This window comes from Tachypleus tridentatus, chromosome 7, assembly GCF_004210375.1.
Source record: "Tachypleus tridentatus isolate NWPU-2018 chromosome 7, ASM421037v1, whole genome shotgun sequence".
Lineage (NCBI taxonomy): Eukaryota > Metazoa > Arthropoda > Merostomata > Xiphosura > Limulidae > Tachypleus > Tachypleus tridentatus.
In genome coordinates this window covers 23,873,613-24,161,970 of record NC_134831.1, presented here as the reverse complement: position 1 = coordinate 24,161,970, position 288,358 = coordinate 23,873,613, and the positions used below count along the sequence as shown (strand labels likewise).

Here is a 288,358-nt window from a genome sequence, read left to right as displayed (position 1 = left end):
TGAACACACCTTAAAAATTATAATCTAAGTGTATGGGAGTATCTAAGTTATAATAACTTTTCAGTGGCATCATATTACCTTTAAAACATGAAACAGTGTTAAAAATGTAGTTTTGATACTTGCTATTCCATTTGTGCCAAGTGTTTTGTGAGATACTTATTTGGTAGCAGAAAAATTAAAACTTTAGGTAACAGAAAAATTCATAGGGTACAAAAATTAACTTATTTTTACACTCTTGTGATTTTGAATTCACAGTGAATAAATGAAAGAGGGATGTGGAAAGAAAAAGAAACATTTTCAGTTGATATGATTTTTATTAAAATCTCTTAGGTATGTTAGTTTCTAATGCTTCTCCAGGTTTTGGCATTTACCCAAAAACTTTTGTTAAATTATTGTACCATATATATAAATAACTTTTTCATAAAACCTTTTGTTTCTCATTCTCCAATCCAACTAAAGAATTTTTATATTACCATAAATACCTGCATATAGTGCACCTCCATTTTCAATGTGCAGTATAATGTTTGGCATCACATACTAATTAAAATCAGTATAACCATCTGTAGTGCACAGAGAATCTAACAGCTGATTAGTCTTTGTATAATTATGATCACCTGTAATTTATGTACATTTTTTTAAAATAATGCCCTAAATATAAAGTACAGGAAATTAATTATGACTGAATATTACTGTGAATGTATGGTAGAAATGGATAGAAAAATCATGTATGGCAGAGTTAAAAAAAAAAATTGTCCATTTATATTTTGACATATTATTAGCAGATACTAGTATATAAACCATACAGTTCTTATGTTTGACAATATTGACCAATTACGTATGCATGACTTGAAGCCGAAAAGATTAGATATCAGGATTTCAGACATTTATTTATTCCTTTTCATTTTGTTCTTGACTTTGATTATTCAACAGAAGCAATGATCTCATTAAAATATATGTTGAGGCAACATTCTGACTGAGAATTTACTGGAATACTACTATTCCATCTTTTAGTGTAATTTTCATATTTAAGCCCAAATATTTTAGTAAAATGTGTATGCATTATGTGCAAGTATTTATGGTAAATTATGGGCTTATTGGGAAGTGACTTATTGGAGAAAAGTGATTTAAAATTCTGTATTGATGTGCCTATGATTTTGAATCCTCAATGGGCATGTGTTAATGAATGTGGAGAAAAGAAATGTGTGAAGTGATATGAATTTTCATCTTTCTAGCTTGGAACATCCCCATTACACATAGCTGCTCAGAATGGGCATGTTTCTACAGCTGAACTACTTCTTCGAGCTGGGATTAGCCGTGATGCACGCACTAAAGTAGATAGAACTCCACTACACATTGCAGCTCAAGAGGGTCATTTAGATATTGTTGAATTACTTCTAAAACATGGTGCAGATGTGGATGCAAAAGATATGGTATGGCAAATAGCTCATGAAGTTTTAGTTGGATATTAATACCATTATGTATGATCAAAATTTTTTATCTCAATACCAATTCTGTTTACTTTAGTTCTTTCTCATTTTGCTAAAATAGGCATTAATCAATGGAATTTTATTCCAATCTACATCTGTTTTGAAAAACTTTAAGGTTCTTGCATTTAAATATTCTTAAGTAATATGGCTTCATTGAAGTTTTGATTCATATTAATTTCTCTTTATTTTTGTTTGCATAAGGTTTAATTATTTAATATAAAATATGATGTTTTCAAATATTAATGTTACTGAAGTAAAAAATAAAAACATTTGCTTAAAACTAACTTCAAGACATTTAGTAGAATAATGATTTCCTAAAAAAATCTTCAAAAGTAATAATTACTAGTACTGTATTAAAGCTGTGTTGGATTCAGATAGAATAAAAGCAGTTTTTGTTGTATTTTTTTATACAGAATATTGTATCATTATTTAAATATAAATAAATTAAATTTCAGAAATGAAACCTACATCTCTGCACCATTAAAAGCTATTACCTCACACACAACTTTTATGGAATTACTAGTTAATGTTGCAGCCTTTGACCAACCCTCCCATCTTTACATGTGTCTGTGTATTGCACCATCATGATGCTATATTCCTCTACCAGTAAAAGAGTATCACAACTTGTATGCATGGTAATTCCTGTAAACGTTAACACATGATCATATGCTGATCTTTTTCCTTGTTCTTTTATTAAACTTCTAGTTGATTTAACTGCTTTCTTTTTTAGTGCCATATTGCATTTGTTCTATCCAACTGATTGCAATTTTGTTTTATCTTACTATCACATTTATACTTTAGGATTTTTTTCAGTAAGATATGCTAAGTAAATACTAAAAAAATAATCCTAACACTCAGGCATTCACTTTTAGGCATTTTCTCCTACTGAGTCAACAGCAATTAGAAGCAATTTTATCTTTTCATGCACTTGACAGTCAGTTTTTCTCCCATTAGTTAAATTAGTAGAGTACACTCCTGCATGTGACAGGTTACAGACTTCACTGCAAGGCCATGTACTTTCAAGGTTGTAGGTAATATAACTTCCACAACCTTACTGAGCCATGATAAACCATGATGTACCAACAAGTAAACTGATGATGTTCCCACTCATTAGGTGGTTAGTTCCTTTCAGCCTATTTTTCTTCTGTTCAATATCCTATTCGTTTCTTTTTTTCTTTCCCTACTATGGAACTTGCCTCTCCAATGGATGATTTTAGCCAGCTCTTCCATTTCTGGTTCTTCATTTCCCTTATGAGGTATAGTACTTTTCCTTTTTCCATTTCCTAAGCTTTTGAATCAGGCATGTGATATTCTCTCTTTTTTTCACCTATGTATCATAATGTCTTTATTTTTGTGCCTCCTTATGTCCCAACTCCATATTCACCCACATATTTCATGTTTTTCTTGTCTGCCTTTCTTTTGATGGGGCATCAAGTTATGATGTTTGGATATTTCTTCAACCCCAATTTCATGTGTCCTTTCTCTGTTATGGTGCTCATTTTTTTCCTATTTTGAGCTATATGCGTGTTTTTGTCTGTCTTTACTGTGGGTCTGTTGTTCATCTTCTCACTAAGGCTTATCCTTACAACTCCAGTAATTTTGATGAGAACATCCATTGTTTTCCATTTGCCACTTTATTTCCATTTTTCTTCTACTACTATCCCTGTTTTGGGGTTTTTTTTCTCTGTGAACTCCTAAGTCAGATGTTTACATCCCTTATATATTGTAACTTTAGAGCCCTGGCTTTTGAGGGCATTTCCTCTTCATTGGAATGCAAGGCTCAAGTTGCTTGCCTGCAAACTTGTATTATTTCCTTGATTCTCTGATTCGCTGGTCCATCCTCAGGAGTCATGTTGGGCTATCCATCTTCTGTTTTTTTTTCTTTCAGTTCTGCTCATGATCTCCCTTTCCTTACAGCTAGCCATTGTTGCTTTTGGTGGTAACTCTTTGGAACCAATCCTGGGCTCTAATCTCTTTCATTCCTGCTTCTTCCACTTTATCTGTATGTGTGTTTTCTTCTTCAGTGACCCTGAGGTCTGCACTTTCTTTCTCATCATTTCTCTCATATATTTCTTTCTCTACCTCTTTTCTATCCTCTTTCCACAGAACCTATGCATCTTCATCTTCAGAAAGCTGTGTGTTGTATTTATGGTAAAAGCTCTAGAATGTGTCCCCACCCAGAAAGCATATGCATCCTTGAAATTGAGAATGGTTTTTCAAAGGCTTGAAAGTGCTTGAAAAGGGGTCTTTTTTTGCAAAAGTACTTGATTTGTACTTGAAAATATTATAACAGAATATTTTGATATATTGAGATAAGGTTTTTGGCAAGATTGCTTTGGCAGTATATCTGTACTATTAACATAGCTGTTTTCACAACCTTACTTAAAGGCAAGGTCATAGTGACTCATTGCACTGTCCTTCATTGGCAACCCAGTTCCGTGCAGTTGTGTCTGATGACACTGGTTCACACGTGTACACTGGTGTATTCCCCAATATAGTATTCTCCTCCATGCTTTAGAGCACATAAAATCCCTTACTTCCTCAGTACTAAATTGATTGGGATTTTGATATGGGGGTTTTTCTCTGAAGTGTCTTCTCTGGTAAGTGACCAAATGTCCCCACTCCTAATTTGAAATGTAAGATAAGTATGATTCCTGAAAGTGTAGTTCAGGACACACCATTACAATACCTCCCAAGAAGTTCCTTGTGGTTATTTCCAGCCAGATGGAACTTAGATTTACTTTTGATATGGTACATTAACTTCACTGACATAGTAGTTATTCTTGTTCAGTTGCCAAGAGGTCACTCATTCTTCTTTCTTTATATAGCAGACAATGGTAGGGTCGTGTTCCAGATACTTTTGTCCTGTTTGCTGATTGACTTTCCAGATCCATCACACTTTTTCCCAAGGAGTAATATCTCAGTTCTCCAAGTTTTTGGTGGCTCTGCCTCCTGCAGGGTACTCCTCTGTGTGAAGTTTTTCAATCTTTTATCAATACCCCTTTTGTTTTTGGTCTTTGATCCACATGAACCACCTGTCAATATGTTTAGATAGGATTAGATCTAGTATATAACTTTTCTCGTTCCATCAGGTTGTTCATTGGGTAAAGAATATTACCTGCATAAGAAGGATGTGGTTACCAACTAGGTACTGCTCAACTTGGTGATACCCAGTCTTATGGAAGTTACATATGTTTGGTTTGTTTTTTCTTTCTATCTCTGTTTCAGAATAGAACTTGATCTTGGATTGACAGAGTCTGCACCAGCCCCTCCACCATTTTCAGTGTTAGATTCTAGTTCTTAGTGGCGCAGTGACGGAGGAAGTGTTTCTAAAGTTAATATTTTTTTTACTTGCAATGTATTCAGTAGAGATATCTAACTGTTTGCAATACATTAGTACCAGCTATCTTCACTTCTGGTGCATTCTTCTTGCCTTGTCAAGAATGAACCTGTAATTATATACCAATGCAAAAGAGGGTTACTGCATGTAAAAGTCATGTCACCCTCCTATTAATGGAGGGCTATAGCATTATAATGATTTTATCATAGGATGTAGGCATGTGTAGGTGTGAGTTTAAGGCTTACTCTATGAACTGGTAATTCCGTAACAGTTGTGAGTTAATAGCTTGTATTAGTACAGAAAGGTAGGTATTTACCTGAAATACATTTTCAAGTAAGGAAAATCTTTATGTTATTAAACTTGTCACATATAACCTTTTTCTACATTTTAGTTTTATTTTCTTTCTTAAATAGTAGACATTTTTCCTTTGATAAACTTTCGTTGTATTTTTTTGCAGTTTAAAGAATGGTGCAATTTGAACTTGTAGTTTTGCAATAGAAATGTCAGCTTTGAGATAGTATTTATTAAGAATTTAATGAATTGGCAATTAACCAAATCAATTACATATGAGCATCAGTTAGGTTAATTGGTGATGTGTTAAACAATCAGTTAATTAATATTATTACTATTTTCAATTTTACTAACTATTTGAGTAATTATAATATTATTATTGTGATTTCTCTATTTTCTTTTAATAATTCAGTTTTGTTTAACTTGATCAATTAATGTCATGATACAAAAAATATTTGACTAATTGAAATTAGGGTTTTTGAGTTGTGACAACTTTTTATTATTGAAACTATTCAAGTAATCAAAGTATTGTGATTTTTAATTATTGGTATACTTGATTTGTGTTTCAATTATCACTGTTTTGAGTATTCCAACTTTCAAAATAAGCAAAGTATTAGCATTATTATTTCTCAAGTTTTCATTGCTATTTTTCAATTAATTCAAGTTTTGTGTTTCTTCAGCTTTGACCCAGCATGGTCTGGTGATTAGGAAATTTGCATCATGATTTGAGATTCTTGGGTTTAATCCCATTGCCATTAAACATGCTAACCCTTTCAGTCATTGGAACATTACACTTGATTCTTTGTTTTTGAATCACAATAAGGTTACTAAGGCTACCTCCCTCTGTTCATAATATTGAACTGACAACCAGGAGGAAGGCAAACAGCCATCAGCTCTTGGGCTACTATAGTATTAAATGAAGTGTAAATTATCTTTTTGCTTTTTTATACTGTTTAATGTTCCTAACTGATAATTATGTAATTTTGCCATTTAATGTTTTATGAGTTCTAAGTTTACTGTTTTCACTTAGCGTCATATTGTAATTTATAATTTGTGTAAGTGCATTCTATATTACAGAATTCAAGAGAAACATTCTATGTTGTTCAATAAATTATAAACATTTTATGTGCTGTGCATATATTGTGTTTGAAACACTGCACTTTGTACTTGTCTGAATTTGTTCCAGTAGAAGTGCTGATTGGCATTGGTATTTCAAACCTGCAACACTGTTCACAGGGCAGATATTCACTAAGCTTTATTCTTGTGCCACTGTATTCTGCTAGCATTTTAGACATTTGATAAATTGAAAATTTCAATTCACCAATTAATTTCAACACAATAAAAGAAATTGGTAAAGTAATATAACATTAAGATTTGCAAGTACCAGTTATTTACTATAACAAAAAAGACAATATTTAAACTTCCTTCTACTTTGTAATTATATGCTTGTGTTTGTATGGAACTTTTCTTGCAAATTTCTTGATCAAATGCTACAAATTTCATTTTGTTAGAAAGGCCTTTTTCCAATGAGTCAGGGTTGCATATTGGTATTTACATTCAAAGCCACTTTGTTTTTTAGTCAAACTTTTTTTAATGCAACGAGTGTGTAGGATACACAATGGCACAATATTATTGTTATGATTAAATGAATAACTTCAATTTCAACAGTAGTTTTTTTTATTTGCAAAATATTTCACACAGACAACACTTAACATTCATGTATTTTCCTAAAAATAATAAACATTATGCTAAATATAATTTCTGTGGGCTTTCTTGACTCATTTAAGTCCAAAATATGCATGTGCACTTTGTTACCACATAAAGTTATGACAGAAAGTGTTTGTACCCCTGTGTAGTGAGTAGTTTTTTCCTCATAACTTAAAAAAGTATCACAATTAGGATGATGAAAGTATGGTATATTATAAATATTACACTAACACACATCTACATAAATTTTTATGTAAATTGAACAACAAATAAACTGTTTATAAACAAATAATCAAACATAGGAGGGGTAGAAAGTGTTCGTGCATCTACTTTAATGGTCAGTTTTGTAGCCTTTCAGGTGAATTACTTGGTGCAATCCCTCCTCATAGCCCTCCATGATCGTTTGACAGTACTCGACTGGTATTTTCTTCCATTCTTCTTTATAGAAGGCCTCCAACTCTTGCAAGTTTTCGGATGACACTGATGAATCCTGTATTCAACTCATGCCAAACGTTTTCAATTGGGTTGAGGTCGGGTGACTGCAATGGCCATCCAGAATGTTTATATGGTTTCTCTGCAACCAGGATTGCACATATTTCGTTGTGTGCTTAGGGTCATTGTCGTGCTGGAAAATCCAGCGACGCCCAAGCCATAAGTTCTGAGCATCATTCTTGATATAAGTGCCTAATATATCAACATACTCTTCTTTTTTCATGATTCCGTTGACACTGTGAAGGCTACCTGCACCAGAAGAGCTGAGGGAACCCCATAGCATGATTGAGCCATCTCCGTGTTTAACTGTAGGGACCTTGTCTTTGGAAGATTTCGTTTCTCCTCCTTACAGAAAATATAGCGAACATCATTGTGGCCGAGAAGCTCGATTTTAGTCTTGTCTGACCAAAGAATACTCTTCCAGTAGGTAAAGGGTTTATCTACATGCTTTCTTGCATACATCAGTCGTGCTTCTAAATGAACAGGCTTTAAATAAGGAGTTCTACGAGGACGGCATGCTTTGAACCCAGAAGAGTGTAACATGTTCTTAACACTCCTACAAAAAGTGGGGCCTAATAGGGCCCAGAGCAACTTGAAAGGTTATTAATATTAGGCTAATAATTTTGTATTTAAATGAAATTGCCATTTAAATCCATTAATGAATGGATTAACGAGATTCCCACTGTCCCTATCTACTATCTAGCGAAACAACAGCCAGGGGAACGGGCTTGGAGAAATCAGGACTTGAAACGTCTTTTCGTAGGAATGTTAACTGTAGAGGTGCTTACTTCAACCCCAGTTTCCCTTACCAGTTTCTGTATCTCATTATGTGTTAAACGAGGGTTCCTGAGAACCTTCCTCTTGGTTCTCTCTGGAATTTTGGTGGGGTGCACAGAACAAGGTAAGTTAGCAGTTGATCCTGTAAGCTTAAACTTTGCAATTATGCTTTGAACAGTAGATTTTGGCACATTAAGTTGTGTAGCAATACCAGAAAGAGACACACGAGACTTGTATTTTACAATAATTTGGTTTTCTAAATCACTGGACAGTTGTTTCCTGTTCTCCATGATGACCAAGCAGATAATGACGGAGACGGGCGCTAAATTGTTGGAAGTAAATTTGTTGCCAGCTAAATACCAATAATTATGAACCCAGTGTCCTGTTCTGGAATGGTATAATGTAGTTTATTTGCCAAACTAAACAAAGTTTTATGGAAATATCAGTTTTTCACACATTCTGAAATGTACAAACACTTTCTGCTCCTCCTATTTTTGGTTATTTGTTTATCAACAGTTTATTTGTTGTTTAATTTACATAAAAATTTATGTAGATGTGTGTTAGTATAATAATTATAATATATTATATGTCTATTAGCCTAATTGTGATACTTTTTAAGTTATGAGTAAGGGTACGAACACTTCCTGTCGTAACTGTACTTATATCTTCTTCAACATGCATTGAAATGTTTCTGAGTATTCACTAAAGTTTGCCTTCATTACATTTTTACATTTATTTTACCTTGCAATTATTTAGCTTTGGTCAATTTCATAAACTGTTATAAAACTTTTCAGACAATGTTTACAGTGGATTTTATTTCTTTTTTGTAAGTTTTTTGTTTCAACTTATAAAACCACGTCGTACATTCAGTGCTCATAAATGTTTCGTACTCTGTTCACTATTTTAAACACCATTAAATTATTGTTTATCTTGCATGTAGATTTTATTAAATAAATTTGTGTATGTAGTTTCATTTAATACAACTACATTTATGTGAATATGTTTACCTGACTATCTTTGTTAACTGGAAAATGACCTAAGAAGGTTGAAATATTATTTTGTATTTTATTTTAATTTTAGTTTTAATACCCATATCACCTATCTTTAGAATACATTTTCACTTCAAGCAGGTTTTTTATCATTGTGAGAAGAGGTTTATTTTATGCACAGTATTGATTTAATAAACTATTTTCCTAAAGAAAGTTTTTAAGAAACATTGGTGTTAATTTTATTTTGTGGATGATTCCAATATATTAAAAGCATATAATTGTATATATTTTTTTACAATTCAGAATTTTGGTAGTATATTTTAATTAAATCTATTTGGGTTACTATGTATTAGAAATAGACTTCAACCTATAGCTTTTAGGTGTTATGGTGTCAGGTGTTATATATATATATATATATATATATGGATGGGCAAGATTTATTGTAGTAGGTGTTGTTGGCAATAAATTTCAACAATAAACAGCACACAATCCATTGGTTTTAAAATGATATGTTCAGATAAATTGAAAATACGTACAAAAATTTATTGCACTTTTGGTTATCACAGTTTTGTCCAAAGCTTTAAATAATTGTTTCTCTTTTTTTTTTTTTTATTAAGTTCCACTATGTGACCTCTTTGTACTCGCATACAGTTATTTTAGTTTTGAGACTTATCTTTTAATAGTGTGTATACCTACCTAGTATTTGCAAACTTTCAATAAACTTTATAACTCTTTCATGCACAAAAATTCAGGAACTTTAGAGAAGTGTTTTTAATAAACTAAAAATTACTTGTTCATAAATATATTGAGTTTTTTCTTACTAATCTCCATGCAAAGATTTTCATGTTCAGATTAAAAACCCTTTTATTCATCTTAATCTCAAGTTTCATTTGCATAATATCTAAAATGTCCTAGATATGTTTCAAACATTTGTTTTTAGCAAAACTTCATATTTTATGTTATTTTCTCTATCCTCATTTTGTACAAGGTTGGTCAATTTGAACTGTGTCTAGCTACTCTTTGCTCTATTATAAATTGTAAATCACTTCAAGAAGGTAGAGCTCACTTTATACTATCATGTAAGCTACTTTGAGTTGTCTGCTTGTATGCATCATGAATTATTATTTTCCTTAATTCAACAACTAAGCCAAAGAGACCCCTGCACCTACATTCCAGTTACTTTTATCATAATAAAAGATAAACGTGAAAAACAAGAAATAAAGTACTTATTCAAGTCTCTTTTTTTTGCTTTTTTGATACTAATGGCAGTAAAGCACTAAATTTTATTTAATTAAAAAAATACACCAAAACATTTAGAATAATAACATGCATAAAGGAGACAATTTCCCATAACTTTAATACAGTTTTTCTGCCTGTTTAACTATGTGACAAGTACCATTGCAGGTTCATTCAGGCCAGTTGTTATCTTTCCTGTGGGACTGAAACTTGTACTGTCTTGAGAAATTGGTAATTCTCTGTTCAGAAAACAATATAAGACATTACTGTACGATTTGAGAATCTTTGCTTTCTGTTACATGTAACTAGTGTTGTCGTAAACATAAGAAAGGGAATGACAGATGTGTTTGGCAACAGGGTCTGATTTTCTATTTGAGGGCTCAGTAACAAAACAGGATTTAAAGTATAAGAATTATAGTTTGTCTGAGCAGTGACAATTTTATAATGAGTAATTTATATTAAATTTTATACTTATTGGAGGAGTGGTGAATAAAATAGGGAGAGAATGCCTAAAGATGTCACATTTCTTACACTAGAAGAAACCCAACATTTTATTAAATTTTGCTTTATAAAATTATAACTTCTGTACCAATAAAATATGGGTTTTTAACTACAATTTTATGCTATACTAATTGGTATAACATTAACAAAAAGTAGTTTAATTAAAATGTTAAATGTAAGTCACTACAATCTTGTGACTTACAGTAAAGTATAAACAGAACGAGAGAGTTAAAAGTTATACTTTGAAAAGTATAACAAAGACATACTAGTTGAAGTTGACCCCTGGCACTAAGAGTATTAAACTGGTAACATTTCTCCATTATCACAAAGGCTATATTCTATTCAGGCCTCATCTACATCAATTTCTTCCAGTAACCTTTATTGAGGTTGATCTTGGAAAAGAACTTGACCATGTATAATTTTGCCACAGAATGTTTGGGTTGTCCAAATGTTTAGACTAACATACTGTTACAATGTAAAGAGCTGCATTATACTGATGAGTGCAGACCTCTTGCATTGTTTCTGAAGTAAACTGGGGCTCTCTGCCAGTGGACTTCCTTTTAGAAAATCTATTTTGCAGAACACTTCTAGGAGGGCTTCTGTTTCTTTCCTCAGTAATGTTATGTCTTCTTGGTAACATGCTGCATAGTTGACTACTGTCACTTGTACTAGTTACTTTTATCATATACATTTGCTCGTGGTCTGATCAAGCTCACAGCTACTACTTTGAACAGCTCTTATATGAGAGGCATCTCACCCAGTGGCACCTCGGCAACCTTCCCTCTCAGTGTTATCTATTGGTGATGTTGCATGACTTGCAGAATCTGGTCATATTTCATATATTTCCTGGCCAGTGGAATTTGCTGATGATTCTCTCTGCCATCTTTTTTGCCTCTAGGAGTCCTCTCACAATTGACTCATGAGCCAACTGCACCACTTGATTCCAATAATCTGTTGGTACTATGGTCTAAGTTCTCTGTTAGAACTACCTTTTTACATGTGTTAAAGCACTCCATTTTGATTTTCTAGTCTTTAGTCTTTAGCTCCTCCACCGTTTGGTCTTGTGCTTTACTTTCTGTCTGGTATTGTCCCATAGTTTCTGCAGTGAAGGAACATTCTTCTGTGCTTCCTTTAGTCACTTTTTAAAACATGAAGGGGCTTAATGTCTTTCTGACATTTCTTTTCATTAGCACTGGTAGTCACTGCAACTGTTTCATCAGTCTTCTTTTTGTTTGGTTCTTCCAAATTTATACTTCTTTGTGTATTCCTAATTACCAAGTTGTGGATGGATATTTTCATACATATACCTTCAAGATCTTCCATGTTGTGTGGAGTATCTACCTTTATTATTGCTATAGAAAAGCTTTCCCATTGTTCCCTCAATCAGAACACACAAATATTCCTTCTCTATCATGTGGTTATCAGATACAAGACTTGTTCTATCTGCCTAGGGTTTTTACTTTCTTATTCATAAGATAGCATTCACCTAATGGCATATTGTGCTTCATTGACATCTTGATGTTTCTCACATGCTCCAATCACCTCAGATATTGTTGACCTGTTTGCTATCTTGAACTTACCATTTATCATGCACTGTTTAATCATAGTGATAGCACATTATTCTTGTGGTGAATCTGATAAATTTTCTCTCCTGTTTCTTTTGGCAATAACATAACATAGTACCAGTTGCTCTTTTCTTGTTTCTTGTCAGGACTGTCTGTGTAGGTAGCTTCAGCAGCTTTATATTGAGATTTCTGCTGCAACTTATTAGTGATAGGCTTGCACTCATTTGCAGTGTGTCACATTTTATAACAAGCATAGCACCTCTTCGCTTTATCTTGAGAGTTATGCTGTTTCTTGTTCATGAGAGACTTGCAGTGTGCTCCAATTTGGAACTGCATAGTATCCCATTTCCCTTTTATCTTTTGACTTCTTTTCACCTTAGGTGGCACTCTACTTTTGGTTAGCCATTCCTCATTTTGACTTTAACTTGTTATTTTTGGATGTTTTAGTGATATTCCCTCCATGGATTTCCATATGCTATTCTGCAACCTTGGTCATCTTATACATATCCTTTGATGATTTCTCCTTTAGGAACAACAGTAACATGTCAATAAAGGATGTGGTTATGCACTATTCATGTATTAGCAAATTTACAATTCATTAAAATTACCTTCACACTTGGCCATGTCAGTTCACTTTGTGAAGTACTGCAGTAGATGTGGTACAAACTGAAACAGTTTCTTCAATGTTGGATTTGACTTCCCTGAACATAGGTAAAAACCTTTCTCCATAATTTATAATGTCAGGTCTGGATGTCATGCCTGTAAATACTTGTGGGCCTTTCCTACTGGGAAATGGACTGAGACAGACTTCCTGGACACCTTTAAAAAAGTATTTATGTTGTCTTGCTTTTCATCATATGTGGGAAGTTTGGGTTGGCTGGTCCTGATTCCATTTTTATTTATGGGTCCTTCATTTTTTTTTTGTGTAAGCCTTGTGATTTCAATTTGTGTTCTTATTTGTAGTCTCTCCTATTTTTTCCTTTTTTTCTTGCTAAATTTGTATTTTGAATATCTCTATTTCCAGTCTTTTCTTTCTCACATTTCTTTTTTCTGTTTGTGTGCTCTTATTCTCTTTCTTTCTATTTTGTCCTTTGGTTTCTCTTTTCTCATCCACATTTCTTCTCTCCTCTGTTGATGCTATTCTCTCTAGTTCTCATTGTTTAATAAAGTTCATAGATCACCATGTTTGAGTCCAGTTGGCTCTCATATTTTTTTCACTATCAAAGTCAGTCAATATTATTCTTTAAGTTGATTGTAATCTCTACAATATTTTTGCCATTACTACAGCTATACATATTTAAGCCGATTTTTGCTGTAGTTTACATCTGATGTTTTCAATCATGTGAAAAAGTTAGGACACCCTATGAAAGCCTGTGTATTTGTGTAACATTTTTGGACATATAGATATTTAATCTCAATTTCAACAATACTGAGAGATTATAGGAATATAACTAAACAATTAAAACTGAAGAAAAGACTTTTCAAGATCTTCTGTAAATGTAATTCAACAAAAATGCATATTCTAACTGAGGAAAAAGTTAGGACACCCTACCCCCTAATAGCTAGTGTTACCCCCTTTAGCTGAAATAACTGCAGTGAGACGCTTCTTGTAGCCATCTACCAGTCTTACATCGGTCTGAAGAAAGTTTGCCCCACTCCTTAATGCAGAATTCTTTCAGTTGTGAGATGTTTGAGGGGTTTCTTGCATGTACAGCCCGTTTCAAGTCACCCTACAGCATCTCAAAGGGTTTAAGATCTGGGCTTTGACTCGGTCATTCCAGGACTCTCCACTTCTTAGTTTTCAGCCAGTTCTTGGTGGATTTACTGGTATGTTTTAGGTCATTGTCGTGTTGCAGGGTCCAGGTCCACTTCAGCTTCACATTTCTTACAGATGGTCTCACATGATCCTCAAGCACCCTCTGATACACAGTAGAATTCATGGTGGATTCTATGATTGTGAGCTGTCCAGGTCTTGCTGCATCAAAGCAGCCCAAAACCATGACATTTCCACCTCCATGCTTCACAGCTGGTATGAAGTTCTTTTCCTGGAATGCTGTATTTGGTTTATGCCAAACATGTCCTCTGTTGTGGTGTCTAAATAATCCAAAGAACATTATTCCAGAAGTCCTGGTCTTTGTCTACATTCTCTCTGGTAAACTTCAGTGTGGCCTTGATGTTTCTCTTAGAGAGCAAAGGTTTGTTTCCTCCTTGCACACTTCCCATGCAAGTTAAACTTATGCAGTCTCTTTCTGATTGTAGAGGCTTGCACTTTCACATCAATAGTAGCCAGAGCCTGCTGTAGGTCCCGTGATGACATGTTAGGGTGTTTAGAGACCTCTTTTAGCATCTTTCAGTCTGCTCTCAGGGTGAACTTGCTTGGATGACCAGACCTGGGCATGTTGGCAGTTGTTTTGAAAGCCCTCCATTTGTTGACTATTTTTCAGACAGTGGAATGGCTGATTTCAAAATCTTTTGGGATATTTTTAAATCCCTTACCAGACTCATAAGCTGCTACAATTTTCTTTCTGAAAGCCTCAGACAGCTCTTTTGCTCTCACCATGGTGCTCACTCTCACTTCAACAGTCAGGAGCACACCAGACTAAATGTCGGAGGTTTAAATAGGGCAAGCCTCATTCAAAATGCTGAGTAGCGATCTTCTAATCATGTGCACTTGGTGTTATACAACTGTGTGTGAGTTGAGCCATTTTAAGTGGGAATAAATGTGGGGGTGTCCTAACTTTTTCTTCAGTTAGAATATGCATTTTTGTAGAATTACATTTACAGAAATCTTGAAAAGTATTTTCTTAAGTTTTAATTGTTTAGTTATATTCCTATAATCTCTCAGTATTATTAAAATTGAGATTAAATATCTATATATCCAAATATGTTACAAAAATACATAGGTTTTCATAGGGTGTCTTAACTTTTTCATATGACTATATATGGATGAGATAGGATTCTTTACAGTAGGTGCTTTGACTTCTAAATAAATTTCAACAATAAACACATAGTACACAATCCACTTGTTTTAAAACAATGTGACATAAGGTATATGTATAAAAAAATGTTAATTTTGGTAATCACAGTTATATCTAGAGCTTTAAACAGTCTTTTTTTTCAAGGTTCACAAGTGAATTCAAGTATATCAGGACATCTTTCTCTACATGTGGGTTTTCTCCACATTACTGATAAATAATACTCATTTTAATTTCCCCCCTTCAGTGGCACAACAGTATATCTGCAGACTTACAATGTCAGAATGTGGGTTTTGATATCCTTTGTGGGCAAATCACATGGTACACATGCTTTACTAAGAGTAAAATCAATAAATTTATTAAAAACCAGATATAAATCCAAAAAGAATGAAAGTAACTTAATTCTCAATTTGCTGGAATGTATAAAGTACATTTTTCTATTTTTATAACAGTATGTTACTGTGCATTATAATAATGTGTTGTCATAAAAACCTTAACTACCTTACTGTGAATATTACCACAAAAATCAGGTAAGTAAATTGTAATTAATTAATAAACTCCACAGTTAATTGATTAGCAACTTCCACTGATTGTACAGTTCTGATCAGGATATATTTTGTAACTTTTACTTAAACATCTCTCTATCTGAAAAGTAATGGGATTTGGTTACTTTGAAGCCTTATCTGAAATTTCTTTACACTTTGTACATTATTGTATCTTTCTCATTCAAGCAATGTTTTATGAAGAACTTCTGTTTACAGTTTTGAATAATATGTATATATAAGAGCACAGCCAAACCTAACATAGAAACCATTCTTACTCTGTTACTGTCTATTGACAGTACTCGTGTGCTTTCTTTCATCCTTTATGCATTTGACTCTAGTAGTTTTTTTGTTTTTTTTTAATGGTTACTAATGTAACTGGACAACAGTGTAGTAAAAATCTGATGGTCTTGATGTTGCAACAAAACTAGCTGAACATTGAACCAATGATAGTTTTTGTATGAAACATTTGATTAATTTTGTAATAGATTTAGTTTAGTACCTTATACAGGTTTCTCATAAGAGATTTAAAGTCCTGGAATTTTATAAACAAATTTTTCTATGCTCCTGATCCTAAAAAAAAAGTTCTTAAGTGTAACCCTGTCATTCCAACATCTTCCATTTCTTCTGTCAACAAGGTATAACCTTGTTTTTATTGCAGTTTCAAGAAACATGTACTCTGTAAAATGTGACTTATAAAATGCAAAATAGGATGACTGGGCAACAGTCTAATAGGCTGCACATACTTCCATCTGCAAGCAAACTAGTGTTAAATGAATTCGTGTGATATTGTTAGAATAATACTATTAATGTAAAACAAGCTCAAAATTTATTTTGCAAATATCTAATATCTGGTAGGATATAGAACCTGGAGGCTTATGGATTTTTAAACTGTGTCTTTAGTGTGAAGACTTCACAAATGATTAATGATTTTAACTTACCTTTGGTTATTCAGTAATTGCTTGAAAATTCTTTATTTAAAAAACAGAAATGTAAATCCAAATGGACTTGCATAATGAATGTCATACACCTAACTGCCATACACAAAATAGTTAAATATTTACCAATGAAAATAGAGCATCAGGTTACCTTATTAGGTTGTCAGTTATTTTAAAATGATTGGTGAAGGCTGTAGTAGTGCAAATGTTATTATGGGTTTAATTGCTAAATAGCTTGGGACAATCATTTGTTTTAAGGGAACGGTTAGGACTGTAAATATAGTATTGTGAAATATATTATTTTGTCTCTGTGTGATCTTATTAGTTTTTTCTTTTAGATCTGAAACTAAGAATTTTTTTTTTAAACTCTGGTTTATAATATAACCAGAAAGTTATCCAAAACAATTATTGTTTTAAAAAGTATATCATTTAAACTTGATATATATTGTCAAATAAGAAAACTTACAGGTTGAACACTGGGTCGAAATATAAAATTTCCAATTCTTTGAAAAGTTTGTTAGATGGAATTATTCATGTGTTAAATTGGCAAAGCATTTACAGAATTATGGGGTATGATTGTGTGAGAAAACCCTGAAATATACAACATTGTTAATGCATGCAAAAATCTTAGTGTTCTTTGTAACGGTATGTATACAAATTTTTGTTTTTTAACAATGATCCATCATGATAGATGTTCAACAGCCAGTTAGATACCAAATTGACCTTTTGGAAAGTTGGAATAATATGTTTATAGATGTTATTTGTTTTTTATTAAATATTCAAAGTACATTTATCTCTAGCAAAAGAGCTGCATTTGAGAAAAAGGTAAAATGTTTTATCTATCATTAAACTGAAGTTGGGAAAAGTTAAAATACAAGCTTAGTAAAATATTGCTTTCCTCTGAGCTGTGGAATGACCCGTATGATGCGATTGTAAACTGACAAGCATTTGTAGAACACACCGTATGGTATACTTTCATTTCCTTTAAACAACAACCTGCAAATGCATCCAATCGATTACTGCATTGTCTTTTTCAACAAAAAAACTCTGTAGCTAAGGGATTAAAAAGGGGGAATAGGGATTGTCAAAAAAGTATGAAAAAAAGGTTTACTCAGATTTAAAGCTTGTATTTTCAAGCCTAAAATTAGGGACTTTAAAAAAATGTGCAAACAAGGCTGAAAATAGTGTCTGCACTATTTTGTCAAGTTACAGATCCACATTTTGACTTCATGTCAACTGTACTTACCAGTTGTAGTGATACTTTCATTCATATGTGCTTGGTTAAATGTTACATATTTGTCAATGGTTACTGCTACATTGGCCAGTTGTAGTGATACTTTCATTCATATGTGCTTGGTTAAATGTTACACATTTGTCAATGGTTACTGCTACATTGGCCTTTTTCTATCCAACCACCACATTAAACTTATTTAAAATAAATATCTACAACAAAGAATAAAAACATGTCTTGGTATTCAACTACAACAAATAAGATATAAAATTATTCTTAAAAGACCATCTTGAAAACCAAGATTGTATCATCACAGATTTAATGACTAGCTTCCATCAATGTCTGTGTTATCTAACAAAAGATGAGCAATAAAAAAGCATATTCATCAAAATTAATGTTTCTTCTAAGATAATGCAACACAGATAAATACAAAGTAAGCACTTAGTGACTTGTTTTGTTAGGTTTACAGGACACACGTACATTTGTCAGCTACTTGCTGTACACAAGTATTTGCTAGAATAAGACAACACATGTAATGCATGCAAAATAGGCAACAGTAACACACCTAGCTTAAGTTGCCAATTACCATCAACATTTCAAATGCTACCTTAACACCAATTATTGAAAAATAGCAGTAGTTATGAGAAATAATTCTATATCTATACAGTAGTGATAAATACTGAATATGCATTCACTATTTCAACTAAATATAAACAATAGTAAGAAACACCATCATCATTTGAGTAGCAAAATCTGTTGTGTTAATTGTCTACTGTTAAACACTTTCTAACAAATAGTCATGTAAATCCACATAGAGAAAGCATACTGAAGTGACAATGAACAATAGTTGCTAGAATAATGGTATGCAAGAGCAAAATCAAGAATCTTTTTTGTGGCAGTTTCCAATTAATGTGGTAGAAAATGCATGAGTTATAATTTCCAGCTAATGTGCATGATTGGAAAATACCAGATTTTTGTGTTTTTATGGAAAGTGAAGGACTTAGTTTTTTGCAAAATTTATTGGTAATAGATATTGCTTGCAATTATTTTTATTGTGAAGTCATCACAAAGATTTGTAGCTTGAACAAACTGTCAGCAGTAGATCTCCAGTCTTTTTCATGCTTACTTTTTTATGATCACTGTTTGCAGATTTTAAATTCTTAATTATCTTGTAATACCTAGAGTAAAACCTATATGCAAAAACGGCTTGTTTGGGTTGAGAAAATATTTTACATAGAAGAGCAAACAACGTTTCGACCTTCTTCGGTCATCGTCAGGTTCATCGTTGTTTGCTCTTCTATGTAAAATATTTTCTCAACCCAAACGAGCCATTTTTGCATATAAATTTCTCAACAAGTGGGTTTCTCGACATCACTGATTAGAGTAAAACCTAATCTTCACTGAATGTGTATAAAAGTTTACCAGTAGAAAAGTAGCCTTTTTATATAAAACAAATGACTAAAATATCACTTTCAGTTGAGCTTTGTCTGTAAGAGTGGTTATTTACCATATTTGTACACAAATGACCTGCAGACTGTATTAGTTTTTAGAAATGCCAACTGCAGGATATACTTATCTTTGGGTAATATGTTTTTCTTTTTGTTTATTTTTGAATCAAAAATTGCTTAATTTCTTTTCTGTTTTAGTAAACACATGGAGTAATTCATCAGTTGGCCAATATGTATATTTGTTAGCAATCCCAGTTACTCTGGTTAAAGGACAGAGTATAAATATGAATGTTTTTGAATGCATTTATCTGTATTTGAATGCATTATAATTGCAATTTAATTGTTCACATATTCCTAGATAAGTAGGTTTCACTTCCAGTGTGTCCTGTTGTGTCATTGTGACCTTTAACCTGTGATTGGCTTCATGAATAATTTTTATGACAATTTATGGTAATCTGTATGAATTCTTAAAATTATATAAAATTCAACAGCGAACACCATAATCTTAGTTGAATTGAGGGCAATCACCTGTTGCAGAAACACAAGTGCAGAAGATGAAGTTTCAAAGGTCTACCTTTGATCTTGTAAGTCAGAGTGTGTTGTCAGTTTTTGTTGTATTCTGGTGGATGGTACAGGCCATGTTATGATTGGTTCATTTTTCCCTGTTTCTAGTTGGTGAAGAGACTACTTGTATATTTAACCAATGGTAGCCACATGTTACTCCCCTCTAATCCAGAATTTCTATTTAGTGAAGATTTTATTGTGTTAATGTGAAACAATTCTGTAATTTTTCTTGTTTTCCAAAATTTTTCAGTCTCACTGGCTTGCAGAGTATGCATGAGTGTGAGTAATATGTGCCTAAAAGTTTCTTAGAGCACTTTTTCCTCAGGTAGGAGGAATATATTATGGGGTGGGTTATTTGCATGAAAATACACTATTAAGCCCAGTGGCTTCATGCCTGAGGTTTTGTGTATGTACAGAAGAAACCACTCATAAAAACCTGACATATATTATATATTTATAACCATGTAAATAAACTTTGAGTGAAGAATGATCAACTTTTAAATAAATCATGGATATTCACAGCTTTTCATATAGTATATCAGTCTAAGATTAGAGGCAAAAATATTAAAATAATTTTGCTGTAGACTTGTGAAAAAAAAAAGGAACAAATGGAAAAAAAATTGATATTGTCTAAAATCATCAGATCACATAGTTTACCTATTATCATGTTTGGATGATCTTAATTACTAAATAGGAAGGTTTTGAGTATTGTTTCAAGAATAAGTCTGCTTTTTTTTAAACTGTTTTTTACCCAAATGTTCTATTGAAGTTTTGAGCAAATTCTTGTGTGATCCCTGTTATTATCTATGTCATAGTTCGTAATACTTAAAGAGGACTGTGAATAATTAAATTCATTAGTGCTTTGTTCAGCAAAGTGCAGCCATTTGCAATTTTTCTTAAGGCTTGTTTGACATTTCTTTGTATAAGTCTTAGTTTTGTATCCCAGATGTTACTGTCAGAATGTTTTGTAGATGTATTTTCAATTTCTGTGAAGTATAATGAAACAATGTTTTGCATTATGTTAAAACCAATAACTTAGCTCCTTGAAAATGACAGTGGTCCATAATTTTTTTCCTTTATATATTGCAGACCATGCCTTGATGTGAAATCAGTGGTACATAGTTTTTAATAAATCTCTTACTTATTTTGCTCTCTAAAAGTTTGATTTTTACAGTTTATGAAAATAGTAAGTGACAGTTGAACATTTCACTTTCTGCTGCATTATAAAGCATTAAAAAAATCCTAGGGGATATTTCAGTTAGTATTGTTTGTAGCTGTTATATATGTGGTCTTAGTATTAATTCCTTAAATTTAAGTTGTAATAACAGCAGTTGTCATTTTGAAAATATACAAATGGAAGTGGAGAAGCATTCAAATTAAATTTCGTTATTTGAATTTTATAATTTTTTTGTTTTTATGACACTTGTTTTCTGTATCAAAAAAAAAACAACAGATTTGTTGTTTGTTGTTTCTGTCATTAGAAATCACGGTGATGAAAAGTGCTGCACCAAACCATTTCCAGAACTTCAAATATGACTACCAGTACAAATTTTATAAAAATGAGATGAAGTATTGAACAGAGCAACACTTGTGCCTAAAGTTAATATTTTACCTTCACTGAACAAACCTCAAAATAGTTTTCTAAATTGTGTGCTAAGAAATAACTCATCAGAATCTCTACAAACCTACCCTTAAGTCTAATTATCATTCTCAATGTGTGTGTATATATATATATATATATATATATATATATATATTAGTTTGGTATATCTTAAAAATAAGCCAAAACAAAAATAAATTAAGAAATAATAAAAAATGCTGCACTAATTATAAAGATCCCAGGGTTCAAACTATAATGTGGGATATAAAATTTACCCTAGGTTTTAGAGGTGAGTGAAGACATAGGACCCACATTGCAGTGGGGATACACCATCTATCAGTCTTAACATCCATTTGCCAGTCTCACATAAAGAAATAAAATAAAGGAGTAGCAATAGATATAGAAATAGGAATTAGGAGAGAAATGGGTGCTTGAGCCCACAGCATCCCACATTTATATCACCATTCACTATCTGCAGACTTTACCAGTATTAATTTTCTCTAATAAATGCGTGTGTACTAACACACACCAAAATGTGCTACTTTGGACATATAATTAGATTTGAGGGTAGGTTTATGTTTTTGGTAGAAGAAATGATCAGTTGGAACCCAGACTCGAGAGTTCTGTAAAAGAATGAGTGTGTAAAGTTTCATGATTTTTCTGTATATTTGTATCGAAAAGTCACTTACTTAGATGATTTTTAATTTCTTGATTGAACCACTTTCATCCCATGTGTGTTTACTCTGGATATTGTTACAGTAATTATATAAGGTAAGAAGATAAACTAGTAGTGTATTTCTATATTCATTTATAGAGCTTTGTTGCTCAAGAAGTTTATATTTCCTTTATTGAATGTGCAGTTTAGTTTCCATAGGCAACTGAATTTCAGTTTAAAGTTATTAAAAAGTTTTACTTGCACTTCAGGCTACCAGTTACTTTCCAGAATGCTCAAAATATACTCTGAATTATTTCCTGTTTAAAGAACCGAAGTAAATATCTTGAAATCTTAACAGAATTATGTAGCATATGTATCTATGTGTGTCAAAAATTGTGTAGATCAATGTAAAGCATGGGAAGGTATATCTTGGAAAAATCAAAATTTGTGAATTTAACTCTAAAATAGTTCTGATTGACAAATTATCATATGGGCTAGCATTTGTGTATCTAGGTGCTCATTTGATCACAAAAGAAACAACTATGGCATCAGAATGCACTAAATACATTTTTAGAAAATATGCTACCACTGAATGTCAGATTTTTCTTAATGGTTGATGTGCTTAGACTGTGATTCCAAGATTTTGTACTTTTCAACACGTTACTTCATAAACTTGTTCTAATCTTTGACTATACTATAAAAGTAGCCCAGGATGCTGTTGACTAGCTGCCTTTCCTCTGGTGCATTAGACAGCACTTTGTGTGAAAATTCTAGTAAAAACCAACAGTATATATGTATAATACTGTGTATCAGATGTCACTGTATTTTATTTTTGGTACCAAAAGTATTGTTTTTTAGCACTTGTATGTACATTTGAAAATTACAATGAAATTTGAATGTTTACATCTGACAAAATACTTTACCAGATATGTATGCATCAGAGGTGATTATTTTCATGTCATTGTTTGCTTAAGTTCATACCTTAAATCAGTAGCTATTTTGGTGAATTGTGTAAGTCATCAAGTTATTTATAGTTAATTTATTAATATAATTGGGTTATTAGTGGAATTTGATAATAGACTGATCTTCAGGTTCTTTAGCTTATTATATTCAACTGATCAAACTTGGATATTTAGAAAAATCAAAAATAGTAACAATGAGAAAAACTAATTTTCATTATTTGTGTAATTTTGTCATGACCTAATCAATAAAGCCTGAACAATCTTCAATTAATTGAAACTAATGAGACATCATAATGTAAATAATTTGATTACTTTAATAGTTGGAATAATGAAAAAATGTTAATAATTATAAATACTAATTTCAGTTAATTATCTTTGTAATTGATTTAATCATAATTTAGATTAATTGCCATTAATGAGTGTAATTTATGCTCATAGGTAAACAGGTAATCATCTAGCTCTGTTCATTAGCATTACTTGTGATTGTATAGTATTTCTAATACTTTGCATCATAACATTTAATTATGATGTTATTCTTGTGAAATACAGACAATGTTATTAGAATTTTAGTTATACTTTGTTACATTGTCAGTGATCTGATATGTAGAAGCCCAAACATTAAAACTGAAGCTGAGTTGATGATATCTCCACAGTATGGAGAAACATAACCTATATATTATTATATTTATATTATTTTCCAGGAACAGTCAATGAGAAATCTTTCTTTGCTGATAAAAAAAGCTAAAGACATCAAAATACATTGTTGAAAAGTAACTTCACTAACATGTAGTATGTGTAGTGTTGTTTTTTTATTATAAGTAAATTTACAAAAGGCAAAAGAATTGTGAATACTAAATGCATCATATTTAAATTAATTTGTATGACAAGGTCAAAGTATGTGTGTCACAACTTTTTTACAGAGTTATATTCAAAATTTTATTGAACATCTTTATTGTCAATGTATGTAAACAAGCTTGAGATCAAAATGTATATATAAAATTTGATGTTATAAAGCAAGTTTTAATTTCAAAAGGAAATATTTAAATAAATTCCCAATTTTCTCTTCTCTGTATCATGAACTGTGTTTCATTTACCCTATTTTAAGTTTTCTTTTTACTCTTTTATGATTTTTTGAATGTACCACAAATTATGCACTTATACAATAGATATTGGGAAACCAGAATATAAATTTCAGGCCTTGTAGCTTTTTGCTTTACTGGGATTAAAAAAGTAAAGTCAAACCCATATACCAAACCCATCATATTTGTTTCCTTTTTATTCTTCTCTCTCTGATACTTGCTAATAAATTATTTGTAACAAGAGAAAAAATTAATTTGAATTGTTGTAGTGTGTACTATTATATTCTGTGGCATATATTTTGTTTTAAAATATTTATTTGAAAGCTTTATGAAATTTTATTTAAAGAACTAAATAGAAAAATATTGAAAGCTAGCTCAAAGATTACAAAAATCTTGTACTTCGATTTTAGTGTCTACAATTCATGAATAATTACATCCTACTGTGTGTACTATTTTGGCAGGATAATTGATGTTCAATTAGAAATTAAGTACAACAATGAAACCATAAATTTACAGAAAATAAATATGAACAGGTTAGTACCTGAAACTTTGAAGACAAGAATTACATGCAACAAGGGAAGTTATGCATGAAAGATTTCATATTTTATAACTTTATTTTACTGTACACTGATCATGGTTAATAATTTTAGTGCAGTTGGTAAGAGGTAGACAAAATAGCAAATATAGAGTTTTACTTAAAAGAAACTTGAGATTTATTGAGAAGATTCTAAAGATTATATGAGTGAGATATGAAAACTTTGAAATGAACAAATATTTTTTATTCATAACATGAAAATCTACTTGCGCTCAGGCTTATTTTTGGTGTTTTTAATCTTTAAACAGTGGGAATGTTGCAGGTAGCAGCATCAGTTGATGATGACCACCATTTAAGGGTTAAAGACTTGTCAGATTTCATAAAAATATGTATTCAGAATTATAGTCAACATTAATTCTCAAATACAAAATCATTTCAGTGAACCTGTGTCATGCACATAGAATTAAACCACATTAATCTTCTTGTTCCAGTTAAAAGATGTACTATATTTGACCCTCTTTTAACATGAATATACTTTTAGTCAGATATCGTGGGTAGTTTTAAAAAGGCTTCAACTGCATCCTTTACACATAACTATATAAACTCTTGACATTTTGGTAAGTAGAATGTTAAAAGTCTTAAATTTACACTGTTCCTTTTCTTGGCCAGTGATCTTTCAGTGGTCATTCTTCTTGCTTAACTGTGTTTTCTTGTGATTACTTTTGTGGAATACAAGTTTCACAGATTATGGAGTGAAAGAGACCCAGACAAGTTGGTATGAGATGAAGAATGTATCTTCTTTGGAATATCTCTCTAAGAAATTTTGTTCTTACTTGTGTGGTATACTATTACTCATCTTCCTGTCTCTGTCTTGTGCAAAAGTGTCTGAAACTCCTTTCTAACAAATAATAAAAATTTGTTAAAACCAAGCATAGTAACCAGTCAGCTTTAGTGAAGATCTCAGATGTTACTCTGAGTAAAGATCATATTTTCCTGTTCAGTTTTTTTCTTGATTTCATTGTTCATGTTCAATTTAATCTTTGCATAACTTATTCTTGAGTTTGTGGACACACAATACTTATCCTCATGTAAGTAATACTGCCCTGTTTTTGATAAAATAATTTATACTGATATTTTACATTTGATAGTCAGTTTTACCTACATTAAAAAAATATAGAAAATGAGTAAACCTATAGAAAGTACATGCAAGTGTTATTGAAGGTGACTTGAGGTCACAGCTGTAGCTACTCAACAAGTAAGGAATAATACGATAAATATATCTGTAGAAGAATAAAGAAGCTGTCAAAAAGTAAATTTGGATAGCTGCATTTCAGTACTTAACATGAATGAGTAGTTTTATAAAGGTTTGAAAAAAGTCTTTAAAACTACTTGTTTTGCAAAGATATGTGACGTGCAGTGTTGAAGCTAATTATGGAAGGAGTGAAGAAAATGAGTATAAAAGGCAAAGAACTTGGAACTATTTTCTCTATACTGAATGAAAATTAGACTTACGATGAATAGCTTACACTGTGATTGTAGTCACACAACCAGTCAGTCCTTTCCAAACATCAGGTGGTCCATAAGGTAACTGTGAGAGCTGCCCATTGCATTGTTTACTGGCCATACCTTAACTTTTATTCTTTGTGGATCTTCATTTCTGATTTTCATCTGTTGTTTTGTTCCAAGTGTTTTTTAGTTTTCCTCTTTGCCTTCTTCCAGATGGCCTCCAGCTCATTGCTTGTTTTGACAGTTCTGCATCTTTCTCAGAACATGCCCATAGTATCTCTTTCTGTACAATTTGAAGTTTTATTTTATTTTGAGTTGTTCTCTTAGGTTATAAATATAATTTGTATAGGAATTATATTAAGAGTGTCATGAAAGAAAACAATCTTAGGCAATCTCTTAAGCCATCCAAGCAGTGTGCTGTTGCTAGTGGTAAGGCAAATAGAATTTTAGGTTATATTTATATAAACATTAAATACAAGTTTAAAGAGGCTGTAATTTTGTTATACAAGTTGCTAGTTAGGCTAACTACATTCTTGGGCTCCTCATCTGAGGAAAGGCATTGAATTGTTGGAAAAGGGTTACTAGAATGGTGCCTGGGATGGGGGAGTTGTCATACGAGGAGAGTGAAATCTCATATTATTTTCTCTTGAAAAAAAGAAAAGTTAGAGCAGATCCAATTGAGATGTTTAAGATTGTAAAGGAAATTGATAGTGCTGATGCATCATTTTTTCTTTTCTACATTTAACAGTGGGAATAGTAATAATGGAACACACATTTTGATAGGGTAGGAGTCATCTTTAGCTGAGACAGTTTCATTTTTTCTAACAACATGATTAGCCTTTGGAATGGTTTGCCTTTGGATGTTATAGAAAACTAAATTTAAGTGAATTTTTTAAAAAAAGCTTGAAAACATATGAAATATATGGAATTGGCTTAAGTGTTCTTTTTTAATTATTTTAATTTTGCTTAGAGCATGAAACAACCAAGATGGACCAATAGGTCCCATGTTGTCCCAAAATGTTATTTTATTGAGATGGAAGCCTTTATGTAATGGCTAGTCAGTATAGTGTGATTAGATTTTCACTTGTAACAGAAGTGGCTTTATTATCTTGAAGTTTTTGGATGTTCAAAAGGAGCTTCTTTATGTTGAATCTGAAAATGATATCCAATATTCTTCATCATGTAGGTAAAGTTTTTCATGAAACATTGTATGTACTTTTACATAAATTAATCATTTTCATTTAAATTGGGTCACATTTTGTTATGATTAAAATTTTGACAACTACTGACTATAGATTTTTCTAGACCAGGGATTTCCAACAGGTGGCACATGGGCCATGTGCAGCTTGTGAAAGTCTGTTGAGAAATTACCATTTTTTTTTTATAGTAAAGAAATGAAAAATTCTGACTTATGAGGTAAAAATGCATGAAAGCTACACCTGATGTTTGCTAATGAAATTTTAAAATTTATTTTGTGTGCACCTATATGTTTATCATTTATGCCTCTATAATTTTACAGCAATAACTTGACAGTTATAGCTTTTAAATTATATCACATTCACTTCGGCGTATTATATCATCATCCCCTCCTGAGACAACCATCGACAGAACTCCATGTCAACATACCTGATTTGGTCAGTGCTGCTGAGCAACCTTAAAGTTCACATTGAAAATTTTATGTCCTTACTACATTAAATATCATAATATGTTTGCTATTCTAGTTTATTTTATATGCAGCATTTTTCATTAAATTTATTTATCACATAATTAAACATTTTTAAATTACATTTTTCTTTTATTTTCACAATGAAATACATTGTTTTCACAAATATGCCTGTCCAAATATCACGTAAAGTAAGTCACATTCAGATTAACTCCTTCCCCAATTGTAACTCGTTTTACCATGTTGAAAGGACATAAATTAACCCTACCATGGGTCTATTTACTCTTTATTTTGCATTACATAATACACCAACAAGCCCTAATTTGACAAAAATATAATGCTGCCCACCACTAGATTTGTGAATGTAGTTGTAGGCCTCAGGCACTCTTTAAGTTGGAAAACCCTGCTCTAGACTAATTGCAACATGAGAGTTGTATCAACTGTTATAAAACCTAAACATGAAAAACATAATAAAAAATGTTCATTATAGTAAATGAAATAATATTTTGATCTAAATAACAGTTTTTATATCTTCCTGATTTGTAAAAAAATCCTTACATGATAGAAAAAAATTATTTTTGAAATCTGCATAAATGAATTATGGAAGATCTGTCATTAAAAACAAAGTTTTTTTTATGAAGTTTAAATTTGCACATCTGTGTAACTGCTGTATATAACAGTAGAAATATTTTATTCAGTAGTGTATATAGGAAATGTTAAGTGATTGTTATTAATAAATAAATGTTTTGTGTATAAATAAATAGAATGCTACAATCAAAGTAGCACTTTCTTGGAAAAAAGGCATTTCTTAGTGAAAAAATTTGAAACATACATAGTCTTAAGTGTTTATTGTAAAAGTGTTGGAAAGAAATGACATTTAGTTTTGTATGTTTTCTTTAATTTACACAAAAGCAATATAATACTATATGGTTCACTTGAAAATATAATATTTGGATCAGTGGATGATTTCATAGTTGAAATACACTTGCACATCAATCATGTTTATGGTATGCTTGCAAAATGGTAATTTCCAAAGAGAATACTTCTAGCAGCAGATATTACATTGTGGCAGTACTTTTTGTCTGAAATACATTTTTAAATTTATAACAATGACTGAAATTTAATTTACAGGAAATACCCAGAATGTGGAACTGAAAAGAATATTTGTATTTATTGCTGTTGATCTCAGTTGATCATCTAAAAAACAAGTTTGTTTTTCAAATAATATAAGGCCATCTTACATTGGGTCAGAAACCTAAATAAGTTGTGTTTAATATTTTTGCATTTCTTCATAGTTGAGAATGACTCCCCTCCATTGGGCAGTTGAGCGAGGTCACATGGATGTCATTAGATGTCTTATCACAAGCGGTGCAAATGTGCATGCTGTGAGTAAGTTTGAAAAGAAACCAGCAGATATTGCTGCAGATTGTAACAGGCATGACATTTTGAATTTACTAATGGTAAGTTTTTGGAGGTTAATGTAGTTATTTATCTCTGTGTTTAATCATACAGTTAGTGTCATCATAAGTTTTAATAAATAGACCCAGTCAATTTTAGATGAAAGCATAAAAATTTTACTTGCTATATTGAAACTTATCTTTGGTTAATAAATGGATTGGTGCATTTTTTTGTTTTTCTCTTCTGTCATTCTCTATAAACTGTGTAATAAGATGACTATATCTTTAACAGCATTTATTGTTACTAAAGGCTTCTGTAATCTATCATGCTTTCAACAACAGTAACAGGGTTAGTACTTATGACATTTCTGTAAATGGGCTCTCTCAAGCCCACAAAATTTTTGTGTGCATTAGTTTTCCCAATTTTTTATCATGCTTGATTTTCTTAATTTGTACAAGTATAGCCTTTTATATAATATATAATTTGTCTTTTGTAATATTACACTTTCATACAGTTGACTCTATTCTAATTTGGCTGCTTATATACATGTAAAATGGTTTAATCAGATAGCATATTAGCAGTATCACATAGATCTCTTGTCTTTGTTGCAATCTAGAGAGAGAGGTTATTATAAACTTTCTAAGAGTGCAGTACAATGCAAAAGTATTAGAACAAGAGAGTATTTTGTCATTCTTTCCATTTTATGTGGCTAATCTTTGCATGCCATTACAAATTGTAAATTTCAGCACTTATGGTAGTGCTTCTTTGATCTCTGTTGACAAGTGAATGAGCCAGGTGAGAGTATTTATCATCTTTTAGAATTCCCATATACTTGTACCAAGGGCATATCATATAAATCATAAGGGTTCTGCTTCAGTGAACATCCTGATAAAATTTAGGGTCTGAAATAACTGTTATGGTACATCATGCAAGAAGCTAATAAGGAGCTAGCATATGGTACTAGTATATGCTAGACGAAATCAATTTATTGGTATTCCATATATGAATCTTGATAAAAACAGTGTTTAAAACTACATATTAATTTTTGTTGTTGGGCTACAGCTCAAAAACTGTAGAGAATTGTTTGTAGAGCAGAGAGTTTGCCTAAAAGCTTTGTGTGATGCTGGTTTGGCTCTCTGACAAATTGCTGCAGACTTGAAATGATCCCTAAACATTATCAAATAAAGTCTGCTTTGTAAGCCCAAAATGGGTGTTCCTTGGGACTGTGCATTTGTCATTATATGAATGACCATCTCCTTCTGGTACCATATCATCAGTTAGAAGAATAACACACCTAGATACTCCTTTCAGAAGCTGCAGAGTGGAGAAATCCATTTTATCACCAACTTTAATATCTTGTCCATCTTGGATGATAAGCATAACTTCAAGAATTCCAGTAGACAGATCTTCTTCCCACAACATTATTCTAGAACTTTGTGCTGTCCAAAGGACTATGTTTCAAGGACTGGATCTGTTGAAGGATAAATTGTCATGATTCATTTAGACAGTTACACAGTGGTCTCTTTACATTTCCCATCAAGGGGGCACATGTTCTCAGGAGCTTTAGTGTCAAACTTTGGATGGTCTTTACTGGGCTCACTCCCTTCATATCAGCCTCCTTAGTGGTTGGTTTACTTGGTTTCAATAATTGAGTTAGGCTTGGATTGATACTGTTTTCTGAAATACTTGTAATTTTTTTTTTTCCTGTCTGTGTGATTTTATTTTGTCTGTTGGTTTTTTCTTGTTTATATTACCTATCTTGCCACCAAATGGATGCTCCATCATAAGATTTTTTGGTGGATTTGCTCTCAGTTTGGATCTCCCGTAACTGACCCATTTGCTGCTCATTGGAACTCTGAATTACAGGTGTTTTGATCCACAGTACCTCATTCTCAGACTTTAGCAATTAATGCATACAGTCACATTTGGACAGGATTGTACCTCTATGCCTTTACCCCAGTAGTCTGTTACCCAGAATTTTGGCTATGATTCAGTCCACTGCTTGTTGGGTACTCTTGGTAGTTCAAGCTTGGCCAGCTCAACTGTTGTTTCCTGTTCTACTGTGTTTTAAAGAGTGTTTATCTCTGCCACTTCATCTTTGGCCATCTCTGAGACAATCTTCATATGACATTCTACACTAAGACATTCCCAAATTGAAACTCGGATATGGAAGTTATACAGTCCTTTATGTGACATTGTGGTGTAATGTCTATAGTTGCCTTGTATTTATCTAAATCTATTCATAGACTCACAGTGGTTATTTATCTGTGGAAATGCACACTTATCACTAGTGGTGTATCTCGAGGAAATTGAATCCTTTTTACCCCAAAGTCCTCACCATTTCCCATTTTCGTTTTCCAGCCATTTCTCACTTTTACGACTAATCTGACTTATTTCATTTATTATGTCTTATCAGAGCCTTTAGGTGTTATGTGCCCCAAACAAATTCCTTTAAAGGGGCTAGATAAGTACTTTTTTCTTTTTTCTGTTTGTTTTTTTTTCTCCAGAGTCCTTTACCTTTTTTTGTTACTGGATCTCAGAGTGTTGCTTAGTCAGATGTGCTTTTATTTTAAACTAATGGGAGGATTGCTTGGACCTTCTTTTTCATCGATGGCTGTTTAGTGTGTTGTTTATGGAAGATGGAAGGATGCCCACTATCTCATCATAATTCTAAATGCAAAGTGGTCTCATCTTTGGTTCTTGGCTAAGCACAGGAAGAGTAGAATGCTCCTTGTCCACTCATTTGGGGAATTAGTATGATGTACATAATTCTGTACCTTTGGTTGAGTAAGACATACATAATCTGGTTATTCTGAACCTGTCATGTTGCCCATTGAATTTCTTAAAGTGGAGGAGAACATTTGTCCACTTTGGTGTTGCCTACTTTCTCGTCATGATTCTGGTGAATTGAAACACATCATCCTACAGCTAAAAGTGGGGATCCAATTAAAAGTATATGTATATATCTACATGTATAATTGCAGTGCAATAGTCTTAGCCACCAATGTGGGATATAGGGACCAACACCCCTTAATTCCAACCCTGGGTTGTGGAACCTTTGCTATCAGGTTGGGACCAATAACCTAAGTTAAGAGAATAGCTGTGGGTAGTAAAATTACACTGTTTTGCTGTAATATTTTTTTGCACACTGTAAAACAAAAGTAGTAAGCAACAATAACCCTACTGTCAAATACAGATATATGATGTAGATGTACTGATATTTTTGGTATCTAGAACTGTGAACTGAAACTTCAGACCTTTTATCTTTCCATCCCAACATTAAGTTCTCTTTAGAACATTTGGAGAAAAAACACAACTTAGCCTTCTTAGACTAAAATTTATTAGTAAAAATACAACACATGCACATCTCCTATTACAACAAACCCTATAAAAATCATTAACCTGTTGACTGCCAAGTATTTCAGCTGCTACGGAAACTCCGAACCAAGTTCAAAATACAACTCTAATGCTTCTTCATTTTGTAACCTCTTTCGTGATGCCATTTTTGATCGAAACAATATGTAAGTAGGTCAAATGCATGTATGGTGCTGACGTGTAACGTTGATGTTAGGTATTATTGAGAATGAATAAACTCATCCATGGCACTGTGTTACCAATTAGCTTGGATGAGTTATCTCGTCTACGGCACTGAACAGGTTAAAAGTCTCATCATCCTAAATACACAAAAAGAGGAGCTCCATTCAACAACAGGCCACAATAGAAGCACAAAACCTGAAGACTGTGCTTTTACAAAATAAGTAATTTAATCTATTTTCAAAAATAGAAAGACAACACAATCTACAAAAGTAAGAAGGCTAATGAATACAATGTTTTTAATGAGCTTAATAAAAACTGACAGGAAAATTACATATTCAGTATACCATTCACTAGAATTAAAAACAGTTGAAAATATCTGTGTGTTTCTGTACTGCACTGCCTTGATAAAGGCAAGCAACTCAAGTGAGAAATATTGGCTTATTTCATCCCATGTCAGAAGTCTTCCAGTTACTTTATCATTTCAAAAATACTTCAATTTATGCTACAGCAACTACAAACTGCCAGCTTGTATAATTTGTCTATTGTGACAACATACTCCTATTTATCACATACCAGTTACCACTTAGAGCTTTCAGCAGTTGATCATCAGTTTGGCTATGTGTTTTGTGTGAATTATCATGTTTGTGGTTTCAAAGGAGATTGCTGCTTTGTGTTCTTGGGTTACTTCGTCTATCAATCTGTGTAACTTTTGTCATTACACCCTTTGTGTAACTGAAATCACACCCTCCTTTGCTTAATTAATTACATTAACAGTTTAATACTAGTTATATGTTTTTTAGTAATACTTAATTTTTATACCTTTCATAGATCTACAATTGTAGAATAGGAAGATGTTTTGACAATAATCCTGTAACTCTTCCAGTGGAGATCACTTTTAAATTCCTCGCACACTTTAACTAGAGTTCAATAGAGTGGGCTTAGGGTCTTAAACCTAAGTAATTGCAACGTATGAGGGTGGCTAATAGCCAGGTAACTGGATATGCCATATTGATACCATACACCATGAAAAGATTACAAATCAATTGTTTGTTTTATTTAATATGGATAATTTATTTTCATTTTCAACATTTGCTTTTTTTGTTCCATTTCAAAGTCAACATTTAAGCAGTTTCTTTGTAGTTATGAATCTTCTGTTCATTTATTGGTTCAATGTTAATAGTGAAGATGTAGAATTCATAAAATTTGTTATCAGTAGAGTAGCTTGTAGATTTCAAAAACTTGTCTTCAGTTTTCTTCAACATTTACAGGACACCTGTATTGGATTAGTTGGTGGACTTAAGAGTTTTTGAGTGCACTCTAACTTCACTCTTTTATGTGTCATGTGTACTAGTATTTTATGAAGTCTAGCAACTGATTTTATTCATTGAGTATATTTATTTCATAATGACAGTATTAATAGTTGATAACTCCATAGTGTAATTGGTACTTATTAGGTTTTTCAGGGCTTATATTTTGAAGTTAGCATGTGTTACTTTTCTTGACAGAACATGGTACCACAAACTAAATCGGCACAAGCAAAGTGTGTAGAACATGAGAAAAATTCACAAGTTAAAATGGCAACTCCCCAGAAGAAAACTCTGCTAAAGACAATCAAAGTTGAATTAGTGACATCAGGAACAACTGAGAAAACAACATCTGGAGGTCCAATCACGACACAGGCTTGTTCTACCAAAATCATTCCAGCTAGGCCTGTTCAGTTGCATCCAAATTTAGCTGCTTTTGCTTCTGCCATAGCAACATCTGGCCTTAATAACAGTGTGAAGAACAAACATTGTGAATCCGATGAAGGTAAAAAGATTGTTAAAAATTATGTTGATGTATAATACAGAAAGTATTAATTAAATGTATATATTTAAATATATATATATATGTGTGTTTATAAATAGATATTTATTTTGTTGCATTTATAATTTTGTAGTTGGTGTAAATAACCCTGAAAATATTTTTGTCTTTGTAAAACTAGTAGCTTATTTTCACCACGTATATCCACATTTGAAATGTCATTCTAAAATATATGAAGTATTTTGTTGATCATGTTCTTTTGTAAACTATTACAGAAAACATCACATAAAATCTTCATATTTTTAACATAAAAAACGTTCCATACAAGATTCATTTGAAAATACAAGTTACATGTTTGCTTTTGAAGTTTAAAAAATGACTTGCAGAATATTCTGCATAATGTGTGATTAATATCATCATTGTTTAAAATGATTTATAGATCATGAACTATAGAAGCATAAGAAAAGGTTCACCAAAATAACAGTTCTTAGTTAATTTCTAACACTTTTAAAATATATAATTCATGAGTAGCTTGCATGCATATCTTTCTCAGAAAAGTTTTGTATTTAACTTTTTTGTATTTTATATAACGTATTAAGATTTATTTATTACTTTTTATACCATTATTTTTTGTATCCTGTCACTACAAGTGTGGTCCATTTGACAAACATTCAATCACCACAAAGAAACCTTTACTTTTTTTTTTAAAAGAATTACTACAGATTGTAACATAAAATGACAGTTTATCTTAAAAGTGCTTATATCTGTTTTAATTTCATTTCATTGTGTTATTGCACTTTGAACCATGTCTAGCTACTAAACCTGTGTAACAAAGCTATAAATCACCTGGAGAGCACATCCTACTGAAAAACAAATGCATGTGAGTTTGGACTGGTGCTGATGCACAATGTTTGCATTCCCCCTTTCTCGCTGTTTTCTGAATGTCAGATTCCCAAACAGCATGGTTTTGGTTTTCTACTTGCCTTGCACACATTTGCTATAGCTGGGTTGTTGGAAAGGAAGTTGTTTCTCCTTTCATTCCTGGATTTGAGGTGAAGGTAGTTAAGACCCTTCTCCTCCTGTGGACAAGAAGACAAATACTCGATGCTGCCTGTTTTTGAACTGGAATTAACCTAGCAAATACAGTTTGATACATCATAGCCATTTTATAACATATGATGGATCCAATCACAACTTGAACTGTGTCTTTTCTGCCTCATTTAGGGATATATATCTTTACAATGGCCAAAGCTTATATGTGGTACAGATGGCATGTAGGAACCCACGTGTGACCCAGTTCATTAGGATACTGCACTCCACTGATTCTGTTCTTTCACCTTCTGAAGAGTACTCATCTAGGTAATTTTTGCACCATTCTCTTCACCATTTCAAAGTTGGGTTTTAGCTGTTATATTAGAGAATGCAAGTTATTGTGTTGGAATATTTTTTTATACTGAAGTTGTATTTCTGATAGATAGATGTTTCCTCTTGCACTCCCCATGCATAATTCTCACTGCTGGTGTTTCATTTTGCATAATTTTGAAGTGAGGATAGTGCTCTACAGTATAGAGGGAGCTGTACTAGAAGAGTGCGTTACACTCCCATTAGTGGAAAACTGTTGGCATGCTACAATGCAGTTATACCAAGTGTTATCACGAGGGTAGATGGGAACATCAAGAGTAGTTGTGACTGGAAATTGTGTATATAGATGGCAGCACAAGACAAGAAATACTTTGGAAATACATTTGCAGCATTGGAATATGTTAACAATTAGTACTTATTCCTTGCCTTTTGTTCTTCTGCTGTTGACCCCTGATGAAACTTAACCTATTTTTTCTTTATAACAACAATGATAGGATGTAAAATAATTTTTTTTATCTTCAGAAATGCAAGTAAGAACACCAAAAAAGTATAAATAAGCTAAAATTAATACAATTTAGCTGTCCTTTAAGTTATAAGTATATTAACACTTTAACTGCCATGTGCCCCTCCAGTGGTCACAGCTGACTTAGTCAAGGACTGTGTAACACATCAATGGGTTACAGCCAGTTACGTTTCAAAACCAAATTTTATTTTGTGGCATATTAGTTTAGGACAATGTAACTGTTCCTTGGTACCTCATGAAAGTTTTATCTTGTGGCAGCCAACATGTTAAAATAATTCCCATACCTGAATAATGTGCCCTGAGCAATATAGTAAACTGTGAAATAGATCCATAATAACTAAGACTAGTTATGGAAACAGTCTTGAATTATATAGAAATATTTGATTGATAGTGGTACTGTACAAGTTTTTGTTTGAAGATTTGGCAATGTTTTCTGTTTTACTACCAAATTAGTTTTCTATTCTAGTTATTTAAATTTTTAAGTTTTGATACTGTAAAAAGTTGGCTTTACTCCTTTTTTTCAAACTTTTCTTATTTTTTTATGGGCATTTTTCCTAGTGTTTTATGGATCCCACTCTGTGGCAAGTGGTGCCTGACCATGTATACTTTTATTGTGTGTAGAAAATATGAACTGTCCATCCTACAAACTTGCTCATTTTTTACTGTGTTATAGCTCTTTCTACCATAAATCTGATGTACAGTTCTAGATGGTGCCAGGTGTTGGTTGTGTGTTTCTATTTTATTCTTATCTATGATTAAACTATTATATTGCAGGTTTGGGTTATACACATTGTAGAGATGGGGTGCTCAGTATAACCGATAGTAGTTCTCTCAAGTGTTTTTTGCTTTATAACTTTGTTCCTCTCTTACCATAAATTTAAGTACTAACACGAGTAAAGCAGACAGAGATGATTGACCATCTCTTATGCTTCATGACATTGAGACTCTTCGTACCTTGAACCTGTTGTACAATTCCAGGTGCTGTCAGGTTTTGGGCAATCAACCTGGTCAGCATGGTAGTTTTGCTTTTCAGGATAGGGTATAGCTGTTGCCTCTTGTACTGTCTCAGATGATGCAGTCTTTTGGAATCTCCATTGCTTTTTTTTCTTCCTTTCTTCTAGTTAAGTATGGGAGTTATTTTCACTTAGCAGTTCCTAAACACTTGGGTGGTAACCATGGAGGCCTACCCTCCTGAGTGATGAATCACACCACTCAGCTGAAAGTAGAGCAGTGGCATTCTGCAGATATATATCACACTTTCTACTATGGACCTGTACAATTCCAGATGCTGTCAGGTTTTGGTTATAGTGATAAACTTAATTGACTAAAACTAGGTAATTATTCAGTATTTCAGAAATCCTAAATTTCAGGTGCACAGCTGAATTAATGCACAATTTTACATGCATTGAGTATCATGATTTTGACTGCTAAAGAAAATAGGAATAGATTAAAGAAATGTTACACGAAGAAATACAAATAGCTGTTCTCACCTATCATTAATGGACTTGATTGAAGAGCACTTACAACAAATCTTAATATTTTATGCTTTATACACTTATATTTATTATGTAATATGGCTGAGTTTCTGAATTTATTTTTTATTTTACCATAGCTGAGTTTTACAGTCTTTCAAAGTAAATGTACTGCAATGTAAAAAATTGCTTTTATTACATAATCATCCTGTATGAGTGACTTCATGCTTTGTTATGCTTAACTGCTCAAAATAGCTAAAAAAACAATTGAAATGTTTAAAATTACAGCTATTACAAGGCAAAAATAATTTCATCTTCTTAATTAATTCTTTTATGCAAATTAGACAACTACTGATAAGTCATGACCTAAAGTGTAAGTGGTTAATCATTTGTCTGCTGCCATGATTTAACATTTAGTGGTTATGGCTTTACATTTTCACAGTGTATAAGCATTTCAATTCAGAATGTGGTATTGTTGTGTGTTTAAAATCATTGTTTTGAATAGGTCTTGAGTTATCCTCAACCACTTCATCTGAAAGAACTGTTTTTAGTACATCTTTAGTGTCTGGAGTCACTTGATGTAATAAGACAGCCAAGAGTATTCCACATGTATATCAAGAAATGTATCCATAAGTTTTGAATTGTGAGGGATTGAATGTGTGTTACCACCCATTAGTCTTGCATTAAGTCCAGTTACATCAGCATATGGTAACACAAAGGGTTATAGAATGAAGTTGTTATTGTTTTTTATCTTTATTAATATCATTCTACAAGATATTAAAAGTCTATAACTCAACCACTTGCACCATAACCATATGCATTGTATTTAGATTTAGTTGACAGAAAGCAGTAATTTGCCCTAGTTGTGAATGATCTGTGTGTTTGAAACAAGAAGTAATCCCATATTTGACTAAATATTCTCTAATACAGTTGGCAGTTTACACCAGTCTACTCTTATAAGCTGGCTTCCATTTAATCAAAGATTCCTTAGATGTCTTCTCTTACCATAGTTCAAGAATGGAGAATGGATGATTGAAATTATTTTCTTACTTCATAATAGTTTTTTGCCTACATCATATCTATAATATTCAATTTTCAATTTATCCTTTCCTTTTTCCCCTTAGTATAGTTATATTAAATTACAATTTTTTTTAATCATCAGGTTTTCACATTCTTTTTATTGACTTTTGAAAATATGTTATTTTACTACAAATTAGACATTAAAATATCCCTGTATGACTAAACACTTCTGACTAACAAGTAAAGTAAATACTGAATTAATAATTTTTAATAGCTGCTGTTATTTTAACATAAAAATATAATTCTTACTGGTTTATTTTAATTATAATGATAATTAGGTGCAACAACTGTTTTAATTAAACAAATCAAAGAATATGTAAAATACATTTCAAGTGTGACTGTATAAATACAGCATTAAATAATAGTAAATTATTTATAATATTGCTGAGTTTGTTCTGATTGTGGTAGCTTTATGATAGTTCTTTTGCCAGGTAATGGTTCTGAAGAAACGAAAAGGACTGAGTCAATTTAACATCTTAATAGTTTGTTTTAATTATCAGGCTATGTGTGTATATTCAGAAGTCAAGAGGTATTTTATCATGAACTCCCTAGTGTTTGATTTTGAGGATGATTTCCTACCTTTGTTATTCGTCTAAGATATGTTTCTAAATTTTTAATTTAAGATGTTATGCTCAGTAGTTTATGATATAAGGATAATGTACTTGAATCTCCTTAGTGTCAGGAATGTGGTGGAATAATATAAAATTTAAGTTAGGCTGGAGAGGGAGAAAAGTGTCAAATATATTAAAGTAGATTAGTTAGTTGTTTTTAAAACTAGCATACTTTTTCAGATTTACTATATATTTGCATACCCCATGATTCTGATAATAAACATAAATTTTTTATTGTACTTGTAATTTTTAATCAAGGTTAGGAACTACTTTTTCCTTTTCCCTCCATTTCTTTCTTTTCATATATCCTTGTAGTGACCATCACGTAATCCCAAGAAGTACACAGAACAAAGTTTGACAAATGCTGAGTTAGTTAATTAGTTAGCAAAGTCAGTCAGTGTATCTCAGAATGGCTGAGATATATTTTTATTTCAAGTGGATTTCTCACCATCAAGTTTGTGAGTTGATTAGCTAGTCTGTTACCAATGTTAGTGATAAGTTACTGAATATGTAAATTAGTCTATTTTGGAGTTGTATTGTAAATAAGAGAGGAAATTTTGCATGTATGTAACAGTAAAAAGTTATATGAGTTAAATCTATCAGAAGACATACCATGCATCACATATATGTTATGGTTGAAGAAATGAATAACTCATCACAAAATAAATAGACTGGATTTTATATTATTTTTATAGAATAATCTGAGAGAATTTGACCAATGATAGGAGTCATTATTATCTTAGTGAAGTTTTCTGAAAGTGTTACAAATGTGAATGGTATAAATAAAACGTACCAGGGCAAACAACATACAATAAATTGCTTAAAAGTTCTTCATTATGTTATAAGTATCTAGTTTTTAACTTTTAATTAAGTTATTTTATTATTATTTTTTTACACATGGTTATTGAGATTTCTTTGGTAATTTATTTTTACAGATACTACTGATCAAAGAAGTACTTCAGTATTAGCCACTCTTGCAGCCCTTGCTGAAGCAACAGCTCCTAGCGCAAGTGAGCTGAAACTTTTGACTACTTGATAAAATATTGTAGTACAGTGATTACCATAGACAAGTGTTTAATCTATTATACAGGTTTTAAAAATATAGTCAACCAGGAGGTAATTTCTATTTGATACTCATGATATTAAGCAGAAAACTAAAAATATATGTTTATGTTTAGTATATTTTCACATACTTTAGTACTTTGTATGAAAATAAATTTTGGCTATCAGAATTTAAGTTTTGTTGATTTTTGTTCAGTGTTGTTAAAATATGGTAATGAACAGCATGGAGAGAAAAATAAATGTGTAATATAGTATTGCATTTAGTAGTTTAAGTTTCAATAGTTATTTATTTTGTTTAGCTGTATCCACTACAGAAGCTCTTCAGTGGTTGGAAACTCATGGAATTACTCTACTGCCTACAGACACATCAACTATTGTGGCTTCAGCATTAGAAGGGGGTCAGACAATAACCCTTACTGGTATCTATTATTCTTGTTCTACAGTCAAGTCAATTAAATAGTAGCAGTTAATTATTTAGTAAAAATAAGAAGTTTACTGTAACAAGCATATTTGTATATAAAGAGAAGATAAAGTGGCTGAACTTAATACACAGAATACCTTATAATTACACATATTGCATTCTTATTTTATCTTTAGATGTGCATTATAGTATTGGTAGTACCTAATTTCCATTTTAATAATATTAAACTTTAATGACTAATGTCTTTAAAAGGTATCATGGGTTTGAATGGTGTAAGTTAGGAAAAGATTCTTAAAGGTGTTAACCATATAGGAATAGTGTATTTACAGTTTGTAATTTGATAACTTCTAACCCCCCTCCCAAGAAATTGAAATCATCTGCTTTCTTCTTTAATAACAAATATAACTAAACCCTTTTTATAACATTCTGAGAGTAACGGATAGAATTGTTGGTAATCATGACTGAAATTTTAGTTCTTAAAGTAAGTTTAGAATTTTCCGGTAGTAATCTTAAGTTATTTCAAATAATTTATTACATGAGCATTGCTTAACTCTTTCTAGCCCAGTATCTTGGGACCAGACGTAGCCAAGTAGCTAGTATGCTGGAATGTGAATCCAAGCTTCCATAGTCTGGTCCCCAATGCTCCAAAATCACCTTCACACTTTGGGGTCATGGGTGTGTTATAAGAGTAATGATCAAACAGCAGTGGATGGTGGATGCTACTGATTATCAGTGATGTCGAGAAAACCCACTTGTAGAGAAAAATATATATTGAAAAACAGCTTGTTTGGGTTGAGAAAATTTTTTACATAGAGCGAACAACGTTTTGACCTTCTTTGGTTATCGTCAGAAAGTTGAAACGTTGTTCGTTCTACATAAAAAATTTTCTCAACCCAAATGAGCCGTTTTTACATATATATGATGCTATTGATTAATTGTCTTCCCTTTAGGATGTCAGTTCAAAAGTAGGGTTTACTAGTGCATATGGCACTTGTGTTGCTTTGCAAGAATTTCTGAAACAGGCAAACTCAGGATTTTTTATAAACAAAACAAATGAGGTCACTAATGTTTACAAATTTTTGTCTGATCTCAATCCCCTTAAATAATGAACAACAACAAAAAAAAAAGTCCAAACTGCTAACCCTAATTTTGAATTTGCTTTCCCAAGTTATATATGTTTTTGATATAGAAATATTCGAACTTCTCATCTGCACAGATACATTTTTCAATATAGAAATCATAGCTGTGACTTTTCATTTTACATTTTTATTGTTTGTTTATAAATCAGATAGTTTGAAAACACTAGACTGTGAAGCTGGTTGTGTTAGTTTTTTACAGTCTAAAGCTTCTAGTGTTAACAAAATGATGAATATGTTGTCTGAAAGTGAGCATTATTTTATTTTTTGCACTATTCACTATAGAGCTCCCTAAATGCATTGTAACGTACTAACCCATTTTTCTGTCAGAAGCTCATTCTGCCTGTGTCTTCAAATAATCTAACCATGTTATTGTTTTGTAATTTCTTGTGTGCTATTTAGAGATAGTAAATCAACTGTGTTGGTTGTCAAACTTGTTTTCTTTGTTGTAGTATTCAGTTTACACTTTACAAAGCCTCCTTCTTGGTTATTTGAAAATATAAAGTTTTATAGTACTATTAACACCAGTAGGAACTTAAGTATTAGCTGATGCTCTTATTTACTACTTGTATATAATTTTTAAGAAAAATGCAGTTTTAACTTTTCTTGATAAAATATGGTGTAATAAATACTATCCTATTAGTTTTATTGGTGTATATTACAAATTTGTTTTCAACAAAGTGAGTTAGCATGTAACATTATTAGGCTTTTGATTGTAATTATATAACTTAGCATGTGTAAAAACCTGGTTTATCATTTCCAGTGTTATAGATATGTTGCATGATATTTATTTCATTACAAAATATAAGTTTAGCAAAGGGGAAGAGGATACTTGGTTTAGTTGTTAACACATACCTTGGTTAGGGGCCATGGGTAAATTATAAAAGTAACAGTCACGTTTCACTGTTCACTCAGACAAAAGTAAATAGTTCGTGCTGTTGACTAGCTGTCTTCCCTCCAGTTTGTCTGTTAAAAACTGCTCAATAGTTATCTTACATTACGCTTTAAGTGTTTGTATTTCTAATGCAGTGTTATATATGAGTTATCAAGTTTTATTAACTTTCTCACTATAAGCTTGGTCCCAGGGACTGATTTTATAACCATTTTTTGCTTGTGTTAGTTTTCATACTATAAATTTTAATATACTATGTGTACCTTCAAAAATTGTGTATTTCATTTGTGTAACTTATGAAACCTCCTAAACAAATATAAAACTTTTAGGTAAAAACTTTATATTTTATCTGTCATTAGCTCTACCCTAATACCATTTTTTGTTCTTCATCCAGTAGATGCATCATTGAAGTTTAATGAAAAATTGTTAAATAAGAAATAAAATGAGCAACCATGCCCTTTTTTATCTTTGTTATTGGCCATAAACTTTCAAAGTATTTCTTTTGAGAGTTTGAACTGCTAAACATTTTACATTTATTTACTGTGTTTATTTTACTGTCAGAGACTGAAATTAAAGCAACATATCGCATCTTGTCATTATACTGTGTACATGGCACTGTAATACTTTTTTTTAAAATTACCCAAAACTTGAAGGCTTTCAAGTAGTTCACTATTCTTCTTGAGGAGAATGAAGGTTATGATGAATTAATGTGATTAAATATATAGACATGGATGTCGACGTCACGTAAACCAGGGGTAAAAAATGAGTTCTTAAGAACTAGCCAGTCATAACCTAGAGTTGTTGGCATCAGATTTAGTTTGTGCTAAATGCATACATGTGTGTGTGTAGTACATGAAATACTTAAATGTGATAATAGTTATAAGAAATGTTAACCAGTCTTTATAAAGACAAAATTATAAATAAATAAGAAAATGATAATGTGATGCAATATATAGGAATACCAGTATATACAGAAATAGAACATGATTAATACTATTAATATTAGAAAGTTTAATGATGAATTTAGTTTTAAAAAAATCATTTTAGAGGTATGCCATGGTCAACAATTATAGAACTGAAATTGATGCTATTTGGCATTACAGTATGTGATAGTGCTATCTAGTTAGGTTCTTTAATTTCCCTGTTTCTTTTAGCTGTAAACTTTGTTTCTATACCTGTCAGTTTGTTTTCAGGAGAGTCTCCAGGCATGTAAGTGTTTTGCAAGTGGAAGTTCTTTGTTTGTTTTGAATTTTGATTTGTGGTTATTAAGGTGTTCCCACAAAGTTGTTTTGGTTTAACCTACATTTTGGAAGTTGCATTTTCAACATTAGTATGATGCTCTTGAGATCAACAATGCATACATGAAGAAATAGATATGACCTCTGCTTCAAGAAAACAATATAGAATTCATCAGGTTATATATCCTACAGTGTTTATTATGAGAATTCCTCACATTAATAAAGTTACACATGGAATCTGTGAAAATGTTTGTTTATATGGTTTGAATATTTGTCATCCTTCTTGGAGTTGTGAAAATTAACAGTACATCTTATACGCATATAACAATACTATTTATGTACATCATTATAAATTCCTATTTCCATTTTAACAAACTTATTCATTAACCAATAAATACTATTTATTCATAAATGTGTAAATTTTAGTCATTTGTGTTAAAGCATGGAAGAATAAATAAAAAATAATTTGAAGAAAGTAAATAATTACAACGTTAAGAGATTTTGTGCTCGTGTTATACATGCTAAGCCTTGTTTATTCTTCTGAGTGGAAGATGAATAAATATTAATTTTTGTAGACTTCAAATATGAATTTTAGAAAACAAAATTAGGAATGTATTATTACTGCACATAAAACTCGTAATTTATCTGGGTTTCTAAGCAAGCAATATGTGACTTTAAAAAATATATCTGTTTAGTGTGACAACTTAGTCATCACACTTCAACAGTTTTGGTGAAATTATTACTTTGTTATTCAAAATATGTACAATAAAGCATCAGATTTATGTACACAGGAAACTGTTCTTTCTCTTAGTAGCAAGTACTTAGTCAAAAGAAGTGGGAACAGACAAAAGATTCAAAATAATGGAGTGGTTGGAAGGAGTCATACCACTAGATTGGCTAAATATATTGGTATCTCACCAAATCAAAGATGTGGGAGGTTTTTATATGCTAGCTTGTCTGTATCTCAAATTCAAGTTTAACATTTTTTAACTACTGTGCACACTGTATGGTAAGAATAATAGAATATAAACTGAGCAATAATACAATAAGAGTTGCTATGTGACAAATGAAAACTAATATTTTGTATTTTCTTTTCTTATATTTCATTTTAAAATTAAGAAAGTAAAGCATGATATTACAATTTGGATTATAAACTATGTTTTGATCTCATTTCTGTTGACAGAAATAGCAAAGTTATAAAAAAATTTGAAAATAAAGTCTTGACATGCACTTTTTTAATCTGCCCACAGTAAAAGGCGTGGTGCATATATAGAAATGGCAGTATGTTATCACTGAGCTGGAAAGAGTTAATTTAGTAGATACTCCTATTGAGCAAGATGTGGGACATCATGGCACAGAAAGTACATTTTAAGCTTACCAGTTAAAGCCAAATAAATAGATAAAGTAATATGCACACAAATAAAAGGTTTTTTGTGAATGAAGTTGGATAAATATATATTATATACTTTCCTTATTGTTTGCTTATACACATAATATCTTTAGAACTATAATAAGACTAGACGTATTTAACACCTGTCAAGCAAAAAATGTACTGAAGGATAAAAACTTTTAGTTGTTAATTAAACTAAGGAAAAATAAACATAATGAAATATTAAATTTACGTATTATTTTTGGCAATAAAGTACAGCAAGCTGGTAGCATAATTTGACAAGTAATAGACACTTTGAAAATTTACAAATTTCCTTCTGTAATTAGAAATGGCATAGGTTATTGAATTTTGAGTTTGGTTAAACATTATATTAGGACTTCAATAACAGTGCTTTGACATTTTGAATTAATATTCCAGAAAAGTAGTATTTTTACATAATTTTCAAAAACATTTCATAATGTTCAAATTTTGATACAAAAAGGGCCATAAGTATGAAAACCAAAAAAAAATTAAGCTCAGTAAAGTAGGTGTAATGAAGGTAATATATTTGATATGATAAATGTAATTTTATGTGATCACAACTCAAATATTTCATGGTGTTAAGTGCTTCTTAAAAAGTTAAAGTAAATGAGCCAGTGTTTCACTGCCTCATTTATAAATGAACAATTTTCCCAGTGCACAAAAAAAAACAAAACATTTTAACATTTGAATAGTTATTTGCAACTTAAAACTAGTAAACTATGGGAAACTTGAAAGGGAATTGTTTTTTACTTTATGGTGGTAAAATATTTAAAATTCACATGACAGTACTCAGAGGAGCACATATATATAAAGAAATAACTTGTGTATTTTTAATTATGGCATTGGTAGGTATTGTTTCAGTTCCTTCTGTAAACTTCAAACTATTTTGTCTTTAGCCTTGGATCTTTTTTCTAAAAATTTGGGTAGACGTTGTAGAAAGTAATTTTGGTTTGTTGTAAAACTGTTTTACATATTGAATTAGAAATATTCAGTTCATGATAATACTTTTCAGAAGCAGGAAAATTAGCCCTAGACAGTGTCAGGCATTCCAGAGAACTTTCTGAAGAACAGAAAGAATTAACTACTAAATCACCTAATTTGCAGCACACATCATCTACAATTTCTTCTGGTCAAGTAAGTGTTTTAACGAGTGTTTCAAAAGAAATGGTAGTAAATTTACATAAAATATTAAGATCCATACATTACGTTTCATGAGCTTTCAAACAATATTAAACTTTATTTCATCATTAAAAATTTAAAAGTTTTATTCTTCAGTGCTTTGGTTCTGCATAGGGGCTTTCTGCACTTGTCCAGTCCAGGATTTGTAAACTAAATCCCACAAACATTCTCTTCACCTCCACCATTTGCAACTTTCTCTGTAATATGTCATTAAGATTGAATCCTTACTACGACATCGTCCTTTTTCATTAGTCTATGCTCTTTCAGAATAGACACCTTGCTATTTACCTCTATGGCCTTCGGATCCAGGCACAGCTGGCTGAGTTGGATGTATCATTAGGTGATGTTCCTGTCTCCACTGATCAGCCCATCATGGCTTATTACCATCACCACCTGTGAACTTTCTTTAAATCATATGAGAAAGTCAGATATGCCCAATTGAAAGTGCCATCTGATCTTTGCTGAACATTTTTTAACTACTTTTCCATTCCCATTTATATGGATGGTTCAAAATCAGGTAGCTTTGTGGGTTCTGCCTTTCTAATTCTGTTTAACTATCTTATCTGAATTTTAGATTTTTTTTTAACTTGCTTTATTTTTACATTTTATACTATTTCTACTTTTACTTTTTTACTAGTTGTTTGGTGCTGATAGCCTAGTTGCTTTGTGCCAGTAAATACAAAACAACCAAACCAACTGAAAAACAAATATAATATGTTTTAACATAAAATTAAGACAGTGAGGTACCATTAATCATTTTAGGGTTCCCTGTGCATCCTTCCCCAAGATAAAATAAAAAATGAAATCCATCGATTAAATTTCAGAAAATAATTCATTCCCTTTTCAAACTTTTGTAAATTTCTAGTCTACAGTACTACTAGCCCCCCTCCCATTCAGAAAAATGCACTTAATGTTAACTGTATAAGCTAGTGTATTCCAAATTTTAAACTTGTGTCATTACAACTTTGCAAACAAACAAATTGGAGGTCTTTATTCTGTTGATTCATGTGATAATCATATAAACTTCATCAACACTTCTCTTCTCAAAAGAGTGTAAATTAACAATTCTTAACCTGAGTGCATAAGACAACCATGCCCTTACTCTAATCATCCTAGTAGCTCTTCTCTGACTCCTTTCCATAAGTCATCATCCTTTCTTTTGAGATAAAGGAACCAAAACCACACTCAGTATTTGCTTATTGTGAGACCAAAGTTTAAAGAGATGATTACTTCTTTTTTACTTTTATTCAGTATATCTGCAGATAAAACATTAAAACTATAACACACAAAATGGTTGCAAGATCGGTTCTAGGCTGAAGGAGCTAACTAGTTTCTTTCATGTAACGTTTTAGGTGAAGTGCATCAAAAATGAATGAAATTATGGCAGTGACTGTTTCAACCTAATTATTGGTTATTGGAATTTGTACTGAGATGTACAAGCTACAGAAAAATAAAGAATTAATTTAATGCATGTGTGTTACTGAAGTAACTCTTTAAAGATAACATTATTACTAGCAACAGAAAATTACTTCTTTGGTTTATGTGACATATTTACACTGTGCCAAAATTATATTCTTTCTATGTAAGGTTCCATACACATTAATTTATATTAACTGTAATTAAAGGAATCTTAAATTATTTCTCCAACTGAAAAATTGACGAAATGCCTCAATATCATCAATATTTTTGGAGCCTGGTGTAATCAGAACCTTTACTAATGTATACTAATTTACTTTGTATCTCCTTACCAATGTAATTATTATAAACAAAAGCACTAACTCAGATGTGCAATACTAGTAGAAAAGATACAGCATAATTGGACTCCTTTAATAACGTTTCCTAACTTAGCTACCTTAACTAGTTTTTTTTCACCCTCCATTGATATGTCTTTCTTAGCTAATCACCTGTGTTTCACCTTATCAATAGTATTTTTAAAATGCAAGCACACAAAGTTCTTATTCATTCCATCTGTCAGGTAATATACAACAATGTTAAATAAGTTAACAGGTCAGTATGTGAAACATCAATGTTTTTTTTACTTCCACAATAATTTATATGTAAGGTTTAAATAATATAAGTTAAAAACATAAAATCTGTACATTTTGTCAGTGGAAATAATTCCATTATCTTCAGTAGAATAAACCGAACTACACATGAAGTTTCTTACAAACCTATGTTTGTGTATAATTCGCATGTTTTCAGTGGTTCCATTTACTTCCATGTATTGTGGACCTGAACTCTATTTATATTCATTTTGTTTTTAACAATTTCTTAGGATTCTGTTATGCTTTTAGTTATTTACATTATCCCACTCAATAACATAGAATTTTCCACATGTTCCACCAAAACTGATTGACCAATTTTTTTATTTTATCCATCACATTTTGATTATCTTTTATTCTAAATTTTAAGTTCCTGCTTGTCTGTCTAGTATAACCTAGATCACAAGTATATGATATTTTACGCATGTCACATTATTCCCTTAATTTTATCTTTCCAACCATCTTAACTTTAATTAAGAAGTAAATTTTACTTGGCAGTTAACATTACCTATTCCTATTGACTCTGGTGAAATTTAGGGTAAATACAATATTTCGCTACCTCCCATTTTATCTGCAAACTAGTATACAAAAATTTAAAGTTTTTTACAATATTTACAATACATCCCACCTCTGATTATAAATTGACACTCTCTATTAGTTGCTATCTGTTTTAAATACATTAATTCTAACATCACATTCTCATTATTTGAATAAACACTAATTGTCCTATAAATAAAAGATCAAAATGAGAATTTCTTTTGTGACCATGAGTAAAATGATCGTATGTGCACTGACATGGCAACTGAGAATATCTTCCTTTATACAGAAATAGACAGAAAGCTTGTTTGTCTTTTTGTTACAGAAACATCTAAAAAGTTTTAAAAACCCTAACCTTTAATGTTTAAAGTGAATTGTATAGTAGAGCTGATCATATTCAAATGCCTATGGAACGTAATTAAGTTGTCATTACCATGCCACCACTAGAAATGTCATCCACCTTACCTTTCCCACACTGTGGGCTGCATCACTGGTATTCAGTGCACAACTTTCAACCTCAAACATGAAAGTGTCTGCTAACAAAGGTAATAATCCAATAGACAAACCTTTATTCTGTTTCTAAATGTTATTTCCTAACTTAAGATAGCTTAGTTACACACAGTCTTGTTTTATATTGTCATGTACTTCTAGCTTTAAAACAATATGATACTTCTTCTGTAGGCACATTAGTAAATAGGGATACTACATCAAAAGAAATTAGTTCACTGCTCTCTACTAGTTGCATATTTTTAACCTTTTTTTTACAAATTGTTATGCATTTTTAACTGTGTTTGTATGTGAGTTTGTTAAAAACAAACATTTTTTAATAATAAACATGGCCATCTATTATAAATTGATGGCCCTCTGTTACCAACATTTGAGTGGAACAGTTCCATGATTTTATGTACTGTAGAGAGTGCATAAAACCATGATAAATTAAATTGAGATAGTATGTCTTTGTTTGTTAGTTGTTAAAATTCTGCAAGTTTTTACAACTGTTTTTACTTTATTATGTATTACATTCATATAAGGTTTTTCTTTATTTCAGTATGAGAACTGTCATTTAAAATATTTTTAGTGTTATTGTAAACACTTTTATTCATTATGACAATCTGTCGACCTTTATCTACCTTAGAAATAACTGTTTATATTATTTTTAATTACTCAAAGTTCCTTAGCTTTATGATTATACAAGTTTCTTTTAGTTTTTGCAGAATGTGAAGTTAATATTTTCTCCACTTTTGTTCAGACAGTATCCTTTACAATATTATCATTAACTGTCAGTTTTTTAGTCTAGTTTCCACTGTCATAATTAAATCTTCATTCACTGACCTGTTATCTATAGAGAAATTCAAACCTAGCTCAAGAATTTCAATTTGTTTTGCTGTAATATTTTCACATATTATTTTTGAGTTATTTAGCAGTGCTGCTATAAAAGCCCATTTATAGCAAAACTCAATATGTAAAACAAACATTTCCTGTGCAAAAATATTTAGTATACTTTTCATTTAGTACCATATTATTAATTTTCAAATTCGTTTTTTAAATGTTATTTTTTTAAATTAAGCTATTCAGTTTTTTACTCAGGTTATTTTTATGTTTCAATCTTACCTTTTCTCACTTCCACTAAATAGATGCTTCAAACTTATCCTATATCAAACACCATATATTCCTAGCTAATTTTAATGCATATAGTATAGTCTAGCCTCAGTTTTTGTGATTTCACACCTTCTTTTTCTTCATAATACTAAGAATTTTAAACTGAGATTTTTTTGTAATAAATGTTACCATATTGCATTGTAATATATATTTAACTTTCATACTGCTTGGCACAACACAGTAAAAACTTTAGTTGATTAAGGTGTCTTTTGTGTAAACTTCTTTGTGGTGAAAATGTGGTCCTCTTCTTTTCTGTCTCCATTGTCCACTCCAACGCTGCATAGTCTTTGTTGGTCATTCCTTTCTTTTAAGCACTGTCCTTCATTTCAAAACACAGTTACGCAAACAGAAACTACGTGATCTTGAAAGATCAAATTTAGTACAACTAGACATAATAGTTTTTGGTACACTAAGTAAGGCTCAGCTTCTTTATGTGTACCTCTTACTTCTGTGCTGCTATAAAAGCCCATTTATAGCAAAACTCAATATGTAAAACAAACATTTCCTGTGCAAAACAATTAAATAAAATTATGCTCTACAAATAAATTATTTTCAAAGTAAAAAATGCTGATGTCTTGTTTGATTGTAACTAGTTTGTTGCAATAGGTGTGAAGAGGTGGAATGAGTAACCAGCCAGCTTACAGAATCACACATCAGTATATAATTCAGTATATCATCTAGTTTGTAAGATTAAATGCTATTTATATTTCCTTGACTACAGACTTAAGTAGATTCTGCATACAGACATATCTACAAAGGTACCATACTCGAGTGTAGTCTGGAATTTGAAATTCCACTGTTCAGGTAGTTTTGATAGCTTCTTTATGCCACTGTTACTGATACTGAAAAATTATATTTTCTAATAGTTGTTTCATATTGCCTTATAAAATTGGAATTTGAAAGATTTAAATAAGTTATACACTATTTTTATCTAAGTTTTGCATTTGCCTTAAACAATATCCTTTTCTGAGGTGACATACTCTTTTATTTGGGACAAAATTTACAGGTATTATTTCCTTATCTGCAAAGTGTGTTTTTATCTTCATTGACATTTTGGAGAACTACATGTAGTGGGGGATGCAGGACACCATAGCATTTCTAAGCTCTGCTCTTTAAGTTTTCTGAATTATGTTTGTGTTTTAGTCCTCCTTGTTTTTTCTGTTTACAATCACATTATTAAGAAGCTAATATTAATCTTTCAAGAGGATATGTTATGATGTTTTATTGTAGTATTAGTGATTTGCAACTTGAATAACAATATGGATAAGATTTACAAAAATTGTGATGGTGCCAACCATTTGCATCACCTTGAATAGTCCACTCAACAAAGATGTAGTATTTCTGTTTTATAACTTTCTATGCCTGATAAATATGAACAAGTGGCCTACAAATTTATTTTAAAAAGAAATATTTTGTTATGGGTATAATAAATCATGATGTAATATTTTTTTTATTTTGCTTGTTGTAATTAATGTAGTTTAATCATAGGAAGTATCAACACTTAAGATACTGCAGAACTTTTTGTCTTGTTTTTTATCTACGTGATTTTCCAAACGTTTAAGTTTCCCATCCATCTTCTTGATAGAGTTTCAAAGTTAATCTAATAAAAACTTTTCTGCTCTTAGATGTATTTATGTATTGTAGAACTGATTCTTTGTTTTTCATTCCTGTATTTTTAGAACCTAATAGCCATAGTGACAGACCAATCTCAGCTGCCTACACTTATAAGCAATGCTCAAAGTACACCTATGATGGTAGTTGGTGGATCAGCAGTTTCTACATCAGGTAAGGTTATAACTTGACAATAGTGACTCACATTTTCAGATTTAAAACAAAAAGTATTGATTTAAATTCAAGCTTGGGTGTGAATTATTTTAATATTAAAAAACTCATTGATTAGAAATCTTTATATATTAAATACTTTACATTAGTTAATCATTTAGAGGAAGTGAGTGCAGATATAAGCAAGTATTTTTGTTTAGAAGCCATTTAACTCTCCCACTACAGGTTTAGACCCAGGAACCAACCTTGTAACCCTTTTGTGCTTTTTATAGTTTTAAACTATAACTTTTAATACAGCAAGTGTATCTTCCCAAAATTTTAGGTTATATCAGTAAACATTACAAGGCTTATGAACATCTTTTTCTTTCTGAATATTGACTATCCAACATTCAAAAAAATGTTGATTTTAAGATTAAATGTACTTTTATGCATCAGAAAATTGTCAAATTTCACGTGCAAACTCTTTATAACCTTAAATAAGTTATGCCATTTTTGGTCTAGAATGACTACAGATTATAAAACTAAAAGAAAGAGGAAAAATGTTTAGACTAAATTTCTTATTTCATAACATTATATATTTATTAAATTTTATTATATTGATTTTTCAGCCATTTATGGCTAACAGTACAGAAGTTACAATGACATGGTGTACTTACACTCAAGTTGCCATATCCAGTAATATAAAACTGGCCTGTAGTTTTTACAAGGCAACGTTTGTTTTTGGATTGTGTTTTATTGGATTTGTATTTAGTAAAATAGTCAAATTTTAATTATTACACCTTATATATGTATAAAGATTATTGCTGTTTACCAATAGATTGTTAATCTTAGTTTTCTTAAGACATAGAATTGTGAATAAAGAAATAAAGCACACAATTATCTCTATTAGTTATGACCTCAGTACATTGCTGCTTGTCTTAGCTTAATAATTAAGAAATTTCACATGTGGAGGATATGACAAAGTCTTATTTAGGTTATATATATATAGCTACACCTACCCATGCAAGAATAACCAAAGAATCATAAATTATTTTACTGATATTATAGAATTCCTTTGTAATTTATCAATTTTAATAACTAATCTGTATTTGAATCTAAATAAATGTGAAATAATGAAGAGACTTAAAAAACACAACCTTCCAGCTAAAATGTTTGACTTAAAAAAAAGAGTGAATGCCATTATGCTTAAAAATGTTTTTGAAAACCACTAAGAGGACATTCTCAGGTACTGATTGGATATTCACATCATATATAAAAGTAGGTGTATGTAAAGGACCATTTCCAGAAATGGAAAGAGATGTTTCATTCATTAAATATAGTGATAGCTCAGCAAGTAGAAAAGCTGAAAAGTTTTCTTTTATATTCTAGCTTGTCAATATTGGTGATTTGATTTTATAATTTGTAAAAAAAATAGTCTTTATATTTAGACATCACAAATGTATAATTTGAACTTAAGCTGTATTCGACATTCCACATAACACATAAAAAGTCAATATTAAGGTTTTTCATATGTACTTCTAAATTAAGAAATTAACTAATGTTTACTACTAAAATTTGAATTGTTATCTATAGTTTGATACCAAACGTACTGAAATAATTTCATTTGTGAATATATATTTATATATGTATACACACTTAGCCTTTTATTTATCAAATGGGTAACTCTGATTACTTTTCATTCTTAAAGTGAAAATACACAATCAGTGAGATGAAAAATGATATGGTTTATCAAATAATGACCAATATATTTATTGGTATATATTTTTAGATTATGAAATGTACAAACTTTTGTTGTAAAACAGTTTTAAAAATATTAACATACTTCCTATCATTTTGCACATTGTTTTTATTGTTGATCAGAAAGTTCCATTGTATATATCCAATCAGTATTTGAATTGTTTGATATTTATCATCTTGTTTGTTTGTTTTTTACTTTTCCAATTCAAGTAACTAATTTCACTCTAAGTCATAAAAACAGTAAAAACTGATGAAAAATTAGCTGAAATTTAACCCTTATTCCACAAGCATGGTTTTCTACATGCAAGTTTTTAATGAACTGCAGTCAAACTTTTTGAACTATTTTCTTTTTATGGTATGCCACTAAATATAGCATGAAAACACAGCTAATAATCTACATTTGAATAGTACATAAGTTTTGATTTCTTACACTTATGCAATATGAAAACAATCCTGAAGTTCCTCTAGTGTGACAATTATGGCATTGCTCTTCAAGCATCCACCCTTTTATAATTTACTTAACACCCCTTCAAGAATTCTGAAATTACTTATTGTGATACTGCCATTGCTCTAGAAAAATATAATGTTTCATAGCTTAAAATATTATTTAGTTACAGAGCTGTTATGTAGGCAACCAGCCCCTCTTGTCGCTTGTCACATCCTCTCTCTCTGTTGTTTAGTAATATAGTATTTATAACCAATAGAAAGGCAAGATTATTGTTTTGAGTTCTGTAAAGAGAATTGTCAATTTCATTTTCAGTTCAAGCTTGATTCCCATGGGAAACACATCAGTGTTAGTTAAGGTTTGTTTAAGTGAAGTATGTAATAATTGTTTTCACAAGTTACTCCCAACCCCATAATATAAGATGCATGCTTGCTGAGTGATTTTTAACTAAGGATGATGCAAGTAGTCATCAGACAGGGTTCAAATGGCAATAAAAACTAACATTTGAGTATATGTACTTACACAGACATGTACTGTAACAAATTTAATACTGTTTATGATAAATAAAAGTATTTTTATATTACAATTTGAAATCATTCTAGAAAAAAACAAGGATAATTTAGATTTTTTGGTGGTTACAAGGTTGGTCAAAACTGACCAACCTTATATAGAATTAGTTAATAAAACTTTACTGGAAAAAATGTTTCAAGTGTATTTTAGAGATTATACAAATAAAATCTAAGGTTTTTGATTTGAAGAAAAGTATTTATAATCTTAACATTGAAATTACTTAGCACTTTGACTATTCTGTAGAAATACTATGTATATTCATAAATGAATATTTAGTAAAAATACTTTGTACAAGAGACTTGTAATGTTTACTGTAAAATCTACCAAATTTTGTGAAGATACACAAAGTATATTAAAAGTTATAATAGGTAAACTATAATAAACACAAAATAGTTACGAGGTCAGTTAATTTGAAATGACCTCTTAGTGAGAGAATTAATGTGTTGTGATATTACTTTCCAAGGCATGATAGCATGATATTTTGCCAACAATTTTGTTAGAGATTAGCTTATATTTAGTAATTATAGTTTGTGTTTGATAAGTAAAAAATTCTTGTACTTGTTTCAGCTCAGTAGACATGACAGCATATTCAGTATTTAAAAGATCTGGGTTATACAAATTGTTAATTGTCACAGTCTTAATCCTACAATGTTTAAATATTGATATCTTGATGTTTTATAGAAAAATATTTCTGTAATCTTAAATGGACATTGTGTAATACAAAAACCATTATCATTAACAAAAAAGAAAGTAATTTCATCAGGAGCTATTAGAGAGAAAATCCTATGACTCCAATTCATTTAAAAGTACTTAAGAATTTTGTCTTGCGATTGGTTCATTACTCTTGATTTCCAACAAACATGGCCATTTGCACACAGCACTTGAAATTTAGATATACAGTGTTAAAACTTTTCTGTGTAATTGCTTCTTGTAAATTTCATGTAAAGCTGCTTGTGAACCATATAAGCTACCTGTCTCTATTTTTGAAGCCATAGACTAAAAGAAAGGAGCTCGTAAACTCTTGGGCTACTCTTTACCAACAGTTAGTGAGATTGACTGTCACACTATAACTGCCCCATGGCTGAAAGAACAAGCATGTTTAGCAGCTGGTTTCTTCCTTGTAAGTTGAGCATCTTAACCAGAAGGTTATGTTAAAGCTTAGCATATCCCTCTTGTCAAAGTTTTTGGTTTAAGCTTTATACCTTATCAAAAATGAGAACCATTCAAAGTTCTCAAGACCCATTTATGCAGGGCAATAAATGTTAGTTCAGCCAATAAGTTGGCAGTAGTCAAACAAAAATGCAGAAGCACAAAATATGTGTACTCAAACTGAAAATTCTGACATTGATAGTGAAAAATAAATTTACAGTCAGAGCCAACAAAAAAAAATCTAGAAGTACAGTGTCAACAATACAAGCATCTAGCAGGATGACAGAAATATGTTTGTGAATTTTTCATTGTTTACCAGATAAGCATTGTAAGGTGCTAAAATATCAATTTGTATATAATATCTTTCCTGTCATCACAGAATAGCTTTCCTTAATTTGTAATGCCACCTATGTGCGCAAAAATTTGCGTATCACTAGTCTTTATGCTCCCATCTTCCTCCATCAGTGTAGTATGAGATACCCCTGCAACGATAGAAGTGCAGCATACCCTCATAGCACAGCTGTCTCTCTCCCTGCAGTCGATCTCAATTTTGCACAACAGTGATCACACATCTCTCTTGCAACATGTTTAACCCTATAACAACATGCTGCACTTTGCAGCATGTTATATAGTTTTAATTATATTTTGTTTCAAAAATAAAACAAATGATAAAATTGTTTAAAACTTAACAAGAACTTTGAAAAAGTATGTAGTTGGAGAAAAAAAGGTAAATTTTGTTTTATTTACTATTTCTAATATGAATTTATTTAATTTAGTTGCTTGCACTCAGACTGAATGGTTTACCTGCAAGGTGATTTTAATTTAAATATAAAAATACTATTTATTGTCTTATAGTTTTGTCATTTCACCTGCATAATCTCTAGAATCTCTTAAAGGAATATTTAAAGTTTTCAAGGTAAATGTTTGTTTTATTTTCCATTTTTCCTACTGTATTACTAACTCTAGTTATTATCATCAACATGTAGTGTGATGAAATGCTTAAAATTAAGAAACAGAAATATGCACATACCTTTTTACTCTTCATTGTATAATCTTACAATATCTTGCATGGGAGATATGTGTAATTTCATGTCTTTACATTTTTACTTATAGTTCATATTTAATATTTTATTTCCTCTTCCTATTCTTTACTGTTGATTATTTATGTCAACACATGTAATCAACCACCCTTACATCATATAACAGTATGAATAACAGAAATACCTTGTCCTCGAGCAAAATTTTTTTACATACGTTTGGTTATTAAGCTTTGAAGAACAAGGGGAAGCTTTGGTTATTTTATAAAAATTATTAAACTTTTCAAATATTAATTTTAAAACACACAATGCATTACTCACTAAAATATAAAAGTGAAACCTAAATACAATTTAACTGTCTTTCTAACATGTCTAATCAAAAACATCTTAGGTGGGGAAAAAAAAAAGGTGCAGCTAGAAAAGGATTCAGTGTGCAACTTAAAATAATGAAATCAAAACTAATAGCTACACTTGTAGAATGTTTACAGCAAATATTTATTCATTAAATAACCAGGCTGTATTTGTTGTTAAACTTTGGACATGCTGGTGGGTAAAACAAAATACATGGCCTAGTTAACTAATGAATGAATATTTTCTCTATAATTCTTATTGATAATATAATTGTAGCCACCAGATTGGATTTCATTTTTTTGTTGCATGCTCAGTCTTTCTTTGATTGTACCTTTTTTTTCACATTTATGGTATTTTGGTTAGATATCGTGACTGTTTATCATTACATGCCAAGAACCATTTCACTCGTAGATGAAGCTATAGTAAAAATGTTAAACAGCACACTTTACTTTTTTTTTATAGGTGTATGTGAACATTTGTTAAATAACTTTGCACATGGGTAATAAACAGTGTGTTCTACAGGTTGTTTTTGCTGTGTGTCTTGATTTATGTAAGAAACAGCTTAAGTGTTATTATAAACAAAATGTTCAATAATAGTATAAGCAGTCACATCTACCCAAGGATGACAAGTTCGTACCAATTTTATAATAACTGTTGTTAGATTATTGTGTCAAATGAGCTCTTTCTAACAACTATAAACACATACTCAGAAAGTGTATGTATGGCATCTGTCAGGGGCTCACAGAATTTATTTCTTGTTTCAGCAAAGTATTTTGAACCGTATGAGTCAAAAGGGCAAGTTAGCTGCATTCTCATTTATAATTATACATATTTGACTATCTCCTTATGTTTCAAGCTATACTTAGTTAAATTTTGACATTTTTTATAGTTCGTGTATAATGTGACACAAATGTGGGAAATTTCATTATTGCTTTCAATGTTTCTTTTGAAATAAATGAATAAAAACTAAACTTTGTACTATTATGTACTTGATAATAATAATTCATTAAAATAAATTGATAATGTTTTAATTAAATTTTGGTTGTAACTCGGTGGCATGAATAAGAAGGAGTTTAAAATAGAGTCATGGTCGTAGTTAATTTGGTGCTCAGTTGTCTTTTTGAATATGTGCTTTTCTTTCAAAACTTCAAAAAAGGTTTTTAAATTTGAATTGATAAAATTTCATTTATCATATTTTTTATGTGATTTTGTAATTGCATCACACTGATTTGACTTCATATATTTTCTGTGGAGTATTATTGCACATGGACGAATAAGCATTAATTCACAGTTTCAAGTAACAACTGTAACTGCTTCAGACGCTACCAGTGAACAGTGACCTATCACAATGGCTTTAGGTTTGATGGTGTTGACTAAAGAAGTTTCAATTTTTGTCTACCAAGAGATGTCTTCCTTTGTGCAGGTTATAGGATGATGAGGATTCGGTCAACTATTTTTCTCACCCTTCTTTAGTCCTTGGGGAAGTTTATGGAGGTAGAGAATTGTTTTAATACTGTCTCAATACCTTGTTTATCTTGGGGTATTCTTCAGTTCCTTTCACATTCACAACCAATATTCTCCAATTTAAATACATTGCTTGGAACTTATGATTCAAAAGGCTTAATTCACATCTTTTCTACCTTTGCTATAATTTTTTTTCCTTATGGGGACTTGGAATCTCTCGGAGGTCCTTATTCCCTTTGGAATAATGGGTACTTCATGATCTATAGAACCTCACCAGAGATCTCCTGGATTACCCTTTACCCCTTGCTCCTTCTCTCCAAACTAATTTTGCCTAGTGGTTAGACAGAAACAGCACAGCCTCTGATATCCCCCTTCCTCCTCTCCTACAGGAGTCATATCTTTTTATGGATGCTTCCCTGTCAGACCATGCTTCAGTCAAGAGAACTTGGATCTTTGGTCTTCAATCAAATTAAATTTTCTTATTTATATTCTAGACCTTTGGGCTGTTCATCAAGAATTGGATAATTTCCCACCAGCTTTGAGGGGCAACATAGAAATAAGTCTATTCGTCTCTTACATCACTTGACAAGGAGACACTGGGTTGTAGTCGTTGTGTTTTCACACCTTGGACCTGCTGTTCTTTGCCCACATTCATCAAAATCACATGCTAGCTTGTCAGATTCTGGTGCTTTCTTGTTGCAGATTAATTATCTTGTCTTGATAAGGTTCTGCCAACAGAATGGTCCTTCAACCTTCAAGTTTTCAAATGGCTATGCTCTCACTTAGTACATCCTGGCTGGATGCTTTTCCCACCCAAGACCAAAGTCCTTCTGTTTTGATCACATATTCCTCATCCTTCAGCTTTGATGATAGATGCTCTAAGTCAAGACTGGAAAGGTCTTTCCATTTATTTCCATCTTCCCATCCATCTTCTGTCCAAAATCCTCCACATTATACACATCACTGTATGTTGAGTTCTTCTAATGGCATAATCTGAACAGCTCAACCTTGGTTCTCACTAATTCTTCCTCATCAGTTATCATCATCATTGCCTCATTTTCTCTCCCATTCTCTACTTCATCAACATCATTTGGTAGTATATCATTCTTCCATCTCGATGTGTATCCCTTGGTGTGGATTCCTGTACGTGGTGAGGGGACCTCCCAAGGAAGGTTCTGTTCTTTCAGTTTACCTCCTCTGGGATCTAAACATCCATGCACGTGTTTGCCATGCATGGTGATCCGTGAAGGGGAGGAGAGGATTGTGGTGGTTAAGGGGTCCAACTCTAACATACCACTTCGGCCTTGAATTCTTTTAGACGGACAGCCTTGGGAAAGCCCCCCCCCCATCAATATCAGTCAGCTGGTCCACTTGGGTTAGGGTCAACTGAGTGCCAGCATAAAATGTCCTCAACAGGTGTAGTGGACATTATGTCTGATACTGGTGTTTGGGTATAGTGCTCACAAAACCCTGGCGTTGCTTCAGTGACCTTATATGGCACTGTAGTGAACCCCTCGTAGGGCTCCATAGTGGATAGAGTCAGTGAGCACCAAAATATTCTTTTTTATTATGGATATCCTTCAAATAAAAAAATAAACAAGCAAGACAACATAGAGAAAAAATCCAACTACTGGCAAACAACCACACGTTTGATGACTCTGTACGGTCAAAGTTACAGCTTGAATTTGCTCTGGAATTTTTAATTATACATTCTTTAACTAAAAAACCCTTAGGGTAGATGTCTCCATTTTTTATTCAGAAGGGTTTGGAAGGGCTTGCTGGCTCTCTTAAATTGGTAAATAAGTTACGGTCTGGGGACATTTTAGTGGAAACATCTTCATCACAACATTCCAAACTCCTTGAAATCAAAGGCCATTGGGAATATACCCATTGAGGTTACTCCTCATTCTATGTTGAATTCTTCCAGAGGAGTTACCGTTGAGAGGGATTTAAAGGCCATTCCTGAGTCAGAGATCCTCACAGGTTTCACCAGCCAAGATGTTACGGCCGTGCGCTGAATTTTTACTTATAAGGACAGGATTGTGGAGCTGATAAATGTCCTAATACTAACATTTACAACATCACATTCTCCCACCACAATCAAGGCAGGATATCTTAATTGTAAGGTGTTTTCATTGTCAATGATTTGGTCATTCAAAAACATTTTGCAGTGGTTCCTTGACATGTGCCCATTGTGCTGGTAAAGACCATGATGTTTTTGAATGCCAACTAGAACCACATTATATTAACTGTAATGGTCCACATCCTTCATATTTTACTTCTTGCCCTAAGTAGGTAGAAGAGAAAGAAGTACAATGTCTGAAGACAGTTTACAATATTACTTACTCACAGGCTTGGAAATTACTATTCCCAATTCCATCTTGGAATTATGCTGCTGTAATCCATTCCACTACTACAGTAGGAGTCCAGACAGACCTTTCCATGCCTTCTACAGAATCCTTAGCAGTGCATCTTAATATAGTACCATAGTACCCTCCAAAATCAAGTTAACGAATCAGTATCTACTTCTATTTCTGTCCCTACCACATCTTCCAGTTATTGCCCAACTTTACCTTGTTCAAGCCCAGGTGTTTCCATGGAATTTTCCTCTTTTGACACCCCAAAAATTAAACAACCCATTCGTTTAATCCTCAGTTACTGGAACGTATGTCTACAAACTTCAACCTGCCTGCTCTATCCAGAGCAAGATCATTAGAGGATGACTGACCCACATCTGTTAAAGAAAAAAGTGTGTTCGTAAGTAGAAGGTCTCCATGCCATATTTCTCTCCAAAATAAATAAAAATGTTCCTGCTAATCTAGTGGAGCTGTTGAGGTTTCCAATCAAATGTGAATTAAATAAAGGATTTGATTGACTTTTATCATTCCAAGTGTCTTTCTTTGCAGGAAACATTTTTGAAACTTATTAATACCGTCACAATTTGACAATACTACTTATACTGAAATGACAGGTTATGTGTAGGACAAAGGACATGGGGGAGTAGCACTGCTGGTTGATTAGCACATGCCCATCTGGTCCTTTTCATTGAATACACCCTTGGAGGCTGTAGCCATCTTATCTCCTTGAGTCATACCATCACTGTTTGCTCTCTGTACCTTACCCGTGGAAAAAATTATAATCAGTCAGACCTTGATGCTATTATTGAGCAACTGCCAACCTCCTTTTTAATTTTGGGGGATCTTAATGGGCATAATCTCCTCTGGGGTGGTTGTAGTATTGATATGAGGGGTCATGCTATGGAGCATATGCTCTTGAATCACAACCTTCTCTCTTCAATACTGGCTCTTACATTTATTTTCATGTACCCAGTCAGTCATTTACTGCTATAGATCTTTCTGTTTGCTTCATTTTTCACTTGTTTTTCTTGGGATGTTGACATCAATTCACAGCATAGTGATTATCTTCCTATCATATTAAGAGAGGCTGGCCATAGTCAGTTCCATCCAACCCATGTGCCTTGGTGGAAGTTGGACCAGGCCAACTGGCTCTCTTTCACTGCTCTCTTGAAACTTGATCCTGCTATCTTATGTAAGTCATTGATAGATGATTGTGTAGCAGCAGTAACTAATTGTATTGTCCAAACAGCTGCTCAATGCATCTGCAAAACCTCGACATCTTTCCCACAGCATCCCCACCCTTGGTGGAATTCTGCTTGTTATATAACATGAAAAGCTCAGAAATGTGCTTGCGATAAATTTCAAAGATATCCCACACTTTCAAACCGCATTGCATTTTAGCAAGCTCATGCACATGCTCAGCAAGTTAGATGTCAAAGCTGGAAGGAATCTTGGATTACCTACACCTCCAGCATTTCTTCAACTACCAATTCAAAAGTCATATGGGACAAGATCCGGAAGGTGAGTAGACGGTATACTTCTGTCCCCCTCTCTATCTTAATATTCAATGGCCATGAAGTTGCTAATGCTCAGAGCATTGCTCATACTCTTGGTGAATTTTTCTGTCATGTTGCTCTTTAAACTCATCCCTTTCCTTCTTAGCTATTAAAACACAAATTGAACATCTGCCTCTTTCCTTTTTGACTGATCATCCCTATGACTACAATTGTCCTCTTACACTGGTGGAACTCAAACTTGTGCTTTATCAGTCTGGCAGTACATCAGTTGGACCTGATAATGTACATTACAAGATGCTACGTCACTTTTTTCCTGCCTTTCTTATCATTCTCCTGGCTGTCTTTAACTGGATATGGCAAGAGAATGTCTTTCCTGATACTTGGCACCAAGCTATTGTACTCCCTATTCTTAAACCTGGGAAGGATCCAAATGTTCCTTCGAATTATCGTCCAATTGCTTTGACAAGTTTTCTCAGTAAGATCTTAAGAGAGGATGATTAATGCTCATCTTATTTGATTCAAGGAATCTCTTACCCACTCAATGTGAGTTCCAAAGACGACACTCCACGATAGACCACTTAATTCACCTTGGAACAACAGTTAAAGGAGCCTTTTTGAAGTGACAACATTTTGTTTTAATTTTTTTGATTTAGAGAAAGCTTATGATACAACATGGAGATATGGCATCTTGCGAGACCTTCACTCATACGGATTGCGTGGCAATTTGTCACTTTTAATTAAGCATTTTCTAATGAACTGCCGATTCCAGGCCCATGTGGACTCAACCCTTTCCTGTTTTTTCCCACAGGAACTTGGAGTCCCTCAGGGCTGTGTTCTGAGTGTCACACTTTTCATTATAAGGATTAATGCCATCAGTGAACTGCTACCCCCTACAATTGCAAATTGTCTTTTTATTGGTGACTTTCACATCTTATGTCAGTCATGAAACATGAGGTTTATTGAGCAACAGTCACAAACTGCAATCAGTTGCATACTTAAGTGGACCACAGCAAATGGTTTTCAACTTTCTTTCCCTAAAACTGTTTGTGTACATTTCTGCTGCCAGTGGGGTATTCATCCAGATACAGAAATTTGTATTGATGTTTTGCTTCCTCTCATCCCTAAGGCAAAGTTCTTAGGTGTTATGTTTAACTGCAAATTAAACTTTATTTCCCATATCAAAGAACTTTGTGTCAAATGTATAAGAGCACTGAACATCCTCCATGTCCTCTCTTCCACCTCTTGGAGAGTGGATTGATACTCCATGCTTAAACTTTATCGTGCCCTTATCTGATCCAAACTTGACTATGGGTCTATGGTTTATGGTTCTACCAGAACCTCAGCACTGAAAATGTTGGATCCTATCCACCATCAGGGGCTTCAGCTTTGCACTGAGGCCTTTCACATCTCTCCAGTCCAAAGTTTGTACATGGAGTCCCATGAACTTCCTCTGTATGTTTGCAACAGTCCCTAATGTACGCTTCCAAACTTCATTCTTTACCACAGCATCCAACTTGGAGTTGTGGTTTCCATCCTCATTGGGCCACACTTTCTTATAATAGAAAATCTGCCACTGTTCCTTTTAGCCTTTGTATCCTGGCATAATCAGAAAAATTGGATTTATCTTTGAATAGCATAACAGTATCCACAGATCAGCCTCTTCCACCATGGCTAATTACTATCCCCAGCTGTGACCTATCTTTGGGTCATCTGAGGAAGGCAGATACTCCTGATTGGAAATATCTATTTGCTGAACATCTTTCAAATGATCCATCCATTCTCATGTATCCAGATGGTTCAACATCAGTTGACTCTGTAGGCTCTGCCATGGTTTGTTACAGTTTGGTTGTAGTACACAGAATCCCCTATACAGTTTTTCTGTTCAGTGCCAAAATGTATGCCATTTCTCTTGCCCTGAATCATATTGAAACTATGCAATATACAAATTGTACAATCTATACTGATTCACTCAGCTGTCTTTTGACCCTGACATCATTCCATGTTAGTTCCCAACCTATTCTTATCAATATCCAAAACAAACTGGCCCATCTATCTGTATCCAGTTTTTTTGGATACCAGGTCATGTTGGTATTTGTGGGAATGAGCTAGCTGAGAGAGTGGCAAAGTCCATCTGCTGTGGCTCTATCACCATCATACATGTTCCAAACATGGCCTGTGGTCCAGTTATCAAAACCCAACTGCACACCAGTTGGCAGTCGACCTGGAGTGAGCAACAAAATAATAAGCTTTTTCAAATCAAGCTTTCTTTAGCTTTTTGGCCATCTTGTTTCTGTAAAGATAGAAGGGAGGAAGTTGTTTTGGCTAGGCTATGCATTGGTCACAGTTTTTTAATTCACCATTTCCTTTTATCTGGTACTGTTAAACCAATGTGTGGTCTGTGTGGCACTCAGGTCACAATCATACATATTTTATTATCATGCCATTGTTACAACCAAGAACGACGCCACCATTTTAAACACATTTTAAGGTAGTTTTGCCCTTGACATCAGCCAGTGTCATAGATGATACTGCCCAGCTCTCTCATGTTTTTACATTTTTAAGAGCCATTAGTCTTTTTCACTCAATTTAAGGTTATTATTGGAATATACACTGTTTTAACATGATTTCTTTTATACATTTTAATTTTTTTTTTACCTGAACCCAAGACTGGAAAGGCGAACTTCAAATGAATGACAGCAAGTTTGAACTTAATGCTTCAGTCTTCCTGGTGGGTCTTAATTTTACATATTTTATGTATTTCTACCTTAATTTCCATATACCATTATAGTATACTACATCTTGTTTGGCATAGATAGCCAAGTAACTTTGTGCCAATAAACATGAAATACATACCATCTCCATACTCTGGCTTCATGCATGGCTTTTGTATAGTACTTTGTGAGTTTTGGACTTTCAATCCAAGTAGCATCTCTAATTTCTTACTCTATTTGCTCCTCTTCCATATCACTTTACCAGCATAAGTGGCATATTTTTTGCCATTGGTCATTCCTTTCATCTGAAGTATCCAAATTTTACATGGCATTTTGACAGTGAACTTTGTTTTTTAACCATTTTCAGCTACAGAGCAGCTTTACAATCCACTGTTGGTTTTTCCTGTTTCCATGATAAATTTTTCTTTCCTGATATTTTCCTTTTGTTTCATTCCTTTCATCTCTGTCAACTCCTTTAACCCACACCTGTACCAGATTGAGATTGTTATGTTTCCTTCATGTCCTTTCTCTTCCTTCATTTGAACTCTTGAGTGTTTTCTATATCACCTATCTTTGAAAAACTTTTTTCCTCCTACTGTTGGCCTGTGCATGTCAACAGTTAGATGTGACTTCAGTGCCTCTTGCATCCTTTACCACTAACTTTTGTTCTCCTTTATCCTCTTCCTTCCTTTCTCTCTGCTGCATATGAAGATAATGTTGCCTTCACTTCTATTACTCTTCTTTCAATTGTCCATCTGTATTACTGTTCTTATCTTAACCACCTCCTGTGTCTGATCTGGGCTCTTAAAGTCTTTTGACTTCCATGGTTAAAAACGTTGAAGAATCAACTTCAATACCCATCTCTGTCCCTAACATACATTCCACTTCCTTTGATTCTGGGTACAGGCATTTCCTCAGGTACATCTTCTTCTCCCACCCCAAGATGCAAAACAATCATTTATTCACATCCTAAGTCACTGGAATCCTCTTCCAACAGAAAGACCTGCCCAATTGACCCAGGGCAGGATCCACGGTGGTCGATAGACCTCTCTCGAATAAAGACAGTAAAAAAAAAAAAGACGGTGTCATAAACAGAAGGGTTCTCCAGCCAATTTGCCTACACATAAATAAAAATGGCCACCTTGACACAGTGGAACTGTCGAGTTTTATGTTCTAATCTGGATGACATCAAAACTCTGATTGCTTCCAACCATCCTGTATGTCTTTCCGTACAGGAAACATTTCTGAAACCTGCCAATACAGTCACCTTTCGGCAGTTTTCTTTGCAGAGAAGTGACAGGCTGTGTGATGGACGAGTGTATAGAGGGGTGGCACTTTTGGTAGATCAGCATGTGCCCATCCTGTCTTTGCCACTCAACATCTGTATTTCCTTGGGTTGTACCATCACTGTTTGTTCTCTCTACCTGTCGCCTGGAGAGACATATGATCAATCAGTCCTTGATGCTTTCATTGAACAGTTGTCATCTCCCTTCTTAATTCTGGGGGACTTTAATGGACATCACCTCTCGTGGGAAGAGCTGATATCACTGCACAACAATTTTTTTGAAAAGTTTTGCTTCCTGAGAAGTGTTTGCTGATTGTGACAGGTACCTGGTAAGTATGCACAAATATAATTTTGGTTTTGCTTCATCACATAGGAACACTGAGAAATAGACAGTTAACTGTTTACTGGCAATAACATATTTAATTGTGTTTATTTTTCTAATATGCTATTAAGTACAACATAATTAAAAGCGTTTTGCTCCTGATTTTCATTTGTATTAAATGTCCAGTGTGTCATGTTGCAGTGTCCAACAGTATTCAGCAAGTATTGACGGATTCCAGATGCCCTGATATCATTTTTCCATTGTAGCAAAACTGAACATTTTGATGAAACAGTACATGATGAACACATTTGGATGTGATTTTTGTGATCAGCAGCCAAAAATCTGTAAGGAACCCAACAGTGTTCCAGAAGCAAAAACTTTGTTGTGCAGTATATTGATAGGAGGGATCACTCCTTAGAGGGTATGCTCTCTGATTACAACCTTTCTCTTTTCAATAGTGGTTCTTATACTTATTTTTCATGCATCTAGTCAGTCCCTTGCTGCTATTGATCTCTCAGTTTGCTCCCTTTCACTATTCTCCCATTTTTCATGGAGGGTTGACAATAATTCATAAGGCAGTGATCGTTTTCCTATAATTTTGAGAGAGACTGGCTGTGGTCAATGCCACCTGACCCACATGCCCCGGTGGAAGCTGAATCAAGAAAACTGGCCCTCTTTCACTGTTCTCGCCAAGCTTCATCCTGCTATCGTTTGTAAGCCATCAATAGACGACTGTGTAGCTGCAGTAACTTACTGTATTATACAAGCCGCTGCTCAGTGTACTCTAAAAACCTCGACACCTTTCCCACGATATCCTCGTTCATGGTGGAATCCTTCCTGCCACGTGTCACGGAAGGCTCAAAAATAGGTCTGGGATACTTTTCTTAAGTATCCTACACTCTTGCACCAAATTACTCTCCTGCAGACATGCTCGGTGGGTAAGACATCAATGGTAGAAGGAATCTTGGATTAAGTTCATAACCATCATATATTCTACCACCAGTTCCAAAATCATAAGCGACAAGATTCAAAAGGTCAGTGAGCAATATAATTCTGTCCCCTCTCGATCTAGCTCTCTCATGGCTGGGAAGTACCTGACACCAGGAGCTTTGCTGATACTCTAGGTGAAAGCTTTTGAAGGGTATATAACACTTCTGCTTCTTCCTCCACCTTCTTGACCAGTAAGACTCGGGCATAGTGATGACCTCTTTCCTTTCGAGCTGATTGTCTCCATGACTATAATCATCCATTTATACTGGTGGAACTTAAACTGGCAGAACGTCGGTTGCACATGACGTTGTACACTATGAAATGGTATGTCATCTATCTCCTGCTTCTCTTGCTATTCTTCTTATTGTTATTAACTGGATCTAGCAGGAGAATGTTTTTCCTGATGCCAGGCTATTGCCCTACCTTTCTCTAAGTCTGGGAAGGATCCTAAGATTTGTTCAAACTCCCATCCAATTGCTTTGACAAGCTGTCTCTGTAAGACCTTAGAAAGGATGGTTAATGCTTGTCTTGTTTGGTTCCTCGAATCAAACAACCTCCTTTCGCTTACCCATTGTGGGTTCCAACGACAGCGCTCCACCGTGGACCACCTGATTTGACTTGAAATGTAATTCAGAGAAGCCTTTCTTAAATGACATCTTGTATCAATATTCTTTGATATTGAGAAGGCTTGTGATACAGCATGGAGGTATGGCATTATGCGAGACCTCCATATATATGGGCTACATGGCCATTTGACCTGTGTTTATTAAAAAATTTGTTAATGGACAGGAGATTGCAATTTTGTGTAGATTCAACACTTTTCAGTTCTTTTCCACAGGAATTTGGAATCCCTCTGGGCTGTGTCTTGAGTGCCACACTTTTCAGTATAAAGATTAATACCATCACTGAACAACTCCCTCTTACTGTTGCAAACGGGCTCTATATCATGTCATGCCATGTTAGTTGTCGAGCATCAGGTATATTGAGCAGCAGCTACAAATTGCCCTCAATCGTTTGCTGAAGTGGACGACAACAAACGGCTTTAACTTCTCTCTCTCTCTAAAACCGTTTGCATGTGCTTTTGCCACCAATAGGGTATTTATCCTGATCCTGAACGTCAAATAACTCAAAACCAGGACTGTAAAGGCCAACTTCAGGTGACTAGCGCTGCTGTTTGAACTACCCATTAGTCATCCTAGCAAGTTATAATTAAAATTTTGCTGCATGTCTTTTACAACTTTTATTACTTTACTTTCTGAAAATGGCCATAACATCAAATAACTTGGAACCAGAACTGGAAAGGCCAACTTCAGGTGAGTGACGGTGGTTTTTAACATATCTGTTAGTCTTCCTGGCGAGTTATGATAATTACAGTTATGCTACAGAGCGTCCCGTACAACTTGTATTACTGTAGTTTATCTCTTACTGCTGTATACTAGATGTAAACATTGGTTTTAATGCTATTTATGTTTTTTTTTAAACTTTGTTTTGCTTTATCTTAATTTCCTTTTATGAATTTTACTAAATTTACTTCAACTTTTTACTGGATGTTTGGTGCAGATAGCCAAGCTGTTTTGTGCCATAAAACACCAAACCAACAAACCTAGATTTCAAAGAGGTAGGTTGTGTCTACAGGCTGTTTGAAGTTTCTTAAAATTTGTAAAATCTAAATACATCTCAGTTATTAATCTTAACAAATTATAGTGGAATTCTGTGGTAGCGGTGTAGTTATTTATGAGTTTTTGGTTATTCAATTATATATGTGAAATGTAAAAAAATTTTTGTTCGATATCCACCACGTGCAAAATTCTAAAAGACTCGGCAACCTGTGTTTAGCAGCAACCAAGTACATAGGTCATAGCAAGAAAAAATGATTGTTTGCTTTATTTTTTGATTTATTGTTCAATATTTTAGAAAAATAAGTATAGCAAGTTATTTCAAAATAATAATAATCTGTGTACATGTATAATGTGTAATAATTGAATTGTGACTGTATATTTCAAAATATTTGTCCACTAAAACACAGCTAGAACAGGAAAGACTATAAAGGTCAGTTTTATATTACTGGATATGTAACATTACTAGCTAGGCATTACTGGTATCACAAATAAAACATAATTTATATTTTTATTTCCTAATTTTTTATGATGTTTATGAGATTGGTCAAGTGACAGATCCCACATAATTAGGGTATAGAAAACATAAAATACAAAGCCTACTGAAGACAAACATTTGAAATACATTTGAGAGGTTTCAGAGATTACGTATATAATATACGAGATTGTTTTGGATAAAGAATAGTTTTTTAATCATAACGTGAAATCACTTTGTACTCGGACAAGTAATGAAACAGAATGTTATTACAAACAAATCTTTAGTGAAAATATTTTATTGAAAATCTGATTTTTTGTATACAAAATACTCGTAATCTTTACTACAAGTATACCAAATTTTGTGAACATACACCTGCTCTATCAAAATTTATAGTGCAAATGTGAAGGCAAACTCCTGTATGTTATACCAAACTTGTAGCAAAAGGGTTAAAAGGTAATTTTGGTACTTTCTATTTCACTGAAATAATGTAATTGAAACTGCACATTAATCAAACAGTACCAAAGCACATTCAACAATTCATCTTTGTGACATTATAATTAATAGGTCTGTATGGCTTGATGCAATCAACTAACAACCTATAGATTGTTGGATTCAAACTGTTCATCAAACATGGTAACCTCTTTAGATATGGGAGTGTTATAAAGTGATGGTGAATTCCACTGTTCCTTGGTAAAGAGTAGCTTTAAAGTTAAAGGTGGGCATTGTTTACTAGCTGTCTCTCCTATAGTTTAGTGTGGCAATTAAAAATCAAGGAAAGCTAGAACAGATGGCCTTCAAAGAGCTTCTCACAATATTTAACAAACAAAGGAATCATAGATAATACAAAATATGGCATTTAATGAAGCCAATCATTCCCTCTCTATATAATATAAGGAACTTGAACATTTGTTTCACAATATTTTGATTTCTCCATTTAGTAGTAAGTTAATCAATGGTAATATTATTCACTAAAATGTTACTGTAATTTTTTGTATCCCAAATCTTTGTATCTTTTTATTAAATAATAAATAACACATATAGATTTATTTTCATTTATCTGGTAATTAAACAATTATCATATATATTTATTAATAAACATCAATAAACCAGAATGCAGTTATTTGAGAAGTAAATAGTAATTCTGTTGATGCAATACCTAGCATTCTACTTGTAAGGTGAAACATTTTTAGAAGTAATGGAAAACTGTGTAATTTGTAGTGAAGCAGAGTGAATTTTGCACAAAAAAATTTTGAGAGTGCTCAGTAGTAAACAGATGATTGTGTTTTCCTTTTATGAAATGTTTAAAACTGTTAGATTATTTTGAACTGATTATTACAGAAACCATTAGCTCAAGAAAAATTAAGAATTGCTATAATCTACTTCATATTTGCCAGTTGGTATAAGCTTCAGTTGATTCACAGAAGACAATAATTTGTTTTAAGGTATATTAATATTGTTAAGTAATCTAAGTATGTAAGAACTGTAAACTAATGTTGTGAAATGAATCCTCAAGTGCATAAACAGTGTAATCATCTACTTCAGCTCTTCAGTGCATTTTACTAAAGAGTCTTGTATGTCACTTGCATTTTTAAAACTCCCCCCTAATTTCATATGAATTTGTGTTACTGCATGATGATGTCATCATGTATCAAATGCCTGCCACCAATTAGAGAGTGACATATTCCCATGCACACTAATTCCTCCTATGCACTTACATGTGAATTTCTAATTTCCTCCTTGACACTGTATTGACCAGATACGTTTAAAATTTGTTATTTGTTTTTGGCTTAATAAGATTTGTAACTACTCGGGCTTTTAACATGAGTACTGATATTTGTGTTAAGTAATTTATTTGGACTATCATTTCATTTTTTTAGCCTTTTTAATGCACAAGGTTTTAGCTCAATTACCTAAACCTTCTACCAGTGCCAGATGCAGTAATAGTCCAAATAAATTGCTTAATACAAATTAGCAAGATTTGCTTTGTTAAAGAAACTTTCATTTTCTTTAGCTTTTATTTCAAAAGATTTAATATTTTTTCATGATTTATAGAATAATGGTGTTTATCATTTAGTCCTGAGTGTTTGACATTGTTCATACTCAGACCTTGTTTCTTGGTATCCTTTGTAGGTCCATTAACTGTGATAGTTGTAGCAATCATTGCTCAGTATGTTGTGGATGTCCACATGCTTCCTGAGCATTCTACTCCTGTCTTGTCAGCAAAGTTTTTTTTTCTTCAATTTGGAATGATTTATTAACCATATCCTTCACCTTTTTTGATTTATTAGTTTCCTACCATTTGTCAAATGACTTTACCCATTCCATATCTTTTCTACTGGATTTTATTATTAGGTATGCTTCTTTTTCTTCTATTTTAGCATCTGTGACTTATCTAGAACCCCTCCTTCATTTGAAGAATTTTCTCGTATCATCCGTAGTGGATCTTATGGATCACAAGTTTGTTTGTTTTTTGTGTTTTTTTGGTGTCCTTCCTGAGCCTCTTCTCTGTGAATTTTCAGGGTGAATAGACCTTGTTCTTCTTACTTTCTGTATTCCCTTACCACCTCTCAAACCAAATCTCCTTTAATGCTTTTCTCTGGAATTGAGATACATTTTTTGTGGAGGCAGGTGTCCCCAGATTTGTACACTGATTTGTCCATTCCCCATCAACATGCTTGATCTTCTCCATACTCCCCTTATCTGCTTCTACTTGTGATTTACTAGGTCACGTTCCATTTAATCCTTTTCACTGTGCTTCCCTGTCCCAACTGTTTTGTCACTCCTATTCCAGGGACTTTTTTTTAAGGCATTAACAATACATTTCTATTCACATTTACATTCTTTAGTGAGAACTTTCTTCTTTCTGGTGGGTCACCTCTTAGCCAGTATTTATTCTATCAACAGTGGAGCCTCTGCACCACCAGATCTTTCATGGGGTTTACTTTTGGTTGGACACTTTGCCACCCTTCTGTACTCCACACTTCCTCTCTTACAATTCTCTATTTCTCTATTGTTCTTCCTTCAACTCTGGTTGTCATTTTTCTAATCCAGGCCTGTTCTTACCTCTTTCATTATACCTTTTTCCTTAATTGTCGCATCTTCCTTGGACTCTGTTGTTGGCAGCTGACTGCCTTGACCCTGATACATTCATTAATTGACTTCCCATCATCATTATCCCTTCTTTTTTTAGTTCACTGTGTCTCACTGCTTTTATACATTGACAATTAATCTCCCTCTACTCTGTCTCTCACTCATCACACCAGAATTTCCACTACTGTGGCATTATTTTCATAACATGCTTCTTATCCTTTGACTATGTTTGTGTATTGCCATTACCTTCATTGGTATATCTTCTATCATTAGTTCTTCCACCACCCGTTTCCTCCATATTGGTAATTCTTTGCACTACCTTTCAACTATTCTTACTGGCCTTTTCTTCATAGGATTCTTGATCTCAGACATTTTACTTAATAGGTGGTTATGTCCACAGCTTTCCTCCTTTCTCAACACCTCATCCTCTTTGTTCTGTACTGCACCTTTGTCCTCTTACCCCAACTAAGACATTGTCATGGTTTTGCTCAATCTCTCCTGCATGCCAATTCAAGCTATTGCTTTTCTGCCTTTTTTAATATATTTTTCTTCTGACTTATTCTCTCCCCATTATTTCTTACATTTACCATTGTTCTGATGCCCATCTTCTAAATGTTTCTCACACCCTCTTCTGTTGCACTTCTTTCCTTTTTCTGGGCTGATTCTTTCTTCCTCTGACTTCAACTGCTTGGGGGTAAACTGTACATCTCTCCCATACCTTTTCTATTGGGAACTCCGTGCCAATCCCAACTTCTGCCCTTATTCTGCAACTCCTATTTTCCATAAACCTATTTTCTTCTTCCTTTCCAGGATGGATCTGTTGGGCACCCTGGTGACGTATTCATTTCAGGACATTGATGCTTTCATTTTATTCATCAGCCTTTTCATTTTCATCCACCTCTTCTTCATTGACTATTGGACAGACTTTTGCAGATTGTAAACTCTTTTTCACACATTTATCTTTATTTCTGTATCTTGTGGCTGTTTAATTTCCTGAGTTTTTTAGTTTCATAGGTTGTCTTTGTTCCATTGTCACACTGTCTTGAGTAGAATGTGCACCATTTCCTCTTTTGTGATCCCTCTTTCATTAAGTAGGATTTCATTAAGTAGCTGGTGTTGTTTTTCAAGTTATACTTGTTCAGAATCTGCATTGAGACAGGATAGTGGAAAAAGTTCATACCATCTGTCCTGGCTCTACATTTGCTCTTTCTATGAATTTTTCCTTATGTAAATTCAGGAAGCTCTTGCAACTTATTAGTTCATAGTTGCTGGAGTGGTAGACCATGTAGAATCTTCACTGATTATGACCTAATCACTGGAGATAGAATTAGTGGTCCCATCACTGTGGGAAGCAGAGTTGTGCTGATACCAAGAGTGTAGTGAAGGTCAACCCACATAAATTCTGTGATGCATCAACTATTATATATGGACCCTATACCAGTTCATTAAGTGTACCTGTATCTCACAACTGCTTCTCATTTATCCAGTGTCTGTTCTGTATTGTCAAGGTAAACACACTTAACAGTCCATACTACATCTCAAACATATCCTACTCTCACAGCTAGCAAGAGGCCTTTAATGGCTGATAGTAGAGTTGAAGTGAGCACACCATATATAATTGTGATATATCTCTCGCATACCTTACTCACACAGCTGACAAAGGGACTCATAGAGGCCAAAAGTTGAGTAATGTTGTATATAACTATTCATAATTAAACAGATTCATACAGTGCCCTCCTCCTGCAATTTGTATGGGGTCTGTAGATACTGATGGTTGTGAAGATGAACATGGATACTTATCACAAGAGTCCTTCTCCCATATCTGTCAGTTCTGACAGTAAAGGAGATAATCGTGCAAGGTATAACCTGAATTAGTCCCAAACTTACTGCACATTTTGTCTTTAACATCTTGTGTGCAAGTACTTGGACAGCAGTATACAGATTCTGCCCACCAAAGTGACACAAATGTGGCTTATTTGCCTCTCTTTTTTCTTCCTATTCAGGCAAACACATACCCTGGAAGATACAAGATGTGGTCTCCCATGGGTGTGCCCCTGTGGAGGCCCTGCATGAGGTGTCACATCCCATGGGCTTCCTTCAGATGCCTTCTGAAGGAAGTTCATTTAGGTAATCTTTTCACCAGCCCCTCCACTATCTCAACGTGGGAATCTGTCTAAACTTTGTGAAGAGGTGAGTATTTGTTTTGGAAGTTAACATTTTCCTTACCTGAAAGTGTATTTCTGATAGATGCTCACCTTTTCACACATTCCCACCCATCCTTCTCACTTCCAATCCACAATTCTTACTTTTCTTATCAAAGAATGAAAATTCATTATTGCAAATGCATTGGAGGAGTTAGTGTACCTGGGTGTTTGATGCACTCCTAGTGGTGGAGATATTTGGCTGCATGATTACATTGTGAAATTAGGTCAGAGTTTTAAAACAGGGTAGTAGCATGCAAATCCTTTTGGCAAAAGAGCTGAGGAAGATAACTGTGTATACAGGTGTGTATTGGAAATACATTTTCAGGTAAGGAGAGAGTTAATATTTGTTTGTTTTTTAATTATAAAAAAAGAAACAGTATATATTCCACTTACAATTGAATCAGAAAGTGAGAAAAATCTGGTGCATAAATCCTCCAAGCAAAGTTTTTGTAACTATAATTCAAGCTTTACAGTTAATGTAGGTTTATAAGTGTCATCTTCAGTGGTGTTTCATAGTTTAGTTTATTTTTATTCAATTAAGGTAAAGCTACTTTGAAAACAATGGAAGGTCAAAAAGTTTCCAAAGTGACACTACCCAAAGCAACAGTCAAGCCCATATTGGTAAGTACCATATTATTTGCAAGCAAAGAACAGAGAAATCTGAGATAACTGTTGATCTAAACAAATTTATACAACAGTATAGAACTCCAATGAATGTTATTTAGCAATTTAGAAAATTAAAATTTAATTTGTCATATAGTATACTTTATTGTAGTGATGCAATTTTTTCAGAAATGTACCACTCACTTCTGCTGTTTTGATAGTTGCTGACACGATCAAGTGATTAATTCTTTTTTAAAGGAGTGCTTTATTAACTCATTTCAAATGTACACAATAACAGTGGTGAAATATACTACTAACTTATTCAAAATATTTACATGAGGAATATTCAAAAGCTGGGAAAAGGAGGAAGATGTAAAACCATGTTCTCGAAAAAATGAATACTGATTCTAACCAAATACAAGCATGACAGAACTTCCAGCAAAAAAAAAAAAAAGGCTAGTTGAACCTAAATTTCAACACACATGGTTACTGCAGTACAGATAGCTAGAACAGTCCCACAAAGGAAGCATGCTTTGTACTTTATGCCATAAACATGACAGGAACAATCAGTTTACATTGGAAATTGGTAAGAAAAGAAATGCAGTCCTAGTGTTGCAGAGTGTAGTACTACACACAGATGATGAGGGTTTTAAGGAAAAAACTACAGAGTTTAATGAGTTAAGCAAAAGGTTCTATTGAAAATATGAAATCTGAAATGAAGAGAAGGTTCTCACCTGATAACTGTTAAGTTGCTACTAGTTTCCATTTTCTTGGTTTTTTCTGATAGCTGTTATTTTTCAGCAAAGATGAACAAAATGACTTGTTTGTGGACTCACTACATTCATCATCTACTTAAAAAAAAAAAATGACAAAAAGTATGGAGCAGTGATAAGCAAAGCCCAGATGGATGTGGTTCCATTGTTGAGTTTATACAAAAATGTATTGTAGGAGGAGGGGTATCCAAGGGATTTCTTTGCTCCTTAAACTGTGGCAAATAGGGCACACCTATCACAAAGACTAGTCCCAAAACATCATGAAACTTGCTAAGCTTACTAATGTACATATATTTACAGACTGCTGACTGTGAGTGAGGATTTTCTGCACAAAACAATATGCATACTGTTATCAGAAATACTTCTAAGGCTATCAACAGATTCATGCTAATTTAGCTGCTGGAACAGTGACATGAAGACTTCCATTTCAAGAGCTTTAAAAGAGTTGAAAACCAAAAAAATCCAGATCTCTTTTCTAGCACTAGTTAATTAAATATTTTGACAGTAACGAGGGAGCTCCACCTCCCTAGCAGAATGCTGACAACATTGTTGTACATCACATAGTTAGACCAATAATGTCTTGCTTTCATACAATATTTAGCATCACTCATATGACTGATCATTTTCTTTAGAAAATAAGTGAGATTTTGTTGTAATTTCAAGATAACACTTGACCTACCAGAGGAGAAAATGTTTTCTACTTTATTATACAAGGTGCAAATTTACAGCTGCTTCCCCAAGGGAAACTTCTTGTTATTTTATAGGAATGACACAGAATAATGTGCTGCTATAAAAAAAAAAAAAAGTAACTTGACTTCTTTGCCTGCATGTCCAACAGATAAGGGAAAATTTTGAGCATTTATCACAAATGATCCCTTTATGTGGTCATTTAGACATAAACCAATAAGTAATAGTTCAGGTAACTGTTACCCAACTCTGGCTAATAGGTTGGATATATTTATGATTTTGCTGTGTTGTCAGTATGCTATGTTAGTACTTTGTAATATGCAAAACCTTTACTCAAATTAATGACATTGATTAGTAGAAACATTAAGAGAAAATTACTTGTACCATGTATGTATTTTCGTAACATATGTAAACACACAAATGTTGAGACCCAGAAAATTATTAACAAAGTCGAGCATAAAAACCCATAACAAATGATGGGACATCATATATGAATGATTAATAAAAATTATAGAATTTAACTAAAATTAGTTTGTAGCTTCAAAATGCACATAATCTTTATTTATTTCATCAGTCTTGAAGTAATTATTTGACCACCACATTTTTAATAAAAGCTATGTATGAAAATGAAATGTTATTGTGAAAAATTGTGTGTGCTCTCTGAAAGAAACTTAAATAGTATTCTTGAGTCTTTTCACTGTATTCTAGGTTAGGAGGTAGAAAACATAGCATGAAAACTCCAGTGCAACTTTTTGACTTTATAGAGAATAAAAGATATTTGATAGAAATAGACATTTTTTTCTTTGTGTTTTAAGGCAAAGTAGATAATATATATGTTAAAATACCAAAATAATATTTGTTAAATTAAAATTTGTTTAACAGTTCAAACTTTTTCAACAGTGAATGTATAAGGTTAGTAACGGTAGGCCTATTTGTAGTCTGATTTAAGCAGGTTTAGCTGAAACACTACTTGGTAAATTTTGTTTCATTTCTGGCTACAACTCATTGTCATAAAACTTCTGAATTAAAAAATTTTGTTGTTACTTTTTTGAAATTATCACAAAAATAAATAATATACAGGGGTAGAAATATTCTAAATTTTCAGCAGGTCACATGTCCTGCTGGACAATGAAACTTGCTGGACATTTGAAATTTTAGCAGGACACCTCAAAATTGTCACTAGACATTACAGAAAACAAGAAATCAAGTAGAGACACATTATTATATAAAACAGAATCATTATATTTATGGCAGTGAAACATTATTTCAAACCAAGTGGCAACAAGCCTTGTATCCATTAAAAATGACACATCAATCAAACTGGTAGATTTAGTCACTAAGAAATCAGCTGATGTAGACTCAGTATCTCTATTGTCTCTACGTGTGTGAGTTACATGTGGACTCGCAAATCATCTGGGTTTTTGACTGTCCTTCTACTAGGATTCTACGGACTTGCACAGTAATTCTGTGCTTGCAAATCACAGGTCTTATTCTTAGCTAATTTTATTGTCATCAAGTCATTAAAAGAATCATTTATTAGTTTTGACCACCAGTCATCCTTAATAACCGCCATCTGGGAAAATCTACGTTCTGGTTCAGCAGATGACACAGACATCACCTGCATAAGGCATACCAAGGCCAACACTGTTGATCCAGGGAAAGGTTTATCATCCTCAACAGTAATTGAACTTAACATGTGGGCCCACAATCCACTTGCACTACTAGCCAGGGACTCATTTGATTTAGCAAATTTTGTGGCTTTGAGCAGTGTCTCGTGTAAGTCAGCGTGGCAAATAGCTGCAATGTTGAAACCCTTAGCTTCTAGCAGAGCACCAAAGTGGTCCAATAGTGTCTAGAGTTCATTATGGCCATAAGATGACAATGCTTCTTTGCTTTTAGGCCAGTTGCTTGGTTCAAAAATTTGAAAGGTGCCAATAAAATCCTTATCAAATTCTTCAAATCTCTCATTCAGATATGTGACAATTTTACCTATGAAGATGGCAGCTTCTTCAGCCACGGATTGAGCAACTGTCTCTTTTGGGGCACTTTTTGAGCCTCTGGCCCTTCTCTGACCACTAATAGCAATCACCTTTCCTCTAAGTAATCACTTGGCAGTTTGTTCACATGTTGTGAGCTCTTTAACAATCTTCTGGGATCTCTCAACATAATTCAGATTCCCAGCTTCTCTTTGCAAACAGTGAGTTTGTCAGAAACAATGTTTACAGTAGCAGAATTGTCTTGCATTTTGAGACTAAGAGATGTCAAAACAGGCAGAACTGCCAAGAGTATGTCCATGTACAAGATGAATTTAAAGCTTGTCAAAGTACTGTATAATCCTGCAGCTTTCTGTCCATGTTCCCCTTTGTCATGTAGCTTTACTTGATACAAATGCTCTGCTAAAGCTGGCCAGTTATGAGAAACTGACTCCAGAGTGCACTCTTTGTAGGCCACCCACTGGGTTTCTGTCCCTTTTCTTGGCTTTCTAACAACAATGTTGTTGGCTTTACCAGCTTCTTTGAGACCAGCCCAGTTCTGTGGCAAATTGTCATAAAACTTCCATAGGTTTTCTGAAAATGTTTGGATACCATCAAGGTAAGGGATGTCCTTGATGGTCTTCTTAATTACAAGTTCCAATCTGTGACTAACACAGTGGATTCCTATCAAATAAAGTTTTTGCACCTTTAATCTGTTGACAAGTCCTTTATTTGTGCCAAAACTGACAGCTGCCCTATCAGCTGTCAGGCGTTCAATTGATTCAAGCCAGTCTGGAAACTGGCCATATGTGGACAATGCTGCAAGTACAAAAAATTAGTACCCAATATTAGTTACTTTCTATAAAACAAAATGTAAATTTGTATTTTGGAAAATTCAATTGCTCCATTATCTATTACTCTAGTTGTGCTAGGTTAAGCTCCAATTCTGTCAGTGGTAAATACATGGTTCTTCTTGGTTTAAATCAATTGAAAAATGCTTGAGTTTTCACTGATGTATATTAATAATGGAATGACTATGTAAACCTGAATTAAAACACAAATGTACATGAAATATTGTCCATTTTAATTTTTCTTAATTAGGAATTCAGGATAAATCCAGAAAATTCTCATCCCAGGTAATTAAGAAACCCTTACCTGAACTAAGTGCCTGTAGCAAGTGTTCAGAATCAGCCTTCTCAATTGACTGCAAACACAGGAAGTGGGTTACTGGGTAACAGTCACTATTCAAGTATCTTACATAGACTATCTCCTGCTCAATGTTGGCATTGTATGTTGAGCCGTCAGTCATAATGCCAAAGAATAATGAGGTGTGCAGACGAGATCTGACATTAATGCTAATTGTTTCTGCAATATACTTCGTAAAGATAACTGCTTGTTTGTCATTGGCATAATGTTCTGTTAAGTTCATACCATAGTTGTGCTCCTGCAGCGACAGAAGCTCTTGAAAAGCACTGAATGGTTTGGCATTCAAAGCCATATAAAGGGCAGTCCTGAACAGCACAAGCAAACAATCTTTCTCAGTCTGGTTAAGTTTGCTCAGTTCTTTCGTTATGGGAGTTAAATCAGGTGTTTCTTTTGCTGTCTTAGCTTGACAACTGAGACTGTGGGCACGACTGTTTTCATGCTCCTTAACAGCACTTGCTCTCAGGTTGGAAGATCCTGTTATGAAGGTGTTCTTCTGCCTTCCACTACTTTACTCATATTCCTGACAAATTGAGCAAAACATCAGTCTGGTAGCATTATCATACTTCAGCCATGGTCGGCCTCTATTCCATTCATCCTGGAAATGATGAGTAGGCTTAGCGCCAGTACTAGCAGTAACAGTTTTCGCTTTAACACTTGGGCTTGGGTCAACAAGCTTGGGTTTTTCACTCAGGGTTCCATAGTATTGTCTTCTGATTCATTAGTCTTGCTCGTGAAGCCAAACTGAAATAGATCGTGAGACTTTCCTGTTTTTTTACTATCAGATGCTGTGGTCAGATCGTCGTGAATGTTTGGCAGTCACGTGACTATCCAGGACGGCGAGGATAAGGCGACCTAAAAAGCGTATTTTGTTAGCATTCACGACCGTTTTTTAAAATTTGCTTCTTTTTTTTTGTCTTAAATTAAATCTTAAATTTTGCAAGTTATTTTCCACTCATTATAGAATATACTTTTAAGCAAAATCTTTGGGCTGCGCATACACAGCTTTTGCCTCACTTATATTTGAGAGGACGATGTATTTGTGTCTGATATGTTAGGAAAATGTCCACCGGTCACGATGTCTGGTGATAGATGGGAAAGTGCCGGTCAAACTTGATTTTTTAACAGACATGTCCGGCTTTAAATAGAAAGTTTCGAACCTTGATATAAAATAACCTTTGTAATAAATCAACATTGAGCATTAACATAAATACCATAGTTAGCATAAAGACAATCAGGTGATAGTTTTGTTACTAAGTGATGATCTCGTGTAGTTGAGCATTACAGAAAATGAAGCATGAAAGTACTCTTGACAGATAAATACATTAAGTATGCAACTACAAAATGCTACCTTACTCTTCTATAGTGGGTGCATTTCATTTTTGTAAAATTTATAAAGTTTCCTGATTATTTTGTGACATACTAAATTCCATTGAGTTCATGCATAATTCACTCTGAAGCATTCCTTTTTGTGGCTGGTCTGGTCAAAGAACAACTTTTTCATGGGGATAATTTGTAGTTTTGTGTATAGAACACTGGTTTATCACTGTCATGTAGATCAGAGATACTTCATAACTTTTGTGATTTACCTTTTGATGCCAGCAACATAGAGATGATGTTTTGCAAATACAATTTTGATAATTTTAGACAGATTATTTTTAATGTTTGAGAGAGCAAGACTTGCTAGAAAAGTCTTGGCTGTGTTTTATTCTTTGAACATCTGCTAATTGTATGTAGCTGATCACTATTTTCTGTTAATTTGAAAATTTCATTAATTCATATCTTTGATTGAATAGTTTTACTTATTTTTATTTAAGACAGCTCATTTATTTATTTTCTTCTGATATTATAATAATGGAATACTCACTGGTTTTGCTGTTTTTCAGTCACAAGTGTTTTAATCTGACTTCAACATTGTGTCTGATCTGTTTCACCACTATTATACAAATTTGGTCTTTATACCTTGTTGTCATGGAAATCAGATTACTGTGTACCTTGTTTAGGATTGATGCTGACTAATGTGTTTGAATACTAATTTGATTTGTTGGATCTTTCTGAAACTGTGTTTATCAGCTAAAACAGCAGTATTATTCCAAAACTGTATTTCAGTTTTGTAATTATTTAAAAGTTTCAAAATGGTGGTTTATTTAACAGTTATGATAAAAAGAGCAAGATGTAATTGTTTTATTGAAAGATAATATTTAAAAACCTGTGAAAGTGACAAGTGTTAGTGATTTGTTTTTGAATTTTTCTTTTCTTTACCAAAACATTTGATTTCAGTAAAAAAATAAAGAACCTGTGAATTTCTTAGAGGCCTAATCTGCTCTTTGATTAGCTACTGCCTTTTTTGCTGATTTTAGTTTTTCCAAGTTGTAACTTCTCAGTACTGCTTGAGTAAGCAAATCCTAAAAATACAACAAGTTTCTTATAGTAGTGAAATGGAAACACTTTGTAGGTTTTGATTTAAAGTTCTATACTCACTACTATTAATGTAAAATATATTAAGCTGTTAGTGGTGAGCATACAACATTGCCTTAAGATGTGCAACTTATAGTGATGTTGAGTATCCTGCATGGACTGTTAAACAGTGAAGTAAAGTTGATGTACTAATAGGTTTTTTTGTATTACAAGACAAAACTATATATTTTGAGAAACCAAAAACATTTGTTTGAATGTTTATTTCCTATATGGATAATAACACAGCTATGGTACAGGGCAGTGCTTTATCTTGAATATATGACATATCTTGACTGTGTGAGAAATCAGGTTTTAAACTCTTTGTATATACTATGAATGTGTGGGAGAAAATTCAACAGAAACCTCAGATCAAAGATGGCAGAATTCATGTTGAAATGTTTTGACTCCTCGTGCTACAACAACAATTAAATCAGCTAAGAATAGACAAAGGTTTGCTTACAGAACATTGTGATGAGGAATCTGATTATATAAGTTAAGAAGATGAAAGGGTTTCTTCACTTCCCATTTCAAGCTAGCTTCCAAGTGTTGAGACTTGCATTAAATATGTATTCTTGGGTCAAGGATAAAGTGTTGTGTGTTTAGAAGAGACAGCTTAATCACATTGTTATTTATGTTACTTAACAAGCAACACCTTCTTCCATATTTTTTAAAATTCCATGTTACAGGACTTCATTTAGGAGCTGCAACCAATTGAAAAACTTTGTAACCATAATGATGTAGAAGGCCTTGATTTTGGTAATACAAATTTCTGTTATTCTATTCAGGGAAGCTTGTAATATCTCTGTGAGGCAATGGTATTATAAGTGTTATGTTGTGCACACTACCACCAATCTTCTGTTCTTTCTCTTATTCATCATTGTTTATTAATACTAATCCACTAAGTTACATTGTAATCATGTTTTTAAATCTAATATTAAGTAAGGATCATCAAATATATAATACATTCAGTAAAAAGGTTATTTATTTTATTTTTCAGTTTAGAAAATGCAATTAATCATAGGTAATGTTAGAAATTACAAAAAATAGTTTTGTTTCTACAGTTTCAAGTCTGTAAGAAAGATAGAGCGAGTCAATTACCAAAGTTATTACAGTTTCTGGTTGCTTCCTTATAAAGTTTTGTAGCTGTTTTTAATAAAATTATGTTCTGAGTTTAAAAACTTGTATTATTCTATGACCTGATCAGTTGAAAAAAAAAACAGAAGAAAATACAATTTACACTGCATGCTTTCAGCTCAGTTTAACTGCTTTATTGTTGTTGCCGTGAGCACATTATGGGTCATTATAATTACCAGCATGTTCTTAGGCTGTTGGCTAACTTGAAACCAAGAAATAGTTCATTATTTTGTAAAATGCTGTGTAATTTAAGGTCATCTTTCATTTGTGAAATTCCTAGTGTTTCTATGTGGCTGACCTTTTATTTACCTCTTCCTCATGCCACTGGTTCATTTGGTGAGCTATTTACATTGAAACAAACAGCACAATAACATCCAAGGTAAAAAAATTAGTTACTATCTGTTACAACCTCAGTTTAGTGAAAAAGATCTCAAAAGAAGCTTGGACCCATTATTTTTGTGGTAATGATTCTCTTGTTGAAATTTATAATGAGAAAGATGAGAAACAGAATGACAAAGAACAAGACAGTGAGGAAAAATGACAGTGGAAAGTAAAATTAATGAAGGAGCTGTAAGGATTTCACTTGACTGACCTAAGGTACTGCATTGCAAGGTGTTTGTAATTTATAAATAATTCATAGATAGCTTTTTGAGAAAAAAACTAGCTCGCAAGTTTTGTGAAAGTGAAAAGGAGATAATTATGCTATTAAGAAATACAAGATGCAAATGCTTAGTTATACTGCTTACTTTGAACTGAACAAAATGTAAAATTGCTTAAGGAATTTTACAGTATGTAAAGGTTTAAAAAACAGTAAAAACTTACCCTCTTAATTTTTTTAACTAGAAAAATTGTGACACTACTTAAGGCAATTGTTTTTTTTAAATGGGTTAAAACTCAACTCTGCTTTGAGATTTGCATTTGTGTATGTTTGTGTAAATATAGGTATAACTAATATATCATTCAAAAACAATGCAAGCAAAATAGCGGGAATGAAACTTACATTATTTCTTCATAGTACACAGTGTAGGAATGATGCAAGTGCTGTGCCCTCCCATCCTGTTTGCATTCTTTTTGAATGAGATATTAGTTATCCCTCTAACTTCCTTTTGTGAAAAGTTTTTTTCTTGACTTGTTTGCTTGTTCTTAATGTAGTATTTCAATAAAACATAAGTAGGTTGTATATATAACCAAGTTCTAAATACAATAAGTTTCCAACTATAATATTTGTTGTTTATCTGTTATTGGCTTGTAATTCCTGTTTCACTCGAAACTTAAACTTTCTATAAGAAAGCTAACTTTAAGGTGTAATGATGTCATCATGTTCATAGTGATTTTTTTCTTTTAAATTAGTACTAGCTATTAATAATACTCATAAAATTGGATACTCCATTTCAAATTATGTCACCTTGGTGAATTTAACACCATTGCTTTGGTTTTTCAGTTATGTAATAATAGAGAAGCAGAACAAAAAAAATTTAAATTTTTGCCCATGATATTTACAAATATTTGGAGAATTTGTGGCTCAGTCCTTATGTAGAAATAAAAAAGAAACTGTGTATAGTATTGTGAGGCTCTAATGACCTGTTAAGTAGATGTGTAAAATACCATTTTGATGAACACTTCAAGCCATTTATTTATTTGTCAGTTGATTTGAATAGTAAAGCAGTGTATCCTTCCACTTTAGAATTTGTCTAATCAGAAATATGGTATAATTTACGTATTATTGACTTTATAAATTGTACATTTTATGTGCTACATGTTTGTAAAAGTGGAAAGTCAGTTACAACTTCCATGAGTGAAAGTTAAACTTTTTTCCTTAATTAATGTGTTTTATTACTACTTTTTTTTTTCTTTTTGAGAGTTAGTGACTTTATTTTACTTTTCTGTTGTTTCAGAATCTTTAAAAAGATAATTTAGTTACAAGTGCATTTTTTTCAGAATCAGAACAATTCTGATCTTCGATGGAAACAGCTAGAGAAAGAACTTGAAGAAGCTCGCAAAGAAGCAGAAAACTATCGAGTGCAACTTCAACAAAAAGAACAGGAAGCAGAGCAGTACCGAAAACAACTTGAACAAATTCGCACAAATAAATTACAATAGTATTTTACTGTCTGGTAATTTGTCATTCTGTGTCTTACAAACACACACTCACTATATCCATCATCATCTTGCTGTACATATTCATACAAATCATTACTGAATTAAACTATTATGTTTTTTCTATGGTTCTCTTATTTCTTTGTGAATTTATTTTTGTTTTAATATGAGTAGAAACTAATTTTTAAATCGATAAATGCTGCGCTCATTTATAGCATTAATAATTTGAATGGTAAGCTCTAAATGGTATATATTTACTGTTATACTTTTGGTAACCCTAAAATACACAATTTATTAAGTATAAGTGGAATTGATGAATTCTAAGAAAAGTAACTACATTAGTAATTCAGATAGGGCTTAATAACATAAAAATGGGATGAAAAAGTAAAATAAAGATACACTTCCATACAGATGTTTAATAAAAGTTCACTGTCAATGTATTGTTCAAATAGTGTGGAAAGGAGTGAGTCACTGTTGTATACAGAATAAATCAAAAGTGTCATAGCATGTGTTTCTATACTTCCTTCAAGCAGTCAAGATTCTATTACTTACGAGCTTGAACATGCTTGTTTAACGTACCTCAAAGATGATAGTGCCAATTCTGTGAAGTGGGATGATGTCTTGAAGGGTCAACAATACCTTTTCTACTACTATGTGAAATGTTTATTAAGCATTTTACATACTTGAGTAAAATAATTAAAAGGACTAACTGTTTTTTCTCACAACAACTGAGAGTGCTCTGACTACCATCAGAACAACGTGATCAATGTTACTGTTTTTATAATGGTCATCCTAAGATAACCCATTAGAGAATTTTTAAACAGATTAAAATTTAAACATGTAGCAGTAAATCATGAAAACTAAAACTTTATTTTTGCTTTTTCTTTCAAGCAGCACAAACCATCTAGTCTGAAAATGTATATGTAAGAATTGGAAATGTTACGGGACCTCCCAGAGAAGGTTCTGTACTTTTAGTTTACCTCTTTGGAATCCAAACATCCATCCATGTGTTTGCAGTGCATGGCAATCCATCAAAGGAAGGAAAAGATCCTGGTGGTTGAAGGGTCCAACCCCAACAAGCTACTTTGGCCTTGAATTTCTGTGAAAAGACAGTGTTGGGGTTGCCATGATCAATAAGTTGGCCCTTTTGGGCTAGTATCAAGTGAGTACCAGTGTTGCACATTCTCAGGTGTTTGGGTATAGTGCTCACAAAATCCTGGCATTGCTGCAGTGTCCTTGTTTGACATTGTAGTACGTCCCCTTGTAGGGCTCCATGGTGGGTGGGATCAGTGGGCACCAAAATATTCTTTTCTTATATTATAATAAAAGCTTAAATAAAATGGTGAAAAAAATAGTCCATAGGTAAACGACCACGTCTTGAAGATTCTGAGCAGCAATCTTCAACATCTGTAACACCTGTTTTACCTCATTTTCTTATCTTACATACCCTTTCAGACAAATCTTTAGGGAAAATGTCTCCCTTTTTCATTTTCATTTCCTTTTTTCAGAAAGGACTAGAGGGACATGCTGGCTCTCCAGAGTCAGCAAAAAAACTTTGATCTGGTGACACTTGATGTTTTGTTGTGATGCCTGGTGCCAGCCTATTATTGTCCTACCTATCTCTAAAGCTGGGAAGGATCCTAAGATTCCTTCAAACTACCATCCAATTGCTTTGACTAGCTGTTTCTGTAAGACCTTAGAGGAGATGGTTAATGCTGGTCTTGTTTGGTTCCTCAAATCTATCCAACCTCCTTTCACCGACCCAGTGTGGGTTCCAATTACAGCACTCCACCATGGACCACCTGATTCAACTTGAAACGTAATTCAGAGAAGTCTTTCTCAAACTTCAACATCTTGTATCAATATTCTTTGACATTGAGAAGGCTTATGATACAACATGGAAGTATAGCATTTTGCGAGACCTCCATATACATGGGTTATGTGGTCATTTGCCCATTTTATTAAACATTTTTAATGGACAGGAGGTTCTGAGTACATGTGGGTTCGACACTTCTCATTCTTTTCTACAGGAATTTGGAGTTTATCAGGGCCGTTTTTTAAGTATCACACTTTTCAGTATAAAGATTAATGCTATCACTGAACAACTCCATCTTACTGTTGCAAACAGGCTCTATGTCAACAATTTTCACGTCTCATGTCAGTCGTCGAACATGAGGTATATTGAGCGGCAGCTACAGACTGCCCTCAATTGTTTTGTGAAGTGGACCACAACAACTGGCTTTAGCTTTTCTCTCTATAAAACCGTTTCCATGTAGTTTTGCTGCCAATGGGGTATTCGCCCTGACCCTGAACTCTATATTGATGAAGTTGTGTAGCCTGTGGTCCCTGAGACAAAGTTCTTGGAGCTTATCTTTGATCATAAGCTGACCTTTATACCACACCTCAAGCAGCTACGGGTCAATGGTACAAGAGGACTGAACATGCTCTGTGTCCTCTCTTCCACCACTTGGGGAGTTGATCGACGTTCTATGCTAAAGATATATCGTGCTCTTATTCGATCGAAACTCAACTATGGATCACTGGTCTATGACTATGCCTGCACCTTAGCCTTAAAGATTCTGGACCCCATTCATCATCAAGGACTTTGGCTCTGCACTGGGGCTTTCTGCACTTCTCTAGTTCAGAGCTTATACATAGAGTCTCATAAGTCTTCTAGCACCTCTGCCATTTGCAACTGTCTTTACAATATGCTTCGGAAACTTCGTTCCTTACCATAGCATCCCACCTGGGGTTGTGTTTTCCTTCCTCGGTGGGCCATACTTTTTCAGAACAGACGATCTGTTATTGCTCCTTTTGGCCTTTGAATCGAGGTGCACGTAGATGAATTGTGTCTGCCCTGGGGTAACATTCCTGTATCCACTGGTCAGCCCATCCCACCATGGCTTCTTACAGTCCTTAATGTGACCTATCTTTAAGTCTTCTGAGAAAAGCAGACACTCCTGATTGGAAATATTGTCTGTTATTTGCTGAACATCTTTCGAACCATCCTTCCATTCCTATTTATACAGATGGTTCGAAATGAGGTGACTGTGTGGGCCCTGCCATGGTTTATTGTGGCTCGGTGGTTGCATGTAGAATCCTCTCTACAACTTCTGTGTTCACTGCTGAACTGTATGCCATTTCTCTTGCTCTGGATCACAAAGAAGCTAAGCAGTACTCAAACTGCACTATGTATACTGACTCACTTAGTTCTTTACAAACCCTGGAATCGCTTCATGTTAGTTCATACCCTGTTCTCGCCGATATTCAAAATCGACTGGCCCATTTCTCTTTAACATCTATCCAGTATTTCTGGATACCGGGTCACGTTAGTATTCGCGAGAAAAAGCTCGCACTGCACCTAACTCTATCTGCTCTGGCACTATCAATGCTCTACCTCTTCCATACATGGACTATGGTTATGTATTCAGGGCTCGGCTCCATTCCAACTGGTAGTCGACTTGGAGTGAGCAACGTGAAAACAAGTTTTTCCAAATAAAACCCTACAGTTTCCGTTAGGATCGGAAAGAGGAAGTTGTTCTAACTTGACTATGCATTGGTCACAGTTTTTTGACTCATCGTTTTCTTTTATCTGGAACTTTTTTCTTTTATCATGTGCCAATGTGTATTCTGTTTAACACTCAGGTCACAATAAGCCACATTTTACTTTCTTACCGTCTTTATGACTCTTAACTACGGCACCATTTTAAACATGTTCTGTTCCAAGGTTTGTCCACGTTAGACAACGTTATTGGTGATGGTGACACTGTCCACCTTTGAAATATCTTTAGTTTTTAAAGGCCATTAATTTATTAATGCCATTTAAGTCTTTTCATTTTTACATTAGACCTTTTTTTACTGTAATTCCCTTTTAAGAATCACTGCCCATCTAGTTTGATTTGAAATCAGGAAATGGCTGTAGCATCAAATAAATCGAAATCAGGACTGGAAAGGCCGCCTTTAGGTGACTAACGCTGCTGTTTGAAATACCTGTTAGTCTTCCTGGCGAGTTATTATTAAAATTTTGCTTCAAGTCTTTTAAAACTTTTTTTACTTTTTGAAAATGGTCATAACGTCAAATAACTTGGAACTAGGACTGGAAAGGTCAACTTCAGGTGATTGACGGTGGTTTTTGTACTTACATGTTAGTCTTCCTGGTGAGTTATGATAATTACAGTTATGCTACAGAAAGTCCTTTACAACTTGTATTACTGCTGTAGACTAGATGTAAACACTGGTTTTATGATATTTATGTTTTTAAACTTTGATTTGTTTTACTTTAATTTCGTTTTATGAATTTTACTAAATTTACATTAATGTTAACTTTTTACAGGATGCTTGGCGCAGATAGCTTAGCTGTTTTGTGCCATAAAACACCAAATCAACCAATTTTATGAACTTTTCTTCCATTGCAATTTATACAGATGGTTTGAAATCAGGTAACTATGAGGGTTCTGCTATGGTTTGTTGTGGATCAGTGGTTGCACACACTTTCTGTTTTCAGTGTCAAGTTATATATCATTCTTCTTGCACTGGATCATGTAGAAACTAGTCAGTACACCAATTGTACTATTTATACAGACTGTCTTAGCTCTTTACTGGCAATGGAATCCCTTCACGTTCATTTTCGTCGGTGTTTAAAATCGACTGTCCCTTTTTTCTTTATCTTCTGTTTCTATCCAGTTTTTCTGGAAAACAGGCCACGTCAGTATACATGGGAACGAGTTTACTAACACACGTAGCTAAGTCTGTTTGTTTTGGTACTATCACTGCTGTGCTTGTCCTTTGTATGTACTTCAGTCCTATGTTCAAGGCTCAGTTCCACGCCAATTAGCAGTCGACTTGGATTGAGCAACGTGATAACAATTTTTCTAGATCAAACCTTATGTTGCTCTTCAGTCGTCGTTTCCGTAAACATTACTTTACTGTCTCTGTTGTTTCAACACAGCTGTGAAACACACTGAAGAAATCTGTTATTAAGGCTAATCACTTACATACAAGCTTACTTCACGCTTTTTTTCACCAACTAACTTTTCCTATCTTTCTTAATTTGCTGTATCTGCACATATTTTCAACAAGCGACATAAAAATTTGGAACCATCTAGCTCTCTAGTGGCAACAATATTACACGTAACGTGAAAAACTTCGAAGCTTTTAGTAAGATACCGTCCGAATTCTTACTAGAAAAATCAAACTGGGTACACAACGTGCGACTCGTACCGAGTTGTGTAACTTGTCTCAACTATCGCTTTTAAAATAATCATCTTTTAACACCCTTGTTGTGAAAACAAAATAACCATTAAATATTAAATCATTATATAAACTAATTAACAACTTATTTAAACAGTCTTGTATATTCAATAATTCAGGTAAATGGTAACCACAAGAAAGCAGAACAAGAAGGTTGCATATTAATTTCTACTGGGTGAGCAGAATGACATGCATTACTGGCTTTTCATTGCTGTGAGCAAACAATTCTCTGGAAGTATAGAAGTTTACCAATGGTTTAACGCTTCAGCTGTAACCTATGGATACCGGCAAAGCAAAATGATGATGAGACACCCTAAACTGCCTTAAACACTCGAAATTATTTGTATAAGTTCTGAATCATACCATTTAACCTATGTAATGCTATGGACAAATTCAAGAATATCATAGGCCTTATCTTTAAATAGCTCCAGTGAGAGAGATTCCTTATCTTTGTGAACATCTATTGGTATTTGACGAAATGTCTGAGCCCATCACTGTGAGCTTACCCATGTTTTGGGTGGCAATAGATACGAATAGCAGAAATAAAGCTAAAACCGTGGATATTTGGGGTCATATAGAGGGAAGAGACAATGCCTCAACTAACTCTGCAAAGACTGTAACAGTTCGAGACTAACCTCAGCCTGTAAAATTTGGAGATGCGACAGTCTCAAGGTTTTATAAATCTTAAACTTCTATTGAAAAAGTGTGAATAAACAGTTAGTCATTGGTTTATTACTTTCAGTTGTAGCTTAAACACTTGTTCTAACCCTTATACAAACCGAAAGTTAAGTGGTGTGAATCAGAAAAAAAAATAAGAAAATTAAACTCCAGACATATCTGTTTTTTACATTCTAGGAGATCACATGAAAATTATCTGAAGCTCAAAATGATTTCAGAAAATTTCGGCAAACAACTGATCATCTGGATAGACTCACTGAAACCATAGTAAATAGCTTCAACTAAAAAAAATGTACTCTTGTTTGTTTTTTTCACATTCAGAAAGCATTTGACACTGTGTGTGCTTTCAAAAAGTAAATCTTTTGTTTGATCAGTAATCAGTAGTAATCTACCGGCAAATAGCTCCCATAAGCAACGGACCATCCTATAGCAAATCTACATTGGGCTATCTGCTGAATCCACCGAGGGAAATCGAACCCCTGATTTTAGCGTAGGAAATCCGTAGGCTTACTGTTGTACCAGCGGGCGGCGTGTGGCAAATGGATTAATGTTTAAGTTAAGAGAAATGGATTTAACAAGTTATACGATGGTTATTGAACTTCCTAGATAATCGAAAATGTGGAGTAAATGTAGGGGGAACCTACTCGAAGTATTTTACTCCAGAAGCAGGTGTTCCTCAGAAAGGGGTAGTTAGTCCCATTCTTTTCATCATGTATGTAAGTTACATGCAATTAAATGATTCAAATTTCAGTTCATCTTCTCAGATTGCAGATAATGTGGCAATCTGGAAGAACAAAAGCACAACCTCAATAACATTAACCAACTAGCGACCGATATTAAATCAAATAGTCAAAAATTTAGAATTAAAATTAATATCCCCAAAATAAAACTAAATTTGTTTTCGAAATCTATTAAATTGCATAAAAACTCACCCAAACTATATCTAAACTGGACTGTTCTTGATATCTTTTCATCAGCAAATGTTTTAGAAAAGTAGTAAGGACAGCACTCTGGATGAGCGCTTTGACTGACTCGGGGAAGGGGAAAAGAGGTGTTATGTCATCAAAGATGTTAAAGTCAAAGTTCCAGTTTTGTAGCCAAAGTTGTGCCATATATGTGTGGTCATAAAAATGACGAGGTCATAGTACTACATTTTGCCGACAGAAGGCGTGTTGTTAGTGAGACATTGCTTGGCTTCCTTGATAGGCGGTCATGATGCCATAATATATATGGCATACTGTTATATAATAGTAACACAGAGTAGATTTTTTTTGTTTTTTTTTAATTCCGCACAAAGCTACTCGAGGGCTGTCTGTGCTAGCCGTCCCTAATTTAGCAGTGTAAGACTAGAAGGAAGGCAGCTAGTCATCACCATCCACCGTCAACTCTTGGGCTACTCTTTTACCAATGAATAGTGGGATTGACCGTCACATTATAACGCCCCCATGGCTGAAAGGGCAAGCATGTTTGATACGGCCGGGTTTTGAACCCGCGATCCTCAGATTACTAGTCGAACGTCTTAACCCATCTGGTCATGCTGGGCCAACACAGAGTAAAGAACATGCTTTGAAGTAGCCATGACTCATGCAATACACATATCAACAAGAGTATAATTAATTGTTTGTTTATTATTAAGCAAAATCTACACAATGGGCTGTCTGTGCTCTGCCGACCAGGGGTATTGAAACTCAGTTTCTCGTGGCGTCAGTCAGCAGACATGCCGCTGTGCCACTGGGTGGCAGTGTTATTAATCAATAATTCGATAGTAAACACTAGTTCGATGCTTAACATTAAAATGAAAATATTTTAATTAATTAGTCCTAAAGAGGATGGTAACACAATAATTAAACCTAAATCAATCAAACATTTTCAGTGACATGAAATATATTTATTATAATATGAATGCAACATACATTTTACCAGACACACAATTCATATCTGTGTGTTTACATCAATATTAAATCATCTAAAAAAGATGATGATACAATAATTGAAGCTAAATCAATCAAGTATTTTCAGTGACATTAAGTATTTTTATGATAATATAAATGCAACATATATTTTACCGTACACACAATACATCTGAATGTTTAAATCGATATAATGCAATAAATAAAACTTATACAATAAAATTGCTTATAAAACATATGTATTAAGTAAAACTTGTATTAGTTTGTTATAAAATATTTTGCGCACTATAATGTCAAAATCATTATTTTTATCGACTGTCTTTACACAAGTTGTCAATGTCTAGATTAATTATGTTAAAATTCATCATCTGTAATAAAATAAGTGATTGACTTACTGTATCTTGCCATTTTCTAAAAAGATATTGATCACCTCCAAACGCGCACAAACCTTATGAAAGTCTGGAATACATAACTTCTTTCAATGTTCTGTAGCACACTTAATGTTTCACTTTCACAACTTATTTATAATATAAATAATAATCACCATACAACTAAATATGATAATTAGATGAACGAGTTACTTATTGCTAATATTTAAAATATCATAACTTTAAGACTAGCCACTATCATGAAACATACATATCAATTTCTACGTGTTGTTTCTGTTATAATATCGTAAAACTAATGAACAATATTGGATATCAGACTAGAATATGCATATAGACAGGTATTGTGACAACACATAATCGAAAGTAAAGCTTTCTTCTCGACCACATTGGAGATATTGACGTCACCACCATACAGTTACCAAGACTGACTGATTGAAAGACACTGACCATCTTGATTAAAAAATATGGAAGTTCAGAAAATCATCGGTTGCGAGAGTATTATTTGTTTCTAGTACAAAGAGTACATACAAAGAGTACACGAACCCACTATGGAAATACTGACGTCATTATCGTCTACACCTCACACAACCTACGAAGATAGGACGGTCACAGTTTAAAATGTATGATATTTAAAGTCACTGACCATCTTGGTTTAGAAAATGTACAAAACTAATAAAAACATAGGATTAAAATAACCAAATCTATTTAACATTAACTGTCTAGGATAATAAATTATAAGCCAAGTGATTAAAGTTATTGGTAACATGAATTATACAATTCAGTGTTTGTCACATATTATTACACATACAAAGCATCAGTTATTATAATCATTTGTGATAGATTTACTATTATGAGTTTATTTAATATTGAAGTTTCTTTCAGTTAAATGCATATTTAGAAGCGCAAGTAACTTATTTTGTTACATCAATATTGTGAAATTCCTGCCTATTCACTAAAGTTGTAGAAGAGTCTCGAGAATACGAATCAACAATGTATTGGGTATGTATATAAATACAAATGATTACCAGTGCTGTTTCCAACTCAAATGTCAGGAACCGAGAAGCAAAGAGACAGTGTGTATTGTTAGTTTGCTACTGACAGTATACTATAAACCGCGGAAGCTATAACTGTGTATAACCCTTATTTATCGGGAATCTACAGATATCTGACCAGCAACATTTATAAATTTCAAACATTACAAACCATTTAAATTCAGCATATTAACATCAGACATCAGTATTTTTATGGAGACATTATATAACTTTAGTAGTGAAAAACTCACGTGCATTGGTTTGGTTTGGTTTTTTGGAATTTCGCACAAAGCTACTCGAGGGCTATCTGTGCTAGCCGTCCCTAATTTAGCAGTGTAAGACTAGAGGGAAGGCAGCTAGTAATCACCACCCACCGCCAACTCCTTGGGCTACTCTTTTACCAACGAATAGTGGGATTGACCGTCACACTATAACGCCCCCACGGCTGGGAGGGCGAGCATGTTTGGCGCGACTCGGGCGCGAACCCGCGACCCTCAGATTACGAAGCGCACGCCTTAACGCGCTAGGCCATGCCAGGCCCAACTCACGTGCACTCCACGAAGAGCCGTTAAGTCAATTCTACTGATATCAACTCGAAATTAATTCGCTCGTCAAAAATCCTCGATAAAATATTCAGTTTCTTACCAGATAGAAGACTCACTATTGTTTGTAAGTTTGTAAAATTTTAATTAGGACAATATTCAGAAATGAAAGATCGATTCTACTTAAACATGACCAGTTTTGATCCATTTATGTGAACGGACATGTCGCCGTGCTGTTGGGGTGGTCTTATGAAGTGAAAACACAATAATTTATTTATTCGGAAAAAAAGAAAAGAAAATGTAGGGCACCTATTATTTTCAAATAGCTTTGATTTAGAAACACGCCTGATGTTTACAATTAATTTATTTTCAAACTTTGTAGATTTCATTTAATTTTTTGCCTTAATATTATTTCTAAACAACGTAAACCCATTGGCTGAGGTGTAAATCTAATGATTTTACAACAGAAAACAAACTAACAATATATTTGTATAGCTATAGTGTTGTGATTTATTTGTAAAATCAGATACGATTTTAATTTTGCAGAGTATGTTTAATTCGTGACAGAGGGTAAGTTTTTGTTGAGAACAAAAGATTACAAAACCTTTTGAATTACATGGATAGCTAGGTGTGCATTGGTATTGGCTTGATTTCATTTGCCAATGTAAGGGGTTGATATGTAGTTGTATTTTCTTCCCCATTTGAACCGGTTTTCTGCATTATCTGTGAAGTTCCGTTTCCCGGAAAATGAACTACAGTTTTTTAGCGTGGTGTTTCCATTTCTAGCATTCATGTGCACGGTCTCTTTTGGTAACATTACGTGTGATGGTGTAAACATAAGATCTGCCACGTTATTCCAACAGCTGTTTGGGGTGTATGCAGGTATATACTAATATTTCTATGCTATGTTAAAACTACAAAGGGAGATACGTGAGATTGCGAAGGTAAATTGTGTAGTGGAAAAGTAACTGTATAAACAGGCGCTCTTTCTTCTCACTTCATTTCTCAATTCGTCAAAATGGACTCAATACATAAGTTAACCACAGTAACAAGTAGAAACTACAGTTCAACTGATCAAGATGATACATTGTTACAGGGTAAGTTAATTTGTAGTTTTTAAAGTGACCAAAACAAGGAGTAAAAATTTTGACGCACTAAAGTATACGTGATGACACAAAATTGATGATTTGTCAGTTTTAATCACGTCAACATGCATTCCTTCCATGGAATATCAATCCCAATGTGTAACGAGTCAAGTGTGAACTTGCTAAAAATATTATGTTTTTAAAACTTAACGTAACAACCTTTAACAAATTGTTACAGGCTGGTTGCGAGAGTATTATTTGTTTCTAGTGATATCCCGTTAAGCTTCAGACAGAATATTTCAAAACAACAGCAGACTTCGCCCAGAAAATTTATGAGGATTATGTAAAACAGATAATAGGACTAGATATTATTTTTAGTGTGTGAATAACAAGGCTGTAAAGTTTCTGAACAAACAAGCAGAATCTTTATTTCAACAAGAAAAAGAAGTGTTCCCAGACAAAACAAGTCGACTGTCCTTCCTCTCTTGCCTACCATGACCAGGTAGTTAAGGAACTCGACTCATAATCCGAGGGTCGCGGGTTTGAATTCCACGACCAAATATGCTCGCTCTTTCAGCCGTTGGGTGTTATAATGTTACAGTCAATCCCACTATTCGTTGGTAAAAGAGTAGCCCAAGAGTTGGCGGTGGGTGGTGAAGACTAGCTGCCTTCGTTTTAGTCTTACACTGCTAAATTAGGGACGGTTAGCGCAGATAGCCCTCGTGTAGCTTTGCGCGAAATTCAAAAACAAACCAAACCTTCTTCTCCTAGTTGGGCTTTAGTTTTGTTGCTTCTTACTCTAGAGTAGGGGTGGACAACTTATTTTTCATAGTGACTATAACTGTGGCTAATAAAAATAACACTGGCCACACCGTTAAAAAAAGTTGAAAGATGTCAGTTTAATCAAAATCATTGCATTTCAACTAACCTTCAATGTGAACAATCATGAAGGGTTTCATCAACAAGTTTCATGAAGTTTGGCTTAATATCTATGCTCAATGAGCATCTTAGCTCTGCCTCTAAATTTATGTCAGTAAGCTGAGAACTCTATCTAGATTTGAGAAAATCTAGCATAGAAAATGTTGACTCACACACCCATGTGGATCCAAACATGGAAAATGATTTTGAAATTGCTATCTTCAAATTTGGAAGACTCTCATTTATCAGAATAGTGAGCCCCATTTCTCTGTTTACCTTTTATGTGTTCTACACTTTGTAGGGTAAGCATCTCGTCTTCAAATCCACACTTACTCAACGACAAGAAAGACATTATTTCCTTATTGAAATTTCCCAAGTCAAATTGAAAGGGATCATGTAAAAATTCAAATATCAATTTCATATGTTTAAATTTGGAAAAAAGTGATTCAAGTTTTTGAGATATGATTTTGATCTAGTTTATACAGAGATCATCTTTAGCATCAGAGAAATTATAGTCCTTATTATTTTCTAGAAAACTATTCAACTTTTCAAAATCTGTCAAATCATTCTTTTGTAATTGTTCCGCAAGGAAGTTTAGCTTTAATTGAAATTCATGAATAGACTATGATTGCTCGCTTATTACTTTACCTCTTCCCTGAAGCTTCGTATTCAAGTTATTCAAGTGAGCCATCATTTTCACAAAAATATCCTTCAGATTTTTCAATTCATCACTTTTAGACATCTGAGCACATAAATTTTCCTGATTACTTTCTTTTATATACTCACGCGAGATTCTCGAACGCTTAACAATGTTCGAAAATACGCTAGTGTTATCATAAACCAAATATTGTTGATTCTCTCTCTCGAGAATTTTCTACAAATCCAGAGAACAGGCAGGACTTGTCCAATATAGATCCAACCATATACGTCACATGCATAAAAACAAGTATTTGTTTTTGAATTTCGCTTAAAGCTACACGAAGAAAGGAAGCTAGTCATCACCCCCCTCCGCCAACTCTTGGGTTACTATTTTACCAACTCATAGTGGGATTGACAGTCACTATATAACGCCCCCACGGTTGAAAGACAAACATATTTGGTGTCATGGGAATTCGAACCCGCGACCCTCAGGTTACGAGTCGAACGCCTTAACCCATCTGGCCATGCCGGGCCCGCATGAAAACAAACGTAGGCATTAAATTACATGTATAACAGTATATCTGATACACCTCTCTCATTAGAGAATTAAAAAATTGACGTTAGACAATTTTTAACTGAGATGTTATATTTACAAAATTATTGCAAACAATACATTGTCACATAATTATGATAATCATGACAATATATAACAGAGTCAATAGAAATAACCTTATGATAATAATATTACATAGCACATGAAGATGCTTAAACACAAATGTAATTTTTTTGGGTCAACACAATCAGTAATCACACAACTGAGGTGTTATTTGAAATCTGGGATAGGTTTTAAAGGAGTAACAGAAATGTTCATTAGGTTACCAGCTAAATGACATGTAAGACAAATTAAAAAAAACACACATTAATATCTAATTTTTGACCAAAAGATATGTCTCATAATTTTGTCACACTTCTTGTTAACACATAGGTGACCTCCTATTGGAAGTTCATGGTTAACTTTCACTTATAAGCGTTTGGAACAAAGATTTGATAAATTACAGCCCAGTCCTCTTAAGCAGGCACATTTGGTGGTCACCATTTTTGATAAAGTAATCATTTTAAGCTTTCTCCAGTTCATCTTTCGGGAGTGTTTATTTAAATAATAATAGAGCTGCGGATCCTTTACTTGCTCATTGATCAGTTTTAATCTAGCAAATGGAACTTTACCAGGTGAAACAGATCCCTCACATTCATTATTGTCACTCACCAATGAATTTTCAGTAGGATCGGGTCTAATAAAATGTCTGAGACAAATCCATTAAATGTTTCTTTGAACACATCTTTATTATTTGTTTTTAGTTTAATTTTTATCCTGAACTAGAGTCACAACATATGAGAAAAACATGTCTGGATTACCCTCAACAACAACATCACCCTTAGATGACACAGTGAATGGCTCGCTTATCATCATAGGTGCAGCAACAACCTTTCTTTCAGCTAAATCGTTTCTCAACAGCAATGATAGCACACAACGTTTGTATTCGTCAGTTAGACATAATTGTCTTAGTTTGTCGAAACTATTGCTAATATGCATAGAATTACACTATCGATCAAAATAAATCTCTTTTTTCGTGGGCAAATCCTATATAAAGTTTGGCTATCTTGCTTGCGATAACCTGGAAACTTTTAGTGATAAGCTTCCGGTACTAACTCGTATGGTTTGAGAATAGTTGCGTTAACCTTGTTATAACCCATACAGTCTTCCAGAGAGAATTTGTTTTTTGTTTTTTCATTTCGCACAAAGCTACATGAGGGCTATCTGCGCTAGTCGTCTCTAATTTAACAGTGTAAGACTAGAGGAAAGGCAGCTAATCATCACCACCCACACCCAACTTTTTTACTAACGAATAGTAGGATTGACCGTCACATTATAATGCTCCCACGGCTGAAAGGGCGAGCATGTTTGGTGTGACGGAGATTCGAACCCGCGATCCTCAGATTACGAGTCGAGTATCTTAACCACCTGGCCATGCCGGGCCAAAACACAAAGCTGCTCAATGAATCTGTGGTCTGCTCACCACGGGTATCGTAACCCGGCTTCTAGTTTTGTAAGTCCACAAATATACCCCTTTGCCAATGCCGGGCTGGTGTTTAAAAATCATGAATATAGATAGTTGGCGGGATTGAAGAAGTGGTTAATTCAAAAAAAAAACGTTAGAAGTCAGACTTCCTTAGCGAAAGTTTTTTTAATATCCTATAACTTTTAAAATGTAGCTTTGGAGAGCAAGTTTATTAATTTTATTATATTTTAATAATTTGGTGCATTGAAGTTTATTTTCGTTATATCTGATGACAAGTGATGAAAGAGAGAAATAACTGGCGCTTCATAACAACTGGTAAAAAAGTGAATATGAAAACCGGTAATGTTAGAATTGTTTAGTGTGACTAAGAAATTATCATCTGTTATATGTCGTTGTATAGTGTAATCTCATTTTACGAAAAGGTATGATCTTTGTATAGAGGCGGAATCCTTGAGTTAGTTTAAATATACATACTAGTTGTCGGGGCACATTTTTATATTTATACAATAATTTGATAGTGATAATGAACGAACAAGGGAGCTCGAGCTCGTATCATGTACCTGACGATGTTGCATTTTTGACAGGTAAGACCAGTGTTACTGCATTTTTTGGGTCTTATTTAGTCACATTTAAAGGAGATTCAGAAAATGAACCCAGTAGTGTGCAACAGTAGTTTTATAGTGTCACAGGAATTTGCACTAAGATATTTAATTAAGAATTGGTAAAAGCTGGCTAAGTATATTATAGCAGCTATCACCTGAACATAGGAGAAAAATAATTTTTTTTTTATTATTATTATACACATATCCATGCCCTTCTGGTGTTTCAAGTGTTCCAGTATTGGACATAACTACATCATTAATTAGCAGGTTGATGAGGGAGAACATGTTTATATGAATATTTGGGCTACCTGCAGTAACCATTAAGTTGGCTTTTATTTTTTTTAACCTGTGTCTAATGAGGCAGTGTTGTTTACGTACACTGTAGGGCTGTTCCAAGCTTCACCTTCTACGACCAGAGCATAGTCATACAAGATGGAGCTGTGTGTGTACTTTTCGTATCTTGTGACATTTGGAGTCTTCCTTCTTGAAACCTTTACCCATGTGATAAATATGTATATGCTGGTTATTTAGTTATTAATAAAGAAAATGTTTGAGCTTTATTCAGCTGTTTCATTTATTTTCTCTAACAGAATATTTATTTTAGTGGAATAATAACATCTGATTGTGGATGATTTGATATTTATGTTTTACTTTTAAATTGTGTATGGAATGAGAATGGCATACAAGATTTTTTCTCGGTTATTATTGTACCTGGGCTTTAGATGGTAATCAACTGATTTAATTCTGCTATTATTTTTAAGCTGTATACTGTTCACTGCTATTTAACTTGTTCAGAATTCAAAATCAGTAGTTTGGAAGAACCTTTTGCTCTCTTATAATGAAAATCTTAGTTTCAGCTCAATAAATAGTTTGAGTTTGTATGAAATTTCTGGAAAAAAAAGTAGTTATCATCAAACAGTCAAAAATTAATGTGAAATTATTAATAAGCTAGAATTAGAGGTCCAAACATAAGTTAAAAATAGTATGTTCTAGAATATTAATGTGGAAGGAACTGCTATTCAAGTAAGAACTGATGACTGTGACTTTGGTTTGTGAAACCTGTACTATGTTATAATTTTGTTTTGAAATTCAAAATGTAAGAAGTATTTCAGTAACACGATTCATGTTGTTATTTTAATTTTCTTGACATTGTATTTTTGTTTAAGAATAAGTCTGGCATCGTAACATTTATTAACAGGTATTTCAAATTTTACTTGCATTGTATTTTGACTGGAGAAGGCCCGAGAGATATGGATAAAATATTCTTGAAAAAACATCAGATAGTGATGAATTTATTTACTTAAAATAGGTATGAACTCTGTTCATTACTGCTGGTAGACTAGCTTTTTTTTAGTGGTAGTCTAGTGTTGAAACTAAATGGGCTTGCCCATTTTCAGTAAAGCTTAAGTTTTTTTTTGACAGTTAGGATTCTCTACTTCTTGCAATAGTAGCTTACTAGGGAACTTCAGTATCTTGTATCCATTTATTGATACATCTTTAGTGCATACCTAGCCTCAAGGGAAGTGTCCATAAGCACATTCAGTATATTATTTTTGTGTCTTATAGTTTGGAAACTTGTTATTTTATTCTATGGAACAGGCCAACTGATAAGCTCCTTCTGTAATTGTTGTTTAGAATGTTCCTTGAGTGCTTTATTGTGTAATATAGGTTTATTATTTTCAGTTCTGAGGTGTTTTGGACTATTGAAATTACTCCCATTTAGGATTGGGTCTCTGAATGTGTTATTTTAGGGTCAGCAATGAGTTTGTTGCTTTAAACTGCACACTCTTAGCATTTAATTAGTGCCTAGCTATTGATCATGTGCATTTTCTTGATCATATCATCTTCAGTTGCAAGTTTCTTGCAAAAATGTTTTTAATTATTCTCCATAAGTGGCAAGTTCCTTCCTACTTCTTATGGTAATGTCTCCATATGTTTATGGAGATTCTGGCAGAAGTAACAGTTGAGAGAACATACTGTTTTGACATTGAAATTTTAATATTAAATTGTAATTAATGGATAATACCTCTGCCATTACGTGCCTTACCTCCTTGTCCTCATATTAGTATTGCTACCAAGAAAATTTGACCATAAATATTAATAGTTAAGATAGATTGAGGAGTAATGCAGAAGAGTTGGGATTAGATAAGAGAAGTGCTAAAAGAGGAGGTTAAACCACATGATGTCTCATAAGATTAGAAATTGATGAGAATAAAAAGGAAATAAAGGAGAAACAGTCTTAGATCTTGATTAAAGCCAATGTTTAATGTATCTTGCAATTTCACTTTAGTACTAAAGCTGTAATTGAAATTTTGGAACAAACAACAGAAAAGAAATTGTTAAATGTGACTGAGAGAAAAAGTTTGGTCTTTGAAGGTATACATTTTTTTAGTTTTTTTTTTTACCTTCTATTCCAAGTTGCAGTTGGGCAGTTTTTATAAGAAAATTGTTATTCAAAAAATGTTATATCACTAGTGATGTAATGTAGGTGTTGCATATAAACAACAAAAGGTTCAAAGCTAAAATACTTTTAATGACATTGCAGTTAACAAGACAGACAGGCAAGTGTAAATACAATGTATTGTCACTTGCTGATTTATGTCATACATACAGTATGTACAGCAAGTATGAAGTAATAATATAATATGAAATGAATTATGTTTACATATAATACAAGCTGTTACTGTTCTGTTTTTAGGTGGAGACTCTGGAAAAGCTGTGCTCTATGGTAGAAGTAAGCATTCAACAGGTCAGATTCAAGAAATAACTTTTTCCAAGGAACAAGCATGTTGTATTGTGGGTATAGTATTGATGGTAATGCTTATGATTGCTCTTGTGGCAGCATTTGCAAGGCCAACTGTATTCTGTGGAGATGGATATGGAAATGTTACTGAAAATAGTTTGTTGAAAAACACAGCATCTAGTGGTTTACTTGAAACTGGGAATAAAGATTTCCCTTGGCAGGAAATTTGTCTTCCACCCTTTGTTAAACCTTTACATTATTCCATTTTTATACATCCAAACCTGACTACTTTCTGGAATGAGGGAACAGTGAACATAACATTAGAAGTTCTACAGGCAACTAATTTTGTTGTTATTCACAAGAAGGATTTGAACATAACTGTTCAAGATCTATTCACCTTTAGTGGAGAGCAGATTAAGATTGTGAAGAGTTTGGAAAACACTGAACATGAACAGTTATACTTAGAGTTTGAAACCGTAATGAAGCCCTTAGTAGAGTACGTTCTCCATATCCAGTTTAATAGGCCTCTTCAAGAAACACTTGAAGGATTTTATATAAGTTCCTATATACCATCTGATGGGCAGAAAAGGTAGGAAAGTATTGCTGTGAGATTTCTTTACCAGTATTAGTAATATGTAATACATTTAAATGTAATAAAGCACTATATAATACAAGTATATTGAACAATTTTGAAGTCCATTGATAAATGAATATTTCAAAGTGGAAAAGGGCAAGGAGATAACTTTGTGGTGTGAAATGTTGCAAGTCTGTCTGTAACAGTTTGTTAAGATCATTCATCCACTTTAAAGACATATCGCTAAAAAATCATTTAACATACCTCCTATGCCAAAGTTTATATGCAAAAACGGTTCATTTGGGTTGAGAAATTATTTTACATAGAAGAGCGAACAGCGTTTCGACCTTCTTCGATGACGATGACCGAAGAAGGTCGAAACGTTGTTCGCTCTTCTATGTAAAATAATTTCTCAACCCAAACGAGCCGTTTTTGCATATAAATTTCTCAACAAGTGGGTTTCTCGACATCACTGATTCCTATGCCAAAGGTTCTAATTCCAGAAGTATAGACAAGTAGAAACAAACATTTTAAATCAAAAGTTAATACAAATCTCTGCGATAATACAAATGTACAGATGAGGTAAAGATCATAACAGTATTGGAAAATGAAGGCAAATAAAAGTTATTTTCAAACTGCTGACTAAGTATGACAAATGCCAGTATGGTGGCTTAATTGTCATTGAATGTTAGGTTGCATGGAGTGACCAAGCATAAGCAAGTCAATTATGCAACTGCAGATATCTTTCCTGTTCTGTTATCCATATGCAATCAAAAGGTGGCTCAGGCTTTCTGCTTAAACTATCCATGTATTTGACCTGGGCAAATAACTTGATTGGTCCAGATAACTGATTACCTAAGAACATTATGCCAATTAGTGTAATGTAGACTAATTAATTAATTATAATTATATATAAATTCATGTCATAAAAATAATAAACTAGTGTTTCAGTTATTATTGTTTTTGATTTTTCCAACTATGCAATTATTGAAATTATGATTCTATTTAATAATGGCAGAAAAATTACTAACTGACAAAACTAGTGTTTTTGTTTGTTGTTTTCGATTAAACAGAGCTGCAATGTTCTTGAAATTTTATGTTATACAGTAAATCCTGTATGCTGAATCCAAAAATATCTATTTTCTTCCATCATGTACAGATTTTTCACAAAACATTCTGTACTTTTATATAAGTCAATTTTCATTGAATCAGATCATATTTTGTTATGCTTAAAATGCTGACAACCACTGGCTACTGAAATCTTTAGACTAATTGCAACATGAGAGCTTTATTGATCATTTCATAACCCATGTAATGCACACTTCCAGTATATAAGTGGTTAACAGGCCACATTAATTTTATTTTTGTATAGCAATGCATATATCTGTTTAACATCAGTGTTCTTCCCTTCTCATTATTGTTTTTGTTAATTTTTGTTCATTGTGGAAAACAAAATAAGTTGATATAACTAAGAGTATTTTTTTTTTCATTATTTAAAAAGAAATCTTTATGTGATAGAAAAAAATTAATATTATTTTAAAAATCTGCATAGTTGAATTATGGAAAATCAGTTATTAAAATGAAAGCAAATTTTATAAACTTTAAATTTGCAAGCCTGTATTATTTCAATTATCCAATAATTTAAGTATTGCCATTATGATTTTTCAGTGTTATTTTGGATTAACTATAACTTTTGATGCAACATGTATATCTTCACAAAATTTGGTAGACTTTTAGTAAAGATTACAATTTTCTTAGATTACAGTGTTGCACATGCATTAATGTTATGTATCCAGTAATATAAAACTAACTTTTAGTCTTTTCTGTCTTGGCTTTGTTTTAGTGGACCAGTATTTTCTGATATACAGTTACATTTCAATTATTATACATTATATTTGTATGTAGATTATTACTATTTGGAAAACAAAATTATTTTACTTCTTTTTCTTAAAACACAGAACAATAAATAAAGATATAAAGCAAACAATTATCTTTTCTGTTTCTTTTGAATTTCGTTGCTAAGCCTTTCAAACTTTTGCATGAAGTGGATATCAAACACAGTTTTTTCTGTTTTTTTTAATATTTTATATATACAGTTGAATAACCAAAAAATCATAAGTAACTACACTGATACCATAGAATTTTTTTATAAAATATTAAGTTTAGTAACTAAGATATATTTAGGTTAAAAATATACAAAACTTTGAGAAGACTAAAGACACAACCTACCTTCTTGAAAGCTTGGTTCTAAAGAATGTGGTAGCCTTTTCACAGATTAAAATGACTGATAAAATCCAGTAGGGGACATTATAATCTGTCGATTGGTTATTCACATGCTATATAATCAAGTAAGTGTATATGAAGGACTGTTTCCAAAAACAGAAATAGGCGAATGAAGCCACTGTGTTTGATTCAGTACACAAGTGATATTTTAACAAAATAAAAAGATATGAAGTTATTTTATATTCTCGCTTGTAATACTGGTAATATGAGTTCCAAATTATAAACTATAACTTAGTATTTAGACCTCCCAGACATTTAATTTTTAAACAGTGTTGCATTCATTATACACTGTAACTCACTAAAATCTATGTTTAAATGTTTTTTTATTTAATTTTAAATTAAGAAATTTCCAAATATATAACATTTAAAGTTTTAATTATAATTGACAATTTGATTCTACACTTATTGACATAAATTCATAAAGTAGTAATTCAGTAAAGTTTTGAATGCAAGGCAACAAATGCAATGACATGGACTTAGACCCCTGACCCATCACAAAAAGGTTGATTCATTGAAATTATTTTTGTTATGAACCTAGACATGTAATAATTATTTAATAACCCTATTCTGTATTGAGTAGCTTGATTTGTTAATGTAAATTGAGCATAGTTAAGATAAAAATACAAAATAAGCTAAGTTATTCCTATTTTTAAATCAAAAACTTAGATAACATCATTTATTAATTGTAAATGGTTGTATGCAACTTCCTAAAAAATAGTGCAGTATATTTTTTTTATACTACTAAATAAGTATAATATAAAAATCATACATGAATTCTGTCATTCAGTGTTTGTGATATCAAAATGTTAAGTGCCTTTGCCTTAAATATAGGTGGTGTGAAGAACTGAAATTTTATAGTAATCAGTTATGGTATCCTAAGTTGTCAAAATTTTCTGACAGATTTCTTAGACAGATGGTTGTGTCATTTTTATATTTTAAGCTTTTCATAATATTTCAAATAGATCTTGTTAAAATATCACTTGTGTAAATATTCAGACAAAAATGTGTGAAGAGTTGGAGAAATACTGATTGCTATGGATTTAAATCTTTGTTCCTGATAAATTGAAGTAATTTTCTTTTCTGTACAATTTCCTTATAATGTTTAGCAACACACCAAAGTATTTTTAAATACTGTGCTTAAATTGCAAAAAAAAACAGAAAAAAAATTATGTATGTGTGTGCATGTGTAGACCAAGGGATTGCTTTCAAGGCATATCTTTTCGTAAAAGAACTGTTGTAACATATATAGGCTTGAATTCATGTATATTCTGATGGTTTTGACACATGCACTTGTACAGACTTGACATACTGCAGCTGTAAAGTCAATAATGCTGCCCAGTCCAAAATTATAATGATTTGGCTAAGGTTGGATGTACTTTATTTTATTTTAGTCACTTTGACTTGCACAAAAACTTTCATAAAACATGTAGTGAGTCTTGTATACATAATTTATTTTACAAAATAACTATAAAAGCATAAACATTTACTTTGATTTTGAAAATATATTTTTACTACAATATCTTGCTTCTCATAAAAATCATTCTCTACTTGTATTGCCTTCTGATTACTCAGATTTATACTCACCACTAGTCTCATTACTTTCACTTACTACTGCATGCTAACATCCAAATGATCATGCAGCAATCTTCCACCAGTAGAAGTGCAGCATTACCCCTATTGTAACAAGTGCCTTCTCTAATCATGCACATGTTAATCACTTTTCAATTGACAGTCTGATTGAATATACACTGCTGGCCAAAATCTTAAGGCCAATGAACATAAAGGAAAAATATGCATTTTGTGTTGTTAGACTCAACCACTTATTTGAGTAGAGCTTCAAAAGATGAAAATAAAAAAAAAACTGTTTTATCATTTAATAGGGAAAATGTGAATACTATGAAATTAGCTTAAATACCAGCTGGTCAATAGTTTAAGACCATACTGAAACAAAGCGTTAATCAGTAAACATGTAACGAAATTTAGTTATTTGTGTTCAAGCATTGGCATTGTCAACATCTCCCACTGACATCTCCTGTGTTACATTGGGTAAAAACTTGGCAAAAGCTAAAAAGTTGACAGAGTTTGAACATGGCAGAATTGTTGAGCTTCAAAAGTAAGGTCTCTCTCAATGTGCCATCGCTGATAAGATTGGGCGAAGTAAAACTGCTGTTGCAAATTTCTTAAAAGACTCTGAGGGTCATTGGCCTTAATATTTTGGCCAGCAGTATATATGTTTTTGGCTTGTGGTTTAATGAATTTATGCACATGTTCTTACTGTTGTAAATTTGTCCTTCAGTTTTGTTTCTTTTCATTTCTATTTTGTTTCTTGGAGAGTTATGATTTGTTTTATTTTCTCTTTCAGTTGTGGGAATTATACAGTTATGGTTGGTCATGACTATGATTGCTCTTACTGTTGCCGTGCAATTCCCAATGACACCTAATGAGTTGAAACCACAGTTCTTGGCCCATGAAGTGATGATTCTTGTTCATTGGGAATTGACTACGTTCATGTAAGAAGCAAAACACAGGTGATTGTCTAACAAGATTTTCAGTGTTCTTTCATTTTTTGTATATGAAAAGCCAACCCTCTTTCTATTCTGAATGTGCTTCTTAATCATGTCATTTTGGGAAAGTTGCTCAATTTTTTTTCCCCTTCAGTGAATTTGTTATTCAGGTATGCTGTCTTCTCTACGTATCTCCCATTTTCTATATTCCACCCCGTCTTTCTTGAATGTTCCAGTCCCTCTGCCTTATTTGTCAGGACTGAGCTCCTTAAGAGGGTATGGCACATACTGCTCCTTTCTATTGGTCCAGAGCTGGTTCATTCTTTTCTGTGAAGTTTGCAATTCTCCTGTGCCATTTTCTTATCATCTTTCTGGGCTGAATTTTCTCATTTGTTTGCTTAGCATTTTCTTCACTATCTTCTGATGATTGTTTCCTTTTACATGTTGTCTTACCATCAGGTCCATAATCTCATGATGTTTTTGGCTGGCTATTTCCATCTTCCCTTGGGAGAACATCATCAGTGCTGTAACTGTTTATCTGTTGCAGAAAGTAATCTGTTAGTTTTTCTTTTCTTTGCAGTGCCTTTTATAGCATATTTGGATCCCACTCTGTGACAAGTGTTACCTGACCAAGTCTATTTAGTCTCAAACCTGCACTGAATGACCTGTGAATATGCTAGGTGACTGACATTGAGATTGTGTGCTCCTCTCAGTTGCTTGTAGGTATACCACATGGTCTTTTTTTTTCATAAATATATTTGACCTAACATTACACCTTTTATTGCTAAATGGTGGAGACTCCTGTTGTTTTTCTATTTTCTTTACAAAACTAACCATTCATGTTTTGATGAATTGGGCAAAGTTAGTTATTCACATAAACTGTAACTAACTTGAAACTAAACAACAAACACATTTGGTTGGTCAAACTATTTTTTAAAATCTACTTTTTAGATAATCCTAATTTTTAGAAATGCATAGACATAGAAATTCAAAAACACATCAAACAAACTTCTTCAATCAATGGAGATGTTAAATTAAGAAATAATTTCTTTTTTCCAATTTTGTCGTCTAAACACTTCATTTTCAACTTTCATTTCAAAGAATAACGACAATATCAGGTTATAATTTGAAAACTTACCATCTGCTGACACTATAACTAATATTTGACTTCCATCTTTGTTCATCTAAGCATTGAATCTATTCTCATTTGTTCCACTCTTTTATACCTCACTTAAGTGGTTTTAGCAATTATCCTTTCTAATGTTAGTGGGCCCTTTATCTTGGTACTGTATGTACCTCATTCAGATAATGTTAACATTTTTTCCTGACAAAGCAACTAGATAAGGATTTCTCTACAAATGTGCTGCTATAACTTACATACTTGGCTTCAATTTTAATATCACCTTGTGGTTTTTGTTATAACTGATATTTATTATTATAAAAGAAAAGTTTAAAAAAAAGCTACATGCTGTTTTGCAGGCATGTATTTGCAGTTTACTGTTTCTATCATGGAGGCTGATTGGCTATCCTCTGTTCCACCTCTAATATTTAGTGACTGTCAAACATTGGGGGATAGAGATATATATAAATCCAGGGGGCTCTTAGGAGGCTTTTGGCGATGATCCAGGGTGGTCTGGGGAGAATTTGATCTCTCTTTTTCTAGTGCCTTCATATACTAGGTTGGTTTCTCATGAGACTAATTTGGATCAGCCAGCTGCTGCTCCTTTTCTTCAGTGAGTTAATTAAGTTTGTCAAGTTTAGGAGTGTTTTTCAATCATACATAAATCTACTTTCTTCTTGATGGCAGAAAGGTCTGAGGGTGAATATTTCATTTTTCAATGGATATTGTTGTCATGCTGGAAGACTTGCTGCTTAGTTATGCAATGGGGTAGTTATGCCTTGTCCCCCATGTTTCTGTGAACAGCATGTTTTAGGTTATCTCTGCCAGAAAAATGTATGTTTAGATTCTCAAAGATTTTATTACCTTTTGGACATGTGGGGTTTCATTCTGGACCCTATGATCACTTTGAACACATCACAGTATATTCTGATTCATTTAACCCTCACTACTGTTCTGAGATAATTATTTTCCCTCCAGATTTTGTCAAAAGCTTATCAGCATTCCCCACAACAATTTGATGATGAATTGGGTCATTTGACAACTTGTACTTTAGCCTGTTTATTGACTTCTGCTCTTTTTTTGGTTTCCTGGCTTGTATTAGGTTGACGAATAATTCGTGAGCATTTTTAAATAATTTCATTCAAGCATTACATGCAAGACTATACAATACTTCAATGCATGAACACATTACACCCAAAACATTTATTATGATACTTTATTTCATGTAATACCTAGGTGTATAGTATGCATTGTTTTAAATGAAATTGCAAGAAATTAAATGCAAAAAAGCAGATGGTGTCGAAAATGCTCGATTTTGTCCACTTGACATTCCATTTAATGAGCTGAAAATGAAAGCAAAAATTAAAGACATATGAAAATCAAACACACCATCTATTAGAGCAAAAAATTATCTACCAAATGACATGAAATATTTTGCGAAAGCATTTCATTTATGAATATATTTTTTTAACTTGAAAAAACGCTCAACCCAATTATTCCTCAACCCAATATGTTGTTGAGATTTATTGGGCAGAGATGCCTTGTTGGAGAGTGCTCATCTACTTGCTGTAACCCTTCATGAGTTATGTGAGATGCCTTTTTTTTTTTGTATTCTTCCTTTTCATGATTGGAATCTTGACTTCTGCTCCTGCTGGTAAAAAAGGTGTGACTGCTTGTTGTACATTCTGATCTCTGAAGCTTGCTCTTAAAGCTATTAATATTCAAACAGATCTCATCCTTGTCTTCATGGCTTTTCTGCCCAATGAATATATTATTTATCTAGGTGTCTGTTTTTCAAACATGTTTTTAAGCCAGGTACAGTTGATTCCCAACTGACTGCAGGCTATGGAATGGGCAGTTGTGCTCTTACATTTTTTTCTACTGCAAGGATGGTTCTATCTTATTAGAATGTGGGCATCCCAAAGATTTTTTTATTTCTTTGGTACAACCTCACATATGGTCCCTTTAGTGGTTACTCTGTGACCAGTGGATCATGAACTGTAATCCACTAGATCATCCAGTCTCCCTAATCAAGAACAACATCTTACATCTCTGGTGGTGGTTGGATTGGAATACTACTACCTTCTCATCCTGAGATTTTTTCTCTTCACAGATGCTTCACTTCAGGGGTAGGGTGCATATACTGATAGTTAGGAATTCCAGGATCTATAATTAGAAGACAAATCTTCTTTCTACATCAATATTCTATTACTTTTTTTCTGTCCAATGGGCTGTGGTTCTAGGACGAGATATTTTGAAGGGGTAAATTGTTGTGATTCATTCAGACAATTACACAGTGGTCTCTTACATTTTCTGTTAAAAAGGCACATGCTCTAGGATACTTTGTTTTCAAACTTTGGATGTATTTTACTGGACTCACACTCTTCATATCAGTATCAGCTTTCGGGCTTGCCATGTTCCTGGGATGATGAATTTAATAGCAGATCACCTGTCTTACCCCAACCATATTCTCCTGAACAAATTGATGCTTCATCTCAAAATTTTCTGGTGGATTTGCTATCCGTTTGGGACTCCTATGGTTTACCCATTTGCCATCCATTGGAAGTCTCAATGACAGGCATTTTGGTCCACAGTAACTCATCCTCAGGCTTTGGCAATAGCTGCATTTAGTCATGATTGGATGGGATTTCACTTTTACAGAACCCAGAATTCTAAATATGATTTAATCCACTACTTGTTGGGTACTGTTAATAGTTCAAACTTGGCCAGCCCAACTGTAGTTTTCTTTTCTATAGTATTTTCAAGCCACTTCCTCTTTGGCCATCTCTGAGGCAATCTTGATCTGACATTCTATACTCAGACATTCCCAAACTCAAACTACATGTATGAAAGTTATGTGGTCCTTCATGTCAGAGATTAATGTCTAAAGTTCCCTTGTATTTGTCTCAATCTATTTATAGACTCACAATGGCTATTTATCAGTGGAAATGACATACTTATCATCTGTGGTGTTGTATAAAGAAATTTAATCCTCTTCACTCAAAAGTGCTCAGTGTTTCTTGTTTTCTTAACCTGGCTTTTTCAGAAAGGTTTATCTTCTTCCACTGTTTCTTTATATAAGGCAGCTTTATTGAATACTTTTAATTTTTCTAAACACTGGATGGTTTTTGAATCTTCTGTACTTATTGACCCTTCACAAATGATTTACAAGTTATTTTTTTCTAAACGAGGATATCAATATGACTTTTCATGTTTTATTTGAACATCTTTTTTGAGCCTTTAGCCTCATGTGGTGTGTATCACTCTTCTTTTAAAGTTTATTTATTGTTGCTACCTGCACATGGGCTTTGTAGGTCATGGTTGTTTGCATTACATGACCACAGGAAATTGTCATTCCATTTATGTACTACTACACCCTGATGACCTTTCTTCTAAGACTCTGGTAGCCAGGGAGAGGATAAATCTTTCTTACTAATTCATTTTCACCTTTATGACTAATTTCACTAAGATTGTTTGTTTAGTCCTGCCAGAGCTGTTTTGTGTTGTGGTCTGAACTAACTCCTTCTAAGGGGCTATTAGTAGACTCTTTATTCATTGGGATCCTTCAATTTCCTGAGATTTATCCACAGTAACTTTCACAAAGTGACCTTGCAATTTGATTCATATTGCCTATTCTGTACTTTCTTTACAGGCAAGGAAACTTCTGAGAGTCACATCTCATCAGATTTATCATATTTGTATGTCTTTAGCTACCTGATTAAATTGCCCACTGGAAGTTATAATGTGGGCTGGTATGTATACTTTTCAAGAAAAAGTTGTTACATTATACTGAGTATTCTTAAAGCATAGATGTAACAAGAGATGCTTATTGGTTTAAATTACCAGATGTTTTTTTTTAATGTGATACAACATGAAAAACATTCTAAGCATGTATATTCATTTCCTAATGATTTCAAGTTGTGCAAGATAAAGTTATGAAGATTAAATCTATTTTACAAAATAAATTTATTTTATTCTAAATTTGATGTTGTTTTACTTTAAATTTAGGACATTCAAAGAATATTCAAAATACCATGTTTTTAATCTAGCCCACTACATAAATGTGCCTAAAAATTTGATTATTTGTTCCCTTTAGCTATAAATTATTTGAGTGACAATGTTTAGGTATCACAGCTAAAGCTTCAAAATTATCATAAATTTATAAATATATAAAGTAATACTAAACTGTCTGGAAAAGTGTACACTGTGCACAATATTGTTGCAATAGATAACTTACAGGGAATAAATATAATCTTACTGCTTTTATAGGAGTAAATGAGCTTTAGACTAAAAATATGTGGTATTTGATATATCACTACACATGAGCATGGTATTCAATGTTTTGCACTGAATGCAACACATTACTCTTTGTATGGTATGGAATAATGTTAATGTGAGATAAACAACTTTGATACAATATGTAAAACCAAAAGTAGATATTATGGATAAAAATATAGATTTTGAGAAAGCTCATGTAAAAATACCAAAGTCTTGTCAACACTGAATTATTTGTAAGTGACTTCTTAATTAAAAACATACATTTTTAATTATTTTGAAGTTTTATAGTATTTATAATGGATTTAAAAAACAAACAAACAAAATCCCTAAACATTGATAATTCAAGTTTTCTTTGGTATCATTCTTTTTTTTACATGTTACTTACAAAACTTTGATTTCCATGCTATGAATTATTTTAATATCTGAAAAGAGGACATTTAATATCATTAGCTTCACAAATTTTCTTCAGTTTCTTACCCAGTGGTAAATGTTGTACTGTTTTCTTTTTGGAGATCACAGTGAAATTTTTCATAGTTATATATTATCTTCTTTTAACAACAATGAGAAGAGTCTTTTATAATTTTATGGCAGGAAAACTAAGGACAACTATGTTCTTGGGAAGAATTAGTCTAATTCCTGAATAGTATACTAAATTCAGATATCCCAGCTCTTAGTAATAAAGTTGTACTCTTTAACAGTAATGATATTTAAATGATCCTATGCTTTTTTCAACTCTGTAAAAAAAACTGTTGAAGTTTTTTAATTATAGTTCAGTTACAAGTCATTCAAAAAATTAACTTCTCCCTTAAAATAGTGTTTTGAATTTGACTGTATAGGAAACAACTTGTAACAGAAGAAAAAAATATGTGATGTTCAAAGGCTTTTAATTTTTCAAGAAATTAACCAGTAAAAGAAAATACATTTCAGTTATAAACTGTGTTTATTATAGCAGATTGTTAATTACTTTGATAATTAAGGTTTTAATTAAATTTGGATTAAAAGTGTAATAACTTGATAATCTACATGTGTAACCACATTTACAAAAATTAGTTTGAATTCTTAAATGCTTTGTTAGTTGTGGTTACACATTATAGTATTTTTCAGTAACAGGCAAAGTACAGGCTTCCCTTCCCCTGTGTATGGAGTTCTGTCAGAATACATTTGTTGGTGGTCAGTCTGTGTAACCTGCCATTATTCATAACTGTGAACCACTGGCACCTGATGGAAAACAACGTACTGCTGTTTTGTTATGGATATTATTAATTAATTATATGGGTTGTTTTGTATTAATTTCTGATGTAAGTAAAATACAAACTAAGGATTTTAATCCAAGTTAGCTACTATATTCTTGAAATAACTTGAAAGTAATTAGAATATATATGAGAAATTATGAAGAATATTAATATTTTTAACTACAGCCATTGACACAAAAGTTATTAAGCCAGATGCTTCTCATATTTTTAATGTATGTTTTTTGAGGCTGTAAAGATAGGTATTTTTCTAAATAATAATTGGATGAAAGACTGTTCATTTTGTAGTGTTCTGAAATTTTGGTGTCATAATACTTAGTGAATAGCTCTGCTAATTTACTATATTCATACAAGTTTTTATTGGTTGTATGTTGTGAAACTTTCATTTGTTTTTACATACAATGCTTAACCAGCTTGTGTGAATTGTAAAAGCATAGTTGTTTCTAATATTTAATTTACTGTCTCTTCCATTGTGCTTTCTAGTATCTTAACCTTGTGTGAATGGCACTGGTGCTTTGCATGAAACTAGCTTCTAAGGAGCAATACATAAGAATGTTTGCTATCATTTTGATTTTACTAATTTTATCTTGCAAATTTCAGTAGGCTGTTAATAAATGTTAAGAATAAAGATACATTTTCATATTGTACTATTCATATTTTATTTGGATAACTTTCAGAAACTTTTAAATGAATTTAAAAGTCTTTTTTCAGTAAATTGTATGATTTATTTATTATTTTCTGTATTAAAGTGCTGACTGTAGTGAAGTAATAATGTAGGGTGAAGTGAAGAGTTGAAAATTATGAAATAAATATAAATTATCCTTTTTCCTTTGTAGAATTTTAATGGACAATTACTCTATTCTTACAGCCAAATCTAACAGACTTTTCAAATTTGAGGTGATTTGGTTTTATTGTTTTACAGCTGCACTTAAACCATATAAGATAATGTGTTTATTTCAAACAGCCAAAATTCATTACATCTTACTTTTGTGTATTGAACTAAATAATTTTAATCAATGGACATGGGCATATGTAATAGTACATCTTTTAGTTTTTCAATAATTATTCTTTTTTTATGTGAAATACAACCATTCAAGTCAGTATTAAGGTTTTATTGTTCAATATTTGTAGTTCAGTTTTATTAATTTAATTGCTTTAAAACCATAGTAAATTATAACAACTAAAATGTGTCTTACCTTTTTCATAAACCATGGGAATGGGATGATCATGGAAAATGTGACAAATATTGATTCTTGTGCTCTATAAAGTGGATTACTTTATAACATGACTACATCTTACCAAACCAAATATCAGGCACAAAGCAGCAGGGAAGTTAAGAGCCAAAGAGTGCATAGGCTTGAGAAAGGTGAAAGTAGTAGTATTTGGAATATACTAAGAGACATTAAGAGAAAGAAATTCAAATGTCTTTGTGGAATACATACACTGCTGGCCAAAATCTTAAGGCCAATAAACATAAAGAAAAAATATGCATTTTACATTGTTAGACTCAACCACTTATTTGAGTAGAGCTTCGAAAGATGAAAATAAGAAAAGGGAAAATAAAAATAAAAACGCTTTTAGCATTTAATAGGGAAAAAGTGAACACTATGAAATTAGCTAAAATACTAGCTACTCAAAAGTTTAAGACCATGCCAAAAAGAAGTCATAAACAGGGAAGGAAATGCCCAACAAGAGGTCCCAGTAGTGAGTTGCACAGCCATCATTGCGAATAACCTCAAACATTCGCTTTGGCATGGTCGATATAAGCATTTGCAGAAGGCTGGCTGGAATGGCTTCATGATGATCTTGTACTGTTTGGAATTGACGTGCATTTCTATAGACTTCCCTTGCCATCTACCCCCAAACATTTTCAATGGGATTCAGTTTGGGCGAATATGCTGGATTGCCCAAAAGAATCATGTAATTCGTCATGAAAAAGTCCGTAGTCCTGCAGGCATTGTGGATTGCAGTGTTGTCCTGCTGAAAGATCCAGTCATTTCTACACAAATGAGGGTCTTCAGTCAATAAGGATGCTCTCTCCAATATGCCAATGTAGCCAGCTGCTGTTTGACGCCCCTGTATAATCTGAAGCTCCATTGTTCTATGGAAGGAGAAAGCAACCCAGATCATGATGGAACCTCCTCCACAGTGTCGTGTAGAAAATGTCTCTGGTGGGATATTCTTATCATGCCAGTAACGTTAGAAGCGATCTGGGCTTCTCAGCAAAGTTTAACCGAGCTGTTTCATGGTGTGGAAGGAGGCGTGGCCTTTGAAGATGTTTATGGTTTTCACAGCCTTTCTCTCGTAGATGCCATCTTATTGTTCTTGAGCTGCATTCTGCAATGACGATTAGCTGATGTTTTACTGGACAACCCATCAAATCCTCCTGCTTAACACCAGTGAAATTTTCTTGGGCTGACCACTTGAAATTTTTGTTCCATATCCCTCAGGGTATTTTAAGAAATTTGCAACAGCAGTTTTACTGTGCCCAATCTCACCAGCAATGACACGTTGAGAGAGACCTTGCTTTTGCAGCTCAACAATTCTGCCATGTTCAAACTCTGTCAACTTTTTAGCCTTTGCCCTGTTTTTACCCAATGTAACACAAGAGATGTCAGTGGGAGATGTTGACAATGCCAATGCTTGAACACAAATGACTAAATTTCGTTATGTGTTTACTGATTAACGCTTTGTTTCAGTATGGTCTTAAACTTTTGACCAGCTAGTGTTTTAGCTAATTTCATAGTGTTCGCATTTTCCCTATTAAATGCTAAAAAAAGTTTTCTATTTTTATTTTCCCTTTTCTTATTTTCGTCTTTCAAAGCTCTACTCAAATGAGTGGTTGAGTCCAACAACGCAAAATGCATATTTTTTCTTTATGTTCATTGGCCTTAAGATTTTGGCTGGCAGTGTATTACATTTACCAGAACTACACATGCACATAAATATGTACTCACATTATAGAAACATTTCTGGTGAAATTTATTTTAAAAAAGATCTATATATACATTTAATCTTCTGAGGAATGAGCTGATAACAGAAAACAATGTTTTAAGATTGGTTCTAATTGCTGTCTTTATATAATAGTTATATTTCATTTCATTGTATTGTAATTATTATCAGTATAATATTCCTAAACACAGGAAACTTTACTAAGTTATTTTTAATTTTTTTCAGCAGTTCTTTTGCTATTAATATTTTATCAGAAATTATTCATATTTCATTTTATTATGTCTTTTCTTGTCTTTACTCACATTATTTATTTTACCTCATAGTAAAATTTGATTTTCAGATAATTTTTAATTTCTTAACTGCTTCTGTAATTCTTTAACATTGTGTTTTTAAAAATTATTTTATTTCTAAAATTTTATTTTTTTGTCATATCTATATCTTTCTGTGCACTGAAAATAACTACCATGCATGTGTCTGCAACATTCCTGCTTAAAGCAACTTTAAACATTTCCATGTTTCTTTTTATATTAGGTATATAAGATCTCGTGAAGGACAACTAATTTTTACATTTACATTTCTGCTTATTTACAGTTCATTTTTGAAAGAGAATGTTTTAAATTTTGAAAGTGCTTTGGTTGTTGTTGTTGTGAAGTATATTTATAAACCTGTGAGTAAATATTAACAGAAGATCAATGATATGTTTAATTGATTTGATTATTAAAAAACAAAAAAGATTCACAAACATTCAACTACACTTTACAAGCAGTGACAGTTTTCATGAGGAAAAGTGATAAAAGAAATTGGAATCAAAGGAATTCATTTTGATCGCATAATTCTCCATTTGCAACTCTTATGGATTTCATAACTGTGCAATTTGAATGTAGTCTTAGAAACTGATACACACACACACACATTAGAGTATCTGTTGAATGTTTTTCAAGATTCATGGTCCAGTTTTTTGTAGAAGTTTATTATAGTGAAATTTGTAGGGGACATTTGAATAATTTTGGCCATAAAACTAAATGTCACTGTTTATAGACAAAGTAATTTCAAAGGGTGTTGAAGGGCTTGGAACATATTTTTCCTTGTAAATTGTAATTAAACCTTAACAACTGAGTACTTTGATATATTGTGATCTTTTGGAACAGGTGGATCAAAGTTGTTATTTTTGTATAAAGTTAATAATGTAAATATATCTTTTAGATATCTTGCAACAACCCAGTTTGAACCAACAGCAGCTCGCTCAGCATTTCCATGCTTTGATGAACCAGACATGAAAGCAACATTTACTCTCCAAATTGTTCATGAACAGGATTATGATGTGTACTTCAATTCTGATCTAAATATTTCCTTGCCATATGAGAATGGACTAATTTTGTCCGTGTTTAACCCAACTGTTCGTATGAGCACGTATCTTGTTGCTTTTCTGTTGTGTGATTTCAGTACTATTCAAGGGAAGACAAAAAGTGGTATTGATGTAAGTATAGAAGTATTAACTGTACAGTGTACCTAAATTATTGCATTTGAGTATATACATTGTAGATAATAAAATGAAAAAGATTTATGATTTGAGTAACTACAAGTAGCATCTATGTATCAGTCACATTAGTAATGGCACTTCAAAGAATTGTTTTCATCATATTGCTGTGAAAGTTTATTTATTGTACTTTTATTTATTTTCCATGCTTATGTGTAAAACAAATGGTATTTGTAAATAGATTAAAATGAAATATCAGAAAATTGCAAGTATCAGCTGTTTTAGTTATTTTTTGTAGCACTTGTGTATTAGCCACAATACAGAGATGGTGCATACATGTTAATGTAAACATTCACAGCACCCCACAATATTTTCGTTAACTTGTATGCACCATCTGTGTATTGAAAATGGATAGCAAGTTAGATTTTTCCAAGAAAAGATTTATAATGGTAGAGAAAACAATAAAGGTGTAATAAAATCTGACAATTTCCAAGCTTGAAAAATACATATGTAATTAACTCTGTATACATACATACATACATACATACATTGTATTTTTGAGGAATATTATTATTCTTAGAAATGCTTTCTTGTTATGGGATGGTAATGCTAATTTTTATCAAGTTTTCTTTGTATTTATTAAGAACTTTACCAAAACTTTTTTTTTTTAGAAAATTATATCAGACTGCCTAAATGTCAACATTTATAGGAAATACTTCTACCAGTTTTCTTTTTAATAATAAAATATTCTTAAATACTTATAGTTATAAGATAGTGAGATTTTTCCTAAGCCAGAAAATTTGTTTATAGCATTGTATTTGTGTGTGTGTATATATGTAATTTTTTAAAATGAGGTTTTGTACTTTAACAATCACATAATTGAAATGTTTATGCATTAACATAAATATAAAAAGTATATTAATATTATAATATTAAAGTATTAAGATAGAAGCTGTTTGAAATTGCCGTGCTTATGTTTCATTAATTATTTGGGAGATAACAGTGGCAAATAATGGAGTATTTTAGAAGTCGCAAACTGAGAAACAAAGAATAAAACTAATTTGTATTGGTTCTAAACTAAGGGTTTAGCTGAACTGTAATTTGTTGTTAATAATAGAATCTAAACTTTCTCCTATATTTTTATTGTAACAGAAAAAAGAAGTAACATTCAGTTACCTGTAGAAGTGTAGCATTTGATCAGAAGTTAATTACAGTTTGTTTTTTGGAATAAATTAACAAATAAATATTAGTGAATGGCATGTTATATACTACTAGCTAAGTGACTTTCAAGTTTGCTGCCTGTGTGTTGTAATTTGTTTATGAAAACTACTTGTCCTATCAGTGCTCCCTAAAAAAAACAACAAATTTTATATAACTATTATTTAACAGTGAACAATTGTTGAAACATAACTATACTCACCTAATTTTAAAGCAAATAAAAATTATATAGTAGTCCAAATATTTTTGCCAAAACTACCACTGAAAAGATTCAAACTACATCAGACTTCACCCATCATAAGAGTTGCAAAGAATGGGAGGGTCTTGTGTCTTTTCAAATACTTGGTGCCTCCAGAAGTAATCCAGTACTCAATAGCTCAGACCCTTCAATTTAAAGAAGTACTAGACCTTGCAAGATGCCCTTATTAAGCAGGAAAGATTTTGTTGACAGCATGGTTCAGTAGGCAGTAAAAACTGGTGTACTTTTGTGCTTGAAACTTTTCATGTGTTTTAAATCCACTAAGCTTCTCCACAGTTCCTGCTTTCTCTTTTTCAGTGAAAAATATGTGAAAGTGGACTAGGATTTGTTGAATTTCAGGTTTGTTGTATGAATTGAGCTTTTATCTACTTTCCGGGCAATTCTGTTGTTAAAATATTAAATCCTTGAGCTCTTATACAAATAAAAACCTTTGATCAGTGTGCTAAAAACATTCCCAAACTTCTTTTCTTTTTCATGTGTACAGTACATGTGACTTATTCTTCAGTTTTAATAATCTTAAAGATACACTTCCAGTACAGGCTGGATATGTATTGGTAATAGGTTATTAGACTTAAATAATTCTGAAAGATGCAATATTGGCTCTAGGATATCTCTTTAGCTGGAATGTGTTTTGATGAAATAGACACTAGTGAATTGAGTGAGGGCCTTCCTTGCCTTATCTGGCAATATCTCACTGCCACAGCTAACTTTACCTAAAGGCAAAATCATAACGTGCAGGTTTTGCAGTATGGCATTTAAAGTTCTTGCTTTGCTCAGGATTGTCTTAAAAGATTCACATGATGGAAAAAAGAAACCTTGAATGAAGTTCAAATAGCATTTTCTGAGTAGTGAAGTATGAGTGATCAGCCTCTTAAATGTAATTTATTAAGGGTCAGAAAGAAAATTAAATGTCTGTGTTGCTGTGAATATTAAATGAAAATCACCTTACTTTTCTGTCTATGTACAAGTTGGTTTCTTTTGTCTAGCTATGTGTCAGACTAATTATTTTGATCACTCCAAATTTGATACAGAACTGCATACTGTATTTCACTTCAATCTTTCTCAGACTGTTTGTCTGTTGTTACCCTTGTTCTGAAATGGAATTTGATGTGCTGGAATGTATGTAGACATTGCATTATCAATACTGTATTTGCCCATTTATATACTGTTTAAGCAATACATGTAATTTATGTTTTCCAGCAAAACTGCTTAGGTAGAGCATTTAAATCTGAAATTGATGTAATAAAGTATTTTAAGGTTCATATTAACTCAGTGTTATTTTATAGAGTAATTTACCAAATAGAAAGTATTGTATAACTGATCCTTCATGGTATTAACAATAAAGAACTACCACTTAATTATTATTTTCACCAAAACACTTTTTGAAACTTCACATTCAAACACACACAGAAACATAACTAACATATTCATTCTACCCCCATACATACACACACATACACAAACATGCATCAGACCAGTGAATAGAACACATTAAACACACAGGAACAATAAATGTTGGCAAACTTCTAAACTTTCCACAAGTTGACACTACAGTATAATTTGCATTTTGTGTAATAATGCTTGTGCAGTGTATATTGTAGTACAGCAGACTAGTTTTGTTTATATAGCAGGATGAAGCAATAATGTCAAAGTTTTATTTGAAAAAAGTTAAAAATTAAATTTTATGACAAAAGACTAAAAAGTTCACTTTGAGGTTGCAGAGGTCACTGGTATTGTACGATAGATATGCAGGAGTTTATGCACCTCACAAAACAGTTTTAATACTTCATGTTGATTGAGTTCTTCACAATTAGCATCAACCTTCATTAGCTTTTTTTATAAGAGATGTCTTGAAGAGGTCTAGTGGAGCACTTACTTCTGGTTGTACCTTGACTAAGGCAATATGATTTTTATACGGTGATGAGAGATTCTGGTATTGAAAAGTATTCTTTGTTAGCTGCACTGTTGAAAAGTTTTACATATCTCGAACTGTCCGGAAGTTTTTCTAATGAAACCACCTGATGACATCAAGCACTTGCAAGTACTGATGATGGAAGTTTTGACATAAATATATTCATGATTTCAGAAGCACCTTCTTTGATTTTAGCTCGAATGCATTGATGTTGCAGCAATACAGTTAGTCCAGTAAGTCCATTAAATTTCTCAAGAAGTTGCTGGTAGAACTCTGATATAGTTTCATCTGTTATGTGATGATTGATAAAATTGATAAAGTTTGAAGAAGGAGTTGATACATCTTCAGTTGATGTATTTTTTGATTGCAGTGTTGAAGATATTTGTTAAGCAGGAGTAAAATCAAGTAAAGGATTGGTGAATTCCAAGAAATTTCTGGAATATTTACATTATAGACATTAGAACTACAACATTTTTGACATACTCATCATAACCTTGGCTTACTGCTTTTAAAGTTGTATACAAACTGGCATAGTTGTCAAGTATTGCTTGAAGAGTTGCATTCCAAACTATCTATCTTGTTGGGCAGAACAGTTGAAATTCTTCAGTATCATTATATCATTATAATCTGCCTTTAATTTTTTTGATAATTGCTTTTTACTAAAGAGAGTGCTTTATTAAGTAAATGATTTGTACATCAAAATCCAGACCATTGGCATGCTGATTTTGATGATCTTGATATTTCATGAAGAGATAGGTTGAGACAATGGGTAACAGAATGTACAGGCAAAGCAGCTGGTTCTTCATCTTATAATTAAACCAAACCAAAACACAAGAGAAACTTAGGTTTTCAACTTTCAGTCTCCAAAGGAATTTGGGTCTGAAGGGTAACTCTGTATGTTCAAAGACTTTGGTTTTCCTTCACTCCATTGAGGAGTTTTTATAGTACTAAGATAGAATGAGTTTATTTAGTCTTTGGGCTAAAAGACTTTGGTGAATCATGTTAAGTGAAGTGTGTAGAACTGAGGCAGATGTGGAAAGCAGAGGAGAAGCTGTTCCAGTCTGAGATGAAGCATGTGCTGTTGTTGAAACCATAAAAGGGGAGAGGTTGGACCAAGCACACCAGTTCTGGGTTTCCTTGGTAACATTGTTAGGACATAAAACATGAATTTATATTTATAAACTAGAATTGTGAAGGAAAATGAAGCCAAAAGAGTCATAAGGACTTATTGGTAGATGGCTATATTAGAGGAGGTGGGGATATAGTTACATGATATTTTTGATGCAGGAAGAAATCAGAGTACCTAGAAAAAAACCTGCTTTCATAAAACACACCCAAAATAATCTACCTGGTATGTGTCCAAGATGTGAGGTAGAAAGAGGAGTTTATTTACACGTAATGGTTAAACATTTTGCTGCTATATGTAATTCAGTGGTTAGATGTATTTTTGCCAGGTAGAGGGTATGGCTACTAGCTTTTGAATGGTTCTGGTCTGGTTATTATGCTTGGGAGCTTTATGGTAAAATTTCTGAGAGGTAACTGTGAGATTATTAATATAAGCTTGTGAGAATGGGGAAAGTTGCTTTAATAGTAGTTAACTGTTATTGTAGTACCTGGTTGTATAATTTTTCAGGCATGTTACATTTGATAGGACTGCCATATTCATTTAAGAGTTTGTATGTTTTGTGAATCTTGATGACTGAATGGCTTTTGCATCCTTTGTTCATATTCTCAATGTTTTAGAGGTTGCTAATATTGTGCTGTTGTTTTTCAAAATGTTGCTGCAGTGAGTGGCCCAAAGTGTATAGTAGTTGAGCAATATGGGTGTTGTTTAAAAGCTAATGGGGGTGTTGTATAGGAGAGTTTAACTTGCATGAGTGTTTTGTTTTGTGTGTCAATTTTTCTATAGAAGACTGTTGTTTATGTTTTGATTGGATTGAGATCTACTCGCTACTTGTTTCATCAGTGAGTTATATTGTTTATTTCAACTTGTACTCTAGCTTATGTAGCAAGTTGATCTCATGATGTACTCCAAACAGTGATGTCAATGGCATATTGGCAAATGAGGGTGTATATTAACTGTAGAAATGGTATATCATTGATAAAGAGAATGTTTAATAGTGGGCTAAGGATGAAATCCTGAGGAATGCTTGCTTTTAACAGAATTTTGTTGGATATGGTATTATTGGTTTTTATTTTAGTACTTCTATTTGTAATAAAACTAGAAAGCCATCTGGTGATGGGAATGGGAATTTTGTTTGCATCTAGTTATGCATTATCATTATCACCACAAATAGTAATTCCAATAATAATTTCCTCTCTATTGGTCGTACACAAGTTCAGTGTGGGATTCTAGCTATTTTGTGAGAGATGGTACAATATTGTATCAGAAGTTCGTGTTTTCTTACACTGAAAATGTATTTCTGATAGATACTTAACCCCTCTCTCATTTCCCACTATTGGTGATATATGGTGTGGGCCTTCTGACCAATCTTGAAATGATTAATGAATGAAGGTGTGAGGAAGGTGCTGGGTATGATAGGAGTGGTGTGGTGTCCTATTGGTGGAGAGTTATTGCTTAATTATTTTCATTGATATGCAGAAGCAGGAGGTGGAAGACTAGTAGCATGTGTTAAAAATATTCATCAATAGAGGGTAGTGTTAGTCAAGAAAAACTATTTTGTAAATGGAGGTAAGTATCTATTGGAAGTACTTTTCTAATGTCGGAAAATGTTAACATCCTTGGCATAGCAAAAGTCTTAAATACTTTCAGTTGTTTTAGCAAAACATTTCAATATTTATTCTGTGTCTAAGACTTATACAAATTTACTTTATTTAAATCCTGCAATTTTAATGCAAATGATGATACAGTTTGTTTATCCTCTTTTAAAATATTGGAGTTTTTTTTTTTTTTTTTACAGTTATCAAATCAGTGATTCATGAAGGCAGGTTCTGTTTTAGAAAGTAATATGGTATTTATTTTATTTTTCTTTGCTATTTTGTGGTAAAACCAAACATTTTATTGGTTGTGGAGCTACATAAGAAATCTTGTAAAACATTTATACCATGTTGTCTGAAAGAAGACCACTATTGTAAGCTCTGTTCTAGCAAGAGCAATTGAATCCTTTTACAGTAATTTGGAAAATGTGTTGAGAAGTCACCATTGAAGAGTTGATTTATACCAGCATATGTTGAGATGTTCATTATTGAAGAATTGATTTCCCTTGACTTTGGTTGAGAAGTCAGTGTTTTTTACTTTTATAAGAAAACAATGTAACTGTTTTTTGGTTTATCCAGCTTTACTTACTCTATAACCAGAATTAGGTCAACTGATAAAAAAAATGTTCACCATTAATATAATTATGCAACCTTAATGCATGATGTACATTAGAAATATTTGATTATTTTAAGACATTAAAAAAAATTGTTGAATTAAGAAAGATTTTAAAAAGTATTGTAAAAATTATAAAGCATAATATAAAAAAGTGTAAATGAAATTATAAATTCATGTTTATTTTGGTTGTCAAAATGTACATAATTGTAAAAATGAATAAATGTAATGCTACAACAAAATAATTTCAATGGGTTTTAAATCTGATGCCATACTTGCTTGGCTGTAATGCTTTGGCTGCAGTCTAAGTCAATGATTTTAGTCTATCTGAATTTCTTTAGTAATTAGTATGGAGACTTCCAATGCATTTGTTGTTATAAATTCTACAGGTATAATTTCCATATCATTGAAAAGAAAATAGAATTTGGCTAACTTCAAAAGATTTTGAGAAGGACTTCACATACAAGAAATGAATTTCTTTTTTGAAATCGTAACTAAAAAATGCACTTGAGAAATTCCTTACTTTTTAAAATAAAAATGTCTAATAAAACAGAATATAAGTGTGAAAAAATGCACAAACAGAACTTAATTATATACTATAATTATAGTATGGCCTTTGTCTCTCATACCAGTTATTTTTAAAACATTTTATGATATAAATTCTTACTTGATAGATGTTGTTGCAGCTTGCAAGATTTAAATTTATAACAAGAAAAAAAACGTCTTAAATTTGTTAAGATACCAGTAAAATAAAGTAATTTCTGCTCTGCTACCACAGTAGAGGCCCATAAAGTAGGATTTTTAGGGAAATTAATGGGAGGGACTGAAACATATGACCCCATTCTTTAACATGTAGAACTTTAGCCCCTATAATTTCTACAGTTTTTAAGCTCTACCCATTTGTTGGTTTTTCTTAGTTGCATCTTGACATATACAATAAGAGCTTATACTAATAATTTGGGTCAGAAATCACCAAATTAGCAAGCATATGATTGACAGTTTATACCACCAATACAATCAAACCATCCAAAGGATTTGACCTTTTAACCACACCTAGCAGCTAATCCAGTTTTGTTAACAATTGTTTTTGAAGTTCTCTTTTTCATCCATGTGGATCTGTCCATGTGCTGCAAAGCAAGCTATCTATATCCAACTAACGTATTTTCTTTGGCCTTCTTGAGAATGTAGTAAATAATGCTGAGCACTTAATGAGTACCTTTATTAGAGTTTTGACAGAAGACAAGCTACATTTAGGGGAAGTCCCTTGAGAGGAGAATTTGTATATTTCTGATGTGACTAGTGCTTCAGATTTTTTTTAGTTCATGCATTTTAATATTCAACATTGTTTGAAAAATTTGGCTTCTTATCCCTGCTGATGTATAGATACAGTAAAAGACATTGGGGGATAGGATAAAGTTGATTTTTTGTTTCCCTTGTTTAGGATTGGAAGCTCCTAGTGATAATATTTTCAGCTGGAGTTGTTGCAGCTGACCCTCTAATATTGTATGTGAGTTGGAAATAGGAAACAATAATTATTAACAACAGTTAAAAGTGTGATTTGATAATTTTATTTCTTTTTGTAAGTAAAATATTAGGAGTGCCTACAGCAGCTTAGTAGGCTGAGACAGCTGAATGACAGAATTCTTTTAATTTTTGTGCTTATTCTTTTAAGAACAAATTAAGGTAATTGCTGTTCACCAAATTATCTGATTGTTGAGATGTTCTCTGAGAGTTGCTGGGTCTGTCCTATGTATGGGTGATTGCATTTTTTGCTGTTACATACACACAACTGTTTCATTATTTAATGCAAGAGTTATGTTTTAGATAGTTTTAAAGTGCAAGTGTTAACTTTAGTATTTTTAAAAGTGATAATTTATCACAGGGTTGTTTATGTAACTGTGTACAAATCATGTGCTGTATAGTTCATTAGTCAGAGATTGTTATATTTTTGTATCATATTACTAGAACCTCATATTTTTCTTGTTGTTTAAGTGTGCACTATTACTTCACAGTATCTTGTAGTTTGTAGAAGTTTTAGGTCTCAGTTGGAAAATATGTATATTTGTGTGTATGATGAAGTTACTGAAAGTAAGACAATGAAAGAGATATAGTCAAATATCTCTAGACTGTGTTTGTGAATTTAGCCATAACATGTGTAGTGGTGACTTTTAAAGTTTAATAATTGCAAATTATAGTTTAATAACAGAGTATAGAAGAATAATTTAGCTTGTCATTTGGGTTCTAAAGTAACTGAATCAGCTTGTATGGACTTTTGTCATAAAAGAAAATTATTTTAAGCTTAGGATACAACTGGTGTAATTCATGGGTTAACTTAAGTGAATCTATCATTGATTGCATTGTGATAACAGAGTAGAAAAGAATGAATCATCTTGTGAATTTGGTTCTGAAGTAACTGAACCAGATTATGTGGACTCTTGATGAAAAGAAGCAATCGTGTAAAGCACTGGATACAACTGTGGTGATTAACTGTGCAATGAACATTTGTATATATGTATAATTTGTTTTAAATATCAGGTTATTCCTTAAGTAATGTCTGATTTTAGGTTCAGAAAAAGAGAAAGGATTTCAAATGTTTTTAATATTATTTAATGAATAATGTATGTTCCATTATTATTAATTACTTCATGCCAACAATTCATAAGCTTCTGAATGCCACTTCTGTAAAATTCTTGGGGTTTGGAGGAAAAAAATGTAGAGGGGTAGTTTTGACATCTTCATGTGTTCTAAGCTCTTTTCCATCAAGATAGTTCTGCAAACTTTGGAATAAATAGATGATAATCAGATGGGGCAAGGTCTTGAGAACAAGGAAGATGTGGAAGTTTTTCCCAGTCTAGCTCTGCAATCTTTTTAGATATGACACAACACCTTTACAATTGATCAATGCAGGCCTCTTTTTCTTCAGTGCAACATTCAAGCACTCAAGCTGTTGACAGTAGAAGTCTGATGTAGTCATTATGTTGAGTGGCAGCAACTCAAAGTGGATCACACCAAAAATCTCCCAACAAATGCTTAGCAAGACTTTCCTAAGGTTGACATCCATTTTGGTCTGTGCTTTAGCCAGTTTACCTACACTGAGCTATTGTCTGCAGTGCTTAACATTTTAATAAAATATCCATTTTTCATCTCTATTCAATAACCTGTCCAAAAATGGTGAGTTACGTTTACAAGAGTGCAGAGAAGTGCAAATGTTCACTCTTGCTCTGAGGTTGGCTTTTGTCAAATCATGCGGGACCCATTTTCCAAGTTTTGACACCTTTCTGAGATGTTACAGATGATGATGGACTGTTGAATGGGTTTAATTAAGCTTCTGTACTAGTTCTTCAACTGTTACAGCACAATCTTCATCAAGTGCAGCCAGCAGAGTGTCATTATTAAACTCAACAGAATAACATGAATGTGGTGCATCACTTAAGCTGTCGTCACCTGATCTGAACTTTTGAAACCAACTATGACATTTTCTTTCATTGAGAGACTCTGCACCATAAACACCTTGAATATTTTGTGTAGTTTCTGATGCACTATTTCCTTTTTCTTAACTCATAAATCATTATATACCTAATATGTTCCTCAGACACACACATCTTCATAAGAGTTTATTTGATTAATGATCTGAAAAAGTGGAATTGGGTTAGTTTCTTTTATTTGTATGAACATTTTTATACAGGTTCTACTACATATTCTAGTCATTAAAGCCTTCTACAAAGAAATGATAATGCACTTTTTGTATTAAATTTTTGGACATTACTTATGGGATGACCTGATACTTTATTGTGAAACAAGTGGAATGTTTGCTGTCCGTTTATTGCTAACAAGCCATAGACTTCTACTGTAAAGAATCCAGCTTTATAAAATCTGAAATTTGTACTGTATGAGGTAAATGATAAGTAAAAGACTTTTATAGGTAAGTAGTTATTGGCCTATCAGTTTCTTTTGAGAGCCGTCACTGTTGTTCAGGGCTTGTATCTGAGAACATGTTTGTTTTTTGCACTAGAACTTTTTCATTTCTGTCAGTATATGGTAGGATCCCAAAAATTAGCAGGTATTTTAGAGTATTACAATTGTGTAAAAACTTTTGCCATTGGGTAGAAAAGTGTTGCTTTGGCATCTTCAGGTTTCTATAGGATATTATGGGACACTGTCATACTGAAGCCCTTCTTATGTGTCATTGTTTTAGAAGTGTAAAAGATGTAGTATATGTATGGCGTTTTTGGCTAGGATTGAAAAATTAAATAATGTGGTTCTACTATTATAATACATCTATTGCTTTATATGGTAACAAAGGGAATGGGACATATTTCTAACATGTATGATTTGACAACTTTAAAATCACATTGGAGCATTCAAATCAGTGTAAATGAGATTATGAACCATATGGCTAGTCAGTAATCTAGTGGTATGTTATCTTTCACCTCTGATCTGATTTTCCCAAGCGAATAGGTGTTTCTAGACTTTCAAGTGAAAAAATTGTTTGTGTAGGATCTTTGTACTGGACACTATTTTAGATAAAATGGACCTCTTGTCACAAGGAGAGTCACATTTTTCAATACCTACCATCCACTATATATTCTAAATAAAGTTCTTAAGATTAGGGAATTATACAGGGTGTTTGGAAAGTCACTATGCACTTGTATATTTATTAACGGACAAAACTGCACAGTTACTTTCTGAACATCCTGTAGTACTCTGAAATATCAAACTCTCAAAATGCTCTTGTTCTGGGTTTTCCTTTTTGAGTCATTTTTATATTTAGTCAATATCATTAATGTTGACCAGCAAATGTTTATATTGATAGTAATGCAAAGGCTTTTATATGGTCCTTTAGATGCTGGTAAGGGTTCAGTCTGGTAAAGATTGAGTATTTTCATGTAGAAAATGTACATAATTAAGTGGAAAATTGCATACTGTTGTTTGAGACATACTGGTTTGTTGCAACATATGCTGAATGAGGTTATGAACCTTGTTGCTTTCTTTTGAAACTGTTGAGTCTTTAGTTATTATTCATTTAGGGAGATTTAGTTTACATTGGTACTTTATTTTACTACTACTTTTTTTTCTGTGTGTAAGGTTTAAGATTGTACTATATTAAACTGTTCATGACCTTTCCAGAACAGTTTCCACTACCACACTCAAATGTCAGTGTGAGTATTTTGTGTTTACCTCTATATTTTTGTCTTTTGTATGAAGGTATTATGCTCCTATTATTTAATGGATTACATCAAGTGTACATGCAGCAAAGTTTACAATTGTTTTTTTATATACAAATAATCTCACATTTCTATATTCAATGTTTTGTAAGTTTTGAACTGCTTGGGAAAGAAATATTTTTCCTTCTGCTTTTCCTCATTGGTTAAGATCTGGGATTGCAAAGATCCAACATGATGGGCAACAAGTGCTTGTGGTTTTATAAAACTGAAATTAAGGTGATCGTCATTATTATTGTAAAGAGTTTTTTCTTTTATCTATTTTAAATATTATGAATTTCAGTTAACCCTTTTGTGTTGGATAGGTCAAAATATGTAGTCACAATCTTAAATTACAGTTGTGACATTTGCTTTCTATGTCTCACCATCTTCTCTAATTCATTTATAACTCTGCCAAGAAATAAAAATTACTCATTATAACAGAGTTGTTATTGAGCTGAAACATAATTTTTACAACCTTCGATGTTGTCTGTTTATAGAGACATAAACTATCAAACCTGATCCACTTACCAAACCCACTTGTCAGATCCTCTCTTTTACAAATTACCAATTCAGCCTATCAAATGATGCATTATGTTATGTTGTTTTTAATATAGGATATTATCTGTTTTGTCATTCTGTGTCGACTTTGTTCTAATGAGAATCACACTGATAAGCTTTGCTGATTTTTTGAAGGCCCTTATGCCAATGCTAGAAAGCCAGAAATATTGCATTTGCTATAGTGCACTGTTTATATTATTTATGTTAGTGTTCTGTGTTCTTTGGTCATTATTTACTTAACAAAAAAATTAGTGTAGTAGTATGCTGTTAATATAAAAAAAAGTTGGTTGAAGTTTCATTAAGAGTAAATAGCCAAAAAAGAAGACTCAAGGAAATACTATATTTTTATCATGAATTTTCTTTATTATTATAAAAAGTAACTAAAATGTAAAAGTCAGGATCTTGTTATGTTTGATAAAGTAAGATAATGAGGTATGCAGCCTGTACATTGCAATACACTACATTCAATACAGTAACTTGAGCTATGCATTCACAAAGTAATTTTCAATTTTTGAAGTGGATTATGAAACAGGTTCAGGGGTCAATAAAATATAAATGAATGTATACTGTTATGAGCTTTGTGCTATTTAGGATAAATAAATGTGAATTTCCTATTACAATTTGCAAGCATTCTGGAAAGATAAAAGGGTAATTTAGATTTATTTCTGGTTCTTTCATTGTGGTGTTGAAGTTGGGTATAGAACTAGGGAATTAAAAAAATAAGAGATACAGTCAGTACAAAGTCTTTTTGAAAAAAGTTTATTTAGGATTTTCCACATTGTGTAAATGAAATTCCAGAACTTTAACCTAAAGAAAAGCATTTTTAATTTTAACATGAAAATCAGTTAAGACTCAGCAGTCAACACTTTGACTTCATATATTTACAGATAAATGTTTAACCAAAGTACTTAATTGAAAATTCAGATTTTTTTTTTATGCATAAAAGAATTCTAATGTTTATTGAAAGCTTGCCATATTTCATGAATATACATTAAATACTTTCATCATAGTTATAGTATGCATACCTTTATGGTGGTACTAGGTTGTGTAAAATACATGAGGCCTTTGCAAAAGTGGTAATTTTTTTATTGTTTTATCACATTTATTTGTAGTTATTTTCTTTAAAAGTTTTTTTGTTTTTTACCGAAGACAATGGGCTTAATTTGTTTAAATTTCATATCTTTAATCTAAAATGTTATCACTTTGCACTGAATTAGTGGTTTTTATTGCATAACTTATCTTTATGTAGCTACTAATGCATTTATTTTTCTTTACATTTTTTACAGGTGAAAGTAATTGTCCCAAAAAGCCAGATGAGTCAGTCAGTGTTTGCCATGGAATCTTGTGTAAAAATCCTTGAATACTATGAAAGGTTTTTCGACATCCCTTATCCTTTGACAAAGCTTGGTAGGTTTATTTTATATCAAACTTGTGCTATAAAATGTTTTAACAAAAACTTGTGTTGCGATGCATTTTCACTATTTGGAAATGAATCCTGAAATGTAATGCTGCAAATTGTAATATCCAGAACTAAAGGTTAAAATTCAGCATTTAATTTATATAAATTATCCATTAGATTGGTCAAACAATTTTGACAGTCATGACATAAAAACCTCCATATTTTAGTCAGTTATGGTTTTCCATTTTCCTAGAATGTTGATTACTCTAACTACATTTTTAATGAAAGGAAAACATTGAGATCAAGTTCATAACAAATTAAATAAAAACATTCTCATTTGTATGTGTGTGTGTTACAAAGTATCTGATTTCAACTTGTAATGGTAGACCTCATTTGGTAAGTTGTTTATTTAATTTAGAAATGACAGTTTTAATAATTTAAATTTTTTACATAGCAGAATTTCTCTTTAATCCTGTCCCTCTCCTGTGTATCACATGATTCACAGAACATAATGTTAATTGCACTGAGTATCATATATGATACAAAGCAATAATTATTTGATGATTATAATAAATGTGGCAATAGAAACTAGTTGTTTGGTTTAATTTGTGATATTAGAAGATAGCTTCATATAAAGTTACTTTAATTTTCCAACAAGTAAGTAATATTTATAAAAAACAACTTAGTTTTTCTTTCAAGTACAAACTTTCAGCTCATAGGTATGTCATTTCTTTACTGATTCAAGATGCAATTACAGTTTTGAACTCAGGAGGTCAAATCCTTTTGATTGATGTATTTGACTGTGCCCAAGGTCCCAGATTAATTTACTATAATCATACCCAAAGGAAATTCAATCTGAAAGTAGACTGGTAGAGATGCTGATTAAATGAATTGGGTATACATGTGCTGGTGCTCAAAAATATACCTAATAAAAAGACAAAATAGTTCTTCTACATTGATTTAGTCTCATACTGCATAAAAGAATTTTGAGTGTTTTGGCTGTTGAGGATTCCCTTTATTTAATCACCTTTTCCTGGTATTTTGGACATTTTGTTGAGGATTAATGTTCATTAAATAGAATAGCTTTTAAACTGAAAAAAAAATTACCAAAATATCAAAAACATATAAAAAGATTTTTTATGAAAAAACTTCAAATATTACTTCCTATAACGTATTGCAGTATTCAAAGCCTTGGTGTAGTGCTGCTATAAATAGTTTGCCTTATGTAGCAGTGCTATGTTTCTTGGAGCAACTAATGGATTGACTGTGCATTTGAAAATTTGTACTGATTGAAAGTACTGTTGCTACATTTTTATTATAAAGTATAAATTATACTAATTTGTATATGATTATATTTTATATAATTATACAGTTAAATAGTTTTGTGTATATGTATGTATGTACACGTATTGTTTTAGACTTATACTTACCTATGCTATTTGACTTGTTCAGCTCATCTAATGTATAGTGATGGCTTGCTTGCTATATGTATAAAGCATCCTTTGCATTTGTTTATAATATTGTTACATTTAATATTTTCTGCTTATATCTTCAATTTAATCTTAATTTAGAATATTTATTAATTTATTTTTATGCAAAAATTTAGTTTAAAAGTATTGCAAAATGTTTTATTACACTTGAACTCCATATTTCTAGCAGAAAGATTTTTGCTGAATTAATAATACAGCATGTTTAGAGGAAGCAACTTGTTTATATTTGATGTTAGTTAATTACTTAAGAAAATCTTAGATGTGTATATTATTATATATGTGCATGTATGCAGGGTGTGGTGACCAAACCCCCTATTTTTATGGTGTAAAAAAAGAATTATGCATATAGTTATACTATAAATGTTTATGGTATTTAACATTTTCCATATAGTCTGTATTCTTATGATGAAACATTAGCATTTTTGGTTTGAAATAGTAGCATGCTAAGGCTTCTGTTGACACTTTGTAATTGGAATCCTGAAACTGTAGTGTTACTGTCAAGTTTTTAGGGTGGATTCTTCACAGTATATGTCTTTGACTTGTTAAGAATAAATACGAACAATAACCAAACAGCAACATATTGAACTTGTTTTAAAGTAACATATTAAAACAAGTTAAATGTATATACAAATGTTTGTTACATTGGTGGTTATCACAATTATATCCAGAACTTTAAATAATTTTCTCTTTTTTGTTTCTTTTTTTGTTAAAACTTGCTTCTATGTATCAAATGTCTTTATTTTACTGGAACTAGGTCACATTGCCACTAGGTTCATATTCATATGAACATTCAGCACCTGCTGAAGAAAAAGAGAGCTTTAGCTTTAATACATAATCATTATGACACTGACACTACTATCAACATTGTAACTGTATGTAAATTATTTATAGGAAATCATTCTAAAAGAATGAAGCATACTAACACATATTTCATTGGTGCATACATGTATGAACATAAGTAGCTAGTGATTGAAATATCTAATATACCATTGTTATGCAGAGATCTTTAAATTAGTAATATTTTTCAACAGTTAATAACTACTCTGCATGTAGGTAATAGTACTTTACTGTAATAAAATGTACATAATTATACTAATTTATGTCTAGATTCTTATTAACTGTTAAAACATGATGATTTGTTGACTTTTATGGATTTTATGTGAATTGTTAAGCAGTTGTTTAAGCCATATTTCATGCAAAATTGCTCTCAGATTAAAATCTTATAACATAACACCTATTTCTTATAAATTTTCAAGGGGTCATACCCTCAGACCCCTGCAGTGTGAGGGTACTTTGCATGCTTATTGTGTTTTGCACAATATATGTTGGCCTTTGATCTCATAAATTAGAACCCCATTTTCACACATTTTGTATATGGGCCTGATATATAATATAAATTATGACATATTATATATTATTATTACTAATAAAATAATGAATACTTAAGCTATATATATATATATATATTTACAATATATAATAGTATAATTTTGTATTTTGTATACTATATTTTATATAATTATATTTACACTATATTTTGCTTACAATAAGTAATCAAATGGGTTGTGTAATGTAGTTCTTATTGTGAACTTGATGTATCAAGTTTAACTTTTTTCTCTGTGGCAAGCAGATGTCACTTTTTCCTTATTTCTGTTTGTCATTCTCTCAAAGCAATATTTAGTGTGAAGTGACATTGCCAGAAACTTCAGCTAAATGAAATAGAATCTGATAAAGAAGACTGGTTCTGTTACAGAAACTTTTAACAATATGTCTAATCATGGAAGCAACCATTCTTGGCCCTACATAAAAGACTATTTTGAATTTGTTGGAAGTGAAAGTGCAAATGGATCCCAATTTCAAAGTGTTTTGTTACAGTGTAAGTTGTTTACCCAAGGATAATATTTATAGTGCCAGTAAAAAAAAACACTTTTTAATCTAAAAAAAAACACAGTAGTTACAAACACTTCCATAACCTTAATGATTTTGAATTGTGCATCAAGAGAAGAACAGAGGTAAATGGGTCAAGCAAATGGTCAGTTGAAAGCAGCAGAGACTGGAACTTGTAATTTTAGTAAGAGAACACTGGAAAAAATGAAGCGGAACACCTGACTGTTGGAGTCTTCATTGCTACTAGTGCCTGAATGGTTAACCAATGGAAAATAGATGCACTTGCAACTGATTTGGTCATTGAGGAAATTGATTACTTCAAATTTGTTGAATTGCAAGTTTTGAGAAATCTTATTCAGACATTACAGCTAAATAAAACAGTCTACAATAAGGAAAGCATTAACATGCTCATTTAATGATAAATTTGCCCAAAAAAAGAGTTGAACTGAAAGACAGTATTATCACAGTGGAGTTGCTTATGACAACAACAGATGAATTGTAATAAACTGTTAAAATTTTTCATTTTATAGATAATAAAAATTATTTTTGTTTCTGAAATTTAAAACATTCTAATAATTGAATGAGACTTGAAATAAGTTTCAGCTTATCATTTGTAGTGAATGGATAGGATGTACCATTTTGCATTCACTAGTTTAGTTTTTACAGATTCATTCTGTTTTTGACTGTGCAATGGAATGACCAAGAAAGCCTGAAAGGGGAATGTGCAATGCTTGTTTCCCACTGTTTCATTGGCCTTCACATCTTTGACTTTATTACCAAGGAACTGGAAGCAGTTTACATCAAATATTGCATTTAAAACAAAATTACCAAGACCACTACTGAGAATGGATCCAACTTTGAGAAGGCATTCAGGTTAGTTACAGTATTTTTAAAGTATCTTTTGTTTCTAGGTACATTTTATATCAATGAATAATGTATATATTATATATTAATCTTAAGCTATACAAATATAATAAAACATTTTTAAATTTTGTAAAGACAAGTAGGGGTTTGATACATACATGAAGTATCTAGCTATAGTAATATAAAAAGTTTTAATGCTACAAAAACTATTGGAACAAAGAAGTCAAAACAACAAAACTGAATTACTTAAAATGTTTTGTTTATTTGTTAGCAGATCACTGTAATGATGTTAATCTAAGCCAAAGTACAGATAATAGAAAAGATTAGTTATGAGGTGTGTCAGTTTTTTCTGTGTACTTGTCTGGAAAAGTCATTTACTTACTTTGATGAAAATTTGTTGAAATGCTGAAATTTTGTTCAATAATCCATAAATACTTACATAGCAGTTTAGGCATCTTTAAGTGCAATAAGCCAGAATTTTGCTCAGTCAATACTGCAAAATAGTTATTGTTAATATTCAGATGTTTTAAAGATCTCAACATGGGCTCAGTTGATTTGATCTACCACATAATTTCTTTGTACTCATTTAAAGTATTTATATTTTTGATACTACTAATTTTTGATATAATGTGTACATCTTCATGAAATATGGTACACTTTGAGTAAATATTATAAGTTTTCGCATACAAAATTCATATTTTTTAATGAAATTTTTTTAATAAACTAAAATAATACATCATTTTATAGGTGAAATCCTTGGCTTTCTGTTTGTTATGTAATTTAGAATTAGGTGTAAGAGATAACTGTTAACAAATCCTAAGAGAAAGGATGCAACAGATAGGTGTGGCAAGATGGGTCTGATTTTTTTATTTGATAGCTCTGTAACCAATCAAAATTAAAGGCTAAAAATTAGTAATGTTTGAGCAATGATGATTTGAGAGTGAGTAGTTTTCATTACATTTTATACTTGATGGAGGGGAAATTCAGGATTTTTTGAAATATTGCCTTATAAAATTAAGAACTCAAATCTTGTATACCTTTAAAACATGGATTATTAGCTGTGATTTGTGCTATACTGATTGGTATAACATAGACAAAAAGTAGTTTAATAAAATTTTGATTGTAAGTCACTAAAACCTCGTGACTTGCATAGTAAATAATGCATGGGCAGATAAAATTAAAGAATAGATAAAGTTCAAACAAAGGCATGAAAATGTTTTGCAGGTTGAGGCTAGTGTATTCTTTTGTCACATTTTGGTGATTGTACTTTTTCTGTCTATGTTCCTAAGTTTTGGAATACTCTCATTGTTGAACTGCAACATGTCAAGTATATCAGGTCTATTAAAATAATTTTGAAGTTGCATCTTTTTCATTTGGCTTTCATTTAATGTACAGACTACTCAATGATAAGTGCTTTGAATAATGGGTAGTGGTTAGAGGAGTGCTGTATTTGAAATTGAGATATTAATACTATAAATTAATATTATAACATACCAATACAGCAGTATCATATCAAGATGGTACTATTAAACAAGCTACACATAATATATACATCTCTTCTTATATTTTATTATTTGTTTTTGCAGAATCTTCTCTACTAAATCAAGGGCTAAACCTTTAAGTAGTGATGCAGGTGATTCCAAATCATAGCGAAGTATACTTGAGTCAACTGATAAAGAATAATAAAATGAGATGAATTACCACAGAATGTAGTAGTGAGAGAGAATCTAGTGAGATCCACCTTAATCCCGAGAATCTTTGACATGTGACACGTACATCCAGTTTACTAGAAACTAGTGATGTAGAAAAAGGTTTTGAATGATTATATATTCCAGAAGGTGTTTTGATCTACATTTGTGAAGGCACAGATGTTTTGTACCAAACAGACTCTCAGCAGCTGACCTTATACAACAATGGACAAACATTTTATTGTTTCATGCACTACACAGCAGAATTTCATGTACAGTGTCTTCATTAATATGGAGAACTTTATGGAAAATGATGGTTCTATCAATAAATTGTGTAATGAGGTGGACACTGCTTATTTCAATCTTTTTGATGAAAATTTCATCAAATAATACGTAAGCATTGTGTGTGACCTGTGGCACAAAGGTTGGATATACTTCAAAATTAAAATAAGAACTATGTTGGATTATATCTGCCAATACCTACTACACAGCTGACAAATCTGAAAGATCACTGTGGTAAAGCAGCACTCTAAACTTGTAATCCACTTGTTAAGGCTTTGATTTTAGGAATTAAGAAGTGCTTTGAAGCTGACTTTTCTAATGAGGAGCACAGCTTCTTGTAATCCATGGTGTGAACTAATTTGTTCTACTTTAAAAGATATATAATCAAGCTTGATCCCTTACTAATTTTTATATCTCTCTTCATTTACTTCAAAAGCCTGTTCTATCTAGTGCAACTGTAAAGTGCATTATTGGCTCATTTTTTATTATTATTATTATTACTGTCATCATATTTAATATTTTACATTATATTCTGTAACTTCTAACACTGAATGTATTGAAGGCTGTATAATTATTAATTGCTTTCCTCTCATCATTCACAAACATGGATAAGGTGTTCAGAGAAGTTTATATTATTTTAATGTGACAATAAATATTACTACTTATCCATAAATTTTAAGTTTTTCATTTTTACATCATACACTGACAAAAAAAATTAATGTGAAAAACATCAGTTTCAAAAGTAGTGGTAGCATTATCACTGCCAAATTTTTTAATGTAGTGATAATGGTGCTCGATTGAAGAGATAGTGTGAGCAGCTATGGCCGTAATTTATATTTTTCACTAAAGATAACATTGAATCATGACTCATTGAGGAGAGGTACAGCAATTATAAGGTTAATAATTATTTTCCACAGCATATCATATTTCATACTACTTGTTATCAAGTGCTTGAACTTAATGGGATAATTCATTATAGCCATATATTTGCACAGTGTAACTTTGCCCTTCAAATCATGGTTTACAGTACTTAGTAACTTAAACATGCCTACAGCAGCACTACCTCGCGGAACCATAAGAAACAAACAAACTGGTGATATGGGAGCATTAATGAGAAGGCAAAAAGTATTATAAATAAACTGTTGCCATGGGCAGGACATAGGAAGTTTTAAAAACAAAGCTTTTTATGTTAGAAATCTAAAAATTGATACTTAATTTTGAAAAGTTTGATAAAATTACAACATTAGCACTGGATGAGTTTTCATCACATTTCATATAGTGATGACTATCTCCTTAATTTCTTATAATAAAACCTATCAAAAAGCTACACACAATCTCAAAATATCCACTAGCTCTTATCCTTCCTTACATTAGCAAACAAAGTTTTAAACTGAAATATCAAATTAAAAAATAATCAAAACATATTACCTTCAAATTAAGCTACGTTTAACACTTACATCAACATTTAGAATTAAAAATATGTTTAAAACCAGAGACACACTACTATGTGCTTGTAGGTCTTACATAAATACACTTGTGGTAACTGTAAAGCTATCTATATTAGTAAAACTACACACAACCTATTCGAGCACACAAGTTAATGGGAATTTCATGAAGAATTGGATGTAAACTAAGTAAACCACCCAAGTCTTGTATTCATTTGCACAGTGAGAATGATAACCACCTTGTATTACTAGAAAACTTTAAAAAATTATTTCTGGCTCTGGAACCACAGATTACAAACTTTTTATTAAATAAAACCTCTTTGTTTTTAATGATCACCCAACACTAAATAATAACATTAACTCCTCTTTGTTGTCATTAAAGTAAGCAAATCCAGATTATCAGTATTTTTATTTGATATTTGTTATTTTAAAATGTTTATACTTATATTTAAGCATTTCTCTTTAATAGTTTTTTCATAAAGATGTTATTTATTGTACATTTCATTACACTGTTACCATTTAAATCTGTTCTTTGTAAATTTCTGAATAAATACAAAAACGTGTTCAATACTTTTGTTGTATTTTGCAGTTTGAATATTTTGTTAAAATTACTTTTTGTTTTATCAAATGTTTAATGGATTAAAGATGAGATGAGCTAGTCTGTACTATACTTGTGCCAATCCTTATTATATTTAGTTGCTTTGGGCTAGAATAATTACTCTATCATTAATCAGTCTTATCTGCTGTTTGACTACAGAAATTTGGAAATAGAATGTTATATTCTTAGGTGTGTCATCTGTTTGAAGTTCATCTGTGAAAGATGTATAATAATACTATGGTAAACACAATAAAAGGTGTACCATTTTTCAAAGAAAAGTTGTGAATAACATAAAATTTAAATTTGATTGACCAGAATTTCCAAATAAATTTATTTTTTATAATACTTTTTAAAAAAAATGTTATAAATTATTATTTTAGGGGTGGCAAATTATTTTTAGTTTTCCATAAATATTTTTAACATTTAATATGAAGAAGCAACTGATAAATGTAATTTGTGATGATGAGAAACCCACTTGAAGTATAAATGTATCCCAGGATGGCTGGTATGAGTATTAACACTTTTATTAATAAAGCAGAGAACAACATTTTGACCTACTTAGGTCATCTCCATGTTAACAACATGTTTGCAGCTGACCAATGCCAGGCACTTGTCTCAGGGATAAGAGTGTAAATGGATATGGGATTGTAGGGGGCATTGCAGTTAAATGTTAGGTTATTAATTAGGATAGGTATAAAGGTCTTTCTTCGTATTGGTTTAATTTTAGTTTCAGTTGTTGTATAAGTAGGGCTTCTTTAATTTTACCTTTGTTTATATTTATTTTCCTACTTAGTATTTGGGTATTTGCTAGAGTTGTTTTGTGTTTATTTGATTTGCAGCATTCAACAACATGTGAAGGTGTTTTGTTTGTGTGTGTTATTTGAATATGGTTTTAATTTTTCTGCTTGTTTCTCTAATATAGAAGTCATGGCAGTTCTTACATTTTATTATACAAATAATGTTGGTATTGTGTTTGTCAGTGTAGTTTTTATGTAATGTGGACTTTACTTTTGTACCTGGTTTTTGAATAAATTTGGTGTTTACTGGAATGTTGTTTTAAATTTTTCCAAATTTTGGCTGTTTTTTTTGCTGATATTGGGAATAAATGGTATGCACAGTGTAAAGATTTGTGGTTTATAGTTTCTTGGGATTTGTTGTTTATTTGTTGTTGATCTATGTGTGTGTGTAACTTTTTCAGTGGTTTTTGGAGGAAATTTGTTAATGTTGATGAAGTGTTGTTTTATTTTGTTGATTTCATCCTTAATTTTATCAGGTGAACACAGTTTTGTGGCTGTGTGTATTTGGTCTCTAATATGTTGAGTTTTTGTTTTGTTTCATGTGCTGAATCACAGGGAATGTATAATCCAGTGTGGGTGATTTTTCTGTGGATTTTTGTTTTGATTTGTGCATTGGTTCTTGTGATCTTGAGGTTGAGAAATGCTATTTGCTTAGTTTTTTATGTTCATAGGTGAACTTAATGTTGGGGTGCGTGGAGTTAACGTGGTTGGAAAAAACTGTGTTCTGTAGATGTGAATCTAGCAATTGTATCGTAAACATATCTGTACCAGTATAGTAGTGGGTATAAGAGTGAATTGCTTACTTGATATTCTGTCTGTGACATGAAAATATTGGCTAGAACTGGTGATATGGAATTGTCTGTACATAAGCCAGTTATTTGTAGGTACTTTTTAGTAAAACTGTTAATACCTGTACTAGCCATTCTGAGATACATTAATAAATGCCATTTTTAGCTATAGAGCTGAAACTGAAAAAAAAAATGCAGACAAGTGTCTTTTATAAAATATTTGATTTGAGTGTAAAAGGTATAGTTACTAGTTACAATTATTCTTTTTTACAAGGAAATTGTACATGTTTTGACCAAATACCAATATAATTGTACTGGCATTCCTGTCATGATATGTGAGAAATATGAAAGATCTTTTCATTCATTATAAAACATTCTAACAAAAATGTAAAATTTCTATTCATCCAACAAAATACCAAATTTTCAGGGACAAATTTGAAGCAGCAGTGTCAGAGGTTTTTTAACATTGATTGTGGACATGTGTTACTGAAAAATCTTTAATAAAACAAAGTAAAGATAGGAAAAAATTAGAAATGAAAGACACTATCAATTGATGGTTTAAGCTAGCATTAAAGAACAATAAATTTGTTATCTCTCTCTAGCTGTATAGCAAATAAGTCTATTTTTCTATCAGATATGGCTGCTATACCCGATTTTTCGGCTGGAGCTATGGAAAACTGGGGACTTGTGACCTACAGAATGAATGCCATACTGCATGATTCAGAGGAGTCTTCTTCAGAAAGCCAAGAGTGGGTGGCAATTGTTATTGCACATGAATTAGCTCATCAGGTAAGAAATAATAGGCATAAATATATGAATTTTCAAAGTTAAATTTTTTATATACAGATCAGGATTATGATTGTAATTTAATGGACTATTTTTTATTTTTTTGTATGTATTATATTGCAAAATGATTGTATTTGTATTATACTACCTTAAGAATGCTATATTGGGTGATGTTTTAAGGGATCTAATTATTATTTATTATGGGCTTTTTTAAACTTATGCTATCTTCAGATGGGAGAATTATTCACGTACAAAGTATGCTGTTAAAGTGCTTATTGCAAACATTTTGTGATGTTATGGAAAGCTTCCCAACAAAATTATATAAAGTTTTTTTTATACATAATTATGACAGTTTCATTGATACGTTAGTACAGGGGCATTAAGAGCTATATATATTATACTCAGTAATAAAGCCGGGTGTGATGATTGAGCCATCAAAAACGCAAACATTAGTGCAGGTACCAGGTGCATCTGTAGTTGATATGTAGAAACATGCAATATTTTAAATTAACTGGAACCAAAATCCTACATGGCCAGTCATAGCAGAAGCATAAATTGAGCTAATTCTAGATATAATGGCAAAGAAATTTCTGGCAGCAATATTCTTTTGATGTATTAAATCTTGCACTCTAAGCACATATATGGAAGTTGACTTGCAGGTACTAAACATGAAATAATACGTCTTTTAAATGTAACAGCACTAGGTATTGGTAAGCTTAAACACACTACAGTGTAAATATACAAAACATTAGTCTGTTTCATATAAAATATGTTAAATTTAGCTTTGCTTATGTTAGTTGATCTGGTTTTTTGCTTTAATTTTGCAGATGAGTACACAGCTATTCACAAAATTTGTGATAGTAGTTGAAATATATTTCTTTATAATGTAAAACCTAGAAAAAATATTCCCAGTGTATTTCAGAACAATAACAACACTATGCAACATAAATTTTGTTCCTGGTTAGAATGTGTTATTTCTTAATTGCTTATGTTGTAAAAGTACAGAAAATGGCCATCATTCCCTTCAAACTTTGCTTTTGTGACCTGGATAGTGAAATTTAGAAATTAACCTATTTTCTATGTAAAAACAGGTAAATTTGCACATTTTCATTTACATAAGGTCTGAATAAAACAACATATGAATCAAAATTTACATGTATTTATACTAAAGTTATACAAAAATGAAAAAAATGTTCAGAAGTAAGTAGTTTTTTGAGATGGCTGCTTTCTCTCTGGCAGAGTTGGTACAGGGAGCTCAGGGCACTGGGGTGATGGATGATGGAAGGTCCAGATACATTCTTGCCAGCCCGACGTTTGAAAAGCTCCACCATGCAGAAGTAGCAATTGCTTTGAGTGGTCAGTGTGTTCATGCCAAATTCTTGGAATAGCCAACTTCATGGCTTTCTTTCCCTCTCTGTACCATCCTGCAAAAGAGCAAAATAAAATTGTTATTATAAAGAATAAATTTATTTCATCCACAATTGTGTAAGAGGTTCATGCAAAATATTTTTGTGTGGTATTTTTTTATACTATTGGAAATTAAAAAAGATATTTAAATTTTAAAAGGTCTAAAATTTGTATAATATAAAATCTTACTATTCAAGCAAGCAAAAATTATCCGTCTTATCTCCTAGAGTTTTTTTGCAGAGCTTGCAGGTAAAATGAGGTGTCCAGGGTTTGTCTTGATCCCCAGGCATGCCGAAATATGCCTTGTAGGCTTCACACATTTTAACAGATGCTGTCATAGAGTACATTTTCACTCTTGTCTTGATAAATTGGCCACATACATAGGAGAATGCATCTGGAGAATGCTTGCAGCTTCTTGATGCCATCTATGATAAAATCAAATAGGTCTATGTGTTCACTTAAGCAGCTAGAACTAAACAGAAGTGGTGAGTCCCTGTATATATATCACTATAGAAAGTTCTAGAAAATTCTCGAAAGTTTTACAACATTCCAGAAACTTTTTGTAAGCTCCACAACATTCTAGAAAGTTCTTGTAAGTTTGAAAAATTTTCTATGAGCTACTCAACACTGAATCTACCTGAAATGTTCTGGAAAATAGGTAAATTTGAAAATTTCTTTACTCAGGTCACAGAAGCAAAGTTTGAAGATAAAAATAGGTCTTTTCCATTTACATTAGGTATAAGCAGTTGGGAAATTACACTTTCTGCCCAGGAACAAGTAAAAGTAAAAATTTTGTTACATAGTGTAATTTGTGAATTGAAATTTTCATATGTACTGATTAGCCTCAGACTAAAGCTGGTGAAAAAAACCTGAGGAATAAAGAAGTGGGTATAGATGTCTAAAACGTTGTTGAATTTACTAAGTGTATGCTAGAATGATTATTGTGGATCAAGGCTTACATTCTGCGAAGGTAATATTTTTCATTTTCTTGCCAGAAATTGATTTTTTTTCTGTGGTGTTTACTATTTTAAAACATAGAAAACAAATATAGAATCCAGAAAACTCTTTTTACTTGCATCTACAAAATGTAAAGGTGTTGTGATAAATGCAGTTGATGTGGATGTGACAAAGATGGGATGTCTATTGAAAAAAGTTTTTAAGGAAAGGAAGGCAAAGAGTTATTCCAAACTACATAGAGGCCATTTTGTATGACTGCTTTTATTTAAGTATTTCTGTTTATTATTTGGCCTGAAATTTCTGGCAAAGTTTACACTGAAAATTTGTGATTGACCTTTGACAAAAATAGGTTAACTTGATAATCAGTTGGAAGTTGTATGAATTTCATTTTTGTGCTGGTTTTGAATGTGTGTAAATAATACGACAATCAAAAGTGAAAAAAGTTATACTATTAAATATAACAATGTGAAAATGTATCATCCAATTTGAGCAAGTTGTCTGGTTAAATTAAAAATTCAGGATTAATAAAAGTTAGATTTCTAACACTTAAAATCCTTTTAAAAGGTGTCCTCACCAAGACATAAGGAATTTTTTTATTTTGGGGAATACTTTGCAAAAGGTTTGTTTGAGATGTTTTATTTAATCTGTCCAGTAACATGAAATATAGTTCTGAAGTGTAATTACTGTCTTGATTGTCATTTGTATGCCATTGATACTTATTTTATTGCATTGTATCAAAGGAATGTTGTTGTGATCAAGTGATGCTCTGAGTTGCTCTTCTGAAAAGTCACAAGTTTATTTGGTTTTAAACGCTACCAAATTTATTTTTCTAGTGGTTTGGAAACTTGGTTACAATGAAATGGTGGAATGATCTCTGGCTTAATGAAGGTTTTGCCACTTATGTTGAATTCATAGGAGCTGACTTTCTGAAGCCTGATTGGCAAGTGGTGGGTGTCAGTTTCATGCTTGTACTTTATTGTCATATACATTTGCATTTGCTCTCTGCTTTGAGTGGCTGATACACTGAAATATATTAAATAATGTACAATAATAATTTTTTTCTCAATATTTATTCGGATTATGTGCCTAAAGATATACCATGTTAGGTGTATATCAATCATTTTTTCTTCAAAGATATTTTTAAAGAACAATGAAGTGTTAAAAGTACCATTATTAAATAAAAAAAATAAATTTGAATACAGTTCTGAACTATTTGTTTGTATCAGGTCATCCCATAAGTAATGTCCAAAAATTTAATACAAAAAGTGCATTATCATTTCTTTGTAGAAGGCTTTAATGACTAGAATATGTAGTAGGACATGTATAAAAATGTTCATACAAATAAAAGAAACTAACCCAATTCCACTTTTTCAGATCATTAATCAAATAAACTCTTATGAAGATGTGTGTGTCTGAGGAACATATTAGGTATATAATGATTTACGAGTTAAGAAAAAGGAAATAGTGCATCAGAAACTACACAAAATATTCAAGATGTTTTATGGTGCAGAGTCTCTCTATGAAAGAAAATGTTGAAGTTCAGGTCGTCTTATCGAGTTTAATGATGACACTCTGCTGGCTGCACTTGATGAAGATTGTGCTGTAACAGTTGAAGAACTAGCACAGAAACTTACATAAACCCATTCAACAGTTCACCATCATCTAAAACAGCTGGAAAGGGTGTCAAAACTTGTAAAATTGGTCCCTCCATGATTTGGCAAAAGCCAACCTTAGGGCAGGACTGGAGATTTACACTTCTCTGCACTATAGTAGAGGTAACTCATTGTTTTTGGACAGGTTATTTATGGAGTTGAAAAATGGATATTTTGTGAAAATGTTAAGTGCCACAGACAATGGCTCTGTGCAGGTAAACTGGCTAAAGCACAGCCCAAAATGGACTTCCACCCTAGAAAAGTCTTTTTAATCCTTTGGTGGGATATTGTTGGTGTGATTCACTTTGCGTTGCTGCCACTCAATGTAACGATTACATCAGACTTCTGCTGTAAACAGTTAAGAGTGCTTGAATATTGCATTGAAAGGAAAGAGGCCTGCTTTGATCAAACGTAAAGGTGTTGCGTTACACCAGGATATTGCACGCCCTCATACAGCAAGAATCATATCTGCAAAGATTGAAAATCTAGACTTGGAAAAACTTCCACATCCTTCTTATTCTCCAGACCTTACCCCATCTGATTGTCATCTATTCTGGAGTTTGCAGAACTATCTTGAGGGAGAAGAGCGTGGAACACATGAAGATGTCAAAACTACCCTCTCTACATTCTTTTCCTCCAAACCCCAAGAGTTTTATAGAAGTGGCATTCAGAAGCTTGTGAATCATTGGCAGGAAGAAATGAATAATAATGGAACATAAATTATTGATTAAATAACATTAAAAGTATTTGAAATCCTTTTTCTTTTTCTGTACCTAAAATCAAACATTACTTAAGGGATGACCTGATACTTATATCCAACAACTAATGAAATGGTTTGTGAAACTAGATATTTTTACTAGTAACAGGTACCAGTATGTGTTTATTGTAGAGGTTATAGTGTTATTAATAATTATGTTCAGTATAATCTTCTTGCATTCTTGTGAACATTTATGATTATGAAAAATGTGTAAAGTCCATGCAATGTAATTACATGTTTACCTAATGTTTCATGTTTCAAAAAGTTTTTCTTGAACTTTTTCTTACTTGGTTTTGACTTGTAGAAAGAACAGTTTATTTTCTTTGTCACCCAACGTGCACTTCAAATGGACAGCTTAAAATCTTCTCATCCTATTACTTCTGATGTAAAGGATCCAGCTGAAATCAGTGCTAATTTTGATGCCATATCCTATAAAAAGGTGAGTCAGTTTAAAAACTTTTACTTTTGATGGATAATTTACAGGTTGCCAAAATAAATTTGCATGTGTTGCTTCACTTAACCATATATCTTACTAAATATTAACAGAAATTTGCACATGGTATTGTCCTTTTAAATAACAGTTTTATAGTTAAGCTTTCTTAACTTCTAAGTATTTTTTAACAATTTTTTCTTCATTTTTTGAAATACAAGTATTAATTATTTATATTTTTAGGTAATAATAAACCTTATTTTTACAAACTCCACCCTGAGATTCAAGTCTATCTAGCATAAGTGATATGTCAGTATTGATCACATCTTGTATGAAGTATATTTGAAGAATGGAGGATGCAGTGGACCAGACAAAATAGAAACTTGACAAGAATGCTAAGTTTTTTGACAGAACTTATACTCTCCAGATTCTCTCCAACACTGGAGTCAAGATAACACTTCATACTGAGAAATCCTAAAAAAGCACATAGTTGATCCTGGACTGAATTCAAGCAGATTTGGCATAACCCAGTAAGAGCAGAAAATACCTGGGCTCTCTACTCATGATCAGCTTTCAAAGTATGAAACTTAAAATCATGTGAACTGTGCATTAAAATCAATTTCATAAACACTTCATTTTGGCATTTCAAGAAGATTATGTTGAGCAGAGGAACCAAAAATATATTATCATTTGTGATGATAACATTAAACTATTCCATACAGATGAAGACCAAGACAAGACTTTCTTGTACAGATATATTAACCAATATGAGCATAGTGACTTGCAAGAAAGTCTCAGGCTATAACAGTCCTTATAAAAGCTACTTCTACATGTAGATATACAATCCATCTTTAACTTAGCTGACATGCACAGAGACATGAAACATCTAAAGATGAAACTCTATATCTAGATGAATATTGTGTAAGAAACTGCACCAGCTTTAAGAAACTTACAGAAGCCACCATATGATGGAATATCAACATAGCTGGGAAATAGGTAGCATCTCTAAAATATGGATTGATTCCAATATAAAATCCTTGCCTTAATCTATGAAGGATCACTCTTATCTCATGGTGCCTTTAAATAATTTTTTTAAAGCATCATTGGCAAAATCCCTTGGAAGAACATCATGCATAAAATAGAGAGTCCAGCAACCTATTATTAATGACAAAATTCCAACAATACCCATCAATGGAAGTTGGACTGTAGCTGTACAAACTGCAAGAGATTATCATGAAGCATGAGAGCTGACAGTTAGTCTGGATCACTATCAATATCAGTTTGTATCAAGCATCACACTTCTTGTCAGTTCTTTGCAATATGTACACTATGCATCTAACTTTCAATGATATTTCAACCAGGTGCCATGTGTAAACCTTTGTGCATAGCAGTGGCTCTAGCAAAGTAGAAAATGAAAGCAAATGCAACCATCCCTTAGTAGAGTGTATAAGTTGTTCATGTATGCAAGAATGGCCATCACTTTTGTTAACATCCCAGTTGCATTCTGCATACTCAACAATTATGTTGATGAAAGCAAACCATTACTATACTTTGTAGCTACAGTTTTCCCCCTAGAAAGAAAACTGAAGTACCTATGAGGGTGACATTTGACTAACAACTCATCTTCATCATCCACAGTAACACCATGAAACCAGAGCTATCAAAGGCATCATTACTCTGAAATTTACTTCAGGAAATAAAGCTGAAGAACATCACCTACTTACTCTAACCCTAAGTAGCTCAGTGGTAAGTCTTAAGGTTTTTGTTGCTAAAATTTGGATTTTAGTACCAGTGGAGGGAAACAACAGATAGCTCACCATGTAAATTTGTGATTAAACTTATTTTCTGCTATTATTTTATCTGTTTTATCATGTATCATACATTATTGATGATCAGTATCAATGTCAAATAGCTAGAGGAATAGGTTGAAAAGATACAATACACTGTTTAAGAATGGTTGTTGGATGCACTTCTGCCACATCCATTGATACCTTAGAACATCTTTCAAACCTCAGTAGAATTTTAGAACACTATTAAACCATTGCTCTTTTCTGTTGGAACATTTCAGCACCACTGTGAGTTGGAAGATGTTGGCTAGGTAGGAGATTGCCTGAAAAACACCTCAGAAGGCAGCAGTTTGTGTACAGGTGCAGAAATAATTGGTCAATACCAGATCTCAGATGCCCTGTGTGAAATAAATATCTGGTACCAGTGGGAACTGTGAAAAACAGCCTAGGAATGATGTCAAGATTGGGAAAAGGGTGAAACAGAAAAAACTTGCAGGAAATGCAAGAGATGTGGAATCAGTAGAACAGCATATGGCCAGAAAGTCACAAGTAACATTGATAAAGGTACTCGTCTACCTCCTACAAGGCAACCAACTATGACATGAAGAGTCGCCACAACAACTGAGACTATTACCTCATGCTCAACTCAACTTTGTAATGATAGGTTTCAAGAACTTCATTGTGAAGTATTAGGATGTTATCTGTTATGTTTATATGTCTTCTTGAATAATTTGTCTTTATACAAGAAAGACTTGTTCGTAATGGATGCTTTCAGTATTGTTTCGCTTTTGATGATTCAGTGGCTACAGAACTGCTGATTTTGAAACCATTGTGTAGTTAAAGTTAGTTTTAAGAGCCTAAAATTGAACGTTTTTCATATCAACTTTTGTAATATTCCACATAGTTATACTGCATTGTTCCAAATACTAATCTCACCAGATAACCATTTCACTACAACTGGGATGTATATTTCCCAATCATTGATCTTATCTATATTAATACCTACACTCTCCAAGATTTCACAAGTTATTCATTCCTGAATCTGAGTTGGAATTTTTAGGAAAATTGTGGATGCCTAATTTTGTTGTTGTCAGCTCCTATTTGCATATTGCCATAGTGGTGGCACCCCACCAATGTCAGCTTTTTTTGTGCACAAGGATCAACTATTACAGTACATAACATTCTTTGTCATTGGACCAGCATCAGCTTCATGTGGCTTCTGCTGAATGGTACAAGTTTTTTTCTCATTGCCTGTATTCCATAGCACTGTGCATACACCACTCTATAGATGACTGGTTTCCCTTAGAACAGAATACTAGGCTTTCTCTCACAACTGTCTTCAAACATGTGGTCAGCTATCGGTGAAATGTGAACCATAACTTGTTTTTTGATCTGGTTCTTTAACAAGGGTTTTTGCTTTTTTTTACAATTACCCTGTTTAAGGTGGCCTTATCAACTACTGTTTGGTACTTGTGATAAAATATTCTTTGAGTTTTGACTACTCTTTAGATGCTTCAAATTGTTGTGGGTCCTTTGTCCCAAATGGTCATTCCAGTAACCTAACTAGTATACTAAAGTTATATTACATGCCCCTTCTCAACACCTGTGTGTGATCTTGTTCTCATATACCATGTATCACTTATACTTGTGCATAGCTCTTCAGTTTAATCAATATAGATTCTGTAGTTTGTTTATGGAAAAAGAGTCGACTATTTTCTAATAATTTCGAACGTAGAGTGGTCCCATACTGTGTCCTTGGTTGAGCACAGTTGTTCCATGCTCTCCCCATATCTCTTTGGGCAAGTGGAATATATCTTGCACACAAAGTTGGGGAGTGAGGATGAATGTTCATATTCCTGTCATTTTGAGTCTGGGGTGTTGCATCTCAGGATTCTTCAGGTGGTGGAGAATGGTTCTTCACTTCTATACTGCTTACTTTCTTGTCATATTCTGGTGGCTTAAAATGTATCACTCTATAGCTACAAGTTGGGATCCATTCATAAGTGTATGTATATATATATATATATATATGTGTGTGTGTGTGTGTGTGTGTGTGTATAGATAGATATAACATTGTGGTATAATTGTCCTCACCATCACCTTGAGATATAGGAACCAAGACTGTTTAATTCCAACTTGTAGAACCTTGTCTGTCTGATTGAGTCTGGCCTATATTGATAACCACTCATGTACAGTTTCACACATGATACAGTATTTATGTTCAGGGTGAAGAGCATACCTGTTATGGTTGTAGTATGGTTTATCCACTGGGGCATCAATCTTCTATTAACATACCCATGATTTGTGCAGACACTTTCTGCATGGATAATACTCTCATTAACCCCCTCCTCAGTGTAGGATATTGGCTATAAATGGGAGCAGAGGGATGTATGTATTGAAAGTTAACATATTTTGTAAATTGGAAATGTATTTCCAATAATAGTTACCTTCTCTTCTGGCCTTCCTCCCCACTTAGAGCCAATGTTAAACAGTGGGATTGAGTCAGTCTCAAAAATATGATCTCACTATCTGAATGATGTGCTTGTATATAAGAGTATATACTTCTCTGTGGAGAAAGTCATGATCTGACGTAGTATCACATGGCTACCCTGTAGCTCAAGCTTCAAACATACAGGTTGTGCAGTCTTTCACACAGCATACTTTTGTTCACTAGTTCATCATTTGGTAACAAATTAGAAACTTCCTGGCCTTTTCTTTGTCCTTATGCAGTGCTCCAATCTTACTATGATTTAAATTGCCTGGAGTTATAACATCCATATGAAAGGATAATGAGATGAGCCAGAGAAAGGAGAATCAAATATGTTAAGCTTTTGATATTTTGCCTCTTTCACGTTAACTTATTAGTTACACAATTAGAGTAATTTGTGCTTCATCGTGCTACATCTTGTTGTATAGACCAGTAGCACATATCTTTATACTTTGATATATAATTCAACCAAACTCTCTTTAAGTTTGTGAAAAAGCTTGGGTGCAAATAAGTAGTAATTGATATTCTGGCTTCTTGAAAGAGAAAGTTAATCTCCTGTTGGACAAGCATATATTTCAGATTTATGAAGTTGCCTTCAAACAAAAGTATTAGTAATCCATTTTTTAAATTGATGTATTTCTTCCTGCACTAATGAACTTTAGAATTTTCATTTCATCCATGATATCAACTTTGAATCAAGCCTTGGGAGGCTTATCACATTACTCATTCTTTATTGTTTGAATTGCTACAGTTGATAAATAATATAAAGTTGCACTTCATTGGGCAGTCTGGTCTGTGGAAAATGAATCTCTTAATACAGAATTTCCAGTGTTTTTACCAAAGAAATATTTGACTGTCTTGTATCTTCAGATAATTTATTGAATTACAAAGAATGTCTAGTACTAATGGTATCATTAGTCACCATGAGAACATGTGTTACACTAAAACAACTGTATTTCATGTATTGTGAACTGGTTTGACTTTGATTATCTATCTGTTTGCAATATATTTTAACACCAGTAAGTCTGCTCCTGAGAAATATAAATTGAAGTGTATTGGTTGATGTCAGGTTCAGGTCTCATATAGATTCTAAAGACACATATTTAATTCCTATTTGCACTTTACAAAAAATAAAATAAATAATACAAAAACTTAAACAATTCACAAATGGTTTGACTATCATAAAATAAGACAGTTTTAAGGTTAAACACACTGTTAGCTCTCTTTCAGGATTTCAATTTAATTAAACACATTTATCACCTGTTAGGGTAAATTCTCTTTGAGAAAAAGACTAATAGGTAATGGTGCAGTATGGCATTGGAATACTAAGAGGTAACAAATGTACTTTATAAGTTTTGAGCTACAGTACCATCTATTGTGCAAAAGTGTTAGGACAAGAGTTAAAAATTAGATTTCAGGCTACTTTCAAAGAACAATGGAAGGTAAATCACAGGTGGAACATCAAACTTTTGTTAATCTTCATATTTAGTACAACACACTCAGTGGAAGTGATTGAGTTCAGCAAACAGTTAACAGTTTTTTTGCTATAATACCTGCATAAAGTATTTAAGGCATTGTTGCAGCATACTTAATCAAAGTGTTTTTTGGTATTAACTCCAAATGTCTCCAATATATTCCCATAAAGGTTATTTAAAGGTAACTTTAGATTTGTCAAGTTTTTATTTTGAACTTCTTTCAGTAAGAGGTTGTAGAAGTAGTAGAAGAGATTTCCTTATTTATATATAAAAGCTTGAATGACTCTTTCTTTCTCTCTTTTGGTCTGTTTCTCATACACGACCACAAACTTGAAATAGAGATACAACCTGATGTGAGAAGTACCATGAATTTATTTGGTCAGGGTCTTGGTGACCATTTTGAGCTGCACATTTGGGCCAAGATGACCAAAATAACAATTTTTGACAAGCAGGACAAACAAGTTGGTCTCATATTTCTTCTTCACTTACATGCCTACTCTCAAACTATAGGTGCAAGAAGTGGGTTTTATTTGAGAACTCTGGACTATTATGCATTTTTAAGGAATCTAGGAGTGAGGATGTTCATTTTATATGTAGAGTTTGCAGATTGGAGGACAAGTTGGAGGCTATCCTAACTAAGTTTGAGAAAATACATAAAGAGAAACATGAACTGTGGGAAATGACAGCAGGACTTGAAGAGGAGCTCAAGCTTTTACATGCAAGGGAGGCATCAGCTAAGATTAACAAAGATACTTAGAATGTTAGAAAAGGTAGTATTAGGATTAAAATTAGTTAACTTAATTGTAAAGACATTATTCTCTTGGGCAAAAGATTTCTGCTCTTGGCTTATTTAGATGAGAAACTGTTGGATGGAGGGAAAGTAAAAGGAATAGAGAAGGATATAGATTATGATCTTACAGGTTATATTTATAGGTGGTTCTTTAACACAGCCTGTGATAGAATAGTTTGTAGGGTAAACAGTGAGAAAAAGATTATTCTACCCTGGAACACAGGTGGAAGACATAACTGACAGAACAAGAGTTGTAATGAAGGGGACTGGCAATGATGCAGTTTTGTTGCACACACAGGGGCTAATGATATAGGGAAGAGTAAGTCAGAGGAGCTATTTAATAAGTATAAGGGGTTGATAAAATCATTTAAGGATAAAGGTCATAAATTAATTGTGTCAGGGATACTGACAAGAATTAATTGCAGAGATGAAATTTTGAGTAATTCACTAGGGTAAAGTACTAGGCTGAAATTAGTATGTAAGGATAAGCATGTTAGCTGGTTGGGTTTTTGGGATCAGTTCAGTTGGAGGAGGGAACTTTAAACTAAAAGAAACAAAATTGAGATGTAGAGGAAAGTTAGCTTAGGAAGTCAGTATAAAAGTAGTTATAAGAATAGGCTTAATTGTTACTGTTATAATGCTAGAAGTGTAAAAAATAAAATAGATGACTTTGTGTCACTGGTAGAAATAAAAGATCTTGATGTACTAGGAATAACTAAAATATGATTAAATGTAGCTGATTTTAACAACAGAAATTTCTTTGAAATACATGGTTAAAGGCTGTTTACTAGGGATAAAATAGTAAAGAGGGGGGAGTGCCTCTGTATGTAAAGTATGAGTTATGTCCTGTTGAAGTTGAGAATATTAAGGATGATAGCAAGGAGATTATGAATCCATTTAGATTTCTGTTAGTTGATATCAAGGGAAAAAGCTCTTAGTAGGAATTTGTTACAGACCATCAGATGAAATAGATGAAATTAGAAACTTTACAGTGAGGTTAAGATTTCAGCTGTTAATGGAGTCATAATCATGAGTGATTTTAATTTCAGACATATTGATTGGGAAATACTAGAGTCAAACCATGAAGGAGAAATATTTCTGGAAATTGTTCAAAATAGATTTCTTTGTCAAATGGTCAAGGAACCTACTAGAAATAATGCTATTTTATATTTATTGTTAATCTCTAATATAGAAAACGTTGAGAGTGTGGAAATTGATGATCATTGCTGTATTAGGTTTGTTGTTTTGCTGTATCTAGGAATCAGAAATAATGATGTTTGGATTCTAAATTTCACAAAAGCAAATTTTGAAGGGATGTAACAAGAATTATCTGTTGTGAATAGGACTGCTGAGTTACTTGGAGATACTGAGCAAATATGGAAAATTTTGCACCATTCAAAAGAAATATATTCCTAACAGAAAGAAAAGTGTATATGCAAGTTAAAAACCAGGTTGGCTCATAAAGGGTATGAGAGATAAAATTAATGAAAATCATCACAAATTTAAGAAATTTAAATTGGCTGGTATTATAGAAGATTTAGAAGATTATAGCAGATCAAGAAAGTTGGTGAAACAGGAAATTGTGACATATAAAACTATGTATGAAAAAACAATTTACTGGAAACAAAAATAAAAATTAACACTAAAGATTTTCTTTAGTACATTAGGGGTAACCAAATTTTAAGATGAGGACAGGGACCCTTTAGGGAAGATGAAGGAAAGCTTGTATTTGATGATCGTGAAATGGCCAGGTTATCAAATTCTGCTTTTTCATCAATTTTTACTAATAAAGATTTAAGCAGGATTCCACATCTAGAACAACTGATAAATGAAAAAAAAAAAAAGCTGAAGAAGTCAATTGCATAAATTAAGCTCTTTAAAATAAGATTGAGAAGTTTAAAGAATAATACGGCTCCTGGAACAGATAATATTTTCCCAAGGGGTTTAAAGCAGGTCAGTAACTAGATATCTGAGCCACTTGTCACTTGAATAGTGGAAAAGTACCAACAGGTTGGAAGTTAGTTAATATTATGGCTGTTGTCATGGCAGGTAATAGAAGTTGTCTCAGTGATTATAGAATTTTATTGGATAGTCAGCATGATTTCACTAAAGGAAAATCTTGGCTTACAAATCTTTTGAAATGGTTTATAAATGTTACTACACATGTAGATAAGGGTAAAGGTGGAGATTTGGTGTATCTGGATTTTCAGAAAGCATTTGACAAAGAGCCACATAAAAGACTTATAAAGAAACATATCTGTTGGTGTGGTGGATAAGTTAACTAACTGGATAGAAGAGTGGCTTGATGGAAGAAAGCAGAGGGTTGTTATAAATTGAATTTGGTCAAACTAGCTTAATGTTGCAAGTGGTGTACCTTAGGGCTCAGTTTTAAGACTATTGCTCTTTTTGATTTACATTAATGACATAGAAGAAGGAATGGCCAATAAATTACTTAAATATGCTAATGAAAACAAGGTCTTGGATATTGCTGGCTGTGAAAAAGATGCTGCTGCTTTACAAACGGATGTATTCAGTGAGTTGGGCAAGTAAATGGCTGATGGGTTTTAATATTGATAAGTACAATATATTGCATGTGAGTAATCATAATTTGAGTTGTATAAATTGGATGGATATAAGAGTGTCATGAAAGAAAAATATGTTGGTGTAATAGTTGATCAGTCACTTAAGCCATCTAAGCAGTGTGCTGTTGCTAGTGGTAGGAAAAACAGGATTTCAGGTTGTATCTATAGAAGTATTGAATACAAGTCTAAACAGGTTATTATTTCTTTGTGTAGATCCCTGATTAGGCAACATTTTAAGAATTGTGTTCCATCTTGGGTTACTTACCTGAGGAAAGACATTGAATTGTTGAAATAGTTTAGAGGAGGGTTACTAAAGTTGTACCTGGGATGGAGAAGTTGTCCTATGAGAAAAGATTAAGATCCTTAAAATTGTTTTCTTATGAAAGAAGAAGAGTTAGAGGGATCTGATTAACGTGTTTAAGTTTGTATAAGGAATTAATAATTTTGATCCATTAACATTTTTCATACTTACAATCATTGAGAATTTGAGAACTAGGGGAGACAAATATAGATTAAGGCAAAGTAGAATCTGTCTTCAACTAGGACAATTTTATTTTTCAAATAGGGTAGCTCATTTTTGGAATGGGTTGCTTTCAGATATTGTGGAAGCAGTAAGTTTAAAAATAAGCGTGATAGATATATGAATGATAAGGACTGGGTTTAAATTTTTTGAATGGTTTTAATTTGGCTTAGAGAATGGGACAAGTAGGATGGATGAACAGTTCCCTTGTTGTCCCTAAACATTATGTTATGTTCATTGTTAGTTGTGGAACAAGATGCTGGTTAGAAAATATTTTATATACATATATATATTTAATTTCTGTTTGCATATTAATATTATTAGAGTTATCAACTGAAAGGTTTATGAGATCACTTATCGCTAGACTTATAATGTTTACTAAATGTTTGCCACATTTTGTAAAGACACACATGTACTAAAGTCAGAATTATAGAGAAAATTATTGTGTAGTTCTCATTTACATAAATAAGATAGATCCATATGACCAAGCCTGTGAAGAAATACTTAATTCATGTACCTGACAGCATTCTTTTGGGTGACTACATGAAAAAGTATTGTAATTGGGTCTGTGCTTCTGCATTGTGTCTTGAAATATAATAGATGATGTACTCAAACACTTTACACAAGATGGGAAGTCACAAAAGGACAGTCTTTCCCAAATTTGGTGTAGATCTGAAACCGTATTCTGGGTCACTTTGAGGCATTTTTTATGATGAGATAGGGCATATTACTCATTTAGATTGAGACTTTTCACTGCACTACAAAACATTATCCAGATCATTCATCATTCTGGGTCTGGGAAGAGTTTTCTGTGTTTATGAAGGTGATATTTTACCTTATTCAATATGGATGCATATAATCTCAGAATGAGCAGCAATTTGAGGGTATGTAATGTGATTGCTTTTGTCTTGTTCTTGTGTTATGGTTTGTAACCAAGTGTCATATGCTATCTGAAATTTCTTCTTTGATAACATTTTGCTATCTCATAGGCTCTTCATTAATTTGTGTTATAAGGAATTCTTCTTTTCGTTCAACTCTGATGAGCTTCTAATACTGAAGATTATTTCTGTGGTTGTGACTTTTGTTGAGTTTCTGACATTGGTCCATTATTATTAGATGTTTCACCAAATACATGGGGCTTTCACGTTATATTTTTTCCTTAAACTGGAAATTGCCTTACTTAGTATTTCAGTAGAAGAAATTTGGCTATGAATTTAAACAGTTTAGTGCTGGTCATTTTCAAAATGTAACTATTTTTTACCATTCTTGAGTGATATTTCAATAAATATGTTATTGAGAACCCATATAATAATTATCTTATTGGATTTATTTTCATAAACACAATCGTTTTTGCATTATAATTTTTTATCTTTAATTACTTGAATATTACATTGGATAACATGATAAATAACAAAATGTGCAATGAAGAATGTATGAAGTGTGGTGCGTGCATCGAAAGTGTTAATACAGTGAATATTCAGAATGTTTTATTTAGTTATTGTTGTGGGCTTTCTGTATAGCACATTTATCAGTAATGAGGATTTTTACTTTTTTTTAAATGTTCAGTGCAGTTCTGTGCTTTGTGCTCTGTTTACATGTTTAAAAGTAAAATTACTGTATTTTTCTGTAGTTGTATTTTTAAGCTGTAAATTTAGTTCATTTTTGTACCTATGCATTTTTCTTAGATGCAAAATATTATATGAAGGTTTCTCTTGCAGGTTGTACTCTTTGACTGATTTGTTTGTCTGTTTATTTTTTAATCATATGTTTGCATAATATATCATTGGCCAATGATTAATTTTGTATTAGGGTGGAGCTCTCATTCAAATGCTTGAAAGTTTTCTTGGAATAAATACTTTACAAGAGGGGTTGACACTCTACTTGAATAAATATAAATATAGAAATGCTGAAACCAGGGATCTCTGGGACTCTCTGACTAAGGTAAGTTTATCTTGTAGACAGAATTAACAGTTCTAGGTGGTAAACATGGTAAACAAGTATAATTTCAAACTTGGTATTGAATTTTAATCACTTGTAAAGAACATGTGTACAATTTTTTTTCTTTTAACTGTTTTTTTTTTCACAATAATTACAAACATATTTTTAAAACTAAACAAAAATTATATTTTCAATGTGACATTAATAGCTGTGCTGTCTACAAGTTGTACATATTACTTTGTTAGTGTCATTAAACTGGTATTGGCATCTCTTATAAGGTATTTGGAATTACGATGCTAAACCTGTTGATGATGGTTGTGTGCTATATCCTCAGTTGATGCCTTCACAAGAAGATGCATTATATAACCATATAAAAATAAATGTTAAGTTTCATATTTTGAGAAAACTGAGGTTACTTGAGCAGAGAAAAGAAATTAAACTTTCAGTTTACTTATTCAAAATAATTCTGATGAATGTATTTTTAAAATGTATATTTTGTACATCTACATAAAACATTTTCATGCAATAATGATAATGATCTTTTTCTTCTAAATTATTTTTTCAATACGATACATACCTACATTTATTGTGCATCACTTCTTAACCAATAAGAGCATGATATGTTCATGTGATGCATTTGGCTTCCTCTTCTCTGCCAAACCAACACTTCTTGTTTGACTGCATTCGAGTTCATATGTGCTCTTTTGTTTGTTTATTGCTGAATGTTTGACTGTTTTTTTCATGAAGTGGTTATATTTTTACCTTAACAGTTTGCTGATCATTCCTGTTCCTAACATGTGGAGTAGTCTCCTAGACTTAATTTGATCTTCACAGATTTTATGGCTCAGGTTTGTGATATTTTATTGTGATCATCCATCTATTATACATCTTATTCTTCCTTCTTATTTAAACAGTCTTCCCAACTATTTTAGTTTTTCCTCCCTCTCCTGATATTCTGGTTTTTGTGGATCATTTGCCTTGCAGTTGCACTAGGGGATTAGTATGTTGCATCCCCAAGGACTTCTGATTATTTCACCCTTTACTACCATAGTTCTGTCTATCCACTTTTAGATCAGCAGTTGTTTGGTTACTGGTTGCCTATTTGGAGACAGCTTCTGAATTGTATGCCTATGTTATACATACTCAATATCTTTGCTTACTTTTTTTTTTACCTTTAACAACCTCTTATGGTATCCTTGGTATCCTTCCTCCATACACCTTCTCTTTTAAGGCTCTCCACAGAAATCATATGGGGGTTTTCTGGAGAAAACCTTGTCCTTTTCTCCTCCAAATCTTGTCTTCATGTCAGACATTAAATAAGTATTGTTGTTTTTTTTGTTTTGTAAGGATCCTATATGTCATTATGCTGTATAGGCTTGGATCCGTTTATCTTCAGTTTCTCTTAAGGATTACATATTACCTCATTTCTGACATATAACATATTTGATACAGTCCTGGATATTATTGAGTCTTGGGTGGCATTGGTCCACCAATATTCCACCTTAGAACCTCATATGTCTCCAATTCTCATTTCTTTTCTTACCTCTGATTTCTCCTTTCCCCATTTCCTTTTCCTTGAGATTGTGACCAACCACCATCAGTCAAAAGAAGTTCAGGATTTGCTCTTACAGCACCCAATTGAACCTGTTCCCCATACTTCCAGGAGTTTTTATCCCTGCCTTTCACTGTGGCCTAGAAAGCCAGGGATTGGTGGTCAGTAATCAGTTTATCTTGCCTTAACCACTTTATCATTATCCAAGCTCACTATAGAATCTTTTCTTACTTTGAAATTGATGTTTTCTCTAGAGTTATGAATGACACAATTTGATGTTTTCAACTCTTACCAACATAAACTAATATCATCTCATTGTTTTGCATTTTAATGTGGTTCAATAATTTCAAGCCCTTCTCTTGAGACGTGCCTCGGCACCTTACGTGGTTCCTTGAATTATCAGTTTTTTGTACATAATCTCCATGGACACAGACTGATTTCATTATTTCATGGATAGCTAGTTTCTTCTGGCTTATTCTGAACAGGAATCAGCCACTTATACTTTGCAGCTACTTCTGTGGCAGTTTGGATGGGCTGGCTAGTCAAATTGGAGAAGTCCTTCCTAAGACTCACTCAGTATCTTGTCCATTTGGGGTAATTTTTGACACAACTTTCAGTAAAACACTGTCTTCTCCTATACAACTTTTGGTTCACCATGTCCTCTTGGCTCAATTTATTACTGTTCATGAGGTTCTGCCACTTTTGAGAATATGATTTTCCATGACATCACTGGTCTCTCTCTGTTATGTTCATATGAGATCCCTTCAGCAGATGCTTCATAAACAATGGAACTTTGATTGGGATCATCTTTCTACTCCTAATTCTCTTCTTCCTACTGTGTGAGATAATCTGCATTGGTGGTTGGACATAACCCACACATTCACAGATGTGCCTCTTTTTTCCCTGTATCCATATCTATGTCTTGACATGGATACATTCCTTCAGGGATTGGGGAGTATGAATCAGTCACCAGGAAGCTGTGAGTCAGTCTTCATTTTCAGGGATCTTTGCCCTCTGTGGGGTTCTCCTCACTATGATATCATGCTATGGGATCTGGCAGTTGATTCCTTCATCATGGATCAGTCACACAAGTAAGTATCTTTATATGAACCCATTCATTTGATTTGTTCATTGGGGGATTTCTTTTGTCCACTCCATACCCTGTTGAGTTCTGATTACTTCCTGATGGCCAGATCAGCCTCATTTCCAAGGTTAAATGACTGCTCTTTTCCAACCCATCCCTTATCCTCCCTTTCTTCATCAACCTTGTTTACATATCCTGTATTCCAATCTTCACATTCTGCATATTTATACCTGACTGGTTCTTGGCTATACAAGCTGGTTTCACATATCGAGATTTTCCTTTTAAGCTTGTTCCATCCATTTTCCATGAAGGTGCACCAAAGCAACTTGAAAGGCATTCTGCAGTTGGTCTACTACCATGGGGATTCCCACTGACAAGCATACCATAGCTCATGTGGCAGAAATTCTTAGCTAGCTCTTCAACTGTGGGTGTTTGGTCACATTGCTTTATGAATTTTGTATAGCTTTTATCTTATACTTTTCATTTTTGGATGCCTTGGGGTTTCTTCTGCCCTTGTTCTTACTATATTTCCTCTAGATACATCATCATCCCAGGTATTCTAAACTTCTGGATTGTGACATTAATGTTGTTCAATGTTCCCTTTTTTACTTCCATATGAACCACTCATGTTCCATGTTACATCTTTTCCTTTCAACATATTTCTTTCTTCTCTTACCCTGTGGATGTTGAATGTCAGATTGGTTTGCCATTGACATTTTACATATTCTTTATTACCTTACCTATCTTTACCTTCATCCAGATTGTTCCTTTCTCCTGAAGACTTGAGCAGCTTGGGATAGCTGTTTCTCCTTCTCTCATATTCTCTTTGTTCTATTTCTCATCTTTATCCTCAGTTAGATTTGAAAAGGCTTTTGTGTCTGATCAGGGATGTTTGTTCTTATAGCCCATACTGCTAGCTTATAGGTTACACATTTCCCACACTTTACACCCTGGCAGTCTTTCTTCCTTTACGATCTTTCAATGTCTACCCTTATCAATTGGGCCCAGTTATTGGTTCATATGGCCTATTTTTTCCTACCTTCTATCTCCTGGATTTTGCTCCATGTGTCCTCCCATCAGATCTGACACCTCATTTTTCCATTGCTTTTCATAGATTCTTCAGTCTGACCAGTACCTCCATTTCCCACTGTCAACATCATTTCCTCTTTGTTGTAGTTTTGTGCACCACTTGTGGCAATCATTCAGACTTTGATGTGACTAACTGGTAAGTTGTTTTTTGCATTTTCTTTCTTTCAGGGACTTTTATTTACTTTTTATCACATGGATTCTGCTTTGTTGTGTGTGTAGCCTGACCCAGTATTCTTTATCTCTAAGTCTGCACTGTACAGCCATGTTGACATGTGCTTTATCTTCCATGGCTTTATATGCTTCCCATGGATATGGAGTGTTCCACAAGATCACTTGAGAGTGAATAACCTAGTGATATTTCACTTCATAAACATATCTTTTTCAGTCTCTACCATGCCTTGTCTACAACAGTAAAATAGAAGGGGATTGCTGCTCATTTTTGCCATGCCTAGAGTGAATAACTCTGTATAGTCTACATTTCAAAATAAGGTTTTATGGTCACCCATTGCACTGTCTCTGGTGGTGGTGTTCCTCTGGACTCTTCAATGCATTATCACCCTCCTTTTTTCAAGTGATGTATGTTAATCCTTTCCAAGCAACTGTGGTAGTTTGAACATGAAGGCACCTTTCTGTATGAATTCTACACAGTAGCTGTTCAGTTACATAGGAGGTCAGTGGTGTTCTGCAAGTGCAGATGATATAATATCCTTCAATTTGTGATAATCCATACCATAAAATGAGATATCAGTATGTGGCTGACTCCTTCAGTTGATATAGTGTGTGGGGTTGTTCTGGTTCTTTCCTCAGCTTTCCATCCATCATCATCATTTTTACAGGGATGTTATTGCCATTTTGATTGTCCTAGTCTGTTTCCATACCCAATGTCAGGTTCCCAGATCCATACCTCAGAGCTAATCCTCTTGTCATATGTGAGAATAGGAATGGTTTTAAATACCCTGGTTTTTGGGTTTGAGGTGAAGATGGTATGATCCTCATCCTGCTCTCATGCAGATGTTGGTACTCTGCGAGAAAGTACTAGATGTAATTGACTAACAGGCTATGGCCAAATGTGCCCTAGCCACATTACACCTAGGCACACATCCTTTGTTTACCCATCTTTTTTATTATGGGATAGAGTTATAGCATATTTCCATGGTTAGGATCACTTACCTGCTGTATTCTCTCCCATGTGGATGTGGTCCTATCATTTTATCACTTATATCTTATGCATTCCATTCTTGAGAAAATAGTACACCTGGCTCAGAAATGGCATGGTTCCCCTCTTCTTATTTTTCCTTCTTATTTCCAGGGGATATCCTTCAGATGCTTTTGGGAGGTACTTATGTTGTTTTTTCACACTGTCCCTCCTACTTATCAATGTGGGATTTTAGCTAATCTTGTGAGAAGAGGGTAAGTACTGTAGCAGAAATTATAATTTTCCTCTACTGAAAATGTATTTCCAATAGATACTGACCTTCATTCACCCTTATCATCCTTTCTCCTCACATTTTTATGATTCTGACATCTTCTGCCAAACTTGGAAGTGATAATTTGGTAGAGGAATTTAGAGAGAGCCACATGCATCTCTTGTTTAGAAAATGAGATATGAGGTTTGGAAGGCTTGTGGTATGTGTGAAGAAAAAGTTTGTATATAAGGGGCAGCACTGAGTGAGAATAGCTAATCTTGTGAGGGGGGAGGTAAGTACCTATTGGAAATACATTTAGCTTTGGCTACATTTCTTAAGTTTGTGATACTAGAAACTTCATTTTCTTCTTGTAATCTACAGTTGTGGAGTTCTTCCCCACAGTGCTCATTTTGTTGATTGGTATTTATTGCTATAAGTTGTATTTTCCGGTTTAGGACCTTACTACTTAGACTAACCTCAGTTCATTAAGTGTTTTGTTAGGGGAGTACAAACTATTGCCCAACATTTTCACTCATTGAGTCTTTGCACTTTTCTTTCTATGGATGACTGGCTCCTGCTTGCTTCCTCTCATTCACAGTCCAGAGACCACATTCCTCTACTCTGGATGTAGCATGGGTGGGATTTGTGATCACAATGAGGAAGCTCATTCTTACCCCCTCTCAATATTCTGTTAATTTAGGATGATGTTTCTTCTTTCCAATTTCAGTCAGACCCAGCCTTTTCCTCTTCATCTTCAGGTTTGGAGCAAGTAGTTCAAATGTTTTCATCTCAATTTTCTTAGACCTTAAGATGTTTTATCTAATTGGGGATGTGGACTTCCTTGGAGCCTGTCTTTCCCATGGGTCTAGCTCATATACATTTCCTTTGATGGACACTCCTTGATTAATGTAACTTCTCTTTGTATCATGGGTTTGATGGTGGTGGTTAGACAGAAGTCAGACCACAGTAGGGGGTGATACTTACTCAATCTTATCTGGATTTACATCTGTTTATGGATTACTCTTTAAATGGTTAGGGTTCTTACATTGACTCCTGGGAGATTCAGTCCTTGGTCAATCAAGGATTCTCTCTCTATCATGTGCCCTCCATATTCCTTTGATTTGTCTGGTTGGGATATCTGTGTGGTCCTTTATGTCTTTCCCATTCTTCCTTTGATTTGCCTGGTTGGGATATCTGTGTGGTTCTTTATGTCTTTCCCATTCTTCCTTTGATTCTATGTCTTCATGTTTCATCTACCAGCTTTCCATCAAAACCTTTTCCTTTTCATTCTTGTTTGCAGGCATCTTTAACCAGATATTTCTGCCTTTAATATTGCCTACTTTCTCTGCCATACAACTTATGTCATACTGTATCTCAGCCAGTACTTCCTTTCTTAGACCTTTGGAGCCCATGATTGGTATTTGGACATTTTCAGAACTTCCATATCTCGCTAGTTCTCTCATTCCAATTTTGTTCAGCTGCTTTGTTCAGTTTGCTCCTTATGGTGTTATGGAAGGGTTCCAAGTAATAAAAGTTGAGAACTTGAACCCTTCCATTTCCTGTGATCCATCCCTTGTCATGTTAACTGGTTAAGTTCTTCAGCTCATTTGGCTGATGTATTTGGACTTAGTCATGGAAGGGTGCTGTATCCAATGTTTCTTCTCATCATAATACCATACTTTGGCTTTTCACCTTCATTGTCCATTGCAGGAGATTATCCAGGCTATAATGTGGACTACTACCAATCCCTTTTTGCTCATTATCTGTATGGCTTGGCTGTATCTTCTTCTGAGGGAAATTATCTCTCTCTCTCATGGTTATTCTACACATGTCAGTTTCCCATTGACAGGGGGTAATTTTATTACTTCCTTTTATTTGTGTTTTCCTTTCTAGGGATCTTGCTCTGTGGTAGGTGTTGTCTGGTAAAGTATGTTTTGCATCAAACTCGTATTATTTATTTTTTGAAGTTTAATGCTCAATGTAGAGATGGGATGTTTTCACAAGGTCACTGGTGGCTTAACCAGTTGTGCACTCATACTTTCTTATTAGATATCAATAATTTTCAGTGGACTGTCACTCATGGACTTTCCAAGTAAAGCAGAAGGAGATTTCTGCCTATCTTTGCCACCCCTTTGACTGAATAAATAGGGGTTTGTCTATTTTACAAAATTTCATTTGTTATACCTACTTACTATTATACACTCAGTGAAAAGAAGGCAATACTGGTTTCATTCCTTTCATTTCTCCAGGATGTTCTTTTTCCATGTAGACACATTTTGGTTGGAGTGGATCCAGCATACACAGAATCTTCCTTGAAATGCTAGGTTTGAGATGACAACACCATGTTCCCAGTTGTGTACAGTAAGTACCTCTCTTCTCATTAATTATTACTGCAGAAGGTTTTTTTTTTACTGCTCCTATGGTTGTGTTTGCAAGACTTCATCTACCTTGTAATAATTCTGTCTCACAATAAGAGAGAACTTGCAACAGGATGTGCTCACTCTGTTCTTATGACTGGGTGAATGTTCCATGTCCTCCCATAAATATGGATGCAAGTTATTTCTTTCCTGCATTTACAATTGAGTGAGTTATGATTTTGCCTGTAATATCAATTACAGCTATTATTCTGCTCTTACAATTGAGTTGAGGTAATGCTATGACCCCATAATGCTGGGTTGGGTTTCTTTTACTTCTTGCTCCTGTAATTCTGTGGGGAATTTATCCAATTTTGACAGAAATCATGCTGCTGCTTCATAATTGCATGATGTGGGGAACTCTGTTGACTTATGGTTGGGATTGATGTAATACAATTCACATGCTCTAACCACACTCTTGATGAGACATTTTTTCATTCTCAACCTCCTAATGTTGAGGACAGTTTATGAAAAATCATTTCTTTATTTGAGGTTGGAAATGTAATCAGCTAATTCTGTTCACGTGTTGCTACATCTTTAATTTCCAAACATATTATGTTTGTGCAAGCAATATCTTTTTGCATTATTTTCCTACTTCCGAGACATAGAGTATACCTGTTCAGAAGTAGTGCAGGACCCCAGAAGTGTGCTTTGTTTTTGTTTCCAAGTGCACACATTCATCCTAGGTGGTCACCTCCCCCTTGTTTTTTATGCTGTGCCTCAATTGGCTACTTCACCTTTGCAATTTGGGTTTCTAGCTTTGTGTGAATAGAGGTACAATCAACTGGAAGTTAAAATTTTTCTTGCACTGAAAATGTACTTCTGATAGGTACTCACCCCTTTTCACATCATTTCCATCCTTCCTCCTCATGGCTATTGTTTTTTCTTTTATAGCCTACCAATTCTGCTTGGCTCTATAGTTATTTGGTATAGGGGACCATCTTGAATCAATTCTTTAAACTTTTATATTTCATTATTTATCTCCATACAGTGTTGGTCAGTTTGTCTAAAATTGAAGTCACCCATAATTATTGCATCAGTATCTTATTGGTTACAATCATGATATTGTTGTGAAATACACCCTTGTGCAAATTAATTGAAACAAGATGGAAAATTACAATATTTTCAATTTTTTGCATTTTATTTCTGAAAATCCAAAAATTACTCACAAATTAATACATGATAGACTGCCTCTATTTTTCAGAAGATCATTAATCTGCTTTGGCATTGTGTCCACGAGTTGACTGCAATCTTTACTAATTTGTGGATCGTGGTATCACACCTCAGTAATGGCCTCAATTAGCTTATCTTTCATAGTTCAGTCTTTTCCCCGTAGTCTTTCTTTACAAATTGCCCAAAGATTTTCAATAGGATTTAAGTCCAGAGAGTTTCCAGGCCAGTCCAGCACTTTTATTCGTGTTGTAGTCATAAAATTCTTCACAAGTTTTGATGTGTGGCATGGAGCCAGATCTTGCTGAAAAATGCCAGATCCATCTGGAAATCTCTTTTTCAATTCTGTAACGACTCTTCTCTGCAAAACTTCAATGTACTGTGGCCCTCGCATCATACCTTCTACGATATGTAAGCCTCCGATGCCATAGTAGCTGAAAAAGCCCCAAAACATCTTCTTCAAGGGATGTTTTACGAACTGATTGATGTGAGATTCTCGAACTTTCTCACCTGGAGATCTGCGAACATGCAGACATCTTTCACCCTGTATGAAGAAATGAGTCTCATCACTGAATAACACCTTCCTCCATTTTTTTGCATCCAGTTGTTGTATTTCAGACCCCATTGATACTGTTTTTTCTTCATTGAGTTGGTAAGAAGTTGTTTTTTGACTGCTCTTCTTGCCCTTCTAACGCAATTTTGAATGACGTAATATTTCTCAAATTTTTGTCATATATCCCAAAAATAGATCGACCATACTGCAAAACATAGCTAATGATGCCGTCTGTGTGAAAAAATGACTATTAAAGGAAATCAGCGGGTTCAGCGAGCCTACACCGGCTGCCATGCTGAAAATATTGTAAAATGACTATTTGTTTCAATAAATTTGCACAAGGGTGTATCTCACCAGTGTAATCTGTCTGCATTTGTATTTTGCATTTATGGCTAACTTACTATTTAAAACTATGTGCCACTATCCATATTTTGTAACTTCAAGGTAGATGTAAGGCAGCCTGATAGCAGCACCCTAATACAAGTGCCAGTTAAAAACTTTCTATGTTTGAAACACCTGATTGTGACCAGTTTGCTATACTTCTTGACTGTCTTATTTATATCTTCTATCCCAACAGGTTGCACTTATACAAAGAGATAACCAACATGCTGCTTTTGAAAGTTCATCACCATTAAATAGCTTAAATATAGAATTTGAAAATAAATTCTATTTACAGTGTTTTCCAAATCTAACTGAGCTTTATAAATTTTTGTTATATCATAATATTCTTTTTCAACTATAGCCTTGAACTCATTTTTATAAGTGAACCAGATTTATGTTGAGTATATACATATGTATGTATTGTTTCTTAAAACATTTGTATACTGTGTAAGTTACTTGTGGTTTTGTTCCTTTCTCATCAATTGTAGTGTTAGGGTTCTTGTGAACTCCCCCCTCTTTTTTAAGGGTTTTGAGTTTAATTCTTGCTGCCACCAAACTTGCTAGATCTGTTTTTGTTATGCAAAGCTGCTAAGGCTGTATTCACTGTCTCTAATTTTAAACTGCTGAGTTGCAGCAAGGCATCTAAGTGGCAGTACCTGGAACAAACCTTTTTTTTTTTAATGGATGAGCTTAGGAAAGGAAACTGTCTTACAACAGGTACCATCAACTTTTTTTTTGTTTTTTATTTCTAAATAGAGATAAGGCAATATCTGCTGCCATTTATTTTGCTTATTGTACCTTGGTTCAAGGAACAGTGTATTCATTGATTAATGGAATATAACTGAATAAATTGAGATTTTGGTTAATCATTCAATAAATATCACTAATAAACAAACTCTGCAAATCAATAACTTGAATTTTAAAAGAGTATTACAAAGTGCACAGAAATTATCATTAGAACATTTCTTATATTTGTAATTTACATAACCACAAATACATAAATTTCTTGCTCCTGCATTTTATTTTCAGGTTATAAATGATGGTTTGCAGATAAACATTAGCTATGTTATGGACACATGGACAATTCAGGAAGGATTTCCTGTGATACTAGTTTCTCGTATGGAAAATATGGTCTATGTACACCAAAAACGTTTCCTTCTCACTCCTTCAAGAAGTGATGAAGTTTCTGAAGAAGACATTTCACCTTATGGTTATGAGTGGGATATTCCAATAACATACATAACTGATAGGGATACAAAAGTGCAAAGGTTCATGTTAAACACAACCACAGGTAGGTTAATTTTCCAATATTCTTCATCCTAAGTTCTTATGTTCAAACAGTTTGTATACAAATAGTTAATTTTTATCATTATGTCTTTATATTTGTAATGTTTCATTTGGAACTATAATGCCTTTCTTTTTTTGTTAAAATTGAGATACATAAAATGTGATGCAGAAACTAAAAAACCTTTTAAGGTTTTTATTTCTCTAGCTTGTTGTCAGAATAACTAACTACTTTTAATTTATAAATCATTAGTTTATTTTATTATTCACCATCAGTTAAATCACTTATAGAATAATAGCTTTAAACAAGTTTAATAGTGTGCTGGATTTTAAGTTTTTGGTCTGTAATTTCTTATTCTAGTATGGATACAAATTGTGAAGAAATTCTAAACTAACATTTTTCTGCTTAATTCAGATGAAATGCTTTTCTACAACACTTTTTGTGATGCTTCGTTGACTCGTAAACTTTGTTATTCAATTTAATATCGTCTGTCACTACCTGTAGCTGGTGATTCAGGGATTTACCACATGTTTAAGTTCAAGAAGGTATTAAACTTGTTCGGAGGTCTTAGCAGTTATTTCTTCAAAAACATCTAATTGTTCAACATAAGACTAGCTGATACACATGTGCAACTAATCTTGAGTTCTTAGGCACTTGTTGGAGTCAAAGAAAATTACACTCCTCTTATCTTGATATATCCATGGTTCTTAACATGCAATACAAGTTTTGACTGTTACAGAAAGGTAAATATTAAAATTATGAAGCAGAATTGGAAATTATTCTTATTGTAAGCCTGACTTATAGCTATTATTTTAAAAATATGGAGCCTTTTCACACCATTCTCACCAGGGGATTTGATTAACAAATGGGTAACTTCTCAACATTACACTTTCCATGTGTAATATAATTAATGACTGAATGCACTTATGTTTACTTTTCAGGTTCTTGTGCTTAGTCTTCTTATTGGCATAATAACTAAATAGTTTTCAAGTCCTGAAAACAAACTGCAGAGAATGGATTGTTTTAAATTGGGCATATACTCAGTTTGTCTTTCTACTTGAATCCTTAAAACACATCTATATTTCAGGATCGCTTTGGCTTCAAGTCACTCTTCTATGCTGGGCTAGATGGTCAAACACTCACTGCTACATGAAAGAATGGAATGCACATAACATTGCAGTATTATTTTTCTTGTAGGTGTGGTTGTGCTTTGATTTTTTGGTGTTTTTCCCTAACTTTTGAAAAGCTGTTTTTGCCATACCTATATTTATTTATTCATAATTTTTTTTATTACTTCTTCCATCTGGTGTTATAATACTACTTATCTATTTGAATTTTTCCAGCTGTTTAATTAATTTATTTCCAATATAAAGTTTTTTTTGTTTTTTTTTGGTTGATGACCATAGATTGACTTGTTTCTTAATTCAAAGCCCTTCATGGTTGCTTTTATCATATAGTAATAGTTCTTGTAAATTTTCTTGTGAGCTACCAATAAACTGTATCATCTACATATTTCTAACTATATATAATATTCAGATTATAGTAGCCTATTATACAGCCTTTGATATTCTTTATTTTTCTAAGGATGTTTCTGTTGTAGAGATTAAATAGATCCAGTGAGAAAATGCAGCCATGTCTCATTCCTATTTCAGTTTCTGTTTATTTACTGATTTCTCACTTTATTCTCTTGCAGCTCTTTTCTCCTAGTAGAGGTTTCTAATCACTCTTATCCTTCCCATCTAGATCTAGATTTTGCAAAATTTCTAAGAGATTTTAATGTTTCATCTTATCAAAAGCTTCTGGCTTACAAGTCGGAAAATTACATTGAAATACATATTATCTTTTTATTTTCTATGCTGTTCAAAGAACATATACAGCACATATAAAAACATTATGTAATATGTGCAAATTCAAATGCAAGGAAATTGGTAAAAATAAATAATAAAAAAATACTATTTTTTATATTCTTCAAAACTTTGTAGAAAACGTTTATTGTATTCAGAGAGGTCTTTAATTAGCTGTTTTATATGTTTTGTATAGAATACTTTTGCTTACAATGATGTTAAAATGAAGCTAACATATTCCTGATTAGTATAATAATGAATAAAGTAGAATAATTATTTTTAATTTTTTAGGAACATTCTCAGTTAAGGAGAATGTCAAGTGGTTGAAACTGAATGTTAATCAAACTGGTTTCTTTCGTGTGGCATATGAAGAGAAGGAATGGAGAACATTTATTGAGGTTTTACATCAAAATCATGAGGTAAAACTTTTGCTGGAAAGAAGCAAGTATGGTTATTGCAGGCTTATTATATTTATTCAGAAAAAAACTGGAGAAAGCTTGTGCCTCAATTCTGACTTGGTTCTCCAATAGTAGACACAATTTTTTAATGGTAGGACAAAATGTGCTAAATGTTTTTATTACTGTTTTCTGACAAGATTGTTTAATGTAATACATACACATACACACCTGTGGAATTCTAAAAGTTCCCAAAATCCTTTCAAAATTTGGGTTGATTGCAAATTCTAATACTGTGTCAAAAATTTGATGTTTCAACAACTTTTATGAAAAACAAATACAGTCTGACTAAAAAAGTTATTCAACATTATTAATAATGGCAGTTAATATTAGAATGCTTAGAAAATTCCTATTTCTTATGTCAGTATCACGCACACTTTTAAATTTCATACTTCTTGTTTGACAATGATGTTACTATTTCAACAAGTTAACTCTTGCAAACACATTTAGATGACATAACATCAATAAAAATTAGTGGAATGTATTTTTTTTTCAAATAAATTTAAATTTGAAAACATCTTAAGCATTTGCATTTGCAACAGCTTTTGGAATAGTGAAAATTATTCTAGTGGTTGCTAATTTTAAAATAAGGTTGGAAAGTTTCCACGTTCAGTTCTAGGGATTAAATTTCTGTATGTCAAAATATCTTAACACTAGATACACACATTGAGTGTATAGATGCTGTTAACACCAGATACACACATTGAGTGTATAGATGCTGTTACTACTTTCAACTAAACAAATTTTCTTCAGTATATTTAAACAGTTTATTCAACTAAACGTAAAGTTGAAAAAAGTAAGAAATTTTAAAGCAATTTTTTTTCCCTTATTTTTTACCCACCCTTTGTTCATGGTACATTCAAAAAACCTTTTTATTCAGTTTTAGGAGAATCTTTATTCTTAATTATTTTGCATTTATTAACTTTGAACTATGTCTGACAGATACATTCAAAATGAATCTTGTATTTATATACTCTTATAATGCAGGTTTTTCTGTGTTTAAAGAGTATCTTAGTATTTACATTATTAAATTAATTTTTGTGTCTTTATTTTATTGACTGAATCATTGGAATATTTACAGATCAAGGAGGAACTGAAACATGTTAAAGAAGAAAGATTTGCTGATAAAGTTTTATTGTTAATAATTATATACCTTTCTCAACCATTATGTTATCAGCAGTTTTACATTGTTAGTACAAAATATTTTTTATTGTTATCTGGTGGAGACTAACATTTTATTATTAAATTTTAATTATTTCTGGTGTATTAGAAGCTGTTCTGTGGAGATCGAGCCAGTCTTCTTGATGATGCATTTTCACTTGCACGGTATGTTGAGATGTTTAATATATAATTGTTACTTGATAAAATATCCTTAAGTATTTCATTTTAAAATTTGTTGTTCTTAAATAATCTAAAAATATATATCAATATATCACTTCTCAAATGCTAACAGAACAGAATGCAGCATTTGCTTCTCTTACTGTTTATTTTTAAATGCAAAGTTATAGAGTTGGCTATTTGTATTGTGCCCAGTATGGATATCAAATTTTGATTTTTATTATCATAAGATGTAAGTCTTCTGTTTTTATTATTCTCACGAAATATTGTATACCTTGTGTATTGTAGTTGTTTTATTAATGGAAATATGTGTTGCTAAACCAGCAGTATTCTTGCTGGATCATGAGCATCTTTTGAAGGATAAATGTTTTTGCAGTGGAATTGGAATAGTCGAAATTAAAAAGAAAAAATATTTTGCTGATGACTTTGTTGTTTTAAAATATAACAGAATAACTAACACACAGTATATAAATTTATTGAATACTCTATCATGTAGTTAAAATAATGTTTTCAAAGTTTGTAAAGTTCTTTTAATTAATATTTTAATATAAACCTCCACAAAGCAAAATCTCCACTGAAAATATTTTTTTTACTGGTTTTATTTTCATTATTGTCTTCAGCATATTGTGGAACCTTGTTAGTGAGTTAAGGTTTCTGGCTGTGCTAATTGGAAAGAACTGTTGTCAGTATGTCATTTTTATGACATGTTCTTGATATAAGGAACTTTTTAATTTGTCACTTTTGTAATTGCAGTAACTATTTCATTATTTTTTGGCATGTTTTTGTGCTCATTCAAAAATATTCTTCCTAAAGTAGAAATTTTTTACTTTTTTTCTGTTCAGTTACTCTTTAGTCTGTGATTATATTAATTAATTCATGATGATATTCTTTGTGAAATGTGAAAATACTAGATATAACTTGTTTGTTACTTTAAAAATGAACTTGAATGATGTATTATCCTAAGCATAGTGCATAACTTTAGAAAAACGATTCTGGTACATTTGTTTCTGCCCCTGTAGTTCTTAGCAGTTTATTTACTATTATGTTGAAGTTTGAATGAAGATTAATCCTTTCCAACCCAGTGGTAGTACATTCCCATCTCGGCCTGATGTGCTGAACATCCTCACCCTTTCAATCATGGGAGGCTATATGTGGTGCTTAATTCCACTTTTTGTTGGTAAAGATTAGATCAAGAGTTGGTGGTGCTAACTAGCTGCTGTTTCTACATTTATATTCACAAAAATTAATAATTAAAAATGTTGTCATACTTGAAATCACAAAAACTTCAAATGAAATTATCAGAGAAAAGTTAGATGCTAAGTTAACCATCATTGGAGTGAATGGCCTAATGGTTGTCAAATTAGAGGAATATTAACAATTTGAAAAAGATAAGGAGAGCATTTTATCATATTAAAAGATGTTCTGAACTAACTGAACCCACCTGTGTGGACTTTGACAAAAAGACAGTTAAGTATTAGAAGTACAAAGAACAAATAATTATTGGTGGTATGTAAAAGCAGATGATTATTGGAAATTCAGGCTATAACTGTGGTAAATCAATCAACAGCATAAATAAATTATACTTAAATGATGTTACGATAAAAAATAGTTCAGCTTGTCCACTGAATTTTAAAGATATTGAACTGGTCTAATTGGACTTTTGACAACAAAAAGAGAACTATATAGTGTTTAAGATACATCTATGATCTCCATAGTGTAAAGAAGTTTTATAAATATTTTTAAATTGTGTCAAATACACAAATTATTTTAAGAGGTGGAGTGTACACTGTTTGTTTATCATCAAATTTATTGCCAACAAGTTATGGACACTTACTGTAGAAGAAGCTTTAGCCCAACACACCCACACGTTTACATCACTATATATATATATCCTAAAAAAAGTATGTTTCCAATACTTGGAAAGCATAACCAGGATTATACAGTGATAGATAGTGGGAAATGACAACAAAAATAAGTAGGCCAATATATACACATAATTGCAGTAGTAGTGCAAATTACAATCACTACATATAACCATGTCAAATTTTGATAAATAGATAGAAAGAGGAGAGCATTTCAGGTTAAAAGACAGTGAACTATGAGATTTTTTGTTAAATAACAACAAGAATGAGAGAGAGAAGTGTGTAGGAAGAAAGATTAAATATAAAAAAAAGGAAGTAGAGAGAGAGAGAGAGAGAATAAGAGCATAAATTGAGAGAGAAGAAAAAGGGGAGAGACTAAGGCCACAAATTAAGATTACAAAGCTCCCCCAACTGGAGGAAGAAGGATCCAAGAGTGACAATGGGATTAGGGCTAATCAACACCAGCTGCTCACATTTGATGAACAGAAAGGAAGCTATCTTGGAGAGATATGAAAGTTTTGCCCAAGGTCAGTACTGAGATAAAGAAAAAGGCCTACAAATATGTGCAGACATTATGTGAGAAGGTAACATGGATTGTGACAAAGTAAAAGTGGTTTAACTGAAATAATATGAAATTGATGAAGAAGAATTTTTCTAGAAGTTCAGTGAAGTCAAACTGGTGAAACTGTATTTCACTTGGTGGCATGTCTGCAGCAGTACTTTACAAGATGGACTGACATGGCAAAGTGTGAAAATAGTTTCGGAGATTTGGCAGATCTACTAGTACGACAACAGTTAATTATCATGTGCTCAAATGACAGGTCAATATTCTTAAAGGAGAGAGCATCAAAAGACATGGAGATGATCAAGCTGGCATAAAATTATATGGAATCCCATGGATGGAGTTTAACTGGCAAGTTCAAAAATATACAATTAAATTCAAAAGCAATGGTGGCTGACCAGAAGCAAGAATTCTGGTATTTTTTAAATTTGTTTCATAATGATGATATGTTAAGGAAGATAACTAGAAATAACCTTTGCACATTTGGCATTGATGTTCTTTGTGTCTTGTGTCTAAGGAATATGACATTTATCATATGCATTTCTTTCCACATTCTCATGGGATAGTTTATATTCTGTTTTTGTTCTTTCCACATTCACTTGGGATACTGTATATTCTCTGTTTTTGTTCTTTCCACATTCATTTGGGATACTGTATATTTTCTGTTTTTGTTCTTTTAATAAGGATTCTTTTGAGTGATTCTTTTAAAAAGGTTTCTTAATTTTATGTGAAGGTTTGAATCCAGTTTTTACATCAGTGCTCAAATGATTAAAAATTCTTGTATTTTCAATAGCAATTTCTGACTGAGAAATTTATTGTGTTTTCTGTTGTTGGTAGGTGAAAGGTTAGAATCAAAATAATATTTTTCACTGTTCTGAAGTTTTATACAAGCCCAGTCTATCATATTGGGGTTAAAACCTCTAGATAGTGCTATATTCTTAAGATAGTTCAGTTCAATATGTAAGTCTTCTTTGTGGATGAAAAGTTGTATAGCACAATTCATGTAGGTGAAGTAAGAGTATATTTTCTCTGATAAGTGGTGATTAGGCCTTATGTTTAACATCATGATGATGCAATGGAAGCTCCTAATAACAAGCGTGTATGAATAGCAACTTCAATTAATTCAGCAGTAAAAGGTTGAATAAGGCTGTCAATTCTGAGCCTTTCCATTCAAACAATTATGTAAACACAATTCATTGATTTTTTCAGTCATTTTTATTTTTATTTTCTGTGGTATTGACTTGAATATGTATTTGTGTAAAATATACTGGACAATTGGATATTTAATATTTCATGTTTTCCAAAGGTTGGGTATAAGGAATGGATTTTTACAAGTGCATATAACCAAGAAGCTTGTTGCAATATGGGCTATAAAAACTTCAGTGATGGTAATGTAGGTAAATCTGTGATGGTAACACATAGGAAAAGGAATAAGTATGAGACTAATATGCATAAATTGCACTTTGAAACAGCAACCATGCCAACCATTTTAGTCTATGCTGATGCCAGATAGAACATTAATAGTAAAGTCTTCTGTTGTGACAAATCAATGCAATTCCATAGCTCAGCAAGTAAATGACTAGTATTACCAAAATTAAATTTAATATTAAATGATTTATTAATGCTGCATTATTTTGCAATTAGCCTTTTTGTGATTCACTTTTTTTAATTTAGATGTGAGCACCTCACTAAGTAATTTGTTCATTTCTGGACAGACTGGGCCTCATATATATGCACTGAAATTTTGTTCTGCATGGTGGATATTGAGTGCACTTGTTGCACAAAGGGCAATTCAAGTTATTTGGAATTTCTAGACAATACATCGGAACAGTTGAAGCCAAATAAAAATCTTACACAGTTCCAAAATGTCAATCATTTAATACTGTGAAATCTGCAGTGCATGATATCCTTTCCATAGCAAAGCTATCATTTTATATTTTGACATCTGAAGAACTCTCTCATTTCTGACTAAATATCAGACTGACTTTCCTCTGCTGCCTTTTATCAGTTATGATCTTGAGTCTATTATCAGAAACCTTTTGAGAAGAGTTATATAACATGATGTGCTATGCAAAGCATTTAGACTGTTGAAAATTTACTTAAGCAATGTGGAAAATGTCAAATTGGTTAAGCATATCATTATTCATGTTTGTGCAACAGAAAATATGAAATTATTGGTTGCCACAGAGAAGGCAGCTTGAAAAGATGAGCTTGCATTTTGCAATGAGCATTTATTAATTTTCAAAATATTTAATTTATTTGTAATGTTACCTTTTTTTTCTCTCTAAAAACTGGCCTCCTATATAAAGGATAGTGAGGCTTGTTTTCAGCATGTACCATCTACTCTTGTCAATTTGAAATGTCACAAGCAGAAGAATTTTATTGTCTAATCAGACTCTATGGTGTGTGTTTATCTCAGGTTGTGAAGTGAAATTCCTGCTTTTTCAAGGATTTGAACATCAAAACAATATGCTTGACTGCTTTTTGTTCAAAAACATGGGCCAAGCTATAGACTATGAGACCTTATTACATGTTGTTAAACTCATTTTGGTACTTTCTCATGGTCCAGAAACATTTAAAAGGAGGATTTCTGTGAATGAAGAATTAATGCCTCAAACATGAAGGTTTTCTTCCTTGCTGCTCAGCAGTTAATCTATGATTATTTGCATTCAGTTGAAGGTATTCTAGAAGTTTCTTTATAAAAGAAACTGCTTACTGCTGCACAAAGTGATAAACAAAAAATATAGCCAACACCATGATCAACAGAAGACTGCTGAATGGAGTGAAAAGATATAGAAAAGGAAACTTATCCTTGAGGATATTGAAAACCTAAGGATAAATATCAAGGATGTGAATAAGATATAGCATCTGTGATTGAAACTACTTATGATCATGCTGATAAGGTGAAAAAACAAGGCAATATGACTGATTTGGCAAAATCAAATAGTTTCAAGAAAGCAACAGAAGTTTTTAGAATGAAGAAATTGCAAAAATAATTGAAAAGTCAGAGTTTTTAACTCTTTCTCTACAGCTGAAATATAAATGTCCCATTGTACTGAAAATATATGTCTCAGCCACAGTGAATGGGTTAATCTATATCCTGCCATTGTGCTTCACATGTAGTCATACATGTATATACTCTTACATAATATATACAGAATAAATATTTAATTTCCATTATGATTTATGGCTATGGAAAGATGGGAAAAATCATGAAAATCTGAATCACCAAAGGTGTATAAACCCTTAAATTCTGAAAAGCAGTATAGTTGATGACAAAATATTTTATGGTATATGAACTAGCTGGTAGCCAAGTTATGAGTTAATCAGATGGATTTGATTATATTTATTTTGTTTATGAACTTGAATGTTGAAGAACATTTCACTTTCTTCACATTTTTTTGAGATCAGATTTGCAAATGCACTGTCAAGCAGTTAAATTACTTTTCATTGAATCATATGCAAGTTCAAATTTCAAGTTTTCTTTTGTTTTTTGTTCTGTCTCAGATTCTACAGTAGGTTTGCTATTTTAATTATATGCTGTGTGTTTTTAAAAAGATTTATAATTATTTTATTAGTGAATGTAGGAAAGCTTATCTTCATATAAAATTCATGAAAGAAAAAAATAGTATAAATTAACCCAAATAATAATATATTTATCATGTGCAGTAAGATATACTTACCACGCACAGCAAAATACATTGTTCACACAAGGTCAAATAATATAATTTTCAGGTAATATTGGTACTTAGAAACATATATGTATACAGGTTTAATATAATTGTAAAAGACAAGATTTTGAAGGAATAACAATGGTGTTAATGAATACAATATTTTGAAACTGATTTTTATATGTTCATAATGCATAAATTTGTTTAAAAATTATCCCTTTGTAACATATCAAGCTGCTAAGTTTTTACATGTATAGGTGGGCAGGATTCTTTAATAATTGTCTGTGACTTGTTGGTGATAAATATTGGCATAAAATGGATAGCACACAGTGCACTTATTTTTAAAATAATATATTCAAAACAAGTAAAATGTGTATACAAATGTTCATTATACAGTGAATCACCTCGGTTCTATCTAGATCCTTAAGTAATCATATTTTTAATGGGTAGCTCTGATACTAGAGATATTGTTTATATAGGTAAATGTTATGAGGATTTTTATGTTTTATTTGTCCAAAATTTACCGTAAGTTTTTGCCATTGTGAGTTATTCCATGTACAAATAAGTCTTAAGTCAATACTATGTTAAGTGTCTGCCCCTCTGAAGTATATATGTTGTTGTTTGCATCACCTTCCTATATTTTGAATACCATTCTCTCTTGATATGTACTGTTTTCTGATCTTCTTATTAAGTTAAATAGATTGCAGGCTTGAAACATTTGCATTCATTCCCGAATACATATGACCATTATTACAGAGTAAAATTTACTTTAATAAGTTGATTGTTAAGCTATATATTTAGTAGGAAACTTTCCATTTTTATTGCAGTATAATATTTCCTTTATGCATATATTTATCAGTTATCAACAAATTTAAAAAAGTAAACTTTTTCAAAACAGTGTGTTATGAAATATTTATTAGGAAATAAATTCAAGAATGTGCTGTAAATAAACTTGCTTAGGATCTGAATCTTTCTGACAGTTAAAAATAATGAATTTTAATCTTATCTACATACATCATTACATCTACTTTGTCATGTACATTGAGCTGTTTAATTGTTCAAATAATTGTTTATGTGAACTTGACTAGTTCTTTGGGAATATGATCTAAACATATTCTAAATTTTATAGGTTTTTAATTTAATTGTGTTTTATAAATTCTGTATTAGTGAAATAGCTTTTTATTTTCAGAAATGGAATGCTAAACAGTAGTGTTCCTTTAGATATGACATCTTATCTTCAAAAGGAAAAAAGTTATGTACCTTGGGGAACAGCTTTTCTACACTTTAATGACTTAGATTTTCTTCTGTATGAAACTTCTGTGTATTCTCTCTTTCAGGTAAATTGATAAAAGAAAAAATACAGTATGTGTCTGATTGGTCAATAAGTTTATATCCGGTCATCCCTTATATATGTAAAAACGGCTGGTATGGGTTGAGAAAATTTTAAGTAGAGGAGCAAACCCATACCAGCCGTTTTTACATATATATTTTTCTTTACAAGTGGGTTTTCTCGTCATCACAGATTATTAGGTCATCCCTTAAGTGATGTCTGATTTTAGGTTCAGAAAAAGAGAAAGGATTTCAAATGTTTTTAATGTTATTTAATCAATAATGTTTGTTCCATTATTATTAATTACTTCCTACCAATGATTCACAAGTTTCTGAATGCCACTTCTATAAAATTATTGGGGTTTGGAGGAAAAGAATGTAGAGAGGGTAGTTTTGACATCTTCATGTGTTCCAAGCTCTTTTCCATCAAGATAGTTCTGCAGACTTTGGAATAACTAGATGATAATCAGATGGAGCAAGGTCTTGAGAACAAGGAAGATGTGGAAGTTTTTCCCAGTCTAGCTCTTCAATCTTTGCAGATGTGATCCTTGCTGTATGGGCTGTGCATTATCCTGGTATAACATAACACCTTTATGATTGATCAAAGCAGGCCTCTTTTCTTTTAGTGCAACATTCAACCACTAACTGTTGACAATAGAAGTCTGATGTAATCATTACATTGAGTGGCAGCAACTCAAAGTGGACGACTTCAACAATATCCCACTAAATGCTTAACAATGCTTTTCTAGGATGGAGGTCCATTTTAGGCTGTGCTTTAGCCAGAGTACCTGCACTCAGCCATTGTCTGTGGCACTTAACATTTTCATAAAATATCCATTTTTCAACTCCATAAATAACCTGTCCAAACACAATGAGTTACTTCCACTACAGTGCAGAGAAGTGTAAATCTCCAGTCATGCCCTAAGGTTGGCTTTTGCCAAATCATAGGTGGACCCATTTTACAAGTTTTGACATCTTTTCAAGCTGTTTCAGATGATGGTGAACTGTTGAATGGGTTTAAGTAAGCTTCTGTGCTAGTTCTTCAATTGTTACATCACAATCTTCATTAAGTGCAGCATTAAACTCGATAAGACAACCTGAACTTTAACATTTTCTTTCATAGAGAGACTCTGCACCATAAACACCTTGAATATTTTGTGTAGTTTCTGATACACTATTTCCTTTTTCTTAACTCATAAATCATTATATACCTAATATGTTCCTCAGACACATACATCTTCATAAGGGTTTATTTGATTAATGATCTGAAGAAGTGCAGTTGAGTTAGTTTCATTTATTTGTCTGAATATTCTTATTATACACATTCTACTACATATTTTAGTCATTAAAGCCTTCTACAAAGACAGAAATGATGTACTTTCTGTATTAAATTTTTGGACATTACTTATGGGATGACTTGATAATAATTAAGAGGAATTAGTATATAGAGCATGCTACATTATAGATTCATGCATTTGAAACAAAAACTATTTAATGCTCTAATTTGTCAGATGTATACAGACACAGATTAAGTGAATCAGTTGTTCTAATACTGTAAATTACATTTGTTGTGTATAATTTATCAAATCAACAGTATGTGACAATGATAAAATTAATACAGGTTTTAGCCAAAATGTTCATTATTAAGCTTAAAAAACTGATGAAACTTGTCCACTACCATTAACTTTTAATGGAAAATGTCTAATTATAGCTTACAAAAGTATTAGGGATATTTTGTATATCAGATATTGAATTAAGTAGCTGTAATGGAAACTTAAATTAGGGTTGGGAGTTTAGTACTTAGACCCACAGTGTCCAAACTCCTACTGTTTTTTGCTGCTTGCAGCCATTTGTAGTAAAGCAGTCATTAAAATAGCTTTAGAGCAGAAATTATGTTTCTACGTATGTATGACTATCAATCTTCACCCTATAAACAGTTATTACAAAATTGCGTTAAATAGTACTCCGAGCCCTTACCTTAAAGTAATTCTGTAATAATTACTTACATTCTCCTTCCTTTCTCTTGACAACACTTGTTCGAGTATAAACTGCATAAGGTGAGATCAAGTCCAAATTGTTTTTTTTCTCTTCTCATATATTGGAGAAGTACCTAGAAAATTTTGTGACCTTGAATAACTGGCATCTTTATTATGATCACAAAAAGGTAATTTTTGTATTTGGAGTTAATGGTAATGGCAAGGGCAGGTAATGGACAAATTTCTTTTCTTTTTTAAAGTCTCATAGTGAACTTTTTGGCTTGAATTTATTTATGTTTATTTATGTATGGTAAATTAATTTTGTAAATTTATTTACTAATTTTGTTGTTGGGAAAGAACACCTTTATTGCTGAATGTGACAGTAAACAAATCTTTTTCAGTTGTATAAAATGTAGCCTAGTGAGATTGAAAGCTGTTGTCAGACTAATAATGATGATAACTTTTGATCAGAGTAAGTTGTTTACTTACAGTTACGCTCAAAATCAACCTGCTTACCAGAATAGCTAATTAAATGCGTTCTTATATTTTTTGTTATAAAGGTTAGAATGTTTTAATGTTGTTATAACATTATAACATTAGAATCATTTGGGTAACTTTACTATTTTTGATATTTTTGGTTGTAATTCGAGAACTATTTCATGAGGTTTGGAGAGGTAAGAAGATAGTTAGTGCTAGGGAATTTAAATTTATGGAAGTTAAATTGCTGGTTCCAGCTCATTCATTTTTCAAAGCTTTCCCATGGCTGAAATTGTTGCATAAATAGTAGTTATATTTGGAGTAAAATGCATAAAAACATAAATTTATGTGTGCCTTGTTATTTTTTAAAAAGAAATATATTAATATAAGATTCTAAAATGATTTATTAAATCACAGTAACTCAAAATGTGCCTGTAGATGAATGTTTTTTTGCTCAGAAACCAGCCTGGAGTCTCATAAATATTTGAATATAAATGAAATTTTGAAAATACTGGGAATATAAGAAGCTAGGACTAACATTGTAGATTTGATACATTCGTGTTATGTACAAATTCTTTGTATATTTAAAAGTTGAAGAAGAGTTGCCCTGTCAGTGACTGTAAATATTGAAAGTGACCAAATCATTTGTGTAGTATAAGCATTATTTTATGCAAGAAAAAACAAACAAACTTTACAAGATGAAATAGATGAACATTCAGGGTATGAATTTTTATTGTCCTGATCGTGGAGTTAGATGTATTAGTGTATTTGTGCATAATTATTTTCATAACATGATTAATTGGAATGTAAGAAAAAAATGTTCAAAATTAAAATTTGTTTGTACTGTCTGATAGTCAGGTAGATTTAAATATAATGTTGTTTTGTATGTAAATAATCACCACGTAACAAAATATTATGATAAAAAGAAATTTTAATTAAAACTAGTAGTTGTTTTACTATGTTTTTTTGTAACTCACACAGTTATTTGCTTCAAATCTGTTATTTTCATTTATAGAGTTATGTTCGTAAACTACTGCAGCCTCTTGTCAACTATTTAGGTTGGAAAGATGAAGGCACTCACATGACAAAGTAAGTAAAGATAGCCAACAATTGTTAACGCTTTGTGTTACAGTTTATTTTTTGTGCTCAGCTACATGTGTCTAATAGCAATATACAAAAAGACTTACTATGCTCTTTACTTCGTACTTTACCTCAGGAAAGTTCTCGTTCTTGGTTACAAACAGTATTCCATGTTATTACTTTTAAACTTGTGTAGAAATATTTTAGGTATCATCTGAAGAGAACCCCAGTGGTTCATGATACTAAAAATTGGGTTCTAATACTCACAAAGGACAGCACACAAGTACCCTCTTTATGCTTAACAACAAAACAAACATACACCTCAATATGTAACTGGAAGTCTTCCACTAAAATGCCACAATTCAGGCCTGTTTTGTTTATGTAATCATTAGTGTAGAAGAAAGAAAAAATCAAAATTAGTAATTTTTGTTTCCATTAATATATGTTAAATTTCTGAAAGAGGACTCCAGTTTAGAGCTTAAAAAATGGTTATTGGTTAACATTGATAGAGTTATATCTTGGATTTAAATTATAAGAGCAAATTAGTACACTTTTATAATTTTCTCCAAAATGGCTACTAGTGCTGTATTATTACTCAGAAAATATTAGAGTTTCATAAATATCTATTTTTTCATCCAGATCATGTTGAAATCCCTTCGGTGTGGATTCCTGTACGGGATGAGGGGACCTCCCAGGGAAGGTTCTGTTCTTTCAGGTTACCTTCACTGGGATCTAAACATCTACCCATGTGTTTGCCGTGCGTGACAACCTGTGAAGGAGATGAGAGGATCCTGGTGGTTGAGGGGACCAACCCTCACTCACCACTTTGGCCTTGAATTACTGTAGATGGGCAGCCTTTGGATGGCCCCACTTGGGCTAGGGTCAATCAAGTACCAGTATTGGTAGTTCTCAACGGGTGTAATGGACATTGTGTCTGATGCTGGTGTTTGGGTATAATGCTCACAAAACCCTGGCATTGCTACAGTGTCCTTGCTTGACATTGTAGTGCATACCCTCGTAGGGCTCCATGGTGGGTGGGGTCAATGGGCACCGAAATTTTCTTTTTTTCCCATGGATCCTCCAAATAAAAATTTAAATAAAATAGTGAAAAAACAGTCAATAGGTAAACAACCACATCTTGAAGACACTGATCAGCAATCTTCAACATCTGTACCACCAGTTGTACCTCATTTTTTCATCTTACATTCTCTTTCAGAGAAATCTTTAGGGCAACTGTCCTCCTTTTTTATTCAGAAGCTTTGATCTGGAGACATATTGGTTGAAACATCCACATCCCAACACATTGAACTTCTCTTGAATTCAAAGACAATTGGAGATATACCTATTGAGGTCACACCTCGTGCTACTTTGAATTCATCAAGAGGAGATATTGTTGAGAGAGATTTGAAAAATGCCCCTGAGTCAGAGATTCTTGCTGGTTTCTCCACTCAAGGAATTTCTGCAGTGAGGCACATCTCCACTTGCAAAGATAGAGTGACACTGCTGATAAATATCCCCATTTTGACATTTACATCACCACGCGCACCTGCCACCATCAAGGCAGGTTACCTAAATTGCAGAGTACACCCGTACATTCTAAACCCTCTCCAATGTTTCCATGATGCCTATGAGTGTGAAACGGGCCCACTTGTGTCAACTGCAATGGTTCTCATCCTTCCTACTTTCGTTCTTGCCCTAAATGGTTGGAGGAAAAGAGGTGCAGCATTTAAAAACAACTCATAACATTACTTATCCTGAGGCTTGGATAATGCTGCCCACCACTTCATCTTGGACATATACTGCTGCACTTCATTCCACAACTACAGTGAGAGTGCAGACAGATCTCTCTGTGCCTCCAATAGAATCGTTCTCAAAACAAATGAAAAGCCTTTTGACCTCCATGGTTAAAAAAGTTGATGAATCAGCTTCTACACCCATCTCTATTCATCCCATACATTCCAACAAACCCCAAGATCCACATCCTTTGGTTCCAGGTACAGGCATTTTTTCAGATACATCTTTTTCTCCCACCCCAAGATGCAAAACGATCATTTGTTTGTGTCCTCAGTCACTGGAATCCCCTTCCAACAGCAAAGACCTGCCCAACCGACTCGGGGCAGGATCCTTGGAGGTTGATAGACCTCCCTCGAATAAGGAAAGTAAGGAAAAAAGACGTGGTCATAAACAGAATGGTTCTTCAGCCAATTCGTCTGCATGCCATTAAAAATGGCCACCTTGATACAATGGAACTGTTGAGGTTTACGTTGTAATCTAGATGACATCAAAACACTGATTGCTTTCTACCATCCCATATGTCTTTCCGTACAGGAAACATTTCTGAAACCTGCCGATAGAGTTACCTTTTGGCGGTTTTCTTTCTACAGAACTGACAGGCTGTGTAATGGAGGGTTGGCACTGTTGGTTGATCAGCATGTGCCCACCCTGTCTTGGTTATTTAACACACCCTTGGAGACCATAGCCATCCGTGTTTCCTTGGGTCATACCATCACTGTTTGTCCTCTCTACCTGTCACCTGGAGAGACATATGATCAATCAGACCTTGATGCTCTCATTCAACAGTTGCCATCTCCCTTTCTAATCCTGGGGGACTTTAATGGACATGATCCTCTCTGGAGAAGTGCTGTTATTGATAGGAGGGGTTGCTCTGTAGGGCATATGCTCTCTGATCACAACCTTTCTCTTTTCAGTACTGGTTCTTCCACTTATTTTCATGGACCTAGTCAGTCCTTTACTGCTATTGATCTCTCGGTTTGCTCCCATTCATTAGTCTCCCATTTTTCATGGAGGGTTGACAATAATCCACGAGGCAGTGATCATTTTCCTATACTTTTGAGAGAGACTGGCTGTGGTCGATGCCACCCAATCCACATGCCCTGGTGGAAGCCGGATCAGGCAGACTGGTCCACTTTTACTGCTCTCACAGAACTTGGTTTTGCCATCCTCTGTTACCCATCAGTAGACGACTGTGTAGCAGCAGTAACTGATTGTATTATACAAGCAGCTGTTCAATGTATTCCTAAAACCTCGAAATCTTTTCCACTCTCTTCGTCCGTGGTGGAATCCTGCCTGCCATGTGGCACAGAAGGCTCAAAAATGGGACTGGATACTTTCTGTAAATATCCCACACTTTCAAACCACATTGCTTTCCATCAGGCCCATGCACATGCTAGGTGGGTAGGATGTGAAAGCCAGAAGGAATCTTGGATTAAGTTTACAACCAGCATATCCTCTAACACCAGTTCCAAAGTAATTTGTGACAAGATTTGAAAGGTCAGTGGGTAATATCACTGTGCCCCTCTTGATCTTGCTCTCTGATGGCCAGGAAGTAACTGTGATGCCCAGAGCATAGCCAATACTCTAGGTGAAAGCTTTTGCTGCATATCTAGCACTTCAGCCTTTTCTTCTGCCTTCTTGGCCATCAAGACTCATGCAGAGCAATCACCTTTTTCCTTTAAAGCTGATTATCTCTCTGACTATAATCATCCCTTTACACTGGTGGAACTGAAACTGGCCCTTCATCGGTCTGGCAGTACATTGGTTGAACCTGATGATATACACTATGAGATGCTGTGCCATCTATCTCTCGCTTCTCTTGCCATCCTTCTGGTTGTTTTTAACCAGATCTGGCAGGAGAATGTTTTTCCTGATGCCTGGCACCAAGCTTATTGTCCTGCCTTTCTCCAAGTCTGGAAAGGATCCCAAGATTTCTTCAAACTACTGTCCAATTGCTTTGACAACCTGTCTCTGTAAGACCTCAGAGATGATAGTTAATGCTCGTCTTCTTTGGTTCCTTGAATCAAACAACCTCTTTCGCACACCCAGTGTTGGTTCCGACGACAGTGCTCCACTGTGGACCACTTGATTTCACTTGAAAAGTCAATCAGAGAAGCCTTTCTCAAATGACAACATCTTTTATCAATATTCTTTGACATTGAGAAGGCTTATGATGCAACATGGGGGTATGGCATTTTTTGAGACCTCCATATATGTGGGTTATATGCCTATTTGCTCATTTTTATTAATTTTTTTTTAATGGACAGGACATTCAGAGTTTGTGTGGGTTCAACACTTCCATGTTCATTTCTACAGGAACTTGGAGTCCCTCAGGACTGTGTTCTGAGTGAACCACTTTCCAGTATAAAAATTAATTCCATCACTGAACAACTCCCTCTCTCTGTTGCAAATGGGTTCTATGTCAATGACTTTCACATCTCATGTCAGTTGTCGAACATTAGGTATATTGAGCTGCAGCTACACAATGCTCTCAATTGTTTACTGAAGTGGACCACAGCAAATGGCTTTACGTACTCTCTCTCTAAAACTGTTTTCATGCACTTTTGCTGCCAACGAGGTATTCACCTTGATCCTGAACTCCGTATCAGTGAAGTTGTGCTGCCTGTGGTCTTTGAGACTAAGTTCTTGGGGCTTATCTTTGACCATAAGCTAACCTTTATACCACACATCAGGCAGCTACAGGTCAAATGTACAAGAGCACTGAACATCTTTCATGTCCTTTATACCACCACTTGGGGAGTGGATCGACATTTATGTTAAAGATATATCGTACTCTTATTCAATCAAAACTTGACTACGGATCACTGGTCTATGGCTCTGCCAGACCATCAGCCTTAAAGATGCTAGACTCTATTCATCATCAAGGACTTTTGGCTCTGCACTGGGGCTTTCTGCACTTTCCCAGTTCAGAGCTTATACATAGAGTCTCATGAACCTTCTTTGCACCTCCGCCGTTTACAACTGTCTTTACTGTATGCTTCGAAACTTCGTTCTTTACCAAAGCATCCCACCTGGGGTTGTGTTTTCCTTCCTTAATGGGTCATGCTTTTGGCCTTCATATCCAGGTGCACTAAGATGAAATGTTTCTGTCCTTGGATAACATTGCTGTATCCACTAGTTAGCCCATCCCACTATGGCTTCTTACAGTCCCCAATTGTGACCTGTCTTTAAGTCTTCTGAGAAAAGTAGACAACCCTGATTGGAAATACTGTCTGCTATTTGCTGAACATCTTTCGAACCATCCTTCCATTCCTATTTATACAGATGGTTCGAAATCAGGTGACTGTGTGGGCTCTCCCGTGGTTTGGTGGTTGTGCACAGAATCCCCTCTACATCTTCTGTGTTTACTGCTGAAATGTATGCCATTTCTCTTGCCCTGAATCACTAGAAGTTAAGCAATACTCGAACTGCACGATTTATACTGACTCGCTTAGTTCTCTACTGGACCTGGAATTGCTTCTCGTTGGTTCACACCCTATTCTCACCAATATTTAAAACCAGCTGGCCCATTTCTCTTTAACATCTACTTTTATCCAGTTTTTCTGGATACCAGGCCATGTTGGTATTTGCGGGAATGAGCTCGCCAACACTGCAGCTAAATCTATCTGCTCTGGCACTATCACTGCTGTGGCTGTGTGGCTGTTCCATACGTGGACTATGGTCCTGTATTTAAGGCTCGGCTCTGTGCCAGCTGGATCGGAAAGAGAAAGTTGTTCTGACTGGACTACGCATTGGTCACAGTTTTTTAAATCATCGTTTTCTTTTATCTGGAACTGATGCACCAGTATGTAGTTTGTGTAACACTCAGATCACAATAAGCCACATTTTATTTTCTTGCCATCGTTACGACTCTCAACGATGGCACTATTTTAATACTATTTGGTTCCAAGGTTTGTTCGTAACATTAGATAGTGTCATTGGTGATGGTAATGCTGTCCACTTTGATAAAGTTTTTTGTTTTTTAAAGGCCATTCATCTTTTTAATGTCATTTAAATGTTTTAAATTTATACATTACACCTTTTTAATGTGGCTCCCTTTTAAAAATCACAGTTCATCGACTTGAAATTGAAATTAAAAACTGCCATAACATTAAGTAACTCGAAACCAGGACTGGAAAGGCCAACTTTAGGTGACTGATGGTGGTTTTTGTACTTACCTGTTAGTCTTCCTGGTGAGTTATGATTATTACAGTCATGCTACAGAAAGTCTTTTACAACTTGAATTACTGTAGTTTTTCTCTTGACATTGTAGACTAGATGTAAACATTGGTTTTAAGCTACTTATTTTTTAACATTGTTTTGTTTTACCTTAACTTCCTTTTATGAATTTACTTTTACCTTTTACAGGACTTTTGGTGCAGGTAGCATAGCTGCTTTGTGCCATAAAACACGAAATCAACCAACCAACCTCTAGTAAACTAAATTTCAATGACATAATCTCGCAAGACATCATGCCCTAAAATATCAGTTTCCTACTTCTATCCAAACATTATATTTGCATAGTATTGTAACAGGATATCTTGTTATGGAAATTAAGATGGTACTTTTTGAAACTTCCTTCCATGCATTATCCAACATTCTAAAATTTTTTTCTCTAAATTTGCACCTAGCAGAGAGGACTTGAGCACCTGTGTTAACAAACAACTGACATTCTACACTTTCTATTTTTATGGCGACTATTAGCATAACTTTATTGACATTATTAATGCTCAATCTTTTGTTCCTTACCACCTGAACTGTTTCTAAGTTGTCTTTGTAATTTCAGCTGGAATTGCATTTTTTGCCTCACTAGAAAATGCTGGTTTCCAATATTTTTTGCTAAATTTTTCTTAATAGTACCAACTCTTGGGTTTTCTCATTTTCTGCATTTAGCGGACATCTACAGTTCCTAACTATGCAACTTTTTAATCCAAAATTAAAACATACTATTTGTTGATTATGTTTCCAAAGGCAGTTTTTTGTCATATGCCCTAGCTTACCACGTTTGTTGAATTTTGTGCTCTTTGGATTGTTTTGATTCCTAATCTCTGTCTCTTTCCTTTGTCATTTTTGTTGTTTACAGAGTTTGCAGTAGAATGTTGGGGTTTTGTATCTGAATCTCACACAGCTGTTATCTTAATTAACCAACTGCTACAGGTTTTTCTATGGCTAGAGGTCATCGGACATTTCATCATGTTTGTAGACTTATATTCAACATTTTATTGAACAACTGTTTTATCAATGTATGTCAATAAATTTGGTATTAAATTTTAGTTTATAATTCAAGTTTTAGTATCATACACAAGTTAATTTCTTAATTTAAAAGTAAATATTAAAAAAATAAATCCTAAATATTGATTTTTTTTGTAGTGGTGAGCTTTGTTTCAAATAAATGTTTATGATGTCCAAATACAAAGTCTATATGCAATCTATTATAATTGAAATGCAATTGTACTCTACAAAACTTGGACAGTGGTAAGTCTTCATATTTACAGTGCTAAAATCAGGAGTTTGATTCCTCTCAGTGGATACAGCAGATAGCTCAATGTGGCTTTGCTGTAAGAAAAACACACACACACACATTCTACAAAATAGTGGTCTGCTAGAACAAAGCTGAAACAATTGTACTTTATAAAGGCCAGTTTTATTCTGTTCGATAGAGTAATATGAGCTGTGCATGTGCCACTGTGATTGCAACTTTTGTAATGTTAAGTCAGACATAAGTGAAAGGTACAATACAACAACTATATATGTATGTATAATATTATGAGCTTTAAGCTACTTTGAATGAATGTTTGTAGTCACTATCAAACAAAGAATGTGTAGTTCAGATCCATTTTCTAATTTTTTATAGTATTTACAAGGTTGGTCAAATTGACAATCCTGTACAGAAATAAGACAGAGAAAATAAAAGATAAAATATAGTTTCTTTTCTAAAAAACACATTTGTTAATTATCTAGAAGTGGTAGAGATTTTGTGTGTGACATTTGACATTTTCTGATGCATTAAAGTATTTTTAATCTTAAAATCAAAATTACATGTTGGAAACTTAACATTCAAAAGGAAAAAATGAACAAGCAAATAACTAATTATAAATCCTGATATTTTGTGTATGAAAGCCTTGTAGTGTTTACTGAGAATTTACAACATTTTTATGAGGATATGCATACATTTTAAAAAGCTTAATTGGGACTGCTTTATGGTGATTTTAGTCCATACATGCTGTGTAGAATCCACCCAGATCCTAGTCAAAGATTTAAGTCTAGCAGAGTCACATTGAGCATGTGTGCTTTGTATGTATTTCTCTTTGTTACATTTCTAATCAGACCTCATTCATAATATAATGTGAAAGTGTCTTGTATCAATTGTTCATTAGGTTGTTTATATGCCCTGTAATGTCTGTTACCGAGCACTTGTAGTTTTTGTTAGAATACCCTGACTAATTCATCTCTCTGCTAGAATAAACTGTGAATCTGTTTAGTATCATGTTTGGCTCTTCTTGTATTTAGTATTCTTGCATCAACTTGTGTACTAGATACTGAAAGTCAGCAGTTTATCTGAACATTTCATAGGCTTGGATGTAGCATTTTGCCTAAACTGCTGTCTTTAATCCAAGTATATCAGCTTTTCGAGCATCTGTTTATTCTGATCTTCTAGCAGCCTTATTGATTGCATCAATGAAACTCCCAGTGTCTTCATAAAATTTTCTTTAGAAAAATGGTATTGCATTCATTAAATATGTTGATCCACATGATGCTACTGGTATGTGTTGTTCTGCAGCTGCCTCAAAACATGCATCTGTTAATTTATCAGTTATAGGATGTGCACTCTTTTCCATTATAATATCTTCACCATCAATAGCCCTATTTTCCTTTACTTCTACTTGGTTTTACTTATGCTAACTTAGACTGACTGATTTTGTGGCATATTCGACTTATTTTCCTTATTTTTTACAACTGGTTGTATTCAAATATACTGGTGTACTGCACCAATTTGTAAGGAACACTATCTTATTTTATCTCTGTGGTGCATTTACTTAGAACAGCTAACAGTGACTGTTTAGATTGTCAAAGCTGTTAATTGATTTGTGACTGAAAGTGGTGAGATCACTGTTGAGTGGTGTAAATATGACCAAATCGTTTTGTATAAATTTAGACATATTGTTGAAACTGGAGCACTTACTCAACCAATATGAAATTGAAGAACAGTAATTTTCAAAAAAGGATTCTAAACAGACTAAAAGATTTTTTTTTGTTTTTTACCATGCAATGCACAAGTGCTTTGAATTTTGTTTCATGAAACAGCTAACTGTTGCACTGGGTGTTTCTCAGCTTGGTTCAGAACACACACATTTATTTCAGTATGTTTCATAGTTAATTAAGGAGCTGCTGAGTTGGATATGATAAGAAAGTAGATTTCTGTAATTGTGTAGCCTTCATTGCATAAAATGATGGCCTTATAGTAGCTCATTGTTCCTTTCTGAAGCATAAAGAGTCATTACTGAGGTACTGTTCCCCAGTGGCACAGTGGTATGTCTATAGACTTACAACCCTAAAATTTAAGTTTTGATACCTATGGTGGGCAGAGCACAGATAGTCCTTTGTGCAGCGTTGTGCTTAATTATATATAACTGAGATGGTAAAGTTTCACATATTTGGTCGTCTTTGTGTTATGGTATAACTTGTATGAGACTAACAATTAACTAAAAATAGCAGTCTTGGCCTATTTTGAGCTATTCTGTAATTACTGAAATAGAAAATATTTTAATCATCAGTCTTGCACTGTTGAAAGCTTTGCAAAGGTATTGATGAATACAGAGGAGTTTGTAGTAGGAAAGGGTATCACTAGAAAATGTTTGCTTGAAAGGCAGATTAATTTTGGAAAAAGGAAGATACAGTTTTTTTTCATAAGTGATACTGGACTGATTCTTGACTAATAGAAAAAAACTTCAAAATCAATCTCTGTAACAAAAGTATTTGAACAGCTAATGAATTCGTGGAAGAGTACTATAAAAATATAGCTCATTGCTCAGTTTCCTATACAAAATTGATGACTTGCAAAAAAATTATTTCAAGAGACTTTTTGAAATGGTGTATGAATCTCTATACTGCTGGCTTTACAGGTGGCAAGGCAATAGATGTCTATGACACCATTGTGTAACAGTTTGCTGGCCATTTTACTGTAGCATGTGTGTAAAAACATTATTCTTCATTACCATTCTTTTGCTTAGGATTATTCTAGCCTTTCTCATACCTGTTGTTATTGGTAACAATTATGTGTATTCAAATTGAGTAAAGCCTGCCTGAGATTAGCCATGACATAAACAAGACTAGTTGGAATGGCACAAATTTCAACTGCATGTGAAAGTTCATACAAGTTTAACTTTAAGTAAGCATTGTGAATTATGCCTCAATAAAAGCAAGTATGTGAAAAGTTTTGTAGTTATAAGATTTTGAACTGACACACTTGCCACATCTAGGATTGCAAATAAAATTTATTTTCACCATACTTTAATATATGTACATAAAAATAAATCTTATTTCTAGTCTTAAAGCTTTTATGACTAGAAAAAGGTAAAATTGAGATGAAAAGCAGCAGATTGAAAGCTTGCCTAGTATAGCCCTAGGCCTGTTTTAGGCACAATGAGTTTTATTGGCCCTTTTTAGTAACTAAAATTTACAGTTTTTGTCACATGATCATTCTCAACACCATTACCTTATTTCAATTCAAAACAAAACCAGAATCAAGAGCCTTATTTATGTGATTCATTCATATTTTTAACTCTACTGTAAATACAAAAAAAATAACACAAGGCAACAGTGAAATGATACTTGTTAGATTAATCCATGTGCTTCCAGTCATTTGTTATTCATTGTCTATTTCAGTCTGAAATGAGTGACTCATGCTTCTTTAGACTCCCTTATAATAGCTTTTGTAACATCCTTCACATGATATACTATTTAATAAATCAGACAGTTGAAACACAATATATTCTTTCTGTCTCTTTCAAGTCTGACAAATTTGTGTTTATTCTGTCCTAGAAATGTTGCTTTCCACTGTTTTGTTTAATGACTTTTTCATAATGCTTTGATACATAAATGATAAGTGACTTTTAAAAAGGCTGTCAGTAAAATGCTGTTTGTTAATGATGTCATTATTATCATGTATTTATGAAAGTTAGCTGTTATATTGCAAACTAACTGTGATTTGACTCCATTTCTGCATTTATATAACTCAAGGAAGTACCTTCAACATCTTATGATTAATCTGTTTTACATTTGACAATAAAGCTGGAGTGTATTTCTAGGATTCCCTTATAAACCAGCCTATCAGTATATATCATATTTGTGCATGTAAATAAGAGGAGGTTTGAGCAGTGTTAATGGTTGTGGTTTTATTCTTTGCCATTGGGCAGTGTATACTCTGTAGAAATTATGCTTTTACATTATTAATTTTTTTTATTTCTGCTGTCTTACTAATATTTTATTCATTTTTAGTATTAATCAATGCTGTTACATTTTAATTTAAAAAATTGCATCTACTTTTTAATTCTGTATTTTTAATGTTTTACTGTTGTTTTGATTATGAGAAATATTTATTGAGATTGCCTTTTTAATTTTATTGCCTTATTATTGTAATTATTCTGTAAGAAATACATGTATCTCTTACATTTTTTTTTAGTTTTTGATCTCTCTTATTGTGAATGATTGAGTATGAGGAACAAGTGTGCTTCAAAAAGTTATGTTTTATTCATTTCTAATTACTTTCATGTAATTAGAATGTAATTGTATTCTTCATTAATTATCTCATCTTTGTATCTAATTACAAACCCAGTACATAAACTGCAGTTTATTAGTATAAAAGATCTTTTTGGTTTTGTATTTGTTCAGGGTTAGTAGTGAATAGTGGAATTTGCCTGAAAAAAAACAAATCCTGTAACATATGGAAGGTTCAGAGAAAGACTGAGATTCATGGTTTTCTTTGATTGAAACACACACATACTGGTGACAAAATTAATATCATTAGAGTTGCAATGTAAACTATGAATTGTTGAAATATTACACTTGAAATAGTACATCTTGGTTGTGCATGGAGAAAACATATTTGTTTAGGTGGTTATTTCCTTTACAGTTTTTAAGTATTGCTTATTTTTTTGTGACAATTTATAGAAAAGTGAAAATTAAAGAGATTTTTCAAAAATTCAGCCATAAGTGTTAACTTTGTAGTTCAGAAAACCATTATCAAAGTAATGATGTTGCTACGGAAATGAAAATGTAAAAGGAAAATAAGGGAGCAGGTTTTTCTACGTTAAATAAATATTTGAAGTGTACTGTTTTTTCCTTCAATTTATACACACATTATTTTAGTTTGTTTATATAGTTTTAAATCACAAATATTTTAAGAAGCTTACTATAGTACTAGAAATATAAGAAGTATTACTTTTCCTGTAAATCAAAATAAAATGTATTTGCAAGAAATTTTAATTAAACTTTTAATATGTAACAGAAAACTTCGCTCTCTGGCTTTGGTAGAAGCTATATATTTTGGACATAAGAAGGTTTTAGCTGAAGGCAAGAAACTATTTGATTCCTGGATGAATAATGGAACATGGTAATATTTATTTTCATAAGATTCATTACATAATTTTTATTTTACGTAGTGTATTTGATGTATAATCAGGGTTATAATAAGAGCTTAAAGATTCCACTGTTTATCAAAATATGTAAACTTGTGTAATACTTTTTTTCTATACAGATATATAAATTTTTAATTATAAAATATTATTTTCTTGAAAGATTTACATCAAAATAAATAATTGTGCAGTGTTATATATTCAATGAGTTAAAACATTTAAAAATGAATTTCAGAAGATAATTGATAAAATGTGAAAAATATATAAATACATTATCATGTTTTATGTTTGTAGAGTTTTGTATGATTATGAGATTGGGACCAAACTTTGATACTTTATGCCACTAACTTGACGATCAACAGTTTAAATCTTTCATGATAATTTCTGTTGTATATGTGTTTGTACCAGTGATCTTTTATACCTCTACCAGAAAGTCCAATTTTTGTATTGTTTTATTCGAGTTTCATAGAATATTTCTGAATAAAGACATTTACTCTTTAACAGAACGTTTTTTTTTTACTATTTTTTTTGTATGTAGGAAAAGCATCATTAAGAAAATATAATATATTCCTGTTTAACCTCTCTATAGTGTGTTAGTATTGATTACTGATTAATGTTTGCCCAAAGGGGTCTTGTCTACTTTCTGTGTTCTTTTGTTGTTGTTTTTTTCAGAATACTAGCATTAAATCTGTAGATGTGGAATTTCATCTAGTTAACACTAACTTGAACAATGAGCATACTTAAGATGTCATGTTGACTTCTGAATATCAAATTTTATAATTTAAATAAAACTTATTCATTATAACCCTACTTCAATAGTTTTTATTTATAACACTTATTTAGTGTAATTTTTTAATTGAAAAACCTTTGAAACAACTTGCATTTCTTCACACCTCTTTTGGAGTCTTGCCTGTAAAAATTATACTTGTTTAATTTATTTATAATTTTTCTTCCCATTCCAAAGCATGCATTTGTTTGCTAAAAAACTATCATCTATTGTGAATATAATTCTTAAAAAATTGTTTTTAAGATGATTTTTTTTCTCTTTGCTTATTTTATTAATACAGCTTCTTGATTACACCCTTTTATAACCTAACAGCATGTAATGTGAACAACTACTAATAATGCTCAATTTTTAGAATAGCCATAGGCAATATCTAAATACCATTGGAAATAATAGATTCTAGGGTTTATTGTAATATAGAGTGAATGAACTTGAATAAGAGTAATATGTGGTTTTATAGGAAGTTGACATAGCATAACTTCTGCAAAGAGGAACACTGGAATATTTGGTTAGTCATAAGAACAAGACATAGAACCTGGAAATTCTTTATAGTTTTTTAAATGCTCTTTCTTTTATTCCTGAAAATATTTTGAGGTCAAATAATATTTGTATAAAAGCTTTGGAAATTTTGTGTCAGCCTAGGTAGTTTTAAAAAGCATGGTAACCAAACAGCAGCAGAATATTCAGATGACTCAAAAAGAACACAAATATATATTTATTAAATGTTATTGTGAAGTTTAGTATATGAAAATGTAAATAAATAAACTTGTATTGTGAAGTTTAGTATATGAAAATGTAAATAAATGAATAAACTTGTATTGATAATAAGGTGTGTATATATATATATATATATATATATATATTGGATATCAATTAATTTTGGCGTAGAATATTGTTTTCGTAATCCAAACTTATTGCATTTTGAAAGATCAAATTGTAGGTCACAATAAAATCTGTATTGCTTTCTTAAGTGTTTTGTACAATTTATAGTTAGAAGTTTTGATAGCTGCAAATGCAAAACCAAATATCAGGATATTAATGAATCTTAATCGATTTCAAGCTAATCATATATAAAAATGTAACTTTCTGATCAAAATATAATAGAAGTTGTAATTCCAAATGAAATATTTTTAATGTTTTGAAAAAAGCATCTCACAACACATAGTAGAAATTTCATAAAATAAAATAATGTAGAAAGACTAAAATTATATGAATTATTTGAGCCAATAGTGACCCAATACTAGATAGAATTTAGTAAGTTTAAGTTTCATATAGTTTGATTTCCACTATTGGAAGGAAAATAAATGTCAGTAATATCTATTCTGTTAAGAAAAGGTTGAATTGGATAAATTTTCCTTCTTTTTTATTTTTACAGGGCTGGTATAATAATTTAATTTTGCTTCTAAGTTTTATTGAAAGTATTGCTGTAATATGGCCTTTAAGTAATTTTCAAAGGTTCAGACTAATTCTTTACATCCCTTCGAGGTTTGAAGGCATTTTCAGGAGTATTTACTCATGTTTGCAGAAGTTATCAGGAATATGGAATGTTTCTTTTGTATTTTTATAATATGCCAATTTGCCTCAGTGGTAATGTTGTGTAAAATGTGCCAACATATATAATATATAGACATATTATTGAAGATGTTTTTTTTTTCTGAATAAAGGTCAAAATCTAGATAACAATATGTAAAGGGTATATGCTACTTTAAGAATTTTATTTACTTGATTTTTTTTAACAAGGTGGAACCATTTAATAAAGATATAAGATTCTGTAATAAATATTTATCATAAACAGTGTTCATTTATTTTTGTGTATAAATGTAGTGCATTTTGAGAAATATATTTGTTAAAAACAAAACTAGTTTATTTCATAATCAAATTTAATGGAATTAAAACATTGAGATATGTTGTTTTTGTTTATAACTTTAATAATTTAATTCACAAGGCTACATTTTAAAGATGTATTGAAGAGTAAATTAAGTACTTTGATATACAGTTTATATGGAATTTGTTTGAAATGTAGGATGAATAAGCTGATGGAGAGTTTTGTAAATGTTCAAGTTTTAATATAGTAATATTGCAGTAATATAGGCTTTGTTTTCACTTGGTCCATATTTTATGACTCAAGAAGATTACATAAAAGTGTAAGATCCTGTTGTATTTTCCATTTTGCCTTAGAAGAACATGTACATTGTCTCAAACTTGTGTTTGTACAAAAGTGTATTCGGCTGTACCTAGTTCAAATGTATTAATTTACTTTCCTTGATTTACAATATTTTTCTAATATTATCACTTAATATTAAAATTTGCTTATAAACCATCATCACCATCATTATAATTTATGTTGCTTTATTAGTAAGTATTGTAGATGTTTTGCTTTTGTAGGATCCCTCCAAACCTCGAAGCCCTGTGTACTTTGCTGGAATCACACAAGGTGGTACTGAAGAGTGGCAGTATTTGTGGAAATGTTACCAGAAGTCCACTACCCCTTCAGAGAAAGAATTGATTTTGAGTGCTCTTGGTGTGACAACAAAGAATAGACAGCTAATGAAGTATGACATTAATCTTTTAACTTTATCATTTAAGAAATAAACACAAATATAAAAAAAAATTATTTTACAAATTCACCATTTCTCATTTCAGTTTCTAACACTTGGTTCATATTTTATGACTCAAGAAGAATATATAAAAATGTAAGATCCTGTTGTATTTTCCATTTTGCCTTAGAAGAACATGTACATAGTCTCAAACTTGTGTTTGTACAAAACTGTATTCGGCTGTACCTAGTTCAAATGTATTAATTTGCTTTCCTTGATTTTACCCTTGCCTACATTTTTAAAACATCCAGCAATCATGAATCATGACAGAGGTTTGTAATATGGTTTACCCACTAACTTCACAAAAAGTCTAATTGAACATACAGGCAAAAAACTATCTTAAAAGCAGGCTTATTATTGAAACAAGGTCTTCTACCTTAGTGGTTAAGGCTGTTAAAATAGTGATAATAGCAAAAAAGTTGAATTTTCAATTATTAAACAAAATTTAAAAATCAACTATTTGTTCTTCATATTATTATTATTCACAGGCCTACAGAAAAATGACTATTAGTACTTTATTCAAACCTTGGCAAACATACTAATCTCCTGCACAGGTCATAGGACTAGTTATGTATTGAGTTTTGAAAGAGTAGGATAGATTTTATTGGTTTTTCACCACTAGTGGTCGAATCTCTCTTTGAAGCCATTCAAGCACCAAAACTTATAGCAAAAATGGCTATGTAAACAATGCCAAAATCTATGCACAGCTACTAAACAAATTCTTGCAAAGGTTGTAGGGTTATTTTTAATTTGATTCTTGAAACTCAAGATTTGCCCCAACAAAAATTTTCTAATTTCTTTTTTGCTACCAACATAAACACTTTGAAGCCATTCAAGCACTGTTATACCAACCAAAATGCTCTGTTTTAAAGTAGTCAAAAACATTTTATTTTTATTAGAGTAATAATGTGTATACTTGTAACAGTATCTTCAGCTTTATTATTATTAATTATAGTTTTACATGCTGCTACAGAAACAAATGGCTACAAATATTTTACTGTATTCTGGACAGGAGCAGTGAATGTAGTATTGAGTATGTCATAGGACAGTTACAAAATTAATTTAAGCTCCTTTGTATTTCTCTTTGGAGGATTTCTCTAAGTTCTTTTCTTACTGCCATTGTAAACATCTGGTGTTTTAGTAATGTGCGTTTATTGGAAAATAATTTATGCAATTTATAGCATATTATTTGGAAACTACCACATTGAAGATTCATCATTTTGTGAGTTCACTGTTGTACTTTGTGTGTGGTTTTCTGTATCAATTTTGGCGAGTTTTCTAAGAGTAGATTTTCTACACTTTTGAATGATTATTTATTTTACAGATTTTGGTACTTTGCTTATTAAAAGCATGTTTATACAAAACCTCAGGCACAAAACCACCTGGCTCAGTAAATAATGTCTAGATGAAAAAAAAAAATTAAACTATTGAATAACTTGTAACATTCAGTTAAATGTATATGTATGTATGTATGTATTTATTCTCCATAAATAGACATAAAAAATATTAAGAAACAAGATAATTAAAAACTGTTAATTTAAAAAAGGGGAATAGGGATTGTCAAAAAAGTACAGACGTAATTAGATTTAAAATACAAATATTATACTTTTAAGACTACAGTTAGAGACCCTTAAAGAAAAAAAAGACAAACTAGGCTGGAAATACTCTAAATTCTTTTATCAATATAGAAATCCATATTTTGACTCCACTAAAATTGATAAGTACTGTAAACATGGAGTCAAAATAGGGATTTGTAGCTGGAAAAAATAATCTTTGCATTTTGATTTAATTTGTTTCTGTACTTTTGTGACAATCCCTATTCCATTTTTTTAAATTGACAAATTTTAATTATCTTGCTACTTCATACATAGCCCTTATGTAAGGAACTTTAAGAAGTTTATAATTTGGGGTTTGTTAAATTAAATATATATTGGTTCAGATATTTGAAATAAATGGTAGATAAATGCTTGAAGAGGATATTCAAACTAGACAGTTTTAAAATCATTGAACTCTTTCATAATTGCAATCAAATTATTTTTCACAAACTAAATTTTTTTATGGAAAAAAAATCTTTAATTAATCCTTAAGAAATTCTAAAATAATGCACTGAAGCTTTTAATAGTAACAGGTCAAATAAAGCAATGTATTTGTAGTTTATCAGGGTTATATGTTAAGAGAGAGAGAGGGAATGGTCTATGACATATATAGAGAGTAGTACATGATATATATATTTGGCAGAACATGTTGAAAGATCAGTTTTGAATTTCTATTTTTGAAGAAAGAAATGCAGTTTTACAATGAAAGTATGTAACTTTAGGAACAGACAAGTTGTAAGTAGTGAAAACTAGAAAATTTTTAAGTCATTTACATGTGATATTAAAGTAAATATCTAGCTATTTTATGTTGTTGAAACCAAAAATTCATGTTGTATTTTGTCTTCTATTCAGAAAAACTAGGTGATATAGATTGATTCAAGTTTTTCAAGAATTTGGATTACATGTAAAACAAAAACTTTTGTATTTTTATTTCTGCCTAACCAGCTTATATAATAAAGATATTTATTTTGAATGATTCTGTATTACATATAAAAGGGAATTACTCTGTTATTGTGAAATAAAACATATTTTAGGTTTTACTTTTAGCATTACTATCATACAAGAAATTATAACTGAAAACTAAGAACTTATCTTCTGCACTCACTCTTTAACTGAATATAACTATAATTTATGAAATTTTATACTTTTTTTAAACCAATAAATTTTTTGCTTATACTCTACATTGGTTGTTTTGTAATCTTCATAAATTATTTTGCATGTATTTTAAATGCTTACCATATATTAAAGGTTAATTTTTTTAACACTTAGATACTTGGAGTATTCCTTGGATCCTAGTAAAGTTCGTGCGCAAGATACAGCAACAATCATTAGCAATGCAGCAAAACATCCTGCATTTCAATTTATTACATGGCGTTTTTTGTACAGTAACTGGAACAAAATATTTGAAAGGTTTGTTGTATTGCCTTTCTTTTTTTTTAAAGTTATTGTAATGGAAAAAAATATTTACTTGTTCTTAAACCATGAACATGTAAAAAGTCTTATCATTAAAGCAAGCATAATTTTTTGTTCTAGGCTTGTCTTGAAATATATATATATATACAGCATAGATTATCATTATTGCTTTTATTTCACTATGAGGATAATTCTCAAATTTATTTTTTTGAAAAAACTAGGCTTTTGGTTGTAACCTCTCTGTAGGACTTTACAGTTTTGCTTTTAATAATACCACTTCAATTTCCAGCATCCTAGCTTTTTTGAATGTTCAGGTTCTGTATTCAAATGCTACAGTAGGCCAGATTAAGGTCTTTTAGAAGCTTACTGTATTTTATGCCTTGTAAAATGTTGCATTGTGGAAGATGCACCCTAATTTTGGAAAGACATTTCTAAGAAAACAAATATGGACCATGGACCCAAACTTTTTAGACAAGTTCAGTTGCCACCTGTGAAGTTTCATAAATATCCGTGATTGCATGGCAGATAATTTCACACACAACAAATGGTCAAATGCAAATTTCTGATTGAACACTCTTTTAATACAGCAAGTTTTGTCAGAACTAGAGAAATACAATCAAATATCTATGAAAGACTCAAACATCTGTTCGTTCTTGCCAGGACATCTACAACATAGTTTGGTTCAACTTTAATATTACGGTGAATGTATAATGAGGTCAGGCCATTCAATCGATCTTCAGTGGTAGTATTTCTCAAATACGTTTTGAGTCTTCTGAGAGTTGAATACTTTCAACAGTCTAGAAATGACTGGGAACATTTCTGCATTGCACATTGCATAAGCATTTATGACTTTTTTGATCTGTTGTTCGCAAGTGATTTGTACCAAACCATAAGTTCACCTACTGCAGCTAGTGAAGTGCTGTCAATGTCAGCCTTGTATATATTGACCAACTCTTTAATTTGGTCACATTGTTGTGCTGTAGGTTCTGACCATTCTGTGGTAGATCCTGATGGTAGTAGACACAAAAAGTTTCTAAGGAAAGTTCTGTGACTGGACAGACGGTCACATATTTATAAAGAAAGTGATCAACAAATGGTACAAATACAACTATACGAAAGTACTCCTCAGGGCTAGTGGTTTGTGGGTTAGCACGGTACATCCGTCTTTTAGCCTGCCTTGGCATTATGATGTCAATTTAAAGCTCACTACATAGAGTTTGAGCCTCACAGAAAATGTTGTAAAATTCATTCACAGTACCTAAATAAATGTTCTGTTGCTGCAGTAAGTTGCACAGAGGTAAACTAAAGGAAAACAATTTAGCAATGGTAAGTAGAGTGATGACGAATTCTGGCTGTGTTATAGAACACAACAATTGATTGGCTTGTGTGGCAGAATCTCTGTCTTGCCACCTGATATGGTCTCAAGGGCATCTGCAACTGCTTGGATTAATTCTAGAAACACAATGACTGAGTCATGCCTCTCAACCCACCGGGTGGGGAAGAGACCTTTCAAACTTTTTTTTCGATTCAGGTGCTTTATTCTCCACCGAAAGAGTCAAAACGTGCTTTCGTTTGGACGTATTGAGAAAGTTTTCAATGCTAAAAATTACTCCCATGCAATTTAGCAGAGGAACTTCTTTACAAGCATCAGAAATTGCCAAGTTTAGGAAATGGGCACTGCAGTGTACATAGGGTGCAAGTGGAAATTTATCAGTTATGTGTCTCTGTACACCATTGAATTTCCGATTCATAGAGGCAGCACCATTGTACCCTTGTCCTTGCAGGTAAGCCATGTCAATACCATATTTTGTCAGATTAGTTGTGATAACATCAGCCAAGTTTCTGCCTGTCACATCATAAACAGGTATAAATTACAAAAAATATTCTCTCATTGCAACAGAGTTGTCATTGGCATACAAATATCTAACACACAGCGAAAACTGTTCAATGCCTGAAATATCTGTTGTTTCATCAGCTAATATTGAGAAACACTTTAAGCATTAACCCTCTTGACCAAGGCATCAAAAACATGAGTATTACAGGCATTAATGATTTCATTTTGAATTTGAGGACTCAGATATGTAGCATTTCTCTTTTGTACTCTTAAGGCTTGCTGAAAGCTTGACATCACCCTTTGCCCTGTAGTGCAAAATTTCCTGAAAATTTCCATCATTATTGATGGGCTCCTTTTCAATTTCACCAACAAACATTGGACCAGAATCATATTTTCGCCTCAAAGCTAAACTCTCTAAAGCAATACAGTATCAATAACAGGTATTAAATATTGCTGGTTCTGTTCAATTTCTTCCTTGTAAGTTGCATCAAGCTGCAAGTGCACAGATGAACTTGTGTTTACAACCTGTAGAAAATTGTTAGCTTTTTCTTTGCTGTTTTGGTGGTACTGTTTCAATTCATGTATCTTGAAGTCTTCAACAGCCTTCTTCCAGTTTGTGTATGGAAATTTCATTAGTTCTCCCAATTTTTGGCTTCCAACACCAGCACCATCAGGAGCAAAAATACAGCAGTACTTGCAGAAAGCACCCTTTGCATGTTGACTGTAGAGTAGCCATCTCCACTGTGAAAGCCAACGATGCTTAAAATGCAGCTTTCTTGGACCACACTGGGGGAAAACATAATCACTCTCTGGCTTCCAGGCATTCTCAAGGAGGCATTTTTTGGTTTCAGCGTTTATCTAAAAGAGACAGAAAGACATAGTTCTAATTAAGTTATTTTATACATAGGAAAGTTTGTTATGAAAGTACAATAACCTCAGAGAGAATGGCTGAGAGCTGTACTTCACAGAAAAGGCCTAACATCCTGTGGCTGTAAGCCTACAGTCACTAGTAGCAATGAATATTCAGTCTAAAACTCATCAGAGTGTTTGCATGATTTTTAATACAAAATTAATATAATGAGGAGTGAACTTACATGTTTACCAATGCTGACATAATCAGAAATGTAATTTCCAATGTTCCAGACTGGACCTCAGGTGGTAGTGGCAGCACTGGTAGAAGACCACGGTGATGACTCTGACAATTCAGTTGACAATTCTGATTCAACCTGATTGGCTGCAACAGATTGATCAGGTTCAGCCTCATGAATGGGTTTAAAGAACCCATGCAGTGTCTTTTGCTTTTTCAGGCTTGACATAGTGAATGATTGTTTATTGCAACTTCTGTTTGTCAATGTCACATTCACAGTACCATTGGCCATCATTATATAGTTAATGATTCACTATAGATGGCACCAATGGCACTAGGTTAGTACCATGGTGCTGCCAGCCTGCCACGGTGCCACCCACTGTTTATTTGTGAATTCTTGAAATCCAGGGAATCTGAACATACACTGTTCATGATATTTGAATACAGATTATAGACACTATACATATATTTTGCACTCTCCTGAGTGACTCTATATTTTATATGTTGATGACAGGACTGTAGGTCTACTTTGCTGGGCCTGATAACTTTAAGTTATATTATTATATATATATAGGCCTATATATTTATTTATGATTACAAAATAAGACAAACACCTCAGTGTACCATTCTGAAATTTGCCAAAAAGATGGTCTCAGAATGCATAATTCAGGCTTTTCTTTTATGTTTTTATTAAAAGTTTTCCCGGGGGTGGGAAAAGCATGCCCCCGGACCTCCTAGCATGGCTTCACGCCTGCAGAGCTTGCATTAAGAACTCAAACTAACCCCCCCTCCTCAATGGCCATTTCTGGCTACATCCCTGTTCTTCACAATATATTGACAATATCAGTTAAATTGAATGTTTTATGCTATTGAAAATACTTGTAATTGGTAAGTAATGAGATTACAATCTGTATGAGAGGCCATTTTGAGTAGACCCTAAGCTAAACTCTTACCTTAACTCACCACATTCATCTTGGAAGACACATGGGGATTTTTCAAGGTATTTTTAAAGAAAAAGTACATCTTGTAAGCCATAAAATATGGTAATTGAGTTATTCTCTTGATGCCAACACACTTCCTTAAACTAAAGAAATACAATGTTTATGTTTTGAACTTTGTTATTTGTGCATTTAATTTCCCATTTGATCTCATTTTTCTCTGTCTTTGCACTCTCAAGCTCTTACTGGTATGTATGCTGCTGTCAAACCACTATACTATAGCCAGTGATACAGTTTTACAAGATCACCAAGACTTGGCCCAAATGTTGCTTGTGGGTTGACATTCAGTGTTTGGTATTATCCACAGCCTGCTGTTTGGATTAGTATTTAAATTTATATGTATTAAACTACAAAATAAAATTCTTGATTTATGTATTTCATTCACTTACAGTAGTGTGTAGAAATACACAACTAATCTTAAGTATTTGTTGAGAAAGATAAACATTCTATGTTACTTAAAATCAGTCTGGAAGTTATATGAGTACTATATATATACACATTAAAAATGCAGAATAATTACAAAAATCTTACCCTTCAACATCCTGATAAATATGTGCTCAGCATAAAGTTGATTCTTATTTCAGTATTTAAAAAAATAATTAAAAAAAAGTTATTCAGAAGGTTTTTACTGATTCATCAACCATGAACTAGAAATTAGTTAGATCTGAAGTTATGTCAAATTTCTGATGATCAAATTTTTACCTTCACATTCAAACATTTTAACATTTTTGCCTAAGACACTTAGTGTTGTTGTATTAAAAAATATCTATACTTGTAATACTTCTGCTTGAATGGTAATAAGAAAACTTATTAAAGTGTTATTACCCCTAGATCATTATGTGTTAACATAGATGAATTTATGCTTTCTTGAAAATTGGATTACATTTTTTCTAACTTCTTCCAAGCCATTTTATAAAACGTTAATGCTTAAATATCAAGAGATGAACCATTCACAACAGTAATTAATCTGACAGCTTAATCTTGTGTTATCTTATTATATACAATACTTAATATTAAGTAACTATTCATCAAAGCAAGCTACCTACTAAAAATCAATCCAGTAATGAAGATAGCTAGTTTAATATAATGTTGTGTTTACATTCTTACTTTTAATGATTAACGTACATTGTTTCATCAGTTAGGTACCCTAACTGTTAGCAATAAGTTTGGCCATAATCCCAGTAACATCTCTTGAAGTTCAACCATATTAGAAGATTTAGGCTAGTTCTACAACCAAACACTAAGTTAACAATGAAAAATTATCTTTATATTAAAAATATCTTAAACATTCTAACCAATACTCTTAATAAAAGTAACATTAATGAAAGGAAAATATATAACCTGCTTACAGAACACCTAAATACTAATTGTTTTTTTTTTATTGTGAGAACTACAAAGAATAAAGAAAGGCAAACTTAACAGAATGAAATGATACAGTATACTTCAAAGAACTTTATTAGCTTTGAGTAGGAAGTCTATGACAAATAATGATTCAAAGACTTCAGAGGAAACTCTAACACTTGTGAATGTTTGTATTGAAATATGTAAGAAATATACCACTCTTTGTACAGTTGGTGGATTAATTGTTGTTGATTATTAGCAACCCCTCAGTGACAGAGCAGGTGTTAGGATAGATTATTATTGACATGTTTAGGTAGTATGAATATTATTTTTAAATCAGAAAATCAGACCCCTCTTGACACTCTTACCTGTCACATCCTTTTCGGGATTTGTCAATAATTTTCTTTCGTATTTAATACTATATTATTTATAAGTAATAGGAAAGTAAGGTTTTCTCCTATCAAATGATGTATTATATTACATTGTTTTCTATAAAGGAATTGTCAATTTTGCTGTCAATTCAAACTTGATTCCTATGGAAAATACATCTATGAGCTTAGTTTGTTTTGAATTTTGCACAAAGCTGCAAGAGGGCTATTTGTGCCTATGAGTTCAGATGTAGTTAACTGTGTAACAAACATCTGTATATAGATTTCACTTATTTTGAATATAATATTTTAAAACAAGTGGATTGTGTGCTGTCCATTTATTGTTGATAATGACTGATTTTTCAACATCAGTATGTACCTTTATAACAGATAGACATCTGAAATAAATTAGTACCACACATGTTAATGTTCATCTATAAAATCAGGTAGCAGGCAAATAAAGATAATGAAAAATAATGTTTATGAATGAAAAGTTAATTAATAAATTAAGTGTACAACAAAGTTGTGCAATAAATTTGGAAAATATTAACAGTAATTAAAGCATAACCAAAAGAAAACTAATGAACTAAAATTACTCATCTGACTTTTAACTGACTCTTGTTTTCCAAAAGAACAAGCTAAAACACATTACAACATTTAGGATTTTGCTTAGGTATGAGTTTTTTATGTAAGCTCTTTGTATGTATTCATTCTTATATTTCTACATTTTATGGCACTTAATAGGATTTTATTGAACATCATGAATAACATCTACAAAATACTGATAAAATAATCATGGTTTACTTAAACATTAATGTTTCCATGAACTAAAATATGTTTAGTATTTATACACATCTATTTATCTGTATTAACAGTTTAAGGCTTTTTATAATTTTTATTGTGTTACATGTTCTTCCTAGAGCTGGCAGGTTTCTGCTGTACACAAAACAGTGTAATAATAATTTTCATTAATTTAAGTATGTTTTATACACTCTATGTGTGACTGATGATTTGTGAATTGTTGTTTGTTATTTTGAATTTCACGCAAAGCTACTCAAGAGCTATCTGCGCTAACCGTCCCTAATTTAGCAGTGTAAGCCTAGAGGGAAGGCAGCTAGTCATCATCACCCACTGCCAACTCTTGGGCTGCTCTTTTATTAATGAATAGTGGGGTTGATCATCACATTATAATGCCCCCATGATTGAAATGGCAAGCATGTTTGGTGCGACCTGGATTCGAACTTACGACCCTTGGATTACGATTCGAACACCTTAACCCACCTGGCCATGCCAGGCCGATTTGTGAATTAAAGGGGTGTATGTATTGTATCTGTGATTTTGTTTGAGGTATTGTATCTGTGAATTTGTTTATTGGTATGCATTTTTAAATATTTATGTGTGTGTGTGTGCTAGTTTTTCACAGTTCAGAATTTTCAGGAACTAATTAGTTTTTCTGTTGAAGGATTGGTAGTGGCTCCTTTGGAATTGGAAAAGTTATTCTTGATGTGACTTCACACCTTACTTCTCAGTTTGACTATGACCAAGTAAGTATTAACTAGAGTTGTTATGATTTATCTAGATATTGTAAGAATAAAAGTTATTCTGATGTGACTTCACACCTTACGTCTCAGTATGGCTTTAAATAATGAAGTTTTGGATAGTGTTGTAATGACTCATCTTGATGTGTGTGTACAAGTTTTTCTGCATATACTCTTTTTTATTTGGTATAAAATGTTACTTTGTGCTTTGAAATTTATTATATAAGTTTGTAATTATTAATGATTTTGACAAGAATGAAAAATATTTTATTAAAAGGTGAAATTAGGTGTTTTGAATTGAACATATAGAAACCACTCTTTGATATGAATAATCTAAATGTGAGATGACTATTCTTCTTCACCTTCATTGTTTGGGTATATTTATGCATATGCACATACTTTTTCTAACTTTGAAAGAAGTTAAAATATTTTGTGTATGTGATTTAGTATTCACATAAAAATGCAGAGTTTTGGTGTTAATAAATAACAGACAATTGTTTTGAAACTGAAAGTAATGAAACAATTAACATTTCTTTATATATCAAATTTCTTATGAGGAAAACCTGATTGAGAAAATTATGGACCATTTTGTAGAACCAAAGAAAAAAAAAAAACTACAACCTTTTAACACCAGTAAACATCTTTCAAATGTTAAATACACACATATGTCACATTTAAAATTTTAATAAAAATAATAATCATAAATTTATTTCAATAATCTTTTACCCAAGAACATTTTAGAAATGATTTATCATTTTGTAATATTTATTCAACATAATTTGCAATGAAAAACTTTAAAAGTGCTCAAATTTACATTTATGCACTTCTTCAAGGAATCCTATGTCTAAACAACAGACTTGAAGAACTTCTTTAGAAGTTCTTTTGCCCATCTCAAAATAAATGTTTTTATTTGCTGAGAAACTATTATCTCTTAAAAATACAATTAACGACTCATGATTTTCCTATTCTGTTTGAAAATTTAATATTACAGACCTCCATACACATCACATGTTATGAAGTTAAAAAGCTGGAATAGCTACTAATGAGGAACAGCTTTGAAAACAGCTATAGTCAAAGTTTAAGTGCCATTGGAGACAGCTTATTTCAATGTAGAATGAATTAAGTAGAGTGAGAAGTAACTTATGGTTTAAAAAAAATTGATTAAAAAACAGGATTTAGGTTAAAGTTTAGAAGACTAGGAACAGATTATAGATCTGGGAATTTTTTATACTTTTTTTAGCTGCTCTTTTTGTTGCTGAAAATAATTTTGTATTAAATTACATGTTTGAAAGTTATGGCAGTTTTCTTCTACGACAAGATGTGAGGTGAGACTTACTGAGTTTCAGTGGATACAGTAATGGCAAAATATCTTTGGAACGTTGTTTTTGAATATTTTTGTTAAGTTTCTCACACTTAAACATTACACAGGATAAAATAATTTATATTTTATTGAAAATCAAGTTTATTTATTATATATAAATTCAATTAAACCAAGTATATTATTAGAAAAACTGTTGTTACCCAACCTGGCACTACTTTTGAAAGAAAATCAGTTCTTGCAGTGTTTTGTACTGGTTATAGTCAGAAGTGGTGATTAATGAAATAAGCAATGTAATGAAAGAGTTTAACGAAAATTAGTCAAGTTGAAACTGACTGAGTATTTTAAAATCTTGTGAAAAATAAACACCTCAGGTGTGAAAATAAGATGTTGCCAAAAAAGGATTCAGTGTGCATCTTAAAGGAATGATACCAAACTGGTAGATACACTTTTAATATTGATAAGAATTTTACAGCAGGCATTCATTAATTAGTTAGCTGAGCTGTTTTTTGTTCATCTTGGGGCATGATGGTGTGGTAAACAAAATACAGGGTTTAACTAACTGATGAATGAACATTTGTTGTACACATTTGGCTGCAAATTCGACTTTATTTCTTGAAGTTTCACATTAAGTCTTTTTTTGGCTTCACCTTTTTTTTTTACACTTAAGGGTTTTTTTTTTTTATTGGGTATCATGACATTTTGTCAATGTACTCCAATAAACCACAGCAATGAAGAAGGTGACACTCAATTTTAGGATTGCAACCCTAGTATTCAGAACTGGCTTATACTTTACAGAACCAACCAGATTTTTTAGAATAAATGGCAGTAGTTGTTCCTCTAAAACAATGTTAGTAACATTCTTTACAGTAATGCCACGGAATCTAGGTTAACAGTTTCTTGTTATAACCGGCCTGCACTTGATGCAGCTGTATTAAGCATCATTATTTATGATAATGGCTTAAGATAATATAATGTGACCATAAACATTCTTTATTTAGAAGAATTTTATAAAATTTAGTAAATTTGTGTTTGAAAGTTGGCAGTGAATAATAATTGTATCTGTATGATTCTTTAGAAAACTTGAACTAAAACTTGATAATCTAAATTGCTTGGCCTAATCAATACTTATGTATCTGCATGTCCCTTCACTCTTTACAGAAACTATCTTTAGTCTGAATGACAAAAAACTAAAAATGTGTGGTTTTACATATAGGCAAAGCTGTAGTCAAATTGGTCATGTGGACCAATACTTACATGAATTTTTGTGTAGGCAAGTGCAAATATTGTGGTCAAATTTAACCAGTTTTTTGTAAATAAATTTGCATGTATGGCTTATTTTTTGATCAAATTTTAGATTGTAAATATCCATCACTGTACCAAATTTAAAAAAAAATCCATAAAAATTAAGTATGTTTTTCTATCAAATTAAGTTTATGTACTTTTGGTGAGAAGAAAAAAATGGAGGAAAAATTCAATCAAAATTAGAGATATTATATCTCATGTGCTTCTTAAGTGATTGTCTTGAAATTTGGTATGTAAAGCACACTCACAGAAAATATGCGACAGTTTGAATTACTACAGTTCAAGCTACAGAAAGTGGAACATTGCTAAACTATCACTGCTATTAATAACAGTGTAACATGCAGATTCATTTGGCTGCACAACACACTACTGTGGGTTTGATGAAAACTTCAGCGGATGAACAGTTAAAAAAGTTCAGATTCTGATGAAAAGGAAAATTTTTATGCATTTATAAAAAAAATGTATTTTGCAATGACATTTTTTAAATTTTTTACATAAAAAACATGATAATAAACAAAAATTAAACAGATTTTCTTAAAAATGAAAATATATAAATGCTGTTTAGTAAATGTTTTGGGGGATTTGCATCTTTGTTAAGTATTTACACTGTGAGAAGGCACAAATAACAGGGATATCAGTCACTCACTCCATTTATTTGGACCAGTAATTAATAAAGGTAAACATAAGTAGATAAATGTTTTAAATTCTGTGTCATCTGAAATCTCCCTTATGCTACCTTTATGAAAAAATATACATTTAGATTTTTTAAAACCGTAATTTTGAAATATGAATGCTGTAACACTGAAAATGTTTTTCTGTATGAAGGTTAAAAGTTTCTTTGAATCAAAAGATGTTGGATCTGGAAAGCAAGCAGTTCAACAAAGTCAAGAACAAATTCAAGCTAATATCTACTGGAAACAGAAAATACAGACATCAGTTGTAAGATGGTTAGAGAACAATGTTTAGGAATACTTAACTAAAGGATCTGTATTCAAATACAGAAATTGTAAATGGTTGAAGCAACATCTTAAAAACGTTCTTAACCATATTGGCAACCTCTAATGTAGTTTAATTGTTATATTTAAATGTTGTTTGGAGAATTAGTAAGTTTTGTTGACTTCATAAATATAAATGTAGGCATTGTTAAGTGATGTATGGAATTAGTTATAAATATCTGTTTATTTATTAGAAAGTATTAAATAACCTACCTTACTGCTACTGTTTTATCAAAAATGTACATATTATTTGTCATGTTCAAAAAAATGTTCAATTCTTCTGCTAGTTGTTTGAAATGTTAATTTTCTACAAATGTGATAACAAAGTAAAAAATGTTACCATGGTTAAATGTTGAAAATGTAACTAGAATGTATTTTCCTTCAAGAAGTCGCAAGGTTTTGTACTTTAATTTCATTTTTTGAGGATTTATTTTGAAAATCAAAGTTACCAAGTTGAGCATTACTTGTTAAACTATTCTTTGGTAATAAAGTTAAAACAGGTATCTTATATGTTCATGATACCAGTAGAAAAAGTTAGATATGTTGAGTGTGTGATTTGTTTACCTTATAAGAAATGTGTTGTACAGTAAATATGTACTTTATGCACTAAAAAACTTCAGTTTAGAAGCCAGTTAAATTTGAAAAAAAAAAAAAAAGACTAGATGCATGTGTAAATGAGCAGTGATAATTTTAAGGGATAATTCTTGAGTATCTTCATGACTTTTACTTACAAAGTGGCAAGCATATAGCTTTAGGTTTTTGAAAAGCTGTGAAACTACAGATGAAATGTATCATAAGTATTGTATTACCATACCAGTGTTCTGTATGTCATTTTCTATGACATACCTAACTTAAAAATTATGAATGTTTTATTTATTAGTAACCATGTGAAAATTGTATGTCTCATTGACTTTTATTTTTAAATTAATTTTCAGTGTTTGAATACTGTTGTATCTAGAAGGAGATATAATTGCTTTTTCCAGCTATTTATTTTAAATCCCTTCATAGACTCGCACTTCAACTAAAAATATTTTTTATATATTTAAATCACAGCATTCGTTATGTTGCCTTTGCTATTTTTATTACTTTCTAATTGCATAAATAATTGTTAGTTGTATTTTGGGGCTGATAGAATAAGTAAGCCCCAAAACATTTCCTCAGATGATAAAATCAGTTAAGTAGAAAGTGTGCCACATCTGAAGTACTGTATGCACTTGATGTTTCAGGTCTTTTAAAAAGATTAGAATATTTTGTTTACATTTTGAAATACTTAAAGTTGAGAAACTATTTTAATGTTGTAAAAGGTAGTTAGTATCAGAAAATATTTCATACTATGTATCACAAATGCTTAATCTATGTACTGAAAATTTATTTACTGCCACATGATAATGTGTGATGTATTTACACATACACGGTTTATTTAATTATAAAGATAACAGTTATGTTAATTTTAACATTTGAAGGAAAGTAACCACAGTTCAGTAGTATCTCTGTACTTTGGAAAATTGTTTAAAAATATAATCTATGGTTGTGATCATTAAACATTATCAAACATTGAAATATGATAGGGTGAAAAAGAGTAAAATAAGTGTTTTGTTAACTATTTGTATTAAAGAAAGATATTGATAGGAAAGCAATAAGCACAATAGCTCTGTTGGCATTTTTTTGTCACTTATCAAACAGATTTGTGGTTTTTTAATCCCACCCTCTGATGTTTATTGAACAATGGTGGAACATTTGCAATAATGACAACTGTGTTCAGTTTCTAAGCATTAAAAATAAGCCAAAAACATCGTACATAAGGTAATACAGATAAGACAAGGTCATAAACTACAATGTGGGAATAGCAAAATGTATCCAAGTTAGAAATAATGAAGAGATGTGTGGAACATGACTTACACAGTGGTTGGGACAGGCTTTCTATCAGATTAAACTTCTATTTACAAGTCTCATATATTCAAGAATTTGAAAATTGAGGATTAAGCCCATGGCATCTTGCATCCAAAACTACCATTCAGTGTCTGCAGCTGGTTGTGGCAAAGTAATGAACCAAGTGTTTTAAACTTTATCAACATATATATGTTATGTATCCACAGTTTTTTAATAGTTCACATTATTAGTTAACATGAATATCTTTTGGTCCAGTGCTTTATAATAGTGGAACAACAGTCAGGAGAATCATACATAAATTGTGTGGGTCACATACACATTTAACGTCTTGGCCATAAAGAGTTAATGACAGATTATTAAAAATACACTTTGGAAGATAAGTTGATTTCTAGTTGATAGGATAAACAGACTAGTTCAGTCAGAATGGTCTGCAAGTCAAATATCAAAATGATATATATGTATACACACTACACCCCTCCCCCTATGAACACTCCTACTGAGTTTTCTATGGTCAAAGTGGCTGATTGGTCAATTACTTTTGAGATCATTTATTTTGAAAAAGTTATCCTTTCTATTTTTTAGATGCAAATTAATTTACTAGTCTTTACATTTTACTTAAAAACTTTTATTTTCATGAATTCTGAATTGGAATAAAACCCATTCAAATGAGTCACTTTGTCTGAGATCGTAGTTTTGTGCTGGTCATAGCATGTAATGTTCATGAACTTGTTTTTATCATTAAATGATTCAAAAGCACATGTTTCTATTAATACTTTAAAAATAAATAGTTTTTCCCATGTTTTACTGAAATTGTAGAACTATAATTATAGTTATTGCTGATGATATTACAGCAATTACAGGATAATTAATTACCGACACCTTGAAACTGTAATACGTGAAAATCATTGTAATGTCATATCGTTTTACACAGAATGTTAGTTGAGTTTGGTTCAGAAAGGAAAGCTGTAGTTCCTAAATGTAAGTATCTTTATAACTTTATTTTGTGTACTCATCAAATGATATTTTCTTCTGAATTACATTATTTGTGAATGCTATCACAGGACTAATTTCAAATTAAAATAAGTAGAAACTTAATTTTCTCAGTTATCAGTTGATTTTGTGTTATTATGTATTAACCAGTGAAACACAACAAAGTCAACTAATTTCAATAAATCTAACACTTTAAAAAATTCACCTTTTATTTAATTGGGAAAATAACCCTGTTAGAAGTGGAATAGATTTGTATATTAATAAATATCAATACTACGTTTGTTATATCCAAGGCAATAAAAAAGTAAATTAAATCTGATATTGAATTTAAAAGTTAATTTTCAATTTCTTATGGATTCTGGTAATATGCAAAAAGAAAGAAAAATACCTTGATAATGAATGATGAAAAAGAAGAACCCAAAACCACTTTCAGAAGGTTAAGATGTAAACAGCTGTTTTAATTTACTATGTATTCCCATTACACTTGCTTTCTTGGTTTAGTCCCACAGTTCATTTTTACAGCATACCAAGTAAAAGAATTTCAAAGATATTAACAATCTACTAATCTTGCAAGAAAGAACATTTGCAGATAAACTTCAATCCTCAACCTTGATATTTATTTAGAAGAGAGCAATCTGACCACTGGCTAAAAAATGAAAAACTTTGATTTTATAATAGAATTTTGAAAGTTATGAACAAAAGATTCTACAGATGAACATTGGAAGGGAATATTAGGAGAGCCCAATAAATAAATTGATTTTATATTGCAAAAAAAAGAAAGAGCAAAATGAAGTTTTTGACTGATGTCTTTATTCCTTTTTTGTATAGGTTTACCATCATTTTCTGGCAATGAAAAGTCTCTTGTGTATTTGTATGGGATTGACTGTACATTATAAATCCCCCACGGTTGAAAGGTCGAGCATGTTTGGTGTGACGGGATTTTAACCCATGTCCCTCAGTTTACGAGTTGAACACCTTAACCACTTGGCCGTGCCAGGCCTAGTACACTGGGTGTTACGAAAAGTATTTTATTAAAAGTTTACAGGGTTATGTCTGGTTCCACCTCTTTCCAAATGTATATATATATATATATATTACATTTGACTACAACATCACATCAAGCATGGTTTGACTGCATGCAATAAATTTTCCTGATTGTAATTTGACCAGTCCATGTGTTGTTGACATCCTGTTAACCATACGTTCTAAGATTTGTTGCTACTCTCTAATGTCTTGTTGTATTTTACTGACTTCTAGCCACTTTATTGCTTTCAGCATCATAAAAATGTTTCAATGTCTTTTAGGTCCTGGTATCTTTTACTATCAATCTGGATCTCTTTACACATATTTCTGTAATTTCAACTGATAACTGAAAAAATTCAATTTTTCCTATGTTTATCTATTACTAAAATGTGTATGTCAGAACACATAACTAGTCACTTGAGACTTGTTTTGGAGAAAAAAAGAACTTGAGGGATGTAGTTGTTGTTATTTCATAACAGTAGTTGTGCCTGGTTATAGCTAGAATATAGAAAACTCAAATTATTTCTTAAATATTTTGACCAACATATTAACACAAAGCATCATCCAAAGTATATATATTCTTAATTTTGAGTGCCATTGTCAGTGGAGGTTTTCCTTTTCTTTCTTTCCAACCACAATGTATTTGTATCTTTTACAACCAGAATTACATGTAAAGTATTTCATACAAAGCCTACAATTTTGGATTATTTATGAGATTTCTAGTAAACTGAGTGAGATCAGTTACTAAATCGAGCAATCGAAGTGCAGGTTACTGAGTACCAAGCAATAACTCTCATAAGCTACTCATAACTATTGCTAGTTATCTATAAGATACTCTAAAGTATTATGATTCACTTGAGATACAGTCATGGTATTCTTATGTATGTAAACATAGATGCTTTTGATACTGTTCATATGATAAATTATACAGAGGATTGGTACATCATACATTGACTTTGGAGCCTCACCATATCATTACAGTCCATGTCAGGTTATGCTCTGCCTGAAGATCTTGAAAACTGACAATAGCCCTCCAGCATAGTTTTTACTGCAAAAGGTCTGTCATGTGCATAGCACATCATCAATCTTCCCTATGTGTACCCATTTCAGTAGTCCAACTATTCTCCAGTAAAACTATAACTCTGAATTTTCTATTACATCACTCAGTGTTATATTATCTGCATATGAATGTGTACAGAAAACTGCTTCTGCACATTCATAATGGTGTGATGCTTCTTTATGGTCTTTAGCCTTGCATTATGCAAATAAACTTCAATCTATCCCTACCTTGGAATTCCGAGGGCACTAGTTACATCACAGACCAACTAATACATTCCTGTGGCTCATAGCAATGGTACAGCATACTGTCATGCACTGCCAAATGACAGTATAAGTGTTACAACCATCAGTGATTTGTATTTTCCAGTTTGTAACAGTCACGCTTCACAGCAAGTAACAACCAAGCTATTTGTGGTTCTTTTAATACTTTTCAGAACTTGCAATTACTTGTATATGCTGCTTATATATCAGCAGAATTATTAGATTTTTTATGGTTCGTATCATCTGCTGCTACAAAGGTTTTGATCATAGCGAATGTCACTATAGAAGTTGCAAGTCACATCACAATAATCTTCTTATGGAAAAGTATAGCCAAAATTTCCAGAGTGATATGATGCAAATAATGTGGTATTTGAGACATCTAAATCATACATGCATAAGCAGGTTATGTAGCATCCAGATATACATTGATAATTTCAAACGCGTCACAAGAATGGGCAAAACCCATGATGCAGCTTTGGTGGTTGGTCATAATAAATTTCTGACTGTCTGATATATGCTAACGGCTTATAAAACATATCAGAAGCATCCCTACATATTTCTATCTTATAATCAGTAATAAACCAATATAAAGGAACGCCTTTATACCTATATTAATATAATAAAATAAATAAAATTATATATTCAAACATCTAATACCGCCCTCTACATTTCGACACACAGTTACACAACCCCTTTCAAACATGTGGTCAGCTTCCGGTCAGTTACCTCTTTCTTTGTGAACCTGACGATGGCCGAAGAAGGTCGAAACGTTGTTCGCTCTTCTATGTAAAATATTTTCTCAACCCAAACGAGCCGTTTTTGCATATAAATATATTTCTATCTTAGATATTGAGTCCCATTCTTCCCTAAAACAGGCTTAAAGATTTTTTTCCTGTTTCCAGACTTAGGTTCAATCACATAACTTGTATGTGTAGAGTCTGTCAAATTCCTTCACCCCACCTCTTACTCCTTCCATTCACCTGGAAAAAAAAAGTTAAAGGATATAGTGTTAAGAATGTAATAGGTCTAATATTAATATTTCATAGCACGTAGTAGTATTTATATTTATGCGTCGTCAGCTTAGAAAAGGTGTTCACACCAAAATAAATGTATGTTTTTTTTTAATATCCTTAAATTTTACGCCTCTTTATTTTAAATTGGAGCGTCATTTGGAGGGTTGATCTCCCATGCTTAAAGAGGAGACCCAAATGGTATTTCCTATGAGACATTTCTAGCCAGGCTGCATTAATAAATATTAATAGTTATGCATTATCTATAAGCTACGAAAAAATAACAAATGAATGAATTTTGAAATTCGAAGCTATCATCAACTTGGTCAATGACAGAATCATATTTCGACCTCAGACAAGTCACAAAACCAAAAACGTTACCTTTTACGAATACGTAAGGTGTGTATTTAAAAATTAATGCAAAGATGAAATAGATATATTTTATGGAATTATTACGTCTACTGATATTCCAATATTAAAAATATGTTTTACGATAAATTTTCTGTTTAATCTATCGATATTGATTTATGTACAATAAAGTGAAACAAATATTGTCTACCCAGGGTTACAAAAACGCTCTATTAATTAAAATTATCTAATTGTAAACCTGCAATATTTCAGTAGTTTTAGATTTAATGTCTCAGAGGTAAATACATTACACGAATATACATATATATTTTAAACTTCAAATATAATATTACAATTACATTATTTGAAATACAGTGGTACTTCGGTTCTCAAACAATTCGATTTTCGAACATATTGTTTTGAGAAAAAAATGCCTCGGTTGTCGAACATAAACTCGGTTCCCGAACCAAGCTATTGTTGTCCGAAACCCCGAAATAACCCTACTGATGACCCGAACGACCCTTCGCCCATTTTCGGCCCACGCCAAGCTTGCCCAAAACATTTTACCCGCACCTGTCGCTCAGTCCACACCCCCGCTAAAATCTGCTGTGAACGTTCTCGTTTTTATTTTTTATTGTTTTTCTAAATATTCTGACTAAATAAGCCACCATGGGATCAAAGAAAGATATTGAAAGCAGCAAACCAAAAAGAAAAGTTCTTAGAGCCACAACAGAGGTGAAAAAATATCTCATAGCGAAGTATGAGAGTGGTATTCGCGTGTCTGATCTTGCTACACAGTTTGGTATGGGGAAGTCTACAGTCTGCACCATACTGAAAAATAAAGAGGTCATCAAAGGGAGCTGATGTTGCAAAAGAAGTGACAGTTCTTACAAAACAAAGAACACAAACAATAGAAGAGGTAGAAAAACTTGTTGATTTGGGTAAACGAAAAACAGCTGGTAATAGCATTTCTGAGACCATCATTTGTGAGAAAGCAAAGCAGTTGCATGCTGACCTACTGAAAAACAACCCTGGAACGAGTGCTGATACAAATGATGCTTTTAAGGCTAGTAGGGGTTGTTTAAAAAATTTAGGAAGAGAAGTGGCGCACATAGTGTGGTGAGACATTGGGAGGGTGCCAGTTCTAACAAAGACGCTGCTGATAAATTTGTTAGGGAATTTAAGGGCTATGTAGAAGCTGAGGGTTTTATTCCCCAACAAGTGATCAACTGTGATGAGACAGGGCTCTTTTGGAAGAAAATGTCAAAGAGGGCCTACATCACCAAAGAGGAGAAGTCACTGCTAGGACACAAGCCAATGAAGGACAGGCTAACTCTATTGTTATGTAGTAATGCAAGTGGGGACTTAAAACTTAAGCCTTTGTTTGTGTACCATTCTGAGAACCCGAGCGTTTTTAAGAAAAATAATGTCCTGAAAAGTAAACTAAATGTCGTGGAGGGCTAATAGTAAAGCATGGGCAACCAAGCAATTTTTTATAGAGTGGGTCCATGAAACGTTTGTCCCAAGTGTAAAGAATTACCTCACAGAAAAACAGTTGCAACTCAAGGCCCTTCTTGTGATGGACAATGCACCTGCTCACCCACCACGCTTGGAGGACGGGTTGTTGGAGGAGTACAATTTCGTTATGGTGAAGCTCTTGCCCTCTAACACGACTCCTCTTATTCAGCCTATGGGCCAGTAGGTCATATCGAACTTTAAGAAACTCTACACCAAAGTACTGTTTCAAAGGTGCTTTGAAGAAGTGACCTCTGATACAGAGTTAACCCTTAGAGAGTTCTGGAAAAATCACTTTAATATCCTCCATTGCTTGAGGAACATAGACAAAGCCTGGAGGGAAGTGTCTTTGAGGACCATGAACTCAGTCTGGAAGAAATTGTGGCCAGACTCAGTAGCAGATAGATACTTTGAAGGCTTTAAGGCTGAGCCTGTTGTCGAGGATGTTGTTTCACTAGGCAAATGTATGGGCTTGAATGTGAGTGGTGATGATGTGGAGGAGTTGGTGGAAGACCACAACACTGAGCTCACCACGGAAAACTTTCAGAAGGAGCAGCAACAGAAGGCAACAGAGGAAGTGTCTTCAGATGAGGAGGAGGGAAGGGAGGGTGTTCCTAGTTCACTAATCAAGGAAATTTGTGTAAAATGGGGAGAGTTACAAAGTTTTGTGGAAAAATTTCACCCTGACAAAGCCGTAGCAAACCGCAGTATAAACCTTTTCAATGACAATGCCATGTCTTACTTCAGAAACATTTTAAAATGCAGACAGAAATAAACCTCATTAGACAAGTTTTTAGTGAGAAATAGGTCCAGTGAGTCTCAAGCAGGTTGTAGCGGTGCTTAGAGACAGAAAAGAGAAAGAACTCCAGAAGGAGAGTTACCTGACGTTTTTATGGAAGGTAACTCCCCTTCCAAACAATAATAACCTCCTATTATCCATGTTCCTCACCACCTTTCACATACGCCATCAGCTCTCCTCAGCACAGGTAAAGTGCAGTTAAATCTTCAATTATTGTTTTTTTATTGTGTTTATAGCTTTTGTGGTTGTGATGCATGTAAGAATTATTATACAGGTATAAATAAGCAATATTTGTACTTAAAATGCATCATAATGCGTAATTTTTGGATATCTCTAATGGATTAATTTAATTTACAGTATTTCTTATGGGTAAAATTGATTCGGTTTTTGAACAGCCTTCTGGAACAGATTAAGTTCGAGAACTGAGGCAGCACTGTATTATTTTGTAGCTCAGACCAATTGATTTGTTTGTTTCTAGTTAAGCACAAAGCTACACAATGGGCTATCTGTACGCTGCTAATCACGGGTATTGAAAACCGATTTCTTGCATTGTAAATCTATAAGGCATACCTCTGCGCCATTGATACAGAACACAACGTGTCTTCTACAAATGACCGAAAGTGAAAACTATTTGAGGCACAGCACAGAAGAACGACTACCACCAGAATATGCCACAAGTTCTGTGCCAGTTCGTCAATTTTTCTTGCTTCAGTGTGACAGTAATCCACAAAAATCAGCGACAACCAACAACAAGTAGCATACAAACTTCTTGCCTAATTACTGGTACACTAATTAACAATAGCGACTCCCATTGTTTTGCAACTAGAAACTAATAGTAGTTGCAACAAAAATTATTAGTTTGCTATGTACGTCTGAAGAGACATCTAATATTGTTCTACATTCTGATGAAATTGTTTTTAAAAAGTCCAAAAAAGTTTTTGTTCTGCCTAAACAGAATGAACTCGTATCAAGCATAATTCCTTGCACTGACTTTGGCTTTGTACTAGACAGAGTCAAGCAGTTTGGTAATGCCGAAAATTTAGCTACAATGCAGAGTCGGTCGTATGCTTTGGAAAATAGTGATTTCATTTTTATATCACAAAAGAAGGTATAAAATGTTCAGAAAGGCTTTATATGGATCACCTTACGTGTTACGGGTGATTAAAAGTATCGTGATATGGTGGATGTGCTATTGTATTTGGCTTTGATGTAGAATATGTGTTCTCTTCTCAGTAGGAGATGGTAGCTCGTTCACTTGATAAATTCTCTGATCTGATTGGCAGAGTTCATTCTGCGAGACAAAAAATCTAAAGCTCGAGTATATCTTCAACTGGAAACAATGAAATTAAAACAAATCCAATGTACAGGCAAGTCTTAGTTCCATTGTTGAAATTATTAAATTTACTGCTATCTAGAATCTTCAATTGCGAGGGCATTGTGATGACGGTTTAATAGATTCAAATGATTCATTTCCTTTATAGAATAATGTCAAATTTCTCATGTTTCTATGTGGTGAAAAGAATCTACAATGCTAACGTGTAACCAAGTAGACTACATTGTGAAATACCAAAATAATTCAAAATGAGTTACTTCTAAACATTGCAACAATAATTAAAAACATGGACACTAATGGCAGATGAAACTGCAGGCAAACCAATAAAAAACAAATGACATTAGACGTACATTGTATTTCAAAATAAAACAGTACTATTGTAGTGATAGAAGATACAATCGGTTTATTGGATGTTTTGCATGATATTCGTAAATTGACAAATGATGCAGGAGCTGAATTACGATTTCAAGTGGCTGGTGAAAAGCTAGCATCTGTGATTAAGGGTAAGCTGCAACATTTAGGTCTAGAAACTGCAGAACTGGTTGTCAAGTTTCATAAGGGCCTGAATTCTTTACAGCAGCTGTTTGTGGCTTGTTAGCAATACATTCTAACGACAAATGGACAATATACAATCCATTTGTTTTGAAAAATATACTAAGAACAAGTCAAACGCATATACAAACATTTTTTTAGGCTATAGAATATCACAGTTTTATCTAAATTTATGTTTATAAATTTGGTATAAAATTATAGTTATAATTTAATTTTAGTATTATACGTTAGTTAATTTATTAATTTAAAAGTAGATATTAAAACAAAAAACACCTAAGTATTGATTTTTTTGTGTTACATAGTATGTTGAATGCAGCAACATTTGAAATTAGATGTTTGTGATATCAAAATATAAAGTCAAAAATTTCTTAAGAATTAGGAACACAAATTACAGATACTGACAATTTAGAATATGAAATAATAACTTCTTGTCTTTTTACTTGCTGAAATATTGCTCAAGTACCGAATCAAACACAATGGCTCCACTCACCTCTTTCAATTTTTGGAAACGGCTTATATACAATAACTTTTATATATGATATGTGAATAATCAATCGAAAGCTCAGAAAATTCCCTTATTAGTTTTTCACAGTCATTTTGACTGCCTGGCATGGCCAGATGGTTAGGACGCTTGACTGGTAATTTGAAGGTCGCGAGTTTCGAACTTGTCATACCAAACATGCTCGCCCTTCCAGCCGTGGAAGCTTTATAAAGCTATGATCATTTCCACTGTTCTTTGGTAAAAGTGTAGTCCAAGAGCTGTCGGTGGGTAGTGATACTTAGCTGTCTTCCTTCTAGTTGTACACTGCTAAATTAGGGACGGCTAACGCAGATAAGCATTGTATAGCTTTGCGCGAAATTCAAAACAAGTAAACAAAGTCAGCCACGTTGAAGTGTCAGTCATGATCTATTTCTTTCAAAAAAAGACTTCAAGAAGATATGTTGAGTTTTTACGCTGTTTGAAATATTACATTTTTCACACTCAGATACTGCTTAGTTACTAAGCTTGATAAATTACAGTGGAATTCTATGGTATCGATAGAATTATTTATGAATTTTGGATGTTTCAAAAGTATATACAGAATATTAAAAAATTATTTCGTTTTGTATCATTTACGTACGAAATTTGAAAAAGCTTAACAACCTACCGCAAACAGCAATCGAGTAGAAAGGTTGACGTAACTGGAACCCACTTGATGTAAAAATGTATTCCATAAACAGCTTGTAGGGGAAGACAGTTCGTTATCACCACCCACCGCCAACTCTCGGGTTACTCTTTTACCAACGAATAGTGGGATTGACCTCACATTATAATTCTCCCACGGCTGAAAGGAGGAGTATATTGGATACGACGGGATTCGAACCCGCGACCCTGAGATTTCAAAACGAACGCCTTAACCCACCTGGCCATGCCGGGCCTGGCTGGTGGGGGTATTAAGCGTTGTTTTTGTGCTTTAACTTAACGTTTTTAATACTCAAACCAGTCGTCTATGCAATACATTAGAACAGTAGATGATATAATTGTTTTCTCTACATATTTATTTACTGTTTTATGTTTTAAGAAAAATAAGTTAAAAATTTATTTGTAAATAGTAACAACGTATATACGTATCATGCATTATATCTGAAATATAATTGTATTTTACAAAATACTATTACTAGTCCACTAAAACACAGTCAATACAGGTCACTTTGTAAATGTCAGTTATATATTATTAGATAGGGTAACATGAGTGCACGTGCGCTGCGTCATTGTAACTTTTGTGATGCTAGCCAGCAAAGACAGAAAGATCAATATAATAAAAATAATATATATATATATATAATGTTATGATAATTAAAATATTTAGACTAAAAATTTGGGTTTGATTTGTTTTGGATTTTGTGCAAAGCTACAAGATGGTTATCTGCGCTAGCCGTCCCTAATTTAGCAGTAAGACAAGAGGGAAGGCAGCTAGTCATGATAACCTACCGTCAACTTTTGGGCTACTCTTTTACCAACGAATAGTGGAATTGAATGTCACGTAATAACGCCCCACGGCTGAAAGGGCGAGAATGTTTGGTGTGATGAGGATTAAGAGTCGAGTGCCTTATCCACCTGGCCATGCCAGACCCCAAAATTTGAGTTTTAGAGTTATAATGTGTTATCATTGTAGAACGTAAAAAGCGTAATTTACACTTATTTTCTCTTTCTTTTTTCTTACAGTAGTCACGAGATCGGTCAAATCTGCCGAACAAGTACAGAGATCCCGATTCGGTTTAGAAAATAACAAATAAAATGATTTTTCGTTTAAAACAGGCATTTGATAATTAAATGATTGCTGTAAAGAGCTCATATGTCTAATTTGAAAATTAACGTTCGCAGAACTTTAAATAATTGTTTTTTACGTCAAAAGTCCATACAGGCTGGTTCAGTTACTTCAAAAAATCCTTTTACAAGAACAATTCTTCTTCTTATATTTGTTAAACTGTGAAACTCACTTTAAAATATTGACCGTCTTACTTCACTTACATTAACTTAACATTTTCTGACTTAAAGTTTACTTGATACTATTTCTTCTGGCAGCTAACACAATAAAAGTTCTGCTTTTTGCTGAGATTTCTGCCGCTGCTTGTTGGAGATACAATGTGTACTATTTTGTAATAAATATAGCCTCTCTTCACCATTTTGTCTGTTAACCTCCTATCACCTTGGTGGATTCCTGCTTCTGTTCAAACATCACTGGTTTCAAGTGTAATGATTATTCTTGAACTTCCTTACTGTTCTGCTGGCTTGATCATCTCGTCCACGTTTCTTGGTGCTCCTTCATTTGGGAACAGTGGCATGTCAGTTGAACATGTGATTATGGATGTTCACGTATTTGTAGATCTGCATGCCCCTCAAAACTATTTTCACACTTATTCATGCCAGTACATCTTGTGAAGTTTCACTGCAGATGTGTCACAAACTAAAATGCATTTCTCCAATTTCAGGTTTAACACCTCTGAACTTCCGATGAAACTTTCTTTGTTAAGTCCACAACACTTCAGCAAGACCATTTTTTGACCTCTCATAGTCCATGGCATCTTTTGACGTCAAACTTGCAAATATTTGCTGGCCTTCTTCTGTGAAAAGTGAGCTAAGACAAACTGATCAGGCACATTTATCTCACTTTTTAAGTTTGGCGAATCTTTCATATCTCTTCGAGAAAGTATCCATATTTTTTTTTGTTCATTAAACCTGGACAGCTGGCCCTGACCGCATTGTCAATCTTTGGTCCTTCATCTTTCTATTGGGCGAGCTATAAAATCTCAATCTGTTTTTAATCTCTATTTCTCTTCTTTCAGTCTTTTTTCCCTCTCGCTCCTACTCTTCTATCTATAACTCTTGTTCTTGTTTAATAAACTTTCATCGTTTGCTATCTTTTAGCCCAAGTCACTCGCCTCTTTCAAGTTACTTACTAAATCTTTTGACATAATTTTATGGTCTGATTATAATTTCTATATTATTTTCGCCACCACTACTGTTGTACGTACACAGGCCTACTTATTTCCATTGTCGTTCACGTCTTATTTCATCTCCGATGGCTGGCTGGCTGTATCACCAAATGTTAAGATTTATATAAGCCTGAATTCTTTACAATTGATATGTACGACTATTTAGCGATAAATTCGAAAAAATAAACTGAAAGCATACAATCCACTTGTTCTAAAGTAAATATTCAAAACAAGTGAAACGTATGTCCAGAAACTGTTCACGACATACGATATTACAACTGTATCTAAAACTAAATATTTCTCCTTTTCTCTTGTTACCACACTATATATATATAATAAGTGATAATTTCACTTATGGTAGCGGCATGGCCACGTGGTTAAGGCACTCGGCTCGTAATCTGAGGGTTGGGGGTTCGAGTCCCGTTACAACAAACATGCTCGGGCGTTATAATGTGACGGTCAATCCCACGATTCGTTGGTAAAAGAGTAGCTCAAGGGTTGGCAGTGGGTGGTGATAACCAGCTGCCTTCCCCCTAGTCTTACACTGCTAAATTAGGAATGTTTAGTGCATATGTAGCTTTGCGTGAAATTGAAAAACAAAACAAGCAAACACTTATGGTGCCCCATTGGTTAGAACAGTTCTATAAAGAGCTTTACAAAATTGAGTTTTATGTCAAAAGTCCACACAGGACTTTAAAATACCACCCTTCACTTTTACTAACATTTTCTGACTTAACTTATTTTTACTAAACTAAGTTGCCTATATATATGTATACGAGACTGTAAAACTTCAAACTACGAGACTCTAAGATGTAATATTACTCACTGTAAGGCAACGAGAAAAAAAAAGTACGAGTAATATGACATCTAGTTACAACAACTGAAATACACACACAATGTGCGACTCTTATAAAATTAGGCAACGAAATTTGTCATAACTATCGCCCTTAAAATAATTACTTTCAACACTTGTTATGAAGGTCAAATAATCGTTAAATATGGCATCACTAATTGTACTAATACTAAACTGCTATTGTATATCTGACACTATTTGCGCAGTGCTATAATTTAAAGGGTGACATCTGTGTCAAACATAAGGATTGGTATGGTAGCACATGCGAAGGAGATAACACTGCATGCAGACTACTTGTGGACTCTGTTTCAAATGCACAGAGTACAATAAAAGATGCTATTGTATTCGTGCAGATAGCCCAAAACGTGCAGAACTGCTTCTTCATGTCAAAAGAACAAGTACAGTAAAGTCTTACAGAAAAAGAAAACAACAACAGTATGCATTTTGTTAAGAGAAATGTAAAAGATGGATGTTTTTGAGAGTAGTAGCCAACACTAGCCTTATCCTTTGAGAGTATGTCAACATAGCAAGATGTACAAACCAGTTATAAGGCTAAGCAATAACTGAACAGAATCACCAAGTCTGATTTCGTGACTGGTCTTTGCATTCTGAATCATTTGACAATTCAACATTCGTCACTAGTCCTTCGAGAAAAAGGAAATAATATGATAACTGCACCAGAGTTAATGGATTCTGTCCTATATGTTATACAATAAATCAAGAACAGCAGTAATACAGAATTTATATTTGTTTTTCGAAGTTAACAATGTGACAGTCAAATTTGGTTTTGAAATACAAAGGCCACATGTAGTTGGCAGATCATAGTTCAGAGCTAATGATGGGAACTATTTTATACCCGCAGTTAATGCAGCGTTGCAGGACCTTAGAACATCAAACATCAGCGAAACGCATTCGGTGTGTACATTCATTTTACAAAGACGGTAAGAAATACTAAAATATATATAATAACTAAAATATACAATTTCTGTTTGGAAAATATAACACTTCAAATTTTCCAATAATATAAGAGTTTTTCTATCGTAAATAACTTAGAAAGATTAATAGAATTACGCAGATGAAATGTAGAGATTTCGATTATAAGTATAAAAATGCAGGCGTAGATAAACAAGTCTATTCAAATGGTAAAGTGTTGGGCGGGATTAATATGTTGGATTCGATAAATATGATGATATCTCAGCAAACAGAAAAAACAGAATGTTATTTTATAGTCTAGCTGCCGGTATCGGAAATTTGAGTTTATAATTTGCGTGAAACTGAAGACGTTGTGTTGCGGGTGTCATAAACTGTAATGTGACCCAAACCACAAAATGACGTATCAGTGTGATACACAATGATTGATATTTAGCATTTTTTAAAATATTTACTTTCAAATAAAGAAATTAACTAACGTATAATGCTAGAAGTTGAATTGAAATCTTCAACTTGATACCAGTGTATTTGACATACATTCATAAAATAATAGTTCAATAAAATTGTGTATGTAAGTTTACAAACGTGAATGACATGCACTCTAATCTCTAGCTAGCCGTATTCCTTTTGGTCTGTTAGTTTGAATGTCCTTTAATTAATTTGGGCATTTTGAATATCCACTATCGGCTTGCCAGGTCACCCATAGCCCCATCAGCAAGCAGCGTTTCTCGGTGACCGTGACCTGGTCCGGCCTTAGCGATAGTATGGGATAAACCCACACATTATGTCACTAGAGCCTAGTGATCCCTTACTTTGGTCTGCTTCATTCTCCCACGAAAGGATGAGGGGTTGGATGTTGAAATATAGTTCTTTAGTGGATTAAAAAATAAAATATAACTAAACTATAAATGTAGCATTAATATAATTCTACATAGTCGTGGAATTTAAATATTCTAACGATACTTTATTATTACCGCTGTATATTCTTTTAAATTAAAATTATAATATACAATGGTAATAATAAAGTATCGTTTTCTCTTGGTAGATTGTTGTTTCTTGTTAAGCTACACAAAAGACTGTCGGTGTTCTTCTGATGACAAGTATCAAAACCCGCTGTGCTATGGGTAGGACATTCTTTGAACTCAGCAGATAGCTCTATGTGATATAAAAAACACGATGTAATAGTGAAATAAAAACTGAACGTACCTGCATTAGCCGAAAATGTGGTAAATTCGGCTTATTTTATTGACTGTTAATACGGTTTACTACAATGATTAATTAGATATTGGAGAAGCATTAGAAACAGGGAAACAACAATAACAAAAGTATTGTTCTGTTCCAGTTTGTTTACACAAATTAGTTTTTGGAAATCGAAATGTTTGTGGCGCTGCAGGTGAATGTTCTGAATTGTATTTAGCTGCTTACATGTAGGTAATAACGGTATATAAACATTTTTAATGTTGACTTTCGGCTTTTCCTGTTAATGGCAGGATAAGCACCGCCATAGAAACAAGTACAGCTATCAATCGAGGCTTGTGTTATTTTTGCAATAAATTACTGCGCACCTTTAACGATACGATGTTTCTAGTTCAGTTAACAATACTGTTTTATTATTTTGTTTTTGATTTTCACACAAAGCTACACAAGGGCTCTCTGTGCTAGCCGTCACTAATTTAGGAGTGTAAGACTAAAGGAAGGCAGCTAATAAGCACCACCCACCGCCAACTCTTGAGCTACTTTTTACAAACGAATAGTGGGATTGACCGTTACGTTATAACGCCCTCACGGGTGAAAGGATGAGCATTATTGATGTTGCAGTGATTCGATCTTGTGAACCTCAGATTTTGTGTTAAGCTCCCTAACCACCCGGCCATGCCGGACCTTTACCAATATTGCTACTTATAGAGAAAATAAAGAAATACCAGAGGTAACTAGGTGGATTACGTATTTTGAATATTATTCACACCAATTTGTAAAACGTCGAAACTATATGGGCGAAAGCTCTAGTAGAACATGTTGGTTGGGGCTTTTTCCAAAGACAAGCAATTATTAAGTATGAGAAAAGAAAGATGAGCACTTTCGCAAGATAACCTTCCTTCTTTAGATAACCTTCCTTCTTTAGATAACCTTCCTTCTTTATAAGATAACCTTCCTTCTTTAGATAACCTTCCTTCTTTAGATAACCTTCCTTCTTTAGATAACCTTCCTTCTTTAGATAACCTTCCTTCTTTAGATAACCTTCCTTCTTTATAAGATAACCTTCCTTCTTTATAAGATAACCTTCCTTCTTTAGATAACCTTCCTTCTTTAGATAACCTTCCTTCTTTAGATAACCTTCCTTCTTTATAAGTGTCTAATATTATCCAACAGAGAATATTATTTCTTCAGCCTTATCACAATATGGAAATGAATCAACAGACAATTTTTATATTACGTAAGATTTTTTCCAAACATATTCGTCTCCTACGTGCAAAGTGTGTAACTTATTATTTCATTTAGTTTCGTTAATTGGTACAAGCTTTAAGTATCTTTAAACATAGAAAAATAATGAGACATTTGCCCCTTAAGTTTTATTTCTGAGATACAATCCATGTCGTTAAAATACAAATTAGAAAATAAATGTCAGATTAGTTAGTATAATGCTTAACAACACTATATAACACCACTCCAGTGAATGATTATCTATGTATTTATTAAAAAGGAACATAAAAATCGACTGTCTTTTTAAATCTACGATAACAAGTCTAAGGAAAATTTTAGAAACTGTTATATTTTCGTTTCGCAAATTTGTTCATTCTGTTTTATTTTGAAAAACCTTTATTTTTAAGGCTCATGATGTAACATTTTGCTCTCTCTTCACAGCATACCTGAAAGAAAAATAAAATATTACTCTCCAAGATGTATCAGTACTTAAATATTCCCAAAATGACAAAGTGTTTAAAATATCTAAAGCCTAATATAATGTTTTTTGTTGTTTTATCAAATGATTAGGTTCATAGTCGTTGTCATTTTCTTTCCTTATTTATACAGGACATACTTCTAGTTAATTATATATAGTTAAATACACTGCCTTTGTCATGAACTGCGTGTGTGTGAAGGTTACAGAAATGATATATTCGACTTAGGTAGAATTAACTTATTGATGGTTGAAGTTAAACACCATTGGATATTTTACCTAGGAAAATAATTTAAGTAATGTACAAATTGTCCTTTTTTGCTCCATCGGGGAGGAATTAGACAATGAAACACTTTATTATTTTGTTCTAATAGCAATAAACTAATTTATTATTTGATTCTCTATGGACTTTAATCAGTAAATTTATTAAAATAATTTAACATAATAAATATTTACATATTTAACACTGTTAATACTTAAAAATATGATAATGTTAAGATATTTCTAACGATAACAGTATTTTAAGAAAAAGGCAGTTCCCAGTTTTCAATCGTCGTACAAATCAAGAAGATCCTGGTTTTACTTACCACGAATATTTATTTTAAATGCAAAAGAAATTTGTCAAACATATTTTACGCTAGCGAGTTGCAAACAGTACAAATATATCTTTAAAGTTTGTAATGGATTTACTGTTATACGTTTATTTTAACACCTACACTTGTTTCCGTATAGTTTTATTTTCGGCGAATGATGAAAATTCTTGACTGTGTATTATGTAAATTCCCGCATGTTCTCGAAATATGTAGAAAATTCTTGAGAGTAAGAATCAACAACACTGTTGAAAATTCAAGAAATTCAGAAGAAGAAGAGAGACAGAAGAAAAATATTATTGGACAGTTAAAGTCAGTACGCTCTAGGCATAGGAAGCTATAATTGTGATTAACACCTATTAACTGGAAATCTGAAGAATTTGACCAGGAACGTTTATATATATATATTTCGAACACTGCAAACCGTTCAACTTCGGTAAATTACTTCTGACGTTATTATTTCTACCAGGACTCACACTCTTACAATTACAAACAAACCAAGCTAGCTAGCTTAAGAGAGGCGTTACAATCTCATCTCAGATTAACTTTGTTCGTCGTGGACCTGAATTGTCGAAAAAATATTCAGTTGTTGACCGAATGTTAGACTCAGTGTTGTCTGTAAGTTTGTAAATAGTTATTAGTAATAACCAGTATTATATACATATATATATATTTTGTTTACTCATTAAAATATATTTGTGTTAAGAAAGAAAGTTGTGTGTGGAGCAATCTTATTGGAAAATATGATAAATTTAATTAACTTCTACATTAAAATTAATATTTCTGGTTATATGAAATAGTAGTACGTTAACATACGTAAAATAATGAATTGGAGATTCGTTCGAAATAAATTATAATACGTTACAAGTTATCTTAAGATGTGATCTTGCTCCATCAGGTATATTGACACTACATAAATCCATCAATGTGCTTTCGCTGAATTACTTTGCAAATCAAACCTACGTAGTCGGTTTTTTAAAATAACAACAGTTCCACTTGCGCTCTTCCTTCGCCAGTGATTCACCATCCTCTAGCTTCTCTGGTAATTCCCGGTTGGCTGTTTCAGGTAAAAATACCATTAAAATCGCAGCAAAACCAGACAGAGAACCGAAGACTGTTAAAGGGAGGTAATGTGCGAATATCCCCTGAAAAATAAAACAGACGATGTTAAAACTTTGTTTAAAAAGTTGCATATTTGTTATTCTTAAAAAAAAAAACATGTTGGTTTTTGGATTATTTTTATATAAGCAATACTTCATTCCTTACATCAAAGTTTTATAGTAATCTTGTATAATGATAAATGGTCACTTTACTAGCAGTGTTCTAGAGCAGCGGCTCTCAATAGATAGCTCGAAGAAATATCCCACGAACAAAAAAAAGAGAGAGAGAGAAAGAGTGGATCGCACACAATATAACCATTGTTTTAGAGATCTACACATACAACGTACCAACAACACGACTTGGGGGCTTATAAAGTTGCCAATGGAACCCATAGCTTGACGAACCGCAAGAGCCTGAGTTCGGACCACGGTGGGAAAAACTTCAGCTGCATACAGGTAGTTGATATTATATCCAACGGTGACTGCAAGTCTTCCAGCCATTAAAGTCACCAAACGAGTTGCAAAATAACCTAAAAAATGTTCTGAAGTTCAAATATTGTTGAATATATTTGTAGTGGTCAATAATTTATAAAAATATATGACTCTGATAATAAAAGTTATCAACTCTTCGCACATGATGTTTACTGCTGTTTCCATAGGCTAAATTATCCATCAAATAAAACCACTTTCTCGTTATATATCTGTAGATCTGTGTCATAATTAGAAGGCTTCCACGCTTTTGCAATAAAGAAAATACTATAATATTTATTTTTTGTGGGAGGGGGTCGGTACATGGCCCACCCTGTTTGTGAAAACGGAATACTTTAAATACTCCACAAATAACTTTTCACTGCGTATATACTGTAGTTATTTATTTTTATGTTACTTTTCGTTATCGAATTTTGCATTAATCAATTTTATTCATCTCTATTATTGACAATATCATGAAATAATATTATGTAAATTTTGGTCAACTACCAAAACAATAGGCCTGATATGGTCAGGTGGTTAAGACACTGAACTCGTAATTTGAGGGTCGCGGGTTCGAATTTCCGTAACACCAAACATGCTTGCCTTTCAGCCGTGGGGGCGTTATAATTTTACGGTCAATCCCACTATTCATTGGTAAAAGTTGGCGGTGGGTGGTGATGACTGGTTGCCTTCCCTTTAGTCTTACGCTGCTAAATTAGGGACGGCTAGAGCAGATAGCCCTTGTGTAGCTTTGTGCGAAACTCAAAACTCAACAAAGAAAAACAATAGCTTTGCCCAAAATATTTTATTTTATTGGAGGATGACAATAGAATTTCAATTAACGTTCTCGTGATATAGATGAATTACTTGTATAAATGGCTTTATTAAATAAAAATCTCTTCAGTAAAAAAAAATCTTATACTTGTAATATCGTGTTACTCACCATCGGGTATAAATCCTGTAGTTACGTAAGTGACGAATGCGATGCTACAACTAACCACCACGCTGATTCTCCGGCCAAATCTGTCAGCCAGTCGATCTGCTATCAGGTTGGCTATTATGTCTAATGCAGAATTAATGGTGATCATAAGGAAAGGGTTTTTCGAAACAGTAGCAGCGTAGATGTAGCCACCAGTGAAACATACACATGTGAAGAACCTAACATAGAAGAAACAAAGAATGAACTGAACACTATATTATATACTATTCAAGTATGTCTTAAAGCTTAAGACATATTTTCTTCACAATTAATCACGTATGAAGTAATGCCTAATTAGGATGTAACTGATAGTTTTCTAATATTGCAACAAACGGGGTATTTAATCCTTCAGTTTTGGTGTGTACAGTGACGTAAGCATGCACCACATTGTGGGTGAGGAAGGCCAAAAAGTGACGAGAAGGGCCTGACAAACTTCAAAATTACTGACGTGGGAATAAACGTAGGAGGCTAAGCTCTATTTCTTATATGATTACAAGGAACATTAACGATAATAAGTTGAAACGCATCTTTACAACAGAATATAAATTAAACAGGGTATTCAGTTTTAAAGACAAAGAACATCTACTGAATACCTATAGTGATAAATTAGTTTACGGGTCCAGGATGCAACCAGAAATGTATTGAATCAACCACTAGAAGGTTCTGTGTATCTCAAGACGGATGGTATGGGTATTAAAACTTCTATTAAAATAAAGCAGCAAACAACTTTTAGACCTCCTTAGGTCACCTTCAGGTTCGAAACGTTGTTGTCTACTTTATTTTAATAAAAGTTTTAATTCTTATACCAGCCGTCTTGAAATAGATTTTTATTTTAAGTGTGTTTCTCGTCATCACGAATTACTTCACAGACTAAATGACCTTGTTCTCGGGGCGTTTGTTACAATACACTTTGTCGAATGTTTGTCGTCTTGCTTATCTTCAACTTCACTACCAGCCTTGATCTTCTCTGTGCCTCCTTGACCTCCATACATTACTCAACTCTTCATACCCATCAAATTAGTGGATATGATTTGTTTTCGTAACATTATTAATTCCATGAAGTCCACAAAGAACAAATCTCCAGCGGGAGAAAGGGGTATATCAATATCCTTGAAAAATGTGACGTTGTGTCTGTCTCCAGCTTCCATACCCGGGAAAAATTCCATATTAAAATGCTAGAACCTTTTAACACGAAGCAAAGTAAAGCAACTCTTAATCAGAAAGTTAAAACTGTCACTAAATCTTCAATAGTAAAAAAAATGTGAAGAAAGGTTCAGGATATGAACTTCGATTGCTGAATATGAAAATACACTAAAAATCTGTCATTTGTTACCTATCTGATGCTTGAGTATAGATAAAAATTATTTAATCGCGTATGATATTCAAATCCCATCTTATAAACTAGTTTTCAAACATAACTAGAAAAAAGATTTAAAAAATCGTTCGAGGGCATCAAATTTCTCTGAAGTTAAACACAAAGCTACACAATGGACTATCTGTGCTTTGCCCACCACGGGTATCGAAATAAAATTTCTAGCGTTATAAGTCAGCAGATATGCCGCTGTGCTCCTGAGGGCGAGCTATCAAGCCAAATAAAAAAACAACAACAACAAGAATGACTCATCAAAGAGAGTGTTTTTATACAGTATGCAAAATCCTAACTTTGCCAAGTATTATACCAATATTTTTTCTAAGGCACACACTAAACGCTAAATGATTACGAAGGTCTAAGTATGGTCGTTAAAACTTGTTTTTCGATAACAAGCGACATTAAGGAAGGGCAGTGTAAGTCTTAAGATTTTGTCGTTAACTTTTCTGTCTGGTTGTTTATTTTTACAACAAAGCCACTATGAGATATCCGCTGTGTTCATCTTGGAAAATGTTTCGAAATTCAGCTTCGTAAACCCAACACTGTTAACCTGGGTAACATCAAAAAAGAAAACTCACCATGTTAGATTTGTTAATACACATACTCTTCTCAAATTCTTCCATCGCAGTAAGTCGCACACTGTTCGTTTACTATCGTCTTCAGTTTCTGTAACAAACTGAACAAAGTTTAAATTTTACACAGCGATTGTTGAATTATTTATTTCAGTCAGTAACAGATTAAACTGCATGTGTTCTTTATATTTCAGTTAGTGATTAGTTCGTCTGTTTTTTAATTTGCTCGCTCTCCTTGTTGGTGTTTGGGTAATTCATTGGACCTCTTCCTCCTTTTGTTTCCTCGGCATTCAGTTTGCTTGCTTTTTGAATTTCGCGCAAAGCTACATGAGGGCTATCTGCGCTAGCCGTCCCTAATTTAACAGTGTAAGACTAGAGGGAAGGCAACTAGTCATCACCACCCACAGCCAACTCTTGGGCTGCTCTTTTACTAAGAATTAGTGGGATTGACCGTCACATCTGACGGCTGAAAGGGCGACCATGTTTGGTGTGACAAGAATTCGAACCCACGCTCCTCAGATTAATAGACGAGCATTCTAACCATCTGGCTATGCCCACAACGTATGTGAATGAACAGTTTTGTTTAGACCTAGTAATTCTTATAATTATTCGTCGGGAGGATGACAAAAATGTTTGGCCAAGTAGTTAGGGCGATCGACTCGTAATCCGAGGATCGCGGATTCGAATCTCATTCAAACCAAACATTCTCGTCCTTTCAGATACCTTCTAATTCTACAGTCTTCTTTAAAAATATCTATACATTATATGCATAAAAGTGATTTCTTATAATCAAAAGACTTTTCACATTTCCGTTTAACCAATTCAAATATTGACATATCGTTCACGAAGTGAAACTCTTTCAAGGTTTTGTAATAAAGAAACTATACATGAAAATAAAAACACATTGATTGACCAATTTATTACGACCTACACTTAATAACTAAGTAAACCACATATCTCTTTGATAAGTCTGTCCGAATTTCGTGTTACACATTCCACAAGATGTTGGAAGTTGTCTTGTTTAATTGCAATTTATTAAATTTCGTCGAGGATTACAGTATTATCTTGTTTACATATATTAGTAGAAAATTACGATGACGAACACGACTTTGAATTTTATCATATTTAAATCCAATAATTGTTTAAGCCAAGGACGATGAACTAAGTTACTGTCATACCACTGGAGCCAATTTCAGAAAGTAAGAGCGTGACAAATTGTTGTATTACATTATTGGATTTGGAAGACCCTTTATCAGGGGTGAGAGTAGATTACAGAAAAAAAGGGGAGGATAACGGTGCAGCAGAAATCCTCTCGGGGATTCTGGGGGAACTTCATCTGAAAGAAAGAAAAGAATACATTTATGAAATTCGTTGGTACATATGTGGCAGCGGTATAACTCGCAATTAGAATCTATTTAGCGAAGCATGTCTTACAGCACGCTTTCCCCAACTTGTCGTATAAATGACGAGCCAAATACCTAGGCATTCAGTGTTATCACAAGAAATGTCTAGAGCAGTTACTGTAAATAAGAGTGTGCATAATAACTAGGCTTTTTAATACATCTGAATGGTGAAAACACTTGGGTACTTTGCTCTTCAAGAACCGATTTAACAGCTTTAATGATGAAGATCTGTATTGCTTCGAGCAAACAAAATACAAACACCCGAGCTTGTGTAAAGATTAAGTAGTTTGTCATACATCTTCCACATGTACAGTGAAGAAACAACATTCTTTCTCAATACAGAATATGATTCAGGTAGCTATGTGCCTCAGTGGAAGAGTGCTTGTTTTATTGGGCTTTGGGATGTACTTATTGTTATAGGACACTTACTACAATGAGTGTATTGACTAGTAAAATGTCATAAACTATTGTGATAGTTTGCCTAATGATACTTATGGTAATAAAGGATAGGAAATGCATTTTATTGAAGAATATTATAGTTAGCCTTTCTGGTCTGACTGTATGTCGATATATATTACTAGTAATGGAGAGTAAGACAATTAATCCTGGCTGAAATAATTTTAATTTGGCTGAATTGTTGGTCATTCTTTATTTGTGAAGTTGAAAAAGCAAGTTGAGTTTATTGGATCCTAGACATTACAGTATGGGAACATAGCTGTTGGAAGTATACCATTTTGGTTACAATGGTGATGGGCAAACAACGTGGAGGCAGTTTGTCTAACACTATGGTATATGATGACATGTTATGTTGATATATGTGTATATGGTAATGTAGGTGTATGAATAAATGAGTATGTGTGTGTTATATATGTATATGGATATTAACTGTACAAGGTTTATGCCTGCTTTTAAGACATGGACAAATCAGTTACAGAGACAAAACTATCAGGTAACACACTTACGACAGAAAGTGTTCGTACACATGCGTCCCGAGTGCTTTTTTGCTCATAACTTAAAAGGTATCACGAGTAGGCTAATAGAAGTACAATATATTATAAATATTATACTAACACAAATCTACATAAATGTTTATGTAAATTAAACGCCAACTAAACTGTTTATAAACAAATAACCAAAAATAGGAGGAGCAGAAAGTGTTCGTACAGTTCAGAACGTGTGAAAAAACTGATACTTCCGTAAAAATTTTGTTAGTTTGGCGAATAAACTACATTATACCATTTCAGAACTAGACACTGGGTTCATAATTATTGAAATTTAGCCAGCAAAAAATGTACTTCCGGCAATTTAGCGCCGTCTCCGTCATTATCTGCTTCGTCATCATGGCGAACAGGAAACAACTGTCCAGTGATTTAAAAAACCGAATTATAGTAAAATAAAAGTCTCGTGTGTCTTTTTCCGGCATTGCTACACAACTTAATACCGAAATTTACTGTTCAAAGCATAATTGCAAAGTTTAAGCTTAGAGGATCAACTGATAACCTCTCTCGTTCCGGACGCCCCACCAAAATTCCAGAGAGAACCAAGAGGAAGGTTCTCAGAGAAATTAGTAGGAACCCTCGTTTAACACGTAATGACATACACAAAATGGTAAGGGAAACTGGGGTTGAAGTAAGCACCTCTGTAGTTGCGAACATGTTAAGCTGTTCTGGGTTCAAAGCATGCCGTCCTCGTAAAACTCTGTATTTTAAGCCTCTTCATTTAGAAGCACGATTGAGGTATGCAAGAAAGCATGTAGATAAACTCTTTACCTATTGGAAGAGTATTCTTTGGTCAGACGAGACTAAAATCGAGCTTTTCGACCACAATAATGTTCGCAATATTTTCAGTAAGAAGGGGGGAATAAAATCTTCCAAAGAACACTGTCCCTACAGTTAAACAAGGAGGTGGCTCGATCATGCTATGGGATTCCTTCAGCTCTTCTGGTGTAGGCAGCCTTCACCGTGTCAACGGAATCATGAAAAAAGAAGAGTACGTTGATATATTAGGCACTTACATCAAGAATGATGCTCAGAACTTGCGACTTGGGCGTCGTTGGATCTTCCAGCACGACAATGACCCTAAGCACATAATAAAATATGTGCAAACCTGGTTGCAGAGGAACCATATAAGCGTTCTGGAGTGGCCATCGCAGTCACCCGATCTCAACCCAATTGAAAACGTTTGGCATGAGTTGAAGATCAGGGTTCATCAGCGTCATCCGAAAAACTTGCAAGAGTTGGAGGCCTTCTGTAAAGAAGAATGGAAGAAAATACCACTCGAGTACTGTCAAACGATCATAGAGAGCTATGAGGAGAGGTTGTGCCAAGTAATTCACCTGAAAGGCTACACAACTGACCATTAAAGTAGACGCACGAACACTTTCTGCCCCTCCTATGTTTGGTTATTTGTTTATAACAGTTTATTTGTCGTTCTGGGCCCGGCATAGCCAAGCGTGTTAAGGCGTGTGACTCGTAATCTGAGGGTCACGGGTTCGCATCTCCGTCACACCAAATATGCTCGCTCTTTTAGCCGTGGGGGCGTTATAATGTGCGGCCAATCCCACTATTCGTTGGTAAAAGAGTAGCCCAAGAGTTGGCGGTGGGTGGTGGTGACTAGCTGCTTTCCCTCTAGTCTTACACTACTAAATTAGGGACGGCTAGCACAGATAGCCCTTGTGTAGCTTCGTGCGAAATTCAAAACAAACAAACAAATAAACGTTGTTGTTTTATCGCAATTTTTATATAACTAAATATTTCAAAGTTGGATTTATTCAATAAAACACTTATTTAAAAGTATATTTAAAAATTAAAAATAACTTTTTGGGTGGGTTGGTTTCAGTGTTCTTTGAATAGACACATCTCTATTTGTGAAAAGTGAACATACTGAATAATTCACATACTTCTAAATCACAAATTGACATAGTTTTGAAACAAGTGTCATAAATTAACATTTTTTAACTTCAACAGAAATGCCATGATATTGGGTGGAAGGTCTCTTAGGTACTATCCATAGAAGGTGCAGTTTGGTTGGCATATTATAACATAATTAGAACATTGAACCTACATCCTGTTATGTAATGCCCTCTGTCTTAGCTTTGGAACATCATGAACTGATAATATAATAAACACATGATAATAATCTTTTCTTGCTGCTTGTCAGCTGTGTAAATGAAAATTGTGACAAACAAAAGTATGATTTTGATGATTCAAGTGAAGAAAAACATTAGTGTTGTACTAGGGGATCTAAAGAAGCAATGTTTTTAAATAAGTTCTGCAAGAAATGCAAGCCACATTGTTTTTTTGTAAAACTTGCTTTATAACATAGTACTTCATTTAAACATGATATATTAGTACGGTAATAAATGAAATTTGTTTTTGTACAGGAAACTTGTAGAGAATGATTGAAATTTTTATGAAGTTTCTTGTTATTTATTAAACAAAGACAATGTATTTATAAATAATTTTATATTTTTATTTAGAGTAGTTTGGTTTGGTTGGTTTTGAATTTCATGTAAAGCTACACGAGGTTATATGCACTAGCCATCTCTGATTTATCAGCAAAAGGCTACTCTTTTACAAACAAATAGTAGGATTAACCATCACACTACAATGGCTGAAAGGGTGAGCATATTTAGTGGGATAGCAATCCAAACCCACAACCTTAAGATTAAGAGTTGAACACCCTATGATAAAGGTATAGGGTGATGATTTTGTATGGTAATTGCAAATTAGGCTAGTCATTCTTTCTTCCATTATGCCTTACTGTTTGCACTGTTACATTTACTGCATTCATGTAATAAACTGTTTGGAAGATATTAGGTAATAAACTGATAATTTCTGTAAAAAAAGAACATTACAAAATTATAACACACATACTACACTTATGAGTTAATTCTACTTTTAGCCAGAAAAGCACTCTCATATTGATGTACAAGAAAAAAAAGACTAATGTGAGGTAATAATCTTAGGATAGTTACAAACAACATAATGCTGCTAAGTCATGTAATATAATTGAAATTAATATACATATACAAAAGGTATATGAAATATACCAAACCCTGTATAACATGTATGGGTTTTCATACATATTTACACGAATGCAATGTTTATGTATGCAGTTACACAAAGTATACTTGGAAATTAAAACTTTAACAATTTAAAATAATAAAACATATTAGAAGAAGAGTGATCATTACATGAAGAATGAGCTATATTTAAATAATGGAAAAAAACACTGTACAAGGTATTTATAAAAACTATATACACACTTTAGAAGTATATTGAAAATTGTGCACAGTGTGACCCAAGTACCAAGTAATATTCAGGGAAAATGTTAAAATAAGATATATATAAAATACACTGAAAACTTTGTATAGTATTACCAAATCATTAGTAAGATGTTCAAAAACATATAAATAAAATACAATGAAAACTAGTGAAATATTAATCAAAAGTTGGATCTATGCAAAAAATAAAAAAATACCAACAAATACAATATGATTGTGAAATACTAAAGTATTCAAACAAAAAAAAGGAGAGAAAAACACATACTTTTTTTTGTGTCTAAACAAGAAACACTTAATTAATAGTGATCAGTGGTGATATAAAAAAAAAAAACTAAAACAAATTGGACTTATGTGCACCAAACTACTGTTGAAGGGATTTTGGCCATCAGTAAATGAAAGCAAAAACAGACAGACTGAGAATTAATTTTTATAATAAACACATTAAAATCTGGTGTCTAATTTTATTTTACATTTGATGTAACACGTACCAAAGATAGAAAAGAAATTAGCCCTCAGGTTTTGATTGTGTATAGTAAAAAGAAGTCAATTTTCCTAAAGGGTTACAAAAGTATTTACTCTCTAAAGTGCCTTAGACACAGGCAGACTTTATTCTGAGTACAAAAGACACGACTATTATTATTTTAAAGGCATAACATGTACCTCTTCCTTTAACCAACAGGTTCTGGATAGTGCCCTCCAGATGTAAAACAAAAATTAAGGCACTGCTTTACTTAAATTTAGCAGTTGCATAAGAGCATCTACCAATTCACTGTGGAATGCCTTCTGTCCATAACTGTTTATAAATAATAAAATAATTAATAGAGACAAGCTTAAAGGAAGCTTCTTATAGAACTTCACAGTTCTTCATTGAATGGCATAATACGTGATGATGAGAAACTCACATGAAGTAAAAATGTATTCTCAAGACAGCTGGTTTGGGTATTAATACTTTAATTAAATTAAAGTACAGAACAACGTTTCAATAGTTTTAGGTCATCCTGCAGTTAACAAAAGGTTAACCTGAAGATGACCTATGAAGGTCAAAATGTTGTTCTGTAATTTATTTTAAATACAAAAAGTTGTGTCTTTGGTGTTATATACGAGGTCTGTTCAAAAAATATGCGGACAGACGTCATAAAACAAAATGTACTTTATTTAGAAGTTACAGGTTTGGAACCCCTTCAAAGTACTCTCCTCCCCAACGCACACACTTATCCCAACGGAGTTTCCACTTGTTGAAACAGTCCTGGTACGCTTCTTTTGTAATGTCCTCCAGCTCCTTCGTCGCATTTGCCTTAATCTTGGGAATCGTCTCAAATCTTCTTCCTTTCAAGGGTCTTTTGAGTTTGGGGAACAAGAAAAAATTGCAAGGAGCAAGGTCAGGTGAGTAGGGGGAGTGGGGAAGAACAGTGATCGAGTGTTTGGCCAAAAACTCACGAGTTCTGAGGGCTGAATTTCACAGCAACGCGGTGCATCTTCAATTTTTCGGTCAAAATCTCGTAACAAGATCCAACTGATATCCCACACTCTTCAGCAAGCTCCCTGACAGTCAGACGTCGATTTGCCCGCATCAGGGTGTTGATTTTGTCGACGTATGGGTCGTCAGTTGACGTGGAAGAACGTCCAGGATGCTCATCATCTTCAATGGACTGTTGACCATACTTAAAACGTTCATGCCACTTGAAACATGCCGTACGCTTCATAGCAACATCACCGTAAGCCGTGTTAAGCATAGCAAAAGTTTTTCCAAGTTTAACACAAAATTTCACAGCAAGTCGTTGCTCCTTCAGGTCATTCATTCTGAAATCCGCCAAACGAAAAAATTGCACTTCACGTAAACCCGCGTAGCTAATACACAAATGAAGATATCTGCAATCGGGAAATGGCGTCGTAATCAGCTGATCTGTGCGAACCTAGCGACACCTAGCGGATTCCCCTGGAACTAATTGGAGCTGCGCAATTCAAACAGTCCGCGTATTTTTTGAACAGCCCTCGTACATGGGGTAACTGACTTTTATTTACTTGTCTGTATACAACTGTTCAGGTTGAATCCATCTACTACACTGACTGACTAAGGTGATATTCCAGAACATATTGAACAAATGCAATGTTTCTTAGGACACAAAAAACTTCATCTTTAAGCAAAATCTTTTATGCTACATGCATAACTGACTATTCTCATTGCAATATAGGTAGAGCTATAACCTCTAAATATCATCAGAACAAGTGATTTCAACATTCTACACAATATGCGATACCAGACAATATTCTCAACAGGTATTATCCATTTCTAAGAACAAAAAAGAAACAAAAGTGGGTTAAAACAATCAACTTTGTGACTTTTGCAACTAAGTGTTGTGTGAGGCATGCACAAATATAGAACAAAGAAAAAATTAGAATAAATAGTATACTTTTATAAAAAGATGGAAACACATGACATATTTTAATACCACATGTATATTTTAAAGTTTAGGCATTGTCTAGTTGCAGTCTATGCCTAGACCAACAACTTGATTCTCCACTTAATATGATTTTTAATAGGTATTGGACAAATCTAAATTACTTTGACAGGATAGCAATAAGTAGAATACATTATTTAAAGACATTCAATTATTATCTTTAGTTTGGAAAGTTTATCATGTTCAGGGTGAGTTTACAAGCAATAGTTATTGTTTTTGAAATGTAAGCATTGAAAGATTGTTAGAAGTATGTAGAAGGAGAATAAAACACAGGAAAGTTAAACCAGTACTTTCTAAGAGATGACCTGGGAATGATACCCATCTGAATAATGACACCTAACAATGCTAAAATCACTTCCACAGTAACATAAAACACTGGATTTTAGCATTTTATTTTTTCTAGTTTAATCTGTTAAGTGTTTCCATTCATCATGACAAAATCTATTGATTTCATCTACAAGTTTTAAGTTTCAAAACAATATTTGCAGTGAGGAAAAATGGGAAAAATGAAAAGGTTGTTACAACTCTCACTCTCACAGAGCAGAGAGTCTTCTCAAATGAAGTTTCCTAATACACTGACATGTTATCTGTTAGGGTCTCCCCATGTAATGTTTGATTATAGGCAAGAGGGTTTTGTGTTTTCCTGTCTCTGACTATTGTGGTGGAAATAGTTCCATGTGCAGTGCATGTCTTAGGAGACCCAAAACCAGCAGTTTTAGAGGAAGAGACAAATATTCTGAGGAAGAAGTAAACAATAAGAGCAGTACTTTCTCTGTCAGCTTTATTTTTCTCTGGAGCTCATCATCTCTTGAAAACATCTAGAAAATATTATATTCTTACAATTTCTCATACAACACAACATTCATACACATTAACCACTGCATATTTAAACATCTTCATCAATGTACTTAAGAGTTGTCTACAACAACTTTGTTTCAGAAATAACTTGAGATAATGATATCTCATTGTTTCATTTGATATATTAATCATAGTGAAGAGAAACTGTTGAGATAAAACTATTTTTAACACATAATAAAATATCAATAATGTACAAAGCATTGACATTTTCAACAGTTTGCATGAAATTATGTCACAGTGTGTAAAATCACATTTTGGGAAAAGGAAATAAACTCTCCTTCTATGCTACTGATCAACTGAAATTTGAGTGTGTTTTTTTAGTTCTGTTCTCCTGTAAGATCAAAATATAATATCATCATTTTGTAGACTTAAACAACAACTTACACATAATGTATTTCTGCCATTACTGATTAAAACTACTGCATCAATACATGTATCCTCCCTTTGTTAACCTGCATGTACCAAAGTGTGATATAAATACCGACATTTTGTAAAGGAGTGTACCACAGTGCAATGCTGTTTACATTATTCACAAAATGTGCATCATTTTTCATGGAAAAAAAGAAATAAAGAAAAGCTTTTTTTACAAAACACTGATGAAAAGTTAATGAAATTATGCAAAGATATGTAATAAACAAACCTTGATCACTCTGCAGAATTATAAAGTAATACTGTTCTCTGAACAAAATAAAATAATGTTTCAATGTATTTCTATATTCCTATTTACTACAATATTATTCTGAATTGATCATTCATTCTGTATATGTGCAGCTTTCACATAATGTGTAATCATGAAAATTTATTAAATTGGTGTTACTTTAACTGCCTTTGGCCTTTTTCATTTCACATATGTCACTTGTTCTGTCTATATTGGAGTAACAACTGCAGTGTATTATGTTAAGAAAAAAAGAAGGAAAATAACTAGTGGTATTTCAATGGTAGTTCATTTGGTATATCTAGTATATGGTCTGTTCTATGCTTCTGTGAGAATAGCATGACGTGTGTAGCAACAGTTACTTTCAGTTTATCAGGCATTATCTGCAAAGTAAGGAATATTCAATCTACATAGTCTGGTAGATGATTTTACCCTGATAATTTAAAGATACCTGATCCACTAGAAGTGATTGTCTCATGTCTGAAAAGCAAGTATCCACATTGTGCTTCTGGATTAATAAAGATTAGTTACTTATATTTTGTATTGTATCCAGTCGCTTATTTTCATAAATTCAATTACTCATAGAATCAGCAGTACTTTATTCCTTGGTTAACCTCCTGTTATCAAGTGGACTTACATTTTTGATCTAAGGTTAACTCAGTTTCAATGAATATAACTGCAAGTGCTGGTTAGAATTAGTGCAAACAGACATTTTCATCCATTTATGTATACAATTTTGTATACTGCTTAAAATATACAGTATTTCATAGTGAACTGTCACTTCATATAAGCATTTTCATGAACGTGTGTATATGTAAGAGCTAAAATAATAATATATTTAGAAAATTAAACCACATAAATCTAACAATTATGCTTAAAATATTCAGAATATTCAAAGCAAAATGCATCATTATTTACCCAACACATGCCATTTTAACTTTTGCCTGAAAACAAAATATAACCGAGTAACTGACCTTAGCTGACTCTATCAATTGCTTCTTTTCTTGAATATGAAATAGAGAGAGGATATTAAAGTAATATTAGAATATTTACACATTCCCTTGTCTTTCTGGTGATTGCCATACAGTTAGTAAGAGCTTCTAATGCATTTTTGACAGGAAAAGTGATGGATATATATAGCATTTTAATCACACATATGGAGACTTTCCCTCAATAACATAGCCCATGATATGTCAGTAAACATTAGAAAGAGTTTCTGAACCAGTAGTTATTGCTTTCAGGAAGACTGAAATGCTCTTCAACTAAGCTAGTTAACAGTTTGTGTAATCTTTCCTTTGTAATTTATGCTTCTGTGTGCTTTTGTGAATAGAAAAAACCCGATGGGAATAAACCACAAAATAGTTTAGGTTTATGCATGTGTATATACATAAAAATTCTTTAAAATGGAGATGTTCAAGATTTTTCAGTTTAAAAGTTATTGTTTATTTAGGGACTTAGTACTTGATGACTTTAGTTTTTATGATGGGAGTGTTAATGGTTAGTTATTTTGATGGTGATGGTTGTGGCAGGTTTAATTGTGTAATGCTGTGCAACTCATGCATTGTATATGTAGTTTAATTCTTGTGCTGGGCTTTTGTAACATTGTGGATGTCATCTTACTCAAAGCTTCTAAGTTTTTCTTGTTGTGATGTGTAATATTGTTGTTACTAGAGAGCTAGATATTTTTATAAAGTGGGTTTCACAATTTGTATTGTATTAACATAGATAGGAAAGAAGAATTCTTGTTAGTTGGGTTATACCCCAGCATGTCCAGGTGGTTAAGGCACTCGACTAGTAATATGAGGTCATGGGTTTGAATCCTCATCACACAAACGTGCTTGCCCTTTCAGCCATGGGGCCATTGTAATTTGACAGTCAATCCCACTATTCATTGGTAAAAAAGTAGCCGAGGAGTTGTTGGTGGGTGGTGATGACTATCTGCCTTCCCTATAGTCCTACACTAGTAAATTAGAGATGGTTAGCACAGATAACCCTCGTGTAGCTTTGCACAAAATAAAAAAAACCAAACTAGTTGGGTTATAAAGTAATTGAACCAGCCTGCATCAATTTTTGACTGAAAAAAAAAGAGAATTGTTTAAAATTCTAGATACAAGTGTGGTAACCAACAGAGTAATTTAAATGTATTTATAACTGAATGTATTGTGATAACAGAGGAGAGAAGAAACAATTAGTCTTGTCAATTGGGTACTAAAGTAATTGAACCAGCATGCATGTTGAGTTTTGACTAAACACAGAATTCTTTACAACTCTAGATTCAACTGTAATGAACAACAGTGTAACAACTTTTTGTAAATATGCTTGACTTGGTGTTTTGAATATATATATTATTTTAAAACAGTGAATTGTGTGTTGTCCATTTATTACTGAAATTTATCTTCAATAAATCATCAATACCTACTGTAATGAACCTGGCCCACATAAAACTGACAGTCAGGTTTTATTTACATAGCTTTTCCATAAAAACACATGCTAGATTTATTAGATATTGTATTAGAATGTCAGTACTTCTCTTACTATCATTTATCAAGCCAGTTGAATAGCTAAGCAAGCCACACTGAAATGGGATGATCTCCAATTTATTTAATATTTCTAGTTTTAGACATAACATATCCAGATACAGTGCAAATTAGGGTAGCTTCAGACAGGAGACATGTGTTTTAAAGAAGAGTTAATGTATCTTCTTGTTAAGTTACTGATATTTCTTCTGCTATTAGTATTATTAAAGAACATACATAATGGTGAAACACTGTTGTTACAGTTTATATACAAGTGACTCCAGATATGTACATATGGTGTGTGTGAATGGTGTACATTGTATACTTTTTTCAAAACCTAAAACTCAACCTTAAAAATGTCAGCATTAAATTTAAGCATGTGCTCATGTTGATTTTCACAAAGCCTATTTACTTAAGCATTGTTCTAAACAGTTTATTGGAAGAAAAGACTTTACCAATGAACACTCTGATCCAATTCCTGAGAATACAACACTTCTTAAAGTAAGTACAATCTATCAAAAATGCTAATTATAACATTAACAGTATAATGAAATTGGTATTAAATTTTTAGTTTTTATTTTGACTGTTAGTATTATGTCTGTGTAAGTTATCAAAATACATTAATCAGACTAACCATACAATAGTTTAAATTACAAAAATGCTGTTAAAATAATCATTTAATGTTGTTTTCAGGTTCAAAATGTATTACAAAGAAAATGAAAACCTCTTACATCATGTAAAGTGCCCATTCTCAAAAGAATGAGATATGATGTAGTACTTATCTTTACTGCATTAAATTTACATATAGGGGATCTGGAATTAGGGGTAAAATAGCTCTTAAAAGTAAACGTAGCCTTAAAAGTGGTTTTTTAATATCAGTAACCAGAAAACATACATGATCAATCCTATTATTTAGGAAATGAAACTAGACAATGATTAAGCCAAGGAGTTTGGTAGATTTATTTAAAAATCAAGTATTTGTTTAAATATAATAGCTTGATATATATCAATTATTTTCAGCCTAATTATCAAAGAGTAAGTGGCTCATAATGACATTAGAATCTCGTTTAAGCTATATTTAATTGTGATTAATGGTATTATTATGAACCATGGCGTTATATTAGGTTGAGGAATAATTCGTGAGTGTTTTTAAATAATTTCATTCAAGCATTACATGCATGACTATACAATACTTCAATGCATGAACACATTACACCCAAAACATTTATTATGATACTTTATTTCATGTAATACCTAGGTATATAGTATGCATTGTTGTAAACGAAATTGCAAGAAATTAAATGCGAAAAGCAGATGGTGTCGAAAATGCTCGAGTTTGTCCACTTGACATTCCATTTAATGAGCTGAAAATGAAAGCAAAAATTAAAGACATATGAAAATCAAACACACCATCTATTAGAGCAAAAAATTATCTACCAAATGACATGAAATATTTTGCGAAAGCGTTTCATTTATGAATATATTTTTTTAACTTGAAAAACGCTCACGAATTATTCCTCAACACAATAAAAATTGTGTCTATACATATATTAGAAGATAAGGCCACTGAACTAGGCAATCATTCATCAAAAGAGTGGGCACCCAAATACAAAAACAGAAAATTAATACATCAGCGATTGATGTTTCATGTACTAAATATGTGTCTACAAAAATAAATGTTATTTGTAATGACTGAGAGCATTCTACATGTCAGTAAGCCTGACCTGCAGGTGCTATACCTGACCTTTGTACCATGTTAGAGGGGTTACTTTATGCACCAGCAGAATATCTTCTCTGTTTTACAGATCCCATGCTTCTATCAAGTTGGCAGTCATTTCCTGACTTTTCATCACTGGAATATATTTGACTGTTAGGTGGTTGAACTGAAAGTTTTATCTTCTTCATCCTTTGGAATGGATCCTAGCATTTCTGGAGATTGCTCCCTTCTCATGATGACTGCATATGACTTGTTTTGTCAACCAGAGATTGATGTCTTGGCCCTTAATATAGATGGTTTCTAGTTTCATAGCTGTAGCTGGACTACAAATTAGTTGTATCATCTGGATAGTTATTGGAGTCTTCCAGTGTGAAGGTTGTCCTGGAGTATGTCCCACAGAAATCTGAAACTCTGAAAGACAACGAGGTTGAAGGGCTCATCTCAGTAACAAACAGGAAAGACTTTCCAAGATAATGAAACAAAACAGAAAGTCTATTCGCTATTGAAAGATAGAAGAGATTCACTGTAGCTAAAGCTTAATTGTAAATACTAAAAATCTGGATTCAGATGGAAAGGTTTTCTGAAGTTTAACTGGTCAATGGTTCAGTTGGTTAAAGGAGACCATAATACTTGGTTACAATCTTGAATTAAATATAAGTCAAGTGGCATACCTATGAGCTTAATGTGTACTCATTTTTATTTTCATACACAGAACATGTTTCCCAAGAAACTGAGGACTTTCTGATCCACATGCATCACTTCACTCAACTAGACCAGCTACTTCCAAATAATGAAAACACACATGCTAGTCTCATTCATAACCTATCAGCTGGTTTTCAAGTAGATAGAACTTGGCTCTAGTAGGAAGGAATGGGTTGAGATTACTCAGGTCGTATACAATTGAGCTGACAAGGATTAGATACCATTAATTTCACTTTGGCCAATCACCTTTGCCAATGTTTTCATAGTCTTTCTAGGAACTTTCCCCATTTGAAAAGTTTGTGACATTAATGACATGAATTGCTAGGTTTCACTGCATAGGGAGTATCTTTCACCTCCTTCTATTAGAATTACACTTAGAGCTTGAATTTTCATGCTCTAATTCTGTATTAATGAAATAAATTAGGAAAGTAATCAGTAAAACTATTTACTTATTAAAATATTTCAAGCTGCATGAATGAAAACATTCTTATCAAAAATAAATGAAACATTAAATATATGACATTAATATATTTGTTATAATATATAAGTTATTGTCTGTGGATTTAATTTGCTATCGACACTTTCATTCACTCACTAATATTTCAACTTGATGAAATTAAAATATCCTTGCACTATTCTTTTGAGAAACAAAAATAGATAAATGGATACACTGCATTTCCCAATAATAGCCTCCAGATTAGTCATCACAATTTACTTCATATTCATTAATTCTTAAAGCCAGGTGTAAAATATTCTTGAATTACAAACTAGTTGGGCTTAGGATGATGGCAAAAAAGAAAACACTATACTTTTTGTGTGATTTATTCATGTGTTTAATTTATGAGTGGTTCTATGTAATGTTTCTACAGTGTATGGTTTACATATGTACATTGTTATATTTTTGTGTCAAAATTCACATCAACAAGCACTTTAGTAACATCTAAAGTGAACCTCCCCCCTTGGTACAGCACTATTTCTGTAGACTCACACTAATAAAAGTTAAGTTTTGATACCCATGGTGGGGACAGAGAACAGATAGTCCATTGCGTAGCTTTGTGCTTAATTCCAAACAATCAATCAAACTTCTACAGCTTGCATTTGGTTACTGAAAGTTGCATACTGTAGCTATGCTTGATAGTGACAACAGTATTACCTGGAGCCACCCAACTAAACTCATTTATATTTTAGACTTCAGGAAATAAATGATTTTTGACAAAATTAAGACAAGTTAAGACTTTTGTATTGAAACTGCTCACTTAATATGTACTCCAAAACATACTCAGAAAAACCGAATTCTCTTAGTGATTGCAGATCTGACTTGTTTTTCACCAAATGTGATACAGAGTTCTTATAACTCAAATCAATTGTTAGGATGACTTTCTTGAAACATCAAACAACGTTTCCTATCAGAAAAGTCACTAGTGACTTAGAAAGCAAAGGGTCCCACTGACCTTTTGATCACTGACTTTTCAGTCATATGTTTATTCTAATTGCCAATAACTGAGTGATAATTCTACAAATTAGTGCATACATCAATACTCAAAACCACTCAATAGCTTAGATATTACAGAAGATCATTTCTTTTAATCCTTGATCACACAGTTCAGAGACTGCCTAAAATGTCAATAAAACCAACCACTTATCCATTCCAACTTTTAATGAAGTGGAAATCACACATTGTAATGCAAACATTATTGTGCTCATCAGTTTATAGCTTGGAAAGCAAGGAATGCTACTTCCCTTCAGTCACCAGCTGATAGTCCTAGCTTTGATGATAAATCCCACACATATCCATGGGAGGCAAATATTAGCATTTCATTTAGAGCTGGCAGCCACTTCATTTCCAGTGACTTTTCATCTGGTTCATCACAGATCATCAAATAAGTCTCTGAAGCTTACACTCTCTTCAGTGAGTCTTCATTCTCCTCTGCTCACTATTCTTCTTTGTATTGCATGAAAAGCTCATCTGTGATATATGGATGCAACTTTTTAACATGTTCCATGCATTTCTGCATTACCTCATGTCCACTGGGATTCATCAGTTACAGGCATATCCAAGTTGCTTTCATACAGCTGCAATGTACCACAACCACCTCTAGTTATTACATTGGAACATCTATTTTCTGTTGATATGCTTCCTTCATGAGTTATTTTGAGATAAACTAATACATATTGACCATCATTAGTCTCTCTCAGTCTACATACCCTTGAGAACACTGGTGAACTTCTCAATTTGATGAACCATACATCCTATCCATATGGAGTGATAATTCCTGTTCAAACATGAGCAAGTTAAGTAAATAGCCTGTTTCATTATTCTATATGCCATCATTACATGTGACAAGTGTTCAATCTAGTTAGTCAAGGCAAACTTCTAACCCATCTGCTTGGAAGTCTGTATTACCCATTCTCTCAATACTTATTGTTTATTGTTTTGAATTAAGCACAAAGCTACACAAGGGGCTACTTGTGCTCTGCCCACCACGGGTTTCAAAACCCGGTTTTTAACGTTGTAAGCCCACAGACATACTGATGCACCACTGGGGGCTTCTCTCAATACATCAGCCTGGAAGTATTAATGTGGAATACAAATTTTTACCACATCCATGACTTTACATAACTTAGGGAACAGTTGGCTTTTAAAAACAGTTTCCTGATCTGTGTAGATTTATTTCAGTGCTCTAAATCATGCCATCCATATCTCAACTAACACATCTGCAATAGTTTGTACTAAAATAATAGCTGTTGGCTAAGGTTTCGGCCACTTCATGAAATATGTCAGTTATATCTGGGACTATCCTCTACAGAGGATGTCAGGCTGTTATCTTCCAATAGAACAACTGTTGACTGTTAGCACAAAAGCAGGTTATATCTTGACACGTTCCAGTCTGCATGTTGTGTAAAATCCAAAGTATTTCTTGCTGAAGCGCTCTGTGGACAATAAGCAGTAGTATCAAATCACCTGTTTAGTAGTTTGACATAAATAGCACAGCACATTTTTCTGCATTTGTAACTATTCATACAGGTACCAAATATTATGTGCATTTGTTTTACACGACTCTAATTTTCTTGTAGGGCTTAACTTTGCTGGCCAGCAAGAAGCACCCATATTAGGTCAGAGTCCTTCACTCCTTTTCCCCAGAGCTCTAAGAGCATTAACTTTAGCATCCATCTGTCAATAGAGTTTCTCAACTCACATCTTGCATTTATTATATTTACAGTAATGATAGCTTAAACTGCCAAATGGTGTCCAGAATTAAGACATTCTGCAAAAAAATCTCACAATGTGGTGAGATGATCCATCTGTATTTCCATGTTTTGGATCTAGTCAACAAACTGCAATTGTCAGGTTCTTGCAATCTCATTGTCCATGTGCTATCCTCCATTCTAAAATTTTAAATTTACCAATTCTTCAACAAAGCATGGTCGACTCAGATAGTAACCATTCTACCATACAAGCAGTGTTAATGGTGTTTTACAAAGACAACCACTGCAAGTAGCTTCTTTTTACTGTATGGCATCTGCATTCAAGAGGTATGAGTATACAGTTAACATACATACTCATATGTTTTATAACATCCTAGAACTGTGGTAACACTGCTTTGACTCCATTACCACTGGTATTGGTGTCCAATAAAAACTTGCAATCTTGCTGTGAATAGGCCTATACAGATGTATCCATCAAAGTAACTTTTAGGCATTAGAATGCCTGACAACATTCCTTACTCCATTTAAGGTTTACGTCCTCTATAGTGAGAATTGACAATGGTAGTGTTATCTTCTAGAACCTGGCTACAAACTGCCAAAAAATGTGAAAACTAAGAAAACTGAAAACTTTTTTGCATCATCATAAGCCAATGCCAATGTTTTACAGCTATTTTAACTGAATCCATTAAGACTCCATCTATCTTCATAATATCACCAAGAAATTCCACTTTTATTCACATTATACTGGTTTCACTTTTGAGCCTGCCTTCTGTTGGCACTAAAATACCACACTTTCACATTCTAAGATGCAACTTGTGATCAAACACCAGAATATTGTCACTGTAGATAAAGCGTCTTTCCAATGTCAGTAATCTCCATAAGCTATTTGAAAGTAGCCAATGCAATAAACAGAATGAATAATATATAATGTATAATTCATATCAATCTTCTCTCAAGGTAAAAGTAGTCTTAAATTTCTCTGCTTTCACCATACAGCTCAACGTTTCAGTATCCCAATGTTAGATTCAGAATACTTCTTAACATATCCAAAAATTTAACTGTTCATAGTAAGGGAAGCCATTAAACGACACCAACATCGTTTAATTTCATTTTACAGCATCTACTTTATTTCATTGCTCACAACCTCCCTAGTATTATGAGGAATTCAGTATGGTGATTGTTTTATTGGATGTGCATTGCCTATGTCTATATGTTGCTGAGTCACCACTGTATGATGCAGTAAGCTATCGGACCCCATTAATATACTGGCATATTCATCCAAGAAGTCACTCAGTTGCTTTCTTTCTTTTTGGACTACACTGTTAGCACAACTGTTAAACAACAATCTCATTGTATCAGCAACCATACATTTGCTTTTGGCTATGGTATGAAGATCAGGAAGGTGCTGATATATGGTATGGTATCTGATTTGTTTTCGTTTACTATGCTTAGAACCTTTTCAGCATTCTGTGGATAGCCGTTCATTCTGAATTATAAAGCAACAATGAGACGTTATTTCTTGTTAGATGTATTACAGCCCAAGCTATGTTTTCTACTCTCTTGATAGGATCTATTCACTTAATGTATGACTTCTAAGTTGTATAACATGACAGTGACACATTAGACTTCATCTGGATTAAACCACAAACACTCCTTGTATTCACTGGTTATATATTACTGTACATTACAGTCCATCATCCTTTCAACACGGATGCTAAATATTACTACAACATATCATTGACCAGAGTAGACATGATATAGAAAACAAAGTAAATTTAACAAGGAAATACCAACAATTTTCTAGACCGCGTGACTGCGCTAAAATGTACGAAAACTACATACGTGAAAATTAAGAACAAATTCTTACATACCTATAGTAGTAGAAAACATAAGGTATCTCTAAATACCACTAGTGAAACTTCGTTGGTTGAAAGTAAATTGGTGACGAATCGTTTCAGTTAGCTATTGCTTTAGGTTTAAGGTTCAACCTATTAATGAAAATTTTTATATAATTACTTGTATTTATTCTAATATATTTGTCGAATAGTATTATTCTAGTGTTCTCTACATTAACTAGAGGGAGAGAGAAGAAATTTCCATTAACTACGAAGAAAATGTTATTAATCAAAATAGAGTTAGAAATGATTTGAATAATAAAAACGAAAATCCTCCAAGAAGGTTTTGATGAAAGATATTCATTCCATTATTTCAGGGTTAAGGGTTCATAACGCTAACATTTAATAAGAAAAACATAACTACAGAACGATTACACATATTTCCATTCTTCTTGTTGTAGCCACTAATTGTACTTGATACAGGTTATAACGTTGTTTCCGTAAATATTTTTAAATTTGTTTGTTGTCTAGTCATATTACCATTTGTATTGTTATCATTTAAACATATTTACATGTTACACGTTATACCAAAAATTAAACTGGAACTGATATATATGCTTCTGAGCACTACAGATCTTTCGCTTAAACTCAAATGAAACTTTTTTTTGTTCATGAAAAGTGTGTCATAAATAAAAAGCAGAGCTCGCGTAGCAGGAAACAAGATTCCTTTCCAAGGAAAGATTTTCATTATCTTGAATTCCATGAATAAATAGCTGCGCTCCGATGTTTGCAGTTGTTCTAAGAGAACTGAAGAATGATACAACGCACAAATAATCAGCAAAACATATGGGAGAATAGATACGTAATTCTCAAGACAGCTGGTATGGATATTCGCACTTTTAATTAAAATAAAGTACAGAAGAAAGTTTGACCTTTTTTAGATATCCTCAGGTTAACAAAGAACCTGTTAACCTGAAGATGAGCTAAGAAGGTCGAAACGTTGTTCTGTACTTTAAGTAAAGTGCGAACCGTTTTGAGAATACATTTTTACTTAGAGTGGTTTCTCGTCATCACGAGATATGTAACTCGTGTTTTGTGTATTAGTTGTATGTATATGTTTATTACAGCAGACTTGTCCGTCTGGTGTTACAAGCTATTTTGAGGAACTGGCTGAATTAGTTTAGATGAAATGTATTAGATCGATTCGAAAAGATCGATATTAAAGTTTTACTTGACGTCAAACGAATATAATGCACGAAGGACTGGTGCCCTTTTATCGAACTAACGGATCGTGTATCACTTCATAAAGAGTAAAGGGGGAGGTACACTGCTCCAGTTTATTCTTATACTATTTAAGTTTGGTTTTGCTAGTTAAAGTATATATTAAGACAGTTACGTTTGATAAGAGTAAGCTATGGTTTGAAATATAATTTCGCTTCTTATTTATTTATTTATAAATACGAGACCCGGCATGACCAGGCGGTTAAGGCGCTCGGCACGTAATCTGAGGGTCACAGGTTCAAATCCCTGTCACACCAAACATGCTCGCCCTCTCAGCCGTGGGGGGGGGTTATAATGTGACTTTCAATCCCACTATTCGTTGGTGAAAGAGTAATCCAAGAATTGGCGGTGGGTAGTGATGACTAGCTGCCTTCTCTCTGATCTTACCCTGCTAAATTAGGGACGACTTGCGAAAATAGCCCTCGCATAGTTTTGTGCTGAATTCAAAAACAAAACACACATACAAATACGATTCATTCACGTATACTGCGGAAAACAGAAAACACTTTATTAGATATATAATATTCTACCTAAAGTTCAATATCGATGAAAACCGTTTTATGAATATTTTACTGAACACAGGTGGTCTTGTTTGCTTTTTATCGTTGCTGTTACTCATAGTAAATTAAGTGAAATATACAATTTCTGTAATGTGCTACCGAAGTAAATTTTGACAATTCCATAATTTATTGGATGTCAGATATTTCTTTTTCTTTTTAGTTTACTTGAATATTTATAAAAGTTATTTTTTTGTGATAAAACCATTGAGTAAACATTTACTGAAAAGTGTCATCGTCAAGCAATTGAAATATCTCTATAACATAAGATACGACACGAACCTTTACTGTGTCAAAAAATTCATTCTCGATATTCTTTCCGTTAAAACAGGCAACTTTCTGCAGAGTTTGTCTTGCTTTTACAGTCTTGCCGTGAGCAACCATCCACCTCAAAGATTCGGGAATAAATCTGGGGTAAGAAAAACGTATCAGTTTTATCACACTTGATTATTTATGGCCTTCAGAAAAAATAAATACAAACGTTTATATGACAGAAAAAGTTTGAAAATAGCACATAATTAAATAGCTCTAAGTATCGAATAAAGAATGTCTAACGAAGTAAAAGCAAAATTAAAAATGCTCCTGAAAACTCACTTTGCTATAAGGGGAATAACGATTAATGGAGCACAAGTTGCTACATTGAAAGCTTCCCAACTGCGGAGTCCGTAAGCCACCCACGGTAATATACAACCAACAAGAGGATAGGCGTATAAATAACCCGTTGAAATTGTCAGGCGCTGGCTTGTACCAACATACTCCAACACTGTGAACACGTGCAATATTTAATTAAAACAATAACAATCAATAATATAAATTCATTCAAACTACTTTAAAAAGTTTAGAATGACTTATATAACAATGGGTATAGACAGATCATTCAGAGAAAGAGTTGGTTAATTAATACCATTTGTTTTTTCAATCTAAGTAATTTATTAAATAGTAAAATTTACAGGAGTTGGAACATTGAGATAAACTGTAAACATAAAAATCACAGGAAACACTTGCGAATCGATCTATCGTACTGTTATTTATCCTCCAGCTATTCGTTTATGGTGAAAATCGATGGTCATAATGTAAAAAACAACAACAAACAATTTTATAAATATGTATTATATTAAATATAACTGTATTTTTCCTATTTAAATCCATTGTCTTAAAATAAACCAACTAACGACCCGTGCTAGCACGCTTTAGTTATATATTATTCTTAATTTTCACATAATTGCAACAAATAATGAATACAATCATATTACTTTTATGTTGCAAGGTAACAAACTGCAAAACACTGCGTGTGTCAGGGCCAAAAAAGTCCTCTAAAATAAAATTTAGAATCAAATTATAAGGAACTGAAATGACTTAAAATGTAAGAGACTACACAAGTGGAATATTACTTTGGTATCCACATTTGAAGAAAACTTAAATATAGTATGACACATGTACTTAAGATACATTATTTAAAACAATTATTAACTTTTTTCAAATAAAGTTTGTTTGTTTAGAATTAAGCACAAAGTCAATTGAACACATCCAACTGTAGCTTTACTGTGCTATATGAGTATTATTAAGGCTATATAGTTTACAAGCAAATTTATGTTAAATAATAGTAGAGACCTCAGGTAAATTGTGAGGAGTTATAGAGGACATTTGGAACAATATTTCACTATCATACATTGATATATATCCTCATATAAAAACAATATGCATTAACATGAAGATACAAAATAGTTTTCCGTTTACATTTTCTGTAATAATGTATTGTATTATTAAGATGTTTACATTGGGTATTATTATTCATTCTTTGTGCCTTCTGTATGTATCTCGCCACTTGGTTTCCATAATATTTTTAATGATGAAAATATGATAAAAATTATTGCTCGCTTCCATTAAAATGTTACACATAGTAGAAAAAAAAATTGATTGATCGAATGTATTAGTGCTTTAGGGCTCATATCCATTTCACAATGGAGCCTGGCATGGCCAGGTGGTTAAGGACGTACGACTTGCAATTTGTGGGTCTCGGGTTCGAATCCCTATTCCACGAAATATATTCGTCCTATAATCTGTAGGGGCTGAAGACTGTATATAAACATACCACATGTGTCAAATATTATCTCTTTTAATTCTTGATAACGGTAGTTTTTAGTTTGCTTACAATATGATTTAATGCAAAGTCACAATTACATCTTAAACTTCATTTAATTAGTCGCGTTACACATGTATGTGTAAAAGACTACCAATACGGTGCGCATCTCTTTCATTACACTTATGGAGTTCTTGTAATGAAGTTAAAATTCCAACATTGTTCATACAGACATTATTTAATCTTAAAGGCTATATGAATTCTATTTAATTCTAACTGTAATCGTCAACCTTAAAACACAAGCGACTACCCAGTGGCTCAGAAGTAAGTCTGAGCTCTTATAATGGTAAAAATAAGGTTTCGATATTTAGAGCGGGCAGAGCACAGATAGCCCATTTGGTTGGAAACATTATACGGAGCTAGGGAAAATGAAATAAAATTAGATGATCAAATGATTCAAAATTTGTTAATATTAAGTTTGCTCAATCTTAAATTACTTGAAACAGTTTGGGCGAAATAAAGGACCAACAGTGGTTAGAATAAATTACGCTGTTTATATATATACATATTTATATTAGAATTTGTTTTTAGTTTAAACTTTCCTAGACTATAATTCTATTCTAAATTTTTGTAAATATTTTTGTTCATCGCTAAACAAACGCCATTCCCACTGTTAAACTACAAACACAACACTAAATACTATGAATCCAACTAATCAAACTTTCTTTTTGGCATGGAGCCCGGCATGGACAGGTGGGTTAAGGCATTCGACTCGTATTCTGAGAGTCACGGGTTCGAATCGTCGTCGCACCAAACATGCTTGCCCTTTCAGCCGTGTGGACGTTATAGTTCCACTATTCGTTGGTAAGTTGGCGGTGGGTGGTGATGACTAGCTGCCTTCCCTCTAGTCTTATGCTGCTAAATTAGGGACGGCTAGCGCAGATAGCCCTCGAGTAGCTTAGCGCGAAATTCAAAACAAAACAAAACAATTTTTGGCATGGACTGTATACTATTAAGTTTGGCACATTTTCTGGCGTTAGATATGAGTTTAACGAGATAATAACGTGTTTTAATTATGGAAGTAATAACTGAACTGTCACGGCATGCAGAGCGAATCGTGTTTCAATAAACAAGGTTGTAAAAACAAAGTTTCTCTCAAAGCTTCTCATTGCAGTAATTAATTATCACTGAAAAAGCGGGCTTGGCACATGATTAAATGCGTGTATCAAACCGTAACAATTATTGGAAACTCAAATAAATATCTTGAAAAATATTATAAGCTATTACAAAACATTGTAGTTCTTGAAAAAAATATCAAAATATATAGTAAGTTATAATTTATGGAACCACCACCATTATTTTAAACAGTTCTGCGAATCCAATGACACATTTAATGAAACAAACATATCAAAATATGTTCTGCAACTGAAGCGTATGGTGTACCTATTAGTACTTCTTATGACACTTAGAGTCCATTACAAGTACAAAGAACATTTAATGATACAAAATTGTGCAATGTGTATTTTGGAATACAAGTTACAATAACGTAAAATAAATTGCTTACAAACAAAAAATCATGTAGCTCTGTGAATAGGAACGAAACAGAGTCATAACATATACTATATCATTCCACATTTCTTTATTTTGAATTTCACGTATAGCTACACGAGGGATATCTGCGCTAGCTATCCCTAATTTATCAGTAAAAATCTAGAGGAAAGGCAACTAGCCAACTTTTAGGCTGCTCTTTACCAACGAATACTGGGATTGACCATTTCTGAAAGAGTGAGCAGATTTGATGGAACGAGGATTCGAACCCATAACTGCTGTTGTTACTTATAGGAAATGCAAGTAATCAAGTTATAATCACAAAAATGTTTAACACAAAATAATAACAGCAATCTCACGTTACAAAAATACCTTTCAATGCTTGATATGAAATAAAGTAGAAGTAATTATCATGAAATAACAGTTTAAAATCGAATAAAAATAAAAATACTAATTTAACAATACAAGACAAACCTTTACGAACCATACGCATATATACAACTAAACGTTCCCTTGAATCATTTAGACATACACACTGAAGAAATGAAAAATATTACTTTTACAAACTACATTCCATAAACCGCACTAATGGAACCACTTCCAATAACTTTTATATCAGTGCAAAACACTTCTTGTGGTGTGTCAGATCGTTACCCTGGTGTTAACTTCTACATCTTTACCTTCCAAGACTTAGTACAGCATCAGATGGAATTAGCATATTGAAGGATCCTGTCAACATAATTTCCTCCTTAACATACTCAATGTCAAATGTATTCAGACCAAAAGATTCCCATAGCTTACATTGTACTTTAAGGTAGCACTCCTCAATGTCATTGAACACTATGACAGTTAGAATAGACTTTGAGGCTTCTGCACACAAGATACTACCAGGTTAGCTGAAGAACGAGACAACCAGAAGCCAAAAATTCGATCTGAGATAGCAAAATCCAAAGTAAAAACATAATATGAGATACATTCCAGAAAGTTAGTCAGGTGTGTAAATTGTAAGAGTAATTTACAGATTACTTTGTTCAAGCAACAGTCATAATCTTTAAGTGTACTCATGCCCTAATCGCCTATAGAACATGTATCCCTAATGCATGTGAATGTCCAATCACCACACTTCATTAAGTCTCCACTTATATCTTACAATTATTGTAATCATTTTTTTCCATTTCCATGATAATAACCAACACAGTTTATCCTTTCAGCCAGAACATTATCTCAGTATAATTTGTTTGTTGAATAATAAAGATCATCAGGTTTCAATAGGAAAGGAATCACGTAGATATTGTAAAACTAGTTCCTAAACAGAAGCTGACCCAGTTGAGCAACATCACCATTACATTTGACCATTGTAACCCATAAACATTTATATTGTCTCTTTCTAGTTGTTAGTTTAGTACTGATAATGTGTAGCCAAAAATATCTAGAAAAGTGTGTGCTTATAAAATATTCAGTTTGTCGTAATAAAATACAATACTGAGCATTCCAAGATTACTTTTGTTATAATAATTAAACTACTATATATGAATTTTACTACACCATGACTATTTCAGTTGGATTTAATCGAAGTAGTTTGTACTACTCTTAATTAAAAATAATATATAAAACCTGTTTTCTGCCAGACATAATGAAAGTCTTTATTACTTTTATTCTTACATAAAAAATTAACTGTCTTCTGAGCATTTCACTGTTGGAATAGTGAGAGTTTTTTTCCATTGTATAAATGAAAATAACAGGACTGCTGCATCTTCAAATAATAATCTTAATGTCAGTAATCACAATTAACCTCATATCACAAAGACGTAATATACAGATCAAATTCATTAATTTCTTTTTTATGTTGCTTAATATTTGTGTTCTTTCTGCAACAAACTTATTAATGTTAAACAACACTCACGAATGACTTCATGTCAAAATAAATACACATTTATCTACTTATAGATGTACATGAGAATCACAGACTTGCGAAAGCATAAAAACCCTACAGAGACCACCCCATCTGATATCAAACTTGCCAGACACTACCTCACTTAGATGAGCCTCAGTTGGCCATACTTCATTCACACAGAGATAAATTCTCAGGGTAAGGACTCTAACAAATATTCTGGATGCACTGGTTTCTGCAAGTTCTCCTTTCTGAGTCTGCAGCAAAAATGAGAAATTAGTCGTGGATCTATGCAATTTTGAAAAAGTCCAAGGTTCACGAGAAGATATTCCCAACACCTGACAAGTATCTCTTGTATAACCACACAACTTCAATGACAGACTCTTTTTTTAGTCATAAATCCTTCGATTTGTGGAAAAGGCAATTTCGTCAAACATTAAGTATTTTCATATTTAATAATATAGATTTCAAGCAACGGTAAAAGAAAAAACTTTAATATAAGATATCCTGTGGTCAAGGCACAAACTATTTCCCTTCTCGTGTAGTCTGTGGTATATTAATGTCAAACTAATTTCCCTATGAGTGCAGAGATATTTCAAAATAATAACAGGATAGTCAAGAAGATATATATTTTGAAGGAATTCTGAATTTTTTGAATTTAAGTAGACACACATTTTCAGTTACATGATCAAATGATCATTATTTAATTACACGATGAAATAATCTTTATTAAACTCTCACAAACAATCAAAATAATATGTGAAGAAACAAAGAACAACATTTTTATTTTTTAATCAATTCTCCTAAGAACCAATAAAGAGGTTTAATAAGAATTGGAAAAAATATTAAGAGAGTATTACTAATTATTACTAAATAAAGACTTCAACTTCATTTATCAAACTAAGGACTTTGAAAGATAGTTAACTTAGAGATCACAGTACCAAATGTTTCAATGACTATATTCACTGTTGATCAGCAACATTAAAACATTACAAAGCTCATTTGAAATTGTAAATTGTTATAGCTGCTTAACAAATATAAGAAACTCCTTCAGAGATTTAGGGATAGAAGTAGATATAACGCTTCTTCAGTCTGGATGCAGGAATTAATTACTCAGTTGGATCCACAGCTTTAGTGAAAGATTATTAACAATATACTTAAAACAACAGGTGGAATATTTGGCCTTATGGGAAAGGTTTCAAGGTATGAATGAATTACATGCTTGAGATGGGTTCTACATTGGGTATGTAGTATAATGTTTCAAGAAGTTCTAAACATATTGTTGTAACGTGTTCTATTGTTGAGTGGATCCCTTTCAATTATTTAGTGTACATGCTACTAATTGCAGTTCACATAACCATAATAAATTATTGTATTTCTTACATAAATTCTGTAACAAATACAGCCTGTAGATTCCATAGCTAATCAGTGAAGTAATTGAACAGCAGAACAGACATGATAACTTCCACACCTAACAGCGAGCAAATTTCTTAACACTGAACTGTATTACTCACTGATTACTCAGTCACTACCCATTAGCTTCTCATTACTGATTCATATCGTAACCTTGTTTGTACACACTTCGCGAAACCTCTAGATTATTAAATCATCATGAACATTTTAAATATCGCATCATCATCATCACTATTAGTAGCTCCTTATAGCAAAAACTAAATCATAACTTTAAAGAGTATAGCTTACAACACTAACCCTTCTTGGATTGAGAAGTTGTTCCTTGAAAAATACTGGTACACAAATGATATATTACACTAAACTGTTTATTCATCAAGACGTTTTTGTTGGTTTTCTTTTCAAGGGTTGTGTTAAATACATGAGATAGTGTCTTATCCCTTGTCGTCGCTTGCTATCCTGTCATTGGGAAACTTTTATTTGCTGGGTCGTGTAAATGTGCTGGTGGCTCTATAGTTGATGATTCTTTTGAAATGGTTTTCAGAGGAACTCCGGGCTCTTCTTCAAGTTAAGTTTCTGCTGCGTTATCCAACAGGCCATTGTCCCACTGATTTACTCCAAAAAGACAATCATAGTGGACGACTTTTCCCTTGGACTACTTGTCTTACTTGATTATGCAAACCGCATCATTGATTCTTTCAAGAACAAGATAGCAGGCTTTCCAGCGCGTATCTAATGTTAGAGATTGTCCAGTGTTAAGTGGTTATACCCTCAAGATATGCAGGAGTGTTATATTTTTCAACTATACTTCAGTCATTAAATATATGTGCATTTCTAATAATTCCTTGTATAAATATTCCACCCTTTCTGTTAAAATTAGAAATTCATCCTCTATTGTAGTATTTATCATATAGTGCCTGTGAATTTCCTGTGAAGGTATTTAATGCTAGTGCAACCTTTCATCCATGCCTCCACATGAAGTAAAATCTCAATATGCAGTTTTCTTCAATGTCAATTACCAACACGCTTGAGTTGTAGAAAAGCTTCCTAAAGTAAGAGTAATTTCTAACATTTCTCTTGCTCAAACTTTATGTCCACATGTTTCTGGCAGTTTGACTTCTCCACATTCCATTGCTTATATCGGTTTCCCAAATTGTTCACCCGAAACACAGCGATATCGACATCTGTTAAACACCGCGTGAGCTACCAGCTCGAGGTAGTTCACAGTTTTAACATTAGACCACGCTACACTCCTTTTGATGATGTTCTCGAATGTTTGACATATGTTTTGTTTACTTGTACTTTCGGCTATGCCAGTAACTCCTCAAATTTTCTGATATATAAATACTTGTCGACCTTCTTGAAGGTTGTTGTGATCAAGTGTCTGCGAGGTCAAGCAAAGTTCAATGAATTATGTTTTTGAATTTTAGTCCTTGTGCATAAAAATCGAAAGATTTTTGAACAATATTAACAAGTGTGAGAGTAAAGAAAAGGATCATGAGCCACAGACCAGTGGCAAAGTTGTGAAAAATGGAAATATCGGATATATGACGATAGTTATCTAGATTTTAGTTTTACTTCAGTAGATGCCAACCATGAACAGTGTCCACACTGTGTATTATGTCTAAACGTTCTGGCTCCAGAATGCATGTTTCCAAGTAAACTAAAACGCCACTTAAAGACCAGTCATCCTAACATGGGGAGTAAACGTGATTATTTTACCAGAAAGTTAAAAGAAGTAAAAGAACAAAAAGGTACATTTTTGAAACAAGCATCAATACCAAGCAATGCTTTGCTAGCATCATCCTACAAGGTGGCATATAGAGTCGCAAAATGCAAAAAAAAACCTCTCACCATCGCAGAAGAACTGATTTTACAAGCTGCAGTGGGTATGGTGAATCTGCAGGAAGACTGCTTTACCCAATAATACTAATAGTCGTAGAATCTAACACATGATCGAAGGCCTCTTTTGTAAATATATCACTGCAGGTACGAAAGTTCAAGACTTGTTTGAGATCTTTGACACTTTTATGTGTGAAAACAACTTAGACTGAACTAAGTGCATTGGCGTATGTATCGATGGTGATCGCTCTATGTCTGGCTGTTATGGAGGATTGCAGGCACTCATAGGAAGTAAAGCTCTTGATGCACTGTGGACCCACAGTATAATCCACAGGGAAGCCCTTGCATCGAAGCACCTGAGTCCTCCACTGAACGTAGTTTTAGAAAATGTGTTGAAAGTGGTGAACTTTATAAAAACTCGGCCACAGAAGGCGAAGGTTTTTTAAAACTGTGTGAGAATATGGAATTTGAGCATACATTTTTGTTGTACTGCTGTAGCTCGCGATGGATCTTCCGTGGGAATGTGCTGTCCCGTGTGTTCGAATTACGACAGGAACTCTACTCTTATCTCGAAGAAAAAGAACGCGAATGTATTAAAAATTCTTGAATACTGTTTTTTTTGTTAAAATTAGCACACCTGTGCGATCTCTTCGAAAAACTGAATGCATTGAATCTCTCTCTCAAAGAAAGAAACATTTTGAAACTTTCAGAGAAGGTTTCAGCCTTCAGAAAAAAGTTACTACAATGGGGAAGAAAAATGAATGAAGATGGTGGCAAAGACTGTTTACCCTGTTACAGCAGTTTGTTACATCCAATGAAGTTGATATGACCCACGAACTAAAATATGTTTTTGAGGAGCACTTAACACAGCTCAGTGACTGGTTTGAAAATTACTTTCCAGAAGATATGGAGAAGTTTGCATAAATCCGAGACCCATTCAAGGCTAAGGTCCCATTTGAATTTACCTCTGGAGAAGAAGAATATTATTGATTTGTCTTCTGAAAATACTTTAAAAACAAAATTTGGCAGCATAGAACAAAATGAGTTTTGGATATCAGTAAAAGATGAATATTCGATGCTAAGTGCTAAAGCTCAGCGAATCCTAATTCCATTTGTGACGTCATGTCTCTGCGAAGCTGGGTTTTCGGCGGTAGCTGTGATAAAAAGCAAATACCGTGCAAAATTCAATGTGAAATAGGAAATTAGAATGGATTTATCCAATCTGGTTCCAAGGTTTGAGAAGCTATGCAGTGCCCAACAGGCGCACACATCCCATTAGTAACTGTGGTTATTTAAAAATGAAATAAAAATGTTGTTTTTACTTTAAATTTAGGTGCATTATGCTCTCAAACGGCTACTAAATTGTTAAGACATAAATACTTATTAAGTATTAAGTTGTTTGGATCTAACTATTTAATAAACGGAACTGTAAGGTTTTGGTTTTTGCCTAGGGGAGCCGTGAAAATTTGCTGAAACACTAAGGACGCCTTGAACCTAGAAATATTTGGGTTGTTTGTTTTGAATTTCGCACAAAGCTACTCGAGGGCTATCTGTGCTAGCTGTCCCTAATTTAGCAGTGTATGACTACAGGGAAGGTAGCTAGTCATCACCACCCACCACCAACTCTTGGGCTACTTTTTTACCAACGAATAGTGGGATCGACCGTCGCATTATAACGCCCTCACGGCTGAAAGGGCGAGCATGTTTGGCGCGACGGGGATGCGAACCCGCGATCCTCAGATTACGAGTCGCACGCCTTAATACGCTTGTCCATGCCAGGCCAGAAATATTTGTATATGCTGGCTTATGATAAGTGTCTCAGGCCTTGCACTGGAAGGTCTGAGATACAGCCTAAATGGGAGGTCTTTAACATTCATATATAGGGCAAGACACCAACGAGCATCTGTCCTCTATGTGTTTCATTATGTTCTCTTAACTGAAAAGAACAACAACAACAAAAAAACACGTTAGATTGTGCATTTCGATAATGAAACTTTGATTAATGGTCTATAACTGTGAGTTGAATTTTGCAATGTTAATCTCCCATAAGTAAGCTTAAAATGTTCAACATATTGTAACGTCGACGATTTGTGTTTGTTTTCAGTCATTTGAATACACAGTGAAGATGTTCTTATTATAATCCAAAACAGTTATCTAACTATAAAGACATATCATCCAGTGACACAATGGTAAACTTGTAGTCTCTTAGATTTACGATATTTGCGGTTAGTCCACCAAACATAGCCCATTGGTTAGCCTAGTGCTTAATAATGCACAAACATTTATTTAAATCCTATTGTATACACAAGGTATTATACACTTTACTTGCTTTGTGCATTCTGCCGTTTGATACAGTGTTTCAGTCTGTTGTTCAAGGCCACTATCATTTTCTGTCTTCACTTTGTCACAAATTTAAGACTAGCTGTTAATTTAGTATTTCATCAGCGTCACGTAGATGGTGTTATATTACGTTCCCTTATTTTTATATATTAATAGAGAGATTAGTTTTTAAATACATAATGTTTTAGGTATTGCAGTTTGCAAAAAAATAGATTAATTTCATTCTAAGGCAGACCATCCATTAAATAGTATGAAATGTTTCTTGCATTTAAAAAAAACAAAGAAGAATTGTAGAGCTTTATTAAAAATTGTTATAGCATTTTTACATTAAAAACACATCTGTTTCTAGGTCATATCAATTATACCACGTTTGTTTTGTTTCCACAACGAATCAAGTAAAGTTGTGTAACTAGCATCTACGTTGTAGCAATAGACAGTACGAGATTTTACGCAAGTAACTGAGTTTCTTTTTTTTTTAGTTAATACTTTAGACTGCAGACTATATGGAGTAGTCTGAGTGTTGTTCTACAGAGTGGCCGTAAGTGCCTACCCATCCATATGTTATCATGTTATATTCAATTACGCATGTATTATAAATCTTTTTCTTTTTTCAGAGAAATATGGCCGATGTAAGCCAATTTACACTTGAAAATATCTCACAGAACATGACATCGCATAATATTATGCAGCGAGAATGAGGGACAGCACACAGATACACTGGATACATTAGATATATGGTTGGGTAGGGACTTACGGGCCACCCTGTACATTACTAGAATTATGAGATTAAATTTAAATTATTATTGGTAAATATCAGATTTCATTACGCTCTTCATATTTACGTCTGCTTTTCCGAACATACATTTATGATTAGAATACGTTCTACGATTTCTATTTTGTGTATGTTGTCAAAGTTCCTAGTCATTTTTAATCTCTCACCAACTTTCCACGTTAGCTAATCAAAAGAATGTTCTACATTCTATTGCAAAGAAACTTTATAATTTCAGATTGCAAGAAAGTACTTATTAGGGTGACGTAATATATTTAACTATTAGAAAGTTCCATCAGCGAAATTCTCAATAAAATCATACAATAAAGGATTTTCCCGATATATTCAGTGTATAATATAGTTTACTGAACGAAGTGCCAGTGAACCAGCGTTAAGTCTACACTCTTACAATGCAGAAGTTCGAATTTGATACCCGTGATGGGCAAATTACAAATAGCCAACTGAGTAGCTTTGCGCAGCCAATACTAAAATAAAATACATGCAAACAATGTTTAAGTGGTTTTAAAGAAATAAATATATACTAAACAAACAGCTGAACTAAAACTTTCAAAATTGTAAACTTACCTCAGTTATTAGATTTTTTTTTCTTTTTTATTAGGGTCCAGTATGGCCAGGTTGTTCGGATGCCTGACTCGCGATCTAAGGCCTGAACGTTAGAATTTCCGTCCCACTAAATCTGCTCATCGTTTCAGCCGTGGTGACGTTATAATGTGAAAGTCAATCCCATTATTCGTTGGTAAATAGTAGCCAAAGAGCTGGCGTTGGGTTACAATGACTATCTGTCTTACCTCTAATCTTTAACTGCTAAATTAGTGATGGCTAGCGTAGATCGTCCTCGTGTAGGTTTGCGCGAAATGTAAACTTTTTTTTTTTTGCTTTCAACTTTATCGAATGGCAAATACATTTTATAGGTGTTAATATCAGGAAAGAAGTGCTGATCACAGTGCATCAGCTAATAAATCGGGTTACTTAGAAATATTTATCTTCATTGACCAATCATATAAATCACACAACCAGATGAAACTACCCGATTGGTTTAGTAGTGGCTGATAGGTAATTAACTTTTCCTCGTAATATTGCTGCCAACCAAACAGCGTCTAATTCAACTTATTCAATTACATTTTCAAATACTTTAATTTATGAAAAGGAAGCATGGAACCCAAAATCTACAGCGAGGAATGACCCTTTATAAAATCAGACTTCCCTGAACCCGACGATGACCGAAGAAGGTCGAAACGTTGTTCGCTCCTCTACGTAGAAAAAAAATTTTCTCAACCCAAACGAATACAGCAAATTTAATTTCTGACTTTTTTTTTCTGAATCTTAATTTGTATGATTTCAAAAGTTAATTTAATTTTACTCTTGTATCTGAAGATAGAAGACTTACTACAGTTTACAAAAGGGTAATATGTCCATGTGTTTGTGAAGAATCACATAATTATTTAATTTCACTATACTGACGTACAAGGATGATATGAAGGTTAAGAACTTTTAACTTCCAACGTTTTTCATTAAATGTTCTTAAATGTTAAATTTCGCGTGTTTGATATTTTGCTATTTTTCTAGATATACAGCATGATATGATAAATTACATAATGAACGTATTATTAAATATAAGCTTATTTATTACTTACCTAAAACATAAGCTGTCATACTCTGCGAAAGTATCACAAAACCCATCACAAAACGAGTCAAGAGAAAGCCAGTAAAGCTGTAAACAAAATTCGTGGCTATTCCAGCAACAGCAGACAGTAAATGACCTGCTACAACAACAGGAACACGTCCATACCTGCATTAAAATTTATGAAGAAAAATCATGTATATTATAAATGAATTTGTTGTTATACATAAGTTAATGACAAAACAAAGTTATAGATTTCAAAACGCTGTTTAGGTTATAAATTCGTATTTAATTGTGAAAATGCAAAGACTGTTTTCAGCTAGAAGAAGAGTGTCTGGAAAATCTAAAAGTTAAAAATTTAGAAGTTTTGTATAGTAACAAGAAACGTGTAAGAATATTAAAACGATTGTGTGAGTTAGCGCATTATTCAATAAAGCAATGAGTTCATTAGTTTTGTGTCTGTTAATGATTTCGACAGTGAGTTATTGGGTTGATTCAATACGATTCTGTTAGGGTATTTCTAATCAATCGAATAATAAGTAATGTATCCTGAAAGGAGATTACTGGAAAAGTAAATTAATTCGTTATCGTTATATGGACTGGACTTGAAATTATTTTAACCAAATAATCAAAAAGGACCCACTCAACAACATAACATGTTAAAACAATACATTTCATAACCAACTAATGGTGCAGAAACTTAGTTTTGAGACTAGTATTTATAAATATTAAAATTGTACTGGAAGAAGCAATTTTAAAGTAAGATTAAGATTTAAAATGTGACTAGTTATGGTTTAGTGGTTAAAAAATCAGATATGTGAATGGCAATGTCTCGGGTTCTAGGCGCGAAACGCCGTTAAGTTCTGGAGGCGTTATAACTGTAACAGTTAATCATGTTATTTGGTTAAGATTAGCATAGATGTTGCTAGCCCTTTAATCAAATATTCCAAATTGGAGATGACAGGGTTCCCTGTTAAGTCAGTGAAATATTTGTGGTCTTATATTATGATGATCTGACGTTATACACTATATTACTCTCTGACCAGAGATGGACAGAGAGTGATATAGTGTATAACGTAGTTTTTGCTATAAACAAAACAAAAACAATTATTATGGTTGAACTTTAAGGGTTTCCGACGTGGCAATTATCCATGTGTCATAAAACTACTGTTCAGATTAAAAATACCAAAACATAGGGACTGCCAAGAGAAGTGAAAGGATTTAAAACTGCAATAATCGACAACACTTGTTGGTATAGTTTGTATTTATTATTACTGAAACCATAGTTCAATGAGATTTTTTATGATAATTCAGTGTGAAAAATAACGACACAAGTTATACTCATGGTAAATATATTCACACTATGAATCAACTGGGAAGCATTAAGATGAGAGAATGGGAACATTCCCTAAAACATCATTCCTGGACTCATAGAAGATATACGACAACTTTAGATAGTCATGGTGGTTATATTAACATGAAAAGTTACCTGATTCGAACCCTTTATATCAAAGAGGCAACAAGCGGTTGTTCATGTTCCTAAATTAGGTGTGCCGCAGTGTTTTAGAGCAGTTCCACATTAACTGGTTAGTGTGTAGTGATTTTGCTGAGAGACAATATTTTTCATTCTCAACGATGGTTCTAATGACATCATTTAACAACTTGGAAGTTAAATGTCAATGTTGATTTTCAAGCACATTTTACAAAAAAATATTTTCTAAATCTCGCACTGCTATAGGAACTATTTCTTCTATCGTCCGTCGTATTATGTCTCATTACTAACATTACACACTAGTCCCTGCCACTGCAATTTATACTACAACAAGCTTCTGTGAAGAATAGCAAGGCGAATCTTAGACCAAACTATGACAAAACTTCTATTTTACGTGGGCATCATCTACCAAGATCACGTTTAAGGAAATTAAAGACAAAATGTCCGCTGGAGTTGCTTCAAAATATTTGACGGTTGAATGGTCGAGTGGGAAGGCTGTGCTTCCAGCTTAGTAATATTCTTTATGAAAACAGTTGTTTTATTTTTTGAGATGTTGCTTGAGAATTGTGGTTGCGAGCTTTTACAAGCTTTAGACATTGGTTTATTCTGTTGTTAATAGTACTGAAATACATATCTAACTTCGTGGTCAGGATGTAATGTTTGTAGCAATAGTTTTCATTTAAGAAATACGGTATTGCTCCAAATTAGGTTGAAGAATGGTTTCCGAGTTACTTGGTGCTCTAATCTCTCTGCTCTGTGAGTTCTTCAATAATGAACATTACGACACTTGTATATTTTGGTCCTCAATATTTAACAGGTTTTGTATGTGAATAAAGAGACATGTTCCTATAAACCTATTCATACAATACATCATATTTATATAATAAAGCTATTTTCTTACTGATAACACACATGCACTGGACTTAAATGGTATAAATGAGATTCCGGATAACGGACAAAGATGACACGTTTATAAAAGGTGCTATGTTGATAAATGAAATCTGTTTCCCACAGATACGGCAGTACTTGTAAACGTTTATTTTCTGCACTCTGATGTGGTGGACGTGAAATAAAATTCCATTTATTTCTGTACATTACCTCCGTATGTTCAGAGTTAAGTTATGGTTTAAGATTCAAAGCACTGATTTCAAATGTGAGAAGATTTTTTAAAGAAATGATTGTTTGTTTTGAATTTCGCGCAAAGTTACACAAGGGCTATCTGCGCTAGCCGTCCCTAATTTAGCAGTGTAAAACTACATGGAAAGCAGCTAGTCATCACCACCCATCGCCAACTCTTGGACTACTCTTTTACCAACGAATAGTGAGACTGAAAGTCACATCGCAACGCCTCTACGGCTGAATGGACAAGAATAGTTGGTGTGACGGGGATTCGAACGCGCGACCCTCAGATAATGAGTCGAGTGCCTTAACCACCAAGCTATGTCGGGCTTTAAGAAGTGAAAGTTAATGAAAAACATGGGCTGTTAGACGGATAAAAATTATACAATACTCTTTATTACTATTTAAATCAGCTGAAATTCTTAATGATATTAGTTTTATATAAATTAACGAAAGTAGTGACACAGTAAAGTGAACGTTTTAATTTACACTTACATGTCTGCCACGAATCCTAGGATGACGACGCCTACAGAAGCCCCAGCCCAAAACATTGTATACGAAAAGTAAGTCTTCCAGGCATCCTCACACACCCAGTTCCACTGAAAGTTGGAAACAATTACTTTAATTCTAACACCACTTGAGACAGAGTTTGACACGTAACATCATAATTGTCTCTCTATTTTATTTTAGAAACATCACACTGCGTTTATTTGTGAAACGTTACTTTAATTCTATCACAAGTTTGGAGAGAATTTGTTAAGTAACATCATGATAATTTCTATATTTTATTTAAAAAACAACAAATAAATGCTAATTTAAATTACAACTGGTGGTTTCCTAACAACATAAACTAATGAAAACATATAAACATCATCAGTCAAAATGTGAAGTTGAAGGACTTAGTGAAAAAAAAGGCCATACATTTAATCAAGTTTTGATATATTACCAAATACAATATACTGTCAAAACTTCTTAGGACAGTGGTTTACAAGTTAGATTAAGCCAAGTACATTTAATTCATGGCACATGTTTACCTATGGTAATAAGTATCAAATCATCATCCTTATAAACATGTTATAAAATAACAAGCAACAGTGACATTAATTCCACTCAGATTATCTACACTGTTTTAACTGATACGAGTAACAGCATCTAAGACAGATGTTTTTCATTTCTTTCTTCCTGTGTGAACATTTGAACAGAAACACAAATATTTTTAACCGTGACGTTGATAACATTTTTTCATATATAGTATCATTTAATTAAACTTTTCAGGTAGTTTACTGAAAGTGTAACAAACTTTTTTAAACCGCTGTACAATAACAACTTTATCGTAAAAAATTTTTAAAAATTACAACTTGAAGTTTCTTTGTTTCATCTATTCCAAATACAGTGGATAGTGATACTTTTAAATCAATATTAGCGTGTGTGTGTTTTTTTACAGCAAAGTCACATCGGGCTATCTGCTGTGTCCACAGAGAAGAATTGAACCCTGATTTTAGCGTTGTAAATCCGTAGACTTACCACTGTAACAGCGGGAAACAAAATCCGTCTTAGAACGTTTTCATTTGACATTGCTATAGTATCGTGTTGATGACAAGACTTACAAGTATATTTTAATTTTTCAGTTAATCTCAGTAATTAACTGTGATTGGGTATATACATTAACGTCTGACAAGATATAAACGTTCCTTGACAAATAGATATACGTTAGTCGCTTCAAAAGATGTGCATTGCTGTTCAAAAGGCCCGGCATGGCCAAGCGTGTTAAGGCGTGCGACTCGTAATCTGAGGGTCGCGGGTTCGCATCCCCTTCGCGCCAAACATGCTCGCCCTTTCAGCCGTAAGGGCGTTATAATGTGACGGTCAATCCCACTATTCGTTGGTAAAAGAGTAGCCCAAGAGTTGGCGGTGGGTGGTGATGACTAGCTGCCTTCCCTCTAGTCTTACACTGCTAAATTAGGGACGGCTAGCACAGATAGCTCTCGAGTAGCTTTGTGCGAAATTCAAAACAAACAAACAAAAGCTGTTCAAAAATTACTGCTTGGGAGAAATAACCGAATTCAGAGGCTGAAGCGTGTTTTAGAATTCATGCAATTGGATGAGCAGAGCTACAAAAGCTTGCTCTTTAGGGATAAGTGTAAACAGTCAACGATAATTTGAAAAGGAGAATGTTATGATGATCAATGTATACAGCGAAGCATGCAAAGAATGAATACTGCATCTCAGCTAATAGTGTTAGAGATTGTTGAAAACTGATCACTCTCTAACTGCTGAGAACGGCAATTACATTATTATTCATCACTCATTCCCTTAGTTACAAGACACATTGGGATTGGTAAGCCTTCCAGCAAGACAGCAATCCAAATTATGCAATAAAAGTGTTGAAATGAAATCAATGAAAAAAAAACACAAGCCACTGGAAACTTTCTAAGGGTTTACATCGAAAATATGAAGGTATAGGTTTTTTGGTTTTTGAATTTCGCGCAAAGCTATACGAGGGATACCTGTCCCTAATTTTGCATTGTAAAACTAGAGGGAAGGAAGCTAGTCATCACCATCAACCGTCAACTCTTGGGCTACTATTTACCAACGAAGAGTAGAATTGACTGTAAAATTATAACGCCACCACGGCTGAGAGTTCGAGAATGTTTGGTGCAATGAAAATTTGAACCCGCGACCATCGGATTACGAATCGGACGCCTTAACCCTCCTAGCTATGCCGGACCGGTATGGTTTTAAGGAAGTACCATGTTTTTGTTCTAGTAACACACAATTTATAACAGCCTAAAACTGAGTTAAATGATAATTTAAATTTAGAAGTTAAGTTAATATAATGTCGATATGTATCAGATTGACATGCAGAGTTTTCTATCTTTTTAAATACAATTTATAATAATGTTTTTTACGAATAGTTATTATGTCGATATGTATCAGATTGACATGCAGAGTTTTCTATCTTTTTAAATACAATTTATAATAATGTTTTTACGAATAGTTATTACAAATAATTATTTATATGCAAACGTTTTACAATCCCTCAAACAATGTTAAGTCTTCTATCTGATCCAAAACTTCTTTGATATCTGATCGAGGGTTCACTTCAAGCAAAATAATTTCGAGCTGATATAGATACAATTCATTGAACTGATAGCTAGCTAGCTCTTCGCTGATCACACGTAAGTTTTTCATTACTGAACTTATATAATATCTTCATAAAAATACTTAGTCCAATGTTAATCCGCTGCAGCTAAGCAGTTTTTAACATTCAAAATTTATAAATGTTCATAGTTAAATATTTGAAGTTCCCAATTAATGAAACTCTTTCGTCCCTGGAGATATGGTGCATGTTTGGAACGTTATTTTCAAATTTTTATTAAATAACATTGAGATTGACATCAAAACGTAGTTTATAATTTAAATTTAAAGTTATATGTTTTATTTTTTTTAATTTAAGAGAAAATGTAAAGAAAAAATGTTAAGTATCGGTGTTTGTGTGTCACATAACACATCCAGTCATCCTATTGCTCGGCTTCTATTTTATTTCGCCTATCATACAACGCGTACAATTATCTAACGAAACTGGAATTTGAAATATAAACAAGCTAAATATGAAATAAGAATCTTCCACGTCTATGATTTGCTGATATATCAATACATTTAACAAATATATTAGAGTGGCTTCGCCCTTCAAATCAATCATTTGAAAGTTTTTAACTAGTACTATTACTCACTAGCTCAAGTTTATAACCAATAGAAAGAGAATTTCCCCCTCTCGTCATTCTATTAGTTGTTTGTAAGTGACTTGAAGGTAAAAGAAAGAATTTTGCCGAAACTGTGCATGTGTGATCAATAAGTCGTTTCTCTGAATAATAATAGAATTCTTTCAACCCACGTATACTTTACTTAAAGACCTTACTAAATTATAGGGATTTTGAAAATACTAATACTGCAGTTTGATAGATTTTTTTTATCAAAAGTTAATGTTTGAAGCATACAAAAATAATTATTTCTACAAACCCCACCCCCAAGTCTAGACAAAGCCTAGTGATAGTACGCATGCACGAGTGCAGAAATTTCGTAACATGGGTACGTACTCGAAATCAATGTTTTTCAATGTATTTCTCATTTACTTTCTAAGTTTTAAGAAATATAATTACAATTTAAACATTTATTATTAAATAATAATATGTATATATGTATAGTTATACATATATGTAACACACGGTAGCCGAAATAGTATACTTTTGTAGGCCAGTACATAGTTATGCGAACTGGATTTGTGTTATTCTAATTGCCTAAACCAGGGGTGCGAAGATGATTCCCAAGGGGTGCGAGGATGCCCATGAATAATTAAAGCAAATCTATATTTTTACATAAGAGTATGCTTTATATTTTTATATTTAAGTTTCCAGGGGGTGCGAGAAATGATTCCTGATTTGAAAGGGGTGCAAACACTGAAAAAGGTTAAGAACCACTGGCCTAAACCGAGGTGAATTTAAAATCACATTATACCACATTCGAAGCTTGACGACTTCAAAACAAAAGGGTAGTAAATTTTATAAGTATGTGCTCAAATAACACCATACTGCAAAATGCGACAATGTAAATTCGTATGTATATCGTATCTATGTAATATCGTATCTATAAATAATTTTGTATGCTAATGTAATTCATAATAAAATATTTAATTTCATGTTGTTGTTGTTTTCCACCAATCCATTAAAATATTTTTTTTCCTAGAAAATGGTACCTCAAAATATAGATAAATAAAAATACCAGGGTTCAGAATTAACTTTTTGTGGTTATAAACAAGATTCTTAAAATATTGCACATATATCTTACAATTAAAACCTACGATTTAGGATATTGTAAGAAGTGTAAAACAACAACAACAAAAAAAGAAACATTATTAAGTGTTAACCCCGGCTGAAACAGCGGTAAACTTACACACTTACAAGCCAATGAACTCCGGGGTTTGATTTGCCGCAGTAGACGCAGCATTTAGCCTAATGTGGCTTCGCTCTGGAATACACAAAATAAATAAATTTTCATCATCTACATTATTATCAGTTTCTATACGAGTATGATAAACATTCTGGTATTATTATCACTCTCTAGTGTTATTAAAATCACTTTTTTGTTTTGTTTTCCACCTGTCTGTATGATTATCACCAAAATTATTTATTAAATATTTTGGACATTATTAGTGTCTGTAGGTTTATTAAGTGTGTAAAAACATTCATTCATACTAGCTTCAATGTCTAATATAATACAATTTATGCAAATTGCAGAAAAATCACGACGCAGTACATTATAATATCAACATGAAAATGTAGGCCCGGCATAGCCAGGTGATTAAGGCACTCGACTCATAATTTGAGGGTCGCGGGTTCGAATCTCCTTTATACCAAATATGCTTGCCCTTTCAGCCGTGGGGGTGTTAGAATGTGACGGTCAATCCCACTATTCGTGGGTAAAAAGAGTAGCCCAAGAGTTGGCGGTGAGTGGTGATGACTAACTGCTTTTCCTCTAGTCTTACACTGCTAAATTAGGGACGGCTAGCACAGATAGCCCTCTTGTAGCTTTGTGCGAAATTCAAAAAACAAGCAAACAAACCAGGAAAGTTTATAGATTTCGAACATTTCAAACCGTTCGACTTTGGTGAATTACTTCGGACATTATTATTTTTTCGAGGACCCATACCCTTACAATTACAAAAGAACCAAACTTACTAGCTTAAGCGAGGTGTTACAATATTAACTCAGAATTAATTTGCTCGTAGTGGACTGGATCGTCGATAAAATATTCAGTTCTAGACCGAATATTAGACTCAGTTTTGTCTGTAAGTTTGTAAAACTGTTGTATACAAACTATTATTTGTAATAACTATTATTATAAACTGTATTATTATTTTTTGTTTGTAAATTAAATTAAGTTGAATGTATCAATATTGTTGGTAATTATCATTCAGGGTGGCCCGTAATTCCCCACCCATCCATATGTTGTGCATAAACAAAGTTATAATACTAATAATGAGTTGAAGGCAGCTGTTAACGCGGCATTTGGAACAATAACTCCTGCTATAAACAAACATGGTGTCGTATAATATTATGTAGCGAAAATGATGGACAGCACACAGATACGCTGGATACATAAGATATATGGATGGGTAGGGACTTACGGGCCACCCTGTACATTTGATAGATATTAACATTTGATTAACTTTTAAATTAAAATTAAAATTTCTGTCTGTGTGAAATACTAATACGAAATGTAGGTAACATAATAAATCGGACACTCGTCCAGATAAATTATAATACGTAACATTTTACACCAGAGCATTAAAACATATGGCTAAACACTGGAACATTTGGTAATCCTATATACGTGTTATGCAAATTTATGTTTAAATTTGCAAACGAAGGAACATTATTAAGCCTAACATTAACAATTAACACGTTCCGTAATATCACGTTTAGCTACTGTTTTTGTTGTCATATTATTCTTAACTATATGATTTTTAAATAAGTGTAAGTATACCATATTAAAAACAACAGTTAAAGTAGATATTTTGTTACCATCCATAAAATATAGTAGATAAGTTCAAGTATTCTCGTGCCAAGTAAAAGATCTAAACTTCTAATTTTTACACCACCAGTTTTTCTTCCTAAGTTTTTAAGTCATTCGGATGTTCTAGCCCGAAGTAGCATGTACATCAGTATAAGTAACATTTCCCACCACTTTCGTACTAGTTAGTGTTAGTATGGTTGAAAACGTGAATATTAGTCATATTGGGTGCCCCGCTGATACAGCAGTATGTCTACGGATTCACAACGCTGAAATCAGGGGTTCGATTCCCATCGGTGGACACAATAGATAGTCCGATGTGACTTTGCTATAAAAAGACGCACGAGTCATACTGACTGTAAAATTATTACAACAATTTTGTCTCTTTCTGCTTAACGGAGAGAGATCAGGCGCTGGTGAAATGGTTCGATTACAGCGTAAAAAAAATTAATAACTTCATATGGTAAGTTAAAATGTGAATAGAGAGAGTGATCAGTAAAACTTCCACTATGACATATAAACCGATCGATGTACATGTATGCGTTGAAACAAAACGACTCAAAAGTATGTTAAAACGTTACTTTTCAATACCATGTTTCTCATATACTTATGTATACATATATTGTGGGCTGAAATAAAAATAACTATCCAAGTATAAGACAGTCGTAAAAACAATGTACTACACTCAGCGTGAATTTTAAGGGAAAACAGTACGTTACAAAAATGAAGCGTAATACAAATTACATACCATAGTATAATAACTTTTGTTACTCTTTTTTTTTTTTTTTGTACATACCTGGGATACAATGGTAGGATAAATTAAACTATAATCATATTCCCAACCTTCTGAACAAGGAACAATGGGCCAATCTTCGTTAGGACTTGGTAAAGTACTTCCGCTTTCTACTAAAATCTGTGTGAAATTTACGTCATATTTAAAGCATCGACTGTATATAACCTTGCCCATGTTATTCTCCAAAGGAACGGCAAGGCGACGTCGCTCAGCGGATGTTAGGTTTCCTAATTCCGGGATGTTGCACCAGTGATCCGGAGTCAACAACAGTAACATATTTCCATAAATTACAAATCCCAGGAAAGGCGAAATAAGTCCCCACAGTAACGCTGCCAATAGTTTTTGATATTTTCCGAAAGAACCAACGTGCTGAATCACTGTTTCCAAATCCATTTGGAAGTGTATGATTGCTCAGAAAACTAGACTTTCTGTGTTTTCTACTGATGTTTTCTCCACACCACTTATACGTGTTACTAATATACTGGCTAGAATTTTATGAATTGGAAGGCACTAGTCACTGAAATTGTTGTATATAAATTATCACCCGTGACGTTCGCTCAGTCCGACCTTTAGCTGGTATTTCGGGTCAGGGATGCTAACACTGTTAGTAACAGTAACTGTGTTTGCCTAATATATGGTAGGTTAAAAAAAAATCAGTTAAAGGTATTTGTCTGGTTATAGTGTCACGTACAAGCTTTAGTTTTATCTCCTTTAAAACAAAGTAACGTCTTTTGAACGTAGTTCTTCGATAAAAATAGAATATTTACATAGTAGGTTATGTAGACAATCCTGTACTTTCACAGACGTCACATGCACTCGCAAACGTCGCAGCTGATTTTTGTGTATCGTGAGTTTTTGATTCTCCGCTAGTCGTTGATATTAGGCCTAAAGAAGAGACGAAAATGGAAACTTTTTTATTTTAAGAAAACTGCCGAAAAATATAATTTAATTCATATTTTTCATTATCATAATCAAAACAAATAAAATTTTTATTGTCTCAACCACTTTATGTAGTTTTTCGACTTGTCAATTTTTTCATAAAAATCTGATATTGCTACAGCGAGCTTCCAATGATTGTTTTTAATTCGAAATTAAGAGGAAATGTATAATGTAACAAATAAGTTATATGTCTCTTTGCATGCAAACTTTTAAAACGTTCTGAATTTCTGTT

General features: G+C 32.8%; 3 protein-coding genes across 12 annotated transcripts in view; 2 read left to right on the top strand and 1 right to left on the bottom strand.

Annotated features, from left to right (window-relative positions):
• LOC143255313 (uncharacterized) overlaps positions 1-87,609 on the top strand; it is a 111,653-nt gene extending 24,044 nt beyond the window's left edge. For 3 of the 5 annotated variants that reach the window (XM_076510778.1, XM_076510777.1, XM_076510776.1), the window contains exons 3-11: positions 1,233-1,430; positions 29,379-29,543; positions 34,524-34,827; positions 40,805-40,879; positions 41,231-41,350; positions 47,042-47,163; positions 53,126-53,231; positions 77,093-77,172; positions 87,320-87,609. In XM_076510778.1, coding sequence (XP_076366893.1) covers positions 1,233-1,430; positions 29,379-29,543; positions 34,524-34,827; positions 40,805-40,879; positions 41,231-41,350; positions 47,042-47,163; positions 53,126-53,231; positions 77,093-77,172; positions 87,320-87,481 — 1,332 coding nt within the window. In that variant the 3' untranslated portion in view covers positions 87,482-87,609. Of the gene's footprint in view, positions 1-1,232; positions 1,431-29,378; positions 29,544-34,523; positions 34,828-40,804; positions 40,880-41,230; positions 41,351-47,041; positions 47,164-53,125; positions 53,232-76,350; positions 76,538-77,092; positions 77,173-84,933; positions 85,004-87,319 lie in introns of all 5 variants that reach the window. The other 2 variants (XR_013030542.1, XR_013030544.1) reach the window with 2 other exon arrangements.
• A 10,414-nt stretch (positions 87,610-98,023) lies between these two features.
• Positions 98,024-218,734, top strand: LOC143255312 (endoplasmic reticulum aminopeptidase 2-like). 3 transcript variants are annotated; one of them, XM_076510773.1, is made up of 18 exons: positions 98,024-98,160; positions 105,299-105,932; positions 121,508-121,781; positions 135,550-135,670; positions 146,136-146,290; positions 149,485-149,598; positions 151,365-151,499; positions 162,942-163,073; positions 173,749-174,010; positions 176,140-176,267; positions 177,574-177,629; positions 184,926-185,073; positions 188,534-188,607; positions 200,900-201,004; positions 204,196-204,362; positions 207,272-207,412; positions 214,506-214,587; positions 218,030-218,734. In XM_076510773.1, the coding sequence occupies exons 1-15, from the start codon at positions 98,070-98,072 to the stop codon at positions 204,314-204,316; spliced, it is 2,550 nt and encodes an 849-aa protein (XP_076366888.1). In that variant the 5' UTR covers positions 98,024-98,069; the 3' UTR covers positions 204,317-204,362; positions 207,272-207,412; positions 214,506-214,587; positions 218,030-218,734. The 3 variants fall into 3 exon arrangements, with proteins under 3 accessions (XP_076366888.1, XP_076366889.1, XP_076366890.1); XM_076510774.1 differs by having other exon boundaries at positions 98,047-98,375; XM_076510775.1 differs by lacking the exon at positions 98,024-98,160 and adding an exon at positions 102,271-102,582.
• An 18,060-nt stretch (positions 218,735-236,794) lies between these two features.
• On the bottom strand, positions 236,795-288,015 carry LOC143255308 (organic cation/carnitine transporter 2-like). Of its 4 annotated transcripts, XM_076510767.1 has the most exons (12): positions 287,191-287,301; positions 284,775-284,849; positions 280,320-280,423; positions 277,227-277,381; positions 264,945-265,004; positions 264,286-264,454; positions 263,974-264,100; positions 242,223-242,320; positions 240,240-240,454; positions 239,174-239,355; positions 238,689-238,870; positions 236,795-237,106 (listed from the first exon to the last, which is right to left on the bottom strand). In XM_076510767.1, the coding sequence occupies exons 2-12, from the start codon at positions 284,826-284,828 to the stop codon at positions 237,070-237,072; spliced, it is 1,383 nt and encodes a 460-aa protein (XP_076366882.1). In that variant the 5' UTR covers positions 284,829-284,849; positions 287,191-287,301; the 3' UTR covers positions 236,795-237,069. The 4 variants fall into 4 exon arrangements, with proteins under 4 accessions (XP_076366882.1, XP_076366880.1, XP_076366879.1 ...); XM_076510765.1 differs by lacking the exon at positions 284,775-284,849 and having other exon boundaries at positions 238,671-238,870; positions 287,191-288,015; XM_076510764.1 differs by lacking the exon at positions 284,775-284,849 and having other exon boundaries at positions 287,191-288,015.
• Between the last annotated feature and the right edge of the window lie 343 nt (positions 288,016-288,358).

Bases quoted from the DNA above. Each gene is read 5' to 3' on its own strand.
- LOC143255312 (XM_076510773.1), top strand. From the start codon at position 98,070: ATGTGCACGGTCTCTTTTGGTAACATTACGTGTGATGGTGTAAACATA. The intron at 177,630-184,925 runs GTATGTTGAGAT...TTTTATTTTCAG, and splicing joins GATGCATTTTCACTTGCACG to AAATGGAATGCTAAACAGTA. The intron at 188,608-200,899 runs GTAAGTAAAGAT...AATATGTAACAG, and splicing joins GAAGGCACTCACATGACAAA to AAAACTTCGCTCTCTGGCTT.
- LOC143255308 (XM_076510764.1), bottom strand. From the start codon at position 287,580: ATGGATTTGGAAACAGTGATTCAGCACGTTGGTTCTTTCGGAAAATAT. The intron at 277,382-280,319 runs GTAAGTGTAAAT...ATTTTAATGCAG, and splicing joins CTAGGATTCGTGGCAGACAT to GTATGGACGTGTTCCTGTTG. The intron at 265,005-277,226 runs GTAAGTAATAAA...ATTTTATTTTAG, and splicing joins TATGACAGCTTATGTTTTAG to AGGACTTTTTTGGCCCTGAC.